This window comes from Adiantum capillus-veneris, chromosome 2 (genome assembly GCF_014529385.1).
Source record: "Adiantum capillus-veneris isolate H3 chromosome 2, ASM1452938v2, whole genome shotgun sequence".
Classification (NCBI taxonomy): Eukaryota; Viridiplantae; Streptophyta; class Polypodiopsida; order Polypodiales; family Pteridaceae; genus Adiantum; species Adiantum capillus-veneris.
Genome location: NC_140932.1, coordinates 95,803,560 through 96,091,917, shown reverse-complemented (window position 1 = coordinate 96,091,917; position 288,358 = coordinate 95,803,560). Strand labels below are relative to the sequence as shown.

At 42.8% G+C, this 288,358-nt stretch overlaps 3 protein-coding genes and 3 pseudogenes across 4 annotated transcripts; 3 read left to right on the top strand and 3 right to left on the bottom strand.

Moving 5' to 3' along the window:
• Positions 1–13,010: 13,010 nt before the first annotated feature.
• Positions 13,011–13,316, top strand: LOC147463239 (secreted RxLR effector protein 161 pseudogene; annotated as a pseudogene).
• A 60,502-nt stretch (positions 13,317–73,818) lies between these two features.
• LOC147463237 (receptor homology region, transmembrane domain- and RING domain-containing protein 6-like) lies at positions 73,819–190,984 on the top strand. 2 transcript variants are annotated; one of them, XM_086487805.1, is made up of 5 exons: positions 146,564–146,680; positions 146,760–146,946; positions 149,420–149,647; positions 189,304–189,708; positions 189,792–190,984. In XM_086487805.1, exons 1-5 carry the CDS (start codon positions 146,579–146,581, stop codon positions 190,388–190,390), a joined length of 1,521 nt encoding a protein of 506 aa, XP_086343931.1. In that variant the 5' UTR covers positions 146,564–146,578; the 3' UTR covers positions 190,391–190,984. The 2 variants fall into 2 exon arrangements, with proteins under 2 accessions (XP_086343929.1, XP_086343931.1); XM_086487803.1 differs by lacking the exons at positions 146,564–146,680; positions 146,760–146,946 and adding an exon at positions 73,819–74,175.
• Positions 149,667–153,026, bottom strand: LOC147463238 (uncharacterized). The gene has a single exon (XM_086487809.1). It carries the CDS (start codon positions 151,323–151,325, stop codon positions 150,996–150,998), a length of 330 nt encoding a protein of 109 aa, XP_086343935.1. The 5' UTR covers positions 151,326–153,026; the 3' UTR covers positions 149,667–150,995.
• A 9,692-nt stretch (positions 190,985–200,676) lies between the features above and the next one.
• LOC147463236 (patellin-6-like) lies at positions 200,677–205,413 on the bottom strand. The gene is made up of 6 exons (XM_086487800.1): positions 205,074–205,413; positions 203,720–204,686; positions 202,677–202,804; positions 201,898–202,007; positions 201,628–201,772; positions 200,677–201,214 (listed from the first exon to the last, which is right to left on the bottom strand). Exons 2-6 carry the CDS (start codon positions 204,669–204,671, stop codon positions 200,963–200,965), a joined length of 1,587 nt encoding a protein of 528 aa, XP_086343926.1. The 5' UTR covers positions 204,672–204,686; positions 205,074–205,413; the 3' UTR covers positions 200,677–200,962.
• Positions 205,414–227,878: 22,465 nt separating this feature from the next.
• Positions 227,879–247,680, bottom strand: LOC147463235 (uncharacterized; annotated as a pseudogene).
• A 5,959-nt stretch (positions 247,681–253,639) lies between these two features.
• On the top strand, positions 253,640–255,443 carry LOC147463234 (uncharacterized; annotated as a pseudogene).
• Positions 255,444–288,358: the final 32,915 nt, after the last annotated feature.

Sequence of the window (288,358 nt, the reverse complement as noted above, 5' to 3'; positions counted from 1 at the left end):
AAGTCAATGAAGAGCTCAGTTTCTGCGTACATGATTTTTGTCAAAGAGTCTCTAAAAGATACTAATGTTTCATCAAATGTAAATGGTAGGAATCAAGAAGAGTTAGACTTGTCTAATTTTCTAAAAGGATTCCAAGATGTGTTCATCGATGATATCCCTATGGACTTACCTCCAAAACGAGGGGATGATCACCATCACATTGAGCTCCTTCCTAGAAGCTCACCACCTAACAAGCCTCCTTATCGAGTCTCACAAGCTCAACAAGAGGAGATCATGAGGCAAGTACAAGAGCTGGTAGACAAAGGGATGGTGAGGCCTAGTTCGTCTCCCTTTTGTTCTCTAGTCCTTTTAGTGCAAAATAAAGATGGTACATACCGTATGTGTGTGGACTATCGAGCACTAAACCATATCACTATCAAAAAAAGATTTCCTGTACCTCGGGGTAGAAGATCTGTTTGATAAGCTACAAGGCTCTACCTACTTCAGTAAGATTGACCTTAAGAGTTTCTATCATCAAATAAGGATAGTGGATGAAGATATCTTAAAGACCGCATTTCGCACAACGTTTGGTCTTTATGAATATCTAGTCATGCCTTTTGGCTTGACTAATGCACCAGCTACGTTCAATCGTTTGATGGAGAAAATTTTTAGATCATACCGCAAATTCACTGGAGTGTTCTTTGATGATATCATCATCTACTCCAAGTCTTTGGAGGAACATAAGCAACATCTCCAAGTGATTTTTCAAGCATTGAGGGAGAACAAGCTTTTTCTCAACCAAAAGAAAAGTGAATTCTTCCTTCAAGAGATTCAATACCTAGGTCATATTATCTCTAAAGATGGTATCCGAATGGATCCATCAAAGTTAGAGGTAATAAAATCATGGCCTAACCCAAGAAATCTACATGAGCTAAGAAGCTTTGTTGGTATGTGTGCATACTATAGACGCTTCATAGCAAAATTCTCTCAAGTAGCAGGACCACTACACGACTTAACTAAGAAGAACGCTAAGTTTGTATGGACTGCTAAGGAGCAAAATTCTTTTGAAAATCTCAAAGAGAAGCTTACTTCCCAACCAGTCCTCGTGCTTCCGGATCTCTCAAATCCATTTGAGGTCCAATGTGATGCTTGTGGTGATTGCCTTGGAGCAGTTTTGCTTCAACAAGGGCATGCCATAGCATATGAGAGCCGAAGGCTCAATATTGATGAACGAGTCTTGGAAATTTATGAGAAAGAGCTTTTAGCTGTTCTACATGCCCTAGACACATGGAAGCACTACCTATTGGGGACTCCATTTATCCTACGAACCAACCACCAAAGTCTCAAGTATTTCATGACGCAAACCAAGCTTTCCGACAAACAAATGAGGTGGGCAAATTTTCTTTCGCAATTTAATTTCCATATTGCTCACATAGCTGGTAAGCGCAATCAAGTGGCTGATGCACTTTCACGATGACCCAAAGCTAATGCGGTGTCTATAGCTACTCACAATGATCTATCCTCTATGATAGATGAGTATGGTATTGACCCTGAATTTAGAGACATAATGTCAGCCCTTGCTTTGGGGAAGAAAGAGGAACCATTCACCTTGCAGGATGGTTATCTTCTCCACAACAATAGACTATGTGTTACCCATTCCCTTTGTGAGAAAGTTATGTATGAATCCCATGCTCCTCCATATGCGGGGCATAGAGGTATTCAACCTACTCTCCACGGAGTAGATACGTACTTCTATTGGCCTACCATGAAAGTGGACATACAAGAGTATGTTTCAAATGTGTAGTATGCCAAAAGACCAAGTATGATAGAGGGAAGCAACCTGGATTACTCCAGCCATTGCCTATTCCATATTCACCATGGGAGAGTATATCCATGGATTTCATCTTTGGATTACCCAAGTCTATCCATGGGAATACAGGAATATGGACAATAGTTGTGACAAGTTTAGCAAGCAAACACATTTTATTCCTGTCAAAAAGACTATTAAGGCACATCAAATGGCAACTCTCTTCATATCTCAGATTTTCAAGCACCATGGATTACCCACATCCATTGTGTCAGATAGAGATCCTAGAATGACCAGTAATTTCTGGAAAGGTCTCTTTGAAAATCTAGGAACAAGATTGAATTTCTCTTCGGCCTATCACCCACAAACGGATGGCCAAAGTGAGATAGCCAATCTTACGATACTCGATCTACTCAAGACTTATGTTACCGAAGTAGATCAACGCTCACAATGGGAAAAGTACTTACCTCTTGTAGAGTATGCCTACAATAATAATGTACATACTTCTACGGGAAAAGCACCTTCTGAGATCATTGAGGGAAGACCTAAAAGTCCCTTGCTACTCAAAGTACGTGGGAAGATCTTCGCCGCCGATGAGTATAGCCGTGACCTACAAGAATCTTTTCAAAAGATTAAGGAGGCTATATCCATCTCTCAACAAAGGCAAAAAGCTGCTGCTGATAAGCACAGAAGAGCCTTAATGTTCAAAGAAAATGATTGGGTCTTACTCAAGTTTCCTAAGGCTCAATTAAGGCAAACGACGGGCAAAAATCCTACGGGCCATCAAAAGTATTATGTTAAACTAGCAAAAAGATACTATGGTCCTTTCCAAATCTTGAAGCCCATCAATGAGACAGCTTATCAACTCAAGTTTCCCAACCATTGGCTCATACACAATGCCTTTCATGTAAGCCTACTTAAACCCTACAAAGGAGAGCCACCAACTGAACCAATTATTGAAGACCCTCCCGAAGTTGAAGACCAAGAAGAGGTGCTACAACCCGAAGCTGTCCTTCGGCATCAAGACAAGGTACTACGACATGGTAAGATTATCCGACCGTATCTTATTAAGTTCAAAAATTATCCTTTTGAAGATGCTAGATGGATGCAAGGAATACAACTTAAGGATAGTATGAACCTTGTCAATGCTTACAATGCTATATTAGAGTAAGCAAATGTACAAATTTCTTTTAAATGAATCATGTTTTTGTCTTATAAGACTAGTCCTCTTTTCAATTGTGCACAAATTTAACTAGTATGCATGGTTAGAATCATGTTTGTGATGACGACGTCTCTCAAACACCAAGTAGAATTTGTCACTCTACTTTGGGAGAATGAAATGGACTAAAGAGCAGACATGCTTGCGGCAGCTATGTCTCCCAAGCACCAAATGGATTAGTCATCGATGTTGGAAAGATGTCGTAGGGTAAAAAGGGATGCTCTACCCGCTAAGTAAAATTGACTAATGACTAAGGATTTATCTCTTCTACCTCATAGTCGAGGACGACTATGATTTCAAGAGAGAGGTAATGTCATAAAATCTAATATCTAATATCTAACCAACCCAAATGATTTTCTCATATTAAATTGATCACTTAATGTGGGAGAATAAACGGGAACAAGTGTTAAGATATAGACATGTGCTTATAGATCTATCTCAACACGGGGCCAATGGTAAAGGGGCCCAAATGAGAGATGGTCTATCAAAGAGCAAGGCTAACAAATGGATAATAAGACCCTAGGGTTAGCTTCATTGAAGACCTCCAATAATGTGTGTAAAAGGCCTTTGACCTTAGGTAAGCTAGGGCTGAGCTTGAGGCGCGGGAACCCGACCCAGCTCGAGGTGCTTGTCCTGCTTGTCATGCTTGATGACTAAGGTGCTTGAGGTGCTTGGTGATTGAGGTTCTTGAGATGCTTGAGGTGCTTGACATGCTTGAGATGCTAGGGTTTCACTTGAGGTGAGAACCCAACCCAAGCTTAAAGTGCTTATGAGCCAAGCTTGTGGTGGGAGCTGGGCCTATACATGAGGGGCTTAAGGTGTCAAAAAGTCAAAGATTCAATACCTACAAGGAGGGGGCGAGCCCTACGTGAGGGGGGGATGAGAGAGAACACCCACACACTCACACAAGGCATGCATGGTACAAAGAAAGCAAAAGGGACACTTGTCAAGTTCCTCCTCATGTGCCCTCATGGTGTGCCTGAAGCCTATTGGTTGGCCACCCAAGGGGTCCAATAATAATTTAGGAGATTTAATTAAATGATTTAGCATTATCTAGACCTCTCTCTCAAAGGGGAAACGGGGACACTTGTCTCAAGGCTACCCTTGCTGCTTGTAATGCCTCCTGCTTGTGATTGGTTAGGCCTGGAGGGGTCCAATGAGCTTCAAGCATGAGCTACAAGGGGGGTTCGATCCAAGAAAGCTAGGGGGTTGCTTAGGGGGTATACTCACCCACACACACTCACAAACACTCTCATTGTGTGCTATGCAAAGTGCAAGAGCTCCCTCTCCTTCTCCAAGCAAGTAGAGGTTGAGAGCTTACACCAACACTCTTGGATATGGAGTGCAAATCCAACAAAGAGCCTTGCTTCAATGATTAAGCTTGCCATCTCTTTCTTCTTCATTACTATGCTATTATGTATGCTAGCAACAAGAGTTATGATAAGTGAGGAACTAATTCTTTCTCCTACGAAATGTTTCTTCTTCCTCTTCCCTACCCTCATTCCCTGCTAGCTCCTCCACCTTCGAAGGTGTTTGAGATCTTGGGACTGAGGCATGGGATAGTTAAAGCTTTTCTTCAAGTTTATGTTATGTTTGTGATGCATGAAGCTTTCCATCTTCATTGCATCACCTAGGTCACAAGGAACACAAAGATTGTATTGTAACAAGTCTCTCTTAATGGGAGAAATCATAATACAAATGCCTATTGGAGGGGGGGACCGGCTCCACATATATCCGGTCCTCAACTGTTGTCATGTTCTCTAAATTCTCTCTCTTGCAAAAGTATTGTTCATGCCAAGTTAGCTAATTGCTATGATTATGTTGCTATCTTCAATTATGTTCACACGCTATGCTCACAAAGTCATTTCTCAAAAGTACTCTCATTAATACTCTCAAATTAAATAGGCCAATTCCATTACAGTTTCAATGGTTTAGCATCTATTAACACATACCCTTCTAAATCTAACAGTGGAGGTCTCTCCTTTACAGCTTTATCTGGTATTAGAGTATCAACCTCTAATTCCCATTTATCCACTCAATCAGGGTCTTGTATCTTGCGATATTGTACTCCATTTCGGTCTAAATACAGGTCGTCCTATTTGTTTGCCCTAACCTCCTCTTCAAAATCAATGGTATGGTCATCTATCCCATTGCAATCTCCTCATTTGGGTCCAAATAAATATGGGCTTCATACTTGTTGGTCTTGAAAAAAGTCAAGATGTGCTTGAACTTGAGAGAGGTTCCAGTTCTTGATTGTGTCAAAAGACAAGACATGTTTGAGCTTGAATCGGAGTAAGTGTCTGGTACTTCTTCTGCAGTAGTTTCTAATGGTCTCCCTTGGTTTACACTCTCTTCTGTATACACTCGGCTCCTATTCTCTCCTAAGTCAATCGAGTTTCCCAAAACTCTACCATATCTTGGGTTCATATATGGATATACACAACTTAATTGAACTGATACTTCAAACCTAGAAGGTTGTCTTTGGCTTCAAAGGCAATGCAGTTGCCGTTTGTTCTCTTGTCCTTCACAAAGTTGCAATTCCCTGCACGACAACGCTTAAAGCTCTATGTGATTCCACAATTTGTCAAGCTTGGATCACAAAATATACAAAAATTCCTTATTCTAGTGCCCAATAGACCTTATGTGTAAAAAATGTGAAATTTTACTCAGTTTTATCTTAGGCACGCCTAAGATGGCTTCAGCTATTTGTAGGGTCTATTTCAACTTTTATCACACAATTGGGGTCTCCATAGCTTGCCAGAGTCAATCCTGGTGTCAAAATGACAAAACGACTTTCTTGGTGGGAGATTTATCTTCAATGCGCCTAAAATAAATCTTCTTCATTTCAATATATTTTTGGCTACTGTGACTTGGAGTGGATTCTACATGTGATTTCAAGCTTGTACAATGAGTTTCATAAAGTTTGGACAATTCACCAATGTTTTCATCACTGTTTTTTATCTCGTGGCTTGGTTTTCCATACTCCTTAGTGTTTGTACTCTTACACAGTTCCAAATTTGATGAAATTTGCTCAAGAGTTGTGTTATGGTCTGATTAGACTGTATGAGTTGAAAATTTGTTAAAATACCCTCTGTGGAGAGTTTTCTATCTTTGGCACGCTTAAGATACAACTGTTCCAGATTTACACGTTTTTCATCTGTTTCTTTAAAGATTGCTTTTCCCACAAGTTTTAGGATTTATCCACACCCTGGTTTCAAGTTTTAGCATGATTTGGGTTTCCATGTGAATTTTTCTTGAAGTCTACGTTTTTTTTTCCAAATTTGGGCTTGACCTAGTGTTTTAGTAATCCAAATGTTTCCAAAATCAATGGGGGTAGTCTAAACAAGTTGATTTACCACCTTGCAAGTTCAATTTATCAGTTTCAGACCCAGAACCCCTTGTCTATCTTAGACACACATAAGATAGATTCGATAATTTTTTGGTTTTCTTCAATGCACCTTAGATCAGATGCAATCTCGATGGTTTTCTACTTGCCCTACTCCTACTGAACATGAAAAAAGAGTGCAGAAAGTGAAAAATTCAACTTTCAGCATCAAATCTCTACTTTCCACTTAGGTGATGTCTTTACTGACCATAGCTCGTCTCAAGGACCCTCTACCTAATCCGTCCTACTAAAGTAAAGCTCTCGAGGTCCTTACCGAGTTCCCTACTCTCAAGCACCTCTCAGCCATGATAAAGTAAAAAAAGGTGTTACTCTAGCGGAAACTAGAGGAAGTCATGGAAATTTAAGTAAATACTTTGGGTTTTTCTCTACTCTAGGTTGCCTTGTCCCCAGCAATAGTGCCAAAATGTTGGCCAACTCACTGGTCACGTAGCTCCCACGTGGCATGTGAGATGGCCACACCTGGATAGCTCACTAGCCACGTGACCGTGTGGCTAGCTCACAGGCCACATGGCGATCACGTGTATTGTCGGCCATTGATGACAATACACGTGGCGACCTGCTTGGCCAATGCACTAGCCATGTAGGCCCACCATGTGGGGGGCCAGTGGTCACCTGTCCACTGGCCTTTGCCATAGCGTGTTTCCATGAGGGTCACATGTGGCCATGTGGGCCACGTGTGACTCTCGTTGTGGCCACACGCCATGGCCATAATCAGTGGGCACACATGGCCATGTGCACACTAGTCGAAGTGGCCATGTAGGCCACTCTCGAGGCCACGTAGCACAATCCATGTGTACCATCAGTGGCCGATGGTACACATGGCTTATGCCATGTGTCCTAAGAGGGCACGTGGTCATGGTCCATGGCCACAAGTCATGGTGTGTGTATGTGTTTGTGTGAATGTGTGTGTGTGTGTCTGTGTGGACTTGTGCATGTGTCTTTATGTGTGCTAAGCCAATTCCTTGTTTTTGTGAAAAAATTTATTGATTCTTCAAAAAATATTACCTTTTTAAATAATATTTTAAATTCAAATTTATGTCAAAAATTAAAAATCTTTTAAAAAAAATCAACGGCTAGTTGATTATACTTGAATATATAAAAGAATTTAAAATGATGATAATACATTGTTTTACTTAATTAATCCTAATCTTTCTTAATCTTCTTGTTTAACTTCTTTGTATGGATTGCTCTTTAGTGCTTCCTGATAAAGAGCTCACCTATTCTTTTTACAATGGTAAATTAGTGATAAAGAGTTTTTTACAATGGTAAATTCATAATATATGAATCTTTCTTAATGGAGAAAGTTCATTTAATGCCGTTTATAGCTATAGATGTTATGATAGAGGTAGGAGATATAGAAATGCATGTGTTTCTTGAGAGGACATTGAATCACTTGGGTGAAGGGACCTATGTATTAGATGAGCAGCTTTCACGTAAATACAAAGTGAATGTAAGCCATGTTGAGCACCCTATAGGCTGTGGAGCTCGGTGCAGAAGCCGATAGCCTCACGAATAGACATAGCTAGGAGTGTGAGCAAAGAAGACGAGAGAGAGAGAGAGAGAGAGAGAGAGAGAGAGAGAGAGAGAGAGAGAGAGAGAGAGAGGATAAGGGAGATAAGGCGCACGTCATTAGCAAAACTAAAGAGAGGTTTTCAATTAAGTTTTGGACCTTTTATAAGCATTACAACATGTTCAAACCAATAATGTGCCCACCGAAGTTGGGCTGACCCCAACAATTGCCCTCTTCAGACAAACTTGGCATAATCACACGCCCCCTTGAGCTAAGTTTTACACTCTCACAAAACCAGGAGTTTTTGGTATACTCGCTAGCTGTGAGTTTTAGGTTTTCTCACAACTTGGTGCTACTTATGAGCTACCATCATGCGGCGTTTTTGGTTTACGCCCAAACCTCGGGTTTAGGTTTACCTGTTAGCCTCATGAGAATGGGTTACAAAAATAAATGGGGCTTTTCATAATCCATGAGGGAAGGTCTTTCCATCAGTGTCATCATACTTCCCGAGGCAGTGTCTAATCCCATTTATAGCTTGATGACATGGAACTTGATAGATATGTCTTTGTTGACGGTAGACTAAGTGAGATGTGTGGGGCTTTGTGTCCAAATTCATTCATCATACATAATATGTATGCATTGTGGAATGGATTTCAAGCATAACTGTGTGAACAACCACTTATAACTAAAAGAGGGCTAAAACAAAATAAAGGCCACTCAATTGTGATAAGTCTCTAATAAACCTATTGTCCTCATCAACACTGTCGTCAATCCCTTGTGTGCTTGCAAATCTGCTTGCAAGGATGGTGGCATCACTGCTGCTGCTTTTGTGTGCGTTTCCCTTGTACCACCACAGGGTGGCCCAAGGCAGCCCTCTCACATGCATCTTGCAAGTGATGGTTGTGACTCTTCACCACTCGCACCTCCTGCTGCCCGTTCAATTCCTACCTCCTTCAAGGTCCTCCCTTGGATGCTCCTGCACTTCCCAGGTTAGGTGCTTGCACATCCTCTCTCCTCCTCTGACATGTCCATGGCCGTGACTTGCAGTCTATTCGATCGCTGATTCCATGGAACCATCGACCCCTCTCTCCAATGCTCGCTTGTTGTAGCTCTCGCTTGCCATGCCAAATCTGATGCAGGTCTAAATCACCTACTAATCTACCCGACTGTACAGAGATCCAATTTCTCCTCAGTTGTCGATTCTTTGCACAAAAAATGGATTCCAAACTGCTTGATGTGAACCTTAGCTGGTATAGAGCTACACGTGACCCCAGGGCAATCACTTATCAAAAGACCCCTATATCATGTGCGTTCAAGAGGTAATTAATAATACCCCAATATGCATACTATACTTACACTATGAGCCTATTTAAAAAACCCCCACCCCCCTCTGTATGTATACATTTTTATACATTATGGTCTTTTAATAATCCTCTCCGGTTAACTCACGTGATATCATACACGTTCTAAAAAGTGACCGCCCCGGGCACGTGCCAAGAAGAAAAGGGTATTGCCAAAGCTCCGATACCAATTGTAGAGCTCCATACAGAAGCCGATAGCCTCACGAATAGACATAACTAGGAGTGTGAGCAGAGAAGATGCGAGAGAGAGAGAGAGAGAGAGAGAGAGAGAGAGAGAGAGAGAGAGAGAGAGAGAGAGAGAGAGAGAGAGAGAGAGAGAGAATAAGGGAGGTAAGATGCACATCATTAGCAAAAGTAAAGAGAGGTTTTCGATTAAGTTTTGAACCTTTTATAAGCATTACAACATGTTCACACCAATAATGTGTCCGTCCAAGTTGGACTGACCCCAACACAGGCTCACTCGCTATGACTCCCATTGTGATAATAGATAGTCCACTGACCAGGCAAGTTGATCAAAAGGAGATCATAGATCTGAGTAGTCCACCTCAAATTTTAGTATCTAGTAGCTTCAAGAGGAGTACCTTGCAAAAACTTCTTCAACCCGAGGAAACGAGCACAAGTGGGGTTTGGATGCTATTGGTCCACTACCCCAAGTCGGCAAGCGATAAGAAATACATGGTGGTGGCAATTGACTATCTTACGTAGTGGGTCGAAGCTAAAGCAATAAATGAGGTAAATGCTCACATTGTGGCTCAATTTGTTTTTTATTTCATTTGTTATTGGTTTGGAATGCCTTGGGTGCTCATTTCTGATCATGGTCAATGGTTTTGGAGTAAGTTGATGCGTATGTTAGTGGAGAAATTGGGTATTCAACGCAAGTTTTCTTCTTCTTATCATCCACAATGCAATGGTCTCATTGAGAGTGTTGATGGATAGATATTCAACATGCTCACCAAATATGTGTACAAGTAGGTGGAAGAGTGAGAGGCTAATCTTCACAAGTGTCTATGGGCCTACAAGACTTCTTACAAGATGCTCACCAATTATGTGTACAAGTAGGTGGAAGAGTGGAAGGCTAATCTTGACAAGTGTTATGGTCTTACAAGACTTATTACAAGGTTGGCACCAACTTTACTCCGTATGAGTTGGTCTATGGCAAACAGGCAGTGTTTCCCATGCATGTTTAGTTGGGTTCATTGAAAGGTATGTGGAGGATTGACAGAGCTCATCAGGATGTTTTGCAAGATAGGATCACCATGTCTTGAAGCTTTAAAGATGGATAGGGAAGCAACAACAAATTTATACATGAAGCAACGGCAGAGAAGATTTGCGAATTTCAATCAACACTTGCCAAAGAATCAAATAGACAATGGTGATTTGGTGATGAAATACAAGAGCTACCTTGATTTTAAGTTCCAAAAAAGGTTCAAGAAGAAATGGATGGGACCGTACAGGGTACAACAAGGTTTTTCCAATGATACTTAGCAGTTGATGAGGATGAATGGTCGATTTCTCAAACACAAAGTGAATGGTGTGTCTCTCAAGCTATACTTTGGAAGGAAGTTGGTGTTTGCCAATGTTCATCAAGTACTCATCATGTATTAATTGAGGGGGTTGGCAACCCACCTAAACAGGAGTTATCTACATCTAGAATAAGCCTTTATACATATAGAAGTATTTTTTTGTTTAGCTCATGTTGTTTCCTAGAATTATAGCTTCCAAAGTTCTATAAACATGTTTTGGGCTGAACATAAATGTTCAACAAGGGGGTTTGGCAATGATGGTGCAGCTAAAGTTGGTGGATGAATACAATGTGCAAGGAAAAACTATGTGTGCTTATAGGTACCTACTAAAGTGGCAAGGCAAATACGAAAGTCAAGGGCGAGCAGAGAGTAGCAGGTGTATATGCTTTATATGGTTTTTGGGGCCAATGTACCTTGCCAAGGTGTCTATCAAAGTTGGCTAGTCAAAGTGTTCAAAGTGAAAAAATGGGAGTCCTAGAAGTGGTCCTTCAAGTGCTCTCCCAGCTAGTCCAGACGATTCCTCAATTGAAGCTACAAAGTGCAAGTTAAGGCAGTTTGAATATTAAAGTGTTTTGAAGATACCCACCGGATAAGACAATTGTAGGAGGTTGGTCATAGAAGATATGAGTATATGGTCTTGAAGTGATCACCTTATGGTGCATGTCGGTCTTTTTGGATTGGCAATTGGAGTTCAAATGGCCAAGTTATGGGCAAATAAAGTTTTATCAGGGACTAGTTCTTTGCCAATTTGGTCACCTCGGTACCTGTGCCATCAAGAAATTTTTATGAGATTGCCAAGGTTTGAAAAGGTAGTGTACAACATGTGGAGTCCACTAGAAGTGACAGCACATCAATCAGAGTTTTGTGTTGGGTTTTAGGCCAAGTGGCCGCCAGACAATGGCCGGCCACCCATCTACATTATTTGCTTATACAGAACAATAAAGAGAATAGAGAGTTTCCACTCTCTAGAGCTCACCCACAAGATTGTGTATGCTCATCATCCCCTTCCCCTTCTCTCTATCCCTCTCTTGCACCCGCACATCAAATCCCGCAAGTGGTATCAGAGACCAGGAGCACAGCACCCGAGCCCCGGCTACCTCGCCTGCATAGCAACCCTAGTCGAGCAAGGGATTGGGAGTTTTGACAAGCTCTAGAAGAGCCAAGCAGAGGAGCTTGAGCACTAGAAATCGGGTCTGTATAGGTGAATCAAAGAAATCGAGCAACAGTACTCAGAATTGAAGCTCTTTGTGAGCTTGAAGCAAGTGGAAATGCTTGCAAGTTGTTTCAAATAATGAGAATAGGAAGTCGAGCAGGGTCTATTGTTGGGAGCAGCAATGGAATCGAGCAGTTGAAGGCTTGAGAGACACACAAACACACATAATGTGCATGAGTATAACTCAATCTTAGAAAATGAAGCTTGGGAATTGACAGAGTTACTTGCGTGTAAATAGGCATTGCCATGCAAATGGGTGTACAAAAGGAAGTATACCAGAGATGATCCCGAGCCTAAGGATAAGGCTAGATTGGTTACTAAAGGGTTCAAGCAAACGAAAGGTGTCAATTTCAACGAAATCTTTTCTCCAGTGGTCAAGATGACTACATTTGCATCTTATGCTTGGTCTAGTAGCCATCGAGGACATGGAATTGGTCCAAATGGATGTGAAGACAACGTTTCTTTATGGGGATCTTGAAGAGGATGTCTACATGAAACAGCCAGAAGGTTTTACGATAAAGCGTGAGAAGCCAACACGGGAAGAATTGGTATGTAGACTCAAGAAATCTTTGTATGGATTAAAGCAAGGCTCATGGAAATGGTACATCAAGTTTGATAAGTACATTCAGTCCCAGGGTTATGTACGGAGCCAAGTGGATCACTGCTTGTACACAAAGAGGTTGAATGATGGTTCCCGCATCATTCTGATTTAGTACATGGACGATATGCTCATAGCCAAGAAGTCAAAATATGAGATTGCACTTCTCAAGGATGCTTTAAGTAAACAGTTTTCTGTGAAATATTTGGGTGATGCACATCACATCAAGAGATATCGCAAGCGTGGTATACTTGAACTTTCGCACGAAGAGTATATTCACAAGGTCTTGCAACATTTTAATATGCAAGTGGGAAAAGCATTGAGTACCCCAATGGCTGCATACAAAAAACTTAGCAAGCATGATTGTCCCAAATTGGATGTTGAAAAGGCAGAGATGGCAAAGGTGTTGTATTCTTTGACAGTTGGCAGTCTCATGTTTGCCATGGTTAGAACATGGCCAAACATTGCATATGCAGTGGAAGTGGTTAGCAGGATTATGGAAAATCCAAGTAGAAAGCACTGGGAAGCAGTGAAGGACATCTTAAGATACATCAAGCGCTTAGCTAGCAATTGCGTACGCTTTGGGAACAGTGATGCATCCATAATTGGATACATTGATTTGGATTATGCAGGTTGTGTGGACACTAGACAATCCACATCCGGCAAGGTTTTCTTATTGTCTCCAGCAGTAGTTTCTTAGAGATCATTTATTCAAAATTGCACTTTGTCTTCCACCATTGAGGTAGAGTATGTTGCAGTTTCCAATTCCAGTAAGGAAGCTATGTGGTTATCTCGTCTAGTGGGAGATCTTGGTATACACCAGACTCTAGTGCTACATTGTGACAGTTAGAGTGTGATCGTGTTAGCAAAGAACACCATGTTTCACTCCAAGTCAAAACACATAGAGGTCAGGTATCATGTGGTACGGGATATTTTGGCTAGCAAACGCATTGAGTTAGTCAAAGTTCACACGGATGAAAACCCAACGGATGCTGTAACAAAGAGCTTAGCCTCAGAGCGGTTCACACATTGCATAGAGATGATGGGTGTAGGGTGAAGCTACAATCAAGATTCACATTTTGTACAATTGTACATAATTGCATCTACATTCTTTAGTCACTTGGGCCACATCGGCTTCAAGTGGGAGATTGTTGGGTTTTAGGCCAAGTGGCCGCCAGGCAATGGTCGGCAACCCATCTACATTTTTTGCTTATATAGGACAATAAGGACAAGATTGTGTATGCTCATCATCACCTGCCCCTTCTATCCATCCCTCTCTTGCACCCGCACATCGGATCCCACATTGTGGGTATCAAGTTACACTCAGTTGACATCAGCAAATAGCTGTAGCAGAATGGTAGAAGATGATTTTTTGCCATTTTGTAGTGCATTGGTTGAGGGCACAAAAAGGTCAGATTGTAGAGCAAAGCACATGAGCTGAAGTTTTGGATCGCATCTTTTGGGGGAACTTTACAAAAGGGTAATTTGACATAAGAGTAGGAAACCAAAGTAGATTGAATGAAAGAGAAAAATTTGATTTTGTTCAAGCTTTGGGGAGATTTTTTTGAATTTTTTTGGGGGAATGCCTCAGGTAGTGCCACATGGTGACTTGAATAACATGGTAAGCTAGAAGTGCTCCCCCTTATATATTGGAACCAATGCCCTCATTAGGCAAGCAAAGAGAGAGAGAGAGAGAGAGAGAGAGAGAGAGAGAGAGAGGATCTCCCTCCCCCTCCCTAGTGTAGGCACACGTGGTTGCTACGCGGGTGTTTCTAGGTTGTTTTCTATCGTTGGTGGCAGTGCCTTCTGGTGCTTTCTATGGTGGTCTTGCCAATTCATAAGGGTGTGCCCACGGGGCATGTTCCCCTTTTATTGGAGGTAACGATCGCTCACTTAGGCCCCACGATATCGTAAGCCACCTCCATAAAAAGGAGGGCTTACCCATATGAAATGATAAGTAAAGCAGGCCATAAAAAATTGATGGTTCCTATGCGAGCCTGCAAGAAATTGGATGGGTGTTCGGAGGAGAAGAAGGTTGCTAAAAGAGGAAAATCTCGCCCCCTATAAGGGGGGCCCCTTCTTGTCGTTTCAATACAGCGTCTACGTAGGTTTAACGGGAGAATAGAAGTAGCCTTGTGTACATCATTTTGCTCAAAAATCAAGTGTTGATTGCTCTTTATTTCCAATCTCCATGTCCCCCCTTTCTCTTCTCCATTGTTTTTGCCCTTTGTGTTGGTGTCGATCCGTGCATGAGTTTTGGACCGTATTTGGTGGTGTAGAGAGGGAGATAAGTGTTTTGTGCATTGTGTATGATTGAATTAAGGAGAGTATTGTGTAGGTGTTTGACCTCCGTCAACTACTAAGTTTCATTTGCTAAAATTGAGTTATACTTAGATTGCATAGCCTCTTCCCACTTCACGTTATCATCCATTTGAATGGCCTCTTTGTAGCAAGTGGTTAACTGCAATGAGTGACTAACCAGTAGTCTAATTGTGGATAAAAATACTCAACTGCACGAGATGTACGAGTAGAGCTCCGAAGTGCTTGACTGCTGGATTCCCCTCTCTTTGGAGCAACATGTGTGTGTACTAGTGGCAGGTGCATCACTAGCACGTCCAACATTCTGTGTAATTGGCGGTGAGGCAACATCCTCAAACCGTACTCTACAATATTCAATGTCTTTCACTAGCTTTTTATGCATCTTAGACTCGTTGAATATCACCTGTGAGTTGCGTATAACCTTCTTTGATTCCGGGAGCTAGAGACGTTGTGAGCGGGATGAAAACACACACAACGCCTCTATAACGACCCGACACACACTCTTGGGAAGATACACACACACACTATGGGGCACCAGTCGGCTTACACAACACACCTGGCCGAGACAGGGAACACACCTCTGGAGTGAGAGGAAAGAGACTATCCACTTGCCCACTCCACACAGACACACAGACACACACACACACACACACACACACACACACACACACACACACAAAACTCAGCTCAAAAGAGGAGAATTTCTGATGTTTAGATACAAATGAGCTTGGGCCAACACCAATGGGGCAAATAGCTCACACAATATGGGTAAAATAAGCCAGATACAATCACGAACTAGAGCAGAAACTTCGCTCATAGGAGAAACTTACACAGAAAAACAGCAGGAAAAGAGTGAGGAATTTGGAAAAATGGACAGCGCCATCGCGTCCGGAACGGCCCAAAACCCCAGTCTACAATGTCAAAGTGCTCAAATCCGACCTCGGATGAGCAGTTTACGGCCAAAACAAGCTCCAAAATGAGCAAAAACACACCTGCGGCTGTTCCTCCTCTCTTCTCCACGTTTTTTCTGGTCTTCTCTTTGTTTTTTCAGTTCCCACACTTAGCTTTATTAGTTGGGCACCCTTGGCCTTTTAGATGACCTCAAACGGACCCCGAACAGGCCAAAAACTGACCTCGCAGTGCATAGTTGTCACCTTTTTGCATCATTCGCACACCTGGCACTCTGCTTTTTTCAAATAATGCATCTCGCCACCACGTGAAGTGGCCCCAAAAAAATGTCCTCATGATGACCTTTCTGCATAATTCTCACAAGCAAACACCCACGTTGTGTCCATACTTCTCCGCGTGCAAGTATTGACCCCGTTCGACCTCCTGACGCCACTCGATGCCATCTGACGCACCTGCTTACCTCATGTCATGGGCCCGCGGATAGCTTTCTCAAGAATTTTTACGCACTACCAACTCCTCATTATTGTAGAAAAAACATACTGGTACTGGTAATAGTGAAAATCGTTGCACTATGTACACCTTGTCCTACCTGTACACATGTGGGCCCCACGTAACCACCTGGCTCTGAAAAATGGGCAATTCTTTATTCGATGCACCATGCATGTGTATGTACATATGCGCAATCCCTTGCTCCAAAAAACTCCTGACATAATTTGCCCACCCCCTAGCCTGCTAGAGCATTCATGCTCAGCAGCAGCAACACTAGTAGATGCTCATTCCACCTGGATCCCACACAAAAACACTTGGCATTCCTTGCATCAAAAGCTTAATCAAACTTTCACCTGGTTCCCAAGGAAAACCTGTAGAGATGCCATTTATCAACCTCCCATCAAGAAAATCATCAATTACTTTGGCATAGACTTGCATGTGCAAATATATCTCCTTCTCCATAGCTGAGAGGTCTCCACTGATCATTTGTGTCATCAATTCCTGCTTCTTTGACAACTCAACCTTGGTTTGCATCAGCCCTTCAATCACCTCATAAGGCCCTGCACTTTCATCTTCAACCTCATTTGCAAATGAGACTAAACCAGACTCCTGGATTTCTTTGTCCATCAAAAGGAATGCAACATCAGCATCCTCATCACTGCTGGTAGTGCCATCACTGTACTCATCAAACACTGTGGAATAGTCTTCATCACTAGACTCATCCTCATCTTCATAAATCTCCTCTAATCGTTTCCTTGTGTCCATATTATAAACCTTCTTGGTACCTATCTTTCCATAGAGGCTAATCGTACCATGTCGCCAATCTTGAACAGCTCCCACTGCACGTAACCATGGTCTGCCCAGTATAATAGGATATGCTCCCAACCCTGCTGGCATCACATGAAAATCAACCACTGCCTTTGCTTCATATGCCTCCACTTCTAAGCTCTTTACCACACCCAAGCATTTTACTTTTTGATGGTTTGCCAATCTGATTCGAAAACCTGACACCCCAGCCACTGTGAGACCCATCTTCTCAACACATGAGTGTGTTATGACGCATATTTGGGCTCCGCCATCCACATAACCTTGTCCCAAATTTTTCCTTTTATGCCACACATCTACTATTGGACAAATGTCTGGTAGCTCGTCCATTGCCAACACCTTCACTGAACCTCTCTCTGGCTCTTTCTCCATTGGGTTAACCATCCTCTTCCACTGTCGCTTTAGCTTAGGCACCATCTCTATAAGCTGCCCAAAAGTAACATCTACCTTCCTGCTCGTCAAATCCTCCTTCAAGTCATAGCTTAATTGCCCATACCCTAGTGGAAAATCTGAAACATGAAACTTTCGACGAGCTCTCCTTTTCCTCTTGGCCTTGACATCCTCGCCTTCATGGCTCTTTCCTTTCTTCTTACTAGGACCTGGGGCACTTCTTCCTTCCTTTTCCTCTGTGGTCCTCTTCCCAATAGGCATCACTAATGTATCCTCTAGCTTTGATGCCTTCTCCAAGGTGACTACACTTAGCACTTTTGTCTTTCCCTTTTCCTCCTGGGTCAGTCCACTGGTTCCTTCATCTCCCTTAATTTCGATGCCATAATCATTTGACCTAGTTAGCACCTGTTTTGGCAATGGATACATGTCTCCCCCCATCCTTGGTGGCTTATCACATTGCGGGCTGATGTGACCCAACTCTCCACAATTATAACATGTGGGCGTCTACCTCCAAAACCTACCATTGCTTTGTCCAACACCATTCCTAGGCCTTTCTTCACCTCGTGGCTGATTTGCAAACCTCCCTTGACCTCGATTATTTCCCACTTGACCTAGCATGTTTAGGCTGAGATTCTTCATCAAATCTACCATTTGCCTCATGTCTTGCCTTAGCCCATCATCTTGCACTGCTGTAGTGACCACTGCTGGCATAACCTGAGTAGTAACTACTGGTTCATGATGAACCCCTGACATGCGCCCTTGTAAAGACTCTATAAGCTGAAATTCAGACCTCATTGGCAAAGACTCCACCCCTAACTGGCTCATTTTCCTCAGCTTCCACTCTTTGTTCCTTGCTACCTCTAGTGCATCCTCATATGTCCTAGGCTTCTTTAGCTCCACTCTCCAACGTATATTCTCCCAAAGATCAGCCAAGAACCTGTCCTTCTTCATCATGTCAGGCGGGGGTACCTGTGGTGCTAAAGCCTTGCACATTCGCTCCCATGCCAATGAAAACTTACGTATGTACGTATCTACTGGCTCACCTTCCTTTTGCACCAAAGCTTGTACTTCTTGCCACACCTTGTCAGGATCTTCTATCTTCACAAACTCCACTTCCAACCCATGTCGTAGATTGTCCCAACTCAACCTTACAAGTGGATCAGCCACACGCAACTCCTCTTCAAATGCTTTAGACCAAACTCGTGCATCACTCTTCAAACAAATTTGGAGAAGGCGTAACATTTGCGTAGGGTCATGAATCTGGTTGCTAATGCAGGCAACCTCCATCTTTTCCAAAAATTCTTCCACATCTTCATCACTTCTTCCATGAAACTTCGGATAAGAGAAAGCCATGGCTACCCAAATTATGATGCTTTGAGAACCCCTTCGAACACACGTGCAAGAACCCAAAACTTTTCACTACCCAATCCCCAGAAACTTCAATGGAGCTCAACTTTAGATAAGGACAAACACATGCACATGAAATGAGTTTTCATAGTTAATCATCGGAATGACAACAGGCAAAGGACATTCCAGGATCTCTCTCAATCTTCTTGGCCCAAACATAAAGACTATGCGCTGGTGGAAAAAGATCTTCCTGGACACATGAACATTAATCTGAATTCTTTGAGTTAAATGAAAAGGAGTGAATTGAGGGCCATTTTGATCATCCATTAAAGCCAACCATGAAGCTCCCAAGAAGGCACACCTGACTCAACCTCTGATTTTGCCAAAATTTCAGCAGCATAATAGCATAAATGGCTCAAAATACCAAAAAACCAGCCATCATAACTTGGGAAAATTTCGACAGAGTTTCCCCAGAAGTAGAGCAGTAGGAACCCAAAATATAGACTGTCTATGTATGCATAAATTGTCAACAATAGAACCCGAGCATCAAGCAGGACTCACTAGTACATAGCCTATGGCGAGGTCACAAAAAGGGTGCTCCAGCTACCTATATCACCGAAAGGATCTCCACATTTGAGAATCCCCCAGCTCAATAAAAACCTCACGCTATCGACCCTCACACGAAGGCTAATGCAAATCGCATATAGTCAAGTCTCAGAAATGACTATCTTCCAGACCAAGTCTCAGAAATGGTTGGGACTGCCAATTACAACCAAGTATGGCTCCACAAATGCGTACAATGGCAGTTTCCACAAGTAACGTACATTCCAGCAGACAATGCGCTCAAACAGGCGCCAAGTGATGCATTCCCACAACAACTGCAAGTGACATCACTGCTAGTATATCACTGTACTCCAACTACCTGTACCTGTGTGAATCACCTGTACCTGTACCTGTACCTGTACCTGTCCCTGTAACCTGTAACCTGTAACCTGCAACCTGTAATCCCGAAGCTCGAAGCTCGAAGCTCGAAGCAGAAGGTACTCGAAGAAGATCCTCCGTGGGGGCGCCAAAAGAATGTGAGCGGGATGAAAACACACAGAGCGCCTCTATAACGACCCGACACACACTCTTGGGAAGATACACACACACACACACTATGGGGCACCACTCGGCTTACACAACACACCTGGCCGAAACAGGGAACACACCTCTGGAGTGAGAGGAAAGAGACTATCCACTTGCCCACTCCACACACACACACACACACACACACACACACAAAAAACTCAGCTCAAAAGAGGAGAATTTCTGATGTTTAGATACAAATGAGCTTGGGCCAACACCAATGGGGCAAATAGCTCACACAATATGGGTAAAATAAGCCAAATACAATCACGAACTAGAGCAGAAACTTCGCTCATAGGAGAAACTTACACAGAAAAACAGCAGGAAAAGAGTGAGGAATTTGGAAAAATGGACAGTGCCATCGCGTCCGGAACGGCCCAAAACCCCAGTCTACAATGTCAAAGTGCTCAAATCCGACCTCGGATGAGCAGTTTACGGCCAAAACAAGCTCCAAAATGAGCAAAAACACACCTGCGGCTGTTCCTCCTCTCTTCTCCACGTTTTTTCTGGTCCTCTCTCTGTTTTTTCAGTTCCCACACTTAGCTTTATTAGTTGGGCACCCTTGGCCTTTTAGATGACCTCAAACGGACCCCGAACAGGCCAAAAACTGACCTCGCAGTGCATAGTTGTCACCTTTTTGCATCATTCGCACACCTGGCACTCTGCTTTTTTCCAATAATGCATCTCGCCACCACGTGAAGTGGCCCCAAAAAAATGTCCTCATGATGACCTTTCTGCATAATTCTCACAAGCAAACACCCACGTTGTGTCCATACTTCTCCGCGTGCAAGTATTGACCCCGTTCGACCTCCTGACGCCACTCGATGCCATCTGACGCACCTGCTTACCTCATGTCGTGGGCCCGCGGATAGCTTCCTCAAGAATTTTTACGCACTACCAACTCCTCATTATTGTAGAAAAAACATACTGGTGCTGGTAATAGTGAAAATCGCTGCACTATGTACACCTTGTCCTACCTGTACACATGTGGGCCCCACGTAACCACCTGGCTCTGAAAAATGGGCAATTCTTTATTCGATGCACCATGCATGTGTATGTACATATGCGCAATCCCTTGCTCCAAAAAACTCCTGACAACGTTATCCCATCTCTACATCTACACCATATCCAATGAAGATGCACTTGTGTGATTTGGGGTCCAACTTTTGTCTAAGCGCTTTTGGCACATGTGAGAATGCCTCACACCCAAATACACATAATTTGTCATATTTGGGCTCTTTTATTGTCCACATATCTTAAAGAACCTTGTACTCTAGTGGTGTACTAGGTGATCGATTGATCAAATAAGCAGCCATGGTAACAACTTCTCCCCAAAACTCTTGAGGTAAGTTGGCCATAGACAACATAGAAGTGACCCATTTCTAAATGGTTTATTCATCTTCTCAACCACACTCTTTTACTGTAAAAGTCCTTGAATTCGAAGAAAATGTACTCGCCTCCATTGTTACTGTGAAAATCTTTAAGCTTTCTACCCAATTGGTTCTCTACCAATGCTAAGAACTTTTGAAAGACACTAAAGACGTCGCTCTTCTGCTTCAAGAGATAAACACACACCTTTTTAGTAGAGTCATCTATGAATGTCAGGAAGTATAATGCTCCCCCTAGAGACTTGACTGGCATTGATCCACACAAGTCGATATGAACCAGATCTAGAGGACTCCCTAACTCCTTGTCCAAAGGTGCTGATGTCAACCTAGTCTATTTGCTATAGATACAATGCTCACATAAAGAGAAGTTAGAGTAATCTAAGACAGGGATATAACCAGAATGCTACAAGAATTTCCTGCCCTTTTGACTCATATGTCCTAGCCGGCTATGCCATAACTCTGTTGACGGAAGCTCGACTACACAAATAGAATTCTCTTTCACTGGAAAAGACATAAAGTGAGTACAATAAGCCAGACTTTTGGGCTTTAAGTATGACCACATTTTGCTTCTTGATGATTCAAGAACCATAAGAAAATATGGTAGTGTAACCCAAATCATCCAGCTGTCCAAGTGGCATCAAACTCTTTGTCAATTTTGGTACATGTTTGATATTGTGTAGCATAAACTCAATGCCATTACGCATAGAAAACTTGATGTTTCCCACACCGCATATATCAATCTCATAAGGATTGCCTATCTTCAATGTTCCATCATGTGTAGTAGTGTATGTAGAAAGCCACTCCTTGTGTGGAGTCACATGAAAGCTGGCACCTGAGTCCACAATCCAATTTGGCGCATAACACTCATTATGAGCTAACAATGTATGAGGACTCAAATTCGATGTGAAAATCAACATATCATTCGACACGTCAAAAACTATCTCAATGGCTGGATACTCAACCACATCAAGCTCTTCAATCTTCACACTGCTTTTAGGTTTGTTAAACTTTGCTTTCTCTTTGCCCTTATCATGCTGCATTTGCGGAAATCTTTTTTCAAGTGTCCCTTTTTATGGCAATAGTAACACTCTACATTTTGCATGTCTTTGCTGTGACTCTTGCTACGACCTTGCCTGCAATCCTTGAACGATCACAGTTATGACCACACTACCTTTTCTTATCAGGATTTCTAGTAGCCACATATGCATCACCATGCCCATTCGCATCAAGAGATTGACATCAAATCTCCTCAGTGAGCAACACACCAACAACACTACTAAAATCTAGCTTACCATTGGGTGCAAAATTACTTATGGCTATGTTGAAGGTATCCCATGATGATGGTAGCGAACATAGCAAGAAAATGGCCTTCATTTCATCATCAAAATTGGAACCTTTTGAATTAAGCTATGAAAACACTTTACTAAACTTATTCAAGTGACAACTAACATTACTGCCTTCTTTCATGTTCATGAGCATCAACCTCTTTATCAAGAAAACCTTGTTCGAGGCATTTTTGCCATTCCATTCCTGACATAGAGCATCCACAAATCTTTGGCATTGGTCTTATCCATTATAGTAAGTAAATGGATTCACCAAGGTGCAAGTGAATGGTCCATAGCATGCTCATTCAAGCCATCCCCCTCATCATTAGTGTATGCATTCTCTCTTCTTGCATGCAAGGGTTCTATCAAGCCTTTGTTGATCAAATTTTTTTGCATATGCTGCCTCCAAATGACAAAGTTTGAGTCATAAATCTTTTTTATGTAATACTCTTCTCTTTTGAAAGCACTACTCGCAGCCATGATTAAGAGAATGTAGCCAGAAACTTTATGGTGAATTGCCTAGGATAATTTTGGTAAAGTTTCCCCTAGAATAGGAGCAAAAAATCAAACCAAAATGTAGTACAATCACTTTGTAAGAACAACGAGAAGTGCCAAGAGTGCATAAAATAGACTTGCGAGAAAAATCCGACAAAGTCTCCTTTGTATGAGGAGTCAAAACTCAAATTAAAAAAATGCAAAAACTGCACAAAAAGAACCATTGGGCATCAATCGCTCAAAAACCACTGCTGTGTGACTGCTAACTTGACATCAAAAGCATAAAACACTGCCCAGATACATGTCCTATGGCGAGGGTACCGTAAGGGAGAACTCTAGCTACATGTATCATCGAAGGTATCTCCATATTTGAGAATACCCTAGCTCAAAGAAAATCTCACGTTATCGACCCTCCAAAGGTTAATGCAGACTAGCCACAGTCTCAAAAAGGGCTCTTTCAGTCCAAGTCTCAGAAACGGTTGAGAAAACTGTCAAAATAGCCCAAAAAAATGGCTCCACACAAAGTACAATCGAGAGTGTCCACAACTCAACATACATGAGTGATCGCGCTCAAACACGTGCCAAAAATTGCTGCATGCAGTGAAAGTGATCCCTGTGGGGATATCTGATCTCAAAAGAGCTCAAATAGAACTATGGTGTGCTAAAGCAAACATGCATCTATCAGCGCATCTGTCCATAGAGAAAATGTTGTCGAAATGACTGCCAAAATTGCCTGAAAGGCGCTGTGTCTGTAAGTGTCTGGTAACCTGGAGAATCTGCGTGTAAATGGGCTTTAAAAGCGCCCTATAACCTGTGACCTACATGTTGGTGTAGATCTGTGCCGATTTCTTCTGCCAGGTGGAAATGCGGTATACCTATAGCCGCCAAAGGTGTTGTAGCCAAAAACCGTGCCGTAGAGCGGGATCGGCGTGTGATCGGTGCCGATGCTGGGTGTCAATCCTCTATGGTAGAGGAACCTCACCCGTGCATGTTGCAAGCACAACAATCCGCAGGAAAGCAATCATCCGCATGCATGCTCTTTGTTGGGGTCGGATGTCAAAAATCTACCGCAATAAGAGGTGTTGTCGAGCCGATGTTGAATCGCAAGAATTGGTGTCGAAATCGATGTGCCGGTGCAGAACGGCAAGTCACCAATGTCAAGGCCACTCTTGCCGATGTCATTTTTGGAGCCGGAGCTCTCTCTCTCTCTCTCTCTCTCTCTCTCTCTCTCAATACCTGAGAGTGGTGACAATGTTGATGTTGTTGTTGCCTTCCGCCACCGGATGGAAGTCTAGGAGGGATTCTCTACATGATTTGTTTAAATGGTTCTAGAGATTTTTAGCAAGGAGAGAGAGGAAGAAGACTAGAATGACAAGTAGTCTAAAATGGAGGATAACAAAAGTGATTAACGTGAGGTGATCACAACCGTGTCATGCCTCAAGTGCAAAAGATCATTTCCAGTGGTGGTGGTTAGAGACAAGGTGCCAAATTGGTAGGTGTTGGGTTGAAAATAATATTTTTTTATAAATTTACCATCTCTATTATGAGGATGCAATGTACTGCCAAGTGATTTTTTTACAGCACAATCAGTTGTTCCGTGCATGAAGTTTTGTCTCTTTTTGAGTTTTTATTTTTATTAGTTATATTAACTTTTTAAATTTTTTACAAAAATTAAGTATTGTATAAGTCAAAGCTGATAACTTGACATTCATTTCCCATTTGCATGTTCTAAAATATCCTCTCGAGCACACACGAGCATGCACTCATATATTTGAACCACATGGACAACGCACATTCTTTGAGTCAATGGTGCAAGTCAGAAAATCAATGAGCAACAACTATACATCGTGGCAAAGGAAATGGGTCCCTCGGTGAAAAACAATTGGTAACAGCTCCTTTTCATTTATTATTGTAGTTTTTTTCAAAAAAAAATTATGTTATGTAGAAATATTATGTTTGTAATGCTCCTTTCATTGAATTTATCCATTAGGTTTCAACATTCTATTTCATCAATGTGTAGCGGCCCAACCAAAGAATCATTTGGCATCACTGCACTTCTCAAGTTGAAATGAGATTGCACTTATGAATTCTTCCAATGTAGCCAATTTCCAGGGCAGGGTAAAGAAGGGGAGAAGTGATTTGTTTTCAGAATGTCCATAGTGGGTCCAGTAAGGTGCCGACCTAGTGAACCGCATGAGGTAAAATGAAATAGGAGATCTGCATTGCGCTTGGGTCCAATTTGATCACACTAGACGGTTCATGTATTGGGTAACAATGGCATGCCATGTATACGATCCAAGGTCTATTTTTTTAACATACTATGTGCTACAGATCGCAGTGTTTTGCAACAAACTAATCTTCATTCCTTTGTGGGATAGCATACAAGGCTTTCTCATTATAGCCACATTCAAAATGAATGAAGAGGGCATGGATTCAAACTTCCCCTTTTGGGAATTCCTCAATTACACATTGGTCAAACACGGATGTGGGCCTAGAAATTCCTTTGAATTCATGGTAGATGAATTGCAAGCAAATCGGAATGCAGTGGGCCATGTGTTTAGTGGTGGTAAGGGTAATGTGATGGAGATCTTAGAGCATTCCTTACTATTTCATTGGAAGTAAAGCATGAATCAAAACACAGTGAAGTATATAGTAGCACCCTCACAAGAAACATACATAGAAATGTGTGAAAAGTGGAGACAAGCACCATACAAGGAGACAACTGTTGTTGAAGCCCCATTGCTTTCGACAATGGTGGCAAATAGAAAATTACATGAACAAAAACCTTCCATACATGGATTCATGGCTAAGCTGGTGGGAGGTATGCATTGTCCATTGGGGTAGCATCATGACATCTGTGAAATAGCATGGATGTTCCCAAAACCCCGCACACAAATATTATTGAAAGAAAACACAAGAATTGGCTGGCACGAAAGAAATTAAAAAGGCACATATCGCTATATGATGCATGTACCACTAACTTAGCAAATACACTTATATAGAGCATGAAAGCTATTTCATACTTGTAGGGAAAACACGTAGGAAAGGTTCTGTCCTTACAAAGGCTTGCCGAGAAGCTAAGTAATCTACCATCTCATGTCACATTTTTACAACTGGGGAGGGGGAGTTCCTTGGCATATTCTTGTGAAGAAGAGATTGCCTAAATTTGTAGGAGAGAAATTTAAATCATGCCAAAAGAAGGGGGATGGGGTATGACTAGAAATCCCAAGAGGGAGCTTTCTCTACTAATATAACGCTTGAGTTTCAAGATGATGAAGGCATTTTTCTAGTGTGTAGGATGCCAGGAGCACCAAGGAATGTAGTTGTAGGATTTGAGGGGCTTTTGGTGGCAATGGGAGTCAAGGATCCCCAAACTAGAAAAGGACTCTCCTTTATAGAAGTGTACATCCACAATAAAATCCTCTTGAGAGAAAACAAAAGGGGTGATCTTAATATGCTCCTGGAGAGGATGCTCATAATGACTAAGGAGGTTAGCCAAGCTATTGTGAGATCCCTTCCAAATATTAAAAGCATCATCTACGTGCCTTTTGTGATATAGAAGGGATGGAGCATCAAGAAGTTTGATTCTATCTTCTAGATGACACAAAAAAAGACAGGCATACACAACTACAAAATTAGACCCCATTGTGGTGCCTTCCACTTGGTGCCAAGTTCTACCATTGAAAGAAATGTAGTGATGAATGTGGACTAGTGATGCCAAGGCTAGAATGAGGTTGAGTTTGGGAGTAGGAAAGTGCTACAAGATGACACATTCAAGAGCAAGAAGACCCTTGGTAGGGATACTAGGGTAAAGAGACTCCACATCAAAAGTAAAGAGGATGACTTGCGGTGGAAGGGGGAGAGAGGAAAGGTCTACAATAAGTGATTGTGAGTCCCTAAGGTGTTGCCTTTTGGAAATAAGAATTTATTAGATTTGGAAATAAGAATACATTAAAGCAAATAGGGCAACCCACAAGATTTGGTTGTGGATCTTGGGAAGGAGGAAGAATGGAAAAGGCTTTAGGATGCTTTGGGGGGGTGCTAAAATATAAATTTCTTGTTAGTAGGAAGACTAGGGAACTTCGCAAGCATAGAGGAAAGGAGGGATTGCACAAATATGAGGGGTGTTGAGGAGATAAGAGCATAGGTAAGGGGGTCTGAGAGGTGGCAAGAATCTTCTTGAACATACGAATCCCTGGGTTTAGTGATTTTGATTATTTCCTTCTTAAGTGATTGGAGAGCTCTTGCCAAAGATGGTTGAGTGTGAAAAGAGCAGGGGATAGGCAAAGAATAGAGAAGGGACTCTAGGATAGAGGTACATTTGAAAGTTGTGCTAAGGGTTGGGGATGCAGAAGGAGGAAAACAAGAGGGGTAGGAATGTGGAAGTGGAAAAGAGAGGGCTATGGGGAATTTTGGGAAAAATACATGAAGTTGATACCTTCTCTCCAACTTCTCCAACTTAGAATAGGCCTCTATAATATAAGAAGGGTGAGGGGAGGAATGTGGTTGAGTCCAAGACCTTAAAAAAAATTCCCAAAAGAGAGAGACTATGGTTAGAGAGGTTATAAAAAGAGATATTTGTGACCTTCCAAAGAAAAGATAGATTGCTTACTTAATGCAAGAATCTTAAAGAGATGTGGATTGGAGAGCGAAAGCCAATACTTGGCCCATCTTTTGGAGCCATGGGAGAAGATGGTGGGGTGGAAAAGGGGTGAAAAAGGAGGAGAGGTCCAAATATGATGGAAAAGAGGTGGGGTAGTAAAGAGGTGAAAGCACGTATTGGTGGTACAAAAAAAAGACCAATTTTGAATTCACCTATTTGGTGTTGTTTTGTTATGGCCATAAAACAAAACATGTCATATTCTTATTTTTTGGGGGGGAACTCCCAATTTTATATTATGAGCTACTTTTGACTGAAAACGTGTGTGTGTGTGGTGTAATAATTGCAAGGACAACCACTTTAAATCATTCTCTCCCATGTGCGAGATGAGCTATCCTCTGCGCTTGGAACTGACAGGGTGATTGGCCTTCCTATGTCACATCACAAGCTTCCTCTGCATTGAGTTGTGTTGTGCAGCCATCCTCTTTGTTTTGCTCATCCCAATCTCTTCTTGGTGTCCCCTTTGATGGCTACTATGAGGTCCCCACGGAGGGTTGCTGCTACTAAGTCCACTCCTGAGAGAGCAGCCAGGCCTTTCAAGGGCAACTCCAAGCTCATGTCTCCTTGCACAACCAAGACCACACCGTCTGTGCCGTCCAAGGAAGTGAGGACACCGAATACTCGTGCAAACAAGTTGAATTTCTCATCTGCGTAATGTAAACATGGAGGGTCTTATATCCTTGCCGGTGATGACAAGTCTACATCAAAGAGTAGAGGTGAGTTGTGCATGTTGTGATGAAAACTGCAGATTGAACATTTTTGCATGCAACACTATTAATGCAAATTAATTGAGCATTGTTTGATCTGTATGTCAATACATAAATAAAAGATGCAGTTTTTTAGGGTTTAGGTTAGCTAATTTTCAAAACAAGGTCTTGCATGTGTCCTAGTGCAAGCTGCATGTTTGAGATTTGCATTGCACATGCCAATTTGAATGTTATGAGATTTGATACTATATGTATGTTACAAAAAAAAACATTCTAACTATTGGAATGTGTTAATTGACTTGATCTTTGTAGGGAAAAATAGAATGGAAGATTATCCCATGCTCACAAAATTTTGTCATACAGCAGAGGAGCTACATGAGGAGTATGGGCTAAGCCTACTAGGGGTGCTTCCAAAGGATCTAAATGAAGTTATGCTCCCAAAGTATCAGTGGTGAACGGTGTTCAAGTTTAAGCACAACAAAGGTGCCAAGATTTATCTTAATCACGTGCACCCTTGCTTCATAGATGACTGCAGGCTGCTCTTCCACAAGGTGAATCAAACACCACCATCTTGTGGAGAGATTACAGTGAAGTTTGCTCGCGGGTACTCTTCTGAGAGGTGCCATGCTCCGACGAAAGACCCAGCATCCCACACCGTGGCATGGGCCAAGTTTGGTGAGAACATTATTTAGATGTGCAGAGCAAGAGAATGGGGGTTGGAGCGGAAGATTGTGGGTTGGAGAAAGGAAAACGATGCCTCTAAGGCTGCCCATCACAGTGGGAAAAAGCCTCGCATTTCATAGTCTAGCAGCAACTTGTTCACGGAGACCGGTCCGCATAATTTTCGGTTTGTGACTGTCATTGATTTGGAGTTATTAGTGGAGAGGATGCTAGCCAAGAGCAAGCACACTATGGATAGGCTCTTTGAGATGAGGACCTTGATCCAGCTAAAAAAGGAGGCACTGCTTAGGTGTGAGGGGTTCAACGCATTGGCCAAGCAGATAAAGGCAGACATCGAGTTGTATACAACGCGACTACAAGAGCTCCAAAACCAAATTCCAATTAATGATAAAGAGGTGAAGGAGGTGGAAGCTAATCTTACAGCAAACCAACGCATGCTACAACACCTAGGGGTCACTGAGAACATAAAAAAGCTCCAAATGGAGCTTGAGCAGGAGCAAGTATGGTAAATGCTCCCTTGGTCCTAGTTTATCTATTTGAATAGGGACTCCTTCCTATGTTTTACATTAGGGCATTTAGGTACATTTGATACTGCATAGGTAGTTGTGTAATGCATTTTGGTAATACATCTTGCAATTTTGGATTGTGCATACAGTCGAAGGTTTCTCTTGTACCAAATCTTGCTTTGACTAGAAAATGCCTTGGTATGTTCTTGATCTCTTTGGTGCATAAGTACCCTTGGACTCTTTGGTAATTTTTGTAGGTAGTTTTGGTCCTTTGCATTGTTTTGGTAGAGCCTTGGATCTTATTATCGTAGGATGGGACCACTTTGGTACCTCCTTGGCATAGTGCCAATCGTTTAGTCTTGGTACCTTTCCATAGTTTCTTTGGTAATGTTTAATTCTTGCCTTCTAGTATTTTTGGTATTGTCTTAGTTGCATTGGTGCTCCCTTGATATACCACCAATCAAAGCTTTCTCTAGGACTTCCTTGGCATCTCCTTGGTCTTTGGCCCGGGGAGTCCACTATGTAAAATATGCATACAACACGTTTCGGCCTCCGTTTCCACTACAGGTAGGTGTGCATAGGCAATTTCATCATTTTGTGCAGAATTTTTGTCATTGCTGTTTTCTGCATAACAGGTGCCTTACAGTCTTCTACGATTTGTGCTATATAGCACGTATTGTTCCCACTCTGTTTCTCCTATCTTCAGGCAGTTTCCACATCAGGTGCAACATTTACCATGGCTGACAACAACACAGATGTCTTCAAGATGTCTGCTGCTGAGGACAGGTTGGATGGGAACAATTACCCTATGTGGGCTTATATGATGCAACACGTTCTTGTGTCAAAGAGCATCTGGAATATTGTGCAGGGCATTGATGTACGTCCTGGTTCTGAGGATGTAGGCGATGTTGAGGATGTTGCAGGTCTTGTTGCAAGGATTGCTACTATTAGAGTTGTTTTGCCTATGGCAGAACAAGCTCATTGGGATGTAAAGGATTCACAGGCTCATACATTGATTGTGTTGTCTGTGAAGTGCACCATTGTTCCTCACATCCGTTCATCAAAATCTGCAAAACAGGCTTGGGATATTCTAGCAGGTCTTTATGCAAGCCGCAATGAGGCTAAAATTGCTTTGTTGCGTAAAGAGTTGGAGTCGAAGATTATGCATGAGGAAGATGATATGGACACTTTTCTTACTGGTGTCAAGCATATCAATGAGCAACTTATTTTTGCAAGTGAAGTCATTTCAGACAGTTCCCTTGTGCAGAATGTTCTTGATGCCTTACCAGATTCTTACCAGACTTTTGCTAGTACTTGGAGACTTATGACCCAAGGAAATCCAGAAGTTGTCAAGTTTGATGCATTATGCACATTGCTATTGCAAGAGTCCCTTTCTAGAAAAAACAAGACTAGACAGCGTGCACTTGAACAGGCTTTTATTGCTTCTCAAAGAAAGGGTGGTAACAGCAATGCAGTCACTTCTTATGGTTCTGCTGCGAGTGGCAAAACTTCTGTTCCTAATGCTTCTACTGGCAGCAATTCATCTGGAAATTCTGGTGATAAGGGCAAAAAGAAGATACGTTGCCATTATTGTAAATCTAATGATCACTTCATCAAGTCGTGTCCTTTGTTGAAGGCCAAAGAGGCTAAGAAGAAAGAGGGTGGTCCCACTGCAAATGCTGGTTCCACTACAAATGCAGCCATTGTTGAGTCTTCTGTGAAAGGAGACTGTGTTGTTGATGTTGATGCAGAATGGGCTTTTAGCACAGGGTGCACTTACAATCCTGATGTCCATGATGCATGCTTGTCGGTTGCTGCAGATTCACATGTGTGGTATTTTGACAGTGGTGCTACAAAGCACATTACCTCACATCGTTAATTGTTCACCTCTCTCGAGTCTGTCCCTCATGGGAAGTCAGTCACTTGTGCCAACAATGCCTCTTATCCGGTTCAGGGAGTTGGAAAGATTGTGCTTACTGATGCAAATGGCAGTTCCTTCACACTTGTTAATGCACTTTATGTACCTAGGATCAAGAAGAATCTCTTGTCTGTATCCACACTTGCTAGACTTGGACTTGTAGTCAAATTTGTGGATGACCGATGTACAATTCATGATCTCAGTTTTGGTGATGAAATTTTTGCATCTGGCCTTTTGTGCCGTGGGCTGTATAAGCTCACTTTGTATGACAAGTGTGGACAAAATTTTGCAAATGCTATTGCAGACTCAAGGGCTATTTCAGATGCAAAACTTTGGCTTGCACATTTTGGTCACCTGAATTTTTCCAGTTTGCTGCGTTTGCAAAAATCTAATATGGTTGCTTCTTTGCCGCCTCTTGAAGCACCTGTCAAACATGTTTGTGAAGGCCATATTTTGGGTAAGATGCAGCATTCTAAGTTTCCAAAGGATGGTTCAGCTCGGGCCGCATGCAGGTTGCAGCTTGTGCATAGTGATATTTGTGGGGCCATGCAGACTCCGTCCTTGGGCAATTACCTTTACTTTGTGACTTTCATTGATAATTACTCCAGGCATGCATGGGTATTTTTGCTTAAAGCAAAGTCCGAAGTTTTTATACGCTTCAAACAATTTTTGGCTATGGCTAAAAATGTCTCAAAATGTACTATGGGCACCGTCCGTTCCGATCGAGGGGGGGAGTATATGTATCATGAATTCAATGCATTCTGGCTAGTCGTGGGATAAAACACCATTGCACAGTACCTTATACACCTGAGCAAAATGGTGTTGCTGAGAAAAAAAATAGGTCACTTACGGAAATGGCACAATGTATGGTCAAAAGTCAAGCTTTGCCGCATTATTTTTGGCTTGAGGCCATCATGTGTGCCACTTTTGCTTGAGGCCATCATGTGTGCCACTTATGTACTAAACAAGTGTCCTACGAAAGCTTTGCAGTCTATTACTTTATATGAAGCATGGCATGATAGAAAGCCTTCTATTGAGCACATGCATGTTTTTGGATGTTTGGCATATGCTTTGGTGCCACAAATACAGCGCAAAAAATTGGATGATAAGGCTGTCAAATGTATCTTTGTTGGTTATAGTGTTGAAAGCGAAGGTTACAGGTTGTATCATTTGCAAACAAAACAAATTTTGGTTTTACGGGATGTAGTGTTTGTGGAAGATTCTGTTCAGCCCTTGCTGTCATGTACTAGAGACAGTAATGTAAGCTCACAGGACATTTATGACACTTTGTTGCCTCTTTTCAGTGGTGGAAATACGAATGTAAGTTCCAATGAGGCAAATGTACAGCCTATGGGGGTTTCTAAAAATGTTACAGATCAGCGTATTACTGATGCAAATGTACATGATGTACTTGATGAGGAAAGGGCTAAAAATGAGCAGGTTAGAGGTATGCCAAAATGGCTGGTGCACACTTTGCGTGATAGTAAATTGGATGCACCTTTGTCTAGTCGTACTCGTTCAGGCTCTTGCCATGCATCTTTTGCATCAGATTGTTATGCTTTGGCTGTGTCTAGCTTACATAATGTTGAGGAGCCTCTGTCTTTTCATGAAGCACAGAATTCAAAAAATTGGATGGCTGCCATGCAATCAAAATATGATGCACTTATAGAAAATGACACATGGATTTTATGTGATTTGCCTCCTGGAAAAAAGGCCATTGGTACGAAGTGGGTTTACAAGTTGAAATGCAAGCCGGATGGTGAGATCGATCGCCATAAGGCTTGACTTGTTGCAAAGGGTTATGCACAGCAAAAAGGCATAGATTATGAAGAGACTTTTGCTCCCACTTGTCGTATGACTACTATGCGTTTTCTATGTGCATTGGCAACTCATTTTGGTTGGGATGTACATCAATCAGACATTGTTACTGCTTTCTTGAATGGTGACATATTTGAGGAAGTTTATGTAACGCAGCCTCATGGTTTTGCCATAAAAGGACAAGAGGACAAAGTGTGCACATGTAAGAAGGCTTTGTATGGGTTGAAGCAATCTCCTCGTGCTTGGTATGAGAAAGCTCACACTCATTTGGTCAAACGAGGCTTTCGTAACAGTCCAACAGAAAGCACATTGTATGTAAAGCGTGAGGGTGATGTACTTCTCATTATGGTTCTTTATGTCGATGATTTGTTGATTGCTGGACCAAATGAGAGACATATTGCTGAATTTAAGGCTGATTTGAATGCTACTTTCAAGATGAAAGATTTGGGGCTGTTGCATCATTACTTGGGTATACAGTTTAAGCAGTATGATGGTGGTATTTCCTTGTGTCAAAAAAGTTACATAGAGATTGCTATGTAAGTTTGGACTTGAGGATTGCAAACCTATTGCCACTCCCATGGAAACAGGTTCAAAGTTGAGTCTACATGATGCTGGCAATCTTGCTGATGTCACTCTTTACCAAACTGCTGTTGGCTGCCTCATTTATGTACACAACACGAGGCCGATATTCAGATTGCAGTCTCACAGGTCAGCAGATTTATGTATAGCCCAGGGTCTAAGCATTGGCAGGCTGTCAAGATGATTTTCCGCTACCTTGGTGGCACTTTACATCTTGGCTTGTTTTATCCCAAGGGGGTATCATTTCCGCTAAACTTACATGCTTTTTCGGACTCAGATTGGGCTGGTTGTTTTGACACGCGAGTGTCCACAAGTGGTTTTTGTTTCATGCTTGGTAGTTCTTGTATATCATGGTTGATCAAGAAGCAACCTACTGTGACCACTTCGAGTTGTGAGGCTGAGTACAGGGCAATCTTCACAGCTACGGTTGAGTGTGTATGGCTCAGACTCCTTATGGCTAATTTGGGTGTTGGACAGGACACTGCCAAAACTATCTACACTGACAGTCAGAGTGCATTGGCAGTTGCAAGGAACCCAGTTTTTCATGCTTGCACAAAGGACATTGAGGTGGCATTCCCACTATGTCAGGGAGAGGCTCTCAGCAGGAGAGATCAGCTTGGCTTATGTGCCAACACAGGACAACCTTGCAGATCTTTTCACAAAGGCATTGTCTGGTGAGAAACTTGAAGCTTTTTGCAAAGCTTTGGGCTTACTCCCCTTTGTGGATTGATCGTGTCCTCAGGGCATGGCACTTCCCTTTACTCATGTGCCAGCTCTTGTTCACCGAATCGCTCAGGGGGGATTTGTTACCATATACATGTGGTAGTGATGTGTGTGAACACACTAGGACCGCCAGGACATTTTTTGCTGCTTTAGAAGGTTTTTTTTCCCCCAAGCATTGTATATATGCCTATCACTAGGGCTATCTATCTTTCCATTGCACACTAAGTAAGACACTCTCTATTGTGTGCCTTGAGCTTCCTTCATCTTCTGCAAGCTGTGTGTGTTTCTCTGCAACCCAAATTCCAACAAAATTGTCATGTTACTTTGAGAAATTGGTGTTCTAAGTAAAGTTGACTAAATTTATAAGTGATCTTGAGTATTGAGCTAAAAAAACAAAAATCTATCAAAAGTTGACTAAATTTATAAGTGATCTTGAGTATTGAGCTAAAAAAACAAAAATCTATCAAAAGATTATTAATTTTTGGGTAGGTTTGGGACTGTGTTTGAGTCAATTTGCTACATTAATGACAAATTAGTGAAAATATAATTAAGTGTGAGTTTAGTGATAAACTCGTTTTGAAATAGCATTGGTTATTGCAACATGGTTTATTTTAGATCATGAATAGGACTTTAGGAACGCGTAAGTGGCAAATTAGTATAAATTAGATATAGTTGGACTGTGTAAATAAGACTTGGAAGGCTTAGTCATTTTTGGTGCGTCCGCCAAGAAATGGCTGTCTCTAAGAGCTACGGGGCACCTCGCTGCGAGTGAGCACACACATAAGCATTCCCACGAGGTCCTTGGACTTAAAAGAGCCGTGGATGTTTGTCTGTGAATGAGCGACAACTAGAATTAACAAAATGTACTAGTTTTTATGGAATTTAGGTTTTCCTATTCAGGTTTCTTTTGGGAGTTAATACAAATAGAAACTAAGACTTATGTAGTTGGAATGGGTCAGCAAATTGCCTGACATAGTCAAGTGGAAGATACTGACCAAGATTCTTCACACTAGAATTTCCATCGACTATACACATAGGGGACTGTGTATTGGCTGGCTGTGTAGCATGCTAGCAGAAGAAGACACCTACTTAGAGGAATATATTGAGGACGAGAGGGCTTTGTGCATGGACGCATATAAATTGAGACTTCAAAAATTGTAGTAAATCCACTTTGTGAACCAAAACCTAAGCCCTTGATACACATTGACACATACACAGCTATTCAGCCGATCGCCCAGTGGAAACTAGTAGACGTAATCTACTATAAGACCATTGAATTTAATCGTGGTGGGGGTTATCATTGCAAAATTCTCTCAATTTGATTAGAAAGACCATTAAATTTCAGTGCTTTTAGAAAGTACTTAGCACTTGGGAGCGGGTTTCCACTAGAGCTAGATCCTTTTATGATAAAAGAGCATAGGGACATCCCAGAGCGATAGGAGAAGGCAGTGGCTGATTAGCTTCTTTAGAAGCAAGCAAGCCTAAAGAGGATGCTTGGGGACCTAGAAGCTAACATAGAGTGGCTCAAAGGATATAAAGATTGCGATTTTAACCCCAAGAATACTGAGACGACTAAGTCGTGAGAATTACTAAATCAACCACAATCGAAACAAAAGAGAAACACTTGTTGTCGATATTGTTATCGGGTTTCGCATCCACCGTGTGTGATTGGAAGTCCAAGTGCAACAATTATTGTAAAGTGAGCTACGTTAAGACGAACAATTGGTAAATTGGCATACATGAGTAAGATAAAACCTCATCTACGGCCTTTAGTAACTCAATTACTTCAACCCCTTAGGGAGACTAAAGAAGATGATATTAAGATTAAGCAAGAAATATTATCATTGGTAAACGCCACATTAAAAGATTAGTCTTAATAAAGGCTACACGAGTGTGAGTGTTGTATGAGTGGAGTGGATTCCAATAGAAGAGACGATCAAACTAGGGCTAGAGAAGCACGTAGGAAAGAGACGAGAAGAGCTAATTGCTCAAGACCTCGCAGAACAACTTGGACAAATCAACAAGTTGATTCTAGAGCACTCACAGGGAGTCATTGTTGAAGAATTGAGAGAGGGTAGATTAGTGGGGTAACCTACACCAGTAAGAGATGTGGTAGAACGACCCTTTAATCTCAAAGGTTGCGGAGATCTAGGCTTAAGGAGGTTTTTTGCTAGACCTAGACCACGAGTATTAAATTTTGGGAGGACCCAAGTTTTGAAAACCTGTTAGAGCAAATGACAGTGCCATTAGCATCAGCGACAATATGCTTAGCAAACTTTACACATTTTGGATTTGGGATGAAGACCCTGATGCTCACTTACAAAAATTTGAAGTGACATGCATAGCCAATGAAATTGTAGATAATGATTAAAAATTGCATATTTTTCCATCAACCTTCAAAGATGAGGCTGCAAATTGGTATGGGAATTTACCTGTAGATAGAGACGCTTATTAAGCTTACAACTGTATTTTTATCAAAGTTTCATCGTCATGGATTCCAAGATAGACTCGCTCAACAGTTAGACTATCTTCAGCAAGGAATCAATGAGAGTATCGATCATTACATCCAGAGGATGGAAACCATAGTACGAAAGATAGGAACTGCGGCACCCAATGAGGATACTCAAAAGCGTAGGCTTGTAGATGGCTTGCGAGACCCAAACGCTCAATAGTATGTGGGTTTAATAAGACCAGCGGACTTAGTAGCCGCCAAACAAGAAGCTCATAATTGAGAGGAAGTGCAGTTATTTCAACACAAAAGAAGAGAGATTTTTAGTAGGCTTAGTCTGACAACTCTCTCCATACCAAATACACTAACTCAGGACCCTGTGCCTGCTTATGGAGTAACTCCACCTCAAGTAGTGGTGAACACAAATCAAACCCCTTATCTATCTCCAAATCCATATATAATAGCTCCAACATACATGCTGCAAACTAGTACACCACTACCACCAGCTCTCACAGAAGAGAGGGTAGTGCAATTAATGATAGTTACAATTGGGAAGTTTAAGGAGGAGATATTGAGTTCTCTAAATCCTCAGTTGAAAGAAGTCTATGTTGTAGCCCAACAAGCAGCAGGACCATCTATGAGTGTACCTTCAATGAGGTCAAATGTCTATTGTGGGAAGTGTACTGGTTATGGCCATTTAGCAAGTGAGTGTGCAACTATATTGAGGGTAGTACCTGATCAAGTTCGTATATTATTTTGTACCTACTTGTTAAAGAATAATCACCTGGAAGAAAATTGCTTTGTAAAGCAAGCCCATGAGCGTTGGCAAGCACGCACAATGCAAACAAACTATAATTTCATGGATAGGAGTAATACAACTTATGAGATAGGTCCTCCACCTCAACCATTTATGCAAAGGGGACTGTCTGAGACTTATCAACATCAGTTACAACAGCAAAAGCAAGGATTACCTACCCAAGGTATACCTCCTACGCCAAGAATGCAAAGGCAAATGAGGAGGAATTCACCTTATAGACCTTCATTGAGAAGAAAAAAATTTAGGTATAACACTCAAAATATGGGACCGCCGAATCCCGTTGTTTGTTATAATTTCCAACAAGAAGGACATATTGCTCCATATTGTCCAAACCCTCGTAAGAACCAAGACATACCACTGTGTAGAATTTGCAGTGAGGAGGGGCATTATGAGCAGGCTTGTCATAAATTAGCGAGTCCTACAATTCAGGATAAAGGGAAACAAAAAGTAGATGAAGACCCAAGTACTTCTGCCAATTTGGTAGAAGTGGAGCAAAAGCAAGGGAAATGTGCGCAAAAGAAGGTTGCAAAGAGAGTTAGTTTTTCAAAGAGACTTGTAATGGTAGGGGTAGTCAATAGGTCACAACCACATGAACAAAAGTGAGAGACTTTAGCTCAACCTAAGGGAAATGTGGGCAAAGTAGGAAGGAAGACGGACTCTTTTCATAATAAATTTGTGGAATCTGCAGAGGAAGTCTCTGAAGATCATTCTATAGATGAAAAACCTAGGGAGGACAAAGTGGAAGGAGAAGTAGAGATAATGAAAGGAATTGCTCCTTTTCTTGAAGAACGATTACAGACTCTTGTAGTGAAACGAGGAGAGAACAAGGGTGATTTTGATCTATGGGATACGATAAGAGACTATAAATTGTCCATAGACCTCGCAACTTTAGTGAAAATATCACCACTATGTAAGAAGCAGTGACGAAGGGGAAAAAGAATAAGTCCTAGACTAAGCAATAATGTTGGAGAGAGACGTTCAAGTGGTAGACATGTTCATGGATTTAGAAGCTCCTCCTATCTCTGTGGAGATAAGCAATCATAATGTAACTGGAGTTCAATTAGATGGAGGGGCTACCATAAGTCTCATGACTGAGCAAACTATGGAGGAATTGGAATTAAAGAATGTTGAGCCCACAAATATAGTTCTTTGTTTAGCTTACCAACGATGTGTAAAACCTTTGGGGATTTTACAAGGAGTCAAGATTATAGTGGCAAGACTAGAGTTTTGTGTGAGTTACCTCATAGTTTGACCACATTCTTTTAGAGCATCTTTTCCAATTTTATTGGGAAGACCTTGGTTAGTGCAAGCTCGATGTATTTAGAGTTGGCATAAGAGAGTTATAACTATTGAACCCTGAGAAGATAAGGTGGAATTAAGAGTGGTTTCCATGGAGTTTTTACGAGAATACTCCAAGTCCCCCTTGTCAGAGGTTAATGATACTACAGACTATAGTGGTGATTGTTTTGAGGATGAAGAAGCAGTTAAGCAAAGATTTGCATTAAATGCTGAAAAATATTCATGATTTTTGCACAATGGTTATCACATGCAAATTGATAGTTCTTTAAAAATATTATCTACCTCGGAGAGTGGAGGAACTTATGCCCGACATATAGGAATGGGTGAGTATGAGGTGCATTACTCTTCAAAGAATGACTCTGATAAAGATACTACCTGTTGGTTATCTACATCTTACAAATGCCTGGTGTCATAATAATCAATATCTAATTCTCCTAAATGATTTTCTCATATTAAACTGATCATTTAATGTGGGGAAGTGCCAGGGGAGAAAAAGCTAGAATATTGGTTAAGCTAGCAGACCGGCCACAGTAGGGATCCAAAGGAGGGAAAATAGGGATCCAAAGGGGGGGCCATCTGCAAAAGAGCCATGTGCAACAATGGGCTAAAAAGACCCTAAGGTTCAGCCCATTAAGACTTCCAAAATGCTAAGGTTCCAAAGTTCAAAGGCTGTGTCCAAAGGTCAACCCTAGGGAAATTGGATGCTTTGTGTGTGACCAAAAAGTCTTTTCAAATCCCTACATAAGAGGGGGCGAGCCTTGGGAGTATGGGATGAGAGAGAAAGTCGCACACACACACACACACAGGCTCCCTTTACACAAAGGGAATTAGGGACACATGTCTGCTCCCTAGCCAAGATCCTTACAAGGTGTGCCCAATTCCTATTGATGGCCTTGGAGGTGGACCAATGAGATTTAGGCTAGAGTAAATCTAGTTTAATTAATTTAAAAACACTTAATAAAAGAACCAATGAGAATTAAGTCCTCTAGAAGACTATTGGACAAGTCTCCCAAGGGGTCCAATGAGCATTCATCAGCCCAATGGCTTGCCTGATTCCTATTGGCCAGGAGGCAAAGGGGTCCAATGAGAGTTTAGTTTAATTATTAAATTACCTAAAGCTCTCACAAAAGGGGAAAGGGGGACACATGTCAATAGGCTATCACTTATGCTGCTTAATAATCATTGGCTTGACTTGGGGAGGGCCAATGGGGAGATAGCAAGAGCAAATAGCAAGAGGGCTCGCCCAAGAGAGAGAGGGGGCTAATTTTTGCAAGGCATTATCACACACACACTCACACAATCTCATGTGTGAAGAAAGAGAAGACTGTCTCTTCCCAAGCTTTAATGGAGAGCTCATCACCTACTCCAAGCTTGTGAGATAGAAGCCTACATCAACACACTCTTGGCATGTGGATGCAAATCCAACCAAGAGCCAAGCTTCAATGCATGCTCATCTCCTCTACCAAGATAATTACTAAGCTAAGCTATGCTAATATGAGTGATTATGTGAGGAGATGTACATCTTTCTCGTAAGATACTCCTTCTTCCTCTCAATCTACTCTCATACCCTGCTAGCTCTCACCATCTTCGAAGGTGTGTGAGGTCTTGGGTCTGAGAACGGGGATAATTAAAGTTGTGTTTGCTAAGTGTTTTGCTTAGTGGATGAAGCTTTCATCTTCATTGCACTAGCTAGTCTTGAAGGAACACAAAGAATTGTATTGTACAATGTCTCTCTTGATGGGAGACACCATAATACAAAGCCTTTTGGAGGGGGGACCGGCTCCATGCAAATCCGGTCCTCAATTGTTGTTAATAGCTTAATTTCTCTCTCTTTTGAAAGTATTTTTTATGCTATCTAACTAGGTGTTATGCTTTTTGTTGCTCTCTCCACCAAGCACTCTTGTAATTCTCATTAGGAATCTATTCTAATGAAATGCCCACTATGTTCATGCTAATTTCCGCTACACATAAGTGTTTAGACCATTAAATTTTACATTGGTATCAGAGCACAAGGTTTCTCTTTTCTTGCTCAAGAAGGGAGGTCCTCAAGCTAGATATAAATGGTTGGTATTATTAATTGCCTGTGAGTAAGTAGAATAGGGATTTTTCAGCCTTGCAGTGCGCCTGCCTTCGTTCAGTTAACGGGGCATCACCGTCGAGAGCTATGGTCTTAATAGTGGAGTCCTACGGGGCTTGCCTACGGCTAACCACTATTGAGCTATTAGAAGCTTGACACGAGCCGGTGCTGTTTTGGTGTCGAATTACCCTCTCTTCTATTCCTTGCAATTGATGGTATTCGAGCCGCGGGTACAGTATCTTGAGTGCTTTTTTCTAAAGGGGTAAAGAGGAGTAGCAACTAGGGCTTGAAGTGCCAAAGTACACCTAAAAGTTGTTAGAATGGCTGACAATAGTAAAGAGAGTGAAATTAATGTTGATAACTGTGATTTTGCTAATGAGCAAGCTACGAATGATGCTCCGATGCTTGTTAACTATCTTGTTTCTAGGCTTCAACAAGCCATGGGCAATCCATCTCTCCAAAGCGAAGTGCAACGGCAGCTCCGTGCTCACGGGATTCTCCAAGCTCATCACCATGACGAGAGAACACCTAGGAAGCCTCCTTGTGAGACTACCAAAAGAGGTCTCTCTCCGATTCGGGAAGAAGAAGAGAATCCGTACGAAGGTCTCAAGAATTTACTTCTTGATGATGCATCTCCTTCCCAAAGGAGAACACAAGAGCCTCCACCGAAGGAACGAGAAAGAAGTGAGTCTCCCGCCACCTCAGTGGAGATGGCTCCACGAAGACGGCGGGCTAAACGCTCTCCATCACCACCAAAGCGGAGAAGACCATCACACTCTTCTCCACGCCATAATTCAAAGAGGGATGATAAAAAGAAAGAGAAGAAAAAGGCGAGAAAGAGGACACCCTCTTCTCCATCTTCTTCATTCTCTTCCTCTTATGAAAGTGATGGTGAAGACAACGAAGATCAAGACAAGAAAAAGGCGAGAAAGAGGTCACCCTCTTCTCCACCTTCTTCAAATTCTTCACCTTCTAAAGAAAGTGATGGTGCAACCTTTGAACCATCAAAAAGAAGAGGCCATAGGAAATCCTATGCCGCATGGAAGAGGTCGTCCAAGTTGAAGAAATTCAAAGAGGGAGGGAAGAGCATCTCTTTCCTTACCTATGATGGTACCTTTGGTGCTACGGACAAAGTCTTGGCCTTTATCCATCAATTCGATGCGGCGTTTGGAGATGAGGGCTTCACGGAGTCCTCTAAGCTACGCCATGTAGCTATGCACTTTCAAAAGTCCGCCAGGCAATGGTGGTCTAGCCTACGAGCCAACGGTGAAGCTCCACGAACATGGAAAGCTTTAAGAGCTTCCATTATGAAGCAGTTTTTGGCCACCGATGCCAAAGACAAAGTACTCACCGAATGGCGAAGCTTAAAGCTCTCTCCCTATGAATCCATCCACAAATATGTAGACAAGTTTTGGGACCTACAACTCAAAGCCATTGTCTTCAAAAAGTTGGATTTTGGAGAGCAAAAGCAACAATTTTGTGCAGGCTTAACCGAAGAAATGGCGGAGTATGTCAACTCCCAAAGGCCACGTACCATATCGGTGATAATACACCATACTATGGTGGCCTCACGAATCAATTTCCAAACGGGGGCTAAAAGAAATAATAAGCCCCCGGAAAACAAGGGTTCCAATGAGCCTAAGGGGAAGGACAATGTCCAAAAGTCTCCTAAGGGCAACTCCAACAAAGCTAAAGAGAAGGGAGTTTACAAAGGTAAGAACAAACTCTCTCCTGAAGAGCTTGAGCATTATCACAAGGATAACCGGTGTTTCAAGTGCGGCGAACAAGGGCATGCGTACCGCTACATAAACTTCAAAAAGTTTTGAGAGAGTATCAGCATGCCTTTGCTTGGTCATACAAAGACCTACAAGGAGTAAAGCCTGAGCTATGCAAACATTACATTGACTTAGAGCATGGTGCTCGACCTATTTTCAGCTTCAACGAGGGACCAATCCTATTTATGTAGAGTTGGTAAAAGTAGAGATAATGAGACTCCTACATGTGGGATTTATTTATGCAATCTCTTACAATGAGTGGTGTCTCCTGTAGTGGTAGTACCCAAGAATAATAAGAAGACTCGTATTTGTGTAGATTATAGGAAGCTTAATGGGAAAACGAAGAAGGATCATTTCCCTTTGCCCTTTATGGATCAAGGTTTAGATCGTGTGGTTGGATATGAACTCTATTCCTTTATGGATGGGTTCAGTGACTAGAATCAGATCCAAATACATAAGGAGGACCAATCAAAGACAACTTTCACTATAGAATAGGGCACATTTGCTTATCGGGTTATGCCATTTGGGTTATGTAATGCCCCTGCCACATTTCAACATGTAATGATTGCGACTTGTCAAGATTTTTTGCAAAAATGGATGGAAATTTTCTTGGATGACTTTTCAGTACAAGGGACTGAGGAGGATATGCCTGAAAAATTGGCCTTAGTGTTTGAACGTAGTGTAGAGATGGGTATCTCGTTAAACCCTGAAAAGTGTGTCTTTGGAGTGCCCAAGGGAGTGTTACTAGGGCATGTTGTTTCTAGAGATGGAATTAATGTGGATGAAAGTAAAATCAATAAAATCAAAGATTTGCCAGTACCTCAGAATCTTTGTCAACTGCGAGGATTTCTAGGGCATGCAAACTATTATAGGAGATTCATTTTGAACTTTGCTTCTATTGTAGGACCCTTAATAGATTTACTGAAAAAAGAAGCGAGATATCTATGGACTGAGAAATGTCAGGCTGTATTTGATGATATTAAAGAACGTCTGATTAAAGCACCGATCTTAATAGTTCCAGATTGGACAAAAGAATTTCATATTCATGCGTATGCATCTCATACAGCAGTTGGGTCATTGTTATGCCAAGCTGTTGACAAAAAAATAGACCATTCTATTACTATGCTAGTCCAGTTTTAAGTGGTCCAAAGCATAATAATACTACGATTAAAAAGGAATGCCTTTCTATGGTTTTCTCTGTTGACAAATTTTATCACTATTTATTGGGTAATCATTTCATATGATCATGCCCCATTGAAATATTTGTTGAACAAACTCGAAATCTCTGGGAGAGTTTACTGATGATAAAGAAAGGGGGGTAGATGACGACTTGCCTAATACTCATCTATTTGTTGTTGCAGGGGAATTACTCTGCTATGCGGATATAGCTAACGTTTTAGTACATCGAAATATCCTCATAAATCTACAGAGCATGAGAAGAAGAAACTACTTCTTCAAGCCCGTCATTATTCTTTGATAGGGGGATTCTTGTACGGCTATTTTCCTTGCGAGGAAAATTATAGACGGTGTTTAAGAGAAGACGAGATTTCTCAAGTCTTAAGGGCATTGCATGATGAGCCCTGTGGAGGCCATTTTGCAAGAGAATTAACGGAAAAAATTATTAATGGCAGGATATTGGTGGCCAACGGTATATAAAGATTATTTTGCCCATTGTAAGAAATGTGATAAGTGTCAGCGTGTTGGTCGACCTACACCAAAATCTGCAACACCATTAACACCAATATTAGCCTTAAGGCCATTTGAGAAGTGGGGCATAGATTTTGTGGGTCCTATAGATCCCCCATCTCGATATCAATATAATCGATATATACTAGTTTGTACGGACTATGTTACCAAGTGGGCTGAGGCCTGAGGCCAAACCTTTGAAAACTGATAGAGCAATGGCTGTAGCTAATTTCCTTTATGAAGATATAATTACGAGGCTTGATTGTTCACTAGAGTTGGTTAGCGATTGAGGGTCTCATTTTCTCAATGATATTATTTGGGAATTAACTAGGTTCTATAAAATTAAACATCGTAAATCTACACCTTACTATCCACGTGCAAATGGGCAAGTGGAGGTTACCAACAAAATTCATTTTAACAAAGACGGTCGCTAATAATCGTGGTGACTAGGATGAATGTTTACATGAAGCATTATTGGCTTATCGCACCACTTTTAAAGTGACGACTCAGAATACGCCCTTCATGTTGGTCTACGATATAGAGACCATAATTCCAATCAAAAAAGAAATCCCAACCCTAAGGGTGGCTTTGTCCACTTGACTCGGGGATCAAAATGGATGAGATGTGCCTACTAGCCTTATAGAGTATTGAGGCTATGCAATGGTGACGTAAGGCATGGCATGATCGCCATATTAAGGTTTGGAGGTTTTGAAAGGATGATAAGGTTTTGATTTATGATAGCCGATATTATAAGTTTCCAGGGAAATAACAGATTTGTTGGTTAGGTCCATTCAAAGTACTTCGGGCCTTTACTAATGAATATTTTTTGGTCCAAGACATAGAGGAGACTTTAGATCCTTTTCGGGTCAATAGTCTACGGGTGAAACACTATTTCACTTAATTATGAAAAAAAACAACAAAAATATAGGAAATGCATGATGATGAAAAAAAAATTGAGTTTGTAGAGTCATTTTTGTTTTTTTTTCTTCCTTGTTATTTTTGGCATATATGTGTTAATGTTGGCTATTATCATAGGAGCTATCACCTCATCTACCGTTTCATTTTTGTCCCACTCCATCTCTATTGGGTAAGTCATGGACACATGTCTTGATTACCTGTTTTTTGTATTTTAAAGACCTTATGTGTTAGGGTTTAGTCTAAAGACTATCCTGGCCATGATGCATGATTTAAATGAGCTGGAATGGTTACTTCATTGGTGGTGTATGGGAATGGACTTAGAGGTCCATGATTGGGATTACCTCCATTTTCTAGTGGAGTTGATTGATTGTCTTTACGAGGATGAGGGAGAGACTGCTTTTCATATGTTCCATGAAGTCGATGAGGATGCATTAGTAGATCCAATGTTAGAGATGGACTATGATATACCTTTGATGATGTAGATGGTCTTGATGAGGGGGTATCCATGGGATTACCAAGAGGATTATACAGGATGTTTTTACCTAGACAGCAGGCAATAGTCCAATAGGCACAAGCACAACCTTATGGAGGGGGTCTCCAGGGTGTAGTACCTTTTGTTGTATCCAATGCACCTGCACTATTTCTTCATATGTTTGTGAGAGACCCTGATGATGATGTAGGGGGAGAAGATGGACTTTAGGTTTGCCTAGCCTTGCATGCACATGTTGTGAAAAAAAAACACAAAATCACAAAATCCAAACAAAATAAAAAAGAATCCGACAAAATCCAAAAAGATATATTTTTTTGTATGTTTGATTTTTTATTTTATTTTGACACACACAAACAAACCACCGAAAACACAAAACAAAAAACACCCATAAAAATTAGGAGCATATATCCTACATCTTCTTTGTACGATTTGTTTAATTTGAGTTTTGCAGAGTAAGCTAAATATGTAGACAGCAGAAGTGGATTTGATAACAAAAGTTGACTTGATGTGACAAAAGCTATAGTTGGGGCTGTGGCTGACAAGGATATGAAGACAATAGAGTAGGTGTTTCCTTTCCAATTCCAGTCTTTTTTTTGGTTGTTAAAGATAATGTTTGAGAAAATGTCAAGTCAGTGAGAATTAAAGTGTTACCTTCCATAGTAGGGGCTACCCGGCTGTGAAAAATGATTAAAAAAATCGAATCAAGCCAGATCCACTGTCTCGCATTGAAGTAGGCAGAGAGCAGAGGAGAAGTAAAGCTTGAGCGACTGAGTAGAGAGAATCCAGCGCAGGCACATGGTCGAGGAGTAGCAAGGGGAGATGGCGATTGAGACCTCGGCAAGGGCAGCGACAGTCGCGCGCAGGGAAGCCGGCAACTGTAGGCAATCATCTTTTTTATATGTAAGAGTTGCTGTTTTGGACAACATCTAGTCAATGTTGGTTTGGTTTGGCTACATTAGCGGCTCCCAAAACTATTGAACGCAGCTTGCTTGTGTTTGACCCCTCCGCATCCTACCTTTTGTAGGGATGAGAGCCATGAGAGAGATCTCGGGTCGGAGCGGTAGCATTCGGCTAGCATTCAGAGCGGATCTCAAGGAAGCCAGTAAGCCAATATAGCTTAGTAGTTTATATAGTTGAATTACTATTCTTTTGTAAAACTTACTAGTTAAAAGTTCTTGACTTAGTTCATTAGTACTTATAAGGGATAGTAGAGATGATTAATCAATATGTGTATTGTAGTTAAACTAATTTTTAGCTCGATATGTTTATGCTCTTAATACTGATTTAACATCTTTTGGAAGTGTAGTTAGTCTATATGGTTGGGTTTGTCCCTCGATTTTAGCTTAATAGAAATATGATAGAATGTTTTACACATGTGAAGCCTCTTCTTGCCTCATGTTGATTACCAGTGTGTATTGTCATTAATTTTGCTTAACTTTCTTGTACTCTTAAAGATGTGTCGGGCAAGAAGATTGTAAGATGTGTCTACCCAGCATCCTTGATGTAACGTGTGTGCCAGGGGATGTTGGTGATAAGCATGTCTTCTGAAGCTGCAGAGTTTAGACCTCTCAATATTTTGAACAATTGTACCAAACTTGGGTTATTATGGGGATATGCATGGGCATTTTAGTTGCATTTGCATGCATGTAGCCTGCATTAGTGAGCATGCTTGTCCTAATTTGATGATGATTGCATAAATGCATGTTTGCATGCTTTACAAATGTGCATTAAGTAATTTCATGATGTTGTGGTTAGTAAGTCAGTCTGTAATTATACTTTTCTAGCCTGGGTATGCTCAAGCTCATTTACTTATGACCATAGACTAGATGGAACTAGACTATAGGCCACTCTTAGCAACCCTTGAATAAACAAGGTTTTGAAATAGGATATTACAAAAAAAAAAACTCTACACTGAGTTGCTAGATTAGTTTCAGGCCAAAAGTTGGTATGAGGGGCGAGTAGTAATCAAGGAGTGACAAAGGAAATTAAGTTAAAATTAATTCCGTTTAGATCTTTGGGCTCTCAAGGTAGCAATTTCATGACCAATTTTAGCAAGATGCAAGAGAATAAGAAAAAGAAAGAGGGTTATTTCATCCTTTGCTGAGCCATGTTAGAAAAAACGTGGTATAGTGTATGTTAACCTGTCGAAATTGTAAAATCCCATTTAGATTTTGAGTTTGCCTTTGAGGAAGCAGGAAAAATTTACACAAGTTTTATTGTAATTATCAATAAAAGCTTCAATTTTGACTTAAAGGCCAGGGAAATGGTGAGCCTTCAAAGGAATAGAGCGAGAAGGGTCTTAGGTTCAACACTCGTACTCAGACGAGAGACCTAGGTCGGATAGATCTTTGAGGCCACTTGGGATAGTCCCTACAAGCTTAAAGTTCTTTTTTTTAATGTGTGTGTGTGAATAGGGTTTATGAGAAGCAATAAAAAAGAAAGTTAAATTTTGTTTGCCATGTTGGTCATTTCCTGATCAGAAACGACGCCAAAAAAGAGGGTCGCCAGTGCGTGGGGCCAAGAGCAATTAGTTGGGGGGGGGGGGGGGGGAGGGGGGGGGGTGCAAGTAGCGAGAGAAAATGTGTGAGTGCCGTCAGTGAAGAGGGTGTGGCCAAGAGAGGAAGAGAGAGAGTCTGAGGGTGTGTGTGTATATGTAGAATTGAGTAGGGAGAGAGAACATGCAAGGAATAGAGAAAGGAAGATTTTGTTCCAGGTTTTGTGTGTGTGTGTGTGTGTGTGTGTGTGTGTTGCATTAGAGTGAGAGAGATAGAGAGAGAGTTGGTTGCCTGCTGCAACGCAGAAGCCAGTGGAAGAGAGATAAGGGGAGATAGTCTAGCTCAAGAAAGTAGTTAGAGAGACAGAGTTTCTTTAATGTAGCACTAGAGAGAGAGAGAGAATATATGGGAATGCAAGTTAGAGGAATAGAGAGATTGCCTGCATCACTAAACTAGAGAGAGAAAGAAGGTCACCAAGGCAAGAACGTAAGACACAGAGTTAGAAAGAGAGAGAGAGAGAGAGAGAGAGAGAGAGATTTTGTTGTTATATTGCAAAGAAGGGGAGAGAGAGGTTTACATTACCTTGGGAGACTGCAGTAAGAGAGAGAGGAGACATTATTGAGAAAGAGAGAAAGATGACTATCGCATGTGATTGAAGCGAGAGGCAAACAACGGAGAGTCGAAGTCAAAATTGGCGGCAAAGCAAGCAATTACGGGTGTCGGTGATTGGAAGCGTGATCGATTAGTCAAAATTGATACAAACTAAATAAAATTATTTCTTTCAATACATTCCACATTAAAAATTTATATAAAATCATGAAAAATTATCATATCAAAATATTAAAAACTAAAAAATAAAGTTATTTATGCATTAATTCACAATGAGAAATAGAAATTGGATCATTTAAAAATTTATTTGCATTTAAATTACATGTTGGAAATGAAGAATCTTGCATAAGTTTTGCATCTTTAGTTGCATTTGGACAACAAAAGGAGTCATATTTGGAAGATTTTGAATGGAAATTTATAATTTATTGAAAATTGGCTTGATGTTCCGCATGGTGGATAGTAATTTTTTATTAAACAATTTTAGCAGTAAAGTAAAAACATTTAAAAAGTGTCAAGTAATTGTTCCATTTGATGAGTTTAAAACATATGGTGCAGTTAAATTGTCATGTTAGTTTGAAAAACTGGTGTTCTGAGTAAACTTGACTAAACTTATGAGTGATCTTGAGTATTGAGCTTTAAAAAATGGAAATTTATCAAAAGATTATTAATTTTTGGTAGGTTTGGGACTGTGTTTAAGTCAATTTTCTACATTGGTGACAAATTAGTGAAAATATAATTAAGAGTGAGTTTAGTGATAAACTCATTTCAAAATAGCATTGGTTATTGCAACATGGTTTATTTTAGATCATGAATAGGACTTTAGGAACGCGTAAGTGGGAAATTAGTATAAATTAGATATAGTTGGACTACGTTAATAAGACTTGGAAGGCTTAGTCATTGAGATCAGTGTGGACAAAACACCCATCGTATAATACCAGCACTACCATACTTGTAGATGACTGTAGATAGAAGTCTCTTAGAAAAGACTATGAGAATTCTTTGGCCATTCGGTCAATGAGCCTTCTTACCTTGATCCCTAGTATTCCTTGTATTTCATGAACTTGGTCAAGCCCTAGCTGGAGGGCTAGATTTTTGCTCCCTACCCAATAGCATATAGCCGTCAACACCTCCTCTTTGATGTAGAAGACGACGTTAGCCCTCTTGTTGCTAATTATTTCATTCAGCGAGAGGGATATGCTTAACGCTTTGACCCCATGTCAACCCATGATTTATGGAACAAAGAAAGAAATTTTTCTTGGTGTAGTCTTGTTAGCAGCGAAGCTAACACATGTTACACCAATTATGCACCAAGTTGGAGATTTTCTATGGATGTGCACAATATTTCCGATTCACATTGTATAAGGCCTTGGGCTCATTGGGAGTTCCAAATTGTATATGCTAGCTAGAGGGCTCAACTTAATCCCATAGTAGAAAGGATTATGGTGCAAGTTTTTATAAGAAAGCCTTTATGCAAGGAGGCTTCATTCTTGAGGATCCATTCTTGAGAGCTCTCTCTTGAGTGTTCACTTTATGGATGGTTTAGCCTTGAGCTTAATGCCCATGCTTAGAAGGCTAGTGCTAATCCATTGTAATTAGAGAAGCATTTCTTAATATAATATCTACTTTATTCATTAGTCTTAATTCTTCTATATTCCATTATGTCATGAAGTAGTTTCAGCTTCTCATTATTCTAGATTTAAGTGTGTGTGATAACTTCTTGCTTATTGACCACTCCTATCCTTCTATGAGCACTTGATTTGTGATATTTAACATATCTAATTAGGTTGATTAAGTTGGTTCTTAATCTTGTGATTAGTGTATGTGCCATATTGTTTTCTTATGTGTGGATGGGTTTGATGAAACTCTATCACCATTCACCTTGTGTATGTAGCTTTTAATGAAGTACCTTGATTGGCATGTGGTGATTGGAGAGGCCAACACCAATGCAATTAGTGTGTGCTTGTCAAGAGTGTGCTTTGAGATTCTAATCTATGGCAAGTCGGACTTTGGTGGGCTTAATGTATGTAGGTGATGCTTGATTGATGATGTGATTAGAGTTAGTGATTCATGGCTAATCTCTATTGCATTGGAAGAGCATTCTCTTGATTCCTCTCATTCGATACATCCAATGATTCTCATGTTTCCATGCCCTAGCCGGGTTGTCGATCCTAGGATTGATAATTTTTTTGGTCTTGGATTGATTAGGTTATGCTGCAATTTCCCCCAACATTTGGCGCCATTGTCGAGGATCGATAACCTAAGCTAGTGAGTAGAAGATGTTTAGAATAGAGTAATTTCACTACTAATTTCATCATTTTTTGAGTGTGTGTAATTCAATTTTGGTTTGATTTGATGATGTGTGTGCAAGTAATGGAAGCTAATTTTTGAGTTATGAATACCCCCAATTTCACTAACTTCTCACTAACTATTGCTAATTTCGCATCATTTCCATGCTAATTGTAATAATTCCATGCTCACTTTTACTAATTTTTGACTAACTTTACTAACCTAACCGCTAACATTTGATGTGTAATGTATGTTCAATCCCCTTACAAGAGATGGAATCAACACTTTTATCAAGTTCTTTGTGCTAATCCATGCCCAATTTAATGATTTGAGTGTTTGATTTTTGGCCTACAATGGTCAATTTTTGGGCTAATTTGGAAAAGCCACACATGTGTGTGCATGATGGAGTTATCGCATGGAGCAAGGATTATCTTGGATGCAATCGATTGTAAGTGCATTGACCTACTCCATTCAATTTTTGGGTGATTAATTTGATTCCAATGTGTTGCTAATTCATTGTTGAAATGAGGTATGTATTTCAATTGGCATACTTTGAGAGCCTAATTTGATTTTTTTGTAATGAAATTGATAGTCAATTTGACTAATGAATGATGTGTGTGTCAATATTAACGCTTAATTCTCATCAAGAATTCATATGTGTGCATAATGATCTTTGTGTGTGTAATGCACCAAAGAAAAAAAAACTGTCAAGTGTGTGTGCACCTAATCTTGAGTGTGTGCATGCATAGAAATTGAGAAAATTGATGATATGTGAGTGTACTATCATGTAATTGATGTGAATTCTAAGCTAATCCCATCATTGGATAAGTCTAATTGCCAAAAAAAATTGGGCAAAATTTGAGTATGTGTGCCCATCCAATACCACTTGATTTTCAATGATTCATGGTCAATTGGGGCACCCAAATGCTTTTTGATTGTGAATTGTGCATAAAAGTATGTGCAATTATTAGGAATAAACCTAAATGCATTGCCAATTGAGCCAAATTTGAACTTTTGTGCTTAATTTTTGAGTGTGTGCATTGCTTGATTATGTCAAAATAGTGTTAATTTTTGAGAAATTGAGCATGCATACCTTCATTTATGCTTGATCGAGTGTGCAATTTTAGCATTGCAATGAGAAATTGATGGATTATTTGCACAAATTTTTGGTCTAACTTTGGGTGTGTGCCAATCAATGGCATGTACAATCCAATTTGTGAATGTATAATTGGAATTTTTATCACTTATGATGATGAATTGGGCAAATAATTGATGTGTTACTAAAAAATGGCTTTGGGAATCGAGATAGATCACTCAATTGGTACTCAGCTGTGTAGATTTTTAGTGTATTTCCATGCTAATGATGAATCAATTTGATGAACATGGGAAAAATTCACTAATGTGTGTGCCTACTCAATGGCATTTGATATTCAAATTGGGAGAAATGATTGGTCTGGGTCACCAATTGTGATGATTAGTAGACCAACAAAAGATTGGTGTGTGTATCATTGATGACTCAATTGATATGCAATTGGGGATGATTTTGTTTAACACTAGAATGGTAACCTAACAGGACATAAAAGTGTCCTTTCAGGGTTTTGGGAAAATTTTCCAAAACCATAGTAGATCCAGTCATTTTGAAAAATCCTTTCATGAGCTTATAGTTCAATAACTACTACATATGGAAAAAATGAGAAACTTGTAATTTTTCTCATCCCTTGGTCACTACAAGCCTCCAAAGTTGATGGACCAGTGCATTTTGCCCAAAACAGCAATTTCTTACGGTTGATTGCATATAAATAAGAGTGGAAATTTTTGTAGGACATGAGATAAAATGCCCCGTTAACTTCAATGGGTTGGTGACCAAAACATATGGTTGCTTTTACCTCACTATTTTTTTTTTGGGAAAAAAAAAATAGGTACAAAAAAATTGCATTTTTGCCATTCTGCGGACCTATCATCAAAGTTTCTATAGTCACGCTCAATACAGATACTATATACATGTTTTCTTAGTTCCCTTTGGGCCTCTGGATTCAAAAGGAGCCATGGAGCATGTAGAAAGGATAATGGATCTCTTACAATTGGAACCTTGGAAGCAATGATAAAGTGCTAAATACAGCAAACATGAAAAAATTGGGTTTAGCATTATGACCTCTAGAAACCCATAGAAACTACTCAATATCTAGCCAAGTTTGTAGAATATGATTAGATATGGTTACTACCTATAAAATACACACAATTGGCCTAAGAAACTAGCAATATTGAGAAAGTTATACTTGCTACTCTAAAATGTATCGTATTCTTCAGCAATCAAAAAACTCAACCATCATCATATACTATGCTATATAGCATATTAGGTCCCCCAAAACTCAAGGAAGATTAGCTTTATGTTATACATCACACTTACACAATCGAAATTGAATTTGGATATCAAGAAAGCCACCAAAAAAATTATAAAAGTGCTAATTTTGGCCAAAAAACAGGATTATGCAATTCTTGTAAATTGGTCATAACTTTCAATTTTAACACTTAGCTCTCCCTACAAGCATCAAAACATGTTGAGAACTATGAAGGCCTAACCTCTAGCCATCTAAACCTCACAAACATGAAGTTTAGAGTGGTATAGTTGCCAAAAATTAAAAAAAAGCCAAAAATAGGACCCGTTTTTTCACACAGTTTAGGTTCAAAAATGTTGTGCAAGAGTAAGATTAATGGTGAGATCGATACTAAAAAAAAAATGCTAAGTTTTTTCAGCTCATAAGGCAATTTTGTGGATATATAGCACCTAAAAATTCATTTTCATACTCTTCAAATAATTCAAGCAAATGGTCACTTAACAGGACACAAAAGTGTCCAAGGACATAAAAGTGTCCTGTTACCATTCTAGTGTTAATACCATTGTTGTGTATGTCTATTTGATTGAAATGGTAAAATTTTTGTTAAATTGTGCATTCACAAATTCCATAATCAAGTAGCCTCACAAACCAAATGACAAATCCAATAGGGTTTGGACGATTAGAGATATGGAATATGAGCAATTGATGTTGCAATAAATTATCAAAATTTTCCAATCGAAATTGTGAAATAAAATAATCCTCAATTGGAAGCAATGGGCCAATTAGAATGGTACATTTTTGACACAGAATTGGACTTAATTCTCATTACATTTCAAGATGTGATGTGTGTTCAATTAAAATTGGGAATATGATAAATTGAAACAAATTGTGAATAGATTTTGGACCATTTTTGTGTATGCACTATCAAAGGATACAACAAGATATTCATAGCTTGATTGAGATTGAAAAAATTGGTTTCGCCACTCATTAGGGAAGAGTTTTGACATAGAAGTTGAGAGCATATATGCACTTGAATTCATCCATTTTTATATGAATGTAATATGTGTACATCCTCTCCCTCTCTATCATTACTTGACCATAGTAGTACTCACACTCTTCAAACCCACTTTGACTGTGAGAACAAGCCCTAAATGAGATTTTCAAACAAAAATGAAAAGAAAAGGGAGTTTTTAAATACAACTCAAAGCGAGTTGTCAACAGAATGCCTCGCTCATCTATTTTGTTGCCTACCTCGCCCACTTGCCATGCGGGCCTGGAATGGCGCATCCTCACACACAAACACACACACACACGCGCGCGCGCGTGTGCTACTTGCATGGCTTGGTGCACCCCACACACACACACACACACACATTCTCTCATCACCCGCACGCACACACATGCTCAATCAGCTGGGCTTCTCTCTCTCTCTCTCTCTCTCTCTCTCTCTCTCTCTCTCTCTCTCTCTCTCTCTCTCTCTCTCTCTCTCTCTCTCTCTCTCTCTCTCTCTCTCTCTCTCTCTCTCTCTCTCGTAGACCTTGGCCTTCCCTACCCCGAGTCTCGCCTGTACTGACCCACGAGCCATGCCCATTTGTCTTGCGCCTTCTCTACTAGCTCGCTCACTTATTACACATGGTGACACACCCCACTTGCACCGTTTTGTCCTACCTTGGACCCCACACACACACACACACACACACACGCCCCCTCTCAGATCTTCCGCCTTTAGTGCTAGCAACTTTTCAACAAAACTCTTGACTCTCAACCTCACACACATTGCCCCCCACCTGCCCTCATGTGCAAACAATCCTGCCTTGGTCTGCACCTTGATGCGGTGAACAAGTGCCTTCAGAGTCTTGTTGTATCCTAATGAGTTCACCTGCAAATTATGGTGCATAAAGACACACACACACACACATGTACACACGTTGCGGGCATGGCCATGTTCATCGTAGGCCCACCACAACACACTCCCTCATTCACACCAGTACACATACCTCCTAGACTTCAATGGCCCTAGACTCTCTTGAAGCCCACCTCGCAACACCCACGCTCCTGCCCTTGGTTACCTTGTGATGCAACTGATTCCGCCAAACAGAAAAACATAGCCAAAAGTTTGAAAATATTTTGTTAAAAGAGTGTTCCCACAATACACACACTTCATCACACCACTCTCGAGACTCTGATCCAAAGATAATGAGCCTCACAATTAAAACAAATGGATTTTTTTATAAAAAAGAAAAAATTCATAGTGATTTTACAAGGTATTTGTGATCTTTTGAGAATTTTGAATGACGACATTAAGAAGAAAGTTCATGGATTTTTGTTGTGCATTGTTTTGTGAGTTAATTGAGTGTGCACTTCCGATGTCTGAAAGTTGAACCGTTTTCATTGTCATCATGGCTAGAGGCAGTTAACATTTCGATTGCTTTTTGGTAGATTTGACAAAGGAAGTCTATCAAAGATCCATGAATTGAATAATATTGCAATAGTGAGTCTCACAAAATGCCATCGAGTGCTCCATGCATTGGGTGATCAGACAATTAGTGATCACTTGAGTAAGTTGAAGTCAAAGCATTCCATTAAAATTTGCAATCATCTCTAGCTCATAGCTTGCTATAAAATTGTAAAATTTCATGTGAGCTAGTTGTTAGCTAGCTTTTTTAGAGAGTTTTAGAAATGTAAAATTTGTCTTTCAAGAGCCACTTCAAATTCATTCAAAATTGCATTATTTCTAGCTCATGGCTTGTTTTATATCCTCACTTTCATTTGAGCTAGAAACTAATCAACTCTGAATCATGCATGAGAGGTTTTACCATTGCAAATTTGCTTATGTAGAAGCATTATCTCTCTCATTTTTAGTGTGTATGTATACACTTGCTACTAAAGAGCACCATGTGCATAACCAAAGGCACTTTTTCTCTAGGGTTTTTTCTCTTTGGCATATTTGGGTATTTGAGACTCTAGCATAAGGAATGAAATAATTGTTTTTGTTGTTTTGTGGCATTCAATAAATGGATTTTGTAGCTTGTGTTTATACTTAGCTTCAAGAAACTTGGATTGTAAATAAAAGGGATCAAGAGACTTCTCTACACAAAGTGGATGCTTGCTCAAGGATGCTCAAAAGAGTATGAATATGTGAAATCCTTCCATGAAATTGCTCTTTTGTTTATCTCCTCATTCCCCATGCTTGGATTTAGTGAATTTGCTTCTAAGTTATGGTTCTTTCATTTTCAAAAGCTAAGCATACTAAAGTTTCAACACTTTTCTTTGTGAATATTAAACTCATTAAAAAGTTGGTTTTATGTGTGCTAATCATAGGTAATTGGCATTGACTTTAGGTTAATGTAGGATCATTGCTTGTTAGTCCTAGACTCTTAGTGATAGTCTTAATACTCCATTCATTTTTAAACATGACCTAGGGCTATGATCAAGTTTTAGTCCCTTAGTCCATTTGCCATTATCATCTCATGATGGAAGCAATAAAAAAGTGCTAAAATTTGAAATAATGAATCAAAAAGTGTCAAGAAAAAGTAGCAAAAATGCTACTAGACACATGAAAAGAAAATTTATATGTTATGTTGTGTTTATGTAAGGCCTAGCGCCTTATTGGCACTTGGCAGGCGAGGGGAATCAGCTTGGCTCGCCTGGTCAAGTCCCTAAATCGATGCCCTGGGTTGATAGGGGTTAGTCATCGCCTTGGTAGGCTAGTAGATTCTTGGAACATCTTCTTGAGGGTTCAAGAAGCCAAGAGTCGTAGCTAGATTTTCCTTGGGGTGGTAGCCTTGTATTGTGATTTACTTTTTTCTATGAAATACCAAAAACAAAACTTCCATGAGCTTCAAAAAGCTGTGACAAATGTACTAATAGATTAGGAGCTTTTTTTATAGCCCGTAGACATGATAGACTTGGATGCTTTATTAAGATTAGTCATATAGTTTTTAGGCTAGTAGTTTTATTAACTTGCATTAGCCTAGGGTAATAATTGATTGCTTGTGTTTCATGCATAAAACTGAAATTTCAAGTGGCATAATCATCATAATAGTTAGGTGTTTTTTTGCTTTATGTAGTTTAATTTCTGACTATGATTGACCCATTTTTTAGAAGCAAAAATTCATTGTGCTTGATTGTTCATTGTACTTCATGTTTTATTTATCCTTGTTGACCTTTGATGCTCATGATTTGTTCTTATGTTTTGCAGCTCGACATTTCTTCCATGGACGTGCTTTCTACCATGTCCTTGTTCTTTGCTTGAGCGACACACGAGGACGTGCACCAAATTAGGAAGGGAAAAATGTTAGCAGTGGATAACACATGTTATACCGATTATGTACCAAGTTGGAGATTTGTTATGGATGTGCACAATATTTCCAATTCACATTGTAAGGTCTTGAGCTCATTGGGAGTTCCAAATTGTATATGCTAGCTAGAGGGCTCAACTTAATCCCATAGTAGAAAGGATTGTGATGCAAGCCTTTATAAGAAAGCCTTTATGCAAGGAGGCTTCATTCTTGAGTAGTCATTCTTGAGGATCCACTCTTGAGAGCTCTCTCTTAAGTGTCCACTTGGATGGCCTAGCCTTGAGCTTAATGCCCATGCTTAAAAGACTAGTGCTAATCCATTGTAATTAGAGAAGCATTTTTTAATCTAATCTCTACTTTCTTCATTAGTCTTAATTCTTCTATATTCCATTATGTCATGAAGTAGTTTCACCTTCTCATTATTCTAGATTTGAGTGTGTGATGACTTCTTGCTTATTGATCACTCCTATCCTTCTATGAGAACTTGATTTGCGATATTTAACATCTTAATTAGGTTGATTAAGTTGGTTCTTAATCTTGTGATTAGTGTGTGTGCCACATTGTTTGCTTATGTGTGGATGGGTTTAATGAAACTCTAGCACCATTCACCTTGTGTGTGTAGCTTTTGATGAAGTACCTTGATTGGCATGTGGTGATTGGAGAGGCCAACACCAATGCAATTAGTGTGTGCTTGTCATGAGTGTGCTTTGAGCTTTTAGTCTATGACAAGTCAAAATTTGGTGGGTATATGTGTGTAGGTGATGCTTGATTGATGATGTGATTAGAGTTAGTAATTCATGGCTAATCTCTATTGCATTGGAAGAGCATTCTCTTGAATCCTCTCATTTGATATATCCAATGATGCTCATGTTTCCATGTCCTAGGTGGGTTGTGGAATTTAGGATTTGTTTGTCTTGGGTTGATAAGGTTATGCTACGATTTCCCCCAACGAGTCTGCTTTGTATTCCTCTTTATATGAAAATAAAAATCCACTAATGTCCCTTTAGTCATTTTTCTTATAGTATACTTATGTGGTCATTTTGGCTTGATCTTTGGAGAGAGAGAGAGAGAGAGAGAGAGAGAGAGAGAGAGAGAGTACTATGGCTATGGTTCTGGCTTCTTAGACCATGGCTAGTGTAACCAAGACAAGGAGCACGATGTTTCTACTATAGTTTTCCATTGGCATACAATACATGGGCGCGAAAACACTGAGAGAGAGAGAGAGAGAGAGAGGTATGGTTTTTTCCTATACATATAAAACATATAAAATAAAAGGAGCTTGATTTTGTAATACTTCATTTTGTTTCAGCAACAAATTCACCAAAGGTTTGTTGTGTCAAGACACCACATTTTGTATCACCAATGCCTGCTTTCATCCACAGAGCAAGTGGACCCATGAAGAAGGGTGCATCCTCTCTCCTCCAATGCAAGTTTTTTGAGGTATTTTGAAATGTGAAGAGGGTAAACTTGGGATGGTGGGACTTGGATGATAAGGATGTATTAGGGGAAGGTTTAGGTAAGGGGTATGTTGGCAGACCACTGTGATAGGAGGCCTCTTGATGAGACTCCCAAAAGAAGACTCTCTCCCCTAAGAGAGGATGAATCCAAAGAACGAGAAAGAAGTGAATCCCTAAGTTACTCTAAGATGTGGCTCCATGAAGATGGCGATGTAGATTATCGCCAACTCCTCCCAAGAGGAAACGGTCAACCCATAGTCCCTCTCCTCGTCACTCCAAAAGGGAAGAGAGGAAACAAAGGAAGAAAAACGCAATAAAGAGGTCACCCTCTTCTCCTTCTTCTTCACCTTTCTCCTCTTCCGACAAAATATATGGCTATTCTCCTAGAGAATACACGAGGGGAGGACATCGCAAATCATACCCTGCATGACGAAGATCACAAAAGCTCAAGAAGTTCAAAGAGGGAGGAAAGAGTATCTCTTTTCTCACCTATGATGACACCTTTGGTGCCACAGACAAAGTATTGGCCTTCATCCAACAATTTGATGCAGCCTTTGGATACGATGGCTTCATGGAGTCCTCCAACTATGCCATGTAGCTATGCACTTCTTCTCGTCGATGGTGGGCTAGCCTTCATGGCAACAACGAGGCCCCAAAGACATGGAAAACTCTACGAGTTTCCATCATGAAGCAATTCCTTGCAAGTGATGCAAAGGACAAAGTGCTCAACCGACTGGCGAAGTTTGAAGCTATATGTAGACAAGTTTTGGGATTTACATCTCAAATCTACAATCTCTCAAAGGATAGACTTCGTCGAACAAAAGCAACAAGTTTGTGCGGGATTACCTGAAGAAATGGCCGAGTATGTCAACTCACAACGGCCTAGCACTATCACCGAATTCATCCACCACACTATGGTTGCTTCAAGGATCAATTTCCAACAAGGGGCGAGAAGAAATTTCAAACCCATGGAAAACAAGGATTAAAATGAAGCTAAAGGGAAGAGCAATGCTCAAAACTCTTCTCAAGGCAACACCAACACCAACAACAACAAGGCCAAGGAGAAAGGAGCTTACAAAGGTAAAAATAAGCTCTCTCCCAAAAAATTAGAGGCCTTTCATAAAGACCATAAATGCTTTAAGTGTGGGGAGCAAGGACATGGTTATCGTTCTTGCCCCAAAAGAAATGTACTCAATGACACTCCTAGAGCTTCCATGGTTGAAGCTCCAAAAGAGGATACTATTGCAAAGGCTCATGCCTCTTCTATGCTTGGGGAAAAGTAAGGGAGCATGATGCCCTTATTCTCTTTGACCCTGGCTCTACTCACAACTTCATATCAACAGAGTTGGCCGCTAAGTTGGAAGAAAACTTATGCCAAAAACTAGCCTGAAAATTTGCTATTGTAGAGGAAACCCAAGTAATTTCTCATACTACAATCGCAAACGTAGAGCTCATTACCTCATTTGCGTTATTCTAAGAAATATTGCATGAGATTGCTCCGAATCTCTCTCTCTCTCTATGCCTTTGCTTCACAGGGCTAGGAATTGCATGTGCCATGTAGTTTTTTAGAAATATAGAGTGCCTTTTGTCATGAGCGTGAATCATGCACTTGCTTGATGTTAAGGGATGTTGAGATGAGGTTCCATTCGACCTCTTTTATCTTTCTCTCTCTCTCTCTCGTTCCATTGGGACTCTTTTAGCAATGCAATATGTATAGTCAATTTAGACATCATGGCAGCATGATAGAACGTAGGTGTAATAGTCCCAATGGCCTTGAAGGCTATGGTGCAAAGGTGTAGAGTGGTAGCTCGTGGTCAAAAGAGAGAGAGAGAGAGAGAGAGAGAGAGAGAGAGAGAGAGAGATGTTTTAGCAGGGTGATAGACTAAGTCACTTCAAAAAAAAATATTAAAGCTCTCAAGTATTGTAGCATTGATATTTTGTATCCAATGTTGGGGTATAAAGCCCAATGTGGTCGCCCAGGTAAGTGGGCGGGCCCCCAGGTATGTACACATATTCTTTTGTAAAAACCTAATAAGAACTCACTATGCTCTACACATTACAGTAGAGCGAATTCACCATATCGTCGTGCTCTTCTTCTCGCACTCTCTCTCGCGTCGCACTTCCGCTCGTACTCCTTCAACTGGTATCAGAGCTCAGATCGAGGCTCGGGGCAGTACTGCAGGAGGCTAGAGTCACCAGCTCAGATTGGAGTGAAATTCGACAGGTGAAGACACGGCCCCAAATCTCGTGGGAGAACCCGAAGGTCTTGGTGTCGTCAGAATTTCATTCTGAGGTCAGCTCGGCCACCGTTCGGCTTCGACAAAGGTCTGTGCAGGCCATTTTCGACTACGTGGTCTCGATGGGTGCAGATCCGACTCTACAAATTTGGGGTTTTCGGCCTACGACTGCAGGTGCTGAGGATATCGACACTCCCAGAGTGTTGATTTGTGGTTGTCTACACATCGAAGGACGGCTCACAGTTCTTGGAGGCGTGTCACATACGACACGGGCGCATCTACACACAGAATGTAGGTGACATCTACTAGTTCATCAGGTAGCTTGTGTTTGCTGCTTGATATTCGAGATTTCATCCTGACATTGCAGGTACTTCCACATGGGATGTATTGTCAGAGATGATGTATGTCTGTTGAGGGTTTTCTGGCTGTGAGTCACGCAGTAAACAACCGCCGCAGCGGTTATAGCATACAGTGGGAAATTTGTGGATGTATGACTTTGTGGGAAGTCTATGTACTGTCAGATTTACTGCAGCCTTTGTTGAGGGTCGAGTGAGGTTTTATTGAGCTGGGGGATTCTCGAATGTTGAGATCCTTTCGGTGATACAGGTCTTGGAGCGATCCCTCGAGCACCCTTAGATAGGCAACTAGGATGTATTGACTGTGAGTTAGACAGTTGGGATTGCATCTTTGCTTTACTGCCGTTGAGGCATTGTCACAGCCCATGCTTACAGGACAGTGAGAGACAGTACAGGTGCAGGACAGGTTTACCCGTAGCTTACAGTGTCAGAGAGACAGTGTTTTTTGAGCTGTTTTTGGTCTGTTTTTTAGTACACCATAGCCATTTTACAAAGAAGACTCTGCCAAAATTTTTGCAGAATCTGAAGCTTTCTTGGTTCATTTGACAGGTTGATATTGGTTCAGAGGTCAGTTTACAGGGGAAACTCTGCCGAATTTTTCCCAGAAAAGTAAACTACTGTGAAGCGTAGCTATGGCTGGATCACAGGACACTGCTCTTTACAATATCAAGAAGCTGGATGGAACCAATTTCCCATTGTGGAAGAAGCAGATTTGGCACGTGTTGGTACAAAAGAAGCAAATAAAACCTATAAAGCTCAAGGGGATAAAACCAGAAGATATGGACGAAGATGAATGGAGCGAAATGGATGAATTGGCACTTTCTACCATTATGCTGACTTTGGCAGAAAGCGTTTACTTCAATGTAGCAGACGAGATGTCGGCTTATCAAGCATGGTTAAAGCTGAGTGATCTTTATGAGAAGCAGAGTGCAGCTTCACAGGTATACTGGCTTAAGAAGCTTGTTGACTTGAAGATGAAAGAAGGGACACCTATGTCCAATCATCTGAATGAATTCAACACAATCTACAGTCAGTTGTCAGCTCAAGGTGTCAAGTTTGATGAACCTATTAGAGCTATGTTCCTGTTGATCACATTGCCGGAAAGTTGGGACACTTTTCGCACAGCTTTGAGTAATTCTGCACCTCCAGATGGTTTGAACATAGCCGGTGTAGAAGGAAGTCTTCTTACTGAAGAAACCAATAGAAAGACAATGGACAAAGGCAAAGGAACAACCTTAGTTGTCAGGGGAAGTACCAAAGAAAAGTACAAAGGTGGAAAGAGGAATCAGTCTCATAGCAAGTCCCGCAGTGCTAAAGGCAAGAGTGACATAGAATGCTACCATTGTGGCAAGAAGGGTCACATGAAAAGAGACTGCAGAGAATGGAAAGCAGAAAAAGGCAAAGAGAAAGCTGAAGACCATGGTGAGAAGAACAAGTCCTCAGTGAAGATTCAAGAAATAAATATGACAAACACTGTTGCAGAAGATGACAGTCTAGTGTCAGGAGACATCTACTTCTTGAAGAATACAATGGACGAAGCTCTTCTTACAACATCTGATGGAAATGCACTGAGTGACTGGATTATAGACTCAGGGGCATCACTTCATGTATCTCCAAACAAGGAGTGGTTTACCTCTTATGTGACCACTAAAGATCATGTTCGGCTAGGCAATGGGCAGACATGTGAGATCTTAGGTGTTGGAGATGTTCAATTGAAGTTTCAGAATGGCTCTTCTTTCACGCTGAAGAATGTGAGACATGTTCCCGCAATTACAAAGAGCTTGATCAACACAGGTTTACTTGATGATGCTGGCTACGTCACCACTTTTGGACAGAACATGTGGAAGATATCCAAGGGTTCTATGACAGTAGCACATGGAGTAAAGTCTAGAGGGCTTTACATTATTTATGTATCAAATGTCTCTAAAAATGTAATCAATGTAACCGAGCAGCCGAACGTTTCTTTGTGGCATAGCCGGTTAGGACATATGTCCAAGAAGGGAATGGAAATCTTATCTCGTTCTGGTTATTTGCCTGGATTTTCATTTAATGATTTTGAATTCTGTGAACATTGTCTGTATGGTAAGCAAACACAGCAGCCACATAAGCATAGAAGCAATAGAAGAGATACACAGTTGGCACTTGTTCATAGTGATTTGTGTGGACCTATGCCTAACCTATCTCTAGGGGGGGCTTCTTACTTTATGACATTTATAGATGATTACTCGAGGACAGTATGAGTTTACTTTCTCAAGCACAAGGATGAAGCGTTGAGTGTTTTTAAAACGTTTGTGACACTTGTGGAGAATCAGAGTGGCAAGAAGCTTAAATGCTTACGTACTGACAATGGTGGAGAGTATGTTTCAAAGGCCTTTAGGGACTTTTGTGAGTCAAAAGGTATAAAACGTGAACTTACTGCTCCTTACAATCCTCCTCAAAATGGTGTTGCTGAGAGGATGAATAGGATCATACAAGAGAAGGTCAGAAGTATGTTGTCTAATGCACATCTGCCAAATGGGTTTTGGGCTGAAGCTTTATCAACAGCTGCTCATCTTGTAAATAGATCTCCTAGCAAGGTTTTGCAGAAGGATTTAGTGCCAGAGATGGTATGGTCAGGCAAAATGCCCTCATACAAGCATCTCAGAGTCTTTGGCTGTGAGGCATATACTCACATTCCAAAGGAATTTAGGAACAAACTTGAGCCAAAGAGTAGAAAGTGCATCTTTCTAGGCTATGGTAATTCTGGTGAGATGGGGTAGAGAATTTGGGATCCCGAATCCAAAAAGGTTGTCCGCAGCAATGATGTTCACTTTAATGAATCCAAATATCATTCTAAACCAGAGAGGGTTGAGGAGATTAGAAGAGTTGTCTTCCAAGAAGATGGACCTGCACGTGCAAGACAAAATGTCGGGGCTCAAGAGGAGCAAGGACAGGATAGACTGGAACCACAGGTTGTGGCTGAACCTGAGCCACCTATTGTGTGTAGATCTGGACGTGTCACGCGACCTCCTAATAGGTTTGTTCCATCTATGAACTATGTCATGTTGACTGATTGCAATGAGCCTTCATGTTACAAGGAAGCAGTGCAAATGAAGGACTCCGGGAATTGGCAATTGGCCATGCAGTCAGAGATGACAGCTCTGCATAAAAACAAGACATGGAAGCTAGTTAAATTACCACAGGGCAAAAAGGCTCTACCTTGTAAATGGGTTTACAGGTATAAGATCACCGCTCATGATAGTCAGCCAAAGTACAAAGCAAGGCTTGTTGCCAAGGGCTTTAAGCAAGAACAAGGCATTGACTTTGATGAAGTCTTCTCTCCGGTGGTCAAGATGACTACATTGAGATGCTTTCTTGCATTGGTTGCCATATTAGATTTGGTGTTGCACCAAATGGATGTCAAGACAGCGTTCTTGCATGGTGATTTAGATGTGGAAATTTACATGCAGCAGCCAGAAGGGTTTGTTGAGAAAGGAAAGGAAGATTCGGTATGCCAGTTGTTAAAGAGTCTTTATGGCTTAAAACAATCACCGAGGGCATGGTACCATAAATTCCACAAGTTTATGCTTTCTCAAGGCTACAAACGTAGTGAGTTCGATCACTGTCTATATACAAAGAAGGCTAAGGATGGTAGTTGGCTGATCCTTATTTTGTATGTGGATGACATGTTGATTGCTGGCAAGCACTTGGAAGAAATTTCAGCTTTGAAGTCAAAGATGGCAAAATCGTTTGACATGAAAGACATGGGTGAGGCAAGTCATATACTTGGTATGCGCATTGAGAGAGACAGATCAAAGAAGTTGATTTGGTTATCTCAAACAGAGTATATTGACAAGGTTTTGCAACGTTTCAATATGGAGAAGGGAAAGGCACTGAGTGTTCCATTGCCACCATAGGTGAAACTTAGCAAACAAGATTTTCCTGTGTGTGAGGAAGAACAGGCTGAAATGGATAAGATTCCATATGCATCTGCAGTGGGTAGTTTGATGTATGCAATGATTGCTACTCGCCCAGACATTGCATTTGCAGTGGGAGTAGTAAGTCGATACATGTCAAACCCAGGAAAGAAACATTGGGAGGCAGTGAAAGGAATATTGAGATACCTGAAAGCTACAAAGAGTATGCGTATATGCTATGGGAGTCAGGAGCTAAGTGTAAAGGGTTTTACAGACTCAGATTATGCAGGTGACTTAGACAACCGAAGGTCTACGTCAGGGTATGTCTTTACATTGGATGGTGGAGCAGTATCATGGCGTTCTAGATTACAAGATTGTGTTACTCAGTCTACTCTAGAGGCTGAATATGTTGCAGCATCAGAGGCATGCAAAGAATCAATTTGGCTTAATCGACTAGTAACAGATTTGGGAATCAAAGAAGAGATGCCTGTGTTATATTGTGATAGTCAAAGTGCTATACAATTGGCTCGCAATCCAGTTTATCACTCAAAGACAAAGCATGTGGATGTGAAGTATCATTTCATCAGGGAAATGCTCGAGGATAAGCAACTTCAGCTTGTCAAAGTTCACACCACAGAAAATCCTGCTGATCTACTTACAAAAGGACTTCCCTCAGAGAGCTTTGCGCATTTTCGCAAGCAGTTAGGTGTAGGGTAGTACATCACTTCTCTACATCTCTTGTATATTAGCTTGTATAGTAGCTTCTCTCACACTTAAAGTACCACATTGGGCTTTAAGTGGGAGGTTGTTGGGGTATAAAGCCCAATGTGGTCGCCGAGGTAAGTGGGCGGGCCGCCAGGTATGTACACATATTCTTTTGTAAAAACCTAATAAGAACTCACTATGCTCTACACATTACAGTAGAGCGAGTTCACCATATCGTCGTGCTCTTCTTCTCGCACACTCTCTCGCGTCGCACTTCCACTCGTACTCCTTCATCCAAGTGCTCAAAAAACGGCCAGGTTTAGTGTAATCCCACATAAATTTTACTTTTGAATTCATTATTTGAAGCTGAGAAAACCTATAAAGACATAGAGGATAGCTCGTGGTCAAAAGTGGCTATGAGAGAGAGAGGGAGGGGGGAGGGAGACAGTTGTCTCAAAAGCTATAACTTGCCTTTAAACATTGTTCAGAACCTAGGTGATAGCACCCATGAAGCACCCGTGTTTTGGACAAAAACATCCTAAGTTAAGTGCAATCCCACCTACAAATTTTAAGATTTATCTCTAAATTTCACCCCAAGGTGATAGCACGCATGAAACTTGGAGGAATTTAATTTAGTAATCTCCAAATATAGTGGAGGGCTACCCTAATTCGTTGTGCCCTTCATCATCGGTGTTTTGAAAAAAAGCATTTGCCTATGAGAGTGCTCAAGAAGATCAACTCAATGTAGTCCCACCAAACAAATTTTAATATTTACCTTGAGAGTTTCATTTGGACCTTGAGAACACCACAAGGTGATCGCACACACGAAACACAAAGAAAAATGCAATGTCAAAAAGAGTGGTTTAGTGTAATCTTACCTAACAAATTATCATATTTACGCTTAGAAATTGTAATTTTCAAATTTTCATTTCGACCTTGAAATCCCAACTCAAAGTGAGAATGGCACATAGTTTGGAGAAAACCTTCAAATTTAGTCAAGATTTTCCTCCGCCTTTGTCGCCTCAAATTCACTCGTGCTGCCTTGGATTTTCTCACTCTCCGCCTTGGATTTTCTTGCCTTCAACCTTGGACTTGGCTTCTTGCTTTGGACCTTGTCAATGCCAATCATCAATATATGGAATTAGCCTCTTATTCTCTCTCTCTCTCTCTCTCTCTCTCTCTCTCTCTCACACACACACACACACACACACACACACACACGCACACGCACATACACACACAATGTGTTCGGGAAAAATGTGTCTCAGCTTAACATCGTGCCATCTTCAATTTTCAAAAATGCTGATTGAGGGCAAGGGGAAAAGTCGAAATAGCGTAAAAAATCAATTTTTCTAAACATTTCTCTTGGCAATCAAGAACGCCAGTTCAGGGCAAGGAACTTTTGATATAAATTTCAGTCTTTGGAACACAACATTGACAACATCGCACTCATCTTACAAATATAAAAGTTTATTAATTAAAGTTGACATTACACAATTTGTTGTTGTATACCTAAACCACCGATGATTCAAAATTGGATCTGAAGCATTTACAATTAGTGATCTTCCATATGTAGTTCCTAAATTCGATAAAGGAATCTCTATCTAGAGTGCTTCTCATATTTAAAACATTCTTTTCCTCAACCTTGCACACCAAGTAGGGAGTATATGTAACCCCAGGCTTGGATTTTGAGTATCGTATCCTTCTATCCTTATGGCTTTACTGAAAGCCAGAAGTCAGATTTCCTACCATTATAATAACTTAGTTGTGGTGCAACTATGTCCACTATCACACCAATTCCTAAGCTTACACACCAATTCCGCCCCAAGATCGAGGAAAACAATGCAAAAACACCCTAGTGTTCAAATTTTTAACTTGTCAATAAAAATGATGGCTGAGGGCAAGGGGAGAAGGCGAAATTCCGCCCCAAAATAGAGAAAAAAGTAGTGCAAAACCTTGGAAAACAACCAATTTTTTTAATAAACTTTCGGCCTAGCAATCAAAAAACACCAGTTGGGGGCAAGGGGAAACGGCAAAACTCCGCCCCAAAAAATAAAGAAAATTAGTGCAAGCTTGGCAATAAGTTGAGAGCAAGGGGAAAAGGCCAAATTTTGCCCCAAAAGCACAGATGCAAGACAATCGTCAAAGTACGCGGGTTCGCCTCGTAACAGTGTTTGGAAAAAATGTGTCTCAGCTTAATATTGTGTCGTTCTCAATGTCAAAAATACCAACTAAGGGCATTTACACTTAGTGTTCTCTATCTAGAGTGCCTGTCACACCAAGTAGACATTTTATGTAAACTTTTTGTTTTGGGAAAAGTTCAAATTCCGCCCCAAAAGCATGGTTGTGAGATAGCCGTCAAAGTACATGGGTTCGCCTTGCATGGCCTATGTTTCAGCTTAATATTGTGCCGTTCTCAATTTCAAAAATGCCGGTTGAGGGCAAGGGGAAAAGGAGAAATTTCGCCTCGAAATAGAGAAAAATAGTGTTAAAAATAAAAAAATAAACCTATTTTAAAAATTTCCTCTTGGCAAATTAAAGGAAAGGATTTTTGTATGTCTTGAAAACAGTTTTTACATCCTAATGTCCAAATTTTCAAGTTTCAAAACAACCTATTTCCCAAGGGTTCATTTTAGGTCAAGGAGAAAAGGTGAAATTCCGCCCCAAAATGGAGAAAAATAGTGCAAAAACCTGGATAATGATCATTTTTTTAATAAACTTTCGGTCTAGCAATCGAAAAGCACCAATTGGGGGCAAGGAGAAAAGGCGAAACTTCGCTCCAAATAATCATGAAAAATAGTGCAAGCTTGGCAATAAGGTGAGGGGAAGGGGAAAAGGCCAAATTTTCAAAAGCATGGGTGCGAGATAACTGTCAAAGCACATGGGTTCGCCTCGCATGGCCTACAATGTTTGGGAAAAATGTGTTTCAACTTAATATTGTGCCGTTCTCAATTTCAAAAATGCCGGTTGAGGGCAAGGGGAAAAGGAGAAATTTCACCCCGAAATAGAGAAAAATAGTGTAAAAATCCAAAAAATAAACCTATTTTTAAAAATTTCCCCTTGGCAAATTAAAGGAAAGGAATTTTGTATGTTTGAAAAAAAGTTTTTACATCCTAATGTCCAAACTTTCAACTTTCAAAACAACCTATTTCCCAAAGAAAATAGTGCAAAATCATAAATAACAACCATTTTTTTTAATGAACTTTCAGTCTAGCAATCGGAAAGCGCCAATTGGGGGCAAGGGGAAAAGGCGAAACTTCGCTCCAAAAAATCAAGAAAATTAGTGCAAGCTTGGCAATAAGGTGAGGGTAAGGGGAAAAGACCAAATTCCGCCCCAAAAGCATGGGTGCGAGATAACTGTCAAAGCACATGGGTTCGCCTCGCATGGCCAGCAACGTTCGGGAAAAATGTGTTTCAACTTAACATTGTGCCGTTCTCAATCTTAACAATGCCGGCTAAGGGCAAGGGGAAAAGGAGAAATTCCGCCTCGAAATAGAGAAAAATAGTGTAGAATTTCAAAAAATAAACTTATTTTTTTAAAATTTCCCCTTGGCAAATTGAAAAACGGGTTTTCCCGAACATAGGCTGGCAGGGACATGCATGGGATGGAGCAGCAATTTGTGGAGCAGGGAATGACATCGTGCAGCCCGAGAAGGCCACGCTCTCCTGCAACGCCCTTCTCCTCCCTCTCCTTCATCGGATAGAATATATGGCTGCCCCTGGGGTGGTTGGGGTAGTATTGAAACTCCATTGCCCTTGAAGCCTCTTGTAGGCATGTTGATTGTCCCTACCAGGCGAACCCATGGCCGACAGTTTTTGCCTACTGCACGAGGCTCGCCACGCTGGATACCAAGGCTGAGAGAGAGAGAGAGAGAGAGAGAGAGAGAGAGAGAGAGAGAGAGAGAGAGAGAGAGAGAGAGAGAGAGTTTGCCTACCGCACGAGGCTCGCCACTCTCTCTCTCCTGCACACACACAAGCTGAGTAGGCCATCTTATCACTCTCACGCACACACAATCTTAGAGTGCAACAGCATGCAATCTCTTCTCTCTCTCTCTCTCTCACACACACACACACACACACACACGCAGGACGACTAGGCTTCCCCCCCCCCCCTCTCTCTCTCTCTCTCTCTCTCTCTCTCTCACACACACACACACACACACACACGCACACACACACACGCAGGACGACCAGGCTTGCCTTGATTGGGCTCTCCATTGCAGTCTTGATTGGCGGCACATGCAAGACGGGTAGGCCTCTCTCTCTCTCTCACACACACGACTCAGGCGGGTTCGCCAAATGCATTAAAGGCAACAGATTTTGAAACTCTATACTATCCACTCTTGATGCTTGATTGGGCATCGCATGCACGGAGGGTAGGCCTAATATATACACACATGCTCGCTTGTTGACCCAGGCGTCATCGTCGGATGCATTAAAGGCATCATCCTTTCGATTGTCGATTCAAGTTAGCGAGCGATTTGCGTAGCACAAAAAAAAAATTAAAGCAAAAACGTCCACACCAAGACAAGTTCCCAACATGCGACATGTGGAGGGGCTCTTTGAGCTTGAAAATTTTACGCTGCATTATAAAGAGTATAAAATATCTACTAAATTTTAATGTATGTTTGGTCTTTTGCTTCCTCTTGTATTTAAGCTTCTACTATAAAACCTCTAGTTGTGACACATTGATTACAACTACTAAACAAGGTGAGGACTCACGATGGCTTGTTGAAGGTAAGGGGGGGGGAAAGATTTATCAAAAGTAGGTCTTAATCAGTGTTACAGTTGTATTATTTTAATATAAAATTGTATTGTCCATATACAGGTAAAATAAAAAGATCCATTTAATATTATAAAATTTAAATAACATTTAAGATAAGTCTGAATCATGTCATTTTTTATTTCCTTCTAGTCGGTACCTGTTACTCGCAAATGGCTTATATATTATGAAGGGGCCCCAATAATAAGGTAAATGGTACACATTGCACATCAGTATTTTGAAACAAAATAAAACAAAAAGGAAGTCAAATAAAAAGACACATTAAAAATCAAAACAAAAGAATAATTTAATGCCTTCAAATAAGTATAAAAAATAATTAAATAATTTAGTAAAGTGATTTATTTTTTGAAATCTTCAAATGAGAGAATCGTGTATCAATACCTCAGTGTTTGAGAAAGGTGTGTTTGAGCTTAGGCTTAAGCCGATTGAAAATCGATATTAGCTGCTTGCAAAAAATGACGAAGGAGAAAAAACCCGATATAATATACTAGAGAATAGTTCGAATATTTTGCAAAGGTGAAATTTTTTACTAGTGTTTCCATTTTGTATTTGTATAAGGAGGAAACTTGCTGCTTAAACAAAAAGACTTTCTCAAAGACTGCATCATAAGATCAAACTCCTATGAATATTTTGTTTAATGTTTTGATCTCTAAAGTCATTTTCAAGCATGCAGACCAAGGAAATGCTGCCTTGGAGAATAGCTTTCTATTCCAAAGTTTAAGCTTTCTATTCACAAGACTTTTGAATCCCTTAGGGACACTTGTCTCTCAAAGAAGGTGATATAAGGAAACAAAAGGGACAACAAAGATATTTTACAAAGAACCTTGCTATGTAGCACTCATCTAGCCAAAGAATCCAATGGCCTCACTTTTGCAACAACTTTGCACAATGAATCCTATGGCCTTCCACATGCCAAAAACGAACACGTCAACATAGGATGCAATTGGGTAGAGGTCCTAATAAAAAGACAATCCGCTCAACACCAGATGCAATAGGGCAGATGTGTGAATAAAAAGATATTATAATGTACAAGGATAAAGGCATCGCTTCTTTAAAGCCATTTTGCAGTCCACAAATAGTCATCATATTGGTGAAGTACGTGGCTTCTCTTAGTTTGATAGCGAGTCTCCTTTTATAGGCCCATTTCTGCACAAGAATCAACACTTATATCTTTTGAAAGCCCTTCACAAGACACTTCCAATGAGCTATTGTCAGCTATTGAACACTCCGTTCTTTTGACAAGACCTATGCTAAAACATTTGGGACTCTCTAGTCTCTCCTATGGATGCTCCAACTTTCGTGTTGAGTGCCCTCATCTATATTTGACACTGGAGAGGGGAAGGGATCGACAAAATTTGTGGGCATCTCTAGTCTCTCATATGGATGTTGCAACTTTGGGGTCGAGTGCCGTTGTCTATATCTGACACTCGAGGGGGGAAAGGGATCGATGGCAGAGATGTGAGAGCTACGTCCTGCCTATGACTTGCAGGGGCTAGAGAGTTTCATCTTCGCATGCGCCACAAGCGTTGGAAACCAATCCCACTATACCTTGCAATCAGTGCAGCATTGGCGGAGTCCATGCCTAATTCTAGGATGTTGACCGCGAGAACGTTGAAGCCGGTTGAACTAAAGACCTTCCTCCATACATTTCCCGAATGCAACCAGTAAAAAATGCCGCTAACGGACTGGACAAGTAGCAAGAGCCACAAAATTTCGTGAATTGGCGCCACTTTGCAGCGGTTACAAGGTGAGGGCGAAGCGTTGGAAACACTATAGCTACTCCATGGGACCACCACTTCTCAGTGCAACCAGGACATTGAAGTGCTGCAAGCTCTTGATGGGACGCAACTCTGACTACCTAGATCTTGAGGTGGTGAGGTGTGACAAAAAAAAAAAAACTCTAGGACTTGTACTCAGCACCTATGCTCATTGATACACTCCAGGTCTAAAGATGTTGATGTGGCCATGTCATCAACTACATCCAAGGTGATGTAGCCACCTCCACCATCGATTCCCCCCTCCCGTGTCACATAAAGAGGAGGGCCGACTCCTCAGTGCTACTGCATTGGAATTTCTAATGGATGCGGCAATTCGAGCCTGTTGGAATTGGGCCCAGGCCCCACGTTTCGATTTGGGAAAGTTAGATTCTGTTAGAAGAAGAAGGCAAATCAATGATTCGCATTGTCTCCTGACACCTGAGCTACTTTCTCTACCCCTTTAGTCGCTCTTTCTGAGCCTGTGTCCCTTTTGTACTCAACGATGTGGTCCTACGAGCTCGCCACGATGATTCTTGCCTTCCTCTTTTGGACTCGCTCAGCTTCTGCTAGTGTTCTTCTCGTTGTCAACAGCTCTACCTTCCAATCCAGCGAGGCTTCTTTTGGTAAGCTTCTTCTTCTTCTTCCAGAGAGAGAGAGAGAGAGAGAGAGAGAGAGAGATCAGCGTTAGCGTAACGAGAGTATTGGAACAGAAGGGAGAGCCTTTGATTCCTAGATTGCCATCTCCCGTGGAAGAAACAGAGAAATGGGCTTTATCAAACAAAATTTAGAGACACGTTTCAGTTTGCGCAATTCATCGTGCATCTGTGTATGCTCTCATAAATATGCAACATAAAAAATGCCCCCATGTACACGGCATGTATCTCTGCATGCTCCCATAAACATGCCACATGAAGAATGCACCACATATATATGCATTTATGTATCGGAATGGGAATGGGAACGGCTAAACGGGCAGAATGGGAGGGGGGGATCAGAAACGAGACACAAAGAATTTCACCTTTAGGTTCCAAATTGCTAGATGCATAAGACACATGGATGAGCTTGTAGATGCCTTAATTCCAAAGTGCTAAAGCCTAAGTGATATGAGAGTCTATGAGAGGAGGAGGGGAAGGGGATCTTTTATCTGGCTTTCAAAGAAAGCCTCTCTTACCCATTTAGCCTCCCATTTGGCCCAACTCAATGCCCAGCTAGACATGTGCTATGAGAGTCTTGAGAGGAGGGGAAGGTGTCTCTTATTTAGCTTTCTTTGAAAGCCCCTCTTGAATATGTACCCATTTGGCCTCCCATTTGGCCAATTTTAACGTTCAAAATGTTTTCTTATTCCCCGGCTGGATGTTGTTAAAGTCGACGATATGGAAGCGTAGAGACCAAGGGGAGAGAGAGAGAGAGAGAGAGAGAGAGAGAGAGAGTGTCTCTTGAACCAATCAACCATTAACTGAATGGAGGCAAGGGGTTGCTTACATAGCAACCTCAGTAAATTGCCCTACCTAGACTTTGACAAATAAGTAAAATAAATACCTAAAAGCCAAAATAATGGGATCACATTGGGCAGTTCACTTGAGATGCCAAAACTCTAACAACCTCTCTACAACTCATAGTGGACATCAATAGTGAGACCAAGTCGATGAAGAAGCTACCATAGACACCTTAGTAGAGGTACCTTCCATTGGATACACCTTGGATTTGCTACCCTCAACTTTGTTCCTTGAAAGAATGCCATCTTGAGCATCGGTTGCCTTTTAGAAAGTTTGAACTGTAGACCACACTACGTCCAAGAATCGCCATTCGTGAACTGTGAACACATCACATCCAAAAATAATACTCCAAGATAATGACTTGCGGAACACATTGTCACATTGTAATGTACAGAGGAAGTGAATGATGGTGTATGGCTCAGGATGAGTGATCAGTGGATGCTCAAAGTTCCTTTTACTAACGGAAAGGGAGAGCCTTCATTGACTTAATAAGAGAATGTGCAATGACCAAACAACGAGAGTAGAATGCAAACTGTGAGTGGGTGCAAGAAAGTGCTAGAGAGAGAGAGAGAGAGAGAGAGAGAGAGAGAGAGAGAGAGAGAGAGAGAGAGAGAGAGAGGGTGTCCCAAACCCCCCTCCAAGGGCCCCCCTCTCTATTGCTAGAGAGGTATTTGCTTTAGATTGCACAAAGTTTGGTACAATGCTTCTAAATGCTGTGGTACTTGACGACGACGATGTCAACAACGACGACGATTGTGATGATGACAATGTCGACCATGACGACAAGGTCAATGCTGAAATCTGAAAATGCTAGATGCTTTGCTATAGATCTGCAACTATGGCAGTATTGTGGGGCTGATCTGCAACCGCCGAGTCGTGCAAGGGCTGAAATGCAAAAAGGCTGAGTTCTTGATGCTGAAAATGCTGGGCTGAACTGCTTGAGAAAACGCTGGGAGGCCTGCGCATCTGATGCATGTGCTCCCTTCCTGTCTTCTGCTTCTCTCTAGCGCCAAGGGCCTTCTTTTGTACTTCCCGATTTCTGGGTCGCAAGGTCAATCTAGCCCCCATGATTCTGGATAAATTAATAAGTCACTTAATAATTTAAGTGGCCTATAAGAGGTGGTTCTCACACGCACAAAACTGGGTTCATGCAATGGGGAATACTCATGCTTGGTACTGTATGCTGATGCTAATGGTCGTGGGTTGTGCAATCAGAGGGTATGCATCTACTCTAAGTGCCTGGACATGCGGCTCAGAAGGTTGCGAGAACACTTCCTAGGCTTCCTAAACCCTAAAAGTAGGAATAGCTTGTGCACGTACACGTAGGGTTAGATGTGCACCTGACATCCCCCATTTTTTAAGGTGAGATACTGGTATCGAGCTGTATGGCGTTTGTAAAGTCCGCCAACAACTCTTGGGACCCTGCGAAGTGCTCCTCGTCGGCCCACTCTGCTGCGTGGGTCGAGCGATACTTGAACTTCATGAAGGTCTGCAATGCTTGCTTATTTGGGCCGCTCCGAAAGCAACAGAATGATCTGCTGCGGCTCCAATGCTCCAACTTTGTCTATGGTCATGGGTCCACCTTCTTAAAGAATCTCCGAAGAGGAAAATGCCCGAAACCACTTCAAACACAAAACCATAAACATATCCATTCCATGTAGGGTGACCATAAAAATACTATTCTCCCTAAATGACTGTGCATGCAATGTAGATGAACAAAGTGACGGAGTGCCAAACCATTTACCAACACACACAAAAAGTGAGATTGAACTTGACTTTCCGACCTAAACCTATCAATTGTGGCAAATCACAACGGAATTGCCAATGCTTGATGGACAATCGTGCTCGTTCTGTGAGTGTGTTATGCCAAGGAATGAACATGCAAAAACGACTAACCAAACGGACAATCGGGAAACACTGTGAATCCCTTGAAAGCAAAATTTCTTTCTTTTTGAGAGTGATCTGCATATAGCCGTGCTCATCCGTGAGTGAATTACGTGCATCGTACAATACGGCATGCTTGTGAAAAGGGAACACATAAAGACACTGACGAAAATACAAGAGACCGTCACGAATAAGAAACTCAAACAATGCGTACTGATTAATCATGCGAAGACAAAATACTTCGTGGGTTCTTTGGACCTCGACTCGAGAGCCAAGATCGGTCCTGCGGAACAAATCGTATCTGCAATGAGGATAGCTTTTCTAGAAACATCATCATCTAAACCACCAAATTGCTCCTTATGAACAATCACATCCCTCTCATGTAAAAAATGCGTGTCGTGCTTTGGAGAAGACATGATAGCAAGAGAGTTTTGTTGATGCAATGCCTCATGCTTTTTAGACTGTGGGACTGTGTACTGAGAGAAACAATCATACTCCGTGTTTTAACTTATTTCAAATCATGAGAGTGAGAGACTAATGGCAAAGAAGGAATATTCTTGTCACAGCGAAGGACCACGGGAGGTGCTCTTTCGAGTGTTTGTGAGAGAGTGTTCTCTCTGAAACCCGCCCGTAGGGAGGTAGACTTTGGCTTTCACCCAAAATTCTTTACTTTAAACTTTACGACACAAAGGAACTTCACAAATAAGTTTGTGACTGGAATTCAACACTCCAAGGCAAACCACGGCCTGGCAGCTAGAGCGCTACCAAGCAGACAATGACACCCTACTGGCCCCAAAGACTGGCGCCCCTCTCGGTATTTCTCTATTCTTATTATACTTGAGAAAAACTGTAAACTTCTACAAGCTGTCCCACTTTTATTGGGCTGAAATTACTCTTCTCTAACCTGATTTCGGCAACATAACCACAGTAGAAGTCTCCACAGACAAAATCCCAAATAAACAAAGACTTTCTACTTTAGAGCACTTTGCAAAACCTGACGAGGAATTGCAGCTCGCTGAATTCTCTGTTTGTGCTCCGATCCGCGTGCCGATCACTTTTGTGGATAGCCCTCGAGCTCTCGCACATGTAGGGTCACTTGCCCCTTGAATTAGACAAGATTCCTCGCGGGAAATCTCTCTAAATTGTCTTGTACAAGCAACCAATTTCACCGACATAACGACGCAAAAATCCCTATAGGTCAAAAGTATACGTCAAGGACACTTTCCCTTGCGGTATGGAAGCTTTTCAATGAGCTGCAAGTCAATTTCAGCATGCTGTAATTTTCTATTTTGCCACTGTTAGGTGCCTACTGCCTTGTACACGCATCCCAAGGCCTTTCCGAGGCTCCCCAGGCGATTCCCTGCAATTTAGGTGCGAAACCCTAAACCTGCAGAAAAACACAGCAGGCTTGCCACGGCCACTACAAAATGCTTGCTTTGGTCACCTTGGAGTCCTGATCAGACGTTTCCTCAGCCACCATCCTCGGCTCAAAGCATCAACTCAGCCTGCACATACCATTAGCCTCGGCACATAAGTCGATCCTTGCACTTACATTAGAGCCTGTAAATTTTTCAAGGCTATTTTCAACTTATACTTTGTCGCTTACTCCTATTGCATGAGTCCGTGCTCACTAGCACTATCTTCCCATCTCAGGCAAGAGTGTCACCACCAGCACTATCGTCCAATTGCACAGACCTCTCTCGCCATAGAGAGGGGGGCCCTTGGAGGAGGGTTTGAGAATTGTCTGGTGTCGTATTCTTCTCTCTCTCTCTCTCTCTCTCTCTCTCTCTCTCACTCAACACCTTTAGTCATCAGAGTGTCATTCACTTTGTTTGTGATCATTGCACTCTCTCACTAAAGGAACGGAAGGCTCTCCCTTCTGTAAGTAAAAGGAACCCTTGAGCACAGTTCGGAGCACTCATCTTGAGCAAAGTCAACATTCACTTCCGCTGCACCTTACAATACCAATTAATGGCATCACCTACTAGGTACATGGTAGGAGTCAAAACTTTACTGTTACTTGTTTTCTTGACAATTGCAAAGTCGGCATTAAATTGATGCAACCAAGGACGAATCAAAGAAGCATGCATATTACCATCATACTTACTAAACGTCAACTTGTCAGTGACTGGGTGGTTGGAATCTACGGCCCTACCCGTGCTACGTGATGAATCGCCAACCTCCTTGAGTGGCTCGGGCTTCGATAAGAGTACCTGTAGGACCAACTCTTGCATGCATTGGTCTCTTTGCACCTCTCACTCTAATACCATAGTCGCTTGCTTCTCTTTGGCCGCTATGCGTAGAGCCTCGTGTGCTTGCTCACGCTTGAGCTTCATAGTTGCCCTTCGTTCTTTAGCCGCATGCGTGCTTGCTCACGCTCACGTTCCATGGCTGTCCTTCTTTCTTCCATGGCGGGGCGTTGCACCTCTTGTAGCATCATCTCGATCATCGACTTGACCAAAGCCTCCATAGGATTTGGTGCAATCCGTGGCATTGATGGGGATGGGGGAGGATCGGGGAACAATTCTCCTGGTGTAGAAATTTCTTCTTCTCCAACTCCACTCTCATCACCTTCACGCAAAGTATCCATTCCGCTTTGGGTGATGACCATGCACTGAGTTCTTGGGGTTCTTGAGTTCGTGAGGTTCTTGAGTTCTTCCGCTCACACCAAGGTTTCTTTTTCCCACCTCACGTCGATTGGCTTGCCGCTAAGTGCAAGGTCCATTCTCAGTGAGTGGAAAAGAGGAACGAGGGGAGGTTGGACAAGTCCTTCTTTCTTGGGTTACCTTCCACTCTTCGAAAACACAGATTAGGGATCGACACGTCCAAGTGGTCTTGGGTTACATGCGATTACAACAAGCAAAAAAAAATCCTTGTGGTTCCTGTGCTTCTTTCCTTGAGTGATGATATCGAACACTGCCAAAGAGCTCTAATACCAATTTAATGTGTAGCGGAAGTGAATGATGGTGTATGGCTCAGGATGAGTGATCAGTGGATGCTCAAGGTTCCTTTTACTGACGGTAAGGGAGAGCCTTACCTGACTTAATGAGAGAATGTGCAATGACCAAACAACGAGAATGGAATGCAAACTGTGAGTGAGTGCAAGAGAGTGCTAGAGAAAGAGAGAGAAGAGATGACACCAGATGGGGTCCCAAACCCCCCTCCAAGGGCCCCCCTCTCTATTGCTAGAGAGGTATTTGCTTTAGATTGCACAAAGTCTGGTACAATGCTTCTAGATGCTGTGGTACTTGACGACGACGATGACGATGTCGATGATGACGGTGGTGTCGACGACGACGACAAGGTCAATGCTGAAATCTGAAAATGCTAGATGCTCTGCTATAGATTTGCAACTGTGGAGGTACTACGGGGCTGATCTGCAATTGCCAAGTCATGCAAGGGCTGAAATGCAAAAACGCTAAGTTCATGATGCTGAAAATGCTGGGCTGAACTGCTTGAGAAAACGTTGGGAGGCCTGTGCATCTGATGCTTGTGCTCCCTTCTTGTCTTCTGCTTCTCTCTAGCGCCAAGGGCCTTCTTTTCCTGGGTCGAGCAAGGTCAATTTAGCCCCCACGATTCTGGATAAATTAATAAGTCACTTAATAATTTAAGTGGCCTATAAGAGGTGGTTCCCATGCGCACAAAATTGGGTTCATGCGATGGGGAATGCTCATGCTTGGTACTGGCTACTGATGCTAATGGTATTGGGTTGTGCGATCAGAGGGTGTGTAGCTACTCTAAGTGCCTGGACATGCACGGCTTGCGCATAGGCTCACAAGGTTGCTAGAACACTTCCTAGGCTTCCTAAACCCTAGAAGTAGGAACAACTTGTCCACGTACACATAGGGTTAAATGTGCGCGTGACACATCCTGTCCATGATCCGACCAACAACAATGGATTGGTGCACCCATCTTTTCCTTCGTGACTTGTAGTCGAAGTGTCCTAGACACCGTTTCATACTCCGTAGGCAACTTTGTGAGAACCAAAGCAACCAACTGAGTACTTGTCAGTGCACTTTTCATAGCGGATAGTTGATCATGAATAACTTTTAGCCTTCATAAGGAATGATTGCATGGAACTTCCTCGTGGAAATTGGATGGCAAATGAATGTCCAAGAAGGGTGACTGCTCGCATCGTAGAATCCCGATCAAACATTCCAACGAGCTTGAACCACATATCGTTGGCAGTCTTCAAAGTCTGATAGATGGAGAAAGGTCCTTTGTAAGAGATTCCGCAATGGCTGACAAAGCCTTCGCATTAGCCGCATCCCAATCGACACACGATTTGAGATATTTGTCATCTTGAAGGTTGGTGTACCTGTTGTGGGGATCCCTCATGGGACGGGGCTCCGAGCCATCGTCAATATCCCATAAGCCTTTCCGTGAGAACCAAATTCGCATGATCAAATTCCAATGAGTGTAGTTATTGTCATTCAATTGTCGCTAGCGCTTGAGCAAGGGGGGGCCATGTTGAAGTTGCAAGATCTTGTAATCCGCGAAGCCTTCTTGCACTCCAAGGGTGGCCGCACTAATCCCAAGCTGCAAAATATCCAAGCTGTTTCACTTCTGCTTCTCCCAAGCTGCTTGGCTAGCTTTTGAAACTTCTTCAAAATAGTGTCCTTGAGAGATGATCTCCCTCTTCTTCAGCTCCCAAGCCGCTCCTCCCAGAAATTGCTTTGTTGTCTTCTCCAAACTCCACCGTTTTCAAGCCGCAAAAAGTTCCCCAAGCCACACAAAGTGTCTCCTTCAATGCCCCTCTCTTGGGCTCCGGGTCACCAACGCAAGGGACCGTCGACTCTAAGGACTTGCCTGACTTCAACCCTCTCAGCAGACAAATGCCGCCCCACACTGGCCCACAGCGTTTTAAAACTCTGGGTCACTGTGTAGTGGTGGGGAGGTTTGTCGTTGCCAAAGAGCACCACGGTTTGGGCTCAGGCGGGGAGGGGATTGCAAACGCCAAGTCGTCGCCTTGCTGGTGTTTCAAAATGCAGTGGCTAGCGCAGGGTTCCGCCGGCGCCGCCAAGAGAGGAGACCGATAGAGAGCGGTTTAAAACGCTCAGGGCGGGGGGGTTTCACCAGCGGGCAGCGCTGCAAGAGTTCACCGTCGGCAACAGCGTTTTAGAACGCCGCCGAGACAGAGGGGAGTTTCGCCAAGGCGCTGCCTTGAGCAGTGTTTTTGATACGCTGGCAGGGGTAGTGGAGGGGGGAAGCCGACGCCAACAATAGCAGCGTTTTGAGATGCCGCTGTGAAGGGTGGGGGGTAGGACGCCGGCGATGAAGAGGGTCTTCTCCTCTTCTCACGGCTGCTCTTTCTCCGCCAAGGACTCTTCAACGACACGGCTCTGATACCATGTCAAAGTCGACGATTCTCTCTCTCTCTCTCTCTCTCTCTCTCTCTCGTGCTCACTCTGAGAGAGAGAGAGAGAGAGAGAGAGAGAGAGAGAGAGAGAGAGAGAGAGTCTCTTGAACCAATCAACTTTGACAATGACTAACTGAATGTGTTTACAATGGAGGCAAGGGGTTGCTTATATAGCAACCTCAGTAAATTGCCCTACCTAGACTTTGACAAATAAGTAAAATAAATACCTAAAAGCCAAAATAAATAATGGGATCACATTGGGCAATTCACTCGAGATGCCAAAACTCTAACACGTGTTCCAATCAACTTCCACAGCTCCAAAACATTCCGGCAGTACCAAAACAAGACAGTGGAATGTTCAGGCGTTCCGGGCTTTCCATTTGGCTGGGCACCTCCACGAAGAAGCCCTCTGCCTAGATCTAGGGCGGAGACCGAGGAGATGACACATCAAAACAGATTCTAATCGAGCTGTCAACAATAGTATCACCTCAGCAACAAGCAACAAAACAAGTCGCTGCTGAAAGTAATATCTGCTGAGGCACCATGATAGACAATCCTGTCTACAGATGACAACCCAACGTAGAGGGTACCCAAAAACCATCATCAGTGTCTGCCATGGTCTGGAAGCTACCGAGCCACAGTGGGAGGGCATGTTGTAAACAGCTATAAGTAAAAGAGTGTGTAGGAGGCTGATCGCACCTCCACCGAGATTGCGTTTAGGAAACATAATCCATAGTCACACTCATAATGCAAAAAGCCAACATAATCTAAATCTGCTGGGACCGAGGATCATGAAGATGAACAATCCTCCCCTCAGCCATTGGAGTACCAGCCTTGCATTGCAGCACTGGCCTTACCGCTTCAAGCTGCCACACCATCAGACCCCTGCAGCGGATGGTGCATCTGGCATCTGTTGTGCTCTCCTCTACCCTAGGTTAGATCTGTCCAGATTTTCCACTGTCATCAAGACTCTGGAAGAAACTTTGCCATTGTGACAAGCTGCTGGCATGGCACACAGAGCAAAGGGAGAAATCAAGCAGAGCCGAGAAAGGAGGCCCAAATCTGAGCACAACCATGTAGAAAAGGCACCGCACTTAACGTTGGAAAAAGTGGGTCGTACAAGTTTTTATTTGGTTGGCAGTACATCGTTGATGACACGGTGGCATCTTAAGCAAGTGTTTGAAGTAGTTGCTTTTGGGATAAACTATTAATTGCAGATGCTATAATGAGCAGTTTCGAATAACAAAAAGAAAAGAAAAGAAAAGAAAAAAGTTCTAGCATGGGCAAGAATGTTGATTTGCCAAAGTCAATGTAGAAAATTCTTATACATGGGAGACAAGGATGAAATACATGTAAGGACAAAGATCGTAAGAGGACGAAAGTCATAAGAGGATTAATGTTAAGGGTCTAGAGAGACAACGCCTAATCCTAAAAGCTAGCAGTTAAAAGTGTAAGGTGTAGCGGAATGAATGTTGAACTTTGCTCAAGATGAGTGCTCCGAACTATGCTCAAGGTTCCTTTTGTTCTTATGGAAGGAAGAGCCTTCCGTTCTTAATGAGAGAGTGCAATGAACACAAACAAAGTGAATGGACACTGTGCGTGAAAGTGTATGAGACTGAGAGATAGAGAGAGAAGAGATTACGACACTAGAGACGTTGTAAAACCCTCCTCCGAAGGCCCCACTCTCGTTGGCGAGAGTGTCTACTATTGATTGCACAAATCTCGACAATGCTTGGACTTGCCGACGATGTCGACGACGATGAGGACGACGACTAGACGGGCTGAAATCTGAAAACGTTAAGGGCTGAAATCTGCAAATCTTTATCTGCTGAATTCTGACTCTATGTCGGTGACGATGTCGTGACGACGGTACGACGACGACGCGCTGAAAACGCAGATGCTGAAAAGTGCGTTTTACGGGCTGAAACTGCAAACTGCGCGGGATCTGACCGTGCGGCGAGGAACTGCTACAAGAAGGTGAGATCTACGAGGTTCGGGACTTGATCTGTGGTGTCTAAGGGCTGAAAACTGAAAACGCTGGTGGTTCTTGAGTTTCCGTCGCGGAGAATCTGCAAAACACTGGGTATAATGCAGATGCAAAAACGCTAGGGCTGAAAATCTGCTGTCTACTGTCGCTGGGAATGTACAAGTGCAAAAACGCTGGCTGATCTAGTGCAAAAACGCTAGGCCTTCTGTTGAGGAAAACGCCAGAGTTGTCGCGGGGGTTGGTCTTGCTGAGAAGTTGCCTGTTGAGCAAGGTGCTCCTGCTACCTCTTCTACCAATTAGTGCTAGCCTAAGTTTGCTTATATACAAACTTACTCAATTTGCCCTACCTACTTTCCAACAAAAGTCACTTAATAAATAAGTGAAAAATGTCAAAAATAGGGAAAATAAGCCTATGCATTGTAAAAATGCTACTGATGGGATCTGACTGGAATCTGATGGTCATGCTATGTGCAACCAGAGGATATGCATCTAATCTAAGTGTCTGGACATGAACGGTCTGCGAACTGACTCACAAAAGTGCCTGATCACTTCTTATTTTAGACTGACTTGACTGAACTGAACCCTGGTCATGTTGTAGCTTGTCCACGGACACATAGGGTTGGATGTGTCATGTGACATCCCCTCCTTTTCAAAGTGAGGTACTGGTACCGAACTGTATGGCGTCTAGGGAGATCGCCAATAATAGTCGGAATCCTGGAAGGGACTCTTAGCCGGCCCACTCTGATGTGTGGGTCGTGCGATACTTGAACTTTATAAAGGTCTGCAACGCTTGCTTCTTTGGGCCGTGCCTAAAGCGACACAAAGTCTTCTATGGCTCCTTCAATGCTTCAACTTCGTTGAGAGTCATGCTTCTTTCTTCTTCAAGAATCTCCATGGTTGAAAATTCCTGAAACCATTTCCAACACAAAACTATGAATATACCTATTCCATGTAAAGTGACTGGAAAAAATCTTGTCTTCCTCAAAGACTGTGCATGCAATGTAGATGAACAAATAGACGGAGTGCTAACCCGTTCACCACACACACGCAAACAATGAGATCGAATCTTGTCTTTCTGATCCAAATCAATCAACTGTGGCAGTTCACAACGGAAATGCCCATGCTTGGTGCTCATACTTTCATGTGCTCTTTCTACAACTGTGTCATGCCAAGGGAGAGACATAGAATGTGACTTCCTTGAATGCATTCTTTTCAGATTTTCATGAATAATCCACATACATCGTTGCTCATTCATGAGTGAAACGTGCTCAACGTACAATGTCATGCCTAGGAAAAGGGATCACATGAAGACGCTGACGAAAATACAGGAAACGCTCATGAATGAAACACTCGTACAATGCGTGCTAACTAATCATGCGAACACATAATACTTCCTGTGAGGGTTCCTTGGACCTAGGCTCGAGAGCCAAGATCGGTTCTTCCTGAGGGGATTCTTTGGACCTCGACTCGAGAGCCAAGATCGGTTCTTCGTGATCGATCGTCTTTGCAATGAGGTTAGCTTCACTAGAAAAAGCATCAACTAACCCATCACTCTTGTGAACAGTCACATCTTTTTCCTGCAAATCATCATGCTCGTGCGAAATCACCTCTTGATCATGCAAATCATCATGCTTGTGATTGTCATACAAATCATCATGCTCATCATCATGCAAATCCTGTGTATCATGCTTTGGAGAAGACGTGACCGAGAGAGACTCCTTTTCCTGAATCTCTTTAAGCTGCGCCTGCACATCAGAAAAAAATAGGACCAATGTGGCTTTCCTTTCATTGTGCTCACGCTCCATTTCGGCTCTTCTTGCTTTGGCCTCCAAGCGTGCTTGCTCACGCTCACGCTCTATGGCTGTCCTTCTTTCTTCGCGTTCACGTGCTATGGCTGCCATTCTTTCTTCTCGTTCTAACTTCCTTTCCATAAACAATTGCTCCAACTCCTCCATAGGAGTCAGTGCAATCCTTGGCGTAGATGGGGAAGAGGAAGGGTCGGAAAAACCTCCTGGTGGGGAAAATTCTTCTTCGCCTCTCTCATGCTCATCACCTCCAAGCGAAGTATCTATTCCACTTGGAGTGATGACCATCCACTGAAGTCGTGGGTTCTTGTGGGTCTTGGGTTCTTAATCTTAAGTTCACGAGGAACTTGGGTTCTTGAGGGTCTTGAGGTTCTTCTTTTGCTTGCAATCTGTGTTCGAGAAGGATCTTCTCTTCACCTGAGTCTTGCTCTTTTCCGCGGGCACATCCCTTGGCGGCCTTGCGCTCACACCAAGGTTTCTTTTTCTCACCTCACGTCAATTGGCCGGCCGCTAAGTGCACGGTCCGCTCTCAATGAGTGAAAAGAGGCACAAGGGGAGGTTGGACAAGCACTTCTTTCTTGGGTTTCTTGTCACTCTTCAAAAACACGATTAGGAATCGACACGCCTAAGCGAACTTGGGTTCGTGCGACCTCAACAAGCAAAAAAAAATTCTGTGGTTCTTTCCTTGAGTGATACAAAACACTGCCAGAGCTCTGATACCAATGTAAGGTGCAACGGAATGAATGTTGAACTTTGCTCAAGATGAGTGCTCCGAACTGTGCTCAAGGTTCCTTTTGTTCTTATGGAAGGGAGAGCCTTCCGTTCTTAATGAGAGAGTGTAATGAACACAAACAAAGTGAATGGACACTGTGCGTGAAAGTGTATAAGACTGAGAGATAGAGAGAGAAGAGGTTACGACACCAGAGACGTAAAACCCTCCTCCGAAGGCCCCACTCTCGTTGGCGAGAGTGGTCTACTATTGATTGCACAAATCCCTACAATGCTTGGACTTGCCGACGATGTCGACGACAATGAGACGGGCTGAAATTTGAAAACGCTAAGGGCTGAAATCTGCAAATCTTTATTTGCTGAATTTTGACTCTATGTCGGTGACGATGTCGATGACGACGGTACGATGACGACGGGCTGAAAAGTCAGATGCTGAAAAGTGCGTTTTCCGGGCTGAAACTCCAAACTGCGCGGGATCTGACCGTGCGGTGAGGAATTGCTGCGGGAAGGTGAGATCTATGAGGTTCGGGACTTGATCTGCGGTGTCTAAGGTCTGAAAACTGAAAACGCTGGTGGTTCTTGAGGTTCCGTCGCGGAGAATCTGCAAAATGCTGGGGTATAATGCAGATGCAAAAACGCTAGGGCTGAAAATCTACTGTCTACTATCGCCGGGAATGTGCAAGTGCAAAAATGCTGGCTGATATGGTGCAAAAACGCTAGGCCTTCTGTTGAGGAAAACGCCAGAGTTGTCGCGGGGGTTGGTCTTGTTGAGAAGTTGCCTGTTGAGCAAGGTGCTCCTGTTGCCTCTTCTACCAATTAGTGCTAGCCTAGGTTTGCTTATATACAAACTTATTCAATTTGCCCTACCTACTTTCCAACAAAAGTCACTTAATAAGTAAGTGAAAAATGTCAAAAATAGGGAAAATAAGCCTATGCACTGTAAAAATGCTACTGATGGGATCTGACTGGAATCTGATGGTCATGCTGTGTGCAACCAGAGGTTATGTATCTAATCTAAGTGTCTGGACATGCATGGTCTGCGAACAGACTCACAAAAGTGCCAGATCACTTCCTATTCTAGACTGACTTGACTGAACTGAACCCTGGTCATGCTGTAGCTTGTCCACGGACACATAGGGTTGGATGTGTCACGTGACATTAGGGTTGACTTGGGTTCCTAAAGATAGAGCAAAGGATCTCTATAAAGAGGATTGGTTGGGTTGGTAATTTAGGGAGAGAGCTTCATCACCACTTCCTCATTAGAGTATTCTATCCCTTGATGTATCCGGTGGTTTGTTTGGGACTTTCCCCATGATTGCATTGTATATTTTTCAGGGTTTTTCACATATTTCTTGTATATGCATGTGGTCCATTTTTATGTAATGCAAAAGGTCACAAGCCCCACTCTTTGCTCAAAAAAAAGGTAGGATTTGTGTTCACTCCTTGGTAAATGGGGTACGGAAGTCACTAATGATTGCTTTGCCTCCTCTATAGGTCCCCTATTGCCAATTTTTCTTGTTTCTTTCACTTCAGCCATTTCTGCTAAGGTGTAGTGGTGTCAGCTCATCTGCTATCGGTTCTTTTGTGCCTTCAAGACTTGATTAGCACTCATCTGCGTTTTTGGCAGGCTGCTGCGTTCTTAGCAGAGGAGGGGAGCGCTTGGTGTCACAAGACGGGCACCACGTGCCAATAGAAAAGAAAGACTGAACAGACTTTTAGCACTTCAATAAGAACTGAACTGAAAGAGAGACGACATGCGACATGGAGTGGCGGAATTCCACCACAGAGAGTATTGGCCCCAAACCTTGGCACCCCTTTCGGTATTTCTTTATACTGCATCAACACAGTACAAGCCGGTACTCTAGACTCTACACCTTCTCCAGGAAGCATGCCAGAGAATGAGCCCTAGCCTTATATTTAAAGGCCCTAGGCCCCAAAAGTAGTTTTACATGAAAAACCTTCAAACTCAAAAGCTTCTGGTCCAAAAGCAATGCCAAAAAGCTGCTAGCGTAATTTACGGAATGAAGAGGAGCATAGGCATCACTTTGCCATTGTGTTCAAAGAGCTACGCAGCCATAGGTTGCTCATCAATGCAAAGAAAAGTGAATTTTTCCTGGAAGAGATTCATTTTCTCGGACACATTGTCTCAAAGGATGGTGTCAGAATGGATCCTGCTAGAGTTGAAGCGATCAAGTCATGGCCAGATTTGAAGACAATGCACGATGTCCGAAGTTTCTTGGGACTATGCTCCTATTACAGAAGGTTTATCCGAAATTTCGCTGAGATTGCTTCACCTTTACATGCTCTTCAAAAGAAGGCAGTCACCTTTAGATGGACACAGAAAGAGATTTCAGCTTTTAATCTCTTAAAGGAAAAGATGACTTCAGATCCAATCATTGTGTTGCCAGATCTTAGGAAGTCATTTGTGGTCCAGTGTGATGCCTGCGGTAGTAGCATTGGTGCAGTGCTAATGCAAGATGGTAGGGTAGTAGCCTATGAGAGTAGAATCTTGCAAGGGCCAGAAAAGACTATGCAAGTCTATGAAAAAGAACTGCAGGCCGTGATTCATGTTCTCTAAAGTTGGAAACACTACCTGCTAGGTGCAGACTTTGTTGTCCAAACGGACCATCAGACCTTGCGATACTTCTTGACACAGGCAAAGTTATCTGAGAAGCATATGCGATGGGCAAATATCTTGTCCATGTTCCACTTTCAGATTGTGCATGTGGAAGGCAAGAAGAACGTTGTGGCTAATGCCTTGTCAAGGAAGCCACAAGTTTCAGCTGTGTCAATTCCTTATCATCATGAACTTGATGATATGAGGGAACAATATGCAAATGATGAAGATTTTGCAAGGGTCTTCGAGCAGCTAATGGATGGACAACGTCATGAACACTCTTCTCAAAGATGGGTTCATGATGATGCATGGCAGATTGTGTGTCACAAAGCCATTGCGACGCAAAGTTATGGAAGAGAGTCATGTCCCACAGTATGCAGGGCATCGTGGTATCGATGCTACAGTTAAAGTGGTTGAGACATTCTTCTACTGGCCTACATTGAGAAGAGATGTGGATGCCTTTGTGCGAGAATGCCTAATATGCAAGAAGGTCAAGTTTGACAAGCAAAAGGCACCAGGGTTATTGCAACCACTACCTATTCCAGATAAACCATGGGAAAGTATTGCTATGGATTTTATCTTTGATCTTCCGAGAACGCAGACAGGAAACGATGGTATTTGGACCATCATTTGCAGATTCAGCAAGCAGGCTCATTTTATTCCTGTTAGGAAGAAGATAAAGCCAGATCAGATGGCACGCTTGTTTATGAGCAATATTTTCAAGTATCATGGCATGCCACAGTCGATTGTTAGCGACCGTGATCCACGCATGACAAGTTTGTTCTGGAGAGGCTTGTTTGAGAATATGGGCACAACGCTCAAATTCTCTTCCTCGTTTCATCCTCAAACAGATGGGCAGTCAGAAGAGGCAAATTCTATTGTCCTAGATCTGCTAAAGTGCTACGTGTCAGAGCATAAAGGAAAGTGGGAACAATATTTGCCATTGGCAGAGTATGCATACAATAATACAGTGCATTCATCAACTGGCAAGGCACCTTTTGAGATAGTTGAAGGTGGCAAGAAAGTTCCTCCCATACTGCATACAAAGGACAAGATATTTGAAGCAGATAAGTATGTTCAGGACATGGATGAAATGTACAAGAAGGTCAAAGTGGCCTTGGAAAAGACTCAGGCAAAACAAAAGAAAGCAGCTGATCGTCACCGTCGTGAACTGGTATTTCACTTGGTGATTGGGTGCTTCTACGCTTTGAAAAGGCAAGGTTAAAGAAGATGAAGGGCAAGGAAAGACTGTTTCCAAAGCTCAGCATGCGTTACTATGAGCCTTTTCAAGTGTGCGACATAATCAGTGATGTTGCATATAGGCTAAAATTGCCTGACACTTGGAAGATTCACAATGCGTTTCATGTGAGTCTTCTCAGACCCTATGTGGGTGATGTGCCAGAGGATATGCCAGCTGAAGATGAGCCGGAAGTCGAGAAACTTGACGAGATCTTGGTCCCGGAACAGATTTTGGCACATAAAGAAAGAAAAGTGAAAGGCAAGGTTGCTAGGCGTTACTTGGTAAAGTTCAGAAACTATCCACCAATGGATGCTAAGTGGATGGAAGAAGGTGAACTTGCAGAGTCACCAACTGTGTTATCACTTTACCTTGAAGCCTTCGATTTGCAACCTACCTTGACCCCTTGACTTTCAAAGCTACATGGATTGTCAGTGTGACAATGGCTTCTGAAAGAAATGATGTACATGGTATTTAAAGTGAGCTCAAATGAAATACCTCTTACATGAATCTTAGAGCTGTACAGATTGTCAGTTTTGCAATTGCTCTTATGGAATGTCAAAAAGTTTGGTTAGTGCTATAGAAGTGAGTATTTCTTGTCAGTTTGTCAAGGATACAGTAATTGCTTCTATTAAAGGGTACATGTGTAACTGCATTCTTAAACTGTCGGTTTGGGTATGCTCGAAAGTGTTACTGGGTCCAACGTGTACTATAAGACAGTGGCAAAATGTGTAGCTACCATTTTGTCATTGAAAAGTTAGTGACTCAAAGCAATGGCAGTGTGCGAAGCTACCACTATGTCATTGGGACAGGGTTCACACGCAAGCAATACATGTGTCGACGAGGTGTTGAATACACCAGGGTTGACAATGAGCATGTATGTGTCGTACATGTGTCGACAGGTGTTGAATACATCAGCGTTGACTCTGAGCATGTACGACATAGATGCAAACGAGGACGTTTGAGATTTCAAGAGGGGGGTATGTCACCAACGTGTGACTACTATCTATCCTTTTTGTTGATTTCGTTCTTATTATTTCTTCATTTTCACTTTTTGGAAGCACCCCTCCGGAAATCTAACTGCCTTGCATTGCATAGCTAGTGTGAAACTGTTCAGAGGGAGTCCCGGCGTGAGGGCAAGAGAGCACTAAGGTTGGACAAGGACTATGGTTAGCCAAAGGGGGTTCATTGACTAGCCAAAGTGGAATCCTTTGCTACAGGAGCTACATTTCAGTTCTTGGTGTGGCTGCAGTGTACAAAGAGGGTCAGATGACCTAGAAAGATACAATGGCAGCATCTCCTAAAATTTAGGGAGCTGCTATTTTGGGACCTGAAAATGTGTTCGCATCATTACCTCCAGAATGACAAGAGGAACATTTTATTGCTCTGCTGCCAAGTCAACTGACGCACCAGTTGAGATATTTTTTAGCCCAGTTGGCCAAAATCAGAAACTGGGCGAGGTGTCACTCTGTGAGCATTTCTGCTACTCCTGGCCAGAGAAGGGGGCGCCTAAAATAAGAGAGGAGGCTGATTTGCAGTTTTTGTCACAGGTTAAGAGCTATGGAGTGCTTCCTTTCCCTCTTATGTACAGTGCGGTGCCAGGAGTGATGCCCTACACGCTACGCACTGCCCTCTCTCTCCCCTATGGCAGTATGTTATGCCCCTCTAGTGGGCTTTTCAATTGACCAATGTATAGTTGTGTAGGTTCATGCACGATTACCGAGGCAAGAGCCTCTTGCACAGGTACTGGATTAGCTAGCGGCTAATCCCCCGTAGGTACAGGTGATTCGGAGAGGTTTAACATCTGAAATCTCGTCCGATTCAAAGGGCAAGTAGCCCTACAGGTGCGGGAGCTCGAGGACTTGCTACGGATGCGACCGGCACGGAAAACGGAGCCCGAAACGGTAAATTACAGCCTGTTGTGTATTTTTGCAGGTTTAGGGTTTTGGCCCCGAACCCTAATACCCCCAGGAGGTTCGGGGACGCGAGGGGACCGCTGTACAGGTGATCTGGTGCATTTTAGAGGATGAAAACAGAGAATTCAGCGTGCTGCAGATTCTCACCAGGTTTTGCAGAGTGCCCGTATGCGTCGGGAAAGTCATTGAATGCGTGGGAATACTGACTATGAAGGGTCCTAGTACAGTTATGCTGCCGAAATCGGGCCGGAACAGTTGAAATTCAGCCAAGTGCGGGGCAGCTTGTAGGGAACCACAGCGTTTATTCCCTCTTTTAAACAATAAAGAAATACCGAAAGGGGCGCCTAAGTTAGGGGCCAATCTGGTGTCGGTCTTCTCATACAGGTGCATTCTAGCAGCCTGTATCCCTTTCCCCTTTGTTGTGTCTTGAAGGTACAGGTAAAGTGGGCGACAAATTAAATGGGTGAAAGCAAATAAGGTTTAAGTCTAAGGTCTACCGCCCTTTTTGAAAGTGCAGGCCGGTTTCACCTCATCTGTGGGGTAGGTCAGACTGCCAGAGTGAATGGCAAAGCCCCGCTTCGCATGACTCATCAACTCCTGAATAGAAGCTGACTTCTGTTCCAAGCAGTGATCTCGGATCTCTGTAGGTAGACCAAGGTAAACCGCTCAATCTGTTCTCTGAACGAGATCTTCTTGAATGAAGAGGCGGGTAGAAAAGAGCTCCATAATATTTCACAATAAGCATTGATTGTATCTTTCTTGGTCATCCGAAGATGGTTCCAAGCAGCTCGTATATCTCGTTCATATTCTTGCGTCAACCAAGAAGAAATAAAAAGCTTTTTAAAATTCAGCCATTTAACTGGCGCACTCTTGTTTAAAAGAAGCGTGGACCACCAAGTATGAGCATTCCCCTTAAGGTAAGAGGTAGCTCTCCGAATCTTGGAGTGCTCTGAATAGCGTCCTCCCGTGAAAGCAATGTCAAACTGTTGTATAAAAGACAAAGCCTTCGAAGCATCTGAGTATCCTGAAAAAGTATCAAACTTGATCGAGTGGCCACCTTCCTTAAACTCTCGGACTTTCTTGCTTTTATCTTTGAGAAAGTCATACTGGTTGGCTTTGTAAAAATTCTTCTTGTTCACATAAAAGTTTCCATGATCAGAATCTGAGCTGTCTGTAGACGAGTCCTCAGTAGAACTGTCAGTCTCTGGGCAAGATTTAGTCTTCTTTGCCTTTTTCTTGCCCTTTCCGAAGCTTTGTTTCTTGCTTCGCTTTTTACCGTTTCTGTCTTCTTCGCTCGAATCTGAAGAGCTAGAAGAACTGTCAAAAGAAGAAGAAGAAGAACTGGGTACTACTTCAAATCAAACACACTTCTTCTGTTTCTTTGCCTTATCAAAAGTTGACTGACGACCCAAATATCTCGGTAAGTCAGTGCTTTTCTTTTGCCTTTTACCGTGCTTTTTGGCTTTCTTTTGCGTGTCAAAAAGTTGGGCGATCCGTGCATCAACCACCTCTTCTAATTCCTTCTCTGAATATTTCTTGTGAGCAAAAGGTTTCTTGAGAGTGGGTGTAGTGGTTTTCCGCCACTGCTCATGCACTTCCTGAAAAGAAGTCTCGTCCGTATATTTTGCAAATTTTGGGTCCTTCGCACAATTGAGCATCATCCTCGTTGCATCACCGATCAACTGGCGACGCTCCATCTCTCGCCGCTCCGCCTGAGTAGACCGAGGCGGGCCATACTCTCTACCAGAATCTTCGTTGTGATCCCTGCCCGCATCTCCAGATGCAGAGGGAGTCGATTGATCCTTGTGTGAAGCCATAAGTGCCGCGGAAAAAAAAATGGGGATCAGATTTCCCGTAGAAGAGAAATCGGCCATGCTCTGATACCACTGTAACAGACTTGGACTCTCCAAGTCAAGAATCATCCGCGACAGCACCAAATAACCACTTCAAAACAAGTCATAGATCACAATAGATTTACACTGGCCCGGCGGAGTTCTGTGCCTAGAGATATTGGCCCCAAAGACTGGCGCCCCTTTCGGTATTTCTTTTTATATTGATCAGATCAAAGTACAAGAGAGTGGGTCGGGATTCACTCTCAGACTCTGCGTCCAGATGCTCTAAGAAGTGAGGCCCTCACCACTAATTTAAAGGTTACAAGGGTTGCCCAAAAGCAGAGCCCCAAAAGCTTCAAATCAAAAGCAATTGCTCTCTCTCTCTCTCTCTCTCACAGAGAGTCAAAACTTGAAAGCAAAAGCATTCTCTCTCTCTTTCTCATTGCGTAGAGAAAAAGCAAAATTTGCGTCGCTCATCATTTTTTTATTTTTTTTTAAATAAAAATTTTTAGCCTCCGCGATTTTCGAAAATTAGGGTTTTTGTTGTCCGCCACGTCATCACTTTGTGACAGAAAACGCTGCTGTAATAGAGATTTCAGCATGCCTATACGCCACCGGTCGGTGCGGGAGTGTCACAGAGTGTCATAGGAGAGGGTTCTCGCACTTTTCCCGTCGAGGGGCTGAAAACAGAGAAAAAACAGCAAGTACCGAAAATGGTGCCGATTGTGGCCACTCCCGTAGGTGCACAAGATCAGCGTTTTGTGAAAAACGCCGCAAATCACCAAAAATGCCAGCAAAACACGAAAAACCGCAGCAAGATCTGCAAAACGCAGATCTGTCCAAAAACGCTAGGGTTTGCAAAAACGCCAGCAAATGTTGGTGCCGGTTTTGGTGCGATTCTGCTGCACGAGGGAAGCGCTTGAGAGAAGGATCAGATCAAGGCTACAGATGCAAAAACGCTGCTGTTCTTGCTGAAAATGCTAGGGCTGAAAAACGCTGATCAACATTTTTGAGATCCACCGCGTTGGAAACTGGCAGATGTGCTAGCGCTAGCCTCAGGAGGAGAGATCGAAGCAGATTTTCCGCTGTTGGCGATTGACACCATGTGAGAGTTAGCAGCGGAAAAAGTGTGAGCCACACACGCCGAGAGAGAGAGAGAGAGAGAGAGAGAGAGAGAGAGAGAGAGAGAGAGAGAGAGAGAGAGAGAGAGCCCAAGTGCTGTGCAAATGATGCTCTCAATACACAATCTGTATGACTACAAGACCCTAAGCATTCTATTTATAGAATCTTAGGTTGACGTAGGGCAAAAATGTGTAGCTGGTGCAAAAAACATAAAAGCCCGAAAATGGCTAAAAATGTGTGGACCAAGCCAAGCTCAGACAATTTCCGGTTGGACGCGTGCTAAAAGTGTCCGCCCATGCAATCTACATGATGTGCAATGGGTGGCCAACCCTAGACAATCACTAGCCGTACAAAATGGCGAAGCAACGGTGGTGTAACTCAAACACTGCTGACGTGGCAGTTTTTCGCAAAACGCGCTGACTTGCTGATGTGGCAGTCCGTACGGATCTCCGAAAATTACGTTAGCCAGCTTTTCGGCACAATGCTTTTGAGTTTGAGATTTTGGGGCTCTGCTTTTGGGCATCCCTTGTAACAATAAATTAGTATGTTGGGGCCTCATTACTCAGAGCATCTGGACGCAGAGTCTGAGTGTGAGTTCCCGCAAACTCCCTTGTACTTTATACACAAATTACTATAAAAAGAAATACCGAACGGGGCTCCAGTCTTTGGGGGAACCAATATCTCTTGGCATGGAACTACGCCAGGCCGTGCTGTCTTTTGTGAACTATTTTAAAGTGAATCTCTGTTGTGTCGCGGTAGAATCTAGACTTGGGGTGTCCAAGTTTGTTACAGTGGTATCAGAGCGCGGCCGATTTCTCTTCTACCGGGAAATCCAATCCTTTTCTCGCGACACTTATGGATTCCAACAAGAATCAATCCATTTCTTCTGCATCTGCTAGTGCGGGAGGAGATCACGAAGAAGATTTTGATGACTTAACAGAGGAAGAGTACGGGCCACCTCGGCCTACTCAATACGAACTTCAAGAGATGGAACGTCGACACCAGGTTGACAAGTGCACAAAGCAGATGATTAAATTTGCAAAGGATCCTCAGTTTGCATAATTTTTGTCTCTAGCAATCCATCGTAGAAGTGCACACCCAGTGGTATAAAGCCACAGAACCACCCATCAAACCGGCAATCAAGAAAGCTCCTTATCCGAGGATGTTTAAAGAGCAAGAATTACAGGAGGTGGTTCAGACACAGATTAGTCAGCTTTTGGACGTGAACAATCAATCCAAAAAGCAAGTGAAAAAGCCCAAGAAGGGGACTAACTACCCTGGTTATTTGGGCCGTCAGTCTTCTTTGCATCTACAAGAAAGCAGAAGCAGCGTGTACGATTTGAAGGATTACCCAGTTCTTCTGCTTCTCCTTCTTCTTCTTCTGAAAGTTCTTCTAGCTCTTCTGACTCGAGCGAGAAAGGACAAAAAAGGCAAAAAGCGAAGCAAAAAGCAAGGCTTTGGAAAGGGCAAGAAAAAGGCAAAAAAACCTAGATTTCGCCCAGTTTCTGACAATTCTACAAAGAAGTCACCCTCTAACAGTTCGGACTCCGACGACCATATGTTTTATGCAAAGAAGAAGCATTTTTACAGAGCTAACCAAAATGACTTCCTTGAAGACAAAAGCAAGAAAGTAAAAGAATTCAAAGAAGGTGGACAGTCGATTAAATTTGAATCCTTTTCTGGGTTCCGAGATGCTCCGAGGGCTTTGGCCTTCATTCAGCAGTTTCACATAGCCTTCTTTGGAGGGCACTACTCAAAGCACTCCAAGATTAGGAGGGCTACATCTTTCTTCAAAGGAAATGCTCGAACATGGTGGTCCACTTTTCTTCTGAGAAAGGAAGCTCTAGTTAAGTGGTTGAAATCAAAATGCTCTTTGTTTCTTCTTGGCTGACTCAGGAGTACGAATGAGATATACAAACCGCTTGAAATCGTCTTCGGATGACCAAGGGAGATTCTTTGGACGCTTATTGCGAGAGATTTTGGAACTCTTTTCTACCAACCTCTTCATTTAAGGTCTCTTTTAAGGAACAGATTGAGCGGGTTTTGATGCGAACTCCCTACAGAGATCCAAGACTACTGCTTGGAACAAAAGTCGAATTCTAGAATTGATGGGTCATGCGAAAGGAGGTTTCGCGATACATTCAGGAAATTTGACTTACCCCACTGATGAGATCTTGACTCAGAGAATCCAACAGACCTCTAACAATGAAAGTAGAAAGAGAGAGAGTTCCCAAGAAAAGAAAGATAAGGATACACGACCCCGGCTCACTCTTCGAGAGAGGACCAATTACATCAAAGAAGGGAAGTGTTTTGGTTGCGAGGAACATGGGCACATCTCCGCAAAGTGCCCCAAAAAGGCACAGCAAGAACAAAGTGAAGACAGGCCAGAGAGTTCGAGAGGAACGTGGCAAAAAAGGCAAGGTGAAAGCAGGATTGGTGACCCAAGCCTGATTGATGAAAGTACAGAACTTTGCCGAGCTTGGGGCAAAGTGAAAGACCAAGAAGCCCTGATTTTCTTCGATGGAGGAGCCAAGGCCAACTTCATTTCACCCGAATTGGAGGCACGGCTCGAGATTACACCCGATAGGATGGGACCACCAGCAGAGGCAGTTCTAGCGGCACCCGGACGGGACATAGCCATTACACTTGTCATTGGCGAACTTCGGTTGCATTGTCAGGAACTTTTACATAATGCCCTTGGAAGGTTGTGACGTCCTCCTAGGAGTCCCTTGGTACCATAAGAACAACGCCGTGGTCGATTATCGGGCAAAGAAAGCAGCTTTGACAAACGAAAAGGGCCGAAAAATTGTTCTTGATGTAAAACTGAAGGGCGAGTCTCTTCTTGTTGTATCGCCTTCGGCCATTTCCAAATTAAAGAAATCCAGTCTCTTTGTTTACTCGATCTACTTGAGAGAGTTAAATGATGAACACATAACGAACATGTCTGAACTTGATAAAGAACGCCAAGATTTTCTCCACACTCATGCCGATTGCTTCTATGAAAGCTTGCCAGGCGAGTTGCCTCCATCTCGTCCTGAGGATCACACCATTGATTTGATACCTGGAAGCACACCACCGAACCGGCCACCTTACCGTGTTAGGGAAGCCCAGAATGAAGAGATTATGAACCAAGTAGAAGACCTTCTGGAAAAGGGTCTTATCCAACCGAGTACTTCACCCTATTGCTCTCCGGTGTTGTGGGGTTTTAAGAAAGACGGATCTTGGAGAATGTGCATTGCTTACAGAGCTCTCAATAAAATCACCATCAAGAACAGATTTCCGATTCCAAGGATAGATGATATTCTTGACCGACTTCAGGGATCCTCTCGTTTCAGTACGATTGATTTGAAAAGCGGATATCATCAAATCCAAATCGCGCCGGGAGATGTCTACAAGACAGCCTTTCGGATGAGCTTTGGTTTGTAGGAGTTTTTGGTGATGTCTTTTGGCCTTACCAATGCTTCAGCAACTTTCAACCGAATGATGGATAGGATTTTCAAAGAGTATAGATCATTTGTCGGCACTTTCTTTGATGATGTTATAGTCTTCTCCGGGACACATCGTCTCAATAGCAGGAGTACAGATGGACCCGGCCAAGATTGAGACTATACGTGATTGGCCCGATTTGAAGAATGTTCATGAAGTTAGAAGCTTCTTGGGCTTGTGTTCTTACTACGAGCGGTTCATTCAAAAGTTTGTGGAGGTAGGTTCCCCTTTGCACATTCTGACACAGAAAGGAATCCCTTTCTCATGGGGACCCACATAGATGGACTGCCTTTCAAACACTAAAAGAGAAATTGACTATTGGACCCGTATTGACTTTGCCGGATTTGCAAAAGTCATTTGAAGTATATTGTCATGCTTGTGGTCGTAGTCTGCGAGCGGTCTTAATGCAAGAAGGCCATGTAATTGCCTATGAAAGCCGATTGTTTTCAAGGCCAGAATTGACAGCACAGATCTATGAGAAAGAGCTTTTGGAAGTGATCCATGCTCTTACTTAGTGGCGACATTACCTACTCGGAGCCGTACGGTCCTGCCACGTCAGCACTACCAACGTAAAAAAGGGAAATCCGTACAGTTCTGCCACGTCAGCAGTCAGCGGAATTTTCGGAGCCTCCGTACAACTACCACGTCATCAGTTTATGGCGCAAACCTTTGTGTGTGTGTGTGGGTCCTCCTTTATTTTAATTCCTTGATGTCTCTTGGGGCCCCATCGGACGGGGTCCCCATAAGTTGGTAGGACTTCTTCTTCTGTTACTTGTTCTTCTTAAGGTGTAGGCCCCTCGGCCGGCATCTGCAAGTTGGCTCCATTCTTCAGGGCTTTGACACGTCAGCAGTTTGTGACATCTCCCCTTCTTGAAAGAGAGTAATCGTCCGCAATTACAGCATATCTGCAAAATAACTCAAGTTAGCTCAAAAATTTCCGAGGGTCATTCCATGGGACATTCCGAGGGACAATCAGTTTGCTCTTTTTGTTAAGGAGTTAGATTCTCCTTTCGGCTCTTTTAATCAAGGAGTTGGCTTCTCCTTCCGTCCAGATCGGAACTCTTGATATTCTCGGGTAATAAAATTAGCCATCACACCAAACCGCACTGATCTTCCACGGTGTCTTGATGCACTAAAATTACATACCCAGGCAATCTCATCCAATTAGGAATAGGCAATCTCATCCAATTAGGAATATTCAGTGGTTGGCACATCACTATGCAACACAATGGCTCACATATGCATGTTACAAGACATAGAAACATAAAGCCGCCGATGAACACTCCCCTTGCAAATAACCATCCTGATCCGCGCCATGAGCTGTTCAACGACTCCCTCATCACTCCTCCCGCAAATAACCTAAAAAGGTCCGGGCCATGAGATATAGAGGCCTTTTACAACCAAATGCCTCCCAGACTGCAATCTGCATCGTTTGGAGGTGCTGAGAGTAACCACTGCTTAGACTTCTTAATAATCCCCCCGTAAATAACCATGCAGGTTTGGGCCATGAGTAACAACAACAATACTCCCCTCGTAAATAACCACAAGGGTCCGGGCCATGAGTTTCAATCATTCAATACTCCCCCCGCAAATAACCACAAGGGTCCGGGCCATGAGTATGAACACGCATGCTCAAACATCATTTCTCAACCTCCACCCGGGAGTAAAATCACCAATCATGGAAACCAATATTAAAACCAGAGTCAAACATTTCAAATCGGCACCAAGATGGGTTCAAAACAGATACCATCCATTTCAAACAAATTTCAAACAATACCTTCTCAAACAAAATACAAAAGTATCTAACTATAAAACAACTAGAGAGTTCATTCAGGGTCAACCGTTTACTTGCCATATGCTCAACACAATTCATTTGTAATTTCAAGGCGTATGCCATAGATGTCAGGTACTAATCCAATGCCCAGTTTAGCTCGTTTGGCTGGAGATGGTCCTGGGTTTATGTCGACCGTCGACGTAGGAGTCAGCTCCGCGGGTCTGTCAGTGCGTTGGGGACAACCAAAATAGTTATGTCCTGTTTGAAAGCATCCAAAACATCGGCCTTCTTGTAGCAAGGTGTCTCGTTGTTGAGGTGTCAAACGAGGCCTTTGTGGTTGACTTTCATGAGACTCTCAAGAATTTGTTCTTTGTTGGCGAGAGTTGTGGTTAGTGGCCGGAGATTCTTCTGTGGTAAACTCTAGCTTTCCCTTCATCAGTTTGTAGGCGACCACGGCATGGTCCATAAGCTCTTGCATGGTAGAGACTTGCTTGGAAAGACAATATTCCTGCAATGGTGATGGTAGTCCAATGGTGTAGCTCTCGCACTGGTCCGCAAAGGAAATAAACTTAAAGAAGGACACCGGAAGGTACACGTCGAGAAACCTCTGGTTATAGTCGTCCATGGTTTCGGTGGCAAAGCATTTTCAAGTTGCCCCACTATGCCAAAATCCGGACTTCAAACATAAAGTCATGTAACTGCTGCATACAAAAACTGTCTTGAAAGCTTGCGGGTCCTTGGAGCATGCGGTTGTGTCACCATTGAACTCCACCATTGCATAGCTTTATCTTTAAGAAATCCCGCTGCTCGAGAAATCTTGGATTCTTCTGTATAATTCCCCAAATCATAGATGTTGTCGAATTGTTGTAGGAACTACAATGCTTTCTTGCGATCTTTCACACCGGAAAAAGTGAAAAATTTGATTGCCGTGCCGCCACCTTTGAAATCTTTGGGTTGGTTAGGCACATATCCCGGGTATGGATAATATATGGGCTCCAACCATTGTAGCCTGGTGGCGGTGGTGGTGGTGGTGGTGGAGGTGGGGGCAATGGCGGTGACACTGGATCAGGGTCAGATGGCTGCACCATATTCCTGAAAACTCCCCCGATCGGAACAGACGGCTGAGAAGGTTTCCGGTTGGAAGCTCTCGTACTTTCTAATGCCGGAGGAGGAGGTACCACCTCGGGCATCAGAGGGGGTAACATGTAGTTCAAAAATTGTTGAAAACTTTGCAGCATCGGAAGATTCTGCTGAGGATGCCGCGAAAGAATGTCGTGAGGCTCGTTGAGCAGAACTGCAAATATTCTACTGAATCCATGAATTTCTTGTCTTGGGTTCTTTATGGCTTATGCCCTGTAAGACAGAGCGATGAAGACGGGAGCGCGCCTGATGCGCGATGAAGTAAGGGTGGGAGTGGCTAATAAGTCCGGGGTCGGGACCGAAGATGCTTCAAGTAAAATTCCAATAGCTTTGTCTGCTCTTTAGTAGGACCAATATGCTTTCAAAAAAGGATGCTCTGATACCACTGTCACAAGACGGGCACCACGTGCCAATAGAAAAGAACAGACTGAGCAGACTTTTAGCACTTCAATAACAACTGAATTGAAATAGAGAGAGAGCACACGTGACACAGAGTGGCGGAATTCCACCCCATAGAGTATTGGTCCCAAACCTTGGCGCCCCTTTCGGTATTTCTTTATATTGCATCAACACAGTACAAGCCGGTACTCCAAACTCTGGACCCTCTCCAGGAAGCATGCCAAAAAATGAGCCCTAGCCTCATATTTAAAGGACCTTGGCCTAAAAAGAAATTACAATGAAAAGCCTTCAAAATTCAAAAGCTTCTGGTCCAAAAGCAACGCCAAGAAACTGCCAGCGTAAATCACGGAAATTCGTACAGTCCTACCACATCATCACAACCAGCGTAAAAAGCAAAAATCCATACAATTTTGCCACGCCAGCAGTCAGCGGAATTTTCGGAGCATCCGTACAGCTGCCACATCATCAGTTTGTGGCGCAAGCCTTTGTGTGTGTGTGTGTGTAGGTCTTGCTTTATTTTAATTCCTTGATGTCTCTTGGGGCCCCATCGAATGGGGTCCCCATAAGTTGGTAGGACTTCTTCTTCTGTTACTTGTTCTTCTTAGGGTTTAGACCCCTCGACCGGCATCTGCAAGTTGGCTCCATTCTTCAAGGCTTTGACACGTAAGCAGTTTGTGACATTGAGGCCAATACCTCTTGGCACGGAACTACAGAAGGCCGTGTCGTCTTTTATGAACTGTTTTAAAGTGAATCTCTACTGTGTCGCGGTAGAATCTAGACTTGGCGTGTCGAAGTTTGTTACACAGACTAAACAGTCTGCACTCTAGAAGCTACAGTAAGCTGCAACAGTCACCGGAATCTAGACTTGGGATGTCCAAGTTCATTACACAGACTAACCAGTCTGCACTCTAGAAGCTACAGTAAGCTGCAACAGTCACCGATAGACCGCACGAACCACCACTGGATGGTGTCCTGTCAGTAGGCAGGGTAATCCAAGATGAGGGAAAAGCCAGACCCAACAGTCTCAACTGTGAAGGGCCTCTAAGAAGAGGGGTGGTAAGATTAAGTTGTCTACACCGTAATCATACTGTATGAAGAAAGGAAAGCCAAACTAAGCAGTCTGCGCTGTGAATAATCTCTGAGAAGAGGAAAGGCCAGACTAAGCAGTCTGAAACCGGCCCATGGGGCAGTAAGCGTTGGCTTTCACCCAAAATTCTTTACTTTAGGCACACACACACAGAGCACTTTGCAAAAAGAACCTGTGACGAGAATTAACACTTGAATACACACACGGCTCGGAAGCTAGAATGCCACGAGCAGACGCCGATAACCTGTAGGCCCCAAAATTGGCACCCCTTTCGGTATTTCTTTATTCTTTGAGAGGGTAAATTACAAAGTAGAGTCCTGGGAATCCTTTACCTGTATCCCACTAGATACTACTTGATTTGGCCAAATTTCGACAGTATAACAGCCCCAAAACTTGCACGAAACCAATTCCCCTGCTAGAACACTTCTACTGGCGTATACCCTCTGATTCCAGCCCAAAAACAGTAAATTCAGCTCGCTGTATTTACTGGTTTTTGCCCTGTTTTCAGCCCCGAACAGTCCCCTACCTGCCCTCTGCCAGTGGGGCACGATTCCCAAGGGTTTTGGCGTCCGTATGGCTGAAAAAATGTCAATTTTCTGCGCATACAGAGCGCTGAATTTGCACCTTTACGGTGAGGTTATGACCCTCACTGGTGCCTGCTTTGGAGTCGCAGCTAGCTACCCCTGTTCCTGCTCAAGGAGGCTCTTGCCTCAACACAAAAGCATGAACCCACATAACTGCATGTAGGGGGGAGAGAGAGCAGTGTGTAGCGTGCAGGGCATCACTTCTAGCACCACACTGTACATGGGAGGGAAAGAAAGCACTCCATAGCTCTTAACCTGTGACAAAATGCAAATGAGGCCTCCTCCCAGCTTAAAATTCAGCGCCCATTTTTCTGCATGAGGCAAGTGCATGAAAATTTGCCACTTGGCGCATTTACAAGCATTTTCCCATTTCGGGTTTGCCGCCTAAAAATCTCTCGACTGGTTGCTCAGTTGACTTCGCGGCAGAGTTGTAAAATGTTCCCTTAGTCATACCGGAGGTAATGACGCGAACACATTTCACAGCCCAAAATAGCAATTCCCTAATTTTTAGGAAATGATTCCGTTGGGCTCCCACCGGTCATCTGACCATCTATCCTCATTGGGACCGCATCCAAAAGTGCAATGTGGCCCAACTATCGGATATTTTTGTTGGTAGTCCCACCTTGACTTTGTGCCTTTATTGATTTCACTTCCTGGCATCCACCAACTTGCTAAGTGCGACGAGGGGACCTATATGATCTTGCTCTGAGCCTAGACATCCTCTTACGATACGAATTCTAGTGCCAACCACTTCCCGTCTGCGGGTGAAACTACTGTTCACATTGGCCATACAATGTCCAACCATTTGCTACTTCAAAAAGAGGGTCTCAAAAATAAAACATAAATCATTGGAAAGAAACCAACAACTAAGGTTAGCAGTTGCCACGTCCTCGTGACATAGTTAAGAGCTGCCACGACCCCGTGACATACCCCCCTCTTGAAATCGCAAACGTCCTTGATTGCATACCATAAATACACGCCACTGATGATCTTGTGCTATTAACACTCTTTTATTATCGCATGTATCCACAAGAAAGGTCGTAATACATAGATATAAATGACCTAATGAGACCTTCATACTTTTGTCATTTCCATCCATTACACTGAATTCATATGTACATTTGATGTACTAGCTCTATCATTACCCCTCCTTTGCACACATTGGGTTAGAGCATAGGTAGGTTGCAACCCAAAGGCTTCAAGGTAAAGCTGCAATACATTTGGTGACTCCGACAGTTCATGCTCTTCCATCCACTTTGCGTCCATAGGCGGATAGTTCTTGAACTTCACCAAATAACGTCTGGCAACTTGTCCTTTAACTTTTCTGTCCTTATGTGCCAAAACTTGCTCAGGTACCAGAATCTCATCAAGTTCCTCAACTTTTGGCTGATCCTTATCTAGCATATCTTCTGGCACATCACCCACGAAGGGTCTTAGAAGACTCACATGAAACGCATTATGAATCTTCCACACATCAGGCAATTTCAGCCTGTAAGCCACATCGCTGATCTTGTCAAGCACTTGAAAAGGCCCATAGTAACGCATGCTGAGCTTAGGAAACAGCCGTTCCTTGCCCTTCATCTTCTTTAACCTTGGCTTTTCGAACCTTAACAATACCCAGTCACCAGGTGATAACAGCAATTCATGACGGTGACGATCAGCAGCCTTTTTCTGTTTTGCCTGAGTCTTCTCCAAGGCAACTTTAATTTTCTTGTACATTTCATCCATGTTCTCAACATATCAATCTGCCTCAAAGATCTTGTCCTTTGTATGCAAAACGGGAGGAACCTTCTTGCCACCTTCAACAATCTCAAAAGGTGCTTTGTTAGTAGATGAATGCACCATATTATTGTACGCATACTCAAGCATAGGCCAATACTGTTCCCACTTGCCTTTATTATCTGACACATAGCATTTCAGTAGACTAAGACAATAGAATTAGCCTCTTCTGACTGTCCATCAGTTTGTGGATGAAACGAAGACGAGAACTTGAGCGTAGTGCCCATGTTCTCGAACAATCCTCTCCAGAACAAACTGCTCATGCGAGGATCACAATCACTGATAATCGATTGTGGCATACCATGGTATTTAAACACATTGTACATAAACAAGCGTGCCATCTGATTAGATTTTATCTTCTTCCTGGCAGGGATAAAATGGGCCTGCTTGCTGAACCTGCAGATAATGGTCCATATACCATCATTCCCTATTGGCGTTCTTGGAAGATCAAAGATAAAAGTCCATAGCAATGCTTTCCCATGGCTTATCCGGAACCGGCAGTGGTTGTAACAACCCTGGTGCCTTTTGCCTGTCAAACTTGACCTTTTGGCAAATTATGCATGCTCGCACAAAGGCATCCACATCTCTCCTCAAGGTAGGCCAATAGAAGAATGTCTACTGCTTTTAACTGTCGCATCAATGCCACGATGCCCTGCATACGGTGGGACATGACTCTCTTCCATGACCTTATGTCGCAGTGGCCTTGTGACACAAAGTCTGCCATGCATCATCATAAAACCATCTCTTATGTCACGTGACACATCCAACCCTATGTGTCCATGGACAAGCTACACCACAGCACGGTTCAGTGAGTCCAGTCATTTTAGATTAGCAATGATCTGGCACTTTTGTGAGTCTATTCGTAGACCGTGCATGCCCAGTCACTTAGCATAGATGCATATCCCCCGGTTGCACACAGCATGATCATCGGAATTCCCATCAAAATCCATTAGCATCAGTTAGGGGAATTTTAGCCTATTTTCCTATTTTTGGTTATTTTCACTTATTATTTTTAAGTGACTTTCCAACAAAAGTAGGTAGGGCAATTTTGCTAAGTTAATATATAAGCAAACCGAAGTTAGCACTTTCTGGCAGAAGAGGCAACAGGAGCTTCCCGCTCAATAGGCAACTTCTCACAGTACCCCCTCAAACCATCTGGCGTTTTTGCATCTTCACCCATCCCTGGCGTTTTCCTTCCACAGCAGGCCTTCACCATCAACATCAGCCCCCTAGCGACTGCAGTTTCTCATTGTCGCCAACAGATCCAACTTTGCTAGCGTTTTTGCCCGGATCAGCCCTAGCGTTTTGCTAGCGTTTTTGCTCTGGTGCAGCGCTTTGTTTTCAGCCTTCATCTGCAGCAGATACACAGCGATTTCAGCTTATGACACCGTAGCAGATCAGCCCCCAGTCGGTTGCAGAAGTCCCCCTAACTTTAGCCCAAGAAAACGCAGCCAAAACAGTCATTTTCAGCCACCAAAACAGTCCCCAAATTCAGCGATTAGAAGAACACAGATTTCAGCCATCAAGTCGTCGTCGTCGTCACCGTCGTCGCCATCGGCATAGTCCAAGTTGCATCAGTCCATTGCATACGCATTGTACACCTTTGTGCAATCAAAGTTAGACCACTCTCGCCGACGAGAGTGGGGCCTTCGGAGGAGGGTTTTACAACCTCTCGGTTGTCGTATCTCTTCTCTCTCCTTCTCTCAGTCTCATTCACTTGCACTCACAATGTTCGTGATCATAGCACTCTCCATAAGACAGAAAGCTCTCTCTTTCCCTAAGAACTAAAAGGAACCTGAGCAATAAAGATCACTAGTCTTGAGAAAATACAACATTCATTCCGCTGCACCTTACATTGGTATCAGAGCTTTGGAAGTGTTCTGCATTACTCAAGGAAAGAACCACAAGAACCACAAGAATTTTTTTGCTTGTTGCGATCGCACGAACCCAAGTTTACTTGGGCGTGGCGATCCCTAATCGTGTTTTGTTGAAGAGTGACAGGAATCCCAAGAAAGAAGGGCTTGTCCAGCCTCCCCTTGTGTCTCTTTTCACTCATTGAGAGCGGACTGTGCACTTAACGGCCGGCCAATCGACGTGAGGTGGGAAAAAGCAACCTTGGTGTGAGCGCAAGGCCGCCAAGGGGTGCGCCCCTGCAGAAAGGAGTAGAACTGGGGTGAAGAGAAGATCCTTCTCCAATGCGATTTGCAAGCGAAAGAAAACCTCAAGAACCCCAAGAACCCAAGACCCTCAAGACTCAAGAACCCAAGATTCTCACGAATCAAGGACCTCAAGAACCCAAGTTCCTCGCGAGCTTAAGAACCCAAGATCATAGTGCATGGTCGTCACCCGAAGCGGAATGGATACTTCGCATACAGGTGATGAGCATGAGAGAGGCGACGAAGACTCGTCCCCACCCGGAGATGATTTCTTCAACCCTCCCCCTTCGGCATCTACGCCACCAAGTGCTATGGAGGCACTGGTCAAGCAGATGATGGCCATGATGGATAGACAAGAAGCAAGTCGCCTTGCTCAAGAACGTGAGCGCGATGAAAGAAATGCAAGACTTGCCGCAAAACAAGAAGAAAATCGACTTGCTCAGGAACGTGAGCGCGATGAAAGAAACGCAAGACTTGCCGCACAACAAGAAGAAAATCGACTTGCTCTCAAACGCGAGCGCGATGAACGAAATGAATGAAAAGCAGAAAAGGACGCCGAGCATGAAGCTCAAAGGAAGATTCGCAATCAAGAATTTATTTCCCAATTGCTAGCCTCGAAGACCGAACCACCCAAAGATAGTGGGAGTTCGTCAAGTGGTACAAACCACGACGCGGATTCCAACCATCCAGTTACAGAAAAGTTGACTTTCAGTAAGTATGATGGTAAGATGGATTTATGCCACCTCAGTACCTTGCACGATTGAAGGACGATTGGGTTCTTTCCTTGAGTAATGCAGAACACTTCCAAAGCTCTGATACCAATGTTAGGTGCAACGGAATGAATGTTGTTTTTTCTCAAGATTAGTGATCTTTACTGCTCAAGGTTCCTTTTAGTTCTTAGGGAAAGAGAGAGCTTTCCGTCTTAGGGAGAATGCTATGATCACGAACATAGTGAGTGGATATTGTGCGTGCAAGTGAATGAGTCTGAGAGAAGGAGAGAGAAGAGATACGACACCGAGAGGTTGTAAAACCCTCCTCCGAAGGCCCCACTCTCGTCGGCGAGAGTGGTCTAACTTTGATTGCACAAAGGTGTACAATGCGTATGCAATGGACTGATGCAACTTGGACTATGCCAATGACGACGACGGTGATGACGACGACGACTTGATGGCCGAAATCGGAGATCTTCTAATCGCTAACTTTCGGGACTGTTTCGTGGCTGAAAATGACTGTTTTGGCTGCGTTTTTATGGCTGAAAATGGGGAAGCATCTGCAACCATCTTGGGGCTGATCTACTGCTGTCCATAGGGCTGAAAACGTTGTGGTCTGAAAAAACGCTGGCTGAACCTGTCCTTGCCAAAAACGCTAATGCTGATGAATCTAGAAAACGCTGATCTGCAGCAGTCCCTAGCGTTAGTGAAAACGCTGATTGGGGCTGATGTTTGGTGAGCAAAACGCCAGATAAGGGTGCTTGATGGCGAGGATCTGCTGGGAGTGAAAACGCCAAGGGATGGGAGAGGATGGCGATGGTCTAATGCTGAGGGGGGGGGTACTGCTGAGAAGTTGCCTGTTGAGCGGGAAGCTCCTGCTGCCTCTTCTGCCAGAAAGTACTAACTTGGGTTTGCTTATATATTAACTTTAGCAAAATTGCCCTACCTACTTTTGTTGGAAAGTCACTTAAAAATAATAAGTGAAAATAACCAAAAATAGGAAAATAGGCTAAATGCACTGGAAAATTCCCCTAACTGATGCTAATGGATTCTGATGGAAATTCCGATGATCATGTTGTGTGCAACCAAAGGATATGCATCTATGCTAAGTGACTGGGCATGCACGGTCTACGAATAGACTCACAAAAGTGCCAGATCACTGCTAATCTAAACTGACTTGACTGACGGGAACCCTGCTATGGTGTAGCTTGTCCACGAACACATAGGGTTGGGATGTGTCACGTCACATCCCCTCCTTTTCAAAGTGAGGTACTGGTACCGAACTGTATAGCGTCGAGGGAGATCGCCAACAGCATCCGGAATCCTGGAAGGGACTCTTCGCCGGCCCACTCTGATGTGTGGGTCGTGCAGTACTTGAACTTCATAAAGGTCTGCAACGCTTCCTTCTTTGGGCCGCGCCGAAAGCGACACAAAATCTTCTGAATCTTCTTCCTTGCTTCAACTTCGTCTAGAGATCTGCTTCTTTCGTCTTCAAGAATCTCCATGGCTGAAAATTCTTGAAACCACTTCCAACACAAAACCATGAACATACCCATTCCATGTAAAGTGAAGGAAAAAAATCTTGTCTTCTCTAAAGACTGTGTATGCAATGTAGATGAACATAGAGACGGAGTGACAACCCGTTCATCAAACACATGCAAACAATGAGGTCGAATCTTTTCTGTGTGATCGAAATCAATCAACTGTGGCAAATCCCAATGGAAATGCCCATGCTTGGTGCTCATACTATCATGTGCTCTTTCGGAAACTGTGTCATGCCAAGGAAGAGACACGGAATGCGACTTCCTTACATACAAACTTTTCAGCTTTTCATGAACAATCCGCAGACATTCGTGCTCATCCATGATAGAAACGTGCTCAACATACAATATGTCATGCCTAGAAAAAGGGATCACATAACGATGCTAACTAAAATACATGCATAGTTACATGGGACGGCGGGTCAGGGTCGGAAACGGGGACGGGACGGCAAAAGTCAGGAAACGGGGACGGGGGTCGGAACGGCAAAAAAAAAAAAGAGTTTTTTTGGCATTTTTTGACCTACACACATGCCACACACATAGAGCATCACTTTGACCATAAATTTACACTAGATAGACCAAAGAACACGAGTCATATAGGCGGAAATGTGCTAATAAAACATCGATGATCGATGGATACAAAATGAGAAGTGCATGCCACAAGGGCTCAAGAGTCAAAAAGCTTGAAGGACTTAGGACAAGCCTGAGGCCTCAAGGATAACAAAAAGTACAAAGGGCTATGTAGTAGGTAGAGTCGTAGACTCAAGAGTCTAGACTCGAGAGTCGAGTGATCAATGATCATCAAACTCAAGAAGTGCTCGCCTGCTGAATCTCCATATCGTCGTCGTAGTCAAGGTCGTCAGCGACGTATGAGGGCTCGGGAGGCTCGCATTGAGGCTCGAAGTCCTCCTCTAGCTCCTCCAAAAGAGTATCGGCCATAGATGGATTCTCTTGTGCCATCTCCCACTAAGTGAAGGGATCTGCCTTGTGTGTGACGCTCTTGGCAAGCATGCGCAAGTTAGCGCTCACAAACACCAAATCATTGGCCCTCTGAACCCCAAGGCGATTCCTCTTCTTAGAGACAATGTGGCTGTACACACTCCATAGTTGCTCCAAGCAACTAGTGGTACATGCTTGGCTAAGGACACGAACAGCCAAGCACTGCAAATGTGGGCCATCTCCTCCATAGTCCTCCCACCACAAAACCGAGCCAATCTTGTTGCGATCAAGTTGTGCATCTATACATCCATAGGAGCCCTTCTTTTGCCTGTAGTTGAGTAGCTCGTCTCTAATCTTGCGCCTAATGTCACTGCTAGGCTCAAGGCGCTCCAATGCAAGCCGCCATCCTTTGCTCACCTCCTTGTCGGTCTCTTGACGCCTTCCCTGAAACTCAGGGTCAAGCACATAAGCTGCCGCATGAAGTGGAGAGTAGTATCCATTCCACCTCGACTCACACAAGCCATGAATCTCCGCATACTGAACAGGGTCAGGCACAAGCTTCTCAAGTGCCTCTATCATCCGATCCATGGCTTCGTAGACTTTGCCAATGCATGGCTGCAAGCCATCCACCACTCGAAGTAAGTGTAGAATAGGCTTGACCATGGCGTCAAGAGTCTTCACCTCCTCCCACCAAGCGGCGTCGTCGGCCCATTCTCGGCATTTCAATCCTGTTGCTGATGTAGACTCAGGCATGGCCTGGAACTCATCACTGAGAAAGAGGCCCCTTAAGGCTCCGCCATATGTAGAAAAGCGGCCTAGCATAAGCCAATTGAATGCAAATCTTGTCTCTGAATATTTGAGCAAGGACAAGTGGCTCCTCTTTGAGAATTCATGGCACACTTTTTCGTGGTTGAGCACAAAGGAGACAATTCGAGAGGCGTCACCAATGGTGGGTGAAATCCATGACAAGTTCCCTATGTCCTTGAGGAGGTTATTGAGGCAATGCGCCATGCAAAATGTGACATGGATGCTGGGATACATGCCCTCAATGATAGCTCCGACTGCCCTATTTGACACCTCTCCATCTGCAACCATACAAAGGACATTCTTCGGGCCGGTGACCTCTATGGTGCTTGTCCACTCCGCAGCAAGCATCTCGGCGGCCTTGCCACTATCGATGCATCATGTGACTCCACAAAGTACATCTCCCCCCGAGAGTAGGCCACCACCCCGTGGATAGACCGCTTTGCGGGTGTCGCTCCATCCATCTACAAGGAGAGAGACGCCATTGGTCTCCCACAAATCCTTTGTTGCTTGGGCCGCTTGCTCCACGACAAGCTTCTCTTTGTCAAGGAGGGTGGTGCGAAGCCTCTCCGATGAAGGTGGCACATAAGAGGAGCCATATTCCCCTATTTCGTAACCATGGTTCGAAAGTATGGAGACCAATCCACACAAAATAGAGCATGTTGTGTTAGTATGGAGAGTCGAGAGTCGAGAAGTTATAACCCATTATGAATACAAAATGGAAGATTGCAATGTGCATATGCCAAGGGAAACTCACCGCGAAGCATGGAAGGCAATGTGGTCGTGGAAGAAGAATCGGGCAACCGACCTATCCACCTCTTCCTTCAATTTAGGATTCCAATTTTCGTTGAGAGTGCTTTGGCGATGCAGAACGGAAGAGGACGGTGTAGATGCATGGCTCTTGAAGCTTCGAGAGATGTCGTCAAGGTTGGCTTCCCTTTGCTCTCGTAGTGTCGCCTTGGCGGAGGGATCAACGGCAACAAAACGGCCCCTCTTGGCCGCTTCCGCAACCTCATACACCGTGAGCTTCTCAAGAAGATCCAACCTCTTCTCGGGAGCTACATGAGGGCAAAACTTCACCTCGTGACCAGGTTCATGAAGAAGATGGGCTCGCACTTTGTTTGAGCCACCCGTTCTCTTGTATGGGCATAGCTTGCATGTCCATGGTCTTGCACCGCCACCTTTGCCACGCGTGCTAAGGTCGACTTCATCCCACCACGACCACGTTTGCACGGTGGGCCTCCCTCGACAAGAACCGGCTTGAGAAGTGGAGTTGGCTTGAGATGACATGATGGTGGAGAGACTCGAGAGAGTAGAGCTTAGAAGTTAGAGGAGTTAGAGGAGAGCTTGTGTGGAGAGAGAGTAGAGGAGAGCTTCAAAGTGGGTAGAAGAGGGAGAGAGTGGAGACTAAGGGTTGAGTGTAGAGCGTACGGGCCACGGCGCGTAGTCATGCTTGAGCCTTGAGCAATGAGGCTATGAGTAGAGAGGAGAGCTTGAGCCTTGAGGGAATAAGTATTAAGAGGCCAAAGGGGGCTTTTACAGCCTCCCAAGGGCCAAGCCCCCCCAAAATATGGCAGTTGGGCTGCAAATAGCCGTTTAAAACGGTCAAAAACAGTCCCAAACGGCTATTTTTTTTGGCCTGAAAACTGCCGTTCCCGGCCGTTCGGTCCATCCCCATCGGATCCGGTCCGTCCCCGTCCGTCCCCGGTCCGTCCCCCTGCGACCCGCCCGTCCGGCACCTCTTCCGACCGTCCCAAGGCATCCCTGGCCGTCCCCGGCCCAGTTACGGCAGCCCCCCGGCCCTAGGCCCGTCCCCCCCGTCCCCTATAACTATGAATACAGGAAACCTTCACGAATGAAACACTCGAACAATGCGTGCGTATCAATCATGCGAACACATATTACTTCCTGTGATGGTTCTTTGGACCAAGGCTCGAGAGCCAAGATCGGTTCTTCCTGAATGATCGAATCGTCCTGTGGGGGTTCTTTGGACCTCGACTCGAAAGCCAAGATCGGATCTTGGTGATTGATCGAATCTACAACAAGGTTAGCTTCGCTAGGAAAAGCATCCACTAACTCATCATGCTTGTGAACAATCACATCTTCAACATGCAGATCATCATGCTTGTGAGAAATCACATCTTGATCATGCAAATCATCATGCTTGTCATTGTCATCCAAATCATTGGCATCCAAATCATCATGCTTATCATTGTCATTCAAATCATCATGCAAATCATTGTCAATCAAATCATCATCATGCTTCACACAATCATGCAAATCCTGTGTATCATGCTTGGGAGAAGAAGAGACGAGAGAGTCTCCTTTTCCCGATCTTGTTGCATCTGTGCCTGCATTCGAGAAAAGAGTCGCAACATCTCTTGCCTTATTGCTTTGTTCTCGCGATCTAGGGCTGCCATTCTTTCTGTGTAGTTACGCTCTATGGATGCCATGTCTTCTTCGTAGGCTTTTCATTCTGCTTCTCGTTCGGCATCTCTTGCTGTCTTCTAACTTCTTATCCATCATCCTCTTGTCGAAAGCCTCCATAGGAGTTAGTGCAATCGGTGTCGTAGATGGGGAAGGGTCAGAAAAACCTCCTGGTGGGGAAAATTCTTCTTTGCCTCTCTCATGCTCATCACCTCCAAGTGAAGTATCCATTCCGCTTTGAGTGATGATCATTCTGAAGTCGTGGGTTCTTGTGGTCTGAGTTCTTAAGTTCAGCCACCAAAACAGTCCCCGAATTCAGCAATTAGAAGATCACAGATTTCAGCCATCAAGTCGTCGTCGTCATCACCGTCGTCGCCATCGGCATAGTCCAAGTTGCATCAGTCTATTGCATACACATTGTACACCTTTGTGCAATCAAAGTTAGACCACTCTCGCCGACAAGAGTGGGGCCTTCGGAGGAGGGTTTTACAACCTTTCGGGTGTCGTATCTCCTCTCTCTCTCTCTCTCTCTCTCTCTCTCTCTCTCTCTCTCTCTCTCTCTCTCTCTCTCTCTCTCTTGTGCAGCCTCGACCCTGCTCGAACCCTAGCCTCTTATGACTCCTGTCTCCCTTGGGTGAGGGGGCAGCCCTAGGGGAGGCCACAGAGCCCTGCTCCCCACCTCCAGTAGTAACCCCGCCCCTGCTATGCTCGCGTGCACTCTCGCTCTCTGCAGCCTCGACCCTGCTCGCCAGTTTCTGCCCCTACTCGCCCGGCCACCCGCCCAAGCTCAGCCCCGTTTTGGCCTCTGCACAGGCCCGGCCACTTGCCCAAGCTGAGCCCCGCCAGTCTCAACCTCCTCTCACCCGGGTCTCGACCTGCTAGCACAGAGAGGCTTCTTTTCTTTTAATTTAATTGAGTATCGGGTCTCACAGAGAGGCTTCTTTTACTTAAACTGAGTATAAACCCTTAATGTGATTTGCTTTCTTGATCAAGTGCCCACCATGGCCACTCGGGCCTCTTCTCGCAGGAAGCCCACATTTGCCGGTGTCGTGGCAACACCCCCCAAGGTGGACAGCATGGCTCGACTTCAACATGAAGTCGAAAGACTTCGCAAGGAAAATGACACCTTGAAGGAAAGACTCGCAGCCATCGAGTCTCGCCTCACAATTGTGGAGGACTCCAACAAGGGAAAGACGGAACAAAAGGAAATCCAACTCAATACGGAGACGGAAATCATCCTCACAGAGAAGGTAAAAACTCAAGTGCAAGATGTCATTTTCCACAAAGTTGAAGATCGGGTGGCGTCCATGCTACGCGAACAACAATGACAAGATGCTATTGCTCTCAATGTCCGCATAGGCCGGCTCCCGAGCGATTGGCAAGGAAAGGAGGACCCCAAGTTCCACGAGTCTTTCGCTCGCATCCGAACAACAACCCCCATGATACAATGGGATCCAGCGTCAATCACCACTCTCGCTCACGAGCATCGCACCAACCATGCAATTCTTACCTTCAAGACCAAAGCGGATCGAGTCAAGCTCCTTGAGCAATCGAAGCTTCTCAAAGACACAAAAATTTGGTTTGCCAAAGATCTCACACCCACCCAACTCAAACAAAAGAAGGCAGAACTACAGAAGATGCGAGAAGCGCGCATAGCAGGAAAATGGGCAGTCTACCGAGGAGGTAGAGCCATTATTCAAGAGTTTCGAACTCCCAAATCGGTTCCCTCCTCACCTCCTTCTGCATAGATTTTGTTCATCTTATCTTATCTTAACTTTCATTTTGGACCCTCAGTCCTTAACTGAGATGTATCACACAATCCCCTCACGTTTGTAATGTTTTGTTTTTGGTCCCATAGGTCATATCTGACCTCCGTGGACGATAATACAATCTATCTATCTATCTATCTAGTCTCATTCACTTGCACTCACAATATACACTCACTTTGTTCGTGATCGTAGCACTCTCCATAAGACGGAAAGCTCTCTCTTTCCCTAAGAACTAAAAGGAACCTTGAGCAATAAAGATCACTAGTCTTGAGAAAATACAACATTCATTCCGCTGCACCTTACATCTGAGGAGGTAGTGCTCGTGATGTTGCCCCTCTTGTAACTGTTCAAAGATCCTTGCAAAATCTTCATAGCAGTATACTATTCCTTCATGTCATCTAGCTCATGATGATAAAAAAATGACATAGCTGAAATTTGTGGCTTTCTTGATAACGCATCAGCCACAACATTCTTCTTGCCTTCCACATGCATAATCTGAAAGTGGAACATGGAAAGAATGTTTGCCGATCGCATATGCTTTTCGGAACTTTGACTGTGTCAAGAAGTATCGCAAGGTCTAATGATCTGTTTGGACAACAAAATCAGCACCTAAGAGGTAGTGCTTCCAGCTAGAACTCATAGACTTGCATAGTCTTCTCTGGCCCTTGCAAAATTCGGCTTTCATAAGCTACTACCCATCCGTCTTGCATTAGCACTGCTCCGATGCTACTGCCACACGCGTCACACTGGACCACAAATGACTTCCTGAGATCTGGCAAAACAATTACTGGATCTGAAGTCAACTTTTCCTTTAAGAGACTAAAAGCTGAAATCTCTTTTTGGGTCCATCTGAAAGTGACCTCTTTCTTTTGCAAAGCGTGAAGAGGCGATGCTATCTTTGCAAAATTTTTGATAAACCTTCTATAGTAGGAACATAATCCCAAGAAGCTTTTGACATCGTGCACAGTCTTTAAGTCTGGCCATGTCTTAATAGCTTCGACCTTTGCGGGATCCATTCTAACACCATCCTTTGAGACTATGTGGCCAAGAAAGTGGATCTCTTCCAAGAAGAATTCACTTTTCTTAGGATTGACAAGTAGCCTGTGACTGCGCAGCTCTTCAAACACAATGGTCAAGTGACACCTATGCTCCTCTTCATTCTTCGAAGAGACTATCATGTCATCAAAGAACGTCCCAACAAACTGTTGATGCGAGCAGAAAATCCGGTCCATCATTCTGTTGAACGTGGCAGGAGCATTAGTTAGCCCAAATAGCATCACTAGAAACTCATAAAGACCAAATGTCGTTCTAAGCGCAGTCTTGTCCACATCCTCTGGCCTTATACGAATCTGATGGTACCCACTCTTAAGGTCTATCCTGCTGAAAATTGCAGCACCCTCTAAACGATCGAGAATATCATCAATTTGAGGAATAGGAAACCTATTCTTAATGGTATTCTTATTCAACGCACGGTAATCAATACACATGCACCATGAGCCATCCTTCTTCTGCACTAGGAGCACTGGGGAGCAAAAGGGTGAAGAACTAGGCTAAATCAGCCCCTTCTCTAATAACTCCTCAACCTGACTCATAATCTCGTTTTGCTGCACCGCACTACCCCTGTAGGGAGGTCTATTTGGTGGGCTACACCCTAGCACCAAATCTATCCGATGGTCCTCAGGTCTCTCTAGCGGCAATTGCGACGGTAATGAATCAGAAAAACAGTCACTAAACTTTTGCAAAAATGCCGACCTTTCTTTATCTAACACAGATAAATTTGACTGATCACTATCTGAGACATCACGTGCAAAAATCAAGTACACAGAAAGATGATTCTTTATTACATAAGTGATAGCAGAAGCAGATACAATAGGGACTGACTCTCCTTTAAGCTTTACATCCAAGATGTGGGTTTTGTCCCTATGCTGTACAGTGATCTTTTTGTTGTAGGCATCCAAGACTCCATGCACTTGGAACATCCACAGGATCCCCAACAAGGCGTCACATCCTTCCAGTGACATGATGTAGAACTCTTCTGTGTCCACATGCGACTGAATATGCAGACGTAGCTTTCCAATGATGGGAGTAACACGCTCTGAGTGGCCAGGACATGCCAACCCTACCTGTGCTGTGTACCCCATCTCTTCACCTCTGATGCCCAGCTTCATAGCTAGCTCTGGTGAGATAAAGTTGGCTTTGGCATCTCGATCAAACAAGATGAGTGTCATCTAATCCCTAACTTTAACCCATGTCCTGCATAACTCACTCGCATCTGTACGGGCACCCACCATGTCTGGCACTAAACCTGCCATGGGTTTAGGCTTCTTGCCTTTCTGGTCCTCTTTATCCTCTGAGTCAGCTGTTCTTTTCCTTTGTGGACAATTGGTAGCAAAGAGACCAGGCTGCTCGCATATAAAGCATTTGTTTTCAGCCATTAGGACCTTCTTTTCCTCGAGCGACTTGCGCACAAAATCTTCCTTTTCTGTTTCTTTGCCTACGCTCCAGAAGTCCCGGCTGAATCCTTGTCTTTGGTGACCTTTTCTGACCCCTGTGACGCATCAGGAGCCGTTTTCACAAAGGGCTTCTTCGCTAAATTTTTCTTTTGTTGCCCTCCTTTGTCGTTGCTCAGAAACCCACTGTCCTTCAACAAGGCAAGACTAGTGTTCGCAACTTCGATAAGCTGAGTGAGGGTAGCCACTTTGTTCTTTGTATGGTAATCGCAAAGCCCTTTAGGCAGCCAACAACAGTACTTCTCTATCTGTTCTGTCAATGGCACAAATCTGTAGGAGGTCATTGAGAGTAACGCTTTACAAAACCTCCTATTGTACTCTAGCAAGCTCTTGCATGAAGCTGAAGTAAGCTGGAGCCAATCTGTCATGACGTCGGCTTCAAATTCATTTGATAGCCAAGCAGATGCAAACATTTTCTTGAAGTAAACCCAAGTGGCGGGTGCCTGTCCTTGCATTAACAATGTCGTCCACCATGTCAACGCATTGTCCTTTAAGAAAGTGGCAGCTTTCCTAACTTTCGAGGCCTCTATAAAATTCCCTCCTGTGTAAGCTGTATCAAACTGCTGGAGGAAAGTGAGAGCCTTTGCTTTATCCTCAAAACCACTGAAAAGTACTGAACTTTACAGCTGCACCACCTTCTTTGTAAGCTTTCGGCTTCTCTAGTGCCCCCAAGTTGTCATAAGGAATGGTCTACAACACGGGCACTGTAGTAGGCATGATCGGCACATCTTGGCCATTCACATTTTGTGTCAGCGGTGCGATATCTGGCTGCTGTCAAGAAAAACCAGCCATGGCAAAATGACCTTGTGGCACCCCAAACTGGCCCTGGTTGCACTGAAAACCCTACTGCATGCAAATACTACCATACATGGGGTTTGGCATGATGCCTTGCATACCCCCAAAAACTGTTCCTGGCATGTACGGCTGACTTCCAGGCGCATAACCAGCCATACTTTGGAACACTAATCCACCCCCGAAATACCCAAGATGTACCGTGGGTGGTGGAAAAACTGGGTGCATAGCCTGGTATCCAGTTCCCTGTCCATTCAAGACAGCATGCTAGCTCTGGGTGGCGGGCTGAACTGGCATAACCTGTGGAATAGGCGTTCTAGCCACCTGTTCAAGCACGGGAGGAACCTGTTTTGGAGCCCCTGACTCCGCAACATGCGAGTGTTCCCTATCCTCCTGAGCCGCATGAAGTACCTGGGCTTGAGCCTCAATAAGCTCTGTACGCGGCGTAGGTTGCCTATTTTGTTGTTGCACTGGTGCCGCATGAAGTACCTGGGCTAGGCTTGAGCCTCAACAAGCTCCGTACGCGGCGTAGGTTGTCTACTTTGTTGTTGCACTGGTGGCGCTTGCAAGAACTCCATAAACCTTGGATTCTGCACCAGCTGCAAAAAGACATTCACCGCGGCAACTAACTGAGTCCTGAACGCATCATCCTCAAGTTGCCCAGTCATAAAGCCCTGTACTACTAGAGGGACATTCACATTGTAACCGGCCTGTTCAATCCAAAAAGGGCGGTAGACTTTACTTCAAACCTTGATTTAGCTTTCACCCATTATTACTCGTCTATTCTACCTGTGCTATAATGACACAAGAGAGGGGAACGGGATACAGATGCTAGAATGCATCTGTATGCGAGTCAGACACCAGATTGGCCCCTAAATAGGCGCCCCTTTCGGTATTTCTTTATTCTTTAAAAGAGGGAATAAAAGCCGTGGTTCCCTACAAGCTGCCCCGCACAATCTGGGCTGAATTTCTTTTGTTCAAGCCCGATTTCGGCAGCATAACTGTACTAGGACCCTTTACAGTCAGTATCCCCACGCATTAGATGACTTTCCCGACGCATACGCACACTTTGCAAAACCTGGCGAGAATCTGCAGCACGCTGAATTCTCTGTTTTCTGCCCTGAAAATGTGCCAGATCACCTGTACAGCGGTCCCCTTGCGTCCCCAAACCTCCTGGAGGTATTAGGGTCCGTTTAGAGCCAAAACCCTAAACCTGTAAAAATACACAGTAGGCTGTAATTCACTGTTTCGGGCTCCATTTCGCGTGCCGGTCGCATCCGTAGCACGTCCTCAAGCTCCCGCACCTGTAGGGCTACTTGCCCTTTGAATCGGACGGGATTTCGCACGTGAAACCTCTCCAAATTCACCTGTACCTGCGGGGGATTAGCCGCTAGCTAATCTGGTACCTGTGCAAGAGGCTCTTGCCTCGCCAATCACGCATGAACCCACATAATTGTATATTGGTCAAATGAAAAGCCCACTAGAGGGGCATAACCATAAAGAATAGGGGGAGAGCGAGCAGTGAGAGGTGTGCAGGTCATGACATCCTGCACCTCACTGTACATAGAGGGTAAGCCAGCACTCCATTGAAGCTCTCCCACCTGTGACAGCACTCAAAAACGAGCTCACATCTGAAAATCGCGTTTTTGCTTTCTCTTTAAGTAGTAAACTGGCCTCAGAGTGCCAAGTGTCACTCATTTGTGCATTTTCCCGCTTTAGACCCTCCGATCTAAAAATATCTCACCTGCAGCCTCTGTTGACTTGGCCACAGAGTAACAAAATGATCCCCATGTCAAACTACACGTAATGACGCGAAGACATTTTGCCGTCCAAAATTAGCAGTGCCTAAAATTTAGGAGTTTCTGCCATTACATTCTTCTAGGTCATCTGACCCTCTTTGTACACTGCAGCCACACCCAGAACTGAAATGTAGCCTATGTAGCAAAGGATTCCGCTTTGGCTGGCCAATGACCCCACTTTGGCTAACCATAGTCCTTGTCCAACCTTAGTGCTCTTTAGCCCTCAGGCCTGGACTCTCTCTGAATAGTTCCACACTGGCTATGAATACAGGGCAGTTAGACTTCCAGAGGGGTGTTTCCAAAAGGTAAAACAAACAAAATTCCCCAAAGAAAGAGAAAATAAACAAAAATGGAATTGCCACTAGCTGGTGACACACATTGACAGGAGGTACAAACTGACGTGGCCGTGAGCTCTCGCCAATCTCGAAAACCATAGGGATTTCCTGTCTGTCCTTTGAAGGAGGAACCCTCTTCCATAATGCCCTTCCCTTTGTTGGACATAGTGTAATCCCACGTTCCTGTACTCTGTGTCTTTACCCAAAACAATCGAGGCTCACTTCTTGAGGAAAAAGTGATTGATGTCCCGGCAACGGACCATGAAACCGGCCCGTGGGGCGGTAAGCGTTAGCTTTCACCCGAAATTCTTTACTTTAGACACACACACACAGAGCACTTTCCAAAAAGAACCTGCGACACTTGAATACACACACGGCTCGGAAGCTAGAATGCCCCGAGCAGACGCCGACAACCTGTAGGCCCCAAAATTGGTGCCCCTTTCGGTATTTCTTTATTCTTTGAGAGGGTAAATTACAAAGTAGAGTCCTGGGAATCCTTTACGTGTATCCCACTAGATACTACCTGATTTGGCCAAATTTCGGCAGCATATCAACCCCAACACTTGTACGAAACCGATTCCCCTGCTAGGACTCACTTCTACTGGCGTATACCCTCTGATTCTAGACGAAAAACAGTAAATTCAGCTCACTGTATTTACTGGTTTTTGCCATGTTTTCAGCCCCAAACAGTCTCCTACCTGTCCCTGCCAGTGGGGCACGATTCCCAAGGGTTCTGGCGTCCGTATGGCTGAAAAACAGTCAAATTTTTGTACATACACGACGCTGAATTTGCACCTGTACGGTGAGGTTATGACCCTCACCAGTGCCTGCTTTGGAGTAGCAACTAGGTACCCCTGTTCCTGCTCAAGGAGGCTCTTGCCTCAGCACAAAAGCATGAACCCACACAGCTATACATCAATCAAATGAAGAGCCCTCTTGTGGGGCATCACATAACTGCACGTAGGGGGGAGAGAGAGCAGTGTGTAGCATGCAAGACATCACTCCTAGCACCACATTGTACATGGGAGGGAAAGAAATCACTCCATAGCTCTTAACCTGTGACAAAATACAAATGAGGCCTACTCCTAGCTTAAAATTCAGCGCCCATTTTTCTGCACGAGGCAAGTGCATGAAAATTTGCCACTTGGCGTATTTACAAGCATTTTCCCGTTTCGGGCTTGCCGCCTAAAAATCTCCCACTGGTTGCTCGGTTGACTTCGCGGCAGAGTTGTAAAATATTCCCCTAGTCATACCAGAGGTAATGACGCGAACACATTTCATGGCCCAAAATAGCAGTTCCCTAATTTTTAGGAAATGATTCCATTGGGCTCCCACTAGTCATCTGACCATCTATCCTCATTGGGACCGCATCCAAAAGTGCAACGTGGCCCAACTGTCGCATACTTTCTGTTGGTAATCTCACCTTGACTTTGTGCCTTTATTGATTTCACTTCCTAGTATCCACCAACTTGCTAAGTGTGACGGGGGGACCTATATGATCTTGCTCTGAGCCTAGACATCCTCTTACTATACGAATTCCAGTGCCGACCACTTCCCGTCTACGGGTGAAACTACCGTTCACATTGGCCATACAATGTCCGATCGTTTGCTACTTCAAAAAGAGGGTCTCAAAAATAAAACAAAAATCATTGGAAAGAAACCAACAACTAAGGTTAGCAGTTGCCACGTCCTCGTGACATAGTTAACAGCTGCCACAACCCCGTGACACAATCTGTGCCATCTTGCATGTATCTCGTACCTCCTCCTACCTCCGGTGTCAACCAAAACAAAATCCGCGTAAACAACACCACCAATCCGTGACACAGTCTGTGCCATCTTGCATGTATCTCGTACCTCCTCCTACCTCCGATGTCAACCAAAACAGAATCCACGTCAACAACACCACCAAACCGCATCTCGGTGTGGCTCTCAATGTGAATGAGCTAGGAGTGGCCTACTGCCCAGGTCGGAGGATAAGTTTTCTTTAAGATTACCGAGGGTGAGTGTAAGCAACTCTGAAGGTAGCAATCCAAGTGATCGGGAGTGTAGAAGAGCAACTGCACTACCATCCAAGCCAAGCTCTGGGTGACTCCAAATGTAGTCGCGGGATGCTTGATCTCCCGCATCTCGCGGGTAAACTCTCCAAGAGAGTCCAAAGCATTGAAGTCCCACTCCAGTCTGTAGATCCAAGCAATAAACCTATCCAAGAAGAGATCCAAGATCCTCTCCCTAAGTCCATGTAGATGCTCCTTTGTAAGCAAGTGACCTGACGTGTTGAGGTCAAGTGGTAAGTGTCTGTCCACCCAAGATGGTGGTGTCTTCTCTGGGAATGTCAGAATCCCATATGCCATGAGCATGGCCGTATCTCGTGTGAACTCCTCTAATGAGTGCATAGGTGTGTCCATAGCAAACCACAAGTCACCACCCCCTCTGGAGTGCGCAACCACCGAATGATGGCTAGAATGAATGGATCTCCCAAGGATCATACGCCTGTGTATGATCAAGCCAATGTTGAAGATACTCTGTACTGCAGCAGTCCCTAGAAGACCGCATGGACCACCATTGGATGGTCTCCTAGTAGGAGGTAACTTCATCCTCTATGAAAAACACAAGCCATGTGGCTGCTGTCCACCCAAAAACACTACTGCGAGGTGATGAAAACGCTGCTGTCCAGCGATTTCAGCGTGCTCGTACGCTCCCGGCATGGTCCGGAGCGGTGCAGGGGGTGTGGGGAGAGTTTATCTCTATGTGCACAGCCATCGGAGGGCTGAAAACAGAGAAAAAGTAGCAGTGGTATATGGCTGAAAACTGTAGTATATGAAGAGGAATCAGGACGGCAATGCACCGGATGCAAGGTCAGGTGGGAGGGCAAGATCCGTAGAGGATGTGGCCAAGTGTCACAAACTGCTGACGTGTCAAAGCCCTGAAGAATAAAGCCAACTTGCAGATGTCGGCCGAGGGGCCTAAACCCTAAGAAGAACAAGTAACAGAAGAAGAAGTCCTACCAACCTGTGGGGACCCTGTCCAATGGGGCCCCAAGTGACATAAAGGATTAAAATAAAGCAAGACCCACAAAGAGCCAAAAACTGATGACGTGGTAGATTTTTGAAAACTCCGCTGACTGCTAACGTGGCAAAACTGTAGGATTTCCTCTTTCTACGCTGGTAGTGCTGACGTGGCAAGACTGTACAGATTTGCGTAATTTACGTTGGAAGCTTCTTGGCATTGCTTTTGGACCAGAAGCTTTTGAGTTTGAAGGCTTTTCATGTAAAACTGCTTTTGGGGCCTAGGGCCTTTAAATATGAGGCTAGGGCTCATTTTCTGGCATGCTTCCTGGAGAAGGTGCAGAGTTTGGAGTACCAGCTTGTACTGTGTTGATGCAATATAAAGAAATACCGAAAGGGGCGCCAAGGTTTGGGGCCAATACTCTCTAGGGTGGAATTCCTCCACTCCGTGTCGCGTGTCGTCTCTCTCTTTCAGTTCAGTTCTTATTGAAGTGCTAAAAGTCTGTTCAATCTGTTCTTTTCTATTGGCACGTGGTGCCCGTCTTGTGACAGTGGTATCAAAGCATCAGGGGTGTGCTTTTCTGAAAGCATACCGTATCTACCAAAGAGCATGACAGAGCAAGATCGCACTTCCAAAGTTCATTGGAAATTTTAGCTTCGTGCTCCGACTCCGGACTTATTAGCAACTCCCACCCTTACTTGATCGCGCATCAGGCGCGCTCCACGTCTTCACCGCTCAAGTCTTACAGGGCATAAGCCATCAAGATCACTTGCAAGAGAAGGATCCAAGATTTGTTTCGAGCTGCTGTTTTTCTCAGAGGCAGTCCATGCAGATGTTGATGTCTATAGCTTACAAGCCGCACACTTCCAAGGACTTGGCAAGATTTCAAGAAAATTTTTGCCCAAAGTTATATGGCTTCTGACATCTTCCTTTGGAGTGCAACTTCTGGCAGAGTGGGGTATCCTAAAATGCTTGCCATGGAAACCCTAGCAGATTATAACTTGAAATTTCTCGACATCTCGCAGTAGATGTCTCTTCACGAGCAGATGACCTTGGAGGTCCAGTGCGATTGCTATCTTGGCACTACCATCGCCGCCAAAGAAACATTGTTTGTCCAAGAGCTGATGGACCATACTTCGCTCGGCTACGACCTTATGAAATGAACCTAACCCTAATTTTTTGGTGCAGGTTTCAAGATGGAAAGTCAATCGATTTTTCGAGCTCGATTGATGTCGAGATTGCTTTTTAAGTTTGAAATTTATTTGAGAACTTATGTATATATATTTGAGAACTTGTTTGGAATTTGTTTGAAATGCATAATATCTGCTTTGAACCTGTCTTGGTGCCGATTTGAATTGTTTGACTCTCGTTTTAATAATGGTTTCAATGATTGGTGATTTTACTCCCGAGTGGAGAGTGAGAAATGATGTTTGAGAATGCTTGTTCATACTCATGGCCGAACCCTTGTGGTTATTTGCGGGGGGAGTATTGAATGATTGAAAAGTGTTGTTTTTACTCATGGCCCGGACCCTTGTGGTTATTTACGGGAGGAGTATTGTTGTTGTGACTCCCGGCCCGGACATGGATGGTTATGCGTGAGGAGTATTAAGAAGTCTGAGTAGTGGTTACTCTCAGCACCTCCAAACGACGCAGGCTGCGGTCTGGGGGACGTTTGGTTGTAAAAGGCCTCTATATCTCCCAACCCGGACCTTTTTAGGTAATGCGGGAGGAGTGATGAGGGAGTCGTTGAATATCTCCCAGCCCGGACCTTGTTAGGTTATGCGGGAGGAGTGTTCATCGGCGGCTTTATGTTTCTATGTCTTGTAACATGCATATGTGAGCATTTGTGTTGCATTATGATGTGCCAACCACTAAATATTCCTAATTGGATGAGATTGCTTGGGTATGTAATTTTAGTGCATCAAGACACCCGTGGAAGGTCAGTGCGGTCTAGGTGTGATGGCTAATTTTACTACGCCGGAATATCAAGAGTTCCGATCTCGACGAGAGGAGAAGCCAACTCCTCGATCAAAAGAGCCGAAAGGAGAAGCCAACTCCTTGATCAAAAGAGCCGAAAGAAGAAGCTAACTCCTTAACAAAAAGAGCAAACTCATTGTCCCTCGGAATGTCCCTCCGAATGACCCTCGGAGATATGTTGTAATCGCCGATGATTACTCTCTTTCAAGAAGGGGAGATGTCACAAACTGCTGACGTGTCAAAGCCCTGAAGAATAAAACCAACTTGCAGATGCCGACCGAGGTGACTAAACCCTAAGAAGAACAAGTAACAGAAGAAGTCCTACCAACCTATGGGGACCCCGTCCAATGGGGCCCCAAGTGACATAAAGGATTAAAATAAAGCAGGACCCACAAAGAGCCAAAAATTGATGACGTGGCACATTTTCAAAAATTCCACTGACTGTTGACGTGGCAAAACTGTACGGATTTCCGTTTTTTACTCTGGCAGTGCTGACGTGGCAGCACTGTGTCATCAAAGAATGTACCAACAAATTTCTGGTGTGGACGGAAAATTCTGTCCATCATCCTATTGAACGTAGCAGGACCATTTGTGAGACCAAAGGACATCACAAAAAATTCGTAAAGGCCAAACGTTGTTCTAAAAGCAGTCTTGTGCACATCCTCTGATCTAATGCGGATCTGATGGTACCCACTCTTTAGATCTATCCTGCTAAACATAGCTGCTCCTTCTTGTTTGTCTAGAATATCATCAATTCTAGGTATAGGGAACCTATTCTTGATGGTATTCTTGTTCAGTGCATGGTAGTCGATGCACATACGCCATGAGCCATCCTTTTTCTGCACCAACAACACTGGAGAACAGAATGGAGATGAACTGGGCTGAATCAGCCCCTTGTCTAACAGCTCCTATACTTGGCTCATTATCTCTTTCTGTTGAGCCGCGCTAACCTTGTATGGAGGCTTATTTGGTGGACAACTTCCTGGCACCAAATCTATCGCGAGGTCCTCGGGTCTCTCTGGCAGTAATCGAGACGGTAATGAATCGGAAAAACAGTCACTATACTGTTGTAAAAACATTGACCTTTCTTTATCTAACACAGATAAATTTGATTCATCACAATCTGACACTTCACATGCAAAAACCAAGTACGCAGAAAGATGCTTTTTCATTACAGAAGTAATTGCAGAAGCTGATACAGTGGGAATAGACTCCCCTTTAGGCATTACATCCAGAATGTGAGTCTTTCCCCTGCTCTGTATAGTGATCTTTTTGTTGTAGGCATCCATGATTCCCTGTACACGAAATAACCAAGGAATACCTAACAACACATCACATCCGTCCAGTGGCATGATGTAAAATTCTTCAGCATCTACATAGGACTGGATATGTAGGCGCAACTTTTCGATGATGGGTGTCATAGCCTCTGTATGGCCAGGACATACCAAACCTGACATCTCTTCAGGTCTGATTCCCAACTTTGAAGCCAATTCTGGGGAAATAAAGTTGGCTTTGGCACCTGGATCAAAGAAGATAAGAACTGTTTGATCCCTGACCTTTCCCCATGCTCTGCAAAGCTCACTTGCATCTGAATTTGGCTTGTCGCCCATCATATCTGGCACTAGACCAGCCATGGGCTTCTTTCCTTTCTTGTCTTCCTTGTCTTCAGAATCAGCTGGCCTTTTCTTTTGAGGACAATTGTAAGCAATGTGGCCAGGCTGCTCACAGATAAAGCATTTGTTCTCTGACCTCAGGACCTTCTTTTGCTCTTCCAACTTGCGGGGAAAACGTCTTTTCCATTTCTTTGTTGGTCCCTTTTCTGATTCAGTTGTAGCTTTGCCTTTCCCTGCGTTGGCTGCTCCTGAGTCCCTTTAGGAACCTCATTGGGAACGTGCTTCTTCGCTGAATATTTCTTGGCTAATCCTTCCTTGATGCTAGTATTAAATTCACAATCTTCTTCCTTGAGCAAACCATTGCCCGTGTTTGCTACCTCGATAAGTTGCGTCAAAGTAGTGACTTTGGTCTTCGTGCAGTACTTTCTCAATCCTTTGGGTACGCCACAACAATATGTTTCAATCTGTTCTGTCAATGGTACAAACCTATAGGAAGTTACTGGAAGTAGAGCTTTCCAAAACTTTCGATTGTAGTCATCCAGATTCTTACAAGTAGCAGCATTAAGTTGATGCCATTCTGTCATGACATCTGCTTCAAAGTCATCAGATAACCATGCTGCTGCAAAAATCTGCTTGAAGTAAATCCATGTGGACGGAGCTTGCCCTCGCAGCAATAAAGTTGTCCACCATTGTCCCGCATTCCCTGTCAAGAAAGTGGCTGCCTTGCGGACCTTTGAAGCCTCTGTAAAGTTTCCCCGTGATAGGCCTTGTCAAACTGCTGGAGGAATGAGAGCCTTCTTCCTGTCATCAAACCCTGTAAAGGTAGTGAATGCCACACCTTTGCCACCTTCTTTGTACGGAGTTGGCCTCTCCAGCGGCGTTAAGTTGTCATATGGAAGTGACTGAAACATGGGAACACTGTTAGGGTTCATCTGTGTTCCCTGACCGCAATTAAGTTGACCTAGAAATGCCATATTTGGCTGTTGGTTGTAATTCCAACCATACCAAAATTTTCCTGTGGCATCCCAAATTGGCCCTAAATGCTTTGAAACCCTGGTAGCATGCCCGTGACACCATACATGGGGTTAGGCATCATCGTTTGAGCACCCGCACCCCCGAACACTGTTCCTGGCGTGTAAAACTGATTTCCAGGTGCATGACCAGCCATGGTCTGGAATACCGATCCACCTCCAAAATAGCCAGGGTGTACTGAAGGTGGTGGGAAGACTTGTTGCATAGCTTGTAGGTTGCTTCCCTGCCCATTAGAACCAGCTATAGGTTGCTGAAAAGTGGCTGGCTGAACTAGTACAGCTTGAAAGACTGGCATCTCAGCCAACTGTTCTTGCACCTTAGGCACAGGTTGTGGAGACTGCATGTTCTCCGTCAAGTGTACAGGTGTTTCCATTGACTCTGCAGTATGAGTCACCTGTGTTCCAGTGACCCAACTTGTTGAGACGGAAGAGGAGGTTGCAGAAAGGCTAAAAACCTCGGGTTTTGCATTACTTGTGTGAACATAGCCACAGCAGTAGTCAACTGGGTCCTGAATATATCATCATCTGTCTGTGGTGGTCTTGAAGACTCCTGTAAAGACAGTAAAATCCGCTCCGAGTAGGTAATGCCGCCACTGAGTAAGAGCATGGATAACCACCAAAAGCTCTTTCTCATAAATCTATGCTGTCATCTCCGGCCTAGAGAACAATCGGCTCTCGTAAGCAATGACATGGCCTTCTTGCATCAAGACCGCACCCAGACTACGACCATAAGCATCACAAAATACTTCAAATGACTTCTGCAAGTCCGGCAAAGTCAAATCTGGTCCTGTAGTCAATTTCTCTTTCAATGTCTGAAAGGCAGTCACCTCTGTGGATCCCCATGAGAAAGGGACTCCTTTCTGTATCAAGATATGCAAAGGGGAAGCAACCTCTGCAAACTTTCGAATGAACTGTCTGTAGTACGAACACAGTCCCAAGAAGCTTTCAACTTCATGGACATTCTTCAAATCGGGCCAATCACGGATAGTGTCTATCTTGACCGGATCCATTTGCACTCTTGTTGTTGCTGAGACAAAGTGTCCCAAAAAAAAAAAGTATCTTTGAAGGATATGATCTCTGTGTTCTGCTTCATTCTTGGAGAAACCAATGATATCATCAAAGAAAGTGCCAACAAATAGCTTGTACTCTCGAAAAATCCCGTCCATCATCCGGTTAAATGTCACAGGAGCATTGGTTAAGCCAAACGGCATCACCAAAAAAACTCAAATAATCCAAAAGTAGTCCGGAAGGCTGTCTTGTAGACGTCTCCGTCGCGATTCAGATCTGATGATATCCACTCTTCAGATGGATCCTGCTCAAGCACGAGGATCCCTGTAACCTGTCAAGTATATCATCGATCCTAGGAATCGGAAATCTGTTCTTGATGGTGATTTTGTTGAGAGCTCTATAATCAATGCACATTCTCCAAGATCCGTCTTTCTTCAAATCCAACAACTGTGGAGAGCAATACGGTGAAGTACTATGCTGGACAAGACCCTTTTCCAAGAGGTCTTTCACTGGATTCATAATCTTTTCATTTTGTACTCAGCTCACACGGTAAGGTGGCCGGTTCGGTGGCGTGCTTCCAGGTATCATATCAATGGTTTGATCTTCAGGCCCTGTGAAAAGCAATCGGCATGAGTGTGGAGAAAAATCTTGGCATTCTTTTGATCAGGTCAAAACATATTCAACCTTTATCCATCGTTCAGTTCTCTCCCAAAAGAATGAATAAGAAACTGAAGTTCATCAAGTACTATCTCAAAGCCCTTCATTTATCAAAGTCGCTTTCTCGGCCCGGTAGTCAACCATGACGTAGTTCTTGTGGTACCAAGGGATCCTGAGTAGAATGTCACTCGCGTGCCCTGAACACCCCTGTCATTGCAAACGAAGTTTGCCAATGCTCGGTGTAATGGCAACATCCCATCCGGGTGCCAGTCGAACTATCTCCACCTGTGGCGTCAGTCTATCAGGTGTAATTTCCAAATCGAGCCGTCAATTCCAAGTGAAAAGAAGTTGGCATTGGCTCCTTCAAAAGAGCTTCCTGATCCTTCACTTTGCCCCAAAAGCAGCAAAGTTTGTACTTTCATTCATTAGATTCGGTGCAGGTCCCACGCCATGTGGTACCAGTTCTGTTTGTCTATCTGCCTTTTCTGCCACGTTTCTCAGCTGCTCTCGAACTCTCAGGCCTGTCGTTGTCTTTATCATTATGTTCTTTCTGTGCCTTATTAGGGCACTTCGCGGAGATATGTCCATGTTCCCCGCATCCAAAGCACTTCCCCTCTCTGATGAAGCGAGCTCTCTCCTCAGGAGTAAGCTTGGGTCGTGCATCCTTTTTCTTTGGGTTGCTCTTTTTCTTTCTACTTCCATTCCCATAAGTCTGTTCGGCTCGTTGGGTCATGGCCTCATGTCACCAGCGTGTGACTACTATCTATCCTTTTCGTTGATTTCTTTCTTATTATTTTTTCATTTTCACTTTTTTGGAAGCACCCCTCGGGAAATCTAACTACCCTGCATTGCATAGCTAGTGTGGAACTGTTCAGAGGGAGTCCAGGCCTGAGGGCAAGAGAGCACTAAGGTTGGACAAGGACTATGGTTAGCCAAAGGGGGGTCATTGACTAGCCAAAGTGGAATCCTTTGCTAGAGGAGCTACATTTCAGTTCTTGGTGTGGCTGCAGTGTACAAAGAGGGTCAGATGACCTAGAGAGATACAATGGCAACATCTCCTAAAATTTAGGGAACTGTTATTTTGGGACCTGAAAATGTGTTCGCGTCATTACCTCCGGAATGACAAGAGGAACATTTTATTGCTCTGCTGCCAAGTCAACTGACGCACCAGTTGAGATATTTTTTAGCCCAATTGGCCAAAATCAGAAACTGGGCGAGGTCACTCTGTGAGCATTTCTGCTACTCCTGGCCAGAGAAGGGGGCGCCTAAAATGAGAGAGGAGGCTGATTTGCAGTTTTTGTCACAGGTTAAGAGCTATGGAGTGATTCCTTTCCCTCTTATGTACAGTGCGGTGCCAGGAGTGATGCCCTGCACGCTATGCACTGCCCTCTCTCTCCCCTATGGCAGTATGTTATGCCCCTCTAGTGGGCTTTTCAATTGACCAATGTATAGTTGTGTGGGTTCATGCGCGATTGCCGAGGCAAGAGCCTCTTGCACAGGTACTGGATTAGCTAGCAGCTAATCCCCCGCAGGTACTGGTGATTCGGAGAGGTTTCACGTCTGAAATCTCGTCCGATTCAAAGGGCAAGTAGCCCTACAGGTGCGGGAGCTCGAGGACTTGCTACGGATGCGACCGGCACGCGAAACAGAGCCCGAAACAGTAAATTACAGCCTGCTGTGTATTTTTGCAGGTTTAGGGTTTTGGCCCTAAACGGACCCTAATACCCCCAGGAGGTTCGGGGACGCGAGGGGACCGCTGTATAGGTGATCTGGCACATTTTCGGGGCTGAAAACAGAGAATTCAGCGTGCTGCAGATTCTCGCCAGGTTTTGCAAAGTGCCCGTATGCGTCGGGAAAGTCATTCAATGCGTGGGAATACTGACTATGAAGGGTCCTAGTACAATTATGCTGCCGAAATCGGGCCGGAACAGTTGAAATTCAGCCAAGCTTGTGCGGGGCAGCTTGTAGGGAACCACAGCGTTTATTCCCTCTTTTAAACAATAAAGAAATACCGAAAGGAGCGCCTAAGTTAGGGGCCAATTGGTGTCGGTCTTTTCATACAGGTGCATTCTAGCAGCCTATATCCCTTTCCCCTTTGTTGTGTCTTGAAAGTACAGGTAAAGTGGGCAACAAATTAAATGGGTGAAAGCAAATAAGGTTTAAGTCTAAGGTCTATCGCCCTTTTTGAAAGTACAGGCCGGTTTCATGATTCCATCGCCGGGATTAAATCACTTTTTCCCATAGAAGTGAGCCTTGGTCAGTTTAGGCTTGAAGACACAGGGGATCATAGACCAGACACAGGAAATTGCAATTATGGCTGACAGACCAGATGATGTGACTGGCTGACAGACCAGATGATGTGACTGAAGAGGTTTCCTCTTCGCAGGGTCAATAGACACATGAAGTGGGTGACCACAGAAGCAACTTTTGGAAAAGCAGATGCGGTGGGCGAACATCTTGTCACAGTTTCACTTCCAAATTGTCCATCTGCAGGGACAGAAGAATGTGGTGGCAGATGCTTTGTCTCGGAAGCCGTTGGTTCTGGCTATTTCTGCGATACATCATAGGAGCTTCGAGGATATTGTCGATCAGTATGCCACAGATATAGATTTTGCAGATATTTTCACACGGATACGGGATGGGGAGACAATAGCTGGATACTCCCTTTGGGAAGGCTACTTGATGAGAAAGATACATAGCCGTTGCGGGAAAAGGTTATGACTGAATGCCACTGTCCACCTTTTACGGGTCACCGCGGCATTGCTACCACCATGAAGGGGTAGAGAGATACTTCTTTTGGTCGAGACTCAAAAAGGATGTGGAAGAGTTTGTGGGCAGTATGCCATAAGGTCAAGTTTGATAGGCATAAGGCACAGGAATTGTTACAGCCTTTACCCATACCCACCCGCGCCTGGGAAAATATTGAAATGGATTTCATTTTTGATCTCCCGAGAACACAGAATGATCACGATGATTTTTCGATTACATGGCATGTCTGAGACGATTGTCTCCGACAGAGACCCCAGATTTATGAGTTTGTTTTGGAAGGCAATTTGGGAGAACATTGGCACACGGTTGTAGTTCTCGTCATCGTTCCACTTGCAGACTGACGGGCAATCTGAGAATGCCAATTCAGTGGTTTTAGATTTATTGAAGTCTTGTATCTCGGATCAGAAGACTCAATGGGAAAAGAACTTACCTTTGGTGGAATTTGCCTACAATAACAAGATACACTCTTCGACAGGGAAGACGCCATTTGAGATTGTCGAAAGTGCTGCGAAGGTTTCATCCTTCCTGAGCACGAAAGATTAGATATTTGAAGCGGATGAATATTCGCGAGATTTGGATACGGCTTTTGCCAAGGTTCGCGAGACTTTGCAGAAGTCTCAAGAACGACAGAAAAAGGCAGCAGATCGCCATCGTCGCGACTTGAAATTGAAGGAGGATGATTGGGTGCTCTTACTTTTGAGAAGGCATGCCTAAGAAAGAAAAAGGGAAAGGAGAGGCTTTTTCCAAAGCTTAGTATGCGATACTATGGACCTTTCCAGATTACTGAAAAGATAAATGATGTCTCCTTCCGAATGAAATTGCCAGATACTTGGAGGATTCACAATGCATTGCATGTGAGTCTCTTGAAACCTGTTAAGGGTGATGTGCCTGATGATGGGGAGCCCGATGAGCAATCCGCAGTGGAAGAAAACGAGGAGACCCTTGTTCCTGAACAAATTTTGGCACATACGGATACGAAGAAAGGTAAAGTCCGAAGGCGGTTCTTGGTTAAGTTCAAGAACTTTCCTGCATTTGATGCAAAGTGGATGGAGGAGGACCTAGCAGATACTCCTCGGATTGTGAAACTTTACCTCGATTTTTTGGTTTAGCATAGTCTACTCCAAACGGAACCCAAAAATTCAGCTTGGCCGAAGATCTGGTGCAGTGGGATGCACAAGAGGGGAGTTACTCTGCTCCCTTGTCAACAGATGCCTTGATTTTGATACTAAAGTCACTGATGTCTCTTTGAGCTTCAGGGATACTGAGAGTTGACAGTATTCTGTTGGATGACTTTATGAAATGGAATTCCTGATAATGATACTGAGTTGTTCTTGACTTCTTTTGAGTGCACGAACTGATAGACGAAATGACTGCAGCATTTTGGTCTGATTGATCTCGAATAGACATGGTTGCAATAGGGGTTAGTCAATCGGACATCGATGAGGTCCCGATTGGACCTAGATGTGATTCCTAGCTACATTGCCGATAAATCATGGTCTAGGATCCGAATGAATGTTGAATGTCATGTGATGTCCTGTGATGATTGGTGATGTCCTGTGATGTGTGATGTGACTGTCGATTTTGTACGTGCTAGATGTGTGTTCCTAGTACGTAGGTACTTACAGTCAGTGTCTGCTAAGACGGTTTATGGCTTTTGTCGGTTTTGTAGGCGTAATCGCGGTCGATTACAATGCCTAATTTCTGCCAAAAACCCTAATTTCCGGAAATCGCGGAGGCTGGAATTTTTTTTAAAATAAATAAAAAAAATGATGAGCGACGCAAATTTTGCTTTTTCTCTACGCAATGAGAAAGAGAGAGAGAATGCTTTTGAGAGAATGCTTTTGCTTTCAAGTTTGACTCTCTGTGAGAGAGAGAGAGCAATTGCTTTTGATTTGAAGCTTTTGGGGCTCTGCTTTTGGGCATCCCTTGTAACCTTTAAATTAGTGGTGAGGGCCTCACTTCTCAGAGCATCTGGACGCAGAGTCTGAGAGTGAATCCCGACCCACTCTCTTGTACTTTGATCTGATCAATAAAAAAAGAAATACCGAAAGGGGCGCCAGTCTTTGGGGCCAATATCTCTAGGCACGGAACTCCGCCGGGCCAGACTAAATCTATTGTGATTTGTGACTTGTTTTGAAGTGGTTATTTGGTGCTGTCGTGGTTGATTCTTGTCTTCGAGAGTTCAAGTCTGTTACATTTTCAGCACCCTTTGCAGCGTTTTTTGGGCGGACAACACTGAATTTTTACCTCTTGTGCAGTTGAACCATCCCTTGCTCGTTAGGACACCATCCGGTGGTTGTCCGTGTGTTATCTTCGACTACTACAGCCTTGGGAATGGTACCTTTATCGACGACTTGTGATCTTATCGATCTACCTTTGGGACTTCTTTCTGAGCACACGACATGTCGACTCCAAAGCAAAAGGGACAACAACAACAGTCCCAGAAGGGGGCCACTATGTCTTCCGCGACTACGGCCACTTCCACTTCTGCGACCACGTTTGGTATCTGTCAACACTACATCCAACAATTATGCCCTCACCCAGTTTGCTAAGGAGAAGAAGTTGGATTTACACAATGATTCTGTGTGGAGGACACGAGTCCGCAATTATTGCCTACCATTGACTCTAGGAATGGTTGAATGATTTCACCCATTCGGCTACTCAGCCTTCCCTTCCCATCGCCACTCAGGCCTAGATCGATGAGTGGGTGGATCGGGACATATGAGTCTTCACCTTTCTTATGATGAATCTCTCGGACCGCATCACGAAGAAAGTTTTCAAAGAAGAGCATGCACATTCATTGTGGAGACGGATTTCAACCCACTTGATGGGTTGACCCGCCGCATACGGGAACTCTTGGACGACCTTGTCTCTGCCGGAGGCGACATCACCTCAGCACGCATGGCTGGCCTCTTACTATTCAAGTGTCCCCCACTCTTTGATTCCTATTTTTAGAGTTTGCTCACATCTGGACGTACCTCTTTCCCACTTGGGACGAGATTCTCCCTTCCCTTAGACAGATTGAGGGGCACTCCGCATTCCGAGCCGGAGGCGCTGTTGATGCAGAAGGAGCTTTGATAGCTCAAGGAGTTAACAAGAAAGGTAAAGGTAAGAAGAAGAAGAAGAACAAGGACATCGAATGTTACCATTGCCACAAGAAAGGGCACAGAGAATTAGAATGCAGAAAGAAGAAGCGAGACGAGGCCAACAGGGAGACACAGACAGCCTCGACTGTAGTAGTAGCCTCTCACGGGACGGTGGGGACCGCTCTTGTCGTGATGACGGACCACGCTCTTGTTACATCGCATGTGGTATGAGAGCTAGTTCACATGGTATCAGAGCTCAGGCATCACATGGCATCAGTAGCTTCAGGCTCTACCTGTCCTAAGGCGCTACATCGCATCAGGGTCTTCTCCCAAAGGCTGGATCAGCCAGCATTTTTGCAAATTGGAGCCAGATCTGCCAATGTTTTTGCATCAGCCAGGCAAGTGAAGGAACGGGAGCATTTCTGTCGCGGAGGACCTCACCTCAACGTGTGTTTTTTGCAAGAAACGTCAGATTTGCTGATTTCCTTGGTAGCGCTACCATCTCTGGACATCTTTGTCGCGGAAAACCCCTCCAAATCCATTTGCGTTTTTTTACCTTCATCTGCGTTTTTGGGTTTTCAGCCCATTTTTGATGGTTTTATTGGTCACCGTGTCGTTGACACCTTCCACAAGTTGCTGGGCACCTAGGGTACCCATCAAGCCTTTGTTTTTTCAGCAAACAGAAGGTTTTTGGTGCCAAAAAGTGCAGCAAAAGTGGGCTACAAATTGACCTGCGTTTTTGCAGCAGGAGGGCAATGCTCAGCTTCGGGACCCCGAATCTCGCCACCTACCCAACTTTGCATCTGGTGCATTGCCGGCGAGTATCCTCTCCGTCTTCATCAGATTTCAGCCATTACCCCTTGTTGTTTTCTCTATTTTCAGCCCATCCGGGGTAGTGACAGTGATTCACCACCCTTTCCATACTCCTCTGCACCGCTCCGGACCCTGCCAGGAGCGTACAAGCACTCTGAAAATCGCTGGACAGCAGCGTTTTCATCATCTCGCAGTTGCGTTTTTGGGTGGACAGCAACCGTATGGCTTGTGTTTTTTACAGAGGATGAAGTTACCTCCTGCCAAGGCACCATCCAGTGGTGGTCTGTGCGGTCTCTCAATGACTGCTGCAGTACACGGTATCTTCGACATTGGCTTGATCAGCTACGGGCATATGATCCTTGGGAGATCCATTCATTCCAGCCATCATTCGGCGGTAATGCACTCCAGAGGGGGTGGTGACTTGTGGTTTGCTATGGACACACCTATACACTCATCAGAGGAGTTCACACGAGATATGGCCATGCTCGCGTCATTCCCAGAGAAGACACCACCATCTTGGGTGGACAGACACTTACCACTTGACCTCGACACGTCAGATCGCCCCCTTTCCTACACATTGCGTTTGTGGTCTACTGTCTCTCTCTCCTTCTCCTCTCTCACGTTTCCGCACACGTGCACTCACATGGTATCAGAGCTCAGGCATCACATGGTATCAGTCTCCAGGGCACTTGGTATTAGCAGCTTCAGGCTCTCCATGGAACCAATGCTTCATCACCTGCAAAGGTTCTCTTCCCAAGGGATCACAACAGCCATCGTTTTTGGAAAGCATCAGCGTTTCTGCAAATATGCCTGCAAGAGGGGGTGGCGCCAACATTTGGACAGCTTCCATCGCTAAGGAATGCTTTGCTACCTGCGTTTTTGCAAGAAACATCAGATTTGCTGATTTCCTTGCTAGCGCTACCATCTCTGGACATCTTTGTCACGGAAAACCCCTCCGATCCATTTGCACCTTCATCTGCGTTTTTGGGTTTTCAGCCCATTTTCGGCGGTTTTATTGGTCACTTTGTGTCGTTGACACCTTCCACAAGTTGCTGGGCACCTAGGGTACCCATCAAGCCTTTGTTTTTTCAGTAAACAGTGGGCTGCAAATTGACCTGCGTTTTTGCAGCAGGACGGTAGCGCTCAGCTTCTGAACCCCGGATCTTGCCACCACCTTCCCGACCTTGGCATCTGGTGCCTTGCCGGCAAAGTTCCTCACGATCCTGACGCCAAGACCACCACAGTTAGTCGTGATGTGACTTTCATGGAGCTCTTCAGCACACCTGCAGAGGGGGCAGCATCCAAGCCTATACCTTCTCTACCTCCTCCTCGTCCACCTCCTACACTTGATCCTATCCCTGTTCCTGTTCTTGTTCCCTCTACACCTTAGCGAGTTACTTCACCCGATCATGCCATGTCAGATTCCGATTTTGATGTGATCGATGATGGTTGTCCTTGGGTGGAGGCGGTCCCACCTTGCAAGGAGAAGTTAGTTCCTGGTTGGCTCTACTCTACGGTTTCTTCCTCTTGCGTCACGAAGTTACCAGACCCGCCAGACCCTGGACTGTGGACAGCCTCGACTTTCGGCACGCCTCAAGCAAGTTTATGATGGACAAGCAAGTTTATGATGGTGCAGAGTTCGGGAACTTTGCACTCATGTCTCAGATTCAGGCTTCACCAGTTGAGCCTTCCTCGGTGGAGGAAGCAGTCCAGCATGATTGCTGGAAGCGTGTGACAAACTTGGACACTCCAAGTCAAGGTTCTACCGCAACACAACAGAGATTCACTTCAAAACAATTCACAGTTGACAATTGATTTGACTCGGCCCGACGGAGTTCTGTGCCTAGAGATATTGGCCCCAAAGACTGGCGCCTCTTTCGGTATTTCTTTTTCTATTAATCTGTGTTCAAAGTACAAGAGAGTAGGCAGGCGCTCACTCTCAGACTCTGTGTCCAGATGCTCTGAGATGTGAGGCCCTGCCCACGTATTTAAAGATTACAAGGGATGCCCAAAAGCTACCACCTTTAAAAGCATCTAAAAATAAGCAACTCATCCCAAAGCTTCTCCAAAGCCTTGCGTATAATTCAGTTGTGCAAAAACAGTTTTTCCGTACAGCCCTGCCACGTCAGCCTGCTGCCGCAAATTGGGCCGCAAATCACAAAAAGCCGTACAACGTGCCACGTCAGCATTTTAGTGCTTTTTCCGGGTTTGTCTGCCAGCTGTGTGTCTGGTCTATTGCCTCACTTGATGCTAGGGCTATGCCACGTCACCGGTTTGTGACATACCCCCCTCTTGAAAGCATTGTAATCGCCCTCGATTATGCCTGCGACGCAGTAGAGATTCACTTAAAAACAATTCACAGTTCACAATGCTTTTCATGTGAGTCTCTTGAAGCCTTTTAAAGGCGATATGCCCGATGATGGGGAGCCTGATGAGCAACTTGAAGTGGATGAAAACGAGGAGATACTCGTTCCAGAACAGATTTTGGCACATAAAGATAGAAAGGTAAAAGGTAAAATGATAAGGCGGTTCTTGGTTAAAATTCAAGAACTATCCCGCATTGGATGCGAAGTGGATGGAGGAGGAGGATCGGGTAGATACTCCTCGGATTGTGAACCTTTACCTTGAAGCATTTGGTTTAACATAGTCTATTCCAAATAGAACGCTGAACTCAACTTGGACGGAATTTGGTCCAGAGGGTATGCACACGAGGGGAGTCGCTCCACTCCTTTGTCAACAGATTGCCCCGATTTTTGATACTAAAGTCACTGATGTCTCTTTTGAGTTTCAGGGATACTGTGAGCTGACAATATTCTACTGTATGACTTTATGAGCTGGAATTCTTGACAATATGATACTGATTTGTTCTTGACTTGTCTAAGTGCAGGGATAGACGAAATGACTGCAGCATTTCGGTTTGAAAGATCTCAATAGACATGGTTGCAATAAGGATTAGTTAATCGGGCATCTACGAGGTCCTGAGTGGATCTAGATGCGATTGCTAAATACATTGCCGATTAATCATGGTCTGAGATCCGAATGAATTTTTGAATGTGATTTCTCATGTGATGTCCTGTGATGTCTTGTGATGTGATTGTCAATTGGTACATGTGCTAGATGTGTTGTTCCTAGTGCGTCTGTACTAACAATCAGCGTCCGCTAAGACAATTTATGGCTTTTGTCTGTTTTGCAGGCGTATACGAGGGCGATTACAATGCTTTCAAGAGGGGGGTATGTCACAAATTGGTGACGTGGCATGGCCTGGACATGGGGTAGCAGATACACACCCTCCCCGGTATGGCCAGCTCCCGAAAACCCTGCAAGCTGCTGACGTGGCATTTCTGAAATTCGCGGCGCGATTTGTGGAAGACTGTACGGAAATGCTGACGTGGCAAGAGCGTACGAAAAATTCAGCTTTTTGTCGTGCTTTTTGGCTTTGTTGGTTGCTTGAAAAAGCTGGGTAATCCGTCTATCAACCACCTCTTCTAATTCTTGCTCTGTAAACATCCTTGGGGTAGGAGGTTTCTTGAGTGCCGGTTTGAGGGGTGGTTTTGTGGCCTTACACCACTGAGAGTGCACTTCGTCGAAGGATGTCCGAGTCAAAAAGCAAATTTCGGGTCCTTTGCAAGATTGATCATCATCTTTGTTGCATCGTCAATCAATTGCCAATGCTCCATCTCTTCAATCTCCGCCTGAGTAGGCCGAGGCGGGCCGGACTCCTCGTGAGAATCTTCTTCGTGATCTCTTCCCGCATCACCAGATGCAGAGGAAGTCGACTGATCTCTGTTTGAATCCATAAGTGTTGCGAGAAAAAGAATCGGATTTCCCGATAGAAGAGAAATCGGCTGCGCTCTGATACCACTGTAACAAACTTGGGACACTCCAAGTCAAGATTCTATCGCGACACAACAGAGATTCACTTCAAAACAGTTCACAGTTCACGATTGATTCGACACATCTCGACGGAGTTCCGTGCCTAAATATTGGCCCCAAAGACTGGCGCCCCTTTCGGTATTTCTTTTTGTATTATTCTGTAACTCAAAGTACAAGGAGTGGGGGGGGGGCTCACTCTCAGACTCTGCGTCCAGATGCTCTGTCGAGCGGGAGCCCTACTTATCTATTTATAGATTACAAGGGATGCCAAAAGCAGAGCCCCAAAAGCTGCCATCTTTTTAAAATAGGTTTAAAATAAAGCAAAGCTTCTAAAATAAAGCTATTCCTCTCCCAAGCCTTGCTTAATAATTAAAGCAACTCAAAAAGCTTCATTTTCTGTACGCTCTTGCCACGTCAGCAATTCCGTACAGTCTGCCGCAAATCGCGTCGCGAATTTCGAAAATGCCACATCAGCAGCTGGCGGGATTTTCAGGAGCTGGCCATACCGGGGAGGGTGTGTGTGTATCTGCTACCCTATGTCCAGGCCATGCCACATCACGATTTTGTGACATATTTCTTGCTATTATCTTTCGGGAAGTCATATTGGTTGGCTTTATACAAATGTTTCTTCTTTGCATAAAACATGTGATCGTTGGAGTCCGAAGTATCTGAGGATGAGTCCTCGGTAAAACTGTCAAAAACTGAGCGAAATCTAGGCTTCTTTGTCTTTTCCTTGCCCTTTCCGAAGCTTTGCTTTTTGCTTCGCTTGTTCATGTCTTTCTGCGAGTACAGGTTCTGCTTTTCTGCACTCGTCTGTCTTTTCTTCTTTACTCCCTACCCGAGAGGAGAAGCAATGGCCATGCACCATCTCGAGTAAATCTTATCAATCGGGTAATTCTTCAGGTGTATCACCAATCTCAGGTCCTTGGAGTACTTAATCAATCTGTTCACACATATGCCAATATGCAGTTGACGTTTGTACTCCTTTTCTGACAAACTTGTCCGAAAAAAATTTTGCCCAAATCTTCACTTCTTTTCTTCAATTCCTGCGCCGGATCTTCAACTTTTCTTTGCCTTCCCACTGAGAGGTGTCATCTCTGTCAGATTCTTCACCAAAACCCATGTGTAATCTGGGATTCTTAATGGCTTTATGCTTTGTAAGACAGAGCGATGAAGACGGGAGCGCGCCCGATGCGCGATGTATGAAGGGTGGGAGTGGCTAATAAGTCCAAGTCCGGGGCACGAAGATTCTTTCCCAAAAGCTATGTGCGCTGTAAAAAGGATTGGATCCTTCATAGAAGAAGAATCTTTCTGCGCTCTGATACCACTGTAACAAACTTGGACACTCCAAGTCAAGGTTCTACCGCGACACAGCAAAGATTCACTTCAAAACAGTTCATAGTTCACAGTTCACCATTGATTTGACACGGCCCCGGCGGAGTTCCGTGCCTAGATATATTGGCCCCAAAGACTCGCACCGCTTTCGGTATTTCTTTTTGTATTAACCTGTGTTCAAAGTACAAGAGAGTAGGCAGGCGCTCACTCTTAGACTCTGCGTCCATATGCTCTGAGTTGTGAGGCCCTGCCCACGTATTTAAAGATTACAAGGGATGCCCAAAAGCAGAGCCCCAAAAGCTGCCACCTTTAAAAGCATCTAAAAATAAAGCAACTTATCCCAAAGCTTCTCCAAAGCCTTGCGTAGAATTCAGCTGCGCAAAAAGCAATTTTTTCATGCAGCCCTGCCACGTCAGCATGCTACCGCAAATCACAGAAAGCCGTACAGCGTGCCATGTCAGTATTTCAGCGCTTTTTCCGGGTTTGTTTGCCAGCCGTGTGTTCGGTCTGTTGCCCCACTTGATGCTAGGGCCATGCCATGTCACCAGTTTGTGACAAAGCGTGCCATGCAGACAGATGGACGCTATCGAGCGGAATAAAACCTGGACTTTGGCTCCCAGGCCCAACAAGCGGAAGGTGGTTTCTACAAAATGGATTTTCAAGACAAAGTACAAGGCCAATGGTTCCCTTGACAAACACAAGGCGAGACTTGTTGCTCGGGGTTTCACACAGCGACCAGGCGTGGACTTTGACAAGACCTTTGCTCCCACCGCTTGCATGACTATCATACGCACAGTGTTTGCTCTCGCAGCGAACTTTGGTTGGTCTATCTTCCATATGGATGTCAAAAGTGCGTTTCCGAATGGAGATTTGCATAAAGAAGTATATGTGGAGCAACCTCCTGGGTTTCGTATACCAGGCAAGGAGGATTGGGTCTATCAGTTGTGGAAAGCATTGTATGGACTGAAGCAGGCTGGACGACAGTGGTACCTCACACTTGACCAGTTTCTCGTGAAGTTGGGGTTACGGTGTACCTCATCAAATTCCAACTGTTATTTGGTCTTTGATGGCTCTTTGGTTGCGATAATGATTATCTATGTGGACGATCTCATTTTCACAGGCTCTTGGACCGACCAGCAGGATCAAGTTGATCATGAAAGCTATTAACATGGGTTTCGAGATGACTGATGTTGGGCTTCTTCACTATATTCTTGGATTCAAGATTCTTCAGACACCAGACGACATCTTCTTTTCTCAGCGGAAGTATGCGAATGCTATCCTGGAGAGATTCCAGATCACAGCCGATCGGCACTCCTCTTGAGCCGGAGAGAACGTATCACTTCACGATCCTTCCCCAATTGACTTGGAGCAGTACAGGAATGTTGTTGGCTGCCTTGTATGGCTGACTTATTCCCGACCAAACATCTGTTACATAGTTTCTGTCCTTAGTTCCTTCAAAACCCGACCTCATCAGCGACATTGACAGTGTGCTCAGCGTACTTTACGGTACATCAGCGGCACCTTGGATCATGGAGTGTTCTATGGTCGCTCCAAGGGTTGCACCTTACTTGGTTGGTGCGATTCAGATTGGGCAGGAAATCCAGATACTCGACAGGAGTAGTTTTCACACTCGGCTTGGGACCCGTTTCATGGAGCAGTAAGCGGCAACCTACCGTTGCGCTATCTTCTACAGAGGCAGAGTACAGAGCAGCTTGCTATGCTGCTTGTGAGGCCATATGGCTACAGAGATTATTGGGAGATTTGTGTTTTCCTCAGATTGCTACGACTTGTCTTTTGTGCGACAATCAGAGTTGCATTGCTATTGCCAAGAACCCTATCTTTCACGCTCGGACAAAGCACATTGAGGTGGAGTACCACTATGTTCGGGAGCGGGTTTTGGCTAGGGATCTTCATTTGGAGTTGTTCCTACAACGGACAATGCAGCAGACATCTTCACAAAGGTTGTACCTCAGTGGACTTTGGCTTCTCACCTTCGACTCCTCTGTGTTGTCTCAGCATCCGGTGTTGAGAGGGGGTGTAGAGTTACACCACCTTTACTTCGCCATTTTGTATGGCTAGTGATTTGTCCCGGGTTGGCCACCCATCGCACATCATGTAGATTGCATGGGCGGACACTTTTAGCACGTGTCCAACCGGTCATTTTCTGAGCCTGGCTTGGTGCACACATTTTTAGCCATTTTTGGGCTTTTATGTTTTTTGCACCAGTTACACATTTTTGCCCTACCTCAACCGAAGATTCTAAAAATAAAATGCTTAGGGTCTTGTAGTCATACAGATTGTGTATTGAGAGCATCATTTGCAGAGCACTTGTGTTCTCTCTCTCTCTCTCTCTCTCTCTCTCTCTCTCTCTCTCTCTCTCTCTCTCTCTCTCGCGTTTTCGGTGCGCATGGCTCACTCTCTCTCCGTTGCTCACTCTCACAAGCAATCAACGCAATTTGGGGGGGTCCGTACAGTCTGCCACGTGTCAGCCTGTTGGCACCTTTTACGGGCTGCTGCCACGTCATTTGTGTATGGGGGCCTGCCACGTCACCAGTTTGTGACAGTCTGGCTTTCCTTGTTTCGGAGGACGTTTACGGGGCAGATTGCTACATTTGGCCTTCCTAGAGTTTTTCATAGCTTAGCCACCTGGTCACACTGGGTTATAGGTTCATGCATTGATAGACTTCCGGTCTTTCTCATGACGGTTCCTGGGCTTCCTTATTTTCTCGAGACAGTTTGTTTGACTACAGACACCACAAATCCTACTGGGCAGGACCCCTGCAGGCCTATTGGTCCTCCTTTCACGACAAACTCAGTTCGGGACCTTCACGTAGTACCTTCACACTGCATTAGCGGAGTACAGCATTTTGCTACACTGCTCGTGACGGCACTTTACCATAGAGATCTCTCGGAGGTTGGGACACCCCAGATTGCTACAGACATCGCAGCAGACATCTTCATCATTTGCCTCACATCTTTGGCTTCATGCAGTTTTTTCAGCATCTGGTGCTGAGAGGGAGTGTTAGATTTACAGCAAACATCTTCATCATTTGCCTCACATCTTCGGCTTCATGCAGTTTTTTCAGCATCCGGTGCTGAGAGGGGGTGTTAGATTTACACCGCTCTGTTGCTTCACTCAGGTCTAGGGCATACATGTATGGCTAGTATGTCTCTGGGCTGGCCACCCACTGCATTGTCCGGCCGCCCACCTTGTATGGGCGCCCTACTTTATTTTCCATGCTGGGTCGTGGGGGCATCTCGTGCATTGCTCAACCTCCCCCTTGGGCACCTATATATGGGGCCAGGGGGGGTAGCCACTTCTCAGTCATAGATCACAGACATTGTACTGGTCTCTTGGTCTGGTAGTCATGGGGGGACTGATCGCCCCCTCTTCCCTGCACCAGCATCTTGTGTTTGTGTCTACTGTCTCTCCCTCTCCCTCTCTCCTCTCTCACGCTTCCGCACACGCGCACTCTCACGAGAGAGAGAGAGAGAGAGAGAGAGAGAGAGAGAGAGAGAGAGAGAGAGAGAGAGAGAGCAAGTGCTTTTCCGTGAAGCTCTGCTGGTGCAAACCATAGCCGGCAGCATGCTGAGCTTTCTCGGCCTCTCGCCAGCCCTATTTGTGCATACCCAGCTGTCCATTGCTGCACCTGAAATTGGCAATTTGCACCAGGATTCTACCGTCTTCTTCCTCGGATCGGCCCTTCCGTCTCTGCTGTCTTCTTCCTTGGCTCCTGCTCCAGCTTCCTCTACTCCCCGGCACTCAGACGACTAGTGTGCCAGCTTGTACCACGTTGCCAGGCCAGGTCAGGTTGCGACATCTTCTATTTTGTGCGGCCACGAATGGTTGTTGTGGGAGTGCTGGAGCTGTTTGTCAATGGCTCCTCAGGCTTGCCAGGGCTATCCCAGCCAGACTCCTGTGAGACTGCTTTGTTGGATGCACCCGTGAGCACTTGTCTCACTTGAGAACAGCCGCCCACTGTTTTGATCGAAGACAATTAACCTCCTTGACTTGCCATCCAAGGCCTCAGCTGTATCCTGCAGCATTCACCCCTTGGAAGGCTTCCCTGGTCACGCTTCAGCCAGGGCTGATGTGCACCTTGCAAGCAATGGAGCACTGTATTGTCATGTGCCTCGTGGGCTTCCGGGTGATGCAGATGGCTTGGAGACTTCTTCAATTTTGCTTCTTGTGCCGGTTCTAGTTTGCCTGGGTATCCTTTTGCTTATTTCTTTCGTATTCCCGTTTTTTGTGTTTTTTTGTCTTGTTCTAACCTTTGATTCCTTGCTTTGGTGGGTGTGTGGTGTGGATGTGTCTGGAGGAAGGTTATATGGGTATGTTTGGTGGTTTTTTCATTGTACTTTTATGACTTGCTCTTGGGTGCATGAGCGTGTGTATGGGTGGGGGGTGGGGTACAGTTGAAGTTGGGCCTTCGAAGTACTTTCTTGTTTTGGTCTTTTTTTTGTTTCTTCCCTTGTTTTCTATATTGCCGATGCTTCTTCCCGTTTTGTTTCCTTTTGTCTCTCCTTTTGTTTGGTTGTTGGGTTATCCGGTTTCTGGTTGTTGGCTGGCTGCTTTGTTCTCTGCTCGCTCTACTAGGATTCTAAAGCCGGTTTTTATAGGGTGGTATTCATCTGAGCCTCCTTAACTGTCTTCCTAGAGTTCCCTCCTTAGCTCTGGTCTTCAAGAGCCACCTTCAGCAAGTGGATTGCTTTCCATTGCGATGTGGGAGCCAAAACATAATCCATAGTGTTAGCACTATGTCTATGAGGGAAGGAAGTGAAGTTGACTGTTGCCTGAAGAGCAGTATCTATCAAAAGGCCATTCAAAATTGCCAATCCATGTGCTGTACCCATCTCCATTAGGTATCTCCCATACTTGGTAAATTCCTCAACATCCTCTGAGGTCCCGGAGAGCCTCATCTCTCTAAAGTCTAGCTCTCTCAACATCTCCTTGGAAGTCTCAAAGAAGGATGCCTGATGACATGCTATCCTAGCATTGAAATCTATCACAAGTTGGTGACCTGGCGTGCCCAATTGGAAGAAACGGGCCGATAGGACAAGGGGAATTGAACGGGGCCCTATTGGGCCAGGGACCAAAAACCTAACCCCTACCCACTTATGAAGCACCGGCTGAGGGCCTAAAACCCTAAAAGGACACCATGCTAGGGCTGAGTCAAATTCCCGCATTTTGTGCTGAGATGCTGACGTGACAGGTTGTACAGATTTCCGCGAATTGCATTGGCTGATTTTGTAACTTTTCGTGCGGGCTTTTGAGAGTAGATGCTTTTGAGTGCAAGAGCTTTTAGAACTAACACTTTTGGGCATCCCTTGTACACTTATAAGTGCCCAGAGAGCCAGTCTTCAGAGAGCATCTAGACGCAGAGTCTCAGAGAGAGCTGGATCCTTGGGGAGTTGTACCTTTGCGAAACAATAATAAAGAAATATCTAAAGGGGTGCCAATCTTTAGGGCAAATGCATATGGGGACGGAACTTCGCCGTTCCGTGTAGACTCTCTCTCTCTCTCTCTCTCTCTCTCTCTCTCTCTCTCTCTCTCTCTCTCTCTCTCTCTCTATTCAAGTTCAGTTATTTGCAGATTTTGGTGTGTTGCTATTGATTTCTCGCTTGGAGTGTCCAAGCTTGTAACAAAATCCTTGAGTAGGATGACATCTCCATCTCCCACATATCCTCATCTAGTATCATGTATGGTAACTGCCCCTTGGGCGAAGCATAATGAGATGTTCTAGGAGGGAAGAAATTCATATGGCAGTGTTGAGAGCTCTGCCCTCCTCTGCTCTTAACTCTGACCCACTTTGTGGCCGCCTCCTGCAATTCCTTTGTTATGTTGGACCAAGATCGACATAGTAACAAGAAACGTTTCATTGTTTTGGCGCGTTTTGTTTTGTTTCATTTCAAAGATGCCAGAAAGAAACAAATTGGTTTCATGGGTCTTTTGGATGCATAATACCTAGAGTTGAGTATTTTTGGTAGTAGCTACACACATATATTTGCATTCAAGGGCATTGCATTATAAATTATGCTCAAATTTGCACCATAAATCAAGTTGACGGGTTTTATGTGTTGATGCCCCACATTAGAGCTTGAATATGTGGTGATAGGAAAGAAAGAAAAAGAAACTCCTCTATTTCAATGATGTGATACAACGAGCATATAGACCAAGAGCTTGCCCGTGGCCTCAAGACTGGAAAGCTGTTACATCAAAGCCATGTAGGTCTTGGTAAAAAAACGTCTCCTAAGAAAGTAAAAAGTGCCTTGGCTACTTGCGAAGGAGGGACTCCAACAACTTCTCAAAGGTCAGCTACTTGAAGTATCTGATTAGGTAGCTCCAGCAGCCATAGCAAAGGGACCAACCATCAAGAAGGCCCTTACACATATGCATCTAAATGTATACACACACATATATATACATATAGTTGTATACACACACTGTGTGAATGTGTGTGCGGGTGTGTGTATACCTCTCTCTTCTGCGCGTGTGAGTGTTTGATGTTTGTATGGGATCAGGATTTCTTTTATGTTCTAGCATTGGAAATTTGTAGCAATTTTTTGGGGCTCTACCATTTTCCAGTTTTACCAGAGGTTTGTCTTTTGTGTCTCATAATATGTTGTTTCATGTTTGTTTTGGTCTGCATCATGCTTACTAAAACTCTTTCATGTTTTATGCAGCTCCTCATGTCAAGGGTTCTGGCGTGAGTGGAGTTATCACATTTGGGATCCCATTTGATGCATGCTCCTCTCTTGACTCAACCTCCAGCACACAACTAGCTGGCTCTTTATTTCTCTTGACTATGAGAGGTAATTGCTCATTTGAGGCAAAGGTTCGGTATGCTCAAGATGCGAATTTTTCAGCAGTCATAATCTACAACAATGAGTCAGGATCCGATCTTTTGACAAGTAAGTTCTTATGATTCTCGAAAAGGAGATCATTTATATTTTCTAATCCTCAACAAAGTTTAAATCCTGAACTACACTATCCATTAACATGGAAAAGCATGGAAAAGCTAATCAATTAGATTGTGAAAATGCTGATTCATTGGTGAGAAGAGCGCGAGGAGATGGGCAGCTCAGATAGTGCTCCAACAAGCCCTGGAGGTGGATGGACACATGATAAACATGTGGTTCTCAAGCCTACAAATAGGGGCCAATGGTAATGTAGGGAAGCAGCAAAATACTCCCATCACAATACAAAGGACCCCTGATATTAGGTAATGCCAATAGACAAACAATACAAAAATTGAGGCAGTAGGGAAAGAGTTGTGATAGTGGGCAGATGTGGAAGCTTGAGAGAGAGAGAGAGAGGAAGCTTTGTTAATGTCTTTTAGAGGCCAAAGGCTTCCTATGAGATAGAAGGATGTACATGTGTGTGTCCTCTGGGTATTCAGAAAAAAGGACAAAAGTGCTGAAAATAAACCTGCTACAAAATAAAAGTGAGCATGAGGATGTATAAACATGTGTATGAGGGATGAAGGGGATAGAGCTCTAACTCTAATGGAAGTGGATCTATATGCATAAGAAAGTACAACCATGATATGCAAAAGACTAGCTAGTTCATCTGGTATTGAAATGGGGGTGTGATAGGTGAGTAGGGACTGAAGAGTCCCCGTAGCATTGCAGCAGGGTCTAAGAAAGCCTGCTCTATCTCCCTTTGCCTGGTCTGCTCATGTCGTAGTCGAATCTCTTAAATGGCCTATGATTTACTCTTCAGGTAGAGAGAGAAATGAAATGAAATGAGAGAGAGAGAGAGAGAGAGAGAGAGAGAGAGAGAGAGAGAGAGAGAGAGATATTGAATTATCGTCCACGGAGGTCAGATATGACCTATGGGAGAGAGAGAGAGAGAGAGAGGGAGAGAGAGAGAGAGATTTACTCTGGGCCAAAATCGACCTCTGGGACCAATCGAGTACATCAATTTAGTGTTTCCACATCATAAAAGGAAAAATCTAGACACTCAGTAGCTCAGAGCTCCATGGTCATGAGCTTAGTGTTACAAACATGTATCATCCAGTGTACGAACAAAATGAGATATACAATCATGATGCCTTAACCAATAGGCTAGGTCGGTGGTACTTTGGTGAGAAAGTCTCGTATCACAGCTTCTCCTCCTCTGTATTCTGCCCACTTCCCATTCTTCCTGGCTTCTCTGACTTTGGCTAATTCGGATGCTCGGTTTTTAAGCTGAAGGGGGTGAGTTCATCTGAGATCCACACTGAAGTACCTTTTAGTGATTTTGTTTGTCTCATGACTGCTATCTTTCTTTCATATCAAAATAAGAAATTTTGGCTTGCTTGCCTTTAACCTCCACACTCATTGGATCCCCTAGATCGATGGCGGGGACTGCCTTGGACAGTCTTTTTGTTAAGACATCTGTTGCTATAGAATATTCTTCATCTGGATTGTGTTCTTCATCCTGGCCAGGCTTCTCCCATCCCTCAGGGAGTCCACCGACTCTGATGTATTTTTGTTCTTTTTTTACTCTCTTCTTCTCATAAATAACTGACAAGACTCCTTTTGCAAAATTCTGAGATTTTACCTGCGATGTAGCTGTTTCTCCATGTTCTTGTGCAGTATTCTCCATGTTTGTTGGCTGCTTGTTGTATTGCTTCTGCCTCTTGTAGTTTAGTTTGTAAGTCTGTTATCTGCTGATCCTTTGTGGCAAGTTCTCGTTTCATAGAGGTTACCTCACTTTGAAGTTTCTTTATCTCATGCAGCAGGTACATCTCCCATGGTGACTGCTTTGATATGGGTGGTGGGGGTGTGGTATGCTGGGTTAGGGCAGCAGCAAAAGTTTTCCTTAATGCCATTTGGATATGATTAGGGCTGACACGGGGGTGCTAGGTGAGCCCTCTCCCCCAAGGGCCCCCTTTGCCCTTGGGGAGGGGGAAAGGAAAGGGTTTTCTCTCTCTGTTGCCTGCGGAAAGAGAAAACGAGGTGAGGGCTGATAGGCTGAGGGTGGCGCTGAGAGAGGGAGAGGGCTGATGGGCGACGGTGTGAGCTGGGGCTGCTGCCGCGCGAGGGAGAGAGAAATGTAATGTAATATTAATGCCTTCAAAAGGCCAAAATGACCTATGAGACCAAAAGGTTACATGCGGTGAATCTAATACCAGGTCTGGGTACAAAAAGTACAAAGAACTGAAAAGAAAATGGTGGATAGGGGTGGGGTGAAAGCTGAAACAAAGGGAATAGGAAATACAAAGGGTGAGCTGATACAATTGAGCTCTCTGACAGTCGAGGCATCATATACATATACATCAGTATCCGGGACGGCTCCTATGTCGCGCCAGTATGGTATGGATCCTCTGTCGCAATCTGCGTCGATATCGAGAGGGCCTCCTCATCCGTGGGCAACGGGACCACCCCAACTCTATCGCCCAATCAAGCAATATGCCTCTGGTGCCTCTGGTGTTGTTATGCTGTGGGGGCTGCTCGAACTCCTCTGTCTGTGACTGAAAGAAATCTGTAATCTTCCGCTGTCGCTGGATCTCTCTCATTGTGCCCCTCTTCAAGAGGTCTTCTCTATGTTTGCGAATCTCCAGTAAGTATAATCTAATCCGAGGCATCTCTGATCCTGGTATCTCATGACTCTAGAAAGTGGCCCAAAACCCTCTCTGAATAGACAATGAAAGTGGCCTCGTATCTCATAGTATATTGGGCAGTGACATATGTAATGTAGCTCCGTCTCTGGCTCTATTTGGCACACCTGACAAATCCTGGACTTAGCAGGTACTCCTCTAAATCTGCCTATCTCGATCTCTAGCTGATGTGAGGATGTGCGTATCTGACCAATAGCACATCATATCCGTGGGATAGATGAGTATCCATGTATCCTGGTTTGATCACAAAACCATCCTCTGTGAGTTGGAGAAGATTCTCTCTATAGAAAGTCATCTTCGTACCTAGCTCATGTGTAGGTTGTATCCATGTCCTCTTCGTATCCAACTGAATCAAGTCCTGTCTGATGAGCCTAGTAATCTCTACCCTAGTGAGGGAGATGGAGGGTGCATCCAAAGAGTAGTGATATGGGGGTAGCCGGTCCATACTAAAGACATGTAATTGAAACCAAGATGCCAACACGCATACCAACATGATCTATCTCCTTGCAATGCCAGTTGTCGCGAAGACTCTAGTGCTAATCGAGCATATCTGTCTCTAGGGAGAGCCCCAAGTGGTATGCATAAATGAAACTGATCGAGTGAGTGCCTCCACTACCAATGGAGGAGCAGCGAGCTCCACCCTAACAATGTCATGTGGTACTGAGGCCTTGGCCCTAATCATTCGAGAAATCATAGACACCAAGGGCTTCTCCATACATCTCCATCCATCCGTACTGCCAGCTCTGCTATGATGATCAACTGAGGGGCCCCATAACTCCACTCTGTACAGCATGGCCGAAGTGACCAAAGTGTCAAAGAGCCAAAACTTTGTCCGAGGTTCCTGGAACTGAACCTGCGAACATATCTTCTCAAGTATGCTGCATAGGCTTTGGTCAATCGCATATTTTGCTGCACGCCTCAGGGAAATACTAGACCACTAAAAACCGCCCCAAGATAAGTGTATGTATCTGCATACTCCACAGTCTCTCGACCATGTGTAAAAGTGGGGGCAGACCTCCTTACCCACTGCGTCGTGGTGTTAAAACACCATTACCTTGGTCTTACCAAGGTTCACAGACAATCCATTGTCCCGTGCAAATACATGCAATGCATCCAAATGACGCTACATCCCCTCTGGAGAATCGGAGATCAGCACAATATCATCAGCATATAATAGCAACAGGATCCATGTCCATGCAAGGTGAGCACCTCTATCACCCTTTGTATGTACATAATCTGAAAAATCATCTACATATATCCCAAAGAGAGTCGGAGATGGAGGACAACCCTGCTTCACCCCAATGGTGGAGTGAACCATGTTGGACATGCCCTGAGTAGTGCATGCCTGTCCTACCACTGTCCTATATAAAGCTAAGATCCCCCAAATCAGCTCTGTGGGCACCCCCATATCTTGCAATCTACGTATGAGTCTGGCTCGTGGCACTGTATCAAAGGCTTTGCGGAAATCCACAAAGCTACAATATATCCTCCTGCCATGGTGTCTACCCTCAATAATGGCTCTAAGTGTCAAAATCTGGTCAAGAGTGGAGAAACCTCTCCTGAACCATGCCTGTCCTGCTGCACGTATGCCTTCTCTCTCTGCCCATCCACTCAACTCATGCTCAAGAATTGATGCATATAGCCTGTGACCAACCATGATGGTTCGGTAATTCCCGGGAAGCATAGGATCTCCCGACTTGAAGATAGGCACGATAGTGGACATACTCCCAAGTCTCAAGGAAACCCTCATACATGGCTCTATTAAACATCATAGCAACAGGCTCTGCAAGCATATCTCTGGCATGGATAAGAGAGAGAGAGAGAGAGAGAGAGAGAGAGAGAGAGAGAGAGAGAGATGAAATGAAATGAAATGAAATGTTATATTAACGTCTTCAAAAGGCCAAAGTGACCTATGAGACTAGAAAGTTACAATGTGGTGGATCTGATACAAAGTCAGAGTAACAAAAATGACAAAATAAAATACTATGGAATCCTAAACCGCTAGGTGTGAGCTAAGCAACTAGGTGGGATAGCTAAATCACAAAAGATCCGGCATCGGTCGCTGGCGGATCTCATCAATCTCCTCCATGGTCAATAGCCTGACCGGCGTCGTGCATGTCGGGCCAAAGTGATCCGAATCCTCTGATGCAGCCTCCGTCAATGTTGTGTAGTCCTCCACAGTCGTGGGCGTCTGGATCTCCCTAGCTCGGTCACTCGGTCGATCAGTGTGCCTCTGGTGTGAGGCGACGAGCTTTTCTGTGGTAGTAGCTCCTCCGGGTGCCGAGTGTCTGCTCTAAAGAAGTCTGTGATCCGTCTCTGCTGGCTAGCCTCTCCCTTCATCAGGCTCTCTCTGTGTCTACGTAGCTCGAGCAAAAACAGACCCAAGCATCTCTAATTTTCGTACCGCATGACTCTGAAGAGTGGTCTGAAGCCCTCTCTGAACAAGCAGTGGAAGCGGCCGCGTATCTCGTAGTAGACGGGGCAGTAGCATGTGTAGTGCAACTCTGTCTCAGGCTCCATGTTACACAGGAGGCATGTCTTGGCCTCTGCCGGTACTCCATTGTATCTCCCAGTCTCGATCCACAACTGGTGTGAAGATGTGTGTATCTGGCCAATAGCACATCGTATCCCATGAGACAAGTGGGTGTCCATGTATCAGGGCCTCGTCACAAAACCGTCCTCCGTAAGCTGGAGAAGATGCTCTCTGTAGAAAGCCATCTTCGTGCCCAACTCCTGTGCTGGCTGTATCCATGTCCTCCTGGTGTCTAGCTAAGTCAGCCTTCAAGCCCTGGCGGATGAGCTTGGTGATCTCGGACTGTGTAAGAGTCAGAGAGGGTGCTTGAAACCATGATGTCATCTCCCCATACGAGCATGCTCTATCTCCCTGCATGGCTAACTGTCGAGAGGACTCAAGTGCAAGGCAAGCATATCTGTCTTTGGGAAGTTCCCACATGCGGTGTATGAAAAGGAGATAGATCTGGTGAGCGCCTCCACCACTAGTGGGGGGGCAGCTAGCTCTGCCCGGATAATGGCACGTGGTACTGAAGCCTTGGCTCTAATGAGCCGCGAGATCATAGAGACTAGTGGCTTCTCCATGTCCCCCCATCCATCAGTGTGACTTGTCCTCCCGTGATGGTCCAATGAAGGTCCCCAAATCAAGCTCCATAGAGCAATGCAGAAGCCACCAAAATGTCAAAGAGCCAGAGCTTCGTCCGAGGCTCCTGAAACTGAACATGTGAACACATCCTCTCCATCTACCCAATGCGGCATGGGCTCCGGTCAGTCTAGTCTCTGCTGCTCTCCTCAATGAAAATGCTGGTCCACTGAAAACCACTCCAAGGTAAGTGTAAGCATCTGTATACTCCACTGTCTTCTGGCCGTATGTGAATGCAAGCACTGACCTCCTGATCCACTGTGGGGTGGTATTAAATACCGCGACCTTGGTTTTACCAAGGTTGACAGACAAACCACTTTCATGGGCGAACCTATGCAAAGCATCCAAGTGACGTTGCATCCCCTCCGAAGAGTCAGAGATCAACAAAATATCATAAGCATATAACAATAGTGGAATCCATGTCCTTGGCAGTTGTGCACCTGTATGACCATCTCTCTCAATGTAGTCAGAAACCTCATCCACATACATACCAAATAGAGTAGGAGAGAGCGGGCAACCCTGCTTCACCCCAATAGTGGAGTGAACCGTTGTAGATAGGCCCTCTGAGGTGCGTACATGCCCCACTACTGACCTGTATAATGCCCATGACCCCCCAAATGAGCTCTGTGGGTACTCCCATCTCCTGTAATCTGCACATCAATCTAGCTCTGGGTACTGTGTCAAATGCTTTGCGAAAGTCCACAAAGCTACAATAAATCTGTCTCCGATGTGATCTGCCCTCCTCAATGATGGCTCTGAGTGTCAAGATATGGTCAAGAGTAGAAAAAACTCTCCTGAACCCTACCTGCCCGGCTGCGCGTATCCTCTCTGAACCCTACTTGCCCGGCTGCCCGGCTGCGTGTATCCTCTCTCTCTCTGCCCATCTCCTCAACTGCTGCTCAAGAATGGATGCGTACAACCATGCCAATGTGTGTCCGATCATGATAGTGCGATAATTCCCAGGCTCCATAGGGTCTCCTGACTTGGGGGGGGGGGGGGGGGGGGGAGAGAGAGAGAGAGAGAGAGAGAGAAATGAAATGAAATGAAATGTTATATTAACGTCTTCTACCTATAAGACCAAAGAGTTACATCATGGTGAATCTGATACAAGGTCTAGATGAAAAGGAAAAAACTAACTAAACAGAACTCTACTAGAGCTGTAAAAGGTGCCTATCAAGAGCCTGAGAGGTAAACATAAAAAGTGGGTGTGTATCCCATAGAAGAGACAGCAAATGGTGGATATGTGTATTAGAATTGGGAGATGGCTTGCATTGGTCACTGCATGATCGTGTCGATGTCCTCCATGGTGAGAGTCTACACAAGGTGTCTCCCATGTCTCACCAATATAGATCTGATCCTCTGCTGCAAAACCTCCTCTATCGATCGGAGCATCCCCTCATTCTTGGATCTCCTCACCTCTGCTTCTCGATCACTCAGTATACCTCTGCTAGTGATGTGCCCTGTATCCCTTCTCTTTGGCTGGTCTCGTCTCTGCTCAATCTCTGGATGGAAGAGCACCTTGATTTGTCGTCAGCAAACCGGGGGGTGGGCTTGAGACGACATTGAGGTGAAAGGAGACTGGTACATCCTGCTGTATAGGGTCAAAAAGGCTCCTTGTAGAAACCCAATGATGATGGCATGTCGTAGGTCGGCCACGGGGGGGAGAGTTGTATGGCGAGCCTGTCCCTGGCGACGGTGGCCATGTACTTGCTGCAAGCCGTCAGTTGACTAGTCACCTATAAAATGCCAGCCTGTGCACTTTGGGTCTCTGTCTGCTGTGCGTAGCCAACCTTGGAGTTGTGGCACGGGTCGAGTTCTCTTGTGTGGACAGGCCTTCGCAAGATGACTCATTTGTCTGCATATGAAGCATTGGTTTGGGATTTTTGAATACCCTAGGTAGAAGGACTGCCATCGCGAGAGTGGGTGTGCCGAATCAAAACGTGTACGGTAGGTATACCTGCTACCTTGACAACGATTGAAGCTGCTGTGCACGGGGTCTTCAATACTCTCCCAATCTCGGAATCAATCCTGGATAAAAGTAGAAGGTACTCTCTCCTCAGGTCGGGGAAGTAGAGCGAAATGGGCAAATCTGCTTTCTCGATAAGAACATCGGAAGCTGGGTCAAAACCATGACGCCACTGTCGAAAATGAGCCCTGACTGCTCGGATGGCAAGGGGGCTCATCAAAATGACCTTGGAAGCTATCTCCGAAGTCTCAAACTCGATCTAGTAGTAACCACGCCCAAGGAGTTGTATGTCAATGATCTTTCCCACCTACGTGAGAAGGTGGGCCTAGAGGAGGTCGTGCACCTCACCTCTGCTGGGCCGGGTGCCAATAATCTTGCAAATGACAGAGGTGGCCTGAAGGCGCTCCACCTCTATTGTAAGGCTCGCTTCTTTCGTCCATGATAGAGCAAGTAAGATAGTGGGCTCTGCAGAATCGGATGAGGGGGCTTCGTTTGAGTCTTTCTGGGGCGAAGTAGGAGCCTCCATCTGTGTCTGCTGCCGTGGAAGAGAAAGAAGACGAGTCAATGGCGAGAGGGACGAGTCGAAAACAAATCAGCGCGGCGGCGGGGGGGGGGGGACAAGGGCAATGGGGTGGGAGAGATACAACGCAAGGGGGGAGACGCATAGCAGCAACGAGCATCCAAGGATCTGAAGATCTTGCAGACTTAGTGTTCATCATATGCTGCATAACAAACAATCTGTCTTATTCGCTACAGTTTCTTTTGCATAAGTAATACACAACTTTGTCCTTAAAGACGTAGTGGTCCTCTTTACGATCACGGTAAAGTAAACAGAATCTGCCAAGTGAAGTTTAATTATAGACTTAGCCACTGCATCTAACTCGGGCCATTCTTCATGAGACATGGTAGCAGACTTAGACTCGCTGTCAAACAATGGCTTTAGCTACTTCTTTTGGACAAGAACATCTTGAATTTGCTATCAAACTTACGGATAGTGTAAAGATTTTTGTCTAATGCAAAAACTATCCTTATCAATAACGATACATGGGAGGTAGTAATTGGGCAATATGTTAGCCAAAATAATGCGAGAGAAAACTCATAAACCAATGTCAAAACTATGGTGAGAGAGACTGGCTAAATCCAACAGAATTTCGACATGAAACAGACAATATCAATCAAAAACTATGAACAAAGGCACATAAATTGAATCAAAAACCATGGCAAATAGTATGACCAAACTCAGGTGACGTTTCGGGAGTATTTCTGCATAAATCTCAAATCACATAACCCATAAACTAATGAATAAACAATTTACAAAAACAAAGTACAAATTGAGCCAGCTATGTCAAAACCACTCGGCTGTCGAGCACCTAGTCCACTATCATACATATCCTATAACGAGGTCACGTATAATGGGGATCACTAGCAACCTATACCACCTAAAAGGCCCTCAACATTGGAGAAGCCCCCAACTCAAAGAGAGCCTCACAGAGCCCTCCAAAAGGTTATGTAGACTCGAGAAGACTATCGCAATTGCCAAAACTTGCACCATGTGAGCGTACTTGGCAGTGTCTCCCAAACTTTGTACATAAAATGTGGAAATAGACCAAAATCTTAAAACAATAGTAGCTACTCGCAAACAAGCACCTCAACCCTAGAGGTAGGAGTTGGAACTTGTCCACATGCACATAGGATTAGATGTGCATGTGGTATCCACCCCCCGATTCAAGGTGATGTACTGGTACCAAGCTACATGGCTTTCATGTAGTCTGCCAACAACTTTGGAAGATTTGTGAAGAAATCTTGTCGGCCCACTCTACCCACTCTACTGCGTGGGGTCAGCGAACTTCAAACACGACTACAGTGCTTGCTACTTTGAACTGTGCTGAAAGCGATGCAGAATAATTTGCTCCGGCTCCATGTCTTCAACTTTGTCTACGATCTTGAGTTCGTCCTCTTCAAGAATCTCCTTTGGGGGACCTTCTCAAAACAATGTTAATAAAAAAACACGGAAAATGGTGTGCATTGACCATGAGAAAGGCAACCACAAATTCATAGACACATCTTTTTTTTTTCTATGACTGGAAAAGGACTATGCTTCCTAAAAGACAGTGGATGGAATGCAAATGAAAAATGTAACGGAGTGCCATACTTTTCGATGAGTGCTTGCAAAAAATGCAATCTAAACTTGACTTTTCTACCTGAAACTATCAACTTTGGCAAACCACAAAAGGAATATCAATGCTTGATGCAAAATCGTGCTAATGCTTCTGCTATGACTTTGTTCTACCAAGGAATGAGCATGTAAAATTTATTGACATGATCTGCAACGATGAAACATTGGGTATTCCTTGAATGCAAACTTTCTACCTTTCCTAAAGTAATCTTCATGTTTTTGTGCTCATCTGTGAGTGTCACGAATAAGAGAATCAAAAAATGCATACTGATTTTTCATGCTGTCAAGAGATACTTCCCGAATGGATACTGTGGAACTCGACTCAAGAGCCAAGATCTATCCTTCATGACTGAAGGATTTTGCAATTGCGCTAGCTTTACTAGGAAAAAAACCACCAAATTGTCCAAAAGATTGGGACCATCTAGCTTGATTGTCGCTGTTAAATGCACTAGGCATGGGTTGGAGCCACTTGAGGGCTTGACGATCAATACTGATAGAGAGGCTCCTTTTCATGCCCAGATTGATTATTTTCAGTACTGTGTGACTGTATTGGGAGATGCTACTGGACTACGTGTTTTATCCCCTTTCAAAACATGACAGTGAGAAATTAGAGATACATAAGGGGTGCTCTTATGACCTCGAAAGACCACTGAAGATGCACCCCCATGAGAAATAGTGAGCGTATTCTGTTTCCATCTAACTTGTGGATCAATCTACTTGCAACTCTTCAAAAACACACATTAGAGAGATCGGCACGCCCAAGTGTTCTTGGATTACGTGCATCTCAAACAAGAAGAAAAAAATTATGTGGTTCTTTATGGCTTAATGGCCCTAAAGACATGGCGATGTAGATGGGAGCACGTTCGATGCTCGATGGACTAAGGGTGGGAGTGGCTAATAAGTTCGGGCAAAAACACAAAGATTCTTTGAGAAAATTAGGATCTTTGCTTGAGTGATGATATCGAACACTGCCAAAGATACCAATGTCATGTGCAGTGGAAGTGATTGATGGTGAATGCTAAAAATAAGTGCTCATTGCGTACTCAAGGTTCCTTTTACTTCATAATAGAGATGTGCAAACACAAAGAGAGAAAAGAGAGATATTGTCAGGTTCAGAAGAATTGAAATGGTGAAGATCTAGGTTTTACACTTCTACAAATCCTTTACTTCTTTCGTTGCATTCGAGATTCGTTTTAGCTTGAATGATGGTTCCTTTTACCTTTTTATGACGAGACGGAATGAGAACGCGGTAGAGATGTGTAGAGGGAGAGAGAAAGAGAGAGAAGAGGAGAATGACACCCAATGGAGTCACAACTAACCCTCTCAAGTGTCCCCCACAGCGTTGCCTGTGTGGTGTTTGCTTTAGATTGCATAAATGGAATTTACACACATGCAATACCTCAAGTGTAGACTCTATTGACTCGAATGGTGAATGTCTCCGTGATAACTCCTCAAGACAAGGCACCTCCGGGGCTGATTTGATGCACCTTTGGATCCTTCTCGATGTGGTATTGCAGATGGCCACCAAGGGGTAGATATGGGGCTGAATTACGCTCCCGATGTGAGAGGAATGAAGGGCTGCAAAAACGCAGATCTGAAGCGTAAAACGCAGCAGATCTCTCCTGTAAAGCAGGGCTGACAACGCAAATTCCCTCGCCGCCGTCAAGTCCTCCCATTGCTGTCCATCATTGTGATGGACAGCAATGGGAGGACTTGACGGCGGCGAGGGAATGTTGAGGTGAGGCTCGATGGGCTGCCGAAGTACCGGACCGCAACGGGAAGAGAGCGAAACAAATCCACACCGTTTCCCGCGACAAAACAGGGCTGTAATCTGAAAACGCTGTCTAATCTGCTGAAAATCTGCAAGCGCTAGGCTGGTTCAACGTTTTTAGACAAAAATGCTAGGGCTGATTGCTGGCTGCAGAAAACGCTGGGCTGATTGCTTCCTTCTGCTTACTGAAAATGCTAGGCTGAGTGCTCCCTTTATAGGCCCAGTTTTTGACTTATAAATCTGCTAAGGGCTACGTAGGGCAAACTGTCCACTAGACCCAACAAAAGAAATTATAAAAATGATTTGGCTCTGGAAGTCGATGAAGCATGTCCACGTGGCACATAGAGCCATATGCACGTGACGAATACTGTGAATGAAGGTTTTGTGAATGAAAGAGAGAGAAAGTACACATGGTTGCACCAATGTTGATGAAGTGGTCCTAAATGTTGTGATGTTGATGGGATCTTGCTATTGATGCTTGGATTTGTGAGGCTAAGGGCTGGAAACTGAAAACACTACTCGAACTGATGCTGGATTTGCAACGGCACGCGTTGATTTGCTGATGTCGACAGCTGATGGTGTCACAAATTGATGATGTGGCAAGGACCCCCAAAAAGGCGCCGAGAAGCTGGTTATACGGATAGTCTCGGAAAACGCGCCACATTCTGCGCTGACAGCCTGACACGTGGCATTGTACGGACTTTCGGATTTAACGGCGCAGATTGCGTTGACAAAGCTGATGTGGCATTTTCGTACGGATTTGCATTGGCTGATTTACGGCAACTTTTGTTGCTGAATGCTTTTGGGGCTCTACTTTTGGGCATCCCTTGTACCTTTAAATAAGTGGGCAAGGCCTCACTTCTGAGGGCATCTGGACGCAGAGTCTGAGAGTGAGCATCTATCCGCTCCCTTGTGTGGGGGAGCAGGAGAGAGAGCCCACTTGCTACTCTATGCAATGAGAGTGAAGGAGAAGAGGAGAGAGGCGCAGAAGAAGCTCACGCAGAGAAAGGCATGAGAGAGAGAGAGAGAGAGCTCGTTAGGTTTTTTGGGAAAAGCCACGCTAATAACATTTGGGCTTGACCTTTGAGTATATGAGTAAGTGACTAGGGGGCCATTCACACTTGGGCCCCCTCACTTATAAGTCTTTTAACTTATAAGTTAATAAGTACAAGGCACTTAGGCCTTTATTCCCTAACAACCTCCCACCTAAAGGCAATGTACCTTGGGAGATCAAAGAATCAACTAACTATAATACATCAGCTGATCATGCACTTACTTATCCAACACCCATCATCTGACGGCAATATGCAAACCGCTCTGCTGGAAGACTCTTGGTCAAAAGATCTGCAGGATTGTCATCTGTGTGCACCTTGACAAGTGTAATGCTCTTGTCATCAAGCACACTCCTGATAAAATGATACTTCACCTCTATGTGCTTTGTCTTGGCATGAAAAACAGGATTCCTTGCAAGCATAATAGCACTCTCACTATCACAGTGTAGCACAGGAACCGGTGACTTAATGCCAAGCTCTTCTACCAAACGCATGAGCCACAAAGCTTCTTTGCATGCCTCAGTGGCAGCCACATACTCAGCCTCAGTGGTAGACAAAGCAACACATTTTTGCAGTCTAGAAATCCAAGAAACTGCACCTCCTGTGAATGTAAACACATATCCAGAGGTAGACTTCCTGCAATGTGGATGTCCAGCAAAATCTGCATCTGTAAAGCCATGCACAGATGTCTCACTCTTCCCAAAACAAATGCACAAGTCTTTAGTGCCTTTCAAGTAAAACAAGATACACTTCACTGCTTCCCAATGCTTTTTGCCAGGATTGCTCATGTACCTGCTTACCACTCCCACCGCAAATGCAATGTCCGGACGTGTAGCAACCATAGCATACATCAAACTGCCAACGGCTGATGCATAAGGAATCTTGGCCATTTCAGCTCGCATATCATCTGTGTTTGGGCAGTCATGTGCAGTCAGTTTTACATATGGAGGCAGCGGAGTACCAAGTGCCTTTCCCCCATCCATATGAAAACGATGTAGCACCTTATTAACATAATCTCGTTGAGATAGATACAGACGCCTGTTAGGTCTATCTCGAGAGATACGCATGCCCAAAATATGATTAGCATCACCAAGATCCTTCATGTCAAAGCGATTCTTTAAGCTTTGCTGTAATGCATCCAACTCCGTGACATTGTTACCCGCAATAAGCATGTCATCAACATACAAAATCAGCAATAGAAGAGATCCATCACTTGCCGTTTTGATATACAAACAGTGATCAGAATTACTTCTTTTGTATCCTTGAGACCTCATGAATGTATCAAACTTGTGATACCATGCACGGGGAGACTGTTTCAAACCATACAAGCTCTTCAAGAGTCTACATACTTTCTTCTCTTGCCCCTTTGACACAAAACCTTCTGGCTACATCATATAGATCATCTCAAGCAAATCGCCATGCAAAAACGCTGTTTTGACATCCATTTGCTTTAACTCCATGTCTTCAGAAGCAACCAGGCCTAAAACAAGACGTAATGTGGCAAGCTTTACAACAGGAGAAAAAATCTCATCAAAGTCAACACCATGCTTTTGCTTGTACCCTTTAGCAACCAAACGTGCCTTGTACTTTGAAGAAGCATCAGATGTGACCTTGGTCTTGTAAACCCATTTACATGGCAGAGCCTTATGCCCTTTAGGCAAATCAACCAAGTCCCATGTATGGTTTTTCTCCAAAGACTGCATTTCCGAAACCATTGCTTTGAACCATTTCTTACTGTCTTCCCGTTGCATAGCCTCTTTATAGCAAGACGGCTCACCACAATCAGTAAGCATGACATAGTCCAAAGACGGTTCATATCTATCGGGGGGCCTTGTCACCCGAGTAGACCTACGCACCCAGTGATCCATAACAGGTGGATTTTCAGCCTGTAAACCATCAAAAACAGCAGGCTGTTCAGCCGGTTGCATCGCATCAACGGGCGGTCTAGGAGCATCAACCTGTTCCCCTACCTGTGGTGCATCAATGGCAACTTGTTGGGGCTGATTTTCAGCAGCTAATGGCTAATTTTCAGCACCATTTTCAGCATGTAAAGGCTGCTGAACATTGGGCCTTCTTGGCTGTCCATACGTAACATCTTCACGAAAAACAACCCGGCGCACTTCCTCGACCTTTGTGGGCTGTTTGTGCATGCAATTCTCATTGAAGATGACATCATTGCTGCGTATGATTTTTCGTAATGCGGGATCCCATAATCTATACCCCATTTCACCATCCTCACCATATCCTAGGAAAATGCATTTATGAGACTTTGGTTCTAGTTTGGTGCGCAGTTCACTCCGGATGTGAACATAGGCCTCACAACCAAACACTCTTAAATGTGCATATGAGGGTGGCTTGCCAGACCACACCTCCTCAGGCACCTTTCCACCCAAAGCCTTGCTAGGTGAGCGATTAATCAAGTGAATAGCTGTTTGCACAGCTTCTGCCCAAAAACCATGAGGTAATGCAGCATGTGACAGCATACTCCGAACTTTCTCTTGGATAGTCCGGTTCAACCTCTCTGCAACTCCATTCTGAGAGGGATTAAAAGGAGCCGTGAGCTCTCTTTTAATACCTTTAGTAGCACAAAAGTCAATAAATGCTTTTGATACATACTCCCCCCCATTGTCTGAGCGCAAAGACCTAAGCTTCTTGTCAATTTGATTCTCAACAAACGCAAGAAACTTCTTGAAAGTATCCAAAACATCGCTTTTAGCACGTATTGGATACACCCACACCTTACGTGTAGCATCATCGATAAACGAGACAAAATATTTCTTTCCCCCTAAGGACAACTGTGGCATTTCACATACATCGGAATGCACTAAGTCTAACCTGTCAGACCTCAAAGAAAGTGACCTTTTGTGCAGTGTTTGACTGTGCTTACCATAAATACAATGCTCACAATGAGAAAAATCAGCATACCTCAAACACGGCAAATAACCACAACGAGACAGAGTTTCCATTCCTCTTTTACTCATGTGTCCCAACCGGCCATGCCACAAAGAAACACTTGGCTGCTCGGTTACGGCGACAACATGGTCACACACACTAGATACATGCAAAGGATACAAAGTGTCCGATTTACAACCCTTGGCTACAATCCGGGCCCCTTTACAAATTTTTCACTTGCTATCACCAAAAGTGGTGTGATAGCCTGCATCATCTAGCTGCCCTGTACTAATCAAACTCTTCTTGAGTTGTGGCACATGGCGCACTTTGTGCAAAACAAAAGTCATACCATCATCAAAGGAAAACTGGACACTGCCAATACCTGCAATGTCACATGCATAGTTGTCTCCTAAATAAACAGTGCCCTGCACCTCACCTGAGTACTGTGTAAACCAATCCCTATGAGGTGTTACATGAAAGGAGGCACCTGAATCAAGAATCCAAGTATGCATGTCCACATCAGAACCCATAGCAAGGGTATGTGTATCCACAGAAGAGGCATTGAGTACATCAGTGCTGCTGTCACTGTCACAACTACTAGCAACATTGATTTCCTCAATCAACACAGTGCTCTTCTTGGCATGTCCCTTGTCCTTTGCATCAGTTTCAGCACCCTTGTTCTTCTCTTTCTTCCACTCATAGCATTCCCGTTTATAATGCCCTTTCTTTCCACAATGATGACACACAACATCTTTCCTACGAGATTTGCTGCGTGCCCTGTCCTTACTGTCAGATTTCTCCCTCTGTTGAGACCTGCCTCTCAAGTGCAATGCATTAGAAGATCCACCTGTGGTGTTCTTTCTGTTCATCTCTTCCATCAAGAGAGAACTCTCTACATCTGCATACTTAAGTGACGCACTTGAGTTACTAAGAGCTGTCCGGAATACATCCCAACTCTCGGGCAATGTGCATAGCAGAAAAGTAGCTTTGAACTCCTCATCAATCGTGAATTTCAGCTCTGTCAGTTGGCTGAAAATAGAATTGAATTCATTGAGGTGCACTGACATGTGCGTGCCCTCCTTCATGCGGAGATCCATAAGCTTCTTAAGCCAATACACTTTACTGGCAGCACTCTGCTGTGCATACAACTCGTCTAAACGCTTCCACATGCCCCATGCTGTCTGCTCATTCTCTACATTGAAGAGTAAATTGTCAGACACCGAAAGCATGATCGTGGAGCGAGCCAACTCGTCCACTTCTTCCCATTCTTCAACCTCCATATCAACCGGTTTCACACCCTGTAACTTAATAGGTTTCGCCTGTTTCTTCTGCAACATCACATTATAACATTGCTTCTTCCATATAGCAAAGTTATGGGCCCCTTCAAGCTTGCGAATATGTAACAAATTGCCACTTTCACTGCTAGAAGCCATTCTGAGTGATTGCAAACACTGAAACCCTGATTTGTCGACCTAAACACGCCCAAATGTGCGCAATCGGGCAAAAAACAGCTTGCTGTTACAGAAAAACAGCGAGAAAATTTCACGTGAAATCACCCCAAAACGACGTACATTCACTGCCAAACCCTTACCAAAGGTTTCCACAAGGTGTATACATCATTTGCTTGCTGAAATTCCCTGTTTTAGGGCAAAAATCAGACCTGTAAACACCTGTTTTGCTGAACTTTCAGAACCTCGTTGGTGGAAACACCTGTAAGATTGACCTGTGAGACTTGCCCCAATGAAATTGCATCAAATTGACCCCGAAATTGGTCAATTTCAGCAGAAAAAGGCTGCTGTTCGCCAGTTTTTGAAACCCTAATTTTGGGGAAACTGTCACCGGAGGTCGATTCTACACGGTGAGAGGATCCCTTCGCGACAGAGTTGATCGAAAACGGTTGAATATCCTTCCCGCAGCGAGCAAGAACAGAATTCTGATCTGTGTTGCGAAAATGGCTCTCTTGGAAACCCTAAAGCTCTGATACCACGTGTGGGGGAGCAGGAGAGAGAGCCCACTTGCTACTCTATGCAATGAGAGTGAAGGAGAAGAGGAGAGAGGCGCAGAAGAAGCTCACGCAGAGAAAGGCGTGAGAGAGAGAGAAATCGTCAAAATCTGGGAGAAGTCACGCTATTTTCTTTTGGGCTTCACATTTGAGTATATGAGTAAGTGACTAGGGGGCCATTCACACTTGGGCCCCCTCACTTATAAGTCTTTTTAACTTATAAGTTAATAAGTACAAGGCACTTAGGCCTTTATTCCCTAACAATCTGTTGACAAAGGAGCGGAGCAACTCCCCTCTTGTGTAAGCCCGTTGCACTAGATTCACCCATGTTGAAATGGGGGTTCTATCGGTGTAGACTATGCTAAACCGAATGCTTCAAGGTAAAGTTCCACAATTTGACGAGTATGCAATGCAGGATAGTTCTTGAATTTAACCAAGAACCGCCTAATCACTTTACCTTTAATGTTTCTATCTTTATGTGCCAGTATCTGTTCTGGAACGAGTATCTCCTCGCTTTCCTTCACTTCGGGTTGCTCATCTGGCTCCCCATCATCGGGCACATCGCCTTTAAAAGGCTTCAAGAGACTCACATGAAAATTATTCAAGTATCGGGTAGCTTCAGTCTAAAGGAGACATCATTTATCTTTTCTTTTATCTGGAAAGGTCCATAGTATCTCATGCTAAGCTTTGGAAAAAGCCACTCCTTTCCCTTTTTTGTCAGGCTTGCCTTCTCAAAACGTAAGAGCACCCAATCGTCTTCCTTTAATTTCAAATTGCGACGGTGTCGATCTGCTGCCTTCTTGTGTCTTTCTTGAGATTTCGCTAAAGCCTCCCGGACCTTGGCAAAAGCAGTATCCAAGTCCCTCGTAAACTAGTCGGCTTCAAAAGTCTTATCTTTCGTGCTTAGGAAGGGTGGAACCTTCGTAACACCTTTTTAAATCTCAAATGGCGCCCATCCATCAAATAGTGGCTCGTGTTATTGTAGGCAAATTCCACCAAGGGCAAAAAAAATTCCCATTTGAGTCTTTTGATTAGAGATGTAAAGACTTCAATAAATCCAGTACGATTGAACTTGCAATCTCACATTGCCCATCTGTCTGCGGGTGGAAAGATGACAAGAACTGCAACCGTGTGCCAATGTTCTCCCAAATAGCCTTCCAAAACAAACTCGTGAATCGGGGATCTCTGTCAGAGACTATTGTCTCAGGCATGCCAAGTAATCTGAATATCTCGGCAATACATAGTCTCGCTAAATGATCCGGCTTGACTGTTTTCTTCACTGGAATGAAATGAGCTTGCTTGCTAAATCTGTCGATAACAGTCCAGATACCATCGTGCTCACTCTGCTCTTCAGGAGATCAAAAATGAAATCCATAGCAATACTTTCCGAGGGGCGGGTGGGAATGGTTAAAGGCTGTAACAATCCCTGTGCTTTATGGCTGTCAAACTTGACCTTCTGGCATTTCAAGGTGGTATCAATGCCACGGTGACCCGTAAATGGTGGACAGTGGCATTCGGTTAGGACCTTTTCCCTCAACGGCTGTGTAACGCACAACATCGTTTTCTTCATCAAGTAGCCATCCCGTATGGAATATCCCATTACTAGCTCCCCATTCTGTATTTGACTGAATACATCCAAAAAATCTGGATCTGTGGTGTACTCATTGACCATATCCTCGAAGCCTCTATGATGAATCGCAAAAATAGCCAAGACCAACGGCTTCCGGGACAAAGCATCTACCACCAAGTTCTTCTGTCCCTGTACATGGACAGTCTGGAAGTGAAACTGTGACTGTGACAAGATGTTAGCCCAGCGCATCTGCTTTTCCGAAAGCTGCTTCTGTGACAAGAAGTAGCGTAAACTCTGATGATCAGTGAAGACCGTAATATCGGCTCCGAGTACGTAATGTTGCCACTGAGTAAGAGCATGGATAACCGCCAAAAGCTCTTTCTCATAAATCTGTGCTGTCAATTCTAGCCTTGAAAACAATCGGCTCTCATAGGCAATGACATGGCCTTCTTGCATTAAGACCGCACCCAGACTACGACCACAAGCATCACAATATACTTCGAATGACTTTTGCAAATCCGGCAAAGTCAAAACTGGTCCTGTAGTCTATTTCTCTTTCAAAGTCTGAAAGGCAGTTACCTTTGTGGGTCCCCACGAGAAAGGGACTCCTTTTTGTGTCAAGATGTGCAAAGGAGAAGCAACCTCTGCAAAATTTCTAATGAACCGCCGGTAGTAAGAACATAAGCCCAAGAAGCTTCTAACTTCATGGACATTCTTCAAATCGGGCCAATCACGTATAGTCTCAATCTTGGCTGGGTCCATCTGTACTCCTGCTGTTGAGACGATGTGTCCCTGAAAGTGTATCTCCGGTAAAAAAAATTCACTCTTCTTGGCATTGATTACCAACTTGTGATCTCGCAATGCCTGAAAGGTAGCAGATGAGGCCTATGTTCTGCCTCATCCTTGGAGAAGACTATAATGTCATCAAAATCTCTTCATTCTGGGCTTGGCTCACACAGTAAGGTGGCCGGTTCGGTGAAGTGCTTCCAGGTATCAGACCAATAGTATGATCCTCAAGACGAGATGGTGGCAACTCGCCAAGCAGGTCCTCAGAAAAGCAATCGGCATGAGTGTGGAGAAAATCTTGGCGTTCTTTATCAAGGTCAAAACATATTCGACCTTCAATTATCATACAGTTCTCTCCAAAAAATTAAGCAAAGAGACTGAATTTCATCAAGTACAATCTCTTTGCCCTTCATTTGTCATAGTCGCATTCTCAGCTCGATAGTCAACCACGGCGTTGTCCTTGTGGTACCAAGGGATTTCAAGGAGGACGTCACAACCTTCCTAAGGGCATTACGTAGAAGTCCTTGTGCTCTAAGTTCTTCTGTCCCTGTACATGGGCAAACAGCTATTCACTTGATTAATCGCTCACCTAGCAAGGCTTTGGGTGGAAAGGTGCCTGAGGAGGTGTGGTCTGGCAAGCCACCCTCATATGCACATTTAAGAGTGTTTGGTTGTGAGGCCTATGTTCACATCCGGAGTGAACTGCGCACCAAACTAGAACCAAAGTCTCATAAATGCATTTTCCTAGGATATGGTGAGGATGGTGAAATGGGGTATAGATTATGGGATCCCGCATTACGAAAAATCATACGCAGCAATGATGTCATCTTCAATGAGAATTGCATGCACAAACAGCCCACAAAGGTCGAGGAAGTGCGCCGGGTTGTTTTTCGTGAAGATGTTACATATGGACAGCCAAGAAGGCCCAATCTTCAGCAGCCTTTACATGCTGAAAATGGTGCTGAAAATCAGCCTTTAGCTGCTGAAAATCAGCCCCAACAAGTTGCCATTGATGCACCACAGGTAGGGGAACAGGTTGATGCTCCTAGACCGCTCGTTGTTGCGATGCAACCGGCTGAACTGCCTGCTGTTTTTGATGGTTTACAGGCTGAAAATCCACCTGTTATGGATCATTGGGTGCGTAGGTCTACTCGGGTGACAAGGCCCCCCGATAGATATGAACCGTCTTTGGACTATGTCATGCTTACTGATTGTGGTGAGCCGTCTTGCGATAAAGAGGCTATGCAACGGGAAGACAGTAAGAAATGGTTCAAAGCAATGGTTTCGGAAATACAGTCTTTGGAGAAAAACCATACATGGGACTTGGTTGATTTGCCTAAAGGGCATAAGGCTCTGCCATGTAAATGGGTTTACAAGACCAAGGTCACATCTGATGCTTCTTCTAAGTACAAGGCACGTTTGGTTGCTAAAGGGTACAAGCAAAAGCATGGTGTTGATTTTGATGAGATTTTTTCTCTTGTCGTAAAGCTTGCCACATTACGTCTTGTTTTAGGCCTGGTCGCTTCTAAAGATATGGAGTTAAAGCAAATGGATGTCAAAACAGCGTTTTTGCATGGCGATTTGCTTGAGATGATCTATATGATGCAGCCAGAAGGTTTTGTGTCAAAGGGGCAAGAAAAGAAAGTATGTAGACTCTTGAAGAGCTTGTATGGTTTGAAACAGTCTCCCCGTGCATGGTATCACAAGTTTGATACATTCATGAGGTCTCAAGGATACAAAAGAAGTAATTCTGATCACTGTTTGTATATCAAAACGGCAAGTGATGGATCTCTTCTATTGCTGATTTTGTATGTTGATGACATGCTTATTGCGGGTAAAAATGTCACGGAGTTGGATGCATTACAGCAAAGCTTAAAGAATCGCTTTGACATGAAGGATCTTGGTAATGCTAATCATATTTTGGGCATGCGTATCTCTCGAGATAGACTCAACAGGCGTCTGTATCTATCTCAACGAGATTATGTTAATAAGGTGCTACATCGTTTTCATATGGATGGGGGAAAGGCACTTGGTACTCCGCTGCCTCCATATGTAAAACTGAGTGCACATGACTGCCCAAACACAGATGATATGCGGGCTGAAATGGCCAAGATTCCTTATGCATCAGCCGTTGGCAGTTTGATGTATGCTATGGTTGCTACACGTCCGGACATTGCATTTGCGGTGGGAGTGGTAAGCAGGTACATGAGCAATCCTTGCAAAAAGCATTGGGAAGCAGTGAAGTGTATCTTGAGATACTTGAAAGGCACTAAAGACTTGTGCATTTGTTTTGGGAAGAGTGAGACATCTGTGTATGGCTTTACAGATGCAGATTTTGCTGGACATCCAGATTGCAGGAAGTCTACCTCTGGATATGTGTTTACATTCACAGGAGGTGCAGTTTCTTGGATTTCTAGACTGCAAAAATGTGTTGCTTTGTCTACCACTGAGGCTGAGTATGTGGCTGCCACTGAGGCATGCAAAGAAGCTTTGTGGCTCATGCGTTTGGTAGAAGAGCTTGGCATTAAGTCACCGGTTCCTGTGCTACACTGTGATAGTCAGAGTGCTATTATGCTTGCAAGGAATCCTGTTTTTCATGCCAAGACAAAGCACATAGAGGTGAAGTATCATTTTATCAGGAGTGTGCTTGATGACAAGTGCATTACACTTGTCAAGGTGCACACAGATGACAATCCTGCAGATCTTTTGACCAAGAGTCTTCCAGCAGAGCGGTTTGCATATTGCCGACAGATGATGGGTGTTGGATGAGTAAGTGCATGATCAGCTGATGTATCATAGTTAGTTGATTCTTTGATCTCCCAAGGTACATTGCCTTTAGGTGGGAGGTTGTTAGGGAATAAAGGCCTAAGTGCCTTGTACTTATTAACTTATAAGTTAAAAAGACTTATAAGTGAGGGGGCCCAAGTGTGAATGGCCCCCTAGTCACTTACTCATATACTCAAATGTGAAGCCCAAAAGAAAATAGCGTGACTTCTCCCAGATTTTGACGATTTCTCTCTCTCTCACGTTTTTCTCTGCGCAAGCTCCTTCTGCGCCACTCTCCTCTTCTCCTTCACTCTCATGGCATAGGATAGCAAGTGGGCTCTCTCTCCTGCTCCCCCACACAGATGACCCCGATTTTTGATATAGTCACTGATGTTCCTTTGGGTTTCACGGATACTATTGGGCTGACAATATTCCACTGTATGACTTTATGAACTGGAATTCCCGAAAATGAAAATGATCTTGATTGATCTGTACTTGACTTTTTTGAGTGCATGAACTGAAAGACGAAATGATTGCAGCATTTCTGTCTCATAAATCTCTATAGACATGAGTGCAATATGGATTAGTTAATCGGGCATCTGTGAGGTCCCGACTGGATCTAGATGCGATTACTAAATACATTGCCAATTAATCATGGTTTGAGATTTAGAATGAATTTGAATGTGATTTGTCATGTGATGTCTTTTGATGTCAAGTGATGTGACTGTCGATTGGTACATGTGCTAGATATGTTGTGCCTAGTGCGTCGATACTAACAGTCAGTGTCTACTAAGACAGTTTATGGCCTCTGTCTGTTTTTGCAGGCATAATCGAGGACGATGAACTGTGGCGTGGCAAGGACCCCCAAAAAGGCACCAAGAGGCTGACTGTACGGATAGTCCCGGAAACGTGCCGCATTCTGCACTGACATGTGGCATTGTACGGACTTCCGGATTTCACGGCGTAGATTGTGCTGACAGAGCTGACGTGGCATTTCCGTACGGATTTGCGTTGGCTGATTTATGGTAGCTTTTGGGGCTGAATCCTTTACTTTTTTGAAAGCTTTTGGGACAGTTACTTTTGAATTAAGAGCTTTTGAGTTTAATGCTTTTGGGGCTCTGCTTTTGAGCATCCCTTGTACCTTTAAATAAGTGGGCAAGGCCTCACTTCTCAGGGCATCTGTATGCAGAGTCTGAGAGTGAGCACCTACCCGCTCTCTTGTACTTGAACACAGATTAATACAAAAAAGAAATACCGAAAGGGGCTCCAGTCTTTGGGGCCAATACCTCTGGGCACGGAGCTACGCTGGGCCATGTCAATTTTGTGAACTTTTTTGAAGTGAATCTCTGTTGTGTTGCAGTAGAATCTTGACTTGGGGTGTCCAAGTCTCTTATAAATGGCTGAATACTAAAACGCTAACTGATTAGAGGCTGAAATCTGATGCTGATGCATGGGCTGAAATGCAAAACCGCTGGTGAGGATCTGATGGCTGCGATCTGAAAACGTTGGGGATGGTCTGATGCTTGGGCTGAAATCTGCACTTTTCTGGCAATGAAGACTAAGATCTGCTGTCAACTAGGGTACTGATGGGCTAATGCTGAAAACGTTGGATGTTGGAAACGCCAGGCCATGCTTTGCTTGGTATTGACTTGTGATGTGAGGGTGACCCTAGGGTCACTTATATAGGTAATAACTGCTGGGTCAGGCATTCTTCTAATAAACCTCACGATTTTAATTGTTTGCTGAAATGTCACTTATTAGTAAGTTAATGAACTCACTTATAAGAGGTGCTTCATATGCAGATAATTCCCTAGGCTTGGTACAAAAAATAGATTAAATTAATTTGTTTAAAAATTTTTGAAAGGTAATTTTTTTTTTCGTGGTCAAATACTACAAGCCTTGTATTTTGTGTAGAGTTTAGTCTCTCACGAGTTTGTTTATAGGAGTCACTTGCCATGTGCTCAATTAACTGACACTTGGAATTGAATTAGTCAAGTATTACCGTTGTGTGTAGAGTGTACTCTCACATGAGGTAATCATTTTGAGAAATATAACATAATAGAGGTTAGTTTTACTCAGTTTAGCGTTTGATTTTGATGTGCAGAGATTCACTCTCACTTCAAAGTGAACATAGACATTTTTATGTCCTGTGTAGAGCCATTCACCCTATGCTCTCATTGGAAGTAAAATTTAAGAATAACATGTCCAGAGGTATCGATATTTAATTATCTTTATTTGGATTGCAAGATCTATCGTGTTGTGGGAGAGCATACACACGCTTGCACTGTAGATAGATAGTCGCTTAGAGATCTATGGTGGAGTGTGAGAACTCCATGTTTGTACTTGAGATAGATATAGAAATTGTTTAGTTTTACAATTGATTATCATTTAGTAATGTCACTTGTAGCTCATGTAGCTTGTGCATTTCATAATAATAATCATTTCAAAAACTTGATTAAGATTATCGATTATTGTAATGTGTAAAAGCCGCAAGCTTACACTTTAGATAAATCGAGGTAGTATAATGTAAAATGATTTGATTCATATGTATTGTTTTTAATAAGTGATTAAGATTATCGATTATCAATTATCGTAATGTGTGAAAGCCACAAGTTTGCACTGTAGATAAATTGATGTAGTAGGATGTGAACACAATGGTAGATCCAAATGTACTGTTTTAAATCATTATGTTATTTTTCGTTTAGAATGATGTGGATTGATTGTCATGAGTTGATACATAGAGAATGATAGACCATCATTACTTATTGTAAGTTGGTAATGTAGATTGATTTTGACTTTGAAACTGATAGATAGAGCATGAGACCAATAGATTCTCTATTAATTCTGAGCGTTGCTAGTGTCGTTTGATGCTTAAATTGATTTTGACCACGAGATTGATAGCTGGTTTGCTGCTACTAAAAAATTACCCTTATGCAACATGGTGAAAGGACACGAGTGGAGCTATGTGTAGAAGTTGGTTGCCGGGAAGAATACATCTCGATTGAAATGCAAATCTTATGGCCACGAGTTCAATGGTAGTGCGAATAGAATCAAAGAGCATTTGTTTGGAGTCCTTGGCAATAATGAAAAGTGTACGGCACTGCTGAAAGATATTCGTGATAGATTCCCTATGTATGGCCACGAGTTCAATGGTAATACAAATAGAATCAAAGAGCATTTGTTTGGAGTCCTTGGCAATAGTGAAAAGTGTACGGCACTGTTGAAAGATATTCATGATAGATTCCCTATGTATTCTCGTAAAGCAAAGTTGATTATTGCAGCTAAAAAGAAAGATGTCACCTCTAAAGAAGTTCTTCCGGATGTTGAAATGTCCGTTGGCAATAAGGAAATGAAGCATATGTTTACGCAAGTGAACGACCAATGTTCTTCTTAGTTGACTCCTCTTGATAGGCTTGCTTCTACAACAGCAACGGTTTCTAACACAACTAAATCTTATAGAGCATCATCCAATGAACAAACGCTACATCAAGCGCTAGATAAACAGTGGTTGCTTGAGTTGCACTCGAAATGGACGCAAGCTTTTGTGGCGTGTGGTAAACCGTTCAATGCTATGTGTAACCTAATATTTCAAGATGCTTTGATGAGCACAAGCAAAAAAGGGTTTGTGCTTCCCGACTACAATAAGATGCGCTCTGAGTATTTAGATAAAGTTAAAGAGAATACTGAAGCCATCTTTAAGCGCACGGTGCCAATGGTTGCACCATAGAGTTAGATGGATGGACTAACTATCAGAAGAAGCCGCTTATCAATGTGATGCTTATCAACCCTAGAGGGTCCATGTTCGTAGAAGCTATTGTCACCTCGTTGAAAGAGAAGACGAGCATCTATCTAGCAAGGGTAGTGGGCCAAAGCATGTGACTACTATCGTCACAGATATACATCCAACTACAAGGGAGCAGGAAAGGCTATCCAAGCTAAGTATTCAGAGATTACTTGGGTGCCATGTGCAACTCATACTCTTAATTTGCTACTAAAGACATTGGTAAAATGGCTTGCGTGATGCAAAACTCTATTGGATACAAACCATGTGGTCAAATTTATCAGAGAGCATGAATTTTCGTATGCTCTTTTTCGAACTAAGTCGCCCAATAAAGTTCTATAGATATTTTCTGCGATAAGGTTTGCTACCGCATACTATGTTCTTGCTACCTTGTAAGAAGTGAAGCTTGCATTGATGGAAACTGTAGTCGATAGACGATGGGATGCATGGCTCAGCAAGTATCCGAGCTATTAGGATGTAGTTGTTACATATGTGCAGCTTGGCAACTCGCTAGTTTTCTAGCGGAATGTAGAGAGGATTGTGACTTTGTCCTAGCTATTTGTAGATCTTTTGTGAACTGTCGATAAAGACTCTTTGATCTTTTGCCGGATTCACTGGTGTATGTCAGAGGCCTTACGCAAGATAAGAGAGCATGTTGGCTTTGGTGCGAAGGACAAAGCTGCCATAATCGCAGCTACTAACAAGCGATGGGTGCAGTTGTATAGGCCGTTGCATGGTGTGGCATTTGTATTGGATCCTAAGTTCCAAATGCATCAACAGTTTGCTAACAAAGAAGTCATGACTGACTTTAAAATGGTTTGCTCAGGAAGGTTGAAAAGTAGCTTTTCATCAGCGAATTGATTATACTAACAAAACTGGTATGTTTCAAGATCCATGGCATACAGACGACATTGTCAAAATAAGTGCACCTCTATGGAAAAAAAGTATGGCGGAGAGAAGGTGGAGTTGCAACACATTCTAGTCGGTGTTTTATCAATTGCTGCATCATGTGGAAGCTACGAGCCCTCGCAGCTTCTACTTGATGCATCAACTCATAAAACCTTGATTACAATGTGTTGCAACTCCACCATACTCTTTTCACCATAGAGGTGCACTTGTTTTGGCAATGCCGTCTATATGCCATGGATCCTGAAACATACCAATCCTGCTAGCATAATCAACTCGCTGATGAAAAGCTACTTTCCCATCCTCCTGTCCCAAGAGTTGCGAGCAGATTGTTTTGAAGTCAGTCATGACTTCTTTGTTAGCAGATTGTTCATGCATTTGGAACTTAGGATCCAATACCAGTGCCGTACCATACAAGTGCACCCATCGCTTGTTGGCAGGTGCGATCATGGCAGCATTGTCCTTCGCACCAAAGCCAACGTGCTCTCTTACCTTGCATAAGGCCTCTGACATATACCAATTAACCGGCCAAAGATGAAAGAGTCTTTATTGACAATTCGCAAAAGATCTACAAATGGCTTGGACAAAGTCACAATGCTCTCTACATTCTGTCAGAAAACCGGCGAGTTGCCAAGCCGGGCACCTCGAACTACAATATTTTAATAGCTGGGATACTTGCTGAGCCATTCATCCCATCGTCTATCGGCTACAGTTTCCATCAATGTAGGCTTTACTGAGTTTGAAGATCCAACCATATCGTCTACTTCATCCATATCTGAGTATTCTGAGGCTATCTCCCATTCCATATCATCATCGTTGTCAACTTCTGCAGGGACAGCTTCAAGCGTTTGGAAGACACCGTAGTGCTTTTGCACTGCTCTTGTTACAATGTTTTGAGCTTTATAGGTAAGTATCATATTGCAGAAAACATACACTAAATCAACAACCCGTTTAAGATGAAGACGGTTTCGTTTGAGGTATGCATGAAGTTGAATGTCAACTAATTTCTCTCGCAGCTTCTACTTGATGCATCAACTGATAAAAACTTGATTACAATGTGTTGCAACTCCACCATACTCTTTTCACCATAGAGGTGCACTTGTTTTGGCAATGTCGTCTATATGCCATGGATCCTGAAACATACCAGTCCTGTTAGCATAATCAACTCGCTGATGAAAAGCTACTTTCCCATCCTCCTGTCCCAAGAGCTGGGAGCAGATTGTTTTGAAGTCAGTCATGACTTCTTTGTTAGCAGATTGTTCATGCATTTGGAACTTAGGATCCAATACCAATGCCGTACCATGCAAGTGCACCCATCGCTTGTTGGCAGGTGCGATCATGGCAGCATTGTCCTTCGCAACGAAGTCAACGTGCTCTCTTACCTTGCATAAGGCCTTTGACATATACCAGTAAACCGGCCAAAGATGAAAGAGTCTTTATTGACAATTCGCAAAAGATCTACAAATGGCTTTGACAAAGTCACAATGCTCTCTACATTCTGTCAGAAAACCGGCGAGTTGCCAAGCCGGGTACCTCGAACTACAACATTTTAATCATAGTTACATGGGACGGCGGGTCGGGGTCGGGAACGGGGTTGGGACAGCAAAAGTCAGGAAACGGGGACAGGGTCGGAACGGCAAAAAAAAAAAGAGAGTTTTTTCGGCATTTTTTGACCTACACACATGCCACACACATAGAGCATCACTTTGACCATAAATTTACACTAAATAGACCAAAGAACATGAGTCATATAGGCTGAAATGTGCTAATAAAACATCGAAGATTGATCGATACAAAATGAGAAGTGCATGCCACAAGGGCTCAAGAGTCAAAAAGCCTAAAGGACTTAGGACAAGCCTGAGGCCTCAAGGATAACAAAAAGTACAAAGGGCTATGTAGTAGGTAGAGTCGTAGACTCAAGAGTCTAGACTCGAGAGTCGAGTGATCAATGATCATCAAACTCAAGAAGTGCTCGCTTGCTAAATCTCCACATCGTCGTCGTAGTCGAGGTCGTCAGCAACGTATGAGGGCTCCGGCTCGGGAGGCTCGCATTGAGGCTCGAAATCCTCCTCTAGCTCCTCCAAAAGAGTATCGGCCATAGATGGATTCTCTTGTGCCATCTCCCACTCAGTGAAAGGATCTGCCTTGTGTGTGACGCTCTTGGCAAGCATGCGCAAGTTAGCGCTCACAAACACCAAATCATTGGCCCTCTGAACCCCAAGGCGATTCCTCTTCTTAGAGGTAATGTGGCTGTACACACTCCATAGTTGCTCCAAGCAACTAGTGGTACATGCTTGGCTAAGGACACGAACAGCCAAGCGTTGCAAATGTGGGCCATCTCCTCCATAGTCCTCCCACCACAAAACCGAGCCAATCTTGTTGCGATCAAGCTGTGCATCTACACATCCATAGGAGCCCTTCTTTTGCCTGTAGTTGAGTAGCTCGTCTCTAATCTTGCGCCTAATGTCACTGCTAGGCTCAAGGCGCTCCAATGCAAGCCGCCATCCTTTGCTCACCTCCTTGTCGGTCTCTTGACGCCTTCCTTGAAACTCAGGGTCAAGCACATAAGCTGCCGCATGAAGTGGAGAGTAGTATCCATTCCACCTCGACTCACACAAGCCATGAATCTCCGCATACTAAACAGGGTCAGGCACAAGCTTCTCAAGTGCCTCTATCATCCGATCCATGGCTTCGTAGACTTTGCCAATGCATGGCTGCAAGCCATCCACCACTCGAAGTAGGTGTAGAATAGGCTTGACCATGGCGTCAAGAGTCTTCACCTCCTCCCACCAAGCGGCGTCGTCGGCCCATTCTCAGCATTTCAATCCTACTGCTGATGTAGACTCCGGCATGGCCTGGAACTCATCACGGAGAAAGAGGCCCCTTAAGGCTCCGCCACATGTAGACAAGCGGCCTAGCATAAGCCAATTGAATGCAAATCTTGTCTCTGAATATTTGAGCAAAGACAAGTGGCTCCTCTTTGAGAATTCATGGCGCACTTTTTGATGGTTGAGCACAAAGGAGACAATTCGAGAGGCGTCACCAATGGTGGGTGAAATCCATGACAAGTTCCCTATGTCCTTGAGGAGGTTATTGAGGCAATGCGCCATGCAAAATGTGACATGGATGCTGGGATACATGCCCTCAATGATAGCTCCGGCTGCCCTATTTGACGCCTCTCCATCTGCAACCATACAAAGGACATTCTCCTGGCCGGTGATCTCTATGGTGCTTGTCCACTCCGCAGCAAGCATCTCGGCGGCCTTGCCACTATCAGATGCATCATGTGACTCCACAAAGTACATCTCCCCCCGAGAGTAGGCCACCACCCCGTGGATGGACCGCTTGCGGGTGTCGCTCCATCCATCTACAAGAAGAGAGACGCCATTGGTCTCCCACAAATCCTTTGTTGATTGGGCTGCTTGCTCCACGGCAAGCTTCTCTTTGTCAAGGAGGGTGGTGCGAAGCCTCTCCGATGAAGGTGGCACATAAGAGGAGCCATATTCCCCTATTTTCGTAACCATGGTTCGAAAGTATGGAGACCTATCCACACAAAATAGAGCATGTTGCGTTAGTATGGAGAGTCGAGAAATTATAACCCATTATGAATACAAAATGGAAGATTGCAATGTGTATATGCCAAGGGAAACTCACCACAAAGCATGGAAGGCAATGTGGTCGTGGAAGAAGAATCGGGCAACCGACCTATCCACTTCTTCCTTCAATTTAGGATTCCAATTTTCGTTGAGAGTGGTTTGGCGATGCGGAAGGGAAGAGGACGGTGTAGATCCATGGCTCTTGAAGGTTCGAGAGATGTCGTCAAGGTTGGCTTCCCTTTGCTCTCGCGGTGTCGCCGTGGCGGAGGGATCAACGGCAACAAAACGGCCCCTCTTGGCCGCTTCCGCAACCTCATACACGGTGAGTTTCTCAAGAAGATCCAACCTCTTCTTGGGAGCTACATGAGGGCAAAACTTCACCTCGTGACCGGGTTCATGAAGAAGATGGGCTCGCACTTTGTTTGAACCACCCGATCTCTTGTATAGACATAGCTTGCACGTCCATGGTCTTGCACCGCCACCTTTGCCACGCGAGCTAAAGTCGACTTCATCCCACCACGACCACGTTTGCACGGCGGGCCTCCTTCGAGAAGAAGCGGCTTGAGAAGTGGAGTTGGCTTGAGATGACATGATGGTGGAGAGACTCGAGAGAGTAGAGCTTAGAAGTTAGAAGGGTTAGAGGAGAGCTTGTGTGGAGAGAGAGTAAAGGAGAGCTTCAAAGTGGGTAGAAGAGGGAGAGGAGAGCTTCAAAGTTCAAACTTGAGCCTTGAGCTTGAGGGAAATGGAATGAGCATTGAGCATTGAGACTATGAGTATTAAGAGGCCCAAGGGAGCCTTTTATAGCCTCCCAAGGGCCAAGGCTTAAAAAATATGGCAGTTGGGGCTGCACAGAGCCGTTGCAAAGGGTCAAAAACGGCCATTTTTTTGAATCCGACCCCGGCCGACCCCTGCCGTCCCCGTCCGGTCCGTCCGATCCCAGTCCGGCCCCCCTGCGACCCGCCCGTCTGGCCCGTTTTCCGTCCGCCCGTGAAATGATTATTATTATGAAATGCACAAGCTACAGGAGCTACAAGTAACATTATTAAATGATATAATCAATTGCAGGACTTGACGATTACTATATCTATCTGAAGTGCAAAGATGGAGTTCTCACACTCCACTATAGATCTCTAAGTGATTATCTATCTACAGTGCAAGCATGTGTATGCTCTCCCACAGTACGATAGATCTTGCAATCCAAATAAAGATAATTAAATACCACTATCTCTGGACATGCTATTCGTAAATTTTAATTCTAGTGAGCATAGGGTGAATGGTTCTACACAGGACATAAAAGTTTATATCTATCTATGTTCACTTTGAAGTGAGAGCGAATCTTTGCATCAAAATCGAACACTAAACTAAGTAAAACTAACCTCTGTTATGTTACATTTCTCAAAATGATTACCTCATGTAAGAGTACACTCTGCACACAACGGTAATACCAAAATTATTTGACTAATATTCTTTCAACAAACTCTTATAAACAAACACTTTGCATAGAGTGAGAGACCAAGCTCTACACAAAATACAAGGCTTATACTAACCATGAAAAAAAAAAATTCCTTTCAAATTTTAAACAAATTATTTTAATCTATTTTTAATCTAAATTTTTATTCATTTGTAATTTGATTTTTAAAGTAAATAGTTTTTTTTATTTGATGATTTTTGGTTCAACGATTGATTACCTGGTGAAGTGGCAAAGATGTGTCAAATGACCACGTGTAGGTTGTTTTTATACTAGTTTTTTCCAAAAAATTAGGAAGTTATACGGTACCCCATCTTTGCTTGCGTGGCACCATATAATTCGGATGTATAGTATGGGGGAGCGAATAATATGTCTATTATTTGCGTGTTGTTCGTCTCCCGAATAAAGAATAATGCTACTTAGACCATAGCCACCATCCGCCAACGTCCAAGGACGTAGGCATGCACCTGTAACAAAAGAGATCTCAAAGAACTCTAGAAGTGGGACAATGGGTCTATCTGAAGATACCCAAGGATTCCAAGAATATGCGAACTGGAAAGCATTATAAGCTTCCAACTAGATATTGTGGTCCATTCTTGATCACACAGAAAATTGGCTTCCAACTAGATATTGTGGTCCATTCTTGATCACACAGAAAATTTGCCAAGCTGCCTATAAGCTGGCTCTTCCTTTGGATGTTAGTGTATATCCGGTGTTTCATATAAGCCGCCTTAAAACAAAATGAGGTGAAGCCGACGTTGTTGTGTCTATCGAGGAAACCATGTAGCTAAAACCAAGATGTCATTTGTGCAAGATGTGTCTGGACTCTGTTTGTGAGGCAAGCTGTCGAGAAGACTCCAAAGCTAGGCGAGCATATCTATCTTTGGAGGGATCCCAGATACTATATATAAAAGGGACAGATCTGGTAAGTGCCTCTATGACCAGCAAGGGAGCAGCAAGTTCTGCATGAATAATCTTGTGCGGTACAGAGGTCTTGGCCCTAATCATCCAAGAAATCAAAGAGACCAAAGGCCTCTCCATGCATCTCCATCGATCAATACTGTCAGCTCGGCTATGATGGTCTACTAATGGTCTCCATATCTGCACCACATAAAGCATAGCTGAAGTAACCAATGTGTCAAATAGCCAGAGCTTTGTTCGAGGTTCCTGAAACTGAATTTGCGAACACATCCTCTCCATGCTCCCCAAAGCTGCGTATGCTCTCGTCAGTCTGATCTTTATTGCTCTCCTCAAGGAGAACTTTGGACCACTCCCAAGTGTATGCGGCTGTATACTCAACCATCTGCTGACCATATGTGAAGGTCGGTGCAGATTGCCTGACCTATTGTGCTGGGGTGTTGAACACCATAACTTTGGTCTTGCCAAGGTTCACCCACAAGCCACTATCACTAGCAAAAGTGTGCAATGCATCCAAGTGTCGATGCATCCCCTTTGGCGAATCTAAGATCGACACAATATCATCTGCATACAGTAGTAATGAAATCCATGTCCCTGTTAGTTGTGCTCCTTTGTCGCCTCCCCTCTCAATGTAATCTAAAACCTCATCTACATACAAACCAAACAATGTAGGGGAGAGCGGGCATCCCTGTTTCACTCCAACAGGGGAGTGAATATGCTCAGATAACCCCTCGGTAGTACAAAACTGCCCCACGATTGTCCTATATAAAGCCATGAGTCCCCAAATCAGCTCTGTTGTGTACTCCCATCTCCTGTAGTCTTTGCATCAGTTGAGCTTTGGAATTGTATCTAATACTTTGCGAAAATCCACAAAGGTACATTAAATCCTCATGCAATGTGATCTGCATTCCTCAATAATAGCTCCAAGTGTCAATAGATGATCAAGAGTAGGAAAACCCCTCCTAAAACCTGTCTGGGCTGATGCCCGCATGCTTGCTCTCTTTGCCCATCTACTGAGCTGTTGGTCAAGAATGGATGCATATAGCCTGGCTAACGTGTGCCCAATCATGATAGTACGGTAATTCCTCAGTATCATGGGGTCTCCTCCCTTGAAGATAGGCACAATAGTAGACATGCTCCCAAGTATCCGGAAACCCTCACACATGGCTCGGTTTAACATTACTGCAAGAAGCTTTGCAAGCTTATCTCTAGTATGGATAAAGTGTTCCGCCATCAATCCATCATGATTGTATGCTCTCTTGGTCCTCATCCTGTCAATGGCTTTCTTTACCATCTCAGCGGTAAAGAAAGTGCATGTCTATGGGCATGGCTCTGAAGGGTCAAGTAGTGACGGCTGCCTGGAACTGTGTAAAGAGATGCTACATATGCACCCCAAATCTTGGTTGATGTGATAGCCGGTGGGGGGGAATGCTCATGAAAAAATCTCCATGCCTCGCCTGACACCTGCCTCAGGAATAGCTTATACAACTCTCCCTCCTAACCGAGCAAGATAAGTCCTCTTCTTTCATCGCACTAGGCGTCGGAAGGCTATCTGGGACTGTCATGAGTAATGGCTCTCAGGAACACCTCTCCCCGAAGTGTGGCTCTCGTCTCTCTACACTCCTCATCATACCAACTGTTCTAGGACATACTCCCAGAACGTTGTCTGTGCCCGGGTTGGGTGTGTGGGTATGCCTCTACTATTGCATCATGTAGAGTCTTTCTCAATATTTGGGTAAGCTCCTCTAATGGCTGTCCCGGCTCCTCTATGGCAAGGTGTCTATAAATACTATCCATGTAGATAGAGTCAGTCTCCGATGTAAAAGTGTATTGAGTATGCGTAGATGCATGGGCCAACAGAGCTGTGCTAAACTGGAATGAAGCTATAAACGTGAGGAGGGGGTGATCTACTACTACCCCAAGAGTCCTGACCCCTCGGGCCGACTGTAAAATCCTGAATAGATGGTATAAAACTGGGGTGAGCCACAACATAATCCACCGTGCTAGCTCTGTGTCTGTGAGGAAAACAAATAACCCACTTGCCGTTGGAAATCTTTGTAGGCCATTCAGGATGGCTAGTCCATGTGCAGTCCCATGTCTGTCAAATATCTTGCATACTCGTTATGCACCACATCCTGTGAGCACTCGGCCAATCCCAGATCATTGACATCGAGCTCTCTAAACATCTCCTCTGAGGTATCATAGAAGGCCACTTGAGAGTGGCCCGTCTTGGCATTGAAGTCCCCTAGGAGGATGACGTCCCCATTCCTAGAGGACTCCCATTTGTCCTCATCTAAAATCATGTATGGTGACTGCCTTTTGGGCTATGCATAGAGAGATGTGCTCAGGGGGAAATAGCATGTTGCAATGTAAAGTGGCCTCCCCTCTCTGCTCTCACCCTAACGCACATATATCTAGCATGCTCATCTCTCCAAACAACATGAATGAGAGGGTGCAACTCTTCCTTGAATGAAACTGCCACACCTCCTGACCCACATCCTCTATGCCTTGATCTCACCTCCCGTCTACAAGTGGCCTCCCAACGGTATCCTGTCACTCTAGGAAGTATGACACCGGGGATTTGATGTGTCTCAAAGTGGAAAATAATTTCTCTTCCCTTGAAGCTATCCTCAAATGCACCAACATCTAGCTTCATTGATCCATTACAGTAGTTCCATACTGCCATTTTAAGGCTGGTCCCATAGGTCTTGCACAATCATGTAGTGCGTCTTTCCAAGATCACCACTCTCCCCGTCTATAGAAAGCAATTTTTCCCTTCTCCCTCGCAGCCTTGATTTCTGGTGCATCAGCTCTTGCATGTGTGCAATGTGCGCTAAAGTGAGGTCATCACCAAGAAATATTCCAGTTTTAGAGTTGGTTTCTTCTTCAAGAACTCTCTCCTATTTTCCACAGTAGGCAACCTAGTTTCCACAGTAGGGAAACGTAAAATGAGTGCTCTTTCCTTTCCCACCGTTTCCTTTCTTCCCCACTCTCCATGCACTTGTGTGTGTAGGTCCGGAAATGCCCATGTGTTTCAAGAGTTCTTTCACTTCTTCTTCCACATTTCCAATGTCCTTAAGGCCTCTTTCTCGGTTCCTCGGATGAAGGATCACAACACTCAGTTAGCACCAAAGATGCTATACGAAAAATACCAATTCCCGAGTATCTCAGAGGATGGATAGATGTAGAGACTAGGAGACAGATGTCTATATGCCTCATAGCAGTGCAACAGCAATTGGCCAGGTTAGAGCATCATCGCACCACCTTGAGTTTGAGGCTGGCTGAGCAACATGTTTCTCTAAAGCAGAGATGATTTGCAGACTGTTATTGAGCACTGCTCACCTCGTAAGCTTACGGAGTCAGCAGACCATGTCACCAGTATTGACTTGGACAGTTCCTGAGAGAGATGTGAAGATACAAGGAGACATCCACACAGGCGCATACTACACAGAGGTGGGCATTAATTGTAGATCACATATATCTTTTCTTTATTGCCAGATTGGCCACCCTGCCACAGCTCGTGGTTACAATTCAGCATGCTGAGGACCTTTGAGCCAGACAGAAGCAGAGAACACAAGGCAACAAGACACCTAGCCTCCAACAGAGACTCCGAACAGTGGAGATCTAGACTTACCACCATTGATATGCCCGGGAGCGACTGTTTCACATTCACTCAGAGCCAAAGTGGCTAGTTCGTGAGCCCATCACTCCAGCATCACTGATGCACACCATCCTACACCCACACCATGGCATCAGATTGCTTGATACTGTTGCACCTTGATAATCTATCATTGCATGTTCTCGTGTCATTCCATTTTTTTTCTGAATACACAGAGGTATTAGATTAATTTGCCTCGTAGGCCGACTGTGACCTTTAGTATATGGTAGTGCAATGTGCTTTCTTTCTTTCTTTCACAGACAAACAGAGGAAGTTGGATTTTTCCATGTGTAACAAATTGTAAACTTGGCATCAAAATCATTAGATACTATACATGTATTGAAAGTATGCTCGGTTTGAAAACATTTGAAGCATCTCTGCCTTGTGCCCGGTTTGAAAACATTCAAAGCATCGGCCTTCGTGTAAGTGGGTTTCTTGTTGGCATTGTGTCAAGCGAGGCCTTTGAGGTTGACTTTCACGAGATTCTCAGGGATTTGCCCGTTGTTGCCGAGAGTTCTGATTGTTTGCTGGAGTTGCTTCGAGAAAAGCACACACCTGGAGCTTTGATACCGGAAGCATGCCTGAGAGTGAGCTCTTGCTAAATATTTAAAGGCTCTTGGCCTAAAAACAGTTTACGTGAAAAGCTGGAAGTCTAAAAGCTACTGGCCTCCCAAATGCTAGCGCAAACAGGCTGTCCGTACGATCTGTCACATCACCTGCTATCAGTGCGATTGGCGAAATCCGTACAGTGCCACGTGGCAGATAGCGCAAAATGTGGGGTGTCTGTACAACTGCCACATCATCAGGTTTTACGCAAGGAGATCTTGGGGGGGGGGGGGGGGGGGGGGGGGTGTAGGTCTCGCTTTATTTTATTATAGGCCCCGGATAGGGTCCCATAAGTTGGTAACACTTGAATAATCGGCCCACTCGGTGAGGATCTGTAAGTTGGCTAGGGTTAGGTCTAGAAAACCCTAACCCACCAGGTCTTTGGTGGCTTGACACGTCAGCAATTTGTGACAATTTCTTAGCATGATCAAATTGAATTACATCAATATTTCAAGGAAATATGCAAAGTGTATTGCAAATATGCTCCTTTTTCTCCATCATTCTTTAAAACAACCAAGGCCGTTTGTGTAAGATTGATGTGCAGCAGAGCTTGTTGAGCATTTGTGGCAAGAAAGTGGAATGTCTCTCATTGTTAATGGATGGGCAACACATGTAGGCAATCCGCTCATGGCATGGCTTTATACTCTTGTCACGAGTTGTATATAAATTCATCTGATGATGAGATGAGGACCAGCAACAAGTATACTTGCAAGAGAGTGGATTGATAGTTTTAAGATGGTAGGCTCAGATGTAGCTATCGGATTTGTGGCAGATGGTAAGGTTGCAAATGAGGCATTGTGTGATATTCTGCAGGGTTATTTTCATGTTGCATGGCTAATTGCCCCTAGAACTTGTTCAAGGATACTGGAAAACTTCCTTGGAATGACCTTCCTATTGAAACGGCCAATTGTATGGTTGTATTTGAGTTAAACCATGAGTATTTGTGTCATGAATTTGCAGAAAATCTAGAGAGTATATATAAATGTTCAGTTTTGTGCATCTTCATTGGCCACTATTGAGTTTGGTTCGTGGATACTGATGTTGATACACAGTGGGATTAGGTGAAACATATCGGTGCTATGGTCCAGCCTACTATGGGCTTGTTAGACTTGTGGGTACCATGGGGGCATGCATTGAGAAAGTTTATCAGATTACAGATACGATGCTTGAAATAGTTAAAAAATTTGGCTGATGAAATAAGGAGAGGCTTGATGGAATGTCATCACTTGTTGAAGCATATGTATCGGCTCATTCCAGGGTAAGGGCTGGATGACCATATTGAATTAGGTCAGGTGCTTTAATTGTTATAACCCAATCCTATGAAAGTTTCTGCAACAAAGTTTTCTTTGTCTGTCACTCATGACCCATCATATGTATCGGCTCATTCCAGGGTAAGGGCTGGATGACCATATTGAATTAGGTCAGGTGCTTTAATTGTTATAACCCAATCCTATGAAAGTTTCTGCAACAAAGTTTTCTTTGTCTGTCACTCATGACCCATCATCACCGGTTGTGAGGGTTCTGGATCTGAAGGTGGAGTCCTAATATTCAGTAGGTGTGAAGCTTAGTCGACTGCACAAGTAATTATGCAGCAGTTATTTATCAGGGGCCCTGGATGTTTACAGGTGTGTGAAGGTATAGGAATTGGTATGCCGTATGCACACAAGCTTAGTGTCTTTATATTGTAAGTACAATTATACAAAATGCAATTTGTGACAGGACCTGAAACCTTTCCTCAATGATCTGCAAGTATTTTTTTTTAAGTATATTCGTATTAACCTGTCAAGCCTACTGTAAATGTAGTTTTTGTTGTCTTTCCCACAAGGGATAGAGACAGGCAACTTTTTCTTGAATAGTCTTCAACTTTTTCTTTGATGCTGCTGGTTGTGTGACAGTGTCTGGAAGCTCGGAGGGCATTTCCATACATGCTGTTTTCGTTACACATGAAACGGGAAAATCATTGACCGTATATGCCAATGATGCAAGCTCCGTAGTTTGGATTGTGCCTTACTATGAGAACACTGTGTGGTCGGTCATGGTTTTTTCCTTAATTGCTTTGCTCGCTGTTGGGGCTCTTCTTATCACCTGGTACATAGTGAGAAGGCACAGAGAAAGGCGTGTTGGCGGCAGATTTTCAAGGCATGAGGAACACTGTGTCATGAGTTTAAGGATCGTGCAGGCAATGCCAAGTGCTACTTACAGAGCTGTTGGCAATGAGAAGGCTGCTCAAGAGTCTTGTGTTATATGTCAGGAAGAGTACATAAATGGGGAACAATTGAGGATTCTTCCATGTAGCCATAGTAAGTGAGCTTAGTGTACTAATACAGAAGTACAGGTATTGTACTGTTCTTGTCATTACTAACGAGCTTGCTGCTTTGTACAGGATTTCATTGTACTTGTGTCGATGCATGGTTAACGATGTGGCGTGCAGTATGCCCAATATGCAAGCGGGATGCTCGGTATGAGTTTCCTGATCTTCAAGTTTCAGAAAGAACGCCCTTACTGAGTTTTTCTTCCGGTAGAGGTAGAGGCTTCTATGGGACAAAGGAGGCATCATCATCGGAATCGCCGCCTATTGAAATTCCTCCCTCTTATTCAGACTCTCAGATGGGCTTTCTAGATATTCCATCATGCTCAAAGGGCACAGCTGCATCATGTTCACATTTCTTGCCTTCTTCAATGTCGAATAGCTTACTATACAGACGTTCTAGTCAATTGGATGGATCTCTCGAGGCCTTCCGTGCCTCCCCTTATTTCACACCTGCCTCCTTAACACAGCATACATCCCCTCTGCTTCCTGGTTCATATGCAGCACCTTACCTACTTGATTGCTCTTCTCTAGTTGGCTCCCCATCCTCGTATTCGAGTGGGCCAAGAAACACTTGGAGCAAATCTTTTTTGAATCCGAGCAAAGTGAGCCGTGCTTCTTCTGCTGCTGGGTCAGTGTCTCCTCAATCCTGTGGCTCAAGAACTGCCTCTTAAGAAGAGCCGTTGTTTGTCGATGTATAACCTTGGAATACGAGGAAGGCAGATCTTGTGCTGGTCAGTTGATGTGTTGTAGATCTACATGGTGTTAGAGCCCAAAATGTGTCTTAATGCTTCAAGAAGCGTGCACGATCTCTACAAAGGTATGTCCTTTTCGTTACAGACCCTAGGGTTCCTGTGTATGCGCCCGTCCTACTTAGTCTAGTATTTCTGCGTCGTCAACCTTTCAAGGCTTTTATGTCGATACCAGATGCTTTGGTATGAAGAAGGATCGTGGAGCAAAGACTGCGTGCTGTCCACAGGGTTGCCTTGGTCCTTCCAAGTATCTCATGCTTTGGTAAATTAGTGACCAGCCTGGGTCACATCTAGCTATACAAAGGCATCATTTGTAGGGGGTTTCTGGTTTGAGCTTTTGATGGCTGAGTTTGGTGTGGTGTGAAGCCATTGTATGGTGTCATAAAAAATGAGCAACTGCAAGGACTGTTGTTTGGTGCTTGCACATCTTGTGTTTGCTATATAGAGGAGAAACTGATGGCTACATTGCTGTTATGTTAACCACAGCTCACACTTTATGAGCATTTGGATCTTGTTTGCGACAGTCCATGGATTAAGCACTCGCTCGAACACGGCCTTGTTTACAGTGCCACACCACTCTCTTCCAAATGTCAAGTGGCCACACTTCTTACATGGTCTCATGTTAGCCATGGAGTCTTGTTAGATACTGGCTACACTTTATGACTACATATTTTAGTAAACACGGGGCTGCCCCTTTGTCCTGGTTTTCGTGATTGGGTTAGTTTTAATGGGAGATTTGTGGCGGCTATTTTCTTGGTGTTTGTGCATGCCATGTGGACTTCTGTGCACCTCCCCCTCTAAAATGCCCATGTTATTTAGTCCTGAGCAGTGAGGCTATTTAGAGCATCCACCAGTTGATATAGGGCAATTGCCCCCTTATCTCCTCTATTGAATATTTTGGATATAGCTTCAAGTGTTTTTTTTTTTTTTTTTGCTAGTTCCTACCAAAATTCTTCTAGGTTTTATTCTTCCCTTCTTCAATCCAAGTTGACATCACTAATATCCAACTTTATGTAGTTCGACCACTTTCTATGGTTGAGCTAGGGCTTTTCTTGGATTATTCTTATGATGCATGGATGTGGATCATCACTTCCACCCTTGATAACATGCATTATTTAGCCAAATCTCATGAAAGAGAGAACCCTGCAACAAAACCTCTACGTTGTGGCGAGAGCATGTCGAACTTGCTACCCTATCACCTTCTTCCCATGGCTCCTCCAAGTTTGCTATTGAGGAATGGTCCTTGGCATACTTCGCAACGGGCTATGAAGGTTGGCTATGTGTGAGGCATGACTACTTGCTTGAAGTCAAAACTTCTGGATCCCTCTACATTATTGTTTCAGCTCAAGTGCGCTTGTGTGCAAAGTAACCATTCAATTAAACCTCTCCTTTACATATCCTTCAAAAAATATATTTTCTTTACTTTTTAACAAAAAGTTTGCATAAAGAAGAAGAATTTATTTATTTATAGGTACATTTAGGTCATGTTGGAAATATATTAGAGCTAATAATTGATAGGTGGCACTATCAATCTGAGAAATAGCAATGAATAGACAGTCTAACAATAAACATCATATTAAGAATGAGAATCTCCATGAATCCTCATGAGTGCATAGATGAGGAGTAAGCTTTTTCATAAAAACCTCCACTCTCAAAGAAGCTGTTGACAGAGACATCAAGCTTAGTATGGTTTGTTTGATGACTGCACTCTTACATTTGCAAGAGGTAGCCAACATGAAGATATTTTCTAGTGATACTATAGTTGAACTTAGTGTACTTGGGTTAATGAAGATGCTCAAGGACTCTATTGACACCCTTGTTTGTGAGCGTAGAGTGCGTAATCATAAAAATGAGCTCACATCTTTACAAGGTATCTTTTATAAATAGGGGATCTTATTGGTAATGTACAAGTGCCCACGACCTTGAGAGCACTTTAACCACATCTATAGTCGCCTAGGCTTTAGTAACTACATTCTAAGGATTCACTAACAACCCTAGGTATCTTCTATATATAGGGTTTCTCTCAATGACAATGTCGATGCATTCAAGAGCTTGTGAGCACATTAATCACATCTATAATCACCAAGGCTTCACATAGTAAGGACGGACTAATGGAGAGCTCTTTCTCAATTCTATGGATGGTGGTGAATGACCATTTTTGGTTGGTGGAGTGATTTGTTTGGTTAACTTTGTAACACACGACCTCATCATGCTAACTAGTTACCCTTTTCGTGGTGATGCTTGTGAAATTTTCATTGCAAAAGTGTTAGGAAATAGGACGTAGCTAAGTAGATGAATGCGTAGTTTACTTAATGGAGAGAGACAAATTATCACACACGAGAGATTAGAGAGAGAGAGAGAGAGCACACAATATACGTGGTTCACCTAATGTGGGTTGCATCCACGGAAAAGTAACCACTTGATGGCTTTAGTACTTCAAACAAGAAGTAGGTTACAAAGGGATTATACCCTTGATAGAGCTCCCGCCTTGCTTCACTCTCACAATGTCACACGCACTTTGTTGCATCAACTTCACACTCCAAAATGTGTGTAGAAATGGCCTCTTTTTATAGGTCAATGCCTCCCATGAGTGTAGCCGCCCTTGTGTAGACAAGTCCAAACGGACTCTCCAATCCGCTCATGTGTGGCCGTCCTTGAAAAGACAAATATGCCTTTGAAATCGGCCATCGATCGATTTCCGACCACTTTTCGACCACCGTCCAGCCATAATATTCCGGCGTGGTCATGAAATTTTTGGTTTTCGAGGAGTGATTTTTCTTCACGCACGATGACTTCTCCTCATAACGAGGGTCTTATAAATGTGCGTTTTAATACAAAAAATTACAAAAAGTAAATCAGGCTTCATACTTAACAAAATAGACAACCCTCTAATGTGCAATTGCCTCTTCCAATCTCTCTCTCTCTCTCTCTCTCTCTCTCTCTCTCTCTCACACACACACACACACACACACCACAAAAAAAAAAAAAAGAGTCCGAAGAGGCCTACCTTTGTCTATATGGCCTTGAGATGATTTTTTTATAACCCCAATTTTTTATTGCATTGTCTCCTAGGACATGCTTACCTCTTCTATGGGTCAAACCGATCGAGATTCTGACATTGTAAAACTTGCTTGATCATTTGTTGCATCGGCCCTTTTGATTTCAAATTTGAGAAAAACAAACAAAAAATTATGTAATTTTGTCAAACACACATAAAGCTAATTTTAAGTTAGTAACATGAAAACTCACCCCTAATTGGCCCTAGAAGATGACTTACAATTTCGGTCATTTATTTCTAATTTTGCCAAAGTTGGCCTATTTATGTACATTTTATACAAAAAAGTTCAAGTTTTTGCTCACTTTCAGTACTTTTGGGGGCTTGTATTATTAGAAAAAGAAGAAAATCAAATAAAATTTAGGCAATTTAATTGAAATACACAGAGTTCATTTTAAATAGTAACATGAAAACTCACGCCAAGTTGGCTCAATAAGGTGATTTACATTTTGTTTCCAAGCATTTTGGTCATTTTATCAACTATTTATTTCTAATTTTGCCAAAGCTAGCTTATTTATGCACACTTTATACAAAACTTCCAATTTCTACTTACTTTTGGTACTCTTAAGGGCTTTTATTCTTTGCAATCTTGGCCACAAAGAAAAATTTGGAATGGTTGGTGTAGTTCTTAAAGACAAGTGCCAAAAATTACCCTATCCTTCCTTAAACGTTTATTACACTAAGCGATTTGTTCTAGCTTTTCTCATTGTAGCTCATAGTTCCTCTTCCCCCTCCTAATGGGAGTCTACCATGACTGCTTGGTGTTGAATGGATGTATGTACATGGGAGATAAATTTGTGTCTATCATAGCCCACATTGGGTATACCATGCCGTCATAGCAGTCAATGCAAGTGGAATAATATGCTATGCAAGAGGAGTTTTGAACCAATCTCTCAAGGGTTTCCGTTGGCCAACCTATTTACACAATGATTGTACACCAAAGAGCATAGTCTACAACATTTGTGTTATACCCTTAGTAGAAAGTTGCAATTATGACAGCACCTATGGTTGTTTCTTTGGCCTCCATTTTTAAGTTGATTGATTCTTATTAAGAATTCGAGGTTGTGATGTTGCATTAATTTTACTTTGATGTTGTTGAATAGCTTGGTCATTCTTTTTTCACATCAAATTTGTTTTATTGGGTATGGATGGTGACGATGATTTCTAGGGTAACGATCGCTGCAGCTTTGTAATTCATATTTGTTTTAATGCGTCTTTAAGAAGAGTATTTGATGCCCCTATTTGCATGTTCCTTGCATGGTCGTGTGTGAAGATTTCGTGTTTGTTTTCTTATTAAAGTGTTGGTGAAGGTTGCTTCTAATAAGGGTAATCATTGGGAACAAAAGAGATTTTCCAAGATCCTTCCAAGGTTTTGTTAAGTGAGAGTGTTGGTTGTATCATCTTTTCTCCAAGCTCTACATCTGGTAGCACGTAAAACAAATGTGGGCAAGTTATTTCTATTGTAATCTAAAAATATGTTGAGTAGTTGATGACATTGACGCGAGCACTTGTATCCACCAAAGCTCTCTCCATATAACTTGTAGGCAAGCTAACACGTATTGTGGCATCCATTCCTTCGAGCAATTTATATGTCAATTATATTTGATTGATAGCCATAGTTGATTGTTATTCAATGGTATTTGATTGATAGCCGTAGTCAGTTGAACTCATTGTTGTAACGCCTTATGCTTCAAAATTGCAAGACGAGCTTCTTCTTGAGCATGTTCAATCACCTCTTGCTTGTGTTGTTTCCTTTCCTTGGTAGCGTAAATCTTGTCCAAAATATCATTAGCTAGTGAAAAATGGAATCTTTGTAATCCACATCCACTAATCTAGTTGGTCATGAGATCCCCATTTAGAGTTGCTAATTTGACAAGTCTACTAAGTGAGATATCTTTAATGAAAAATGGTCCATGCTCTTTCTTCTTAAATTAAGAATATGTTTTTTCGGTGAATACACAAGTCCCAAATCCCACTTTCTTAACTCTTTGGTTATCACTTCTGTATTAAAGAACTATTTTTGTTCGTGTCTTCGTGTAGATATAAACAATGATTGCAAGGCATTGTTCATCTAGTTTTTCTAGTTCTTCCAATGTCTCTAACAACTCATGGCCTGTCCATTCCAATGTCTGTGCCACATGTAGTATTAATAATAAATATTCCAGGCAATATAGCATCTAGACCAAACACTAGATAAAAAGTTGTGGTGTCAAGTGTTATCTTGTAAGCCACTCTATATGCCCATAAAGTAGAATGCATTATGGACGTGCTACCTTGTCACTCTATACGCCCATAATGCAGAATGCATCCTATCAAATGCTATCTTGTAAGCCACTATATACATCCATAATGTAGAATGCAACTGCATCTCCAAACCATTCTTCTTTAGGTTACTATCTTTGTGAGTACTAATATTGATATATATATTTTTGTGTTCCGCTTGACCATTTAAACGCCTACGAGTGGTATGGTGCAAACTTTTTATAAATGATCACAAACTCACCAAAATAAGTGTAAAATCACTTCATCATAAGCATTTCAAAGATCTTCCACCCCATTTAGTAGCAACATGTACTTTCTTGATATTCACACGTATTCTTATTTTTATTTTTATTTTCAGGTACAACCACTATGGATGAAACCCAATTTACATGTTCTGTATCAAAAATAAAGTTTGCTTTCTTCAGTTTTCTATCTCTTCCTTGATTTTTCTTGCAAAGGATTCATTATAAGTATATGGCCTTCACATTAGGATAGTATGTTGATAGATATCTAGGTCTGCTCACTTAAGGTCTTTGTAGGATCAAGGAAATATGTCCTTGTATTCCTTCAAAGTTTTGATCGAGATCTCTTCGTGCTTGAGGGACAAGTTAGTGGCTATGTATGCCGGTTTTGATTCCTCTTGGGGGTTAGCTAAATCTATTTTTCAGCCTCTAGTCCATCATTAGAACTGGTTCTCGTGACTCTCATTGGTTATTGGACAATGATCTTATACTCTTGTATGGTATACTTTTCATCTCTCCATTTCTCTTTATATCACTCTCCATTTAGTGGTCCGTATCTTCATGAACATTCTCTTTGGCTCTTGATATTTGTCTTTACGTTCCATTTTAGTCAACTCGGCTTTGGTTCATTTTATTTTGCTTTTATGCTTTTGGTAACCGTTTGAGTTTGTTTCTTCTTGGTTTTGGTTTCCTTGACCATTGTCAAATGAAAATCTATTATTTTATCCTTTATGCAATCCTATGATTCACCATTTAAAGGTATTGCATTTTTTCTTTCATCATCGGCATAATTTGTTCCTTTGTTGTTTCATCTCCCATATTTAGTAGTAATGTCTATGTTCTCATTCATTGTTTTGAGAATTCAAAGAATTTCTCTTTTTTATCTTTAGTCAATACCATTTGTGCTCAATTATATTCTTTTTCAATGTCAGACTCGCTTGTTGTAAGTGGGCATTTTTGTCCAACTCCTCCATAGCATCATAGTATGCTTCCAGAGGTTTTTGTTGTGTGAGATCAAGGATGGAGACTTTATTTTGTATCTTCAATACAGATTCTTCTCATTTACATATTGTCCCTTAATATCATTTTCATCGCGGTCATCCTCTTGATTGTACACAGACAACATTTGTATAGGGAAATTGTTTGCTAGAATATGGGTCCATTCAAAGGGCTCAAAGAGGTGTTTAGGAAAGGGGTCATGAATATATGCTTCCTTTGTTACATTTATTTTCAATGTACAATCCTCTTTTTGTATGCTACCTTTTTTTTGATGCTCCAAAGATGTGTTTGTGCATATTGTTTGTCGTCACTAAGGCAAACTCCTCAATAGGATTGTTTGACACATTTCTATGTGAATGGCCCGTTAAATTGATACACATAATTGCTCCAACTTGCTTGAGATACATAGTTATGACCACAATCTTAAGTCATTTGTAGTTGTTGCATGAAAAGTCTTCCCATTCTCACCTCATAGTTTGATTACCACCTTTCCAAAAAACCTAGAGGTCTCTCTACAAGTACAGCACCTAATTGAAGTTTCGTGCGGGTTTTGTGTACGACAAGGTTTTCACATGCTTCCCATGCATGTTGTAGCTATGGCAATACCTACTCCACTATCTAGTATGGGTATAGATTTCACTCCTATATACTCAACCGGTAGAGTTGTGTTTTCTTCGTTTCGTTCACAATAATCTCTCCCACTTTGTTGGTTCAAACAGATTGTTGTCTACCATTCATAAATTTTTCCCTAGTTTAGCCCTATAATGCCGACGTTCTCTGATCTTTTCTGAAGATTTTTCCAAAGGTACGGCCTAACTTTCAATAGTCGACTCAAAGTAACTATGCATTTTATTGGGGTTGACGATTGCATGTATGTTGGCGACATCCTATTTCTTTGGTTCTACACATCTTTGTGGTTTTGCACATGCTTTGGATTTTTTCAATTTCTTTGAAACCCAAGGCCCATATAGTGATTGCATCTCTAGATCTTAGGACGATTTCTAAAAGTTTCCATGATGGTGATTTAATCTTTGAAAGCTTCAATTTGATACTTTCATATTTTGGATCTCGGTAATGTTTCCCCTTGTTTTCCAATTTCTGACAAGCTTGTAGACCTCCTTAATAGGGTCCCAGAGCTGCCTCTACACCTTCATAAACTTTTTCTACAAGCATTGATATCCTCGAGTCCAATGGAAACTCTATTATTTACCCACAATTTCTACCTTTTCAATCTCATACTCTTTTCGTTTGCGTTCTTTACATTTCCCCCTTATGCCTTTTTGGTCTCCAAGAGGCTTTTGAAGGCCTTCTTGCATCATACCCTTGAGCATCATTTGGTCTTTTGTTACCTCTTTGATTGGATCCATGGGTTTACTCTTAGTTGAGTTGGACGGTACCACCTCTACAATATTTAAGGTTGTTTTGTTATTGTTCTTGGGATTTTTTGGACAGTTCTAAAAGATTTCCCTCATTTCCTCCATAGTTTGGACAATACACTCGAGAAGTACTAGGTTTGTTTAGGACATTCATTCTTTCGATAGTCATTAACTTTGTAGTCATGAAATCCCCTTGTTCGTTTTTTAGGCTGTTGTTTTAGAGTTGGAGATCTCGTTTCGTTGGATGCAAGCAAATACACAACATTTGGCTCTAGAGGAGTATAATATGGCGATTGTACCGTAGGTACTTGCATGTATCATCCTTCTGTATACAAAGTCGAGCTACCATCATCATAAGGGGTAACCAAAACTTTGGCTTGTTCCTTGACTCATTCCTCAAGTTGTACCCACTTAACAAGGATTGCATTTCCACTCGGTAAAGGAGGTTGTGTCCCAAAACAAGCTAAGGTCTCTCCATTGCATGCATAGGCTTTGCAACTGGATTCATATCTAGTGGATTCCTATATGTAGGTTGTCCTATACTTTGACCTATAATAGCACTCATGTGTTGCATGATTTGTCCATTTCCCCTCAATGAAACATGATTTATGTTGTTTTGGTTGTCCTTACGCAAACCCTTCTCTCGCAACTCTGAACTTCAGCATTACCTCGTATTCTATTAAAGGAGATGTTTTTGCTAGATCCACTTGGATAGGTATAGCCACAGCCATGCTATCACTTGAAGCACATTTGCACAAATCAACGAAGATGGAGAGAGAGGTACAAATATTCTACTATTGTGGCAGATGCTCTATGCTTGATTCCCCCTTGTAAGTGTTCTCACCATTACAATGATACATAGAAGCCGCACAATATCCACCCATTCTCAATTGGGGTCATGCCACAAGTACAAGAACATTGGGGGAAGCCATCGACAAAAAGAGGACAAAAAATAGTCTCTTGTGTAAAGAGGGAAGAGAGTCTCCTTGCCCCTAAAGCCCATAGTAGCAACAACAGCAATTGAATTACAAGGAAAACATAGAAAGACGAAAACTCCTGTGGAGATGGATGGACATCCACATTTTTAAATAAGCCAATAAACAAATAATGATTATATCACAAAGGCAATTGGTACCACAAAAAGGCCACTCCATGGACATAAAAAGGATTGTAACTCGTTTTCTTAACTCACACAAATCAACCATTCTCTCCTTCATCACGAATGATACGCTTGCATTTTCTACATAGCCTCATGAGCATCTCATTGGCCCTTGATTTTCCCCCTGATTGCTATACTTAATCTACAATTTCTTTCTCACCTTTTTTCCAATTAATCTATTACTCTAATGAGGTCCATCTCATTATCTTTTCTCAGTTGTGTGATGACATCAAATTGTTACAAGATAAAATAAGTTGTACACAAAGCTAAATTAAAGCAAGAAACTAATGAATTGCCACGTTACAGCGCTGAAGGCCGGGTTTCTAAGATAGGACAGCCCTCAAAGAAAGACTTCATTGATTTATGAACCCTGCAAACATGAGAAACAGATATTGCAGAGCTTTTGGTGACAATCACACACCAAAACACCTAAAATTCAAGTCCTAGAAAGCTTAGACTTGTCGCAAGCGATTGTGACTGTACTCTCGCAAGCCAAGGCAGACGATACATGAAGTAGGCAGGCCTGCGGAGTGACAAGCTGAAATTGGAAATGTTTATGCACGCAAAAAATCTTGAGCTTTTGGAATGTGGCATGCCAAGAGGCTGTTGCTTTTGCATATACTGCCACAGAAAAGCAGATACACAAGTATCAAGAGCAGATTTGATAGCAAATCAAGTGCCTCCAGATGATTCCAAGCACACCACAACCCTCTGGAAAATTTCACAACTACCAAGTGAGTTACCTATCCAGATATATAGATAGCATCTTTCTTTTTATAATTAGGTCTCAACCACTCCTTTCATACATACAAACTGCTCTCGTATGTGAAACTGAATTAGACCTAAGGGCATTACCTTCTGCAAAACCTTAGCACTCACTTATCTTAGAAACAATCCCAAGAGACCTCAAATATCTATTCAACAAGTCTTGAACTTGAGACCTGACGCGAGCGCGCGCGCGCGAGAGAGAGAGAGAGAGAGAGAGAGAGAGAGAGAGAGAGAGAGGAATTTTTAATGTCGTGGGAAACTATCCCAAGAGACCTCAAGAGCTATTATTTCTCTGAAGAATAATCAATCAAATAATTAATAAGCAAAACAAAATCTTACAAAGAAAGTAACCAAGAGTAAAAGAATTTCATCTCAATCAAGTCCATCAAGCTAGCAATGTGTAAAGTGTGTAGCAAAGAATAAACTACTATCTATACAACAAAGCTCTCTAGAACAAAAAACTATGGACTGACTACCCAAAGATGTTACACCATGTACAAGGGGTGGGAGAGGTGGGGGTTAGTGAGTGCATGCATACGAGGGAGGGCAGCCCCACCTTAGTTATGGTTTTGTTGAAAAAGAATTATTCCCATATCAAACTAGAATAGTGTGTGTAGACGTAAGCGCTCTATTCTATTCCGATGCTGTCCTCTTCCCTGTAGACCTGTAGACCACTACCTTCTTTTTCTTCGAACCTGAATTGTCAATAGTGATCACCACTTTACCCGGCTCACTTGCTTTGAAAGAATTCCTTATGGGCTCTGTTGTTGAAGGTAACTTCTTTGGCTTTCGAATGATCACGGTATAAGTGTCAGGAACAAACTCCTCTCCATATACCACATCACCTCCAACAATCGAAATATCCCATATCAACGTGGAGCCGACCTACAAATTTAACAAAATACAACGAGCAAGTGATTAGAAACTTCACTGTTTTGATTGTTCCAGGTAATGAAAAAGTCACATACGGCGGGGGTCCACCCCTACAGCAAGCTCAGATGTAGTATGCCCAATCAATTGGAACAACCTCTCGTCTTGTAATGGTGTAAAAAGTTTTTCTTCTTACTATATTCACGCATATTTTATTTTTCTTCAAAGAGCTTCTTAAAGAGTTAAAAATTGTAACACATTGTGTTAACAAATTTGGCATTCGATGCATGTCCACAAGCATCGATAAACTGACGCAATCATTAATGTGAAGCGAAGGATGAAAGCACTCTTGCCTCTTATATGCCAATGTTGAGCTCCATCGTGGAAAAGGGACAGGAAATGGAATATGAAAAAAGTACGAAATCTACCTCCTCAATTGGCAGCTGAATTGATTGTTTATCACCAGCTTTAACAGTCATTTGCGAAATGTGTGCCTCCACGCCTTCAAAATCAGTATCATTTGGGCGACTCAATCCTCCATACTCTACGGGCACTTGATCAGGTGCAATGTACCTACAACACAAATTTTAGAGCAGGATAAATAAGCCTTCACTATAATCAACGCGATATTTTATCAATGAGCAAAAGGAATTGTGAAACCAATTTTCTTAGTTCACTTTTTGGGATGAGTGTGTTACTTGAAAAGAGTTTCGGTGCTTTTGCCAGGTCCAGCCCACACCACCTTGGGCTCCATTTTGAATACGCGGTATAAGGCAGGATAGTACCACCATGGCATGTTCAACACAATCTGCAAAACATTATCATTGGTAGAACACGAATTGAAAGTTATTGAGGACCATGACAGCATATAACCTCACACTAAAAATTGATGCTCTTTAACATAATTAAGTTAAAAACAAAATCCATCCGTTTAACAGTAGAAAATTGATTATATGAGCCAAAACAAGGAAAAATTACCAAAATACCAACATGCCAAATCACTAGAGCATAATTGTTTTTTACCAAAAGCTGTAAAGTGTAATGTATTGAGAAATGTTTTTCACAAATTTGAGGGGTATTTCAGGTATTTTGGCGGAACATACAAGCCATATTAGGAATTTTGATAAAATTCAAGGGCATATTGTGATTTGTCCAAATTTGAGGGGCATTATGGGAATTATAAAAATTACAGGGATATTTTGGGAATTTCAATGAATTTGAGGGTAAAGCTAATTTTCAAAATTAATCACTTCAAAACATTATTGTGCAGGTCATGGAACGAAGTTTTCAACTCAATATGTACGTAGCTACTGAAGCAACCTACCCATCATTCGACTCGACACATATTGTGCATGTGTGTTTTGTGTGTGTGTGTGTGTGTGTGTGTGTGTGTGTGTGTGTGTGTGTGTGTGTGTGTGTGTGTGTGTGTGTGTGTGTTTGGGTGTGCACTGTGTGTGTGTGTGTGTGTGTGACATACCTGTTTGGCGGCAAGCTCTGGGTAGTTGTCTTGCAGGAGTGAGACAAATTTCTTCATAGCCTGAGCTCCCTTGAGCAGACCAGGGGAATTCTGCAAGTCGATAACTTGGATGAATGAGTGAACACCACCTGGACAATCCAAAATAAATGTAAGTACCTCTCTCACGGCTTATAAACAAAATTGCTGTCAATAAACATAGATAAACAGTACATGCACAACAGTAAGATTTGGCTATGCCTACCTCATGTGCAAGTCACTGACTTATATTTTTTAGAGAAGGGGGGAACATCACTAAGAGACTTGTAATGAAAACATTTCATGACGAAGATGGAGTGTCGTGTCCTTGTTGATTCCCATTCTTTACAGATTTGCAGTTAAGGAGTGTATTGAAGCACAACGAAATTTTTCCCACATTACAACCTAATCAACTAGAGATTGAAGATCCACCAACTCTCGACGTCATGATAGAAATGAAAGATCGTAAAAAACAAATTCTCTTCTTCCTTGCAATCTTTTGCCGATGGGAGCGAGGCCTCGCCCCAGGGATAAAAACAATACTTGGCGCTTGCAAGGTCGGAGATGTACAGGTGCAGCATGAGTGCACACACACTTTGTAGTATGTACTAACTAGATCAGGTGGCAAGTAGAGAGTACCAGGCAAAGTAAACAATGGGGGACCAAAGAAGCCCTTCATTCAGGTCCCATCGGCAGGTGCCTCATCAAATTTACAAACAAGACAAAAATGGTACCCTTAACAAGTACAAGACACATCCATTAACATGATTGGACTAAAAGTGAGTATATACCAACTCACCTAAATTTGTGGGCCATTTATAAATTTTACCAACCAATATAGAGTCCCTACTACTTACTAAGGAAAACAGGTTGTGTGTAGCACATCAATCAAACCTTTGAATGACATCAACCTTACCTTAATTATCAAATCAAAGCTAAATACCAAGGAATATACTTGTTTGAATCATTTCAAAGAAACTTTATTGCTAAACTAGATTTCCTGTTTGGAACCCCCAAAAAAAGCTAACCTGGAGAGAAATCAAGATGGGATTTAATGCCCTGCTCCATCATCTGCACGCGCCAACGTAAAAACTTGCTAAATTGCGCCTTCTCGCATACTTCCTTGTTCTGGAAAACATTTCTATTGTAGCACACAGGGTGCCCCTCTTTGTCGACACCATGGAGGAATGCCCATTTCTCAAAGTCTTCCTTACCCTCAATTTCCTCCTCTTCAATACCGTCGGCATTAAACTCCTTCCTCCACTTCACAGTGCTCTTGAGCATGGAGAGTGTGTCATCGACTTTGAAGTGTCTCGCACGTAAGAACTTGAGCAGAAGGGCATCTGTCTTGTCATCTCCTTCATGGATAGGGATCCCCCATACGTAAAAATTCTTGGGGCCTTCTTCAACAGGGGGTTCTTCAATTAAGATCTCTCTTTTCTCGGTGACGACGGAATCAGTAGAGTCAATGGGGGCTTCTTCAGCAGGTGGAGGAGCAGCGGGTTCTTCAGTGACAGCAGGAACTTCAGTCTCTTCAGCCTCTACTTCTTCAATTGCACGGGACTCTGTTTCGACTGAAACAGGTGTCTCGGTCTCAGCTTCAGCAGAGGCAGGGGATTCTGCAACCGCAACCACCTTCTCTTCCACTTTCTTCTTAGGCTTCTTAAGAATGCTCTTGCTCTTAATGGCGTCCTCCACTTTCAGTCTGAAGGCTTCCAGGGCCTTCTTCTCTACCTCGGTTAAGTCCCCAACGCTATAGCTCTCCTCTTTGAAAGAGGGGGTTTCTGTAAGGGACTCACTGGGGGGGGCTTTCTCCTCCGTTTCCGCCTCTTCCTCTACCTTCTTCGCTTCTTCTTCATTGATAGGCTTCTTCGCTTCTTCTTTTCCCTCTGCAGCAGCTGCTGCCACTACCTCTTCCTTCACATCCTCCACTACTTTAGGGATTTCCTCCTGCTTCTTCTCAATTTTCTGCTCCTCCATTGAAAACCCACAAACCTGCGAACACACAGGGTTTCAAGCTAATTATATAAATATAAGTGAGAGTTTGTATGGCAAAGCTAAAGTTAGCTAGAAAGACGCACAATCCAACGGGAACAACTTGGAACAATAGCTAAATATAAAAAACTTTTAGGCGAAGGCGCTTAGCATCAACTATGCAGAGAGCCGTGATTAGCCTCTACGATTAGCAGGCTTGTGCAGAGTGCAATTTAGGGCTTTTAAGCGATGAATTGAAGCGGCCAATTTCAGCTCACATATCATAAACATTAAGCGAACTATAGCAGAAATCTTCCGTCAATTGTAGGAAGATATATATATGGCAATGAAAGGAAATTCCTGCCCCATCACTCAAAAGAAAATGTTCAGCCGAAGAAGAGAACTCACCTTGAATCTGCTGAAACTTGAGCTTGCGACGGAGACACACACACACACACACACACACACACACAGAGAGAGAGAGAGAGAGAGAGAGAGGGTGTTTGAGGGGCAAAATTAAGGCCCAACCCGCTATAAAGCATGCGAGGGACCTCCACAGAGAGTGGGCAATTAGTGAGTGTGTGGTGTGTATGTGTATGTGAGCCTAGATGAAGAAGAGGGAAATTAGTCAGTACGTTCGTGTATGTGTGTGTTAATGTTCTGAGAGAGAGGGGGGGAGAGGGGGATGGAGAGGAGCTACAGCGCATAAGGGAAGCCTTAAAGAGGGCCAATAGACAGGCCTTGAAGTGGAAAGCAATGCTTGGCTAGGCTGGCAGTTGATACAAACGATGTGTTAATGGAGAGATTAAGGCCCAAAGGGGATGTCTTTGGGCATTGTTCCCACTCCAATTGCTGATTACTAAGTGGGGGTCCCCAGCTTGTAGTCCACACTCTTTAAAAATTGGACGCCGGCTAAAGTTTAAACTACCCTTGCCTTCATTTTTTTTCAACTATTTTTTTTCAAAATTCTGTTTTTTTCCTTGCCCATTTGGCCTTTTCCCTTGCTGGAGCAATTGAGTGGGTAGTTACACATTCAAAACTTTTTTGCCATTTATTACAATAAGAGGAATCCAAAGGAGATTGAGTTTGCACATGAGAGAGTGCGAAACCCTAGTTCGCATGGCACACTAGCGGTGTCGGCTTCCCATAACTAGGGGAGATGTCCCTTCCAAGGAGAGCCCCCTTCTCCTCGACATGGCCTACCCCTATCTCAACCATCATTCATGCGCCCTTCATCCTCGTGCGAAATAACTCATATCCTCTCAACCCTCTTCTACCATGGTGCTCGTCTCCACTGTTAAGAAGTCTCCTCCAAACATAGTGCTTGCAAACTTCGTCCAGCAATTCATCCACAATGAGTCCCTTTAAGACAAGGTAGTCCTCAAATCTTAGACGGCACGAGAGGGTAGAGATCCTATTTGGGGAGGCTTCATAGATAACTTGACCGGTCCTACCATCGACCTTCAAGAAGCATGCGATTCAATGTTGTCAAAGACTCTGCCACCGTCGGCTAGGTCTAGTAAGCTCACATGCTTACTGCCAACTATGTCGATTTAGCAATAAGAATTTTACATCCTCAAACACATGCTTTAAGAGGGATGTTGGTTGGGCTTCATCCCCAATTGCATTTTTATGTCAAAGGATGATATTACAATGGTTACCTCAAGGAGCAAGGTGGAGTGCATATAGACTTTATCACATAATCACCATCTAATTGTTTTCAACACTTTTGAAATGGATGTCAAGGATCTCTCCTCTCTATCTATTCAAATGGATCAAGGAATTTAAGCCCGATGATTTCTCCCATTGAAAGTATCTTGTGTGGGTGGCAACGTCTAGCCTCCTTCAATACCACGGTCATCTCAAGGTATTGGGTCAAAACTGAGAAAAGTGCTAGGAGTTAGGTCGTTCAAGGATCCATCATGGCATCATGGCTAGCAACCAACACACACACACACACACTCCTCCTTGATTCCTCAAATCCTCCCTTTGAGCGACCTATGAATCATAGCAACCCGCTCCCTTCGAGCCACACCTTAAAGTAACCACCAATTGAAAAATCTAATAAACAAAAGGTGCCAGATTGGGAAAGGAATTTCTCCAATAGATTCTTAGTGTTGACCACTCTCAACAAAGTAGTTGAGGCACTTAACTAGAGCTCACTTATCTACGAATCTATATTAATACACTAGGCAAGTTATCTTCCTTAGAGGGTCCTCTTACAATGATTGTTTTTATTTCCTATATGGGCAAGCGCTCTGTGACATTGCTTGGAAAGAAAATGGCTACAAATGCCACCTATATTTAGGCTTGAAAAAAAAGATAGGGGTAAGTATTGAGCTTTTGAGAAAGGTGTTGCACAACTTTTTGATAGTCCAAGAAATAAATATTTCAATCTCTATCCAATATCTGTGTGCCATCACATGTGCAAAATCTTTGCTCTTCTTACGATCATAAAATTTTGAGAAAGGATGTAGAAGCCACTTTCACTCCATCAATATGCCTAGAGGTAACACCCCTTTTGTTAAGGTTCAAGCCAACTCTCCGGACAACCATCGCACTGACTATACTAACCTTACCTATTCTTTTGATCATATAGAACAATAAGGGAGTATTGAGACATTCCCAATCCTCACCAAGAGCTCCACCAACACTCTACGTGTGCTCTTCTTTTCTCTTAGGAACATTGAATGCTACCATTGTCACAAGAAAGGACACATGAAGAAACATCATCATTTATTGCAAAGAGAAAATGGTAAAGCCATGTTGTAATTCTTGCACCTCTATGTGGGCCTATGCTGCATAAGTCTCTAGGGGGGACATTATATTTCTTGACTTTCATAGATGATTCTACTGAAAAGGTGTGGGTCTACCTCTTGAAGAGTAGAGACGAAGTTTTTGCTACATTCCAGAAGTTCCTAGCGATGGTAAAGAACCAGTGAGCAAGAAGTTGAAGGCTTTCCGCACTAACAATGGGGGAGAGTACGGCTCTAGTGAGTTTAAGGACTTCTGTAGCAAAGGAGGCATTAGAGAATAGTTTACTACATCGTACACACCATATCAAAATGGTGTTGTTGAGCGTATGAATAGAACTATTCTAAAGAGGGTCACTTCCATGCTATCTATGGAAAATTTACCTAAAGAGTTTTGGGGAGAGGCTATTATGACAATGGTGCATATAATCAATAGGTCACCTAGTATACCGTTGGATTACAAGATTCTATAAGAGATGTAGACAACTAAGAAGCCTAATTATGATAGATTACATGTGTTTGGGTGTGAGACATTCTTACATGTGCCTAAAGATCTTAGAAAGAAGCTAGACCCCAAGTCACACAAATGCATTTTCATTGGCTATGGTGCAGATGAAGAGATGGGTTATCATCTCTGACACCCAGAATCTTGGAGAGTTAATTGCAACTCACAAGTGATCTTCAATGAATTAGAGATGCACAGATAGCCTGTGAAAGAGTTTGAATATTGCAAAGTAAGATTCTAGGACGTGCCTCAAGTCTAGTTACGCAAATAGCTGAGTCTACAAGCAATGTACCTACCACTAGTAATGCTCTAGAGAGAGCTAGTGATGCTCCTAAGAGAGTATAATCTAGCAATCACATAGTGAGGAGATTTGCACATGTATCTCGTGCCCTAAAGCCATTTCAACCATGATTAGACTATCACTGACTAACGAAGAGCCTACATGCTACTAAGAGGTTATTAAGATGGAAGATAGCATGAAGTGGGAGCAGGCAATGCAATCTGAGTATAAGTCAATTATGGCTAATGAAACTTGGGAATTGATAGAGTTGCCAAAGGGCAAACAAGCATTGCCTTGCAAATGGGTGTATAAGAAGAAGTACACGGCAGAAGATCTCGTGCCTAAGTATAAGGCTAGATTGGTTGCTAAGGGTTTCAAGCAAAAGAAAGTCATGGATTTCGATGAGATTTTATCTCCAGTGGTTAAGATAACGGCATTGCACCTTGTGCTTGGACTAGTAGCCACTGAGGACATGGAACTTGTTATGATGGACATGATGCCTGTTTGCCAGAGGGCAAACAAGCATTGCCTTGCAAATGGGTGTATAAGAAGAAGTACACGGCAGAAGATCTCGAGCCTAAGTATAAGGCTAGATTGGTTGCTAAGGGTTTCAAGCAAAAGAAAGTCATCGATTTCGATGAGATTTTATCTCCAGTGGTTAAGATGACTGCATTGCACCTTGTGCTTGGACTAGTAGCCACTGAGGACATGGAACTTGTCATGATGGACATGAAGATGATTTTCCTTCATGGGGATCTTAATGAGGATGTCTACATGAAACAACTAGAGGGTTTTGAAGTCAAACCTAAGAAGCCTATGAGGGTAGAACTAGTGTTTAAATTGCATAAGGAATCGTATGGCTTAAAAGAAGGCTCAAGGTTTGAAATGTACATGTAGTCCCAAGGGTATGAAAGGAGCCAAGAAGATCACTGCTTGTATACCAAGAAGTTGAACGATGGTTCACTTACCATCTTGATGCTCTATGATGATATGTTCATTGTTGGGAAGATTAAAGATGAGATTGCCATTTTGAAGAAGTCACTTAGCATGTAGTTTTCTATGAAGGATTTGGGAGACACAAGTCACTTTCTTGGTATGTGTATCAAGAGGGATAGAAAATGTGGAATACTGGAGTTGTCTTGAGAAATGTAAATTCACAAGGTCTTGCAATATCTTAATATGGAGGAGGGAAGGATACATTGAGTGCCCAAATGCATGCATATGAAAAAATTGGCAAGAATGATGCTCCAAGCTAAATGTTGAGAAGGCAAAAATGGCCAAGGTGTCATATTCTTCAGCAGTCGACAATCTTATGTATGCTATGATAGCCATAAGAATGGACATTACTTTTGCAATGGGAGTGGTTAGCAGATTATGAAAAATCTTAGCACAAAGCACTGGGAAGGGGTGAAGCACATCTTGAGATATATGAAAGGTACGACAGACAAGTGCTTACGCTTTGGGAATAATGATGCATCCATTGTGGGTTACACGGATGCATATTATGTGGGTTGTGTGGATACTTGAAGATCCAAATCTAGCTATGTTTTCTATTTGCTGGAGCAGTTGTGTCATGGAGATCATTTCTCCAAAACTGTATGTCATCTTCCACCACCAAAGCAGAGTATAAGGCAATTTTTGATGCTAGCAAGGAAGTTGTATGGTTAGTTGGCCTAGTGGGAGATCTTGGCATTACTCAGACTCTAGTGTTGCATTGTGATAGTTAGAGTGCGATTGCTTTAGCAAAGAACCCCATGTTTCACTCCAAGTCAAAACCACAGAAGTCTCCTATCATGTGATACGCGACACATTGGCTAGCAAGCACATTGATATGGATGACAACGCGGTAGATACTCTCACAAAGAGCCTACCCTCTGAGAGGTTTGCACATTGCAAGGAGATGATGGGTGTAGAGTGAAGCCACAAGATTTCTTCACAGTTATACATATGTACATACATATGCCACTTTGTACTTCAAGTGGGAGATTGTTAGGGTTCAAGCCAACTGGTTCGGATACCCATCACACTCACCGTACTAACCTTACCTATTATTTTGATCATATAGAGCAATAAGTAGTAGTGAGGCATTCCCAATCCTCCTTATGGAAAGCTTCACCAACACTCCGTGTGTGCTCTTCTTCCCTCTCGCACTCCACACGCACCATGCACTCTTCACCTTTCTCCCTCTATGAAGAGGTCTTGTCTTAACCCAATCTTAAAGGCCCCCAACTCTCCTCCCCCGCCCTCCTTCCCCATCCAAGAGAAAAGGGCCTCTCTTCTAGAGGGCCTTCAAAAAATCATTTACTCTTGGCCATAATTGTAGCAAGTAAGCATGCAATCTGCATAGGCCCATTGGAATAAATGCAAAAAATTCATATGATTGATACTCAACATAAAAAACCATACACTTTGATCAAGTTTGACGACCACTTTGGATATCCCCCATGAAGGAGTACGAGCGGAAGTGCGACACGAGAGAGAGTGCGAGAAGAAGAGCACAACGATATGGTGAACTCGCTCTACTGTAATGTGTAGAGCATAGTGAGTTCTTATTAGGTTTTTACAAAAGAATATGTGTGCATACCTGGCGGCCCGCCCACTTACCTGGGCGACCACATTGGGCTTTATACCCCAACAACCTCCCACTTAAAGTCCAATGTGGTACTTTAAGTGTGAGAGAAGCTACTATACAAGCTAATATACAAGAGATGTAGAGAAGTGATGTACTACCCCACACCTAACTGCTTGCGAAAATGCACAAAGCTCTCTGGGGGAAGTCCTTTTGTAAGTAGATCAACAGGATTTTCTGTGGTGTGAACTTTGACAAGCTGAAGTTGCTTATCCTCGAGCATTTCCCTGATGAAATGATACTTCACATCCACATGCTTTGTCTTTGAGTGATAAACTGGATTGCGAGCCAATTGTACAGCACTTTGACTATCACAATATAACACAAGCATCTCTTCTTTGATTCCCAAATCTGTTACTAGTCGATTAAGCCAAATTGATTCTTTGCATGCCTCTGATGCTGCAACATATTCAGCCTCTGTAGTAGACTGAGTAACACAATCTTGTAATCTAGAACGCCATGATACTGCTCCACCAGCCAATGTAAAGACATACCCTGACGTAGAACTTCGGTTGTCTAAGTCACCTGCATAATCTGAGTCTGTAAAACCCTTTACACTTAGCTCCTGACTCCCATAGCATATACGCATACTCTTTGTAGCTTTCAGGTATCTCAATATTCCTTTCACTGCCTCCCAATGTTTCTTGCCTGGGTTTGACATGTATCGACTTACTACTCCCACTGCAAATGCAATGTCTGGGCGAGTAGCAATCATTGCATACATCAAACTACCCACTGCAGACGCATATGGAATCTTATCCATTTCAGCTTGTTCTTCCTCAGACACAGGACAATCTTGTTTGCTAAGTTTCACATATGGTGGCAATGGAACACTCAGTGCCTTTCCCTTCTCCATATTGAAACGTTGCAAAACCTTGTCAATATACTCTGTTTGAGATAACCAAATCAACTTCTTTGATCTGTCTCTCTCAATGCACATACCAAGTATAGGACATATGTCCAAGAAGGGAATGGAAATCTTGTCTCGTTCTGGTTATTTGCCTGGCTTTTCATTTAATGATTTTTAATTCTGTAAACATTGTCTGTATGGTAAGCAAACACAGCAGCCACATAAGCATAGAAGCAGTAGAAGAGATACACAGTTGGCACTTGTTCATAGTGATTTGTGTGGACCTATGCCTAACCTATCTCTAGGGGGAGCTTCTTACTTTATGACATTTATAGATGATTACTCGAGGAAAGTATGGGTTTACTTTCTCAAGCACAAGGATGAAGCGTTTAGTGTTTTCAAAACGTTTGTGACACTTGTGGAGAATCAGAGTGGCAAGAAGCTTTAATGCTTACGCACTGACAATGGTGGAGAGTATGTTTCAAAGGCCTTTCAGGAATTTTGTGAGTCAAAAGGTATAAAACGTGAACTTACTGCTCCTTACAATCCTCCTCAAAATGGTGTTGTTGAGAGGATGAATAGGACCATACAAGAGAAGGTCAGAAGTATGTTGTCTAATGCACAACTGCCAAATGGGTTTTGGGCTGAAGCTGTATCAACAGCTGTTCATCTTGTAAATAGATCTCCTAGCAAGGTTTTGCAGAAGGATTCAGTGCCAAAGATGGTATGGTCAGGCAAAATGCCCTCATACAAGCATCTCAGAGTCTTTGGCTGTGAGGCATATACTCACGTTCCAAAGGAATTTAGGAACAAACTTGAGCCAAAGAGTAGAAAGTGCATCTTTCTAGGCTATGGTAATTCTGGTGAGATGGGGTACAGACTTTGGGATCCCGAATCCAGAAAGGTTGTCCGCAGCAATGATGTTCACTTTAATGAATCCAAATATCATTCTAAACCAGAGAGGGTTGAGGAGATTAGAAGAGTTGTCTTCCAAGTAGATGGACCTACACGTGCAAGACAAAATGTCAGGGCTCAAGAGGAGCAAGGACAGGATAGAGTGGAACCACAGGTTGTGGCTGAGCCTGAGCCACCTATTGTGCGTAGATCTGGACGTGTCACGTGACCTCCTTATAGGTTTGTTCCATCTATGAACTATGTCATGTTGACTGATTGCAATGAGCCTTCATGTTACAAGGAAGCAGTGCAAATGAAGGACTCCGGGAATTGGCAATTGGCCATGCAGTCAGAGATGACAGCTCTGCATAAAAACAAGACATGGAAGCTAGTTAAATTACCACAGGGCAAAAAGGCTCTACCTTGTAAATGGGTTTATAGGTATAAGATCACCGCTCATGATAGTCAGCCAAAGTACGAAGCGAGGCTTGTTGCCAAGGGCTTTAAGCAAGAACAAGGCATTGACTTTGATGAAGTCTTCTCTCCGGTGGTCAAGATGACTACATTGAGATGCTTTCTTGCATTAGTTGCCATATTAGATTTGGTGTTGCACCAAATGGATGTCAAGAAAGCGTTCTTGCATGGTGATTTAGATGTGGAAATTTACATGCAGCAGCCAGAAGGGTTTGTTGAGAAAGGCAAGGAAGATTGGGTATGCCAGTTGTTAAAGAGTCTTTATGGCTTAAAACAATCACCAAGGGCATGGTACCATAAATTCCACAAGTTTATGCTTTCTCAAGGCTACAAACGTAGTGAGTTCGATCACTGTCTATATACAAAGAAGGCTAAGGATGGTAGTTGGCTGATCCTTATTTTGTATGTGGATGACATGTTGATTGTTGGCAAGCACTTGGAAGAAATTTCAGCTTTGAAGTCAAAGATGGCAAAATCGTTTGACATGAAAGACATGGGTGAGGCAAGTCATATACTTGGTATGCGCATTGAGAGAGACAGATCAAAGAAGTTGATTTGGTTATCTCAAACAGAGTATATTGACAAGGTTTTGCAACGTTTCAATATGGAGAAGGGAAAGGCACTGAGTGTTCCATTGCCACCATATGTGAAACTTAGCAGACAAGATTTCCATTCCCTTCTTCGACATATGTCCTAACCGGCTATGCCACAAAGAAACGTTCGGCTGCTCGGTTACATTGATTACATTTTTAGAGACATTTGATACATAAATCATGTAAAGTCCTCCAGACTTTACTCCATGTGCTACTATCATAGAACCCTTGGATATCTTCCACATGTTCTGTCCAAAAGTGGTGACGTAGCCACCATCATCAAGTAAGCCTGTGCTGATCAAGCTCTTTGTAATTGCGGGAACATGTCTCACATTCTTCAGCGTGAAAGAAGAGCCATTCTGAAACTTCAATTGAACATCTCCAACACCTAAGATCTCACATGTCTGCCCATTGCCTAGCCGAACATGATCTTTAGTGGTCACATAAGAGGTAAACCACTCCTTGTTTGGAGACACATGAAGTGATGCCCCTGAGTCTATAATCCAGTCACTCAGTGCATTTCCATCAGATGCTGTAAGAAGAGCTGAGTCCATTGTATTCTTCAAGAAGTAGATGTCTCCTGACACTAGACTGTCATCCTCTGCAACAGTGTTTGTCACATTTATTTCTTGAATCTTCACTGAGGACTTGTTCTTCTCACCATGGTCTTCAGCTTTCTCTTTGCCTTTTTCTGCTTTCCATTCTCTGCAGTCTCTTTTCATGTAACCCTTCTTGCCACAATGGTAGCATTCTATGTCACTCTTGCCTTTAGCACTGCGGGACTTGCTACGAGACTGATTCCTCTTTGTACTTTTCTTTGGTCCTTCCCCTGACAACTAAGGTTGTTCCTTTGCCTTTGTCCATTGTCTTTCTATTGGTTTCTTCAGTAAGCAGACTTCCTTCTACACCTGCTATGTTCAAACCATCTGGAGGTGCAGAATTACTCAAAGCTGTACGAAAAGTGTCCCAACTTTCCGGCAATGTGATCAACAGGAACATAGCTCTAACAGGTTCATCAAACTTGACACCTTGAGTTGACAACTGACTATAGATTGTGTTGAATTCATTCAGATGATTGGACATAGGTGTCCCTTCTTTCATCTTCAAGTCAACAAGCTTCTTAAGCCAGTATACCTGTGAAGCTGCACTCTGCTTCTCATAAAGATCACTCAGCTTTAACCATGCTTGATAAGCCGACATCTCGTCTGCTACATTGAAGTAAACGCTTTCTGCCAAAGTCAGCATAATGGTAGAAAGTGCCAATTCATCCATTTCGCTCCATTCATCTTCGTCCATATCTTTTGGTTTTATCCCCTTGAGCTTTATAGGTTTTATCTGCTTCTTTTGTACCAACACGTGCCAAATCTGCTTCTTCCACAATGGGAAATTGGTTCCATCCAGCTTCTTGATATTGTAAAGAGCAGTGTCCTGTGATCTAGCCATAGCTACGCTTCACAGTGGTTTACTTTCCTGGGAAAAATTCGGCAGAGTTTCCCCTGTAAACTGACTCTGAACCAATATCAACCTGTCAAATGAACCAAGAAAGCTTCAAATTCTGCATAAATTTTGGCAGAGTCTCCTTTGTAAAATGGCTCTGGTGTACTCAAAAACAGACCAAAAACAGCTCAAAAAACACTGTCTCTCTGACACTGTAAGCTGCGGGTAAACCTGTCCTGCACCTGTACTGTCTCTCACTGTCCTGTCACTGTCCTGTAAGCATAGACTGCGACAATGCCTCAATGGCAGTAAAGCAAAGATGCAATCCCAACTGTCTAACTCACAGTCAATACATCCTAGCTGCCTATCTAAGGGTGCTCGAGGGATCACTCCAAGACCTGTATCACCGAAAGGATCTCAACATTCGAGAATCCCCCAGCTCAATAAAACCTCACTCGACCCTCAACAAAGGCTGTAGTAAATCTGACAGTACATAGACTTTCAACAAAGTCATACATCCACAAATTTCCCACTATATGCTGTAACCGCTGCGGCGGTTGTTTGCTGCGTGACTCACAACCAGCAAACCCTCAACAGACATACATCATCTCTGACAATACATCCCATGTGGAAGTACCTGCAATGTCAGGATGAAATCTGGAATATCAAGCAGCAAACACAAGCTACCTGATGAACTAGTGGATGTCGCCTACAGTCTGTGTGTAGATGCGCCCGTGTCGTATGTGACACGCCTCCAAGAACTGTGAGCCGTCCTTCGATGTGTAGACAGCCACAAATCAACACTCTGGGAGTGTCGATATCCTCAACACCTGCAGTCGTAGGCCGAAAACCCCAAATTTGCAGAGTCGGATCTGCACCCGTCGAGACCACGTAGTCGAAAATGGCCTGCACAGACCTTTGTCGAAGCCGAACGGTGGCCGAGATGACCTCAGAATGAAATTCTGACGACACCAAGACCTTCGGGTTCTCCCACGAGATTTGGGGCCGTGTCTTCGCCTGTCGAATTTCACTCCAATCTGAGCTGGTGACTCTAGCCTCCTGCAGTGCTGCCCCGAGCCTCGATCTGAGCTCTGATACCAGTTGAAGGAGTACGAGCGGAAGTGTGACGCGAGAGAGAATGCGAGAAGAAGAGCACGACGATATGGTGAACTCTTTCTACTGTAATGTGTAGAGCATAGTGAGTTCTTATTAGGTTTTTACAAAAGAATATGTGTACATACCTGGCGGCCCGCCCACTTACCTGGGCGACCACATTGGGCTTTATACCCCAACACCCCACACTTTCCCAACTAATCGAAGGAAATTCCTTTAGCTATATTAAAAATGTTTTATTTTTGGATGGCTATTAATTTAAGAAGCACATGCACTTCTCCTCTAGTGGAGAGTCGAGGCATGACCTTGGCCTTTCAAGCATAAAGCTTTCATTCTAATGCAATCTTCTGAGAAAGAGAAAAGCTGTCGTCGATCTTTTCCCTTAAAAACCATGAACAAAGATTCCTAGCCTCTCTCGTAGCTCAAGTTATGAGCAAAATAGTGACCTGCAATCAATCTACCCGAAACTGAGAAACCTGCTTCTCTCTCTCTCTCTCTCTCTCTCTCTCTCTCTCTCTCTCTCTCTCTCAACTCATAGAAAGATCAATCTCTCACCCCTTGTGGCTTGTGGAGCTCAACCCCTTTCCACCTTGATATATGAGCTCTATGTGATAAGCTCACAATGCCTTCATAGCCATGGAAGCTCCTAGCTTTGATCTGCTGCAAATGTGACCTTCACCGGGAAGAGGGAAACGTGGAGAGAGTAGTAGCACTTTAACCTCGACTCTAATACCACTTGAAGAGTGTACGATGCGTGCATAGTGAGAGGGAGAAGAATCGCAGACACGGGAGCTCTCAGTAAGGATTAGGATGCCTCACAATTTGTATTGTTATATATGATCAAAAGAATAGATAAGGTTAGTATGGTGAGTTTGATGGATGTTCGACCAATTGGCATGAACCCTAATACCAAAACACTCTCACATCGTTTGTAGGAGGTGCCTCTGAACCTAAGATCGCAAAGCCGTGAGTAACTCTGGTGCCTCAAATTTTTGACCATGCATAGTCCAAGAGTTAATTGTCATGTATGTAACTTGCTAATTTGCACATGGAAATGGTTGCCCAGTTTGGATGACCAGATGATGCACTTGCTTGCCATCTTCTCATAGAATTTCATCCATAAAAAACGGTCTATCATCCTCATATGCAAGGCCGATCTCAAATGAAGGTGACTTAGAAACATGAGATCAACCACCACAAAGACGAACTAGACTTGGTTTGCCTATTTGCACTTGCAAGTTTGATATCAAATTTGAACATTACAAACATTGCGATTCTTGCATATACAGGAGCTTTGGTGGCACCAATATCTTTGTAAAAGGCAAGCTACGTGGTTACAACTATCCACCTTTGCAAGTTTGATATCAAATTTGAACATTACAAACATTGTGATCCTTGCATATACAAGAGCTTTGGTGGCACCACTATCTTCTTAAAAGGCAAGCTACTTGGTTACAACTATCCACCTTTGTTTATCCAAATGGGATATGTAGTCTCTCTCTCTCTCTCTCTCTCTCTCTCTCTCTCTCTCTCTCTCTCTCTCTCTCTCTCTCTCTCTCTCTCTCTCAAAATATCCATATAATTTGTGCAAATAAAAAATACCCCTCAAAATTTACTAAATTTTCAAAACACCCATCATATTTTTTGAAAGGCCCTTTTAACTCTCACTTGTTAATCTCATAAACATCTCTAAAGACTTTTTTCGGCAGCCCTCTATAGAAAAGTTGGTTCTCCCTCAATAGAAGATGATAGAGCTCAGGATGGTATTGTGGACTATCAAGATGAAATGGTTCATAATTTGTAGACACAAATGTCTCTACTTGTGAGCCCACTGACGAAAATTGGTTCTAGCATATTTTGGAAATTGAAGGGTATTTTTGGGAATTTCCACATATTTTCCCTACCTTTGTTGCTCACAAAACATTTGATTGTCGTGCTCTCTCTCTCTCTCTCTCTCACACACACACACACACACACACACACACACACACACACGCGCGCGCACACACACACACGCACGCACACACATGTTTGGATAATAGAAGAGATTGGGTTGAGTTGGTAGTATGTTCAATTGATGATCTACCATTAGTCCAAGAGAAGTCTTTATTGATTGCTTGTAGTGCTTGCAAGCTAGGATTACTTTGCTTAGACTCATCATGGAGTGAACGGATTTAATTGTTAGTCATTTCTTCCCTCAACATGGTGAGTATTTGGGTCCGAGTTTGGGGGGCAACAGTTTCTTTGAGATTAGCATAGCGGCTATGTCTACTTGCAATCGAGCAGAGGTGGAGATGGAAAGTAGGTGTGGGTTGGCGAGGAGTGGGTGTATGGGTGTGGGAAAGTGGCGGGCTTACCCTACTTCGATTTCTTGCTTTGTCGATGCATTGTGACTTGCTCTCCTTGTCATCCATGAGAGCCTCGACAATGTAGTGCTTACCTGCTTCGATGATCGGCACGGTTATTTGGTGGCCCAAGCCTTACGCTACCCTCACGCGAGCCTTTGGGAGCTTGCGACTATAATTGCTACAAGTCTTGCGATTATTTTGTGATTCCTTGTTCTACTAAGGCTTGTTTCATGCTTGATGGACCTTGAATCACTTTGGGGGCCTAGGCACCTAAGGGGGGAGCCTCCTTTTATAGAGTTGGACTTAGTTTTTGCATCGGATGGCAAAAATCATGGCACCGACTATTGCTCATATGCAAGGATCCATGAGAAAGCCCTCAAGCTAGCCCCTTTTGGAAAGCGCACTTTGACGAAAGAGCTACTACACAGTGTGAATGCCTTTAGTCAAGATAAGGGTGGCGATGGTGCTCAACCTTTTTCTAAGGCTTGTGTCACATTGAGGCATGCACTCACCTTGAGTTAGCCAGTTGATCAGTCAGATAGTTTTCACACTAACATATCTTGAAAACTAGGCCACTCACTTCAACAAGTGGCACTTAGCCAAGGGATATTGATTCTAGATTTTGTTTAGAGTAGCAAGGTAGAGGAGCCAGTTCAGAGGCACTAAAAACAATGCATAATCTGGGGGGGACGGGGGGATTTTTGCAGGATTGGTCAAATTTGAAATTTGAAAATTGCACGAGATTCCTCATGAAGAGACGAGTTAGGTAATACCAAGATTGATATTTTTTTTATTACATTTGGATTGTCAATTTGAGAAAGTTTGACATTTGAGGCTTTTTATGGGTTAGAGATGCCCAAGGAGTAGTAGTTGGACGATTTTCAACAAATCACAACACATAAGCAAGATTCCAAGTATATTTCAAGTTTTTGACTCTAAATTGGGGGGGGGGGGTTTGTTTGCTTTTTACATGTATGCTTGTCACAACTGGCTTCTTGGACCTTTATGAAGCCTCTATACATGCATTGTGTAAGGTGTAAGCTTTGTCCTAGAGTACTAGAGTGAGTCAAGGAGGAAAAAGTGGAATTATCCCACATGTATTGGTGCAAGGTTGTAGAGCTATTTAGAGCTCATTTCATTTCATGAATAGACATAAGTCTATTTTGCATTAGATCTCTCTTGTTTATAGTGAGCTTGTGATGGGTTAGAAAATACACGAGTGAGTCAAGGAGGAAAAAGGTGGAATTATCCCACATGTATTGGTGCCAGGTTGTAGAGCTATTTAAAGCTCATTTCATTTCATGAATAGACATAAGTCTATTTTGCATTACATCTCTCTTGTTTATAGTGAGCTTGTGATGGGTTAGAAAATACACAAGATCGTGTTTATGAGTTCAAGTTAATCTATCTTGGAACCTAATTTGCTTGAGTGATAATTTAACCGAGACACACACTTGTGTGTGCGATGTTTCTCTTTCATCCACCCTAGCTAGCATGATCCCATTCCCATCAAGTGGTATCAGAGCGCCATGGTTTGCTAGCTAGGTTCATTAGTATGCATTTGTGTGATTAACATTACCTAATCTTCATTTGCACTAGCTTAATAATTCCAATCCCTAATCGTCACTTAGGCAAGAGCATGCTCCACTACACTTTGGCAATTAGGTGAAGGGGAACTCGCATTTAGCATTGGTTGTGTGTACAATTTCTCAATTAGTGTGCATTTTGTGCTCATTTTTAGTCTACTTTGTGTTGATATAATTCTCATTGTAATCATCATCACTTTGTGCCATTCATGTGTGTGCAAAGCTCTTTTTGACACCTTTTCGTAGAGCTCTCACATGCTTCAATCACACCTCTTTTGGCTATCTTATTAAGCTCTCAAAATCCCTTCTTTTTTCCTGCTATAGACTACTCAATTTTTGAAAATCAAGACCATTAACTTCTTTTAATTGCCCCCCTAGTTTTAGGTGTGTGTGACAGAATTAGAGTTTGTGTTTGTGTGTGTGTTTTAATGGTGGGAACCACACTTGGAAAGAAGTCAAAGACCACGCCCCCAATTTGCGCTCGACGGCCTTCAGAGAGGGAAAAATTGTGATGCATAAGAAGTAGGTCCTGATCAATAGGCGGCTTCTTAGCGATTCACAACTTCACGAGTCACCAAAATAGTGGGTCTCTCAAGCCTTACACACATTTCTGAGTCTCGAGGGTCACCTTGCACTTGCACACTCTCATCTCCATTGGCACACCTACTCGCTTGTCATGAAGCAACCACCTGCCACCTCCAATCCAAGGGCTATGACCCCGCCCATTCCTGCCTACTACGTCATCATCTGCAGCTTTGCGTTCGAGCCCAAGTCGGTCCTACCTTCTCGGCCCTTTGCTTCACAACTACAACCATTTTCTCATTGACATACAAAGGAGGCTTCAAGTATTGAAGAGAAAGGTAGAAAACCTTCATCAACGGTTTCTTTGAGCATACAAAGCAAAGAATTGTGAAGTGGAGCTTCACAAATTGAACTCTCTCTCTCTCTCTCTCTCTCTCTCTCTCTCTCTCTCTCTCTCTCTCTCTCTCTCTCTCATTCATTAAAATTTTAACATCTTGCAGCCAAGCCCAATAACTTAAAATAATTTTTCTATCATTTCTACGGAGAATTTGTGCTTGTGTAAAGAGGTAGACACTATCTAGGTGAGTCTCCTAAGCTAAGACCCCTCTATCAGCACAATGGAAGAGAAGGGGCTTGGGAAATTTAACGGGGAGGGTTTTCATGCTTGGCAAACCAAGTTGAAAGGCTACTTAATGAAAAAGCAGTTGTGGGGAATAGTCAAGCCAATGCTCACTGATCCGACATCTACTACTGGTGCACAAGTTTTGACACGAGCTATGAGTGCACAAAATCAAGCCAAAGACGAGCAGGCATTAGGAATCATAGAACTTTGGAGCTAGGAAAAAGAAGTGTACAAATTGCAAATGGAACATAAAGAAGACATTGCATCTTGGTCAATCGCCTCAAAAGCATGACCACACAACTAGCTTATGTAAATAATGGAGTACCAGAGGGGGACAAAATCGCGGTTCTTTTAGCAGCCTTACCACCCAGTTTTGACCAGATAATGACCATCATTGAGGAGAAGGATCCAATGCCAGATTTCCAAGATGTAATCAACTCTTTAATGTCCGAGGAGAAGAAGCAAGGGAGGAAGGAGGAGCTTTTGCAATTAGCTCTAGTAACAAAACTTGTTTCAAGTGTGGGAAAGAAGGGCACATAGCAAAGGATTGTCTAGCATTGAAGACTTGCAGCATTGTGGGAAGAAGGGTCACCTTCCCTCCAAGTGTTTCAAAAGGGACAGAGGCAACACCATCAGAAATCCAAGGCCCAAAGTGTAATTGGCAGAAGAAGACAAAGACAAAGATGAAGAAGAAGCCGGCAATAGCCTTCTGGTCTATGATGACATTCTCTAGCTTTTGTTTTGGCATTTCCCTTTGAGTCGTATTTATTTGGAGATAGCTTGGATTAACTTGGTCCCATTTTTATACATCTATTTGCGGGGAGGTGTTGAGCATCTCTTGGATTAGAGATAGTTTGTCTCCTGGATTGGAGATGTTCTTTTTGCTCCTAGATTGGAGTGTCCCAGAGTTGTCAATTTCTTCAGTTTCTTCCGAGTCCAAACCTCAAGGGGAGGATTGTAAGGTGTGAGCTTTGTCCTAGGGTACTAGAGTGAGTCAAAGAGGGAAAAGGTGGAATTATCCCACATGTATTGGTGCAAGGCTTTAGAGCTACTTAAAGCTCATTTCATGAATGAATAAACATAAGTCTATTTTGCATTACATCTCTCTTGTTTATAAGTGAACTTGTGATGGGTTAGCAAATACTCAAGATCGTGTTTATGAGTCCAAGTTCATCTATCTTGGAACCTAATTCGCTTGAGTGATAATTTAACCTACACACACTCACTTGTGTGCGCGATGTTTCTCTTTCATCCACCCTAGCTAGCATGATCCCATTCCCATCACATTGGTGGGCTCCTTTTCGAAGCTAGCCATGACCTTGAAAAGTTGGTTGAGGTAGTGCAACTGCACATCTGACAAGTTGAAAAATTCACCAATTGCTTTTTAGCAAACAAATGGGTGTTGTCCCCTTAGCATGGCTACGTTGTGCTCGACCAGTGACACCACCTAAAGAAAAAAGGGATGGTAGGCTTCATTTTCAAAACTCTACCATTTTTACTAGGCCACAAGTTGGCATTCATGGGCAAATTTGAGATATGCAACTTGCAACACATGTCATGAACAAACCCTACTACATTATTGGCTATCATCATTTGTAGGCTAAAGGGGCCATAACATGGGGTCGGGTGGATTTCACCTGTGCTACTCCATTTTGAGCAAGGAGGGACACATTCCATAGTGGCAATCAAGTCTAAACTGAGCCTAGCATAAATGACCCTTCACAGGCTGAGATTGATGGGATTTATTGCGGTCTCATGTATCCAAAAGTGGTGCCAATAGTGTTGACGTCGCGGGCTAGTTTAAAGGCAAAGATGCTAGCGCAAGTTGAACTAGAATCTATTAAACTTAAACTAGCTACTTTAGCCACGAATAATCTCATCGCTTTCACTACCCACAAACTGGACCTGCTTTTACTTTATATTTTGGGGGGTCGCCTTTCCACCTATTAGAACCCATCCCACTAATGGCCCCTGTACCCTAGATTGATAATTGTATCAGGTGTATAAACTCTTTCTTATTTAATATAAATTTTCTTTGTCAAAGAAAAACACTAGTATTTTTGGCATATTGAAATGAGACCCAACATGCATCATTTGTAGGTGTCGTGTCCACTTAGTGTCGTGTCCACTTAGGGGGCTTGACTCTCCTATGACACAACACCCCTCCCCCTTTCCCTTGCTCACTAGGTGGCACTAGGTCTTTAAGACTCTATGCTATGGGGATTAATAGTGGGGGGTAGTGTTAGAAAAAAATCAGGGTCTAGTGTATTTTAACCGGCTGAAATTATAAAATCCCCAGTTTGAGCTTGCTTTTAAGAAAACCGATAACACAAGTTTTAGTGTAATTACCGGCAAAAGCTTCAAAGTTTGACCTGAAAACCGGGAGAATTTCAAGTTTCCCCTTATTTTGATCGGTTAGGAAAAATGTATTTTTCTAGCCCCGGTGGGGGGTGATTGGAATGCATCACAAGGAAGAGGGGGGATAAAGTAGAAATTTGCATGGTGTCAACTAGCACCCTTCTTGTAAGAGCCGAATGCACTTACCATCATGTCGGCATGCACATGTTGACTACAATAGGCATTTAAACACACACACAACTATCAACATGGACAAAATCCCTTGTCCAAATTTACTTTCGTCAAAACTAGATGGTTGCATGCTCCTAGTGATATCCCCCCCCCCCCCCCCCCCCCCAAAAAAAAAAAAACAAAAAAAAAATAATAATAAAATGAAATAAATAAATAAAATTGCCTTTTCCCCTTTGTGTGGAACAAACTCCACCTCTAATGTCATCAAACTCTTAGGACTTGGTCGCGTGAGGCTGCCAAGCAGCTAGCCTGCCCAGTCACTCAGTTTCCATTCACTAAATGATGGCTAAATGATTACCTCAGGAGAGCAAGTCAACTTCTCAAGTAGAAGGCGTTCAAAGGGAGGGGGTTCCCCGAGCGGGGCGGCTGCTCTGGTTTAGTGAGAATCTCACTTCACTCGAGGTGATTATTGAGTATCTTGCAGCTCATGAGGTCCAAACGCTGTTTACGAGGTGATGTGATTGCATTTTCTCTCTCTAGTTTACCTGCTAGTAATCGGTTGATGAGCAAGCTCCTGCGCTCATGCGACCAGGCTCTTATCTTTTAATTATAGTGAAGTTGGAAAGCTCCACCAAGCTACTCTTTGGTGGTTCTATTTGAACTTTGCCAACAAGAAGCAACAAAATTACGGAGCTAGCTCATGAACATCCTTGCATGTGAAAGTGCTCTTATTTGACAAGTGTACATTGCAAGTAGGTTGTGAAAATTTCAAACTCACTTGCTTTTGCTTGGGCTTTGTGGGCTGTAGCCTCGTAAAAAGCATAAATAAAAAAGGGTGTTGATACTATATAGGTGGTGGTGGTGGTGGTGGTGGTGATGATGATGAGGATCTAGTCTTTTGAAGGGAAGGCCCACTATCCATCATCATGAGTATGGGTACAGCAAGGCATGGTCAACTATACAATGAGGTATCTAATTTTGCTTGAGAAAGCATAAAGAGACAGCGGTATTGTTATCACCTTTGGGGGCCAAGTTTAGTGTTTGTGTTGTGAGTGCTACCTCCTTCATGGGAACGTGCATTTGCATGCCCTCTTGCCCCGCTCATTTATTTGGTTTCCTCACCCACAATCTCCAATTTGCTTTGTCACTTGTTGGCCAGTTCTTGCCCCTCCCCCCTCCTCCTTCACATGCACATGTGCCCCACCATTAAAGTAGAGGGTGTGCTTGCCCCCATCTCACCAATGACTATCTATCACTCATGCTAGGGCATGTTCCCATCGACAACTGTGGATGAAAGCCCTTGCACATGAGACGCCATGGTGAAGCATTTCAAAGCAGCAAGAGTTTACCTCACGAGTCACCATGAAAGTGTGCTCTACGTCTCTTCCATTTTTCAGCTAAACTTAGCCCATGAATATCGTGTTACATGGGATCATGCACAACCATGTCAGAGAATGTCCTATGGATCTAATAATTTGTCTTCTCAATGATTTCTACGTCAAATGTGGTAGAGTAGACCGCTTGTCTCTTTCTACTTGAAAAGCTCAATAGCATTTTTGTAAAATTTGTAATAACTTCATAAGGATCTACCTTCTCCAAAGATGACCAAAGTTACCTCCATAAGGCAGAGTTTTGCGGATCACGACAAAGGCCATGGGTTTCTATACCATGGGTCCCTAATGTTCACTGAGCCACAGGTAGCTCTTAGCTTTTGGCTTTCCAAAGAGAGCCAAAAAGTCTTCGAAAGTCAACGAGTGCTAGCGCAATTGGAAGAGTCATAGCCCGTGATTCGAATGGTGGTGGGTTCAACACCCATTGACTACTCGAAGACATGTTCTAGCTTTTAGAGGTATTTCCCATGTTGTTTGTCCAACCTTATCTGATCGAGAAGACCCACATTAAAAGTCGGGTTGTCTCCACCTACGAGGGTTGAGTGTGTGTGTGTTGTGATTTCAAAGTTGTGAGCAATTCTCTAATAATAAAAAAAAAGTCTTTGAAAAAAAATATAGAGGGTTTTCTAGATGTTTATTATTTATTTTTAGACTTCGTGACGTTGAGCTTCTTATCTTTCAATGATTTTTGAATTTGCTAATAGAATGATATTTTTTCAACAAATGTTTACGAAATAGTGTTGGAAAATTCAATCTGGCAATGCATTTGGATTGCCCCAATTTGTCCTTGCTTATCCACTTGGATCACGCTTATGCTTTAGAGTTTGACCCTTCCTGATTTTCTAGCTCACGTAAGGATTTTATGCAAGGGCCATCCTCTTTGTGGGCTTGCCAATGACATAGAAGAACACTTAAAACTCTTTTGATTCTCAGGTCAAAATTTGAAGCATCTATACTATCAATAAAGCAGGGAGTGATTCCCTCCACCCCCCCGCCCCCCGCACGGCCACACGGCGATAGCAATATCCACAAGTGGCACCCAGCGTGGAGGTAGAGAGAGAGAGAGAGAGAGAGAGAGAGAGAGAGAGAGAGAGAGACGGCCAACGATCGTCGGCCAAACTATTTACACTAAAACTTGTAAAATTTTGCCTCTTCAAGAAAAATATTGGAATCTACCCGTGATTTTGCAATTTTATCTAGTTAAAGATACAATAAAACTTGATTTTTGATGAATATATGGTCCCTCCTCCAACTTTATCTAGTTGAAGATACAATAAACCTTGCTGAATTAATGGCCCCTCCTGCTTCCTTTTCAAAGTCAATGTAATGCTTTCACGACTTGCAACACCCTTAGTACTCAGATGTCCATTAGCAATTGAGTCCAACTTCCATTTAGTATGGCTCTTTTTATATGTGCGAGCCTCGAGGACACATATGTGCACCGTGTTCTAAAATTGATTCAAGCTAAAATTTGTTTGGTTGGAGCGTAACCACACTTCAATCAAGAATAAACAACATGCTTATACGAGAGAGAGAGAGAGAGAGAGAGAGAGAGAGAGAGAGACACACGATACATGGCCTTGAAGGGAGATATGGACTAGCTTTGTGTCCACATCTTTGTAATGATCTCATCCTTTCTCGATGTCAAGAGATAAAGAAGGAGGGAGCTTGAGCAGATAAAGAAGGAGGGAGCTTGAGCTCTTGCTAGCACGTGCACGCGCACGTGCGCGCACACACACATTATTATTGTAATAGCTCCTACTGTTACATTTAGTTTTGAACTTTAATATTGGGAGCACACGCACACATGGTCTTTTGACGAAATATTAATAACTTTTAAAACTGAGACTTACTAAAAATAGGGAATTTTTTGTTTTTTAAAGTGAAAAATCTCTCTTTGCCTACATTTTAAAAGCCAAAGACGAATAGAATGCTCACAATAACAGGCTTGGAGGAAAATTTGTTTAGCTCCTATTGCCTCAAATTAATTAACGATCAAGATTCCATTCGAATCTTCCATATCTAAAAAGAAAAGTCCTTGCGGCTTGGTTCACACGCATAGCTTGTGCACCTTGTCTAGGCTTGGAGACCACCTTGCCATCATCATCGTCTACAACTACAGACACACCAGAGAGAGAAAGAGAGCGACTACTTCTGCAGCTAGTTCAATCCCGTGACCTGTAGCACCATGCCCGTGCAACCCATCTCTTCGTCCTCCTCTCTTTGTTGTACCCCCACAAATCCCGATGCCTCCCTGCTTTGCCACTAGTGATCCAATATTGACTCAGCTCATTGTTGTAGCCCTGCTCTGTACCTCCCCCAACACCACCTGCAGAGAAAGACCCCTCTTTGTCTCTGTGGCTTCCTCCAGACACAATGGCAATATGTCTGCAGCTAAGCAAACCCCCATGGCCGATTTCACACACACACACACACGCAGAGAGAGAGAGAGAGAGAGAGAGAGAGAGAGAGAGAGAGAGAGAGAGAGCATGCGTTTGTGCTACTTTGCTCGGAGTCCCCATTGCTCATCCCCACTCGTTCAACGGCTTCACCTCATTAGCTTCTGTGCTCCCCACCTTTGGAGAACTGCACGCATTGAGGCAGATTCCCTAAGCTCCTTCAGCGTCGTCTGTCGCAACGCACAAACAAAAAAAATCACTCTCTCTCTCACACACACACACACACATTTAGTTGGAAAATGACAGTTTGCCACGCGTAACCTCAATCGTAAAAATCCTAGCTACGTCTGTATTCAAAACATTCTCTTTCGCCTAAATTAGCAAATTAATACACAATCTCAAAAGAGAGCATGCAAACCGAATTTGTCATTTTGCTTTCCTTATGCCATCCTCCAAGGGATCTACTTGAATTTGTCATTTTGCTTTCCTTATGCCATCCTCCAAGGGATCTACTTAGATTCGCACTAATACAACTAGTCTCAAAATTGGTAGGACCTACTGGCAGAACCTAGTGCCTCAAATTGTGAGTGGGCATTGTAAGGAGTTAAAACTCATGAAATTACTACCTTAGTTATAAATCAAACTTATCTTCACTACTTTCAGTATTCATTACATAGAATCTTCTCAAGATGCTTTAGCATTTCCAATTAGCATCTCCATGTAGCTCATGATTTAAAACCATTCCTAATGGGTAGGATTTGACCTCATCACGCAGAGAGTATAAAGCTCAACCTTAACCATTAGGCTACAAGCCCACGGTATCCTTTGGGGTCCCTTTAAGCATTAACAACCCCCCCCCCTCTCTCCTTTCTCTTTTTTTTCCCCACCCTTCCCCCCCCCCCCCCCCCCCCCCCCCCCCCCCAAAAACTAATTAATGGGTTTCCCTAAAAAAGTCATTTTGGGCACCTATGGGCACTGTGGCACTTATCTTCACTAATGACACCTTGGCACTATCATAGTCTAAAAAACAACGTGGACCAAAGGTTTTTTTGAAAAAAAAACTAGTTCTTTTGTCACGTGAAATCTGGGTATGAAATTTTCTACCTTTAGAAAATCGGATTTGTTACACATAGTGTAAATATTATAATATCACTAGTATAGCCGACGGCTTCGCCGCCTCTCTCTCTCTCTCTCTCTCTCTCTCTCTCTCTCTCTCTCTCTCTCTCTCTCTCTCTCTCTCTCTCTGCGTCACTGTGTTTCCCAGACGCTGCAGGTGACACCTGTCGGATGAAGCAGCTTCTGACGCGTGGCAGGTGGGGGAGCCGGAATTCCCTCCCCCTTTATCTATTAGTATAGACTAGCATAAATCTCAAAATGGTAATCTACCATAGAAAATTTCATATTTTACAAAGGTATCTTTACCTTGGAGATGAATGATCTCAAAAAAAAAACTGGTTGTTTAAAAAAAAAAAAAGAGTTTTTTTACGTGGACTCTACAATGCCGTTTCTGGTGGGCTAGCAATATGCGTGGATGTACTTATTGCGAACGATGAAAATACTAGTTTTATAACACACACACACACACACACACACACACGTTCTCTAAGGATGAGACGCTATGATTAAGGCAGAGACACTGGAAAGAAACGGACACGCCAATACACATATTATTTTTTAATCGCTTTTGCTCATACCTGCGTTCACCATTTCTCTCTCTCTCTCTCTCTCTCTCTAAAAACACACATCTACACTTGTTACATACTATATAAGTACTCCCTGCGCTTCTAATTCATGCACACTTTCGCCCACACAATCAAACCTCCCCTTAGCTGCTTGCATTGTCTGCGGATAATGATCATCCTTTGCGTTGATAAGTGGTTTCAGTGATTGGGACCTCCCCTCTTTAGCTCGTCAATTTCTTTTGAGGCTAGTTACAATCAATTTCCCTTGCCTCAATTTGCTCACTTGATAACCAACACTCCATACAACTATTTGCTACAATTCACAAGTGCATGTCTCTCCATTCATTAGCACTAAGTTCAAACTACCTTGATCATACTACTACACACAATCTAGAAAGCCGATACATAAAAAAACAGGCCAAAACTATTGTAAGAACACAAGTTGTCAGTGCTGGTCATGTTCAAGACTCACAGTATGACTTCACTCATGGCGGACAAACAAACCATGAATGAAATCATCGGTGCATCCTCCTCTCAGGTGGAAGGTTTCTATAATTTGTTTTTTCCTTCCTTGGGAAACTCGTATTTTATTCCTTTAAGGTTTTTTCACATTAAATTTGTTTTTCTAGATACCTTTTTTGACATAGCAAACCAATGTCTACACTCAGTACGATCTCTAACATGCATAAATTTAGCATTTTTAGAAATTTTTTGCAAGTAATTACCAATAATGACACTTGCAGTTTATAACTTTTGTTATTACTTGAAAATAATGACTGAAGTCGACTTTGAATAGATTGTGGACTATTGTAGTTGTAACAATTTTTTGGTTATTCATAAGCTAATCAAGCTGGCGTATAACCGTATAAAGCTATGATTAAAGAGTTAGAATTAATGCTTATAGAAATATGATTCCCAAGAAAGTAAAGCATTAACTTCCATTTTTGTACTTATAGTACTCTTGGTTACATTTGAGATTAGCCTGTTACTATAATCACGAATACTTATAGCTTCCAATTTGCTAAAGAGTATGCCTCACACTAGGACATTATGGACCCCTTCACTAGCTATAATTGATTGAGTCTATTCTTGCCCTTGATGAAATATGAAGTAGTCCATAAACAATGGTTTTCTCACACACCATTAGAGTATCAACTCTAGCCAATCGTGTTCTTATATCGATCTCAGACAAAAAATATTTGTCGTCTTCGAACTATTTTTGAATACATGGATAAGAGGGACATGGATAACAAATGTTGGGTCCATCCTATACTTGCATTCCATGCTTAAACAAAAATGCTAATGATTTTTTTGTTTGCATGATGGTTGCAGGTAAGGATTCCAACTTCTTTTATCTTTGAATTCAAGTGCTGTTCGAACAATTTTTGGCAGGAATACTTCTGCTACTTCATTTTTATTTCTTAGATGTAATAAGACATCAAAATTCCATTTCAAATATACATAGTTTTTTTAATTTATTTTTGTATGTAATCACATTTATTTATCTTTGTTGTGTCTCTTTTTGAATGTATTGTTCAAATTGTGAATAAAGTATATAGATTAATACTCCAACACACACACATAGGCACAAGGGCATAAATTGCTATGACAATTTATGACCAGGAGTAAGGCAAAGATACATAAAAATTAGATTATTAGGTTCTAACCTAATTATCTAATTGGGATACATACACACAGTCATTATATCCTGACTGGTTTAAAAGTTGTATGTATTACCTCTTTAATTTTTTCTTTCACTTTTTGTCAGGTATCCCAACTCTACAATACACTGCCCGAATGCAGATTCTTAATTCCCAAAAAAATATAGAAGCTATCAACAAAGATTTGAGAATGGCCCGTGCCAATTTGTACAAACATACCCTTAGAGTCCCAATGAAAGCGCACTGAAGAAAATGACCAAGTGGATAGTGAATATATGTGTACACATTGCGGGAATATATATATATATATATATATATATATATATATATATATATATATAGAGAGAGAGAGAGAGAGAGAGAGAGAGAAGAATGGAGGGTGAAATAGAGTAGAGTAGTTCTAACTACATTGAGCTCTTTTGAGAGCAATTTATCCAAATAAGGATTTGATGCGCTTACATCTTTACTCTCACTTGTTTATACATTTATTTTACTATATCTAACAATAATTACTCCATTCAATGTACATTGAGTTATAGGCATTGCCTTGTACATAGATTGTGGAGTCATATTGGCATTTATGGCAATCTTGACCATTTTTGAGACTTGACAGTAAGACGGTCATTGTTGAGCGTGACCATAGTCATGAGTCTTTGTTGAGTATTTTGAGGATTGTCATGAGGTTTTATTGAGTTGAGGGATTCTCAAATGTTGAGATCCTTTTGGTGATATAGGTTGCTATAGTACCCCTTTTTATGAGGCCTCATCATATGACATGTATAGTGAAGACTATGTGCTTTTGACACCATGTGGACCATTTTTTGGGTCATTTGTGATTAGTGTTTGATGTGCCTATAGTCACTTGACACTTTTTATGTGTTTTAAATGGTTATCGAAACATTTTTACTCATCTTAGTTTGAGATTTTGCCCATTTTAGTAGGGAAACTTTGCCAAAAGTTTCTCGCATCCACACCATAGTTTTGACACTTGGTAGTTATGGCTTCTAGTTCTATGAAGGACATCTATAGCATCTTAGAGTTTGATGATACAAACCAAAACTTTAGTATCTTGAAGGAGTAGATTTAAGATGTTTTGATCCAAAACAGTCAATCAAAGCCATTGTTTGAATGCCAAGAGGGTGATGGTTGCACAAATGCCCAATGGAATCACTTGATGCTAAAGCTAGAGCCACTATTCATTTATATTGTAAGTTGTATACTTAGTGTATTTCCCTATTGTTGGTGAAGATATTCATGTCCATTATGAGAGAAGTTGTGCAATATATATGAAAGAAAGAGTGTAAGAAATAAGGTTTATTTAGTGAAGAAGTTATTTGAGATTTGTATTAAAAAAAGGTAGCATCATTTCTGGGAACTTGAATGAATTCAACTAGTTGACATCATAGGGACTTGATTTTGACGAAGAGGTCTAGCCTATCTTCTCGTTATGCTCTCTACCTTCCTCATGGGATAATTCTTTCATAGCCATAATTAACTCTATGTCTAAAGGCAAGTTGGTCTACAATGATGTAATCATGATAGTTTGCTCACCAAGGAGATTTGTAGAAAATCTTTGGAGCCTACCAAGAGTGGTGATGCTTATGTTGCACAATCTCGCAAAGAGAGATGTCACAGTCATGATCATGCCAAGTCTAAGAATTGCAAGAACTCTTGTAGTAAGTATCATGGTTGTGCAATTTTGAGTGCTACTTCTTTCATAAGAAAGGGCATGCGAAAAAATATTTTTGGAGCTGCATAAAGAGACAAGAAGTATCAAGAGACTGAGAAAAATAAAAATTGATGTAAAATGCAAGGCTAAGCTTGAGTAAATCAACGTTGTAGTCATAATGTTTTCTAGAAGATTCATACCTCAAACATCTTGGCTTTTACCTCAAATTTCATTGCAGATGCCATTGTCACACAACATATCAGCTATGCACAGAAGTGAATGATAGAGTTTGGTGCAAGTTTCCATGTTACACCACATAGAGAGTGGTTTTCCTCTTATGTGAAGGGCTATCAAAATATAGTCAAATTGGGTGATTCTCCTGCGCTTGAGATTGCTAAAGTTAGAGACATAAAGCTGGTACTTTCAAAGTGGCATGGAAATATATGCTAAATAATGTCAGACATGTTCTTGAGTTAGCTAAGAGTTTAATCTCTATTGGATAACTAGAGATAACTTGGGATACACAATTATGTTTAAAAATAGTTCATGGATTGTTAAAAATGGAAACCTTGTAGTTCTCAAAGGTAAAAAGCATGGTACGTTGTATTCCATGCATGTGTCTTTTGTAAAAGATGATTTATTTCTATAGACAAACTTCCATCTAATAGTTGTGACATAGAGTAATAAGCCATATAATCCAAAAGGGAATGAAAACTCTAGCATATTTTGTTTATTTGCTAGTGATGAGTTGCAATGACCTTTCTATGTGTGAGCAACTGCAAACTAGGATTGTTCATGTGGTTATTGAATAGAAGGTGTGCTGAGCCACTATACTCGTACATAGTGGCATGTGTAGTAGGGAGAGCTACTTACTTTGTAACATTTATAGATGACTCTACTTGGAAGGAGTGGGTTTATCCTTTGAAACAAAAGGATGAGGTATTCTCTAAGTTTCAAAATTTCCTTGCACTTGTTGAGAATCAATCAGGCAAAAAAAATTAAGGGTATGGGGATTGATAATGGTGGGGAATATGTCTCAAAAAAGAGAGAAATTTGGTGCTAGTTTATTAAACCAAACATAGTTGCCTAAAATGGAGTCCCTTAGTGTATGAATTGCACAATTCAAGACCGTATTAGAGCTGTGCTTTCCATGGAAAATTTGATACAAGGTTTTCGGGCTAAAGTTGCTTTGATAGTGGTTCACATTATCAACAAATCGCCTCATATGCCCTTGAATTACAAGATTTCAGAGGAATTGTGGTAAGGAAAGAAATGATACTGTGATTACTTATGTGTCTTTGGTTGTGAAGCATATGTTGATGCGCCGAAGGAGCTTGATCCAAAGTCACATCAATATATCTTTGTTGGATAGGGTGCAGATGGAGAGATAGGTTATTGTTTTGTTGAAGATGATGAAACAGGAAACAGAAGGAAGACAACAACTCAGAGTAGGAAGAAGATGGAGAAGGAGAAGACACAGAGCTTGTGTACGAGATCTCTGTAGTCTCTCTCTCTCTGTATTAGAATAATAGTGTATACAAACTCAGAGCTACAAAGCTTATATGAAACCCTAAGAGATAAGGTGTCCTTTCACACCAGATGTCCAGGGGGAAAAACCCAGTGGGAGAAAAGTGCCCCTGGTGAAGCGCGTATACACACTAACACTACTACATGTCTACAAATCCCCCCTGTAGTGATAGTGTGAATACCTTAAAACCCACTTTGTATGGTCTCAAACAGGCTCCAAGAGCATGGTATGAGAAGATACATACTTATTTGATTGGCCAGGGATTTCAGAATAGTCCAACAGAAAGTACTTTGTATGTCAAAAAGAGAGATGGAGTTCTCATTATGCTAACACTTTATGTGGATGATATGCTTCTTACAGGCAATAATGCAGATGAAATTGAAGCGTTTAAAGATGCTTTGAGAAAAACCTTTGAGATGTCTGATCTTGGTTTGCTACATTATTACTTGGGTATTCAGTTTGTGCAATCAGAGGATGGCATATACATGTTGCAGGCAAAATATTTGCATAAAATTTTGGACAAGTTTGGTATGCAAAATTGTAAGCCAATCTCTACACCCGTAGAAACTGGATCAAAGTTGAGCATGCATGATGTTGGAGAACCTTTTGATGTACATACTTATGCAGCAGCCGTTGGTTGCTTGATATATTTGGCAGGCAACACTCGTCCAGACATTCAATTTGGGGTTTCACAAGCAAGCAGATTTATGCACATCCCAGGTATGCATCATTGGCAGGCTGTGAAGCGCATACTTCGTTACCTTTCAGGTACCCCTAATCTTGCCATGTTCTTTCCAAAGGGGGATATGTATGGAAAGCACAGTTCTATGCAACTTCTTGGTTACAGCGATTCAGATTGGGCTGGTGATTTTGACACACGACATTCCACAAGTGGCAATTGTTTTTTCTTGGGAAATGCATGTATATCTTGGCTAAGCAAGAAGCAACCCACAGTGGCTACATCAACTTGTGAAGCTGAGTATAGGGCAGCTTTCACGGCAACAGTTGATTGTGTATGAATACGCAGGTTATCGGCAGATCTTTGTGAGTGTCAACAGGCACCCACTACCATTTTCACTGACAGTCAGAGTGCTATGGCAGTTGCAAGGAATCCGGTATTTCATGCAAGAACAAAGCACATAGAGGTTCACTACCACTATGTCAGGGAAAGGCTACATGTAGGGGAGATCACACTAACTTACTGTCCTACACAGGATAACATTGCAGATCTATTTACGAAGGCGTTATCACGAGAAAAGTTTGAAGCTTTCCAAAAAGCTTTGGGCTTACTCTCATACACATGATGATCTGCTACCTTGTACGGATTCACACTATCACTACAGGGGGGATTTGTAGACATGTAGTAGTGTTAGTGTGTATACGCGCTTCACCAGGGGCACTTTTCTCCCACTGGGTTTTTCCCCCTGGACATCTGTTGTGAAAGGACACCTTATCTCTTAGGGTTTCATATAAGCTTTGTAGCTCTGAGTTTGTATACACTATTATTCTAATACAGAGAGAAAGACTACAGAGATCTCGTACGCAAGCTTTGTGTCTTCTCCTTCTCCATCTGTATTTTGTCAAGTTGTTTCTTCAAAAACTCTATTCTGGCAGCGTTTCTTCCTCCAAACATAGCTTGCAGAGTGTTCCAAGCATCCTCAGAAGTTCTGCAAGATCTGATATGTGGTGTGATTGTCCTCTTTATGGTTAAGGCAATCACGGTCATAGCTTGTGCATCTTTAGTATCCCATCTCTTTTGCTCTGGAGTGACTTATGAGGGTCCTGCACCAACAGCTGCACCACGACTAGGCGTGGCAGGTGCAATGCTACCTGGACGAACTTCATCTCCAGATACATAATCCCACAATCCTTTACCAACCAAAACATTTTTGGCCATAAAAGACCAAAGAGAATAGTTGGTACCATCCAATTTGTCTTCGGATATAAACGCACCAAAAATCTCTTTCTCCGTAGATTGAGCCATACTGTGGATGCACACAAGAGAGCAAAAGAACCTCCAAGAGATTCACAAATCTCCTCTCCAATCCAAGCAAAACTCTACACAAAATCTCAGCACAAAGCTAAGACAAGCTGCTTCCCAAAAGAACTGTTTACCTGAAGAAAATCTGTCAAAAATCACACCCTCTTGATCTAAACGCCTCCGAAAAGTAACTTCTGCTACGCTGCTCAGAACAAAATTTTGAGGGCTCGAACGGCTTCGAAAGGGGGGTAAAACGCAGGTCACTTGCTCAGAATACTCCCGGAACGTCGAGGATGCTCCCACGAGCAAATTTTCCGAAAACTGCCTGAAAATTGCGATTGCGCGCGCGGACGCGAAAACGCAAGTAGAGGCTCTGGAAATCAACTTGCTCTGATACCAATTGTTGAAGATGATGAAACAGGAAACAGAAGGAAGACAACAACTCAGAGTAGGAAGAAGATAGAGAAGGAGAAGACACAGAGCTTGCGTACGAGATCTCTGTAGTCTCTCTCTCTGTATTAGAATAATAGTGTATACAAACTCAGAGCTACAAATCTTATATGAAACCCTAAGAGATAAGGTGTCCTTTCACACCAGATGTCCAGGGGAAAAAACCCAGTGGGAGAAAAGTGCCCTTGGTGAAGCGCGTATACACACTAACACTACTACATGTCTACATGTTTGTAGCACCCAAAAAATTATTCACAGCTTAAACATGATCTTCAATGAGTTAAAGATGCAAAAGAAGCCTATTTAAGAGGTTTATAGAAGAGACATTTGAGGTTGTTGTCTTGGATTTGGTAAGAAATGAGAACTCTAGTGAGACGTAGAGAGCATAGAGAAGTAGTTATGGATTGAGACACTCTAGTAGAGCCTCACATCCACCAAAGCAGTTTTAGCCAGGAGTGGATTATGTCATGTTGATTGACTACCAAGAACTAGCTTATTTTCAAGAAGCCATGAAGATGGATGATGGGAGCAAGCTATGCAATTTGAATATGATTTAGATTTTAAAAAATGAGACTTAGGAACTGGTCAAATTGCATGAGGAAAGGAAATTGTTTCCTGCAAATGGGTTCACAAGAAGAGGTATACATCAAGAAGTTTAAAGCCTAAGGATAAGGCTAAATTCATAGCTAAAGGTTTCAAACAAAAAAAAGGTGTAGATTTTAAAGAAACATTCTCTCTTATGGTCAAGATGACTAATTTGCATATGATGCATGGACTAATAGCTATTGAGGACTTGGAGTTGGTCCAAATGGACGTGAAGACAAATTTTCTTCATAGTGATCTCCAAGAAGATGTATACATTCAAAAACCTAAAGGGTTTGTTAAGCCAAGCAGAGAAAAGCTTGTATGTAGATTCAAAAAACACTTTATGGCTAGAAGCAAGGATTTAAGCAATGTTATAAAAAATTTGATACATTCATACAATCTTATGGATATAAAAGGAGTCAAGAGGATCATTGCTTGTAAACAAAGAAACTCAATAATGGATCATTCATTCTTCTTATATGTCGACAACATGCTTATTGTTGGTAAGAGTTCTCATGAGATCTCCAAAACAAAGAAAATGTTGGGTCAAAATTTTGTTCTGAAAGAGTGAGTCACTTTCTTGAAATGCATATCAAACGTGATTTGGAAGCAGCGAGTTTCTCTGTATGGATATTAGATGTGATAGGTCAAACAATGTTCTTGAGTAGTCTCAAGAATCATACCTATATAAGGTCTTACATCATTTCAACATGTAGGGGGGTAGGAATTGAGTAACCCAATGTCGGAATATGTGACGCTTAGCAAGGACAATTCTCCTAAATTGGATGCTGAGAAGGTCGAGATGGCTAAGATTTCATATTCCTTAGTTGCGGGCGGGCTCATGTATGCTATGGTAGCGACGAGGCTAGAAATTGAACTTGTAGTGGAAGTGGTGAGTCATTACATGGCTAACGCTATCAAAAATCATTGGGATGTAGTGAAGTATGTCCTTAGGTACTTAAAATGTACATCAAAAAGGTGCTTATGCTTTGAAAATAATTATGCATAAAATAAGCGGATCGAATTGTTGAAGTCTATACAGATGATAACCCCGCTGATGCTCTTACAAAGAACCTAGCTTTAGAGTGGTTTGCCCATTGCATAGAGTTGATGGGTGTGGGGTGAAGTCACTATCATGCTTCACGGTTGTACAAGTTTTGTGCATAGTTTTGTTTTATGCCACTTAGGCTACATTGGCCATTGAGTGAGAGGTTGTTGGCGTAACATCCAAGTGGTCTGCCGAACAACCACTAATGCATCTTTTAATTCTATTCTTCCTTATCTAAAGAAAAAGGAGACAATAAAACATTTGTCATCACTATGGGACTCCCCTCCCATCCTGTGCCTCCTCCTTTTCCACATCACTCTCTTGCACACACTCTTTGATCGCTACCAAGACTACCAAAGAATTGATCACAAAGGCATTGAGAATCCCAAACAAGACCTCCATCTTTGTTGGTTGTATGCAACCACTCAAAAACAATTGAGCTTTCATGATGATGATGATATGAGAAAATTTCACATTTAAAGATTTGGTAAATGAAGAGATGGAGCTACTGTATGGATCATCTCACAACACTTTCAAGTGCCAAAGCAGCCATGATACACATGGCTTCTAAGGCATCTTGTAGTAGCTATGGTGGTAGTCTCTCTAAAGACCAAATAGTTCAATGCAATTTTGTTCGGCTACCAAATTGATGCTAACCTAAAGAAGTTTCACATAAACCAAACATACATCAACGAAGGAACAATGCCTATACACATTCCTTATCAATCTGTAGGCATGATGAAAGAGATACCACAAGCAACAACACAATTGATGCTAGTCTAAGTAACCAAGCATCATGGAAAGCCTATCAAAGTATTGATAGCATCCTCATCTGCTATGGTTGGATATCCAAGAGAAAGACAAGGTTTGCTAGCTCATGGGCTAAATAACAGAAAAAGGATTTGTATTTTGAAACAGAAATCGACAAAGAAGATGAGTTAGACTCCAAAGAACATTCCAAGCATCGGAAAAGCAACCCAAAAGATGAAGAACTACCCAAGGACCAACTCCCTAAGACTAATTAGAGAATGAAAGTGGAGACTGCACTAAAGTGGACAGAATAAAGGAAGAAAATAATAGGTGAGAAAGCCAAGAAGCAAGAAGATGAAGCTAATGAAGGAGATGTTATGCCATAGGTAGAAATTTCCTTATCCAAAGCCCAACCATGAAGTCACACGAGCATCTTTTGTGCTTAGGCACAGTTGTTTATCTATAGTAACACTGTAATTCTAAAATGTTAAGACTTGAGTGAGGCAAGGAGTAATGCATCTCCTTACAAGACTAGCAAACACTTGAGATTGTTAAGGTGCACCAACTACGCCAAGTGACTCTTGACTACCTATACTAACAATTGCTTAGAGTGCAAAGGCCACTAGTGATAGGTATGCCTATCTAATTAAATTAGACCCACATCATGGTTGTAGCTCCTTTTAGTGAGCAAATTTATTGTGAGTGGCATTACAGGTCACATCATGCTCAATCATCCCCCGTGGTGAATTTTTTAATGTTTTTCTTCTTGGGATAGGGGGGTGCTTGTTAGAGTTTCATTCCCCATTGTATCATAAAGTTTTGGCACTTTTGTATGGGTAGTATTTTTCTCGAGCTGGCTAGCAAGTGCATGGCATGTAGGATGTATGGTTGAACACTTTTAGTTTGGCTCGGCTAGTAATTTTGGTCAAGTTTGGGATTTTCCCATTTTTACCCATTCTATGGGGCTTTTAGGCTTTTACCTGGAATCTTTAGTCTAGTGTGAACTTTCTCTACTTAGCTTTACTACCCTACATATGGGTGAAGGGTGGGTGGTCTTTCACTCATTGGTTTTGAGTTGCAAAGTTTGCTCACACTCCCTTCTCTTGCACCTGTAAACTCTCAAATGGTATCAAGAGATCTATGTTTTCCAATGTTTTTAGCCCTCCCTCTCTCCCCCTCTTCCTCCACATTTGCTACATGCATGGGTGAACGTAGTGGCTACATTTTTTGGCCTGCAGAGCAGCCTTAGTGAGAGTTTGGAAAGGCAGTTCATACATTTTGTCTTTTCTTCCCGCTTCTCATGCTACCTATTTTGTGTGAGTTGGTTTGCTAAACTTTCTCGCTATTTTTGAACTGACAGTGTCCAATCTTCTTCAATTGGCTTTCTTGGACAGGTTTGTGCATGTATGAGTCTCCTTTGCGTGGCAACGTCGACACTCTCTACACCTGGACACCTCTATTTTGAGGAAACTGAAGAAATATGCCGATTGATTCGTGTGGCGCATTCAAAGCTATGCATATGTCAGGCTCCTCGAATACATCTGCAACACAGTCCACCAATGCAAGTAAGCTATCAGTTTTCTTTCAGCTCTTGAATTCCTCCATTGCTGCTATTATTGCATTAATCAGACCCTCCCTCTTTCATTGTTTACTTGCAAAGCATTAGGCTCCTCGAATACATCTGCAACACAGTCCAGCAATGCAAGTAAGCTATCAGTTCTTTTTCAGCTCCTCCTGAATTCCTCCATTGATGCTGTTATTGTGTTAATTAGACCCACGTTCTTTCATTGTTTACTTGCAAAGCATAAATTTTGGCATTTCTTCATGCTTCTGATCTGAATTGAGGTAATTGAGGTTCAACTTCAGTTGGCTTCATTGTCTTTTACTGGAAGAGTTAATATGTGTAGTGTGCATAATGCACAGTGGATCTACCTCCTTTTGAATGTCACTGTGGAGATATTGTTGCTCTTTTATGTTATCCTTATACATTTTGTGGGTGCTAGACTATGGCTGCAGAGATGCTATGTGTATTGCCCTCTACTTAATTTTGTTCGAGCTCTTCTTCCTGTTGCATCTACGGAACCAAGCTATTCTTGTTGCATCTGCAAAATGCTGAACTTTCCAAGGGGATAATGGTAAGTGCTCCTTTACTTGTTTTTGTTTTGTTTTGCTTCTGCAAGAATAGAATTTCAAGTTAATTTGTGTCATTTGGAGTGTCCCACATCTTCAATGGGATTAGTACTTTGTTTTCCATCCAATTTAGTAGCTATAATAGTGTTTCATGGAAACCATAGTTTTGGTCATTTCATTAGGAGTGGCTGTAGGTGCCAGCTGGGATGGTGTTAGAACCTTGCCCAATGTTGAGCTCTACTATTAGTAAAATGCACTTCTCTAAGCACAGGCCCATATCTACCTCTGATATTAGTAAGAGATGGTCTTGAACTTAGTTGAGCCAGCACTTAGTGATTGAAGACTCAAGAGCAGCTTGGACCTGGTAAGAATACTTATGCAGGTGATCAAGCATCGCATGAGTGAGAACTGATGAATTCATAGGAAATTTTTTAGACTTTACACCTTTCGAGTAGCTAGATTTATTTCATTGATGCCAGCAATGTCGATTGAGCACCTAAGATGAGAGTATACGTCCTCGTAGGAAATATATTATGATTACTCTGAGTCACCGGATGAGTTATTTTAAAGTGGTTTTGGTAGCTATAAATCTACGTGGTGCTTCATAACAACCTTCATATTTAGTGTTCTTTGCAGGAGGGTTTTAGCCTCCCTACAAAATTTCCATCAGGACCATAGTGTGTGCATGAATCCTTCAAAGAACCTCTGCATTGTTACCATATACATGTGGTAGTGATGTGTGTGAACACACTAGGACCGCCGGGGCATTTTTTCCCTCTTTAGGAGGTTTTTCCCCCCACGCATTGTATATACGCCCATCACTCTAGGGCTATCAATCTTTCTATTGCACACGAAGTAATACACTCTCTATTGTGTGCCTTGAGCTTCCTTCGTCTTCTCCAAGCTGTGTGCGTTTCTCTGCAACCCTAATTCCAACAATTGGTATCACAGCAGGTCACGTCCTCTCGGGCTTAGTCGCTAGCTGCTCTAGCACACGCCTGCTCACCTTCTCCAATTTCAGTGAGCTTTGGCAAGTGTTCGCAGGTCTGCTCAGAATTTCGATTTGGGCTCATTTCGGCCTCCGTTTCCACTACAGGCAGTACTGCACAGGCTATTTCGTCATTTTGTGCAAAATTTTTGTCAGTGCCGTTTTCTGCATAACAGGTGCCTTATAGTCTTCTATGGTTTGTGCTATATAGCACAGGTTGTTCCCGCTCCGTTTCTCCTATTTTCGGGCAGTTTCACATCAGGTGCAGCATTTACCATGGCTGACAACAACAACACAGATGTGTTCAAGATGTTTGCTGCTGAGGACAGGTTGGATGGGGACAACTACCCTATGTGGGCTTATATGATGCAACATGTTCTTGTGTCAAAGGGTGTCTGGAACATTGTGCAGGGCATTGATGTACGTCTTGGTTCTGAGGATGTAGGCGACGTTGAGGATGTTGCAGGTCTTGCTGCAAGGATTGCAGCTGTTAGAGTTGTTTTGCCTACGGCAGAACAAGCTCGTTGGGATGTTAAGGATGCGCAGGCTCATGCATTGATTGCGTTGTCTGTGAAGCGCACCATTGTTCCTCACATCCGTTCAACAAAATCTGTAAAACAGGCTTGGGATATTCTAGCAGGTCTTTATGCAAGCCGCAATGAGGCTAAAATTGCTTTGCTGCGTAAAGAGCTGGAGTTGAGGATTATGCATGAGGAAGATGATATGGACACTTTCCTTGCTAGTGTCAAGGATATCAATGAGCAGCTTATTTCTGCAGGTGAAGTCATATCACACAGTTCACTTGTGCAAACTGTTCTTGATGCCTTACCAGATTCTTACCAGACTTTTGCTAGTACTTGGAGGCTTATGACCCACGAAAATCCAGAAGTTGTCAAGTTTGATGCATTATGCACATTGTTGTTGCAAGAGTCACTTTCCAGAAAAAACAGGACTAGACAACGTGCAGTTGAACAGGCTTTTATGGCTTTCCAAAGAAAGGGTGGTAATAGCAATGCAGCCACTTCTTATGGTTCTGCTACGAGTGGCAAAACTTATGTTCCTAATGCTTCTGCTGGCAGCACTTCGTCTACCAATTTTGGTGATAAGGGCAAAAAGAAGATGCGTTGCCATTATTGTAAATCCAATGATCACTTGATCAAGTCGTGTCCTAAGTTGAAGGCCAAAGAGGCTAAGAAGAAAGAGGGTGGTTCCACTGCAAATGCTGGTTCCACTACAAATGCAGCCATTGTTGAGTCTTCTGTGAAAAAATATTGTGATGCTGATGTTGATGCAGAATGGGCTTTTAGCGCAGAGTGCACTTACAATCCTGCTGTCCATGATGCATGCTTGTCAGTTGCTGTAGATTCACATGTGTGGTATTTCGACAGTGGTGCTACAAAGCACATTACCTCACATCGTGAATTGTTTACCTCTCTCGAGTCTGTCCCTCATGGGAATTCAGTCACTTGTGCCAACAACGCCTCTTATCCAGTTCAGGGAGTTGGAAAGATTGTGCTCACTGCTGCTAATGGCAGTTCCTTCACACTTGATGATGCACTTTATGTACCTGGGATCAAGAAGAATCTCTTGTCTGTATCCGCACTTGCTACACTTGGACTTGTAGTCAAATTTGTGGATGACAGATGTACAGTTCATGATCTCAGTTTTGGTGATGAAATTGTTGCATCTGGGCTTTTGTGCCGTGGGCTGTATAAGCTCACTTTGTATGACAAGTGTGGATAAAATTTTGCAAATGTTGTTGTAGACTCAAGGGCTATTTCAGATGCAAAACTTTGGCATGCACGTTTTGGTCATCTAAATTTTGCCAGTTTGCTGCGTTTGCAGAAATCTAATATGGTTGCTTCTTTGCCGCCTCTTGAAGCACCTGTCAAACATGTTTGTGAAGGTTGTATTTTGGGTAAGATACAGCGTTCTAAATTTCCAAAGGATGGTTCAGCTCGAGCCACATGCAGGTTGAAGCTTGTGCATAGTGATGTTTGTGGGCCCATGCAAACTCCATCCTTGGGCAATTACCTGTACTTCGTGACTTTCATTGATGATTACTCCAGGCATGCATGGGTATTTCCGCTTAAAGAGAAGTCCGAAGTTTTTATGTACTTCAAACAATTTCTGGCTATGGCTGAAAATGTCTCGAAATGTACTATGGGCACCCTCCGTTCCAATCGAGGGGGGGAGTATATGTCTCATGAATTTAATGCATTTCTGGCTAGTTGTGGGATAAAACACCAATGTACAGTGCCTTATACACCTCAGCAAAAGGGTGTTGTTGAGAGGAAAAACAAGTCACTGACGGAAATGGAACGATGTATGGTCAAAAGTCAAGCTTTGCCACATTCGTTTTGGCTTGAGGCCATCATGTGTGCCACTTATGTACTTAACAGGTGTCCTACGAAAGCTTTGCAGTCTATTACTCCATATGAAGCATGGCATGATAGAAAGCCTTCTATTGAGCACATGCGTGTTTTTGGCTGTTCGGCATATGCTTTGGTGCCACAAGTGCAGCGTAGAAAATTGGATGATAAGGCTGTCAAATGTATTTTTGTTGGTTATAGTGCTGAAAGCAAAGGTTACAGGCTGTATCATCCGCAAACAAAACGTATTCTGGTTTCTCGGGATGTAGTGTTTGTGGAAGATTCTGCTCAGCCCTTGCTGTCATGTACTAGAGACAGTAATGTAAGCTCACAGAACATTTATGACACTTTGTTGCCTCTTTTCAGTGGTGGAAATACAAATGTAAGTTCCAATGAGGCAAATGTATAGCCTATGGGGGTTTCTAAAAATGTTTTAGATCAGCCTATTACTGATGCATATGTACATGATGTACTTGATGAGGAAAGGGCTGAAAATGAGCAGGCTAGAGGTATGCCAAAATGGTTGTTGCACACTTTGCGTGACAGTAAATTGGATGCACCTTTGTCTAGTCGTACTCGTTCAGGCTCTCGCCATGCATCTTATGCATCAGATTGTTATGCTTTGGCTGTGTCTAGCTTACATGATGTTGAGGAGCCTCTGTCTTTTGATGAAGCACAGAATTCAGAAAATTGTATGTCTGCCATGCAATCAGAATATGATGCACTTATAGAAAATGACACATGGACTTTATGTGATTTGCCTCCTAGAAAAAAGGCCATTGGTACAAAGTGGGTTTACAAGTTGAAACGCAAACCGAATGGTGAGATCGATCGCCATAAGGCTCGACTTGTTGCAAAGGGTTATGCACAGCAAAAAGGCATAGATTATGAAGAGACTTTTGCTCCCACGTGTCGTATGACTACCATGCGTTTTCTATGTGCATTGGCAGCTCATTTTGGTTGGGATGTACATCAATCAGACATTGTTACTGCTTTCTTGAATGGTGACATATTTGAGGAAGTTTATGTAACACAGCCTCGCGGTTTTGTCATAAAAGGACAAGAGGACAAAGTGTGCAAATGTAAGAAGGATTTGTATGGGTTGAAGCAATCTCCTTGTGCTTGGTATGAGAAAGCTGACACTCATTTGGTTAAACGAGGCTTTCGTAACAGTCCAACAGAAAGCACATTGTATGTAAAGCGTGAGGGTGATGTACTTCTCATTGTGGTTCTTTATGTCGATGATTTGCTGATCATTGGACCAAATGAGAGACATATTGCTGAATTTAAGGCTGATTTGAATGCTACTTTCAAGATGAAAGATTTGGGGTTGTTGCATCATTATTTGGGTATACAGTTTAAGCAGTGTGATGGTGGTATTGCCTTGTGTCAGAAAAGTTAAATAGAGACATTGCTATGTAAGTTTGGACTTGAGGATTGCAAACCTATTCCCACTCCCATGGAAACAGGTTTGAAGTTGAGTCTACATGATGATGGCGATCCTGCTGATGTCACTCTTTACCAAACTGATGTTGGCTGCCTCATTTATGTATGCAACACGAGGCCGGATATTCAATTTGCAGTCTCACAGGTCAACAGATTTATGCATAGCCCAGGGTCTAAGCATTGGCATGCTGTCAAGAGGATTTTCCGCTACCTTAGTGGCACTTTACATCTTGGCTTGGTTTATCCCAAGGGGGGATCATTGCCGCCAGACTTACATGCTTTTTCGGACTCAGATTGGGCTGGTTGTTTTGACACGCAAGTGTCCACAAGTGGTTTTTGTTTCATCCTTGGCAGTTCATGTATATCATGGTTGAGCAAGAAGAAACCTACTGTGGCCACTTCGAGTTGTGAGGCTGAGTACAGGGCAGTCTTCACAGCTACGGTTGAGTGTGTATGGCTCAGACGCCTTATGGATGATTTGGGTGTTGGACAGGACACTGCCAACACTATCTACACTGACAGTCAGAGCGCATTGGCAGTTGCGAGGAACCCAGTTTTTCATGCTCGCACAAAGCACATTGAGGTGCATTACCACTATGTCAGGGAGAGGCTCTCAGGAGGAGAGATCAGCTTGGCTTATGTGCCAACACAGGACAACCTTGCAGATCTTTTCACAAAGGCATAGTCTGGTGAGAAGCTTGAAGCTTTCCACAAAGCTTTGGGCGTACTCCCCTTTGTGGACTGATCCTATCCTCAGGGCATGGCAGTTCCCTTTACTCATGTGCCATCTCTCGTTCACTGCATCACTCCAAGGGGGATTTGTTACCATATACATGTCGTAGTGATGGGTGTGAACACACTAGGACCGCTGGGGCATTTTTTCCCTCCTTAGGAGGTTTTTCCCCCCGTGCATTGTATATACGTCCATCACTCTAGGGCTATCAATCTTTCCATTGCACACGAAGTAATACACTCTCTATTGTGTGCCTTGAGCTTCCTTCGTCTTCTCCAAGCTGTGTGTGTTTCTCTGCAACCCTAATTCCAACATGCATGATAACTTCCCCGGCTTTCAAGTCATTTGTTGCATAATGGATTGTGGCAGCCTCCTCCTCTTGGACGATAGGTGTGATGATATCCATGTGCATACCCGTCGCCCGAAAACCCTATGCATTATCCGCACATTTCCTTCATGAGGGCCTGGCTCACGCCCAAAGTGCACTGCAAAGAGCTTGAATATGGCCTTCCCTTCTTCCTGATAACAGAAGGTCTTCTCTTTCTCGCTGTAGTTAATGATGGGGACGATAGCTTGTACGTGAAAACCACAACCACAGCGTTTCCACAAGTACCTTCTCCGTTTCAAAACACTAGACTTCTTAAGATTTCACTCCCCCATACAATGACAACAGTAGATCTTCACCTCAGCCAGAAAGGGTTTGAATCTTATGTACTTTTGCCGTCTGCAAAGCACCACCTGATGCTTGGCAACAAGCTACTAGAGGCGTTGAGAGACCTCCTTGGCTTGACTCTGTGTACTCAAATCGACGCCTGTTGGATGATTGCTTCTGATGCATAGACATCTCAGATGCACAACAAAGGGCAGGAAGCAACACATACCTTAATGTATGCTTCGGGGATGCCATAAAGCTTGGCTCCAACAGTCCGAACCTATTTGATGCGATCTATGGTGTCCTTCACTCCAAGGTGCTGCACTTCTGCATCTCCATGATATCCAAAGACTATGTCTTGCCACTGATCGATATGCAGAATAAACTGATTAGGAGAGGCTTTGAAGAAGAGCATGAGATTGAGATGAAATCACCCTGCACAAGAACTTCCCGTCCAGCCTGATGACTTTCAACCTACATCCGATTCCGTTTTTCATTCATTCTTCCTCATATCCATGGATGTAGGCCCCGAGCACATTCTTCAAGCGTTTTATATCTCTTTGATCTCCCTAAAAGATGATGTACACCTTGATCCTTGCTGATAGTTCTGTTTTGCCATGCATTTCCATACGAGAAACTCAAGTGACATCAGCAGGGAAGGTCTCCTCGAGTTGCACCCATCTGAAGCTTTCAGCCATTTCCTTGATGTAGCGGCACTCAGCATACCATGCTATTGGAGCGTTCCACAAAACTGTGTTGGAAACAGAGAGCTCATAGAACCATCGCACAGTCGCAAAAACACTACAATTGGCGTACATACCAACTACAATGTTGCCAACAGTAAGGTTTCCTGTCTCAAGGCATGTGTTTCAATCTCAGCATGTGTTTCTCGACCCTCGCCTGCTTCACTAGGCTTGCCACAAGCTTTTAGAGTGCACCCAAAGGTGGCATCAGTAGGGCGGAAGCCTCTTGACTGCATTTCATTGTCTTACATGTTGAAGATGATGAAACAGGAAACAGAAGGAAGACAACAACTCAAAGTAGGAAGAAGATGGAGAAGGAGAAGACACAGAGCTTGTGTACGAGATCTCTGTAGTCTCTCTCTCTGTATTGGAATAATTGTGTATACAAACTCAGAGCTACAAAGCTTATATGAAACCCTAAGAGATAAGGTGTCCTTTCACACCGGATGTCCAGGGGGAAAAACCCAGTGGGAGAAAAGTGCCCCTGGTGAAGCGCGTATACACACTAACACTACTACATGTCTACAAATCCCCCCTGTAGTGATAGTGTGAATCCGTACAAGGTAGCAGATCATCATGTGTATGAGAGTAAACCCAAAGCTTTTCGGAAAGCTTCAAACTTTTCTCGTGATAACGCCTTCGTAAATAGATCTGCAATGTTATCCTGTGTAGGACAGTAAGTTAGTGTGATCTCCCTTGCATGTAGCCTTTCCCTGACATAGTGGTAGTGAACCTCTATGTGCTTTGTTCTTGCATGAAATACTGGATTCCTTGCAACTGCCATAGCACTCTGACTGTCAGTGAAAATGGTAGTGGGTGCCTGTTGACACTCACAAAGATCTGCCAATAACCTGCGTATCCATACACAATCAACTGTTGCCGTGAAAGCTGCCCTGTACTCAGCTTCACAAGTTGATGTAGCCACTGTGGGTTGCTTCTTGCTTAGCCAAGATATACATGCATTTCCCAAGAAAAAACAATTGCCACTTGTGGAATGTCGTGTGTCAAAATCACCAGCCCAATCTGAATCGCTGTACCTGAAAGGTAACGAAGTATGCGCTTCACAGCCTGCCAATGATGCATACCTGGGCTGTGCATAAATCTGCTTGCTTGTGAAACCCCAAATTGAATGTCTGGACGAGTGTTGCCTGCCAAATATATCAAGCAACCAACCGTTGCTGCATAAGTATGTACATCAAAAGGTTCTCCAGCATCATGCATGCTCAACTTTGATCCAGTTTCTACGGGTGTAGAGATTGGCTTACAATTTTGCATACCAAACTTGTCCAAAATTTTATGCAAATATTTTGCCTGCAACATGTATATGCCATCTTCTGATTGCACAAACTGAATACCCAAGTAATAATGTAGCAAACCAAGATCAGACATCTCAAAGGTTTTTCTCAAAGCATCTTTAAACGCTTCAATTTCATCTGCAGTATTGCCTGTAAGAAGCATATCATCCACATAAAGTGTTAGCATAATGAGAACTCCATCTCTCTTTTTGACATACAAAGTACTTTCTGTTGGACTATTCTGAAATCCCTGGCCAATCAAATAAGTATGTATCTTCTCATACCATGCTCTTGGAGCCTGTTTGAGACCATACAAAGCTTTACGCAATCTACATACCTTTTGCTCTTGACCTTTTACAACAAAACCACTTGGTTGACTTACATAAACTTCTTCCTGCAAATCACCATTCAAAAAAGCAGTTTTGATATCCAACTGATGCACTTTCCAACCATGATGAGCAGCAATTGCAACTAGTGATCTAACTGTGGACGCACGAGAAGTAGGAGCAAAGGTTTCATCATAATCTGTGCCTTTCTGTTGCGCATAGCCTTTTGCCACAAGCCTTGCTTTGTACCTGTCAACAGTACCATCTTGTTTCTTTTTTACCTTAAAAACCCACTTTGTACCAATAGGCTTTTTACCTGTAGGTAAGTCCACTAGATCCCATGTATGATTCTTATGAATAGAATCAATTTCTTGCTGCATAGCATCTTTCCACTGAACACACTCTAAAGCTTGTTCAAATGAATCAGGCTCATCTGCATCACAAAGAGTGCTAAAGCAAGCCAAATCTACTTGCTCTCTGCCAAAAGTAGTACCAGCACGTGTTTTTCGTGGCAACGGTGCATCCAACTTGCTATCCTGCAAAGTTTTCTGAACCCATTTAGGCAAGTTTCTTTCTTCCCTGAGAACTTCTTGCTCTTCACGCACAATTTCCTCTACATCATGAGGTCTCACATGCTGATCAAAAGATTGATCAAGATTATCAACCTGTTGTGATTCTTGATTCTCCACAAAAGAAGGAAGCAAACCTTCAAATACATCATGTGTCTGCATATGAGGTACATCAAAAGCAACCATAGGTTGAGCAGTAGTTTCTACAAAAATTACATCACGACTTTCAAAAATCTTGTTTGTAGCAGGATTGTAAAGTCTATAACCTTTACTTCCACTACTGTACCCCACAAATATACATTTGATTGCCTTATCATCAAGCTTCCCACGTAACTGCTGAGGGATGTGAGCATAAGCAAGACAACCAAAAACACGAAGATAACTGACTGAAGGTTTTCTGTCATACCAAGCTTCATATGCAGTAATGGTCTTCAAGGCACGAGTAGAACACCTGTTCAAAACATGTGCTGCACAAGCAATTGCCTCCATCCATAGCTTATGAGGCAAACTCTTAGCCTTGAGCATACATCTAGCTGTCTCCATTAAAGACCTGTTCTTCCTTTCTGCAACACCATTCTGTTGTGGTGTGTATGGCATAGTGCATTGGTGTTTAATGCCTTTCTTTCCCAAAAAATCCTTAAATGCACTTGACATGTATTCACCTCCTCGATCGGTACGAAGAGTCTGTGCTTTGCAACCTGTTTCATTTTCAACCATGGCGACATAATGTTGAAAAACTGCAAACACATCTGACTTTGCTTTGAGTGGATACACCCAACAAAACCTGGAAAAGTCATCAATGAAGGTCACAAAATAAAGGTTGTTTCCTATAGATGGCGTCCTCATAGGACCACATACATCACTGTGTACAAGCTGCAACTTTCGTGTCGCTCTAACTGAACCATCCTGCGAAAATGCAAATATGTGCATCTTTCCAAGAACGCAACCTTCACATACATGTCTTGGTGGCATCTCCAATAAAGACAAATCATGCACCATATTATGACGTTGTAAAGTCATCAAACTGCGATAACTAACATGCCCAAATCTAGCATGCCACAACTCAGCATCCTGCATGGCCTGAGTCTTTGTTTCTGCAATACATACCTGAATCTGCTTTTCATAATGATCTAGCACAAATAGTCCATTTTCCAGTGTACCTGTAGTGATAAGAGAATAACCATTCTCTCGATCTCGTACAACACATCTGTCATCCTCAAAAATAACCCGAAGACCATTTTTTGCAAGAGAGGATACAGACAACAAATTCTTCTTGATCCCTGGAACATATAAGACATCTGGCAAGCATAAATCTGAACCATCTGAAATGGTAATCAAAATCTTACCAACGCCTTTGATTGGATAAGAAGCATTATTTGCACATGTCACCTTCTTTCCTGCTGGAGCTGCATCCAATGAACAAAACAAATCCTTCCTTGAAGTAATATGCCTGGATGCACCACTATCAAAGTACCAAATCATTTGTGTCTTGTCAACACTGTAAGCAGAAAAATCTGAACATACTACAAAAGCATAAGAATCCTGCACAAAGTTTGCAGACTCTTCTTTAGCTGTAGAAGAATCACCAGAAGCTGAAACAACCAAACTTGACTCTTTCTTCTTTTCTTTAGCAATTCGCTTTTTACACTCACTAATGTAGTGACCAGGTTTCTTGCAGTAGTGACATTTACCTTTCTTCCTGGACTTGTCAGAATCACTTTTAGACTTCTCTGAAGATTGTCCTGCACTAGACTTGGAGTGATGAGCACTCTATTTACCCCTGTTTTTGTTCTGTACAACAAGAGCATGATCCATACCATCCACCTGTAAAGACTTGTTCTTACGTGATTGATCCTCCTGCAATAGCAAAGCCACTAACTCTTCAAAATGAAGAGGGTCAGGATTAGCTCGCAAAGACAGAGTCAAAGAAGTCTGAAAAGTCAAATAAGATGGTGGTAGTGAATTGAGTGTTTTGGAAACCAAGTCCTTCTCTGGAATCACTTCATCAATGCTAAGCAATTGCTCTTTAAGATCCCTGATTTTTGTAAGATGCTCGACAATATCGTCACCTTCGTCCATCTGTATTTTGTCAAGTTTTTTCTTCAAAAACTCTATTCTGGCAGCGTTTCTTCCTCCAAACATAGCTTGCAGAGTGTTCCAAGCATCCTCAGAAGTTCTGCAAGATCTGATATGTGGTGTGATCGTCCTCTTTATGGTTAAGGCAATCACAGCTATAGCCTGTGCATCTTTAGTATCCTATCTCTTTTGCTCTGGAGTGACTTGTGAGGGTCCTGCACCAACAGCTGCACCACGACCAGGCGTGGCAGGTGCAATGCTACCTGGACGAACTTCATCTCCAGATACATAATCCCACAATCCTTTACCAACCAAAACATTTTTGGCCATAAAAGACCAAAGAGAATAGTTGGTACCATCCAATTTGTCTTCGGATGTAAACGCACCAAAAATCTCTTTCTCCATAGATTGAGCCATACTGTAGATGCACACAAGAGAGCAAAAGAACCTCCAAGAGATTCACAAATCTCCTCTCCAATGCAAGCAAAACTCTACACAAAATCAGAGCACAAAGCTAAGACAAGCTGCTTCCCAAAAGAACTGTTTACCTGAAGAAAATCTGTCAAAAAGCACACCCTCTTGATCTAAACGCCTCCGAAAAGTAACTTCTGCTACGCTGCTCAGAACAAAATTCTGAGGGCTCGAACGGCTTCGAAAGGGGGTAAAACCTCAGGTCACCTGTCAGGTCACCTGATCAAAAAACTCCCGGAACGTCGAGGATGCTCCCACGAGCAAATTTTCTGAAAACTGCCTGAAAACTGCGATTGCGCGCGCGGACGCGAAAACGCAAGTAGAGGCTCTGGAAATCACCTCGCTCTGATACCAATTGTTGAAGATGATGAAACAGGAAACAGAAGGAAGACAGCAACTCAAAGTAGGAAGAAGATGGAGAAGGAGAAGACACAGAGCTTGTGTACGAGATCTCTGTAGTCTCTCTCTCTGTATTGGAATAATTGTGTATACAAACTCAGAGCTACAAAGCTTATATGAAACCCTAAGAGATAAGGTGTCCTTTCACACCGGATGTCCACGGGGAAAAACCCAGTGGGAGAAAAGTGCCCCTGGTGAAGCGCGTATACACACTAACACTACTACATGTCTACATTACACAGGAGGATCAAAGGCAGTTAAGCTCTCAGCCCAAGCTTTCCATTGCAAGATAGTAGATTATAGTTACATATCATAGCATCTGCAACGGATTACAGTGCATTCGAGAACAAAATCAGTGCTATGTGCTATTTTGATTTCTTTGATATGTGCTACTTTGATTGTCATTAATAATAATGATTATGATTAAGCCACAAAGTGCTAATTGATTGAAACCAACATCTACTTGTCTTTTCTTCATTGTTTACAGGATTAAACATGGATGGTAGCAACTTCGTCTCAGGGGATGATAGATCACTTGAATGCAGTGAAGATTTTAGTGCAAATGACAGCATGGGTCCGGTACATTCTTCTGAATTGTCAACTTACACTTTCACATTCAACTTCATTCACTAAAACTCGCTTTCCTCTCCTTCACAAACTCAAAATCGAGAATCTACAATAGTCTTTCCACCTGAATACTTCTTTTACAGATTCATGTCAAAATACGAAATCTCCTTCGTCCTCTCATGAACTTCAACAAACTCCTTGTAAAACTCTTGCTATCTTACCCACAGCATCTTGCGCCCCTTTAGGAGTACCACCAAATGTTTTCAAGCGCATACAACCAAAAAACAAGGTGAAAAAGGACCTCCTTCCAAAATTCACACAAGAAGGTATGCTGTTTATAATTCTGAAAGCGAACAATATTTGTTAATTGCCTTGTGTACATTTTGTGAAGTCATGTCCTTTTTCAGGCTTCTCCAACCCTCAGGCTGACAAAGGCAAACTCTCTCTTGCTGGCACACATAGCGAATCAACCCAGCCTGACCCTGAAGACCACAACCTCAACTTAGTGCCTCAGCGAGATCTCAGAATCCAGCCCTAGGTTTGCCTTGGAAGGAAATTTTTTAAATAGATATGGTACTTATAAGGTTCCACCCAAACAAGCAAAATATGGACGCTTCTTAAAAGTGGATATGGTTGATGTCCAATGCATGCATACAATCACATTAGTTGTTGGCCAAGCATGCATTGAAAAGTATTCCAATAAACTATCTATTGGCGAGTTCATCAGGGTTGAAAATTGTCAATGAAACCGAAAAACAAGAATGATGGGGGAGCTGCACCACACTCTCTTTACTTGGATGCAACTGCATTTGTGATTAAGGTTGAACCTTTCCCAGTCAGCCTTAGCTTCTGTCCCAAAACCAGCATAAGAGCTCTCTTGGATGAAGCTCCTGCACTGCATGGAAGAGGAATACGGATGCCCCTGGTGACAGTAGCCTTTGTCATCATTCATAGAGAGGATCCATTGTCTACTTGTGGTACTGGTCGAGCAATTAGGGATCTCCTTGTGGTAGATGGTCCAACATCTTCAGACACAACCATTGTAAGATTCTTCTTGTTTGTCATTATCACAACATCAAAGTAATCATCTTGAACTTTTATTGATTTCTCTTATTTGTCGTGAAGCTCTCTTATTTGTCGTGAAGCTCTCTTTTGTTAATGAATGAAAGACAGAGCTACAGTCACTGTTAGAGGACCTTGAAACAAATGATGCCTGCATGTATGTTGCTCGAAATGTTGGCTCTTTCAAAGGTAGTTCAAACAAGCTATTTGTTGTGGACATGACCATCATCACACCTGCACACAGCTCACGACTACGTGCAAAACTTACTTTTGTGTTTGAATCCCAAACCAAAGAACTTGGTTACGGAACTGAGGTTTGCCTATTGTCTTTTTTGTTTTAGACTCTTATTTTCATTATAGAGCCACATATAATTAAGTTTCCAATGTTTCTATGTGTTGCTTTTACCGCTCATAGGTCACTGGGAGCCTTCGAATTGTGAACATCAACAACATCCTCTTGGTGCAACAATGCGCTACATGCAAATCTTCAAAGATTCATTGTGCAGGGAGCACAGGCTATTGCACATCTTGTGAAAAAACTTGTAGGATCAACAAGGTACCACAGTTAGAGGCAAGAATCAGAACAGAAGACAACGTAATCAATGCAAAGATTCTTGGTGACATTGTAGATACAATTCTCTGCTTTGACAAGCCCTTCAAAGACCTTTAGTTGGAATCAGCAATCAACGCACGAGATGCCCTTGCATCTACTGTGAAAATAGGAAGCTTCAAAGTTAGTGTGTCAAGACATATCACATCTTTTATTGAGCAAAGGGCTTTAGAAAATTGATGTGATTGTATCTAATTATTTACTTTGAACCTATGCTGATACTTTTGTTCTTGTATTGATTTGTGGCTTTCAATCTAATTTTCATCGCAAGTTTCTATTTTTTAGCAACATCTCTCTCTCCCTCTCTCTCTCTCTCTCTCTCTCTCTCTCACACACACACACACACACACACACACACACACACACACACACACACACACACACACACACACACACACACACACACACACTCTCACTCACAAAAACACATTCACACACTCACATGCATAGGCACACATATACACATTTACATTGCATAATCTAACATCTAACCTTTTTGCAAGCATTAGCATTCTCTCTCTCTCTCTCTCTCTCTCTCTCTCTCTCTCTCTCACTCACTCACACACACACACACACACACACATCTATCTTATTAGATAACCATTTCTCTCTCACACAGATTCTCTCTCTCTCTCACACACACATATATCTATCTTTGTTACATAACCTCTTCTCCCCCCCCCCCCCCCCCCCCCTCTCTCTCTCTCTCTCTCTCTCTCTCTCACACACACACACACACACACACACAGACACACACAAATGACTAACACATTGAATGACACTTCACTACCTTATAAGATTGTTTTGCAAAAGACTTTTGCAAGTAAAAATCCAAAAAATATTGACATTATTTTAGCGCTTTATGCTATCCTACAAAATCGTACAAACTTCTCTAAGTTTAAAGAAAGTTTAACACTTGCTATGTTTGACAATTTCAAAAATGAAAAAGTTTGCAAGTCCTACACTTGAGCACTGTTACAAAACACTAACACTGCCTCAACCTCTTCAAACAATTCAAGTAGTCTTATAGACTTATTGCAAACATGTAACACTTCAATGGGTCTAACGATGGAGATAGTAGTTGTTTTTGCCTTCACTTTCCAAAGAAAATTCCTTGTAGTGTTTTACAATGACCAAAACGAGTATCAACGTTCTTGTTTTGTTGGTAATGATGACCATAGTGTTACTCGAAACAATCTTGGAGTTATCTCATCAACACATGGTTTCATGTTTCTTCCAATACTTCCTTCAAACCAAGGCAAGCGTAAGCATCTCTCTTGGAATGACACAATGACACAACATCTCCTCGACATCATACTCAAACACCCACACGACAACTTTACCATTATTGCTAAAAAATTCATGGAAGCTCACCATTCAACACCTTTCACATTGTCGTCAATTCTTTGTAAAGCAAAACACTTAGTGAAAAACCTTCCTGAACACATTCAAACACTTAGACGTAACCAAGCCACAACCATCCACAAAAACAAAAACAAAGCCATTTCCACCTTCATAAAAGCAATAAATGATAAGCCCACTACTCCATGCAAATCTTGTGGTCGCTTAATGTTTACATCACAATTAACATGTACCAAAAGAAATATTTTACCAGGTCAACGAGCCATACCCCAAGAAGAGACAAACCTAGAAAAGGTATGCACAAGTTGCAAAGGATCTGCCAAATCTGCCTTCTCTCTCTCTTTGTCAACACTCAACACAATGGGTTTTAATACACCTTTGCCATATGTTGTAATTTTAAATAATGTAGAAGCATGCTCAGTATCCACACGTATTCCATTTGCTAAGATAAGAGAGCTTACTTTCGATGGACAATATGGAATACGCGGAAGCGTTGTGAATGTCCTTGCAAACATCTTTGAAACCCACAAAGTGCTGCCACATTTTGTGCACAAAGAAGCGTCTATTTTAATTGGAATTAAGAGAAAATTAGAGTACAAGCATTGTTATTTAAGTAACATGGTTAGACCATTAGTAACTATGAGGGCTACACAAGATCTACTGACTACTTCTTTATACAAGCAAGAAAATGTTACTTTGAATAAGTTCTGGTTGGATCATTTGGCATAAAGTAAAAAAAACTCAAATATGTCACTAGAAACTCAAATCAACCTAAACCTTGATGATGATGACGATATTTACTCTGACGTTATGCTACATGGTATAGATACTCCTCAACAAGTTGTTGACTGCAATGATAAAGTTACATACGTTGCACCAAGTGAAGGAAACCATCCATTGGGATTATTTTATGACGAATTTTGTGAAGAGCTTAGCTTTTCAACCCTATTTTATGGCGAACCTAGAAGATATCACCAGTTTAAAACACATTACCAGACCATAGCAAAATGGGAGCTTATGCATAAAGATAGGCTCTTTTCACTAAATATTGAAAACTTGTTTTTCAAAGCTGTTAAAATTATGACTCAAAAAGTATTGTCATCAATTTGGATTCGGTTACGCAAAGGAAAATTACAAGGTCTACCCTTACAAGCAAGTGATGTTCGTGAGGATACCAACATTGAACGCATCTTAGCTTCTCAAATTGGTTATAGAGATTTTGAAAGCTTGCGTTCCTCCCCAGACTACAAAGACAAACTTAAAAAAAATGCTTTTGCAATGATAAGACAATTAGGTCCTCCAACCTTCTTTGTCACAGTCTCAGTAGCAGAGGGACGTTGGGATACGTTGCTCCACGCTTTACACAAAATAGTTCCACTACCTAAAGAAACCAACGAAATCAACAGCTCTTACCAAAAACGCCTAATTCGCTCCGATCCAGTCACTACTGCACGATACTACCTTCATAGATTCAAAGCTCTTAAAAGATTGCTGAAACACGACAACTCAATTTTAGGAAATTTGTTGGATTACTTCTTTGTCACAGAGTTTCAAAGTAGGGGTAGTCAGCACGATCACGGGTTGATTTGGATAAAAGATGCACCAATACTTGAAAATGCTCCCGATGACACCATAATCACTTTCATTGATAAGTACATTAGCACAAACAAAACACTTCTTTCTAAGAGCCTATGTGATGTACATACCCACAAACATCGAAAAACGTGTCAAAAAAAGGGAAGACGTGTCGTTTTTGCTTCCCTAGATTTCCAATGCCTTACACCATGATTCTTAGACCACTCGATTCTAACATGCAAAATAGTAAACTTCACAAACTAACACTTCGCGCTGTCAAAGAAAGACTTCTTGAACTTCAACCTGAATGCACTGTTACATTTGACTTATGGTTAAAAACTCTATCAATATCCCTTGAATCATATATATACTCATTACGCACAAAAATAAGTGAACCTACAATTTTCCTGCAACGTGAGCCAAAAAATGTTTACACAAATAATTTCAACCCAACACTAGCTACACTATGGGATGCCAACACTGACATACAATTTATACTCAATGCACATGGTGCAGCTAGTTATTGTACTTCATATATGACTAAGTTTGACAACACTCTAATCCAAGCCATAAAGAGTGAACTAGATTTCTGTGTGCAAAACAATTCAAACACCATCGAACGTCTGCGAAGAGTTGGCAACACAATTCTCAATACACAATAAGTAAGCGCCCAACAAGCTGTCTATATTGCACTCTCATTACCACTTCGTAGCAGTACACGTGACTTCACTTTCATTAATACAAACACAGCAACTGAACGAACATTATTACTAAAACGAAAGGCCGTTCTCCAAACACTTGATCCAAATAGTACATCAATATTCTTTGACTCCATAATTGACAAGTACGCAAAACGACCTAGCACACTTGCAAATATTTCTCTTGCAGATTTTGCTTCATTATACAAACAAATAGGCAACCAATATAGACCGCTTAAGAAAGCCAAGATCATACGATATATACGCTACAACATTGTCAAAAACCCAGATGCCTTCTATAGAGAACAATGCCTTTTATTTCTTCCTTGGATAATAGATGAGAACCAACATTTACACAACTTAGGAACTTGGGAAAATGTATATTCAACGCACAAAGACCCCATTACTAACAATGAAGAAAAATACAACAAAGCAACTACAATCTACAACACAACAAAGATCCATACCAATAGTACTTCAAATATTACCACATCTACCTCCTCTTGCAATCACAATCTCATTGAAATTTCAACTGATTTAAATATGCATCCACAAACACAAAAACCATTCTCTCTACCTGCAACTAAAACTCTCACAATGTCAAATGCAGATTACTATCTTGCAGTGAGCAAACTAAACTCAGAGCAACGCCTAATCTTTGATGACATCATGCCAAGGAAAAGGGTAGAGCCAAACACTTCAATTCATTTGTTTCTCACAGGTGTTACCATATACATGTGGTAGTGATGTGTGTGAACACACTAGGACCGCCGGGGCATTTTTTCCCTCTTTAGGAGGTTTTTTCCCCTGAGCATTTTATATACGCCCATCACTCTAGGGCTATCTATCTTTCCATTTAACACTAAGTAATACACTCTCTATTGTGTGCCTTGAGCTTCCTTCGTCTTCTCCAAGCTGTGTGCATTTCTCTCCAACCCTAATTCCAACAATTGGTATCAGAGCAAGTTGCGTCCTCCCGGGCTCAGTCGCCAGCTGCTCCAGCGGCACGCCTACTCACTTTCTCCAATTACAGTGAGGTTTGGCAAGTGTTCGCAGGTCGACAAATATTTCGGGGGTGATTGTAGAGCTCAGTCTGCTCAGATTTTTGATTCAGGCTCATTTCGGCCTCCGTTTCCACTACAGGCAGTGCTGCACATGTTATTTTGTCATTTTGTGCAGAGTTTCTGTCAGTGCCGTTTTCTGCATAACAGGTGCCTTATAGTCTTCTATGGTTTGTGCTATATAGCACGTGTTGTTCCCGCTCCGTTTCTCCTATTTTCGGGCAGTTTTCACATCAGGTGCAACATTTACCATGGCTGACAACAACAACACAGATGTGTTCAAGATGTTTGCTAATGAGGACAGGTTGAATGGGGACAACTACCCTATGTGGGCTTATATGATGCAACATGTTCTTGTGTCAAAGGGCGTCTGGAACATTGTGTAGGGCATTGATGTACGTCCTGGTTCTGAGGATGTAGGCGATGTTGAGGATGTTGCAGGTCTTGCTGCAAGGATTGCTGCTGTTAGAGTTGTTTTGCCTACGGTAGAACAAGCTCGTTCGGATGTTAAGGATGCGTAGGCTCATGCATTGATTGCATTGTCTGTGAAGCGCACCATTGTTCCTCACATCCGTTCAGCAAAATCTGCAAAACAGGCTTGGGATATTTTGACTGGTCTTTATGCAAGTCGCAATGATGCTAAAATTGCTTTGCTGTGTAAAGAGCTGGAGTCGAAGATTATGCATGAGGAAGATGATATGGACACTTTCCTTGCTAGTGTCAAGGATATCAATGAGCAGCTTATTTCTGCAGGTGAAGTCATTTCAGACAGTTCCCTTGTGCAGACTGTTCTTGATGCCTTACCAGATTCCTACCAGACTTTTGCTAGTACTTGGAGACTTATGACCCAAGGAAATCCAAAAGTTGTCAAGTTTGATGCATTATGCACATTGCTATTGCAAGAGTCACTTTCGAGAAAAAACAGGACTAGACAACGTGCATTTGAACAGGCTTTTATTGCTTCTCAAAGAAAGGGTGGTAACAACAATGCAACCACTTCTTATAGTTCTGCTGCGAGTGGCAAAACTTCTGTTTCTAATCCTTCTGCTTGCAGCACTTCATCTGGAAATTCTGGTGATAAGGGCAAAAAGAAGATGCGTTGCCATTATTGTAAAGCTAATGATCACTTGATCAAGTCATGTCCTAAGTTGAAGATCAAAGAGGCTAAGAAGAAAGAGGGTGGTTCCACTGCAAATGCTCATTCCACTACAAATGTAGCCATTGTTGAGTCTTCTGTGAAAGGAGACTGTAATGCTGAAGTTGATGCAGAATGGACTTCTAGCGTAGAGTGCACTTACAATCCTACTGTCCATGATGCATGTTTGTCAGTTGCTGTAGATTCACATGTGTGGTATTTTGATAGTGGTGCTACAAAGCACATTACCTCACATCGTGAATTGTTTACCTCTCTCGAGTCTATCCCTCATGGGAATTCAGTCACTTGTGCCAACAATGCCTCTTATCCGGTTCAGGGAGTCGGAAAGATTGTGCTTACTGCTGCAAATGGTAGTTCCTTCACACTTGTTGATGCACTTTATGTACCTGGGATCAAGAAGAATCTCTTGTCTATATCAGCACTTGCTAGACTTGGACTTGTAGTCAAATTTGTGGATGACAGATGTACAGTTCATGATCTTAGTTTTGGTGATGAAATTGTTGCATTTGGCCTTTTGTGCCGTGGGCTATATAAGCTGACTTTGTATGACAAGTGTGGATAAAATTTTGCAAATGATGTTGCAGATTCAAGGGCTATTTCAGATGAAAAACTTTGGCATGCACGTTTTGGTCATCTGAATTTTGCCAGTTTGCTGCGTTTGCAGAAATTTGATATGGTTGCTTCTTTGCCGCCTCTTGAAGCACCTGTCAAACATGTTTGTGAAGGCTGTATTTTGGGTAAGATGCAGCGTTCTAATTTTCCAAAGGATGGTTTAGTTCGGGCCACATGCAGGTTGCAGCTTGTGCTGACGGGAGCAAAGCGAACCCCGAACCCCCGACGGCCTCTAAAACACCGGGGACCGAATGGCGCGTCTCGAGCCTGTCATGGTAAAGCAAACAGGGGCACCACCTAGCTTCAGTGGCTAGGACGCAAACAACACACCACCATAACAAAGTTTTCATCCAAGAGAGATGGATGCTTGGGAGTAATGATGAAGAGGAAAGGGAATGAGATCAAGTGAGAGAGAGAGAGAGAGAGAGAGAGAGAGAGAGAGAGAGAGAGAGAGAGAGAGAGAGAGAGTGAGGGAGGGGGTATAGCGGCTTAGTACTTAGGCACCACAAAAGGATGGCGAATCCACACACCCTTCACACATACAGAAGCTCACTCCAAACACAAGACTAGGTGGCGATTCCGCACACCTCACATGGGCAAAACATTGCAAGAAAACATACTCACAAAACCTCAAGCTTTATTTAGAGAATAAGGCGATGAAATGGGGAGCATAGGGTAGGGGAATGAGAAGGGAGAGAGTGGTAGAGCACATGGCGGATAGGTGGGAGTTGATGGCGAAGACTCGCACGAGGGTTATGGCCATCATCCTTCATTTAGTTGCCCTTCATCTTCCATAGCCAAGGGTGTAGAGGTCATGCTCAAGACAAGCATGGTGATTGCGGTGATGGTGATGGTGTGGGTGTGTGTGTGTGCACTAGGCACACACAGTGCATTGTGTGTTCTTTGGTGATGTTGTGTGTGTCTTTAGTGTGATGGTGACCCCTCTTTATATAGGGGAGGAGGGGGGAGGAATTCTTGAATTTAGAAATGAAGAAATCATTATCTACATAGGCCATGTGACTGTGGGCCCCACTTGTCTGGCTGTGTGTATATGTGCCAGAACAGCAGTCTCATGAGAGAGAGACTAAGAGAGAGAGATGGGTTGATGAAAAAAAGTGAGAGGTGACATGGAGAATAGAGTAATTACAAGAGGGGAGAGAGGGGAGTGTGTTCAGAGGTGAATCTGTGTGCAGATGTGTGTGAACACAAGAAAAATCAAGTAACCACCGGGTGGGGATGGGTCTGTGGGCACCTTTTTCAGTGAAACTGAGTGTGTGTGAGTGTGGAGGAGGTTATTTAGCTACAAGACAAGAGACATGGCGCCCTTTAGAGAGAGAGGGGGTTATTTGGGTCATGGGATATGATAGGAGAGAGAAAGAGGGGGTGGGGTATACTATTTTGGAAGATAAGGTAAGTTGCATGTGAGTTAGGGTGCATTATTGGTGAGTTATAATGCATTATTGGTGAGAGGTGGGGTAGCTTGAGGGGAGAGAGAAAGGATAAAGGACAAGGGGAGGAGAGAGGGGGTTGACCTTTTGAGTGGAGGAGAGAAAAAGGGACACACGGCGGGGCATCAGTGACGAAAAAGGAGGCAAGGTGGGGATGGGCTGCCCCGCAGGCATGAGGTGGCCTATTTTACCTTTCTCATATATTTACACAATCATACTTTATTTTTTCTTACTTTTTTCCAATGCCTTTTATCACTCCCTCCCTAAGAGGGGGTTTTCATGGGGTGGGGACGAGAGAAGAGGGGTATGGGAGCTTGGCTTGTGAAAAGCCCCCATCAGTGCATAGTGATGTTTGTGGGCCTATGCAAACTCCGTCCTTGGGCAATTACCTTTACTTCGTGACTTTCATTGATGATTACTCCAGGCATGCATGGGTATTTCCACTTAAAGCGAAGTCCGAAGTTTTTATGTGCTTCAAACAATTTCTGGCTATGGCTGAAAATGTCTCGAAATGTACTATGGGCACCCTCCGTTCTGATCGAGGGGGGGAGTATATGTCTCATGAATTTAATGCATTTCTGGCTAGTCGTGGGATAAAACACCAATGTACAGTGCCTTATACACCTCAACAAAATGGTGTTGCTGAGAGGAAAAACAGGTCATTGACGAAAATGGTACGATGTATGGTCAAAAGTCAAGCTTTGCCACATTATTTTTGGCTTTAGGCCATCATGTGTGCCACTTATGTACTAAATAGGTGTCCTACAAAAGCTTTGCAGTCTATTACTCCATATAAAGCATGGCATGATAGAAAGCCTTCTATTGAGCACATGTGTGTTTTTGGCTGTTTGGCATATGCTTTGGTGCCACAAGTGCAGCGCAGAAAATTGGATGATAAGGCTGTCAAATGTATTTTTGTTGGTTATAGTGCTGAAAGCAAAGGTTACATGTTGTATCATTCACAAACAAAACGTATTCTGGTTTCACGGGATGTAGTGTTTGTGGAAGATTCTGTTCAGCCCTTGCTATCATGTACTAGACACAATAATGTAAGCTCACAGGACATTTATGACACTTTGTTGCCTCTTTTCAATGGTGGAAATACAAATGTAAGTTCCAATGAGGCAAATGTACAGCCTATGGGGGTTTTTGAAAATGTTACAGATCAGCCTATTACTGATGCAGAGGTACATGATGTACTTGATGAGGAAAGGGATGAAAATGAGCAGGCTAGAGGTATGCCAAAATGGCTGGTGCACACTTTGCATGACAATAAATTGGATGCACCTTTGTCTAGTCGTACTCATTCAGGCTCTCACCATGCATCTTATGCATCAGATTGTTATGCTTTGGGTGTGTCTAGCTTACATGATGTTGAGGAGCCTCTGTCTTTTGATGAAGCACAGAATTCAGAAAATTGGATGGCTGCCATGCAATCAGAATATGATGCACTTATAGAAAATGACACATGGACTTTATGTGATTTGCCTCCTAGCAAAAAGGCCATTGGTACAAAGTGGGTTTACAAGTTGAAACGCAAACCGAATGGTGAGATCGATCACCATAAGGCTCGACTTGTTGCAAAGGGTTATGCACAGCAAAAAGGCATAGATTATGAAGAGACTTTTGCTCCCACGTGTCGTATGACTACTGTGCGTTTTCTATGTGCATTGGCGGCTCATTTTGGTTGGGATGTACATCAATCAGACATTGTTACTGCTTTCTTGAATGGTGACATATTTGAGGAAGTTTATGTAACACAGCCTCGCGGTTTTGTCATAAAAGGACAAGAGGACAAAGTGTGCAGATGTAAGAAGGCTTTGTATGGGTTGAAGCAATCTCCTCGTGCTTGGTATGAGAAAGCTGACACTCATTTGGTTAAACGAGGCTTTCGTAACAGTCCAACAGAAAGCACATTGTATGTAAAGCGTGAGGGTGATGTACTTCTCATTGTGGTTCTTTATGTCGATGATTTGCTGATCATTGGACCAAATGAGAGACATATTGCTGAATTTAAGGCTGATTTGAATGCTACTTTCAAGATGAAAGATTTGGGGTTGTTGCATCATTATTTGGGTATACAGTTTAAGTAGTGTGATGGTGGTATTGCCTCGTGTCAGAAAAGTTGCATAGAGACATTGCTATGTAAGTTTGGACTTGACGATTGGAAACCTATTGCCACACCCATGGAAACAGGTTTGAAGTTGAGTCTACATGATGCCGGCGATCCTGCTGATGTCACTCTTTACCAAACTGCTATTGGCTGCCTCATTTATGTATGCAACATGAGGCCAGATATTCAGTTTGCAGTCTCACAGGTCAACAGATTTATGCATAGCCCAGGGTCTAAGCATTGGCAGGCTGTCAAGAGGATTTTCCGCTACCTTAGTGGCACTTTACATCTTGGCTTGTTTTATCCCAAGGGGGGATCATTGCCGCCCGGCTTACATGCTTTTTCGGACTCAGATTGGGCTGGTTGTTTTGACACGCGAGTGTCCACAAGTGGTTTTTGTTTCATGCTTGGCAGTTCATGTATATCATGGTTGAGCAAGAAGAAACCTACTGTGGCCACTTCGAGTTGTGAGGCTGAGTACAGGGCAGTCTTCACAGCTACGGTTGAGTGTGTATGGCTCAGATGCCTTATGGATGATTTGGGTGTTGGACAGGACACTGCCAACACTATCTACACTGACAGTCAGAGCGCATTGGCAGTTGCGAGGAACCCAGTTTTTCATGCTCGCACAAAGCACATTGAGGTGCATTACCACTATGTCAGGGAGAGGCTCTCAGCAGGAGAGATCAGCTTGGCTTATGTGCCAACACAGGACAACCTTGCAGATCTTTTCACAAAGGCATTGTCTCGTGAGAAGCTTGAAGCTTTCCACAAAGCTTTGGGCGTACTCCCCTTTGTGGACTGATCATGTCCTCAGGGCATGGCACTTCCCTTTACTCATGTGCTAGCTCTCATTAATCTCATCACTCCAGGGGGGATTTGTTACCATATACATTTGGTAGTGATGTGTGTGAACACACTAGGACTGCCGGGGCATTTTTTCCCTCTTTAGGAGGTTTTTTCCCCTGAGCATTGTATATACGCCCATCACTCTAGGGCTATCTATCTTTCCATTGCACACGAAGTAATACACTCTCTATTGTGTGCCTTGAGCTTCCTTCGTCTTCTCGAAGCTGTGTGGGTTTCTCTCCAACCCTAATTCCAACAACAGGTGGTGCAGGCACAGGAAAAACATTTACACTATTACTAGTAGTACAAGGATTGCTAAGATATTACAACTACCGCGCTAACTCCTCACCTGACACACCAAAAGTACTCTTAATGGCCTACACAGGAAAAGCTGCTTTTAACATTGGAGGCACAACCATCCACTCTGCATTACTTTTACCATTGATCACTTCTACAAACATAAGCTTTCATCCAGATAAACTAAATGCACTCTCTATACTTTACCAAGATCTTAAACTAGTCGTGTTTGACGAGGTCTCCTTAATAGGAAACAACATCTTCAAACTAGTAGACTCACGACTCCGAGCAATTAAAAGAGTGCACAATAAACCTTTTGGGGGCTTGGATGTTATACTATGTGGTGACCTTTGCCAAGCAAGTCCTGTCCGAGATAATTGGATTTTTACTCGTAAACTAGACTTATTGGAAACAGTATCACCTTCATACTAGCACACACACATAAAATGTTATGAGCTTAAAACAACTATGCGGCAAGACGATCCAAACTTCATACAAATTCTAAATCAAATTAGAATAGGTACACAAACAAAGTTAGACATAGACTACTTGAACAACTCGTACTTCAAAGCTGTACCTACAAATGTATCTATCTCACATCTCTTTTACTCAAACAAAGACAAAGATAAACACAACAAAGAAGTCTTTGAGAAAGCTGTTGGCCATCCAAAAACATTCCTTGCCATTGACAAACGACACAAGTCTTGCAATAAAACAATAGCTATACCCATTGACTCAAAGCTAACTGCGGGGCTTCACTTAACACTACAGCTGAAATCTGGCATTATAGTTGAGCTGTGTGCTGGCAACATAGACATTCTTGATGGTTTAGTCATGGAGCTGATGGAATTTACAAAGCCCATACACTAACATCCCAAGGTCCTCTCTTATGGATAGAGTTTGGAAATCCTAAAATAGGTCAACAAAAACGATATGAACATAGTACCTTGTTCACCATATCAATACCAAAACATTGGACACCAATTGAAATGATCTCACGTGAGTTCCAAATAGGGAAAAACTCTCTGAATTCTATCACAAGAACTCAATTTCCAATTCAGCCAGCAACTGCACGTACAATCCATAGAGCACAAGGCCTTACATTGCACACACTTGCATTTAACCCTCAAAACATCAGAGCACATGGCCTAACATACACTACCCTCTCACATGTTAAGGACCCAAACAACCTATACTTGCTAGAAAAAATAAAATCACAACATATTCAAGTAGACCAACATGTGTTAAAGGAAATAAATAGACTACAAACACAAGCACAATGAATCCCATTACAACCGAACCTCTTTGCCTTTGCATTAGACCATTTTGCAATCCAATCACTTAACGTAAACAACTTTAATACTCACTATAAACAACTTTTAAATGACCAAATTTTTACATCTTCGCATGTCATTTGTCTACAAGAAACAAGGTTAAAATCAACTAACTCCACATTATTTCACAATTTTGAACATATATATAGGAGCATAGTTCACCTTTTATCAAGTGAAGTAATTACTACCAACAATGTTGAAGTAGTTATTGCGACACTACAAATAAAAGCACTAACATTCATGATAGCTTCATTGTACCGAAAACCAAACACACCATTTAAAAGCTTCTTACAAATCTTATCAAACATAATTACAAAACAAAAAATCACACATCCTTTATTGTTCTTTGGTGACTTCAACATCGACACATCTCCAAATAATAAACAATATAACCACCTATCTTCATTCTTGCAACAACATAACTTCACCCAACACATCACACAAAACACAACTATCTACGGCTCCAAATTAGACCACATTTGGACATCACCAACTTTGCAAGGAATGATCACAGGAACAAACTTCTGCTATTGGAGTGATCACTCAACAACCTATGCCTTACTGCCTCTATCTATCACATAAACTCCCATTTTATCAATTCTTGCAGGCCCTCGTGAATCCTCACCTTGTTTAATAAACCCTTGAAGGATCTAGTTGGGTTACATGCTTGAGATTAGTCAATTCAAAGCACATGAACGTGGTTTCTTTTATTAAAGACACCGTATCACATGGGCTACCTAGCATTTGGCCTGCCACCAGTGGCAAAGGCTTTAGCGTTCATTTTGTTTTGTTAGCTTTGGATATAAGGCCATCACCACAAGAAGACATAAAAATTTTCTCATGTAGGAAAACAAAGTCTTTTTCAGTGTTTTTCATACAATGCATAGCATCATGAGCTTCTACTCGAGAGGTACCACATACCTAGCTAGGTACGATTGGGGCAGGGGACCACCGGGCCGGTGGTCCCCTGCCCCCAATCAAACCTAGCTAGCCCGGTGGTCCCCTGCCCCCCAATCGTACCTAGCTAGGTATGCGGTGCCTCCCGAACAGAAGCTCATGATGTTGAGGTAAGTCACAATGTGAAAATTATTGTGAGAATTTGTCCAAAACTCTTGTGCACGACTTTAAGTGAGGCGTGGTTTATCATGGATTTTATATATTGTGGTCCCCTGCCCCCAATCGTACCTAGCTAGCCCGGTGGTCCCCTGCCCCCCAATCGTACCTAGCTAGCTATGCGGTGCCTCCCGAACAGAAGCTCTTGATGTTGAGGTAAGTCACAATGTGAGAATTATTGTGAGAATTTGTCCAAAACTCTTGTGCACGACTTTAAGTGAGGCGTGGTTTATCATGGATTTTATATATTCCCCTGAGTAAAACTCATCATCAAATGGTGAAAATCAAGTTACATGAAGTAAATGGATGATGATGATTTTAAAGAAAATGTCCCTTCAAGGTTACCTTTGAAACATAAAAACATGCTAAATAAAATCATTTTTCAAAACATCTTTAAAGATTTCCTGTGGAAAACTACTCTCACATTCTCAATGGAAACTCAGACATTTTGAACTCCCCTATTTGGTAGGCCATCTCAAATGAATTAATATCTTCTACAAATGTAATGGAATTTGCCTATTCAATTTGAGAGTAGCGGAATTTAATGAGAGTACTTTCAAGAAATGATTTTGTGAGCATAGCGGGTAGACATAATTGAAGATAGCAACATAATTATAGCAATTAGTTAACTTGGCATAGACAATACTTTTGCAAGAGAGAGAATTTAGAGAACATGACAACAGTTGAGGACCGGATTTATGTGGAGCCGGTCCCCCCTCCAATAGGCATTTGTATTATGATTTCTCCCATAAAAAGAGACTTGTTACAATACATTCTTTGTGTTCCTTGTGACCTAGGTGAAGCAATGAAGATGGAAAGCTTCATGCATCACCATCATAGCATAACCTAAACTTGAAGAAAGATTTAACTATACCAAGCCTCAGTCCCAAGACCTCAAACACCTTCGAAGGACCTTTCCAAAAATTATTGGTCATTCTAGGATCTCTATCTGACACGATGGATGTGGGTAATCCATGGTGTTTGAAAATCTGAGATATGAAGAGAGTTGCCATTTGATGTGCCTTAATAGTCTTTTTGACAGGAATAAAATGTGCTTGCTTGCTAAACCTGTCGACTATTGTCCATATTCCTGTATTCCCATGGATAGACTTGGGTAATCCAAAGATGAAATCCATGGATATACTCTCCCATGGTGAATTTGGAATAGGCAATGGCTGGAGTAATCCAGGTTGCTTCCCTCTATCATACTTGGTCTTTTGGCATACTACACATTTTGAAACATACTCTTGTATGTCCACTTTCATGGTAGGCCAATAGAAATACGTCTCTACTCCTCGGAGAGTAGGTTGAATACCTCTATGCCCTGCATATGGAGGAGCATGGGATTCATACATAACCTTCTCATGAAGGGAATGGGTAACACATAGCCTATTGCCGTGGAGAAGATAACCATCCTGCAAGGTGAATGGTTCCTCTTTCTTCCCCAAAGCAAGGGCTGACATTATGTCTCTAAAGTTAGGGTCAGTAGCATACTCATCTATCATAGAGGATAGATCATTGTGAGTAGCTATAGACACCGCATTAACTTTTGGTCGTCGTGAAAGTGCATCGGCAACTTGATTGTGCTTACCAGCTATGTGAGCAATATGGAAATTAAATTGCGAAAGAAAATTTGCCCACCTCATTTTTTTGTCGGAAAGTTTGGTTTGCGTCATGAAATACTTGAGACTTTGGTGGTCGGTTCGTAGGATAAATGGAGTCCCCAATAGGTAGTGCTTCCATGTATCTAGGGCATGTAGAACAGCTAAAAGCTCTTTCTCATAAATGCCCAAGACTCGTTCATCACTATTGAGCCTTCGGCTCTCATATGCTATGGCATGCCCTTCTTGAAGCAAAACCGCTCCAAGGCAATCACCACAAGCATCACATTGGACCTCAAATGGTTTTGAGAGATCCGGAAGCACGAGGACTGGTTGGGAAGTAAGCTTCTCTTTGAGTTTTTCAAAAGCATTTTGCTCCTTAGCAGTCCATACAAACTTAACGTTCTTCTTTGTTAAGTCGTGTAGTGGTCCTGCTACTTGAGAGAATTTTGCTATGAAGCGTCTATAGTATGCACACATACCAATAAAGCTTCTTAGCTCATGTAGATTCCTTGGGTTAGGCCATGATTTTATTACCTCTAACTTTGATGGATCCATACGAATACCATCGTGAGAGATAATATGACCTAGATATTGAATCTCTTGAAGGAAGAATTCACTTTTCTTTTGGTTGAGAAAAAGTTTGTTTTCCCTCAAGGCTTGAAAAATCACTTGGAGATGTTGCTTATGTTCCTCCAAAGATTTGGAGTAGATGATGATATCATCAAAGAACACACCAGTGAATTTACGATATGGTCTAAAAATTTTCTCCATGAGACGATTGAAAGTAGCTGGTGCATTAGTCAAGCCAAAAGGCATGACTAGATATTCATAAAGACCAAATGTTGTGCGAAACGCGGTCTTTAGGATATCTTCATCCACTATCCTTATTTGATGATAGCCACTCTTAAGGTCAATCCTACTGAAGTAGGTAGAGCCTTGTAGCTTATCAAATAGATCTTCTACCCAAGGCACGGGAAATCTGTTTTTGATAGTGATATGGTTTAGTGCTCGATAGTCCACACACATACAGTATGTACCATCTTTATTTTGCACTAAAAGGACTGGAGAACAAAAGGGAGAGGAACTAGGCCTCACCATCCCTTTGTCTACCAATTCCTGTACTTGCCTCATAATCTCCTCTTGTTGAGCTTGTGAGACTCGATAAGGAGTTTTGTTAGGCGGTGAGATTCCTGGAAGGAGCTCAATACGATGGTCATCATCCCCTCGTTTTGGAGGTAGGTCCATAGGGATATCATCGATGAACACATCTTGGAATCCTTTTAGAAAATTAGACAAGTCTAACTCTTCTTGATTTCTATCATTTTCATTTGATGAAACATTATTAGCTTTTAGAGACTCTTTGACATAAATCATGTACGCAAAAACTGAGCTCTTCATTGATTTATCAAAAGAAAGAGGATTTACAAGTGGAATAGTGCGACCACGCTCACTAGCATCTATATACATGTTCTTTCCCCTGTAGGTGAAGTAAATTCTCCTTTCAGGGAACTTCATGTTGGCAGCCATGCGATCAAACCATGGTGCCCCTAGGATAACATCCTGATGTTGGAGAGGAGAGATGAAGAAATCTTCTTTGCCAACATAGCTTTGGACATGAAGCCTCAACTTCCCAATCAAGGGAGTAACGGAGGCTTGTTGTCCCTTGAAAGCTGCATCAGCTGTTACTATATCTCCCATCTCAAAAGCTTGAATGCCCAACTTGGTGGCCAACTCTATTGATATGAAGTTGAGAGTAGAGCCAGGGTCAAACAAGATGAAGGCATCATGCTCTCTTACCTTTCCCCAAGCATAGGAGAGTGATGATCCTTTGCAATGAGCATCATCTTTTGGAGCTTCGATGGTGGAAGCCCTAGGAGTCTCATTGCGAGTATTCTTCTTGGGGCAAGAACGATAGCCATGTCCTTGCTCCCCACACTTGAAACATTTATGGTCCTTGCGAAAAGCTTCAAGCTCTTCAGGAGAGAGTTTGTTTTTACCTTTGTAAACTCCCTTCTCCTTGGACCGATTGTTGTTGTTGTTGTTGTTGTTGTTGTTGGAAGTGCCTTGGGAATTATTTTGAGCATTGGATTTCCCCTTTGCATCATTTTTATCTTTGTTTTCCATGGGCTTGACATTACGTCTAGCCCCTTGATGGAAATTGATGCGTGAAGCAACCATGGTGTGGTGGATTACTTTGGTAATAGTACCGGGCCGTTGAGAGTTGATGTATTCGGCTATCTCTTCAGGTAATCCCGCACAGAATTGCTGTCTTTGTTTGACAAAGTCTATCTTTTGAAAGACAGTAGCTTTGAGATGTAAATCCCAAAACTTGTCTACATACTTGTTGATAGACTCATGAGAGAGAAGCTTCAAGCCGCGCCATTCGGTAAGAACTTTATCTTTAGTATCACTTGGAAGAAATTGCTTCATGATGGGAACTCGTAGAGTTTTCCATGTCTTTGGGGCTTCTCCATTGCCACGAAGGCTAGCCCACCATTGACGAGATGATTTTTGGAAGTGCATAGCTACATGGCGTAGCTTGGAGGACTCTGTGAAGCCCTCGTCCCCAAAAGCCGCATCAAATTGCTGGATGAAGGCCAACACTTTGTTGGTAGCACCAAAGGTGCCATCGTAGGTGAGAAAAGAGATACTCTTTCCTCCCTCCTTGAACTTCTTTAGCTTTTGTGACCTTCGCCATGCAGAAAATGATTTGCGATGTCCTCCCCTCTTGTATTCTCTAGGAGAATAGCCATAACTTTCATCGGAAGAGGAGGAAGAAGAAGAAGGAGAAGAGGGTGACCTCTTCCTAGCCTTTTTTTTCCTTTGTTTCCTCTCTTGCCTTTCAGAGTGATGAGGAGAAGGACTATAGGTTGCTCTTTTCCTCTTGGGAGGAGTCGGCGATCGTCTAGACCGCCGTCTTCGTGGATCCACCTCTTCAGAAGAACTTAGACTGTCATTGCTTTCTTTCTCTTTGGATTCCTCCTCTCGAATGGGAGAGAGTCTTCTTTTGGGGGTCTCTTCAAGAGGCCTCCTAAGCTCTCTCTCCTCTGGGAGAGGAAGGGAAATTCCATAAGCACAAAGTTCTTGAGTAACTTCGGCTTGCAAAACAGGCTTGCCCATAGCTTGTTGCAATGTAGTGATGAGATAATTCACAAACATGGGAGCATCATCATTAGCACCTTCATGTGAAAAATCAAAGCTATCAATGTTCATTCTACTCTCTTGATTATTGTCAGCCATGTTAACAAAATTTATGTTTATACTTAGTGTATGCTTTGGCAATACAAAACCTTAGTTGCCACTCCTCTTAGCCTTTGAAAATCGGCTCTTAAGTATCTACACCCACGGCTCAAAGTGGTTAATTATAGAGAGTATAGGAGTAGGTCTAACATAGCAGAGTTGCCAAGGGCTAGCTCCTTTCGGACTTCTTATGGCTCAATAATGGTAAAGCCGTAGGCAAGTCTAAAAAGACTCCATTATTAAGTCAAAAGCTCCCGAGGTGTGCACCATCCCCCACATAGTGGGCTTAACAAAACCGATATTAGATCCCAGTTCCATTGACTCTATTATAATTAACAACATCAACCATTTATAGGCTACTTAAGGACCTCTCTTCTTAAGCAAGAAAAGAGAAACCAAATGCTCTGATACCAATGTAATGGAATTTGCCTATTCAATTTGAGAGTAGCGGAATTTAATGAGAGTACTTTCAAGAAATGATTTTGTGAGCATAGCGGGTAGACATATTTGAAGATAGCAACATAATTATAGCAATTAGTTAACTTGGCATAGACAATACTTTTGCAAGAGAGAGAATTTAGAGAACATGACAACAGTTGAGGACCGGATTTATGTGGAGCCGGTCCCCCCTCCAATAGGCATTTGTATTATGATTTCTCCCATAAAAAGAGACTTGTTACAATACATTCTTTGTGTTCCTTGTGACCTAGGTGAAGCAATGAAGATGGAAAGATTCATGCATCACCATCATAGCATAACCTAAACTTGAAGAAAGCTTTAACTATACCAAGCCTTAGTCCCAAGACCTCAAACACCTTCGAAGGTGGAGAGAGCTAGCAAGGAATGAGGGTAGGGAAGAGGAAGAAGAAACATTTCGTAGGAGAAAGAATTAATTCCTCACTTATCATACTCTTGTTGCTAGCATACATAATAGCATAGTAATGAAGAAGAAATAGATGGCAAGCTCAAGCATTGAAGCATGGCTCTTGGATGGATTTTCACTCCATAGCCAAGAGTGTTGGTGTAGGCTCTCAACCTCTACTTGCTTGGAGAAGGAGAGGGAGCTCTTGCACTTTGCATAGTACACAATGAGAGTGCTTGTGAGTGTGTGTGGGTGAGTATACCCCCTAAGCACCCCCCTAGCTTGCTTGGGTCAACCCCCCCTTGTAGCTCATGCTTGAAGCTCATTGGACCCCTCCAGGCCTAGCCAATCACAAGCAGAAGCCATTACAAGCAACATGGGTAGCCTTGGGACAAGTGTCCCCCTTTCCCCTTTGAGAGAGAGGACTTGATAAATGCAAAAACAATTAGATAATTCAAGTAATTTATCATTGGGTCCCTTTGAAGCCTAGCCAATAGGCTTCAAGCAACACATGAAGGTAACATGGGTAGGGACCTGACATGTGTCCTTGCTGCCTCTTCAAGCTGGGGCTTCCCTTGTGAGTGTGAGTGTGTGTTCTCTCTCTAATCCCTAGGAAAAGGGCTCGCCCCCCCTCTTGTAGGGATGCTTTTGACTTTAGGAGCTCAAGCACCTTAGTCATCAAGCATGAAAAAGCACTTGGACTAGGGGGTATTCCCACAAGCATCTCAGGCAAGCTTCTCAAGGCACCTCAAGCACCTTAATCATGCACCAAGTCAAGCACCTCAAGCATGGAGCCAGTCAAGCACCTCAAGCATCTTAATCAAGCACCTCAAGCACGACAAGCACCTCGAGCTTGGGCCGGGTTCCCACCTCAAGCTCAGCCCTAGCTTACCTAAGGTCAAAGGACTTTTACACACATTATTGGAGGTCTTCAATGAAGCTAACCCTAAGGTCTTATGCTCCATTGGTTAACCTTGCTCTTGATAGACCATCTCCCATTTGGGCCCCTTTACTATTGGCCCCGTGTTAAGATAGATCTATAAGCACATATCTATATCTTAACACTTGTTCCCATTTATTCTCCCACATTAAGTGATCAATTTAATATGAGAAAATCATTTGGGTTGGTTAGATATTAGATTTTATGACAACAAAAGCTTCTACTTATCTATTAGAAGGATGAGGGTGAGCTCCATGTGGCACCAAATGCATGTAGCCATGGTGAAGCCCTTGCCAAATCATCTAGCCCAATCCACATTAGTAACTAGTGTGCATAGGATCCTTGAACTATGGCCCAACCCCTTGCGTTGTAGACAACACACCAACCCATAATTTTGCAAAATGTGTGTGTGTGTGTGTGTGTGAGAGAGAGAGAGAGAGAGAGAGAGATATTCCTACAACTTGACATTGAGCTCTTATCCAAGAGGGTGCATGTGCCCTACTTTATCTTCATGCCCTCTTGAATGTCCCTTGCTCGAGCTCTAGAGTCTTGACCCCCTTGTCACATGCTTTGGAACTTGCCCTCTCTTTATCTACTATTGATTGACATGCTCTCGATGATATGAGTGATGCTCAATGGGATCAATATCATGTGCATATCATGAGTGCTAGCTAAGCAAGATTGGGCTTGTAGGTTTGTTGTTATATAAAAGCAATAATGAGTGAACGTTCTTCTACAGGCTGTTTACACTACAATATTGCTATAAGTCGTCATTGGTCGGTCTCATGAGAGAGAGATAGAGGGAGGACATGCACTCTTCCCACCAATGAAGCGATCGTTGTGCACTACTTCTGGCCATGATTGCTGCATATGGAGCACAAGCAAGCGGTTTAGTGAGAGAAAGGAAGAGAGAGAGCTCTAAAAAGGTCTATGACATAGTAAAGGATGGTGCAAGCGAATGAAGGACACTCCCGCCACAAGCAAATGGCGCATCATTGGGAGTGATTTCTAGGATGAGGGCTAGTCACTTTTGATCATAACGGTGAGCTACTAATGACTCTTGCAATTCAAATGGATAGGTTTGTGCAGTGCTTGTAGTGGGTTAAGCATGGTTCCACTTTGGCACCGGGAGAACTACATGTGCATACCATGAGAGAGAGAGAGAGAGAGAGAGAGAGAGAGAGAGAGAGAGAGAGAGAGAGAGAGAGAGAGAGAGAGAGAGAGAGAGAGAGAGAGAGTTAACCAATGGCGGAGACTCATGTGAGGATGTTTTTACGGGTCATGCAGTGGAGTCAGCATCGCACGAATATGAGGTTGGACGTCGGCCCAGTTAACATCCACGGACACCATATCACATTGTTTTGAGTCAGGGACCGGGTTTGTCGGTCCTGTAGGTGTTGGGGTGATCGCCGATGAGAGGCACACCACATAACTCATTTGATAGTATTTTTACTTTGACCGGCTAGTATGGACGCCTATGTTTGAATTGGCTAAACCCATGTAAAAGGGTCATTGTGACCTAAATCCCCCAGCTCTGAGAAATGCATGCTAAAGAGAGTGCTCTTGCCTTATCTCCATCTCCTTCTCCATTGTGTGCTCATGTGTGTGTGTTTATGTGTGTATATGCACGTGTGTGTGTGTGCACGAGAGAGAGAGAGAGAGAGAGAGAGAGAGAGAGAGAGAGAGAGAGAGAGAGAGAGAGAGAGAGAGAGAGAGAGAGAGAGAGAGAGAGCGATTGAGCATTGCGGTGGCATCGACGGTTGAGCAGTGACGTCTGCGAGCTCCCTCTTCACGACGGCGCGAGATTCTTGCAACGACAAAAAGATAGAGGTGAATGACACACCGTTTGCATTCCTAAGCTTCCCCGCACACTGTTTGCATGTTTGCAGCCTTTGTGGCTCACACGTAGTGCATAGCAAGTCTCCTGTGGTACGACATTTTTGGCGTCGTTGTCGGGGAGGTGCTGTGTGTTTAGCTTGCGATGCAATTGTTTTTTGTCCTTACTGCAGTTTCTAATTTGATGATTTCCAGAGATTTGTTGTTTGGCTGAAGAAAGGTTAGGGTTAGGATTAGATGTGTTTTTTTAAAAGTAAGTTCTGTAGTAATTTCAAGCGTTTTCAACAATGTTCTGTATACCACAGTAATTTGTGGGTTTATTTGCAAGATTTTCATTAGAATTCTGTGTTTTCTGTAATTTTTTGCATTTCACTATAATTTCTTGGGCTTTCTGAATTTTTGTAAAATCCTATTAAAAAAAAAGAATGAAAAAAAAATACCGTGCATTAAAAGAATGATCGGGATCGGGATCATTCCCTAAGCCCAAGTCCAACCCCAAGCCCATGTCTGAGACCTCAGGCTTATGATAGTATAGACTCAATACTATATATATAGTCTACTCCCCCAAGAGGAATGAGGGCATGTGGGATAAATCCTCCTCCCTCCCCTTCTTACTTGCACCCTTGGACTTTTTTAAGCCTTGTGTCCAACTAGTAATATACTATTTCAAGGATTCCGGGGGCGTAAAGTAACCAAATCTAGGGTTGTAAAGCATGCCACATCCCTTTGATCGAGACGCTCGATTTGAGCGATCACACGCTATATTCCATAGCTTGGTCATAAAAAAAAGACCAAAAAAGTCAAAAATTTGAGAGTAAATACGGGTTGCAAAACACCCAAAAAACTAGGTGAATGGCCTTCTAGACACTCATCAACACTTCTAGGGTGCCAAGGTCACATGCACCTATGCTCTAGTTGTGTGCTAGAGCATGAGTGATTGGGCTGAAGATAATGAAAAGCGTGGAAAAAGACAAGCGGGTTTTTGTCGATGCCATAGCACCATTGATCATCTTGTCACTCTTCGTGTTCTCATGGAGAAAATTGTTTGAAAGGAAAGTGATTGTATTGTTGCTTTATGGACTTTAAGAAAGTCTTTCATATGATTCCATGTGGCAATTTGTGGAGAAGGATGGAAGAACTCCAAGTGCCAAGTGAGTTTATGCTTGCGGTTTCTCAAATCTATGAGAAGGTGATCTGTCAATTGCGCATGGGAAGAGGATCTTTAGAAACTTTGCAAGCACTATTGGGGCTAAACAAGGATGTTCTTTCTCACCAACTCTCTTTGGTCTATGCAAGATTAACTGGAACAAATGGTACTTGACTTTATGCAAGAAGAAGGCATTGAAGAGGTCACTATTTGCAATGCGATAATCATGCTTTTGTTGTAAGCGGATGATGTAGTGCTTCTAGCATACACTTTAGAGAATGCACAAAAGCTTATGGATGTCCTTGAGAAATTTTACTTGCATAGTGGGTTGAATCCAAAACAAAGGTTATGCTTCTGAAAACCAACCATAAGGAGAAGCCATGCATTGTGTGAACCAATGTGTCACTTGAAGTTGATGAGAGCTTTAAGTACCTTGGCCTTGAGGTTCTAGCCAATCACAAGTGGCATGAATGTGCTATGCGCTGTTTGGAATAGGGAAAGAGCGTCTTATGCATTTGATAATATGTGTAATGCGAAAAACATCAAGTGTTGGGTTCTTAAGAAGTACCTTTTTGACACATTGGTGACATCGATTCTTCTTTATGGAGTTGAAGCGTGGGGCAGGAGCATCTCAAAGTCTACTTGGAAAGATTTTGAGAATGTCCAAAAGCATTCTCTTACAAACTTTCTCCAAGTTAAGACACAAACACCATATATGTTACTATTTCTTGAGTTAAGATCTCTACCAATTGAGGTTATGGGCATGGAAAGGGTTGTGAAGTACATGATAAAGATGTGTCAAAACCCCTCATATTGACTTCCTACACTTGCTACATGATGCCTCAATTCACTCCCAAGTGAATGAAGCTTTTCTACAACTCTAATGTATTACGGTTTGGGAGGAATCCGTTGGGTCATGCTTCATACATTACACCACCCATATTGCCTCCAACTACAAAACCATGTTCTTCGTTGAAAGAGGAAACCGTACTCACCCTTACATGCTTGAGCCTATCCCCTTGTCAGCGATACACACTATTGCAGCCATTCAACTTAGCTTCCACTCCCTTCGTTGCGAGACAACAAGTTGGGCAATGTTGAAGAGTCAAATCAATTGTGCACATTATGCTCACTGCAAGTTCGAGAGTCTCAATACCACATACTACTAGAGTGCTCAGCTTTTGTTCACATCCGAACTTGCTTCCCTCACATTTTTAGCCATGACTTAGACCTACACGCTTTCCTCTCCTAGCCACAATGTGGGCTCTCCATTGCAACTCTCATCACCACAATTTTCGAGCATTGATAATCACTTATTAACCACACAAATACTACATCACGTGTAACTTTGGTCCCATAGGTCATATTTGACCTCGGAGGACAATAATAAAACCTCTCTCTCTCTCTCTCTCTCTCTCTCTCTCTCTCTCTCGTCTTGGCTAGCTACGTGCGTTTTTTGCTATAGCAGTAGCGAACGATTGACCTCAGTATCATGGCCAATCAGATAGGCAGTGACCTCCAAGTCAAAGGGGATCATAATGGTGGATTGCAATTTTTGTTCTCTAGGTTCGACTGCATTTCCTCTCTCGCTCTTTATTTCTTGCATTTCAATCCTACTTTGTGCAACATCACATCTACACACAATCTTGAGGCTATTCCCCTCGGCCATGCAACACCCAATATCTCCATTGGATCCAGGTCACTGGTTGTCCTGTGGCATGCAAGGCACCCACTGCATGCACTTGTCCTCACTCTCCTTCTGCATATATTGCCCATTTTTTATACTACTTATGACGCCTAGTGGCTCTAAATATTAAAAATTCATACATTATGTTCAAGATTCCGTCCTCATTAATTACCTATAATGATGATGATTCAAAGATAATGTCCCTTTGCAACTACCTTAGAAACCTAGAAACATGCTAAATAAATTCATTAAGAACATTTTCAAAGGTTTCCTTTAACAAGGTAAAGTTTTTACGGTGGCCTCAAGACGGCAATATTTTTAGTTGTAATAATTGTGTGTGTGTGTGTGTGTGTGTGACATCAAAGTTCGAGAAAAATCATTTTGAAAAACATACAAAATTTCCTTTGGGTAGATTCAAAGATTTCTTTTTTCAAAATAATCGGTATTTTTTGTAATTTTACTCTATTTTTATAATAAAAATTCAAACATTGGTGTGTGTGCATGTGTGTGTGTGTGTGTGTGTGAGAGAGAGAGAGAGAGAGAGAGAGAGAGAGAGAGAGGGGAGGAGGTAGTATTGGAAAAAATTGGGGTCCAATGTATTTTAATTGGCTAAAATTGTATAATCTCAGCTATATTTTGAGCTTGCTTTTAAAAAAAATCGAGAAATTTACACAAGTTTTAGTGTTATTACCAGCAAAAGCTTCAAATTTTGACCTAAAAATCAAAAGAATTTCAAGTTTACCCTTATTTTCGTCAGTTAGAGAGAGGGAGAGGATCTTCTTTATACATTTTTAATGCCTCATATCAATACCAATATAGAGACACTTTTTAAAAACACTAAAATGAAGAAAAAATCATATTGTATGTAATCAAATGGTGATGAAAAGACTAAAGTGCAAACAAAGGGTGCATTACATTTAATGTGATAGTAAAACTTTTGATGTTGATAGATTTGCACGTTTTCTCTACCAACTCCTCTATATGACCTTCTTAGGCCAAAAAGCTATTTTCACAATTTCAATGGACACTCACTTAGTTTGAACTTCTCTATTATGCAAACCATCTTAAATGAGTTAATATATCTTATATGCGTTTTATTAAATGCTACAAAAACTTCTATTCTACAACGCTACCCTGACACATTTTTAATTCTATGGCTTCCCTCCCTTGTATCTCAAATTGAGATAGTTTCCCTTTCTCTGTGTATGATCATATGCTATAGTCTTTATGTTCTCATTGGTTCCCCACCTTTCTCTGTTGATTCAACGTTTGTTGCAATTTTGGTAAGGGATTCCTTCATGTTGGAACTATTTTTGTGAAATGTGTCTTCTTATTTTTCTTGCGGCTTAGTCCACCTTCAACTACAAAACTAAAGAGTCCCCCTCTATGGACCTGCTTTGACATACCAATAGTAGACATCTATGTTGTGAAGGATTTGGGGGTAGCCTTTATATCACCTCCATACTCACAAGGTAGATGAGGATGAAAAAAGTAGCTCTCATGAGAAGATTTGAGCCGGTCTCCACTCACAAATTTGGTCACCCTTGCACATAGACAACCTTCCCTACACTTGAATAGCTTCCCTTTAGATAGCCATAGCCCTAGCTATAATCTATTGCACTCAAGGAGGAAAAAAACCAAGAAAATCACAAAAAATCAAAGAAAACGTCTACACTTTTGATAATAAAAACTAGAAGCTCACACCATATCGACAACCCTTGTATATGCAAGATGGGACTCCATAGTTGCTCCCAACCATGTGCAAAAACTAATCAAAAACCATCCCAATCAAGAATTATAAAAAGAATCATTAGGTCTCCCCAATCTTGAAAAATTAAAAAGCCTCTCCAAACATCAAAAGGAAATAAGTGAAGGGTGAGTTTAGGAAATGAAAAGACCCATGGAAGTGGAAAGTCAAAATATTTTTTTTGTGTATATAAAGAGAGATGGTCAATTGCACATTACTACATCTGTGTTTTTCTTTGCTTAAATTTTTTTAGCGTTTTCTTCTCTTTAAAGTGTCCTTTCACTATGTAAGTAGTGAATATATTTATTTTGAAGCCATGAGGTATACCCTTTAAATATACATGGGGAAACACCCTCCTATTCATAGGCAAACATAGGGCTCTTACTCACAGACTACAGTTACATACACATGAGCACAAGAAAGCTCCACTTCACACAGCTTCCATCACCAATCAACATGAAAAGGAGTGAAAGTGCAGAGGTTGCCACCCATGTTCATGGCCCTCTTGTTGAGGAATACATTCTCCAATCAAGTCTCTAGGCCCTTGCAGACACACACGGGGACCTCTTCTACACAATCCCCATGCACCATCGTAGGTTGTGGCAACAAGGGCTTCCTTCTCCACAACTAAAAATCCAACCTTACTCATGACCAAAAACTTATAAAATTTGAACTAAGAACCCTCCTACTTCTTATGACACACACCCACGTAGCCATCACCCATGCAAACTGACACCTAGAAAACACCACATCTGTACACTTTGTACATACATGTCATGAATAAAAAGAAGTATTCCAAAAACATAATAAATTTCTTTGTATCCCACATCATTTCTCAAAAACACTTATGGACCACTTCTGAATCTTATGGTTACCAAGATAGTGAATGGGAACTGAGTACACTCACACATACACACACTCACACACACTAAATGAATATGAACTGTTTGCTTTAAGACTAATCATGTGCATCATTCTCTTACTAGTAACTAATGCTTGAGGATTTTTTTGGCTTAGGGTATTTGATTAGGTAGGTACTTAAACCAACTGATTTGAATGATATGAATTAAATAGCTTGGTTCTTGAAACACTTTTTGATGCAAGTTGACTGGGGTGGGGTTTTGCCAGACTGACATTAATAGCTTTGAACCTGTTCGGTTGCTACTGGTTGTTTTACTAATTGCAGGCTGAATAGTGTTTTACTGATGTTGCTTACTATTGACATTGGTAACTACTATATTTATACAGTACTCAAGATGTAGTGTTTGTACTGAAAATTTAGTGAGAACTTATCTAATACGAACACATGTACTGGGGGGTTTGCTATGACCTAAATATATGCTAGCCTTCTATATCTGGATGGCTTCGAGAAGACTTTTGTTCTCTAGCCTTGGTATGATTTGTTGAGACCTATTGGCTTGGGTCACCGTCTTAGGTAATTACTAAATTTCAGAGAATTTTGAGTAGTAGTCATGGCTTAAGATTTATTGATTTATATTGGTTTATAAGCTTGCATATACCGGCAATTTTCTTGAGTTAGATCTAGCATTCATACACACATTCTCGTAGTTTTCATTCGTTGGGTGTGGCTTGTTCTAGAAATATTAAACGGGGGATGCCTCTTCTTGGTTTGGATTTTGGTTTTGCTAGTTTATTCACAGTAATTAATGTGGTTCTAGTATACTCTTTTATTGATACTAAAATATTGGCTGAATTTAGTGCTAACTTGGTGGCTGGGAATCGGATATGCCTTACTTGACTTGGAAATATTAATCCCCAAACTGGATTGATGAGCTTAAATCCCTATAAGGGCTTGCTTCTATTTACTAAGAGGATACTTATCTGGTCTTACAACTCATAAGAAAATAGGATTACCTTTCAATGGTTAGCACTGGTTGTAGCTCTGCTTAATGTGATTTGGGATCGGGCTTTGACTAATTGCTTCAATACTAACCCCCATTTTGTTGAAACATTTGGGTGATTTGAGATTTAAAGGTGATCTTGTATAGACCATTAAATTCTACTATGGTTAGCTGGTTTTGGCAGAATTTTCTCTTTCTTTTGGAATAGGGACATATGATTTTGACAAAACTTATGTTAGGGACACCGACTTCTACCATGGTTGGCTAGATCTACAACTCTTTTCACTTACAGACATTTGGCTAGACAACCTTGTATGGCCTAGCAGTTATTTTGGAATACTTTAGGCCTAACGTTACCCTAAACTTTGAAATTTTATGGATAGCTTAAGGATGATTAAAACTTGTCTAAAGGGTATTTATTATAAATGAATGCTTGCAGAAGCATATGTGTACTATTTAGGATATGCAGTTCTGTCTTGGACACTGCCACTTTGAAAGAAGTGGGAATTACTTAAGTTTAGCTCATACTTTGAAGTAATATTGTCATAAAATATAATATCTAACTTTACCAAATGATTTTCTCATATTAAATTGATCGTTTAATATGGGAAGATAAAAGGGGAACAAGAGTTAGGATATAGATATGTGCTTCTAGACCTATCTCAACAGGGGACCAAAAGGAGAAATGGTTGCATCTCAATAGGGGTCCAAAAGGAGACGGTCTACCAAAGAGCAATGTGCAATAAGTGCTTCTAGGTTTACATCATCAAGGGACCAAGAGGAGAGATGGTTACATCTCAAAAAGGGTCCAAAAGGAGGTAGTCTATCAAAGATCAATGTGCATCTAATGGAGCTTAAAAGACCTTAGGGTTAGCTTCATTAAAGACCTCAAAAAGTTAGTGTTAAAAAGTCCTTTGACCTTAGGCAAGACCTTAGGCAAGCTAGGGTTGAACTTGAGGTGGGAATCCTACCCAAGCATGAGGTGCTTGTTGGCTTGCTAACTAAAGTGCTTAAAGTGTTTGTGGGAACCTTGCCCAAGCTTGAGGTGATTCTCATGCTTAAATGACTAAGGTTCTTGAAGTGTTCAATTCTAAGATAAACTCTCAAGAGGCATAAACGGTTTCCATGTTTAATTGACTAAGTGCTTGAAGCGTTCAATTCAAACCAAATGACTTAACAAGCATAAAAGATACATGTCAAAATCCTCCACATGTGGCCCTCGTGATGTGCTTGAATCCTATTGGATAGGATTTAAAGGGGTCTAATGAGAATTTAGATACATAAAAATAAATATTCAAGTTCTTTTTCTCAAAGAGAAAAAAGAGGACACATGTTCAAATGATATAATTAAATAATGAGAGAGAGAGAGAGAGAGAGAGATGGACCAAGCATGAGAGGGGGTATTCTCTCCCACAACCACATACACACTCTCTCATTGTGTGAAGTGCAAAGTGCAAGAGCTCCATCTCCTTCGCCAAGCTTGTTGAGAAGTGGAGAGCCTACACCAACACTCTTGGCTATGGAATACCCTACTTTGCAAGCCGAAGTTACCCAGCAACTTTGTGCTTATGGGATTTTCCTTCCTCTCCAAGAGGTGGGACAATTTATGAGGCCTCTTGATGAGACTCGCAAAAGAAGACTCTCTCCCATAAGAGAGGAGGAATCCAAAGAACGAGAAAGAAGTGAATCCCTAAGTTCCTCTAAAGATGTGGCTCCATGAAGACGGCGGTCTAGACTATCACCAACTACTCCCAAAGGAAATGGTCAACCCATAGTCCTTCTCCTCGTCACTCCGAAGGAGAAGAGAGGAAACAAAGGAAGAAAAAGGAAAGAAAGAGGTCACCCCCTTCTTCTTCTTCTTCACCTTCCTCCTCTTCTGACAAAAGCTATGGCTATTCTCCTAGAGAATACAAGAGGGGAGCACATCACAAATCATACCCTGCATGGCGAAGATCACAAAAGCTAAAGAATTTCAAAGAGGGAGGAAAGAGTATACCTTTTCTCACCTATGATAGCACCTTTGGTGCCAAAGACAAATTATTGGTCTTCATCCAACAATTTGATGTGGCCTTTGGAGACGAGGGCTTCACGGAGTCCTCTAAGCCACACCATGTATCTATGCACTTCCAGAAATTTGCTCGTCAATGGTGGGCTAGCCTTCGTGGCAATGGCGAGGCCCCAAAGACATGGAAAACTCTACGAGTTTCCATCATGAAGCAATTCCTTGCACGCGATGCAAAGGAAAAAGTTCTTACCGAATGGTGGATCTTGAAGCTGCTCTTGAACAAGTTTGTCCACACATATATAGACAAGTTTTGAGATTTACATCTCAAAGCTACAGTCTTTCAAAGGATAGACTTCTCATAACAAAAGAAAAAAATTTGTGCGATATTACCTAAAGAAATGGCCAAGTATGTTAACTCACAACAGCCTAGCACTATCACTGAAGCCATCCACCACACGATGGTTGCTTCAAGGATCAATTTCCAACAAGGGGTGAGAAAAAATTTCAAGCCCATAGAAAACAAGGATCGAAATGAAGCTAAAGGGAAGAGCAATGCTCAAAAATCTTCCCAAGGCAACACCAACACCAACAACAACAAGGCCAAGAAGAAAGGAGCTTACAAAGGTAAAAATAAGCTCTCTCCCAAAGAATTAGAGGCCTTTCATAAAGACCATAAATGATTTAAGTGTGGGGAGCAAGGACATGGTTATTGTTCTTTCCCCAAAAGAAATGTAATCAATGACACTCCTAGAGCTTCCATGGTTGAAGCTCCAAAAGAGGATACTCATTGCAAAGGCTCATACCTCTCCTATGCTTGGGGAAAAGTAAGGGAGCATGATGCCCTTATTCTCTTTGACCCTGGCTCTACTCACAACTTCATATCAAATGGAGTTGGCCACTAAGTTAGGCATTCAAGCCTTTGAGATGGGAGATACTGTAACTACCGATGGAGATTTCAAGGGATAGCAAGCCTTTGTTACTCCCTTGATTGGGAAGTTGAGGCTTCATGTCCAAAGCTACGTTGACAAAGAAGACTTTTTTTAATCTCTCCTCTCCAACATGAGGATGTTATCCTAGGGGTACCATGGTTCATAGCCGCATGGCTACCAACATGAAGTTCCGTGAAAGGAGAATCTATTTCACTTACAAGAAAAAGAGCATGTAGATGCTAATGATTCGGGTAACACCATATCCTTGGTAAATATGCTTGCTTTTTATAAGTCAATGAAAAGCTCTATTTTTGCGTATATGATTTTTGCTAGAGAATCTGTAAATAATTCTAATGTTTTCACAAGTAGCAATAAAGGAAATGAAAAGGAATTAAGGTTGTCTAATTTCCTAAATGGATTCCAAGATGTTTTGATTGATGACATCCATATTGAGCTACCTCCAAAACGAGGGAATGATGACCATGCAATAGAGCTTCTACTAGGAAGTTCACCGCCTAATAAACCTCCTTATTGAGTTTCACAAGCTCAACAAGAGGAGATCATGAGGCAAGTGTATGAATTGGTGGAAAAAGGAATGGTGAGGCCTAGCTCCTCTCCATTCTGTTCAGAAGTACTTTTAGTGCAAAAGAAAGATGGCACATATCATATTTGTGTCGACTATAGAGCACTAAATAGGATCACTATACTCATGCCACGGGTAGAAGATCTATTTCATAAGTTACAAGTTCTGGCTTGACAAATGCTCCAGCCGCATTTAAACTCACGATGGACAAAAATATTCAGGCCACTCAAATTCTCTTGAGGAGTACAAGTGATACCTCCAGTTGATCTTTCAAGTTGTGAGAGAGAATAAGCTTTTCATTAATCAAAAGAAAAGTGAATTGTTTTTCTACAAAACATTCAATATTCATGTCACATTATCTCTCAAGATGGTATCCGCATGGATCTTTCAAAGTTGGAGGTAATAAAAGCATGGCCTAATCCAAGGAATCTACATGAGCTAAGAAGCTTTATTGGTATGTGTGCATACTATAGATGCTTCATAGAAAAATTCTCTCAAATAGCAGGACCATTGCATGACTTAACAAAGAAAAATGTTAAGTTTTCATGGACTGCTAAAGAACAAAATGCTTTTGACAAGCTCAAAGAGCGAGAAGCTTACCTCTCAACCATTCCTTATGCTTCTGAGTCTCTCAAAGCAATTTGAGGTCCAATGTGATGTTGCGGTGATTGCCTTGGAGCAGTTTTTCTTCAAGAAGGGCATGCCATAGCATATAAGAGCCAAAGGCTCAACATGGATGAATGGGTCTTGGGCATTTATAAGAAAAAGCTTTTAGTTGTTCTACATGCCCTCGACACATGGAAGCACTATTTATTGGGGACTCCATTCATCCTATAAATGGATCACAAAGCCTCAAGAACTTCATGATGCAAACCAAGCTTTCTGACAAACAAATGAGGTGGGCAAATTTTCTCT

Bases quoted from the DNA above. Each gene is read 5' to 3' on its own strand.
- LOC147463238 (XM_086487809.1), bottom strand. From the start codon at position 151,325: ATGGAGAATACTGCACAAGAACATGGAGAAACAGCTACATCGCAGGTA.
- LOC147463237 (XM_086487805.1), top strand. From the start codon at position 146,579: ATGGTTGTTGTGGGAGTGCTGGAGCTGTTTGTCAATGGCTCCTCAGGC. The intron at 146,947-149,419 runs GTATCCTTTTGC...TGTTTTATGCAG, and splicing joins GCCGGTTCTAGTTTGCCTGG to CTCCTCATGTCAAGGGTTCT. The intron at 149,648-189,303 runs GTAAGTTCTTAT...GTTGTGTGACAG, and splicing joins AGGATCCGATCTTTTGACAA to TGTCTGGAAGCTCGGAGGGC.
- LOC147463236 (XM_086487800.1), bottom strand. From the start codon at position 204,671: ATGGAGGAGCAGAAAATTGAGAAGAAGCAGGAGGAAATCCCTAAAGTA. The intron at 202,805-203,719 runs GTTAGCTTTTTT...TGGATTGTCCAG, and splicing joins CCATCTTGATTTCTCTCCAG to GTGGTGTTCACTCATTCATC. The intron at 201,773-201,897 runs GTAACACACTCA...TTTGTGTTGTAG, and splicing joins AGCACCGAAACTCTTTTCAA to GTACATTGCACCTGATCAAG.